General features: G+C 40.5%; 4 protein-coding genes and 2 pseudogenes across 4 annotated transcripts in view; 4 read left to right on the top strand and 2 right to left on the bottom strand.

Annotated features, from left to right (window-relative positions):
• Window positions 1–4,885, top strand: part of LOC148324044 (glypican-5-like) — a 48,831-nt gene extending 43,946 nt beyond the window's left edge. Inside the window, exons 10-11 of the mRNA XM_088313373.1 lie at window positions 2,174–2,283; window positions 3,996–4,885. Of these exons, the coding sequence (XP_088169499.1) occupies window positions 2,174–2,283; window positions 3,996–4,094 (209 nt within the window). The 3' untranslated portion in view covers window positions 4,095–4,885. The remainder of the gene's footprint in view (window positions 1–2,173; window positions 2,284–3,995) is intronic.
• A 10,928-nt stretch (window positions 4,886–15,813) lies between these two features.
• gpc1a (glypican 1a) lies at window positions 15,814–52,774 on the top strand. Its single transcript, XM_088314014.1, has 10 exons — window positions 15,814–16,390; window positions 43,124–43,282; window positions 44,310–44,527; window positions 45,472–45,645; window positions 46,842–47,007; window positions 47,085–47,215; window positions 48,431–48,568; window positions 49,168–49,298; window positions 49,690–49,865; window positions 50,783–52,774. The coding sequence occupies exons 1-10, from the start codon at window positions 16,204–16,206 to the stop codon at window positions 50,965–50,967; spliced, it is 1,665 nt and encodes a 554-aa protein (XP_088170140.1). The 5' UTR covers window positions 15,814–16,203; the 3' UTR covers window positions 50,968–52,774.
• Window positions 52,775–55,601: 2,827 nt separating this feature from the next.
• On the top strand, window positions 55,602–161,008 carry LOC148324046 (ephrin type-B receptor 1-like). The gene is made up of 20 exons (XM_088314038.1): window positions 55,602–55,834; window positions 79,681–79,745; window positions 81,511–81,801; window positions 83,387–83,605; window positions 83,697–83,877; window positions 99,172–99,327; window positions 101,510–101,772; window positions 107,671–107,746; window positions 108,965–109,089; window positions 120,512–120,677; window positions 120,957–121,062; window positions 123,499–123,560; window positions 124,750–124,947; window positions 130,808–131,055; window positions 138,254–138,321; window positions 138,790–138,937; window positions 140,274–140,423; window positions 156,119–156,315; window positions 156,403–156,561; window positions 157,918–161,008. The coding sequence occupies exons 1-20, from the start codon at window positions 55,741–55,743 to the stop codon at window positions 158,027–158,029; spliced, it is 3,084 nt and encodes a 1,027-aa protein (XP_088170164.1). The 5' UTR covers window positions 55,602–55,740; the 3' UTR covers window positions 158,030–161,008.
• A 20,648-nt stretch (window positions 161,009–181,656) lies between these two features.
• Window positions 181,657–183,975, bottom strand: LOC148324047 (uncharacterized). The gene is made up of 5 exons (XM_088313488.1): window positions 183,910–183,975; window positions 183,769–183,837; window positions 183,556–183,687; window positions 183,141–183,274; window positions 181,657–181,702 (listed from the first exon to the last, which is right to left on the bottom strand). The coding sequence occupies exons 2-5, from the start codon at window positions 183,820–183,822 to the stop codon at window positions 181,657–181,659; spliced, it is 366 nt and encodes a 121-aa protein (XP_088169614.1). The 5' UTR covers window positions 183,823–183,837; window positions 183,910–183,975.
• A 36,146-nt stretch (window positions 183,976–220,121) lies between these two features.
• LOC148324048 (E3 SUMO-protein ligase ZBED1-like) lies at window positions 220,122–221,705 on the top strand (annotated as a pseudogene).
• A 9,272-nt stretch (window positions 221,706–230,977) lies between these two features.
• LOC148324049 (uncharacterized) lies at window positions 230,978–231,627 on the bottom strand (annotated as a pseudogene).
• Between the last annotated feature and the right edge of the window lie 56,731 nt (window positions 231,628–288,358).

The following is a 288,358-nucleotide window of genomic DNA, read 5'->3' on the forward strand; positions in this document are numbered from 1 at the left end:
TCTGAAACACGGCCTTTCATAATTGTGTGCCTTTAAAAGTGCTTTGTTGTGATAAATTGCCTCAGAGAACATTGTCCAGCTTCAGCAACATATTCTTGTCCAGTCTTAGCAATACTAGGATAGCATTAACACCGTAAACAAGCCGACGTCTGTCAAGGCTGGTAACATGCCTTATTTGTAATGGTGTGACTATGACACAAAATTCATTGGTTTAATGTTTTCTTTTCGGGGGGGAATGGAAAATTAAAAATCGAAAAGAAGTGATAAATGCTGTTAAAATACTTACGCCGACCTAAAAATGTTGTTTTGTCACTAAAAAGGCTATTGTCTAAGGCTATGTTCACACTCCTGCCCAATCACATTTTTATGCCAATATGTGATTTTTTTTCCCGTCATGTATACGTACTTGTCTGCGTCATCAAAAGCCGAATATGCACTCTTTAAGGGGGTGGGAGAATGCTTGGGAGGGAGAATACAGTGAGTCGTCTTTGAATCTGCAAAGTTGTTTTGGCTCACAGTGTTTAACAGTGACTTTAATTTAATCCCACTTGATACATTGAGCATTAAGTTAACATTTGTGGTCAAAGTAGAAATTCAGTCACGCATATGGTTCATCTATTATGCATTGATGTGATATTGACGCACTGATGTGACATCTCCAAAAAGTGAGAAGATGAGGAGTGTCGCCTCATTTCTCTAAAATATTTCGACCTCCTACCACATTGCCGTACTACGGAGCCCCTTAGGGGACACGGAAGAGAAAAAAAAAACTTTGCGTTCCCTCGCAAAATCTTTGCGTTCCCTTGCAAAGATTGCATTCCCTCGCAAAGTTTGCGTTCCCTCGCAAAGTTTTTTTTTTTTTTTTTCGAGTGAATGTTTATTTTTTTTAATGCGCGTTTATGTACTTCCGGGTCATCTTCCGTGAAAACAAACGCAGCAAAGATGGAGTGTGTTCAATTTTACTTTGAAATTGTCTTGAAATACAAAGAAATAAAATCAGTTCTGGATATTAAGCACGGTTTTCAAAGAAGTGAAAGACAGTTCCAAGCCCTCCTCCATGATTAGTGCCGCCTCCAACGTACTGTCGTCTCTTGAACAGCAGCGCATTCGAGGCAAGGGTAGTCAAACTGACCCGGAAGTACATAAACGCGCATTAAAAAAAAAAATAAATAAACATTCACTCGAAAAAAAACCAACTTTGTGTTCCCTCGCAAACTTTGCGAGGGAATGCAAACTTTGCGAGGGAATGCAATCTTTGCAAGGGAACGCAAAGATTTTGCGAGGGAACGCAAATTATTTTTTTTTCTCTTCCATGTCCCCTAAGGGGCTCCGTACCATCCTGGTGATTTGAGGTGAGAAAAAGATTAACCTTCGTAAACACTTTGCCATGTGAGGTTTTTTTTTTGGGGGGGGGCGGTAGGGAGTGGACATCACTCCACGTTCTGCTTTGTACACATGTATGTCACACCGGGATGTGTTACATTCACATGAAGTTGCATTTGGTTTTGCAATGTGAACGAGTACATAAAAAGAACAAAAAGAACAAAACAATTTTTCAGCATCACACCCTACAGTGTGAACATAGCCTAAGTTGTATATCCAATCCAGATGTAAATAAATGGAAATAGTCATAGTCAATTTATTTTATTCATCCCTGCCCTTCTAAAAAGCTTAAATATTAATCTATTGTCCCATAATATGTTTTTATGTCAAACTCAAATGAAAAAATAGGGAAAAAAAGAGGGGCACATTTTGAGTACAGGAAATGTTAGCCAATACATTACTGATGGCCATTTATGTTTTGATTTAACACATCACCCCATTGCATATAGTAGCCACAATATTACAATATTTATTAAATTAATACCTCATCCACACTGACAGTCAAAAGTGAGTAATGGAAAAAACATTTTTATATGCAACTCTTGCTTCTCCTTTGGAGAGCTGAGCTAACGGAATATTTGAAAAGGAATTAATGTAATCAGCTGACATGGGCCGCTTTGGATCAGCTTATGTTGCTGTGTTGCGAGTTGAGTTGACTTTGTGGTATGTCTGAACTTAAATGCTTATGCTCAGTCATTTTTTATCACTGTGTGGTGTGAACAAAAACAATTAAAGTGCTGCTCTGAAGTTGCTCAACAGAAAGATAATCAAGTTCTATTTATGTGCTTAGGTATTGACACAGTTCATTTATCCAGTGGACACCGTCCGGTAATGAAGGACAAGGCTCCTGTTCCTCCTCTTCACCACAGCATTCCCCCTCATCTCAACGCTGCACCACTGGTAGGCAATATCACACTCTCTCATCATTAGTATGTTTTTTACTGCAGGAAACTTTTGAAGAACCTTCTAATTTACCGTGGTAAATTGAGTTGGCCCTTTGTTGCCCCTCAAAAGATTTTTAACAGACTTTTAACATGAGTTTTAAAGATTAGGTCATAGCAAAGAGAGGGACCAGCAATGGAAAATGCTCAGTCCCATTAAATGTACAGGGAGCTAATAAAGGGATGCCAGAATTTGAGTTATTTGCTGCCTATGTGGTTGATCTTTTTCGTTTAGTATTTATTTCCAGGTTTTCCTTGTTTCTTTGTGTCTCGTTAGTTAATTGTGTACACCTGCTGTGCTTGTCGGCCCGTTCCTGGTGTCAGCCAATCAGCTCCCTCCAACCCTCTGTGTCTTGTCCAGGTGTCCCTTGTTGTCCTGTTAATTTGCTTGTATTTATTTCCCTGTTTCCATTCAATCCTTGTCGGGCCATTGTCTAGACTCAAGTGTCTGTTGTCCGTTCTTCAGCAGCTTTCACGGTTCACAGTCAAGGTCATAGTCATAGTCATAGTCATAGTCATAGTCATAGTCATAGTCATAGTCATAGTCATAGTCATAGTCATAGTCATAGTCATAGTGATGGTCATTTTGTTAGAGTTTGTTTTGTTACTTTATCCGTTTTGTTTTGCACTTTGTATTTTTGATTTTCCCACTGCCCTGTTTGCATTTTGGGTTCTTTAAATTAAATACCCCTTTAAATTACTCCATGCGATGCTTCCCTGGATTTGGGTCCACCTCCACCATGCCTAAACAGGACATGAGTACCAGTCAAGAGGCGAGCCGCATCATTTTGGACCAACTAGAGAAGTACGCTCCAGGATTATGCGACTCCAGAATAAAGTGCATTGCAATAATACAGCCAAGATGTGGCGGAGGCATGAATTATTGTTTTCCAAGTGCTGTTGAGGAAGGAGACACTTGACCTTAGCCAGCTGCCTAGAATAAAAAAAGCTACATTTAACAACAGCACCCATTTGCCGGTTCAATTTAAGATTAATGTCCAGTTTAGGAAGCAAGTTCGAGACTGTTGGTTTTAAATAAGGACCCAGGGGCCCCAAGTAAGCAGAATGGGAAGTAGCAGGACTATTACTAGGACCAACCACCATAAATTCTGTTTTCTTTTCAATAATTCAAGAAATGCATCGATGTAAGTCAAGATTTCCTCCAGACAAGACAAAAGTGGCCTCGATGTGGAAGCATCTTTTTTGCTCAGTGGAACATAGATCTGCCAGTCATCCACATAGCACTGGACGGAACCATGTTTCCTTAAGATGGAACCCAAAGGGATCAGATACAATGAAAACCGCAGAGGACCCAGAATTTATCACTGTGAAACCCCATATGACATTGGAGCAGTGCGGGACTCAGCACAACCTAGTTCAACACAAAATGTTCTGTCAGCCTAATAGGATCCAAACCAGTGCAATACCACTAATGCCTAGTGCTGCAAACGAGCTAACAGAATGCTGTGATCTGCACTATCAAATGCTGCGGTTAAATCTAACAAAGCCAGACACACAAAGTATCTAGTCTCATTTGCCAGAAGAATGTCACTAAAGACTCATAACAGGGTTGACTCTATGTTATGTATCATCTTGAAACGTGACTGGATGACCTCCATGACTTTATGAATTCACCCTTCTTTTCTCTCCCATTTACATTTACTCCATCAGGTGCCTGTACCAGGTTCAGGCTGCATGCTGACTCTCGAAATACTACATTTGAGTCTGGCGACTCTCCTGTTGCTGCTGTCCCCATGGCAACCCCGTTGACGCTTGAGTGACAGAATTGGGGACTGAGAAACAACCACGCCCTGCGTTTGGTTGTTTAGTACTTAAAACCTTTTTGAGCACAGTTGGCCACTCATTGTTACTTTGTGGACAATTACGTAATTGATGATGATGTTGATGATGATGATGATGGAAGATGAACTATTGAGTCACGACTGAAAGCATTTTATATTACCTGCACTGACCTCACTGTGTGCTCACTTGTTTTAACTCTCATAGCATAGATGGCACAGCACTACTTCTTTCAAGAGGTGTAAATATCAATCTATATTATATATTTATATAAAGAGTTTATGTAGAATAATTTTGTGTAAATAGTGCAGAATATAGAAAAGAGCAGATTGACTTGTAGATGTTTTTTTTTTTTTTAATCATTCACTGATGTGATCCATGACAGCTATACACTGAAACGTGTTTGTTGAATTTACTCAGTTGTATTTCAAGTAATTACACAAAATAAAATCATGGATGGATCCAGGTATTTGTTTTTATATAAACAATGCATCTGCTTAAAAAATGTATCTGGATCCAGATGATTTCATTTTCTACAGCCACTTGATGAATTTGAAATGAGTATATTGAACACACCATTTTCAACGATAGTAGTTTTTGTAGTGTTATTATAGTAGTAGTATATTGTATTATAGCAGGACAATTTAAGAGACATTGCTATGAAATGATGTGTTACATGCATTCACAATGGGCAAAACAGCCATTCACAGTACCTTTATACTTATGTCAAATAATTTGAAATAATAAATCTGTTCACAAAATGCCAACTAAAATTTCTTGACAAGCATGGAGATAAATTGAATGCTTATGTAATGCCGGATGCATGACATAGTAGTTAATTTTTTGTCATACAATATGAATACGAAGCCTATTTTCTTCACATTGGTATATAGTCCTATTACCATCCCTTTTCACCCAGAAGTTAAAAATAAGTACACTGAAGAGTAACATGCGTAGATGAAAGGACATAAATACAGGTAGCTCCTTTGGGTAAGACACAGACATCTGTTTGACAAGTTTGTTTGAATCAAAGTCATGTTTTCTTTATTTCAATGCCTGGCTTGTTTCCAAACGGAATTAATAAGACACCAGGGAGATTTTACATTTGTCATCCAAGACAATAAGGCTTTTCCACACATTTGAAACTTTATCAGCTTTTACTAGTTTTACAAATTACAATAGAGCATGATTGAAGCCACGTTGAATCGAAATCTGATAATATGAAGTGAATGTTATACACATTAATTAGGATTATTCCAGCACTCTTTGTTGAGGTTCCACCCCCTCCCCAAACTGTGCTCAGTGGAATACTGATGAATATATTCAAAAGGCTGCCGGTTAACCAGCTGAAGGCTGTTTTGCACATCTGTTAGTGGGTGACTGACTTTCTTCTGAAAGGTATCACACTCATCTGAATGGATTAACATCTTGAGATATAGTAACATTTACTACTCCCGGGGGATTCGTGGTTTGCTGCCACAACAGCCACCGACCACCTTACGGTCACAACACTGATCGACTGCTTCAACAATGTAGGTGCAGAACATGGTTCACTCTGACTCAGTATTCCCCGCCTTACTTCGGGATGTGCCTGCAGCTCTCTCAGCTCTCTGCCACGTTGGACTGGCATCTTCCCCACTATCGGAGCTAACTCACCACCAGGCAGTGATTAGTTGACAGCTCTGCCCCTCTCTTCACCCGAGTGTCCAAATCATGAGGCCACAAATCGGATCGCACAAAGTCAATCATTGAACAGCGTCCAATGGTGCTCTGGTGCCGAGTACACATATGGACACAAGCATGTTTGAACATGGTGTTGGTTATGGACAATCTGTGACAAGGTCAGACATTCAATAACAGAACTCTTGAATTCTGATGAGGGTGGGGGTTCCTCCCAATCACGCCCTTACAGGTCTCACTGTCATTGCCCATGTGAGCACTGAAGTTCCCCAGCAGATTGAGGAAGTCCCCGGAGGGAGCACTGAGGGCCGAGTGGGAGGAATGCCACACCCTGACTTGAACCCAAGTGGTACTATTATTCAACAAAAATCGTCCATAACATCCACCATTTTCAAGCTTGACAGTGACCATGTGTGCATTTTGCACCAGGACACCTTCAGCTGCATTTTGATGATCGCATTTGTCTCTGTGAAAGAAAAGTGATGGGCTAGCCAATGTAATATACTCTTTCTCTTATTGCTGACTGCGGCAAAGTGAAGTAAGTCAAGTGATAATTACCCATAATACCCGCTCACTTTATTCCTTCAAGCCTGAAGGCAAATCAAGTTGAAAATCTTTGACAGGCTATGGTCAGTCTCAGCCTGCTTGTAACCGAAACACGGGCTCGACTGAAGCAATCAGACAAGTCTTGCTGAAGGGCAATTCAACAGTTTCTGTGTGAACGTCTTGAATGATCCATCCTGCCCAAGCACTCCAATTATTCCTGCCACCTATGCAACAGTTTCAGTCCCTTTCAACTTCTGTCTGCTCTGTTGTTAAGATGCTTTCCAGTTTCCCATATTGTTTTTGCATGACATTGTAATGCTCAGTCTAGTGGCAACATCGACAGTAGCAGAATGGTTCAAAAGGAGCAAAAAGCTTAAGAAATAAAACATTAAGATGATAGAAAAGAGCAAACAAATACATAATGTAATATGTCAGATATGACCATAACATGATTTTGAAACATTTTTCCCATGATATGGAAATAATCCATTCATGTCCAAATCAAATATTTGTATATTGTGTAACGTGATCTAGTAGAAGGCTATGTACCGATCATGTCATTCCTTGACAAGTGATTACAAGGTTTCGTCAAAATTCATGAGCAAGACAGTGCAGCTTCCCCTCAACGCTTAACAAGCATAGCCTATTATGCATGCCAATGACACTTGCCCTAGACCAGCAATGAAGAACCACTTACGTACTGCTCTATTTTGCACAAGTTGGATCTTGTTAATATCTTTCTTAAAAGCACCAGACCAGAACTTCAAGCAGCTGTCAAATTTAAACTGTATTAGAGCATTCCTAACCAGAACAGTTGACTGTAAATTAAAAGGGACACTTCATTGGCATTAACATTGACACTTTTATAATAGTTTTGCATCTAAAATGACATCAGTACTAAAAATGGCACACTTAAAAGTCTCTGTAGTGGTTTAAGGGCTTTTTTTCGTGATGAGATTTACGACAAATTAGCACGCCCCCTTTTTGGAGCTCGGCTTGTTATTTTTTCTCGGTTTCTGCATCTGCGTCACAGCAGGGAGGCAAGCGAGGTAATGCTCAAATTGTCAGTTCTGTTGTCTAATATGGCAACCAATTACCACCAAAATGCAAAGGCAGATTACTACTCTTGTTCACTTCAACCTGTGAAAGCATAAAAGCGTTCTGCACACTAGTTTGGATTTATTGACCGCAAACATGAGCTCATGTGATCAGCTCCGCAAAATCCAAATTACCATGCCGATCGATTCTACGCTTACACAAGCTGAAGCAGACAAGCGCGAGAATGTGCACACAAACCCGATTAGTTATATTTCGGATATTCATCTACACTAAAGTTGTGTCAACTTTCAGGAGGCAGACGGGCGGGCATGGTTCTTTAATGACTCTCGAAAAGATATGGCGAAATGTGAGAGGGGCGTGGCCATACTCCTTATTAAAAGTAGGCATTTTTTAAAGTTGTTTCTTATTTCCTAATTTCTCCTAAATGAACCAATAAAAAAAGCAAAAGATAACTAATTTCAATCAACTGAGCTTGTTAGTTAAAAATGGGCCATTTTGGCTGGAGAGATACTTTAAGAAATAGGGCAACACTTGATGACAGACACGACATGGCTAATTTCAATAACTAGATATTCAGTGTGGGTTATCCATGGCAGTTACTTACCTGATGTCTGACCGAGTATGACATTGTAGATCTGTTCTAGGTCTATATGCTTTAATTTGCTGTCAGGGGGTGGGGCAATTTATTTTAATCTTCTATATGCTAATTACCTTGCAAATATTGTCCACTGCTATATAGATGTGTCATAGGCATAAATGAATTGGATGGTATCTTCCTGACCCTGTGACACACACTCACACGCACACACACAATCAAGTTCTTTTGTATAATTGTATTAGGATGTCACGTGTCATTGTGCAATTTGCTGTCCACTTTAGATATTTTTATTTGAATCTCTGGTTCTTTCTGTAATATAGGCTACATAATAGACAATTACCTCCATACAAAGTGTGCTGTTATTCTTAATAGTTTGGCAATTTTTAGGAAAGAAGGGCACAGACATGTCCTAAAGACACCTGGGGACTGTTTAAAACTGTGGGAAAAAATGCATCTGTCTCCTTCAAGCTGCATGGTAGTGGTAGTGGTTACAGTGTCAGCAGCAACAGTTGAGAGGTTCTATGTTTGATTTTTTGCCTATAGGCTTCGCATTTAGAGTTTGCAGTTTCTCCTTGTGTTTGTGTAGTATTTTTTTAGGTACTGTGGCTGCCTCCTACATCCCAAAACCATGCATGTTAGCTTGACTGAATACTCGGAACTGTCCTTCTCACTTTGTTTCCTCTGATTGACTTCAGACCAGTCCAGAATATGCTTGTAATAGTTGTTTTATAAAATGTCTTAAATATGATGAAATGGTGATTGACTTAAGGGACGCTTATGGGGGGCCGTGAGAGTCCGTAGTGGGTTTGCAGTGTTTGCTTTAAGCCCTTCATGAATAGCTACAGCCCTGAGCTGAACCAGCGATAATGTCACCCGCAGCCGGACAGGCAATCAAAGTTTGATTAGTGGCTCATGCGTTGATGAAGAAGGCAATTTGTAGCGTAGGGCTCTAATATCTATCTATCTATCTATCTCTCTCTCTCTCTCTCTCTCTATATATATATATATATATATATATATATATATATATATATATATATATATATATATATATATATACTGAAAAGCCCAACAAATCACACATTGCATATGTGGAGCCTACAGAATTATTTATATGATAATGTAATAAAGAAACTATCCTTGACATAAATGATGGTACCCTTACCTTAATATTTGATTGTACAACCGTTTGATTTAATCAGTGCAGTCAAACGTTCAATGTCAAGAAGCATTTGGTTTGAGTTGTGCTTTTTTGAGACTGCATGTTTCTAATATGATTTTGATCAGGACGATTCAGAATATTCATATTTGTTTGTGTTCTTAGTCATTTTGGCGTATTTTTAGCTGTGTGTTTTGGGGCATCATCTGGTTGGAGGACCCTTAACCTGTGGCTGAAGCAAAACTTTATGAGACTGAGGAGTACATTTCGCTCCAGAATGACTTGATAGTTTTAACACAACTTCAGACATGACGGGAGCCTCCCCATTTCCAAATTTGCTTCCAGTGTATTCCAAATTTTGCCATAATCCAGAAAGAAAATTCCAACTCCAGAGAGCAGAATTGAAACAGACAAAATCGTCCGGTCCATGATACTCCGTCTGTCTGGAGTGGCAGGCTCGCTTCTTCCCAATCTTCTCATCTAGGAAATGTAATTGATTGCATCAAGAGATTGTGTAAGAATGTAATGTAATACTGTATGTCCTGTAATGTAGTATTCATGTGATGGATGTGTGCCTGTGAGGTGGGTGGCCTAGTGAGTAATCTCAGGAGCTGGATTCGGTTTATTCATTGCGATCATATTCACGTGAGTTGTGTCCTACGGCAACTGGTTGCGAGGATACTCACTTATATTTTTTCTGTTTGACTGTTTATTCCATCCTCTGGAGGGCCCAAAGTCCAGAGGCAGCTTTGACTCTCCTTGTCCACATGTGAGGACATTGCAGCACCTTAAATGCACTTCCCTCAACTCGTGGTGTATCTGAAGCCCATCAGTTGGGTTTTGTGAGTCTTCACTGCTGTATTTTTTTGTACTCTGGTTAAAATCCAAATTAAAGTGTGGTACATTAGGTGAATTCAACTACAGTGTATGGATGCATTCTGCAAGATGGGAGTAGGTGATTGAAGTTATGTAAATCATTTTTATAGACCTTAACGATTTATACTCTTTAAAAGTATAATGAACTTTTATTAGTCCCTTCTGGAAATCGCCACTTTTTTTTTAATTCCGCTCTCTCACATTTACAATAACTCACTACTGCATAGCCACCATCATTAAGATGAGATTTTTCAGGTTGGAGCCCGTCTGTGTTGGCCTGGCTCCCAGCCAATAATTCACTCTGATGCCATTATGTCAATGTTTATTGGTAGTGGCCAAGTGATTTTATCTTGAGTGGCAGATAGTTTGGAGTAGGAGTGGCAGCTAAGATATTAAAAACGACATGGCTTCATCATTTATGTGATTTATTGTTTATTGGCATGTGTGTGTTTGTACGTGTGTTTATACCGGCCAATGATGATTCTGGACCATTTTTGCTGTCTCTGCAGTGATAGTATGTCTACACTATCACCAGGGTCAGTCAAGTTACTTCCAAAATGTAATATATTACATATTACAAGTTACTTGCATGTGAAAGTAATAAGTTCCTTTACCATGTTGCGGTCTTTTTAGTATAACACAGTTAAACATGATTAAGTCATTTGTTTATATTTTTTTAAATTGGGGATTAATTTATTTAATAATGACTTTGATACTTCGAAGGGAAAATGACAAATTTTCTACTCTACTGTAGTTGGTAAGGTTAACTCGTAATGAAGATATTTAACCACATAGTGTGGGATATAATGTTAAATATTTCAACTCTACCTTTGATCTATATTGCTCTAAAATTTTTTTCAAAATAACGATTGGAACTTATTTGGTGTCCAGTAGATAAATGATCCCAGGCAGTAAACCATAAATGTTATTATCAACATACTTAAATTAATTTACACACAAAAATAGTGCTGGATGACGTATAATTGACAATTCTAACAAAAGAGATAAATTGATTGAAAAGGCATGTAAAATAAAAACAAAAATATTGTATCTATTGATAAAGTCAAAACTGACCCGACTACATTTTTTTTCATTAATATATATAATAATTGAAAGTTCAGTTATTTGTAATTCTTTCCTACATGAAGACAAAAGAGGTTATTTAACAAAAATATGGAATTAATTAACAAGCTCATCAAACTCGCATTTAATGGTGCGTATTGTAGTTTGTCCGATTGCATGTGGCGTAGCGCGACGGCATCGGCCACCTAACAATTTGCATTTTGATTGCCAGCAGCCACATCTGAAAAGCATAATGACTCATATCATCGCGGTTTATTCGCTACTTTTTACTTCGGTTTATTCCTGCATGTATTTTTAGTATATGTTTTGTATTTGATTTTATGAAATCATGACTGTGATAATAATAATAACTTCTCAGCCATTAAGATGGCAGGGTGTTGTTTAAATGCAAACAAACCTCTTCAAAGAGAATTCAAATGATCAATCCGGTTATTCTTGCTCTATTGCATATAGTGAGGCAAAAAAAAGCTGACATAAGCTGTTATATTACAAGTAACTGGCTAAATGTAATCTGTTACTCTGACTCGTTACTTTTTGTAACATGTTACCCCCAACATTGACTAACACTGTATGCAGTATAAATGTTTACCTTCACTTTTACCTATGGCAAATGGTATACCCAAAATGACCAATAAATATGAATAATTTTGACTCCCAAGCTTGATAGAACACTGTCTATTTCCAAGTCAAAGGCTGCAGGTTCCATCAGGCTTCCTGGCGTTAATACTGATTATCTTTCTCTTCCTTGACATCTTCATGCTTTGTTGCTTCACAGGCATGTACTTGGAAACAGAGAGGCCATTATGTCAGCATGATAATTATGAGTGAGAACATGTGGGGGCAAGGTGTCAAGTATGATGAATTGAGAATAGATTCTAAGTCTTGGAGTAGTAATTTATAATTTACTGACTTTGATAGGACTGAGTCAACATTGAGCTCTTTGTTGCCAGTTGGGCCTCCTCAATAGTCAGTATTCACAATGTTACATGAACATTAACCACATCAGTATCCGTTTTCCGGACTCATTTTCAGGGAGGTTTGCATTTAATAAATTGGGCTCATATTGAATTTCTGTTGATAAGGATCGTAGCCAACTCATTCAGCAGTCGATGAATTAAATTACTGTTTTTATTTTCTCATGCAAAAGCTGGCAGCATTGTGAAGGTTTCATTTGGTTTTACAATGTCTTGACATTACAACAATCCTTAAGAAATGCCAAACCACCGAAACTTTTTGTCAATGTTCTGGTCACGCACAGATCGGTGCATCGTTTTCCAGACTGAGATATCTGCAAGTGATGCTCCACATTTAAAGGGAATGAGAGGCGTCACATTTGATTGGCAGTGAACTGAGTTGGTTGTGTTCACAACCACAACGGCGCAAACCGGGCTATTTTAAATGCGTCGGCGCTATTTTAAATGCACATACGTGAAATTATCAGCGCGCCATGACGGAGTAGAATTGAGTCTCGGATCATTCTCGTCTATACCAGATTGAATTTTACTCAATATCTGTCGTATGGAATGTAACTCGTTTTAGTTCTGTGTAGCCATCCAATCAGCTCGGAGACAAGGACAAAATATTAATTTAAAATTTTGTCGATAGGCACTAGAGCACATCTATGGAATGAGACACAGACATTGTGTTAACACCGCTGACATATGCTGTTCCACAACAAAACTAAAAAAATACAACACAACTTTCAAAACTAAATGCCTTTATTTTTGCATGATTAATAAAACAATCTTTTCAATCAGTATCAGTCACAAATACATTACAAAAAAAATAGTTAACACATTAATTTAAGTACTGTTAAACATCTATCACTGAGCCCTTCCCTTTGATAGATGGAACCACACATAAAATACTAGTAAGTTAAAACATATGGCTTTTGATGTGCTTTGTCAAGGTGTCCATAAATTTTAAATTCAGGGATTGGAATCTTGTAAAGCACAAGATGATTTATTGAAAGAGACGAATGAGGATCTTTAGATTATACGACCTCTGAGGACTCTGGTGATCATGGGTCTCCTGTTAAACCAGAAGAGGTTTAAAAGTGCTCACACAAATCCTGAACAGAATTTTGAATTTGATGGGAACTCGTGGTACCATCATATCCTTTATAAAGCCATAGTTTGTTAAATCTTAACAACAAAAATAATACAAATATAACAAGACAATTTGGATGGTTTACAACCAACAATATGTTAATTTTCATTGAATAATTAGTATTTATAACTGTACATCTGGCCACTCCAACTTTGAAGGGGGAAACACCTGTTTGTTACATTTGCATGTTCTGAGTTCCTAAATAATAATAATAATAGAAAATAAAGTTCATTCACTGCTACTTTTGTGAAGATCGTCCTTCGGTGTCCCGTGCCGTACCAAAGACGTCACTTCAATGTTTGGTTGCCTTGGCAATCAGACTGTGGTATAAAATAAAACATAGAAAAGAATCAGACTGTGGTTAAGGGGTGGAGGGAAAACATGAAAATGTTTTATTTCACACGGTACACAGACATTATATTGATACAATCTTGCAGCCCAGGTGAATCACAACATTGTTGCAAGTTTGGCAGGACAAACGTAATCATGTCATGGCTCTTGTTACACAAGAAGGGCAGCGACGGCTTCTTGGGGCATGAGGTAGGAGCAGCCTCGCCAATGTGACAGCTATTCATTTATTTATCTATTCGTTTTTATTATGCGAAGCAAAATATGCAAATAAAACTCTGAGGGGTAAAAAAAACCCTCAGAGCCAAAGAAATATATTTGAGAAGTACATGATTAAAGAGTGATGTCATCAGCATACGCCCAGGCCCCAAAAGTCTCGTAAACCGATAACATTTAGTACAGACACCAGCTGCTTCCTGACAATTAACAAACTTTAGCATAGCTAAATGTCCAAAATATAACCAGCTGAGGTTCATGTATACGTTCATGCTCTTGCCCGCTTTAGCCTGTGTAAGTGGAGAATCGATCGGCACGGTATTTTTGACTTTGTGGAGGTGATCCCATGAGCTGAATGACATAGACGCTGAAACCGGAAAAAAATAACAAGCCAAGCTCCAAAAAGGGGGCGTGCCAATTTGTCGTCACTAAATCCAAATTATTGTGCAGATCGCTTTTATACTTTCACAGATTGCAGATAAGGCCTTGCTGGCCCTGACCACTCAACACTTCTGTTTGAGTTGAGTCGAAAATATTATTATGTGACACGTATTGACTTGCTTCAAGTTAATTGGTGTAAGAAAACAGTCTGGATCACAAATTGAGGGTCGTCTGTATGTCAGAAATCAGTGTAAGGCACCGTTGCTGTCCACTACATCAGTTAAAGATTAGATTAGCCTACATACTGTTACCTTTCATCCACGTCAACTCATCTAACCCTAAACAAAATATTGCAAACCACCAGCAGATTCATTGGTATGGGCAGATTGTTTGGGATTGTGTGCATTTTCAAGGTGTCACTCAGACTTCAGGATTGCCAGTGACCTTTCCAGGTTCTGCCACAAGAAGGATGTTGGACGTGGCGAACGACTGCCGGGTGTCAGGCAGCTCATCCATCAAGTCCACCAGTGCTGCCCGAGTGAGCATGAGAATGTACTGAATCGCTCGCCGGCGAGCAATTTCCTCAGAGATGCAAACTCTGCAAGTATTTAGCTATCTATATTTATTTATATTTTATTTATTAATGTACTTATTTATCTCAGTATTATTTAAGTATTTATTTGTATTTATTTATATCATTCTCTTGCACATATCATGAAGATGACCACATGCTCAATCGCCCAAAATGGTGCTGTTAAAAAAAATTAATACTCTTAATCAATTGACAAGTTGTCTGAGAGGAATAATCTTAAACATTTTTATTATTGTGGTTGATGTAGAAGTGCTGTGCGTCATACTGATCCAACCCTTCACTCTCTGTGTGCCCTCATTAAAGTTACGGATTAGATGGAGGCTATCCCAGCTATTCACACCTATGGACAATTGGTCTTCAATTAATTTGCTTGTTTTTGGAGCGCGTATAAAGCCGCCATAGTCAGAGAAAGCGTGCAAGGATTGGCACAACATGCAAACTATGCGCAGAGCTGGAGTTTGATTCAACAATTTAAGCCCTTGCCTAATGATAACCATCAGGCAGCAACACTGTGTTGCCCAATAATACAATACAAGTACAGCAATAAGTAAGGTTACATTAATAGCTACAGGCAGGACAGCAGCCTACTGGTTAGTTCATCTACTCAATTTTGAGGTTCGAGGCTCAAATATCAGCTCAGCTGTGATAGGCTCTAGCGTCCAAAACAAATTCAAGCGGTACAGAAAATGGATGGAACTAGAAAGTCTTTGACGGTATGCATAACAAAGCTGTCTTGTTTGGGGGGCTGTTTCAGAGTTATTCGTTATCTTTGACATCTTGCTAAAGGTCTTTATAAATGTAACTAACTAGTAGCTACACTCTTTTTTAACTCTAATTCAATTAAATTTGCATATCGGACTCCAATTTGTTCAGGAGCGCCCTTGATTAATCGCACAATGCGATGAGAGAAAACGCCTTCCAAATTCTTGCAACCTCCAGGTAGCGCTGTTCCGACGCGTGAGTGAAACAGATGGTGTGAGATAGAAGCAACGGGTGCAGCGTCACACTAATTCTCACCCCCTAGGCTACATTCCTTGTTTTATTCTCCAAAGTAGAACGTTATTGATACAACATATTTGATCCGCAAACCAGCAGGTTACCTCATGTAAGGGAACAGACTCTCTCTCTCTCTCTCTCTCTCTCTCTCTCTCTCGCTCTCTCTCTCTCTCGCTCTCTCTCTCGCTCTCTCTTTGTCTACGGCATCCCTCCAGCCCCGAAGAAGAAGAAGGGGAGGGGGAGAAGAGGAGGTGCGGGGTGTACCTGACACCTACAGCCGCTCGTCGTTGTTCCTCGTCCGCAAAAATACAGCAGGCTATATTCTGCTTATCCTTCCAATAGTTCCACTACAGGAGCACATCGCCGGTTGAACGGCCACCGCACTGTGGTCACTATACGACAAGTACTATTTGAAGAACTCCTGAGCCGTCCACAAATGCAGTTTCTCCCCGGCGGATTTTCTTGGACTAGGTTTGAGAAGATGCTTGTTCTGGTGCTCTCTTTGCTGCCGTGTCTGACCGGGGCAGCTGGGCCTGCACCGGACAGGAGCTGCGCCGACCTGCGCCAGTTCTACACCGGGAAGGGCTTCACGCTGGCCGGAGTCCCTCAAACGGAGACCTCCGGTGAGTTTCTGCACCGGAATCACTCTCTCAAAAAATTGACCCGATATTAATTTAGGTTTAAGTGAGACTGATTACTTCTGGAAAGGATTAAAATTTGTTATTCTGCTGATTTTTTTATTGTCCTAAAAGATTGCGCTGTTCGTGAACTGTAAATAGTTGATTTCACTTTATACTTGTGGAATAGCGTAATCTCATTTTGTATGTCTTTGACAAGATGCCCCGGGTTGCACCCGGTGCACACGTTATAATATTAATTATATATTATTGCGATATAGTTTTGAAGGTAGGAATAACATGTCATGTGGCAAAAAATAATCCATTATTGAGCCTTTTTGTGTTTTTACCTCAAAAGCAAATTGTAATTTTTAAAACTGAAAAAATAAGATACATTCCCTTCTTATAAATCAATTGGAGAAGCATGAGTATGTAAATGTCCAATGTCCCCATGTGTGCGAGTGTGTATGTACGCATGGTGCTAAAGTGATCTCTGACTGTGGCATGATCTCGAACTGTATTTGATGCTTATCTGTGTGACCACTAATTATATACAAACAACAAATTTGGTCTGAACAAGAGGCGGTGGTTATACTGGGGCTATCATTGTTTTCCATCATTTGTTTCTATTCTCTAATCACCCAGGCAATTACTCTGCATGTCTGATAATCAATCAGACTGAGAATTGATTGGTCAGCTTGTCAGTCAACCAGACATTACACACCCGAGTCATAGTTTACACATTTAGAACTGTTTGAACTGCGACAAGAGAACAGATAGGTGGGGTTTTCCTTGAAGACAATCATCTGGCGGCCTGCATCTTTTCTCATTTAAAGGTGGACAGCGGCAACGACCTGGAAATAAGGAGACAAAAGACTGTGGTGTGCTTGTGTGCAAGCTTTCTAATGCAGAAGGTCATTCACATATATGTCTTGTGTGGTGGGACATGAAACAGTTTGTGTGCGTGGGTGGTTAATGTTGAACAAGATACCAACACAGACAAGAGGGAGGCATAGAAATGCAGTTAGAACGAGTAGTTCATGGGCAGACGGAGGAAGGAGGGAAGGAGACTGGAGGATTGGCAGAGGGATGGACAAAGAGGGAGGGAACAGCGAGAGAGAGAGAGATAAAGAGAGAGAAAGTGGAAAAAAAGTGAGTCACTCAAGGTCTCAGTGGATGCTTCAGGGATGGCCATGGAAGAGTCCAGATACAGCTCACTTCCTTTTTCTCCATTAAAAACTCATCTTTTATTGACAGATGAAGAACACAATGCCATAGTCCCTTGGTCCATGATCCGCTCTAGTTATTTGAGCAAGACTTCTGCCTACATACAAAATAATTGAAGCTGACAAGCAGAATGATAGTGACGGGCGGTAGAATCCTCCAAAGGATTGGCTACTCATTTTTTTGTAAACGCACGGACTGTAGTTGTTGTGCTCGGGGAGCAACAGACTCATCTCTGTGTCTGGGACACTTAAAAAAAATTGGTTGACCGTGGACGCCTGATACAAACAATATTTGATTCAACTGGCTGTGGCGGACATGTCGGAAGTTTGAAGGAATCTAGTGTCCAGACTTTTTATATTCTATATGACAATGTTTTAATGTTGGATATAATTTAGCTGTACAATTCAGTGGCATACGACAGGCTTACATACTAACTGTACACTCTCTGACTGCCGGAATCCCCCTCATTTTCATTTTATCTTATAACGGCAACTGTTGTTGATCAGATTGATAGAATGATTGCAAGCCTTAATAAGATAAGCAATAGGTCGGTAGTAGGGATGTAAAAATAAATCAAAAAGCAATATAATATTCATTTAAATTGCTTAAAATATTCATCAATGTAAAAATTAAAAGAATCTATTCGCAGCACCATGTTAACCATAACCGCTATCTCATGTCTCTGCTCTAAACAAACTGCATACGCCCATTGCGTATATTACTTGATTTGATACGAAGGCTGCAAAGATTGGTATTCGGCGCTGTGTTTTCCTCAGAAAACTGTTTTGTGTGCCGCTGGCTGTTTGCATGTCTGAAATCCACATGCGCATTCGTGGTAATCTGGGCCATTCTTGACATAAAACACAAGCATTGTGGGTAATTTGAGTTTCACGGTGAACTTGTATTAGCATTAGCAACTGAGTTAGCAACTTGTTCGTAAATTGAGGACTTTCTGTATTTGTTATAGTATTTATTGGTTTCATAGTATTAGGGCAACTCAGCATCCCGAATAGTTATTGGTTCCATTTTAACAGCACTAAACATTTTCATGCTTGCACTCGGACAGACGGAAAGGACCGTTTTGTCACTGGAACGGAATACCCATCTCTGCAAAAGTTGCCCTGGCCGAAAGGCCATCTTTTATGGATCACAGTGCATGATCTGCATTTACGCAGGGGTGGCTCTGTTAACGTGCAGAATTAGCATAATTTAAAAATGTTGCAACCATACTAGCCATTAAACACTAGAGGAAATAAAAATCAAGACTTGCTAGTTTTTAACATTAGTTTTCCAAACCAAATTAAAAGAGAGAATGTCTGTGAAATACACATTTTGCCAGAGGACAAAAGTGCTTCATGCAGGCAAGCGGCCCTCCCGGACTGGAGTTTGACACCCCTGCTCTATATTGTCTTGAGTGTGATTGGATGGCGACCAGTTCTGGGTGTACTTCTTTCCTGTCGATGTGATAGGTTGCAGCACAACTGCAATTGTAGTGAAAATAAGCGGGCCAGAGAATGAATGGATGGATATTTATGTACACTTGTCTCTTTTAGTAATTTATTGTATTAGGTGTCCATTTCAATATAACAGGGCTCACCAACAAGAACCAGATGTTGTGAGTAACTTGAAACTTGTCAAATATTTCTGAGTGGCACATGCCAGTGTGATTCATTGCAATGACAGTACCAATAATTTAAGATATCTTTTTGTTTAACTTATGGAGAATATTTTTTTGAAAAAATTTGATACAGTATGTGCCAATTGTCGATAGCGCTGAGAGAGTTCTTCTTATATTAAGTTTAATTAATTAAGAGAACTTAGTGTTAAAATTTTGAGTAGAAAAGAAAATAATTAAATGAGCGAGTACAGTATGTCTTATATGTGGTTTCAAGTCCAATAAATATAAAGTCAAATAGAGTACCCGTGTATGCAGTAATTGTCATAATTTACCCAACACAATTAGTGACCAACTAACAGTAATAGCATGGAACTATCAGAATTCTGCCCTGCGGCTGTGGAAAAGGTTATTTGTTTATTAAACTTAGGTAGTGCAGATTTTGGAAAATTGCATAGCATATTTTGTCTTTGTCTTCTGAGTTCTTTAACCTCCCGTGTCGTCCAAATGTGAAGTACGACATAACTGGAAATGGGCCGGAGCTACGACTTTACATAAAGATGGTGATTGACACAACTTCAATAATTATGGACCCATTTCAATTCATAATAGTATAGTAAAAATATTTGAACTATCACAGTACTTCAACCTATTATCGGGATTTCAAAGAGGCTTTAGACCAGGCGTGGGCAAATTATGGCCCGGGGGCCACATGTCGCCCGTTAAACGTTTTAATCCGGCCCACCGCACTGGAAAAAAATTAAATGAATAAACCTTGTTAAAAAAAATTATTTTCTAAATAATGCGGTGTGTCAAAGGCAGATATTTTGTTGTCATGTTTTTGTTCATTTTCATTTAAAATTAAATGTATTTTTTTCTCTGATGACATGAGGTTACCAAAACACTCCATCCATCTGCTCCTGGTCTGGCCCCTCTACCAAATTTTAGAACCCATTGTGGCCCACCAATCAAAAAGTTTGCCCACCCCTGCTTTAGACCAAACTTTGCCACACCTACTGCCTAAGTCAAATTCTGTGGCGGGCTGTGAATTTCACACCTTGGCCTTCAGTGATGTCCTCCTTAGTCCGACTTGTATAAATATCCCTCATAATAACATCATTTATGACACCGCGGCTGGAGTAGTAATAAAAATAAATAATAAATAAATAATTAAACAAAAAACAATCGAGGTTGGTGTTATATGACGAAATATTCAAGAGTTGAACCTATAATAACAATTTCAATGCACTTAGGTAAAGTTATGATTACTAAATACAAAGTTACAAATTTATCGGACTGACAAACACAGCTGGAATCAAGAGCCAGTTAATGTGGAAACCAGTTCAAGTGTAAGACGATAGCGCCCACATCACGCTAAAATAACCAATTCTCGACCCAGCTGCTATAATCACGGTAAAATAGCCAATTCACGGCTGGTCCAGAATCACCGGTCACGGCAAAATAACTGCCTACTTGTAATTTATACTTGTTGGACTACAAAGGTCCGCAGCTCATTGAAATGCAGCTGTGGTGCGTAAAATTTGTTATTCCTTTTTATTTTGGACCTTTAAAATGTTTTCACATGAAAATGACCTTTAGCACTCAAGTGCATGGAGTCCTGAATTCATTTAAAAATATGTGTGCACATGTATGTTTGCAAGGTGCATTGTTGAAAGGTCACTGCTTAGTAAATCATGCTGTGATTTTTTCTTTAAAGTACTAATAATGAATCTATTTGGTGTATGTGTTGTGTTAGTTGTTGAATCTTGCTGTTGTTAAAAAAAAGAGTCTTTTATTTACAACGTGATTGATCCATGATATTTTACCATTCTTCAATGCAGAGGATGTCTTTGAGGGTGGAAAGATAATTGCGCTTTGTATATTGTAGGCATTGAAAAAAAACAAGGTAACAAGTGCTGGGAATAAACAGTCGATCAACTCTGTAGCGTCAACCACGAAAATTGGTTGAGACAAAAAAAAAAGCACTTGAAACCTTTTTAATAATTAGAAGAAAAAAAAAAAAATTGCACCAGCCGGAATGAATGTTTTGCTTACAGCCACAAACCTACAATAACATCTTGCCAAGGGTTTGCGATCCCTCAAAAGGTAGAAAAATAAAATTTTATGTATTACTGCAAAGCAGAGCTAGCTTAGCTTGGGCAATCTAACACGAGAATTGTACAAATAGCTGGAATCTTTCTCTGTGCATTCCTGCTGCTCGAGGCAACGGCAACACAACTTTAACTTTGTGTTTTGAACGAATAAACCTTGAACTAAATTAACCTACGTCACAGCACGCTCCACTACATTAAGGGTGCCACGCGTCTTCCACTTAATTGTCGTGACTGCTCGGTGCGTGTTAAAGCCTCTCAAGCTAACTAAGCTTAGCATAGCATCTTGCCTGCGCTAAGCGCAGTGCTGTGAGTGAAAGGTTGCGTGATTATTGTGGAATATGTCAACAAAAACTAAAGGGCAGCCCAGCGTTCCAGTTGGGTCTTTTGTTGCGTTATTACAAATTGGGTTGTGTGTATTGTTGTTTGTGGTTAGACGACATGCTCTGAGCAATGCTTTTGCAGAACAATGCTCTTTCAAAGATTTGACGGTGTTTTTGATTTATAATAAAAGGTGAGACAAACAACAGACATCTGAAGGCATACCCTTGAGAGACGTTACATCTGTGAATCCTTAGTTCTCGCTTCCACAAAGGACCTTGGGAACAACAGACTTGCATGGATGACAGCCAATTGTGGGGTACACAAAGACGAACAACCATTCACACTCACAATCACATCTTGGGACAATCCAGAATGATTCATTAACCTACCATGCATGTTTTTGGAATGTGGGAGGAAACCGGAGTACCCACAGAAAACCCACGCAGGCACGCCACACAGGAAGGCTGGAGAAGGAAATCTCAATACTGTGAGGCGGGCGTGCTAGTCGCTGCTAGGTAGAGCCATAATAATAAAAAATAGAATGTGAATAAGAGATGAATGTGGTATGCATGCTGTATACTCATGTCTTAAGAATTCTTGTCTTCTCATTCCCTACTCACATAGCCATTGTCCCACAGGTTTTAATGCCATATGAATGGAAGTCATCATCTTTCCTGCTGTCTGCCACTTTGTCTTTGTGCCTGCAAGCACATTTTACTCACACATTGTAGTCTTCACCTGGCCATCGGTGAAGTTGAGCTCATCCTTTTTGTGTGTGGTCTGTGTTTAAAAGTCTGTGAAAGCCAATACCTTCCAAAAAGTTTCATTTGCAAATGTATTATCTTGCAGAGAAGCACACACCCATGAGATCAAATGACCCGCGGCAACAAAATGAAACCATTTTGTTTTCTGCTTACTGAGAATTGGACTGGGGATTGCAATGGTAGGTTTTAGTTTATTGGATTTTGGTTTTATGTCGAAACACAAAAGATAATTTGCATTGTAATTTCAATGAGCATTTGAAATAATATTAATTATTTTACCACTATTAATAAATGTCTGGTAACAAGTGCAATCAGACTCAACAAAGCCTGACAACGAGACAGCCTGAATTTTTTTTATTGTGATCACTTGCACTTCAACAACTGGAAATAGTTGGCCTCGCTCCCTCAGAGCAACAATTTAGTAATGAATTACCTTGTGAAAATAAACGTTTGGCTTGCCAAAACTATCCAATATGATCAAAATCTGAAAACGATCAACTCAAATTTTATTGACTACCTGTCTGAATGCCTCATAATGACATTTAATATGCCCATTGGCAGCACGCATGCCTGCATTTCACACTAGAATTTAGAGTGCAACCAGCGTGAGAAACAAACTGAGAGAAGGAGGAGCTCGATAAAAACAGGGGAGCTTAAGTCAAAAAATAAATAGGAAATTGGCAAGTGGAGATTCTGATTAACTGGTAACTTTCGTGAGTCATCAGCCGCATTAGCTGGTGTTCTTAAAAGTTCATTTAGAAGCCTGTGCACATGGGTATAGTTTTCTTTCTTTTGGTAATTACATAGACGAGGGGGTGAGCACAGCCTGCATGTTTCCCGATCAATGGAAGCGGCTCTCCTTATTCCCTTTAAAATCAGTGCAGGAGAGCCGCACGTTCTAAGTAGCAGAAGCATAAAGACTGTATCTCTCTCAGCGGCAAAAGTTCGCAAATGTTTTTTGCCAGGGTTCGTTAAGGTTATCCGACTCCTACACACTCACACACACGCACACACACACACCGATCGCAAGTTCAGATTTCCTTTTCTGCTTTACCTGGACCAGCAAGTTTTATGTGTGTCATATGGTCAAGCCTGTTGGACAGTCCTCAAGATTAGAGAGACGAGCTGGCAAGCAAAAAAAGTGTGCGCTTTTCGTGACATGATAATTCCTCTGTCAGCTATACTCCCGTAAAATTGTTCTGTTTTGTTGGAAATAAACGTGAATTTACTGACGAACGACACTCCCACTATCCTTGGATGGCAGTGTGTTCTTTTAAAAGTCAGTATAAGACTGGCCTTGGTTGTGAAATATTAGGTATGTATGTAACCAATATATCAGAAACATTAAATATACAAATATGATATACATACGTAGATATATTTTTAATTATTTGTCATTTGGGTCATAATTATACTTTACAATAAAATCGTTATCTTAAAGACCCAGTGTGAAGTATGTTCGGATTAAATCTTTATGTGTCACAAGTGAAGTAATTACACTTAAGACAAATGATAAAGCATGAAAAAATACTTTATCTGGTATATTTGACAAAATAGTTGTTGCCGAGCGACAAACACAGAAGTGTGACGTCATTCCTAGACAACCCTAGGTAAGCTCACCATTGAAAATGTATTTAGCCAGTCAGAAATTGACCCACTAAGCGAAATCTCAATCGCATCTGAAGGGATCCAGGTATTTGGAGAGTTGGAGGAAGAGGAGCTTGTTGGAATTATGTTTGTTGGCCCATATATGTACGAACCAGATGTTCAGGAGACCAAGCATATTGTGTGGTTGTCAAATCAGCCACCGGTAGTAAAATTAACACGGGTAGGACTTTTTGGCAGAACACCGACTATGGAGTAGAGACCAGACTCATCGGGAGTGGAAGAAGGGTATGTAGGCTGGGGTTATTAGCTTTGCGTTATTGTTTTAAATACTTTCATACTTATGTCACCGGTGGCATACATCGGACTCGAAGGTAGAGCGTGCAACGCAGTTACCTTCAGTCACATCTTGTCGTTTTAAGTTCGTTATATCCACTGCTTCTGGACATTCTATTTTCGCGGAAGAGTTGTTTTCACCGGTGTCTCCCCCATGTTCATGCCATTCTTGTGATCGCGAAGTTTCCTAATTTCAGTTTTGTTTGAGCACATCTATTGTTTGTTGGTTGTGTCAAGTTGCGGTTAGCAAAGTCTAAAAGACTAGGATCTAAAACGTCGGAGATTACAACCTTACACAAAAAATAATAATTTTAAACTGCTTATTATATGTTATCATCACATTATAAGGGACATTTATAAAAAATTTTTGCATTTATATATATTCACTGGGGTGGCAGTTGGGGTAGAAAATCTGCGGGAGTAGTTGCCCCCCCTTTTTTGCAAACCTCTACAAACTATAATTATATGCTTTGCACTATGAGAAGACTTGAACTTGGTCCCGCGCCAACCCCCTTTTTCATTGTAAGAAACCAGATGAATGAAACATTATTCATTATAATGTGAAAATTACATGGCACATTGAATCACCTGCTCCATAAAGGTAGAACAAAGCTTGTTGATGTATGTGATTGCTGATAACCAATTGCTGATTTCATTACCTCACTATAGTAACACGTAATCACATTACGATGAATATGAGAACCACCCTGACTGCAGCCATACAATCACCTCGAACAAGGAGTGTAAAGAAAAGATGTTGCCGTCTCTTATCTTTTTTTCCCCTGCACCAGTTCATGCCTCATATCACCTCCTCACTTTTATGTTTTTACCTCCATCCCCTTAGTACAAGTTATTTATACTTTCTACTTCTCATTTATAACCTTGACACAGCTCCGCTCATCAATTATTTCCATGCAAAACGAAGCGTTAATGGATTTTGTGGAATCTCTAAAGGCTCCAAATCATAGACTTTGTATATAACATTGTTCACGTTTATGTTTTTGAAATAAACGTAATTGATTTGTGCAACCCTGCTTACATACTGTGTCATGCTCGCCGGTCGGCGAGGAGGGGGGTGGACCCAAGAATGCGGGGAAGCCAGGCATAAGGGTAACTTAAAGGGGAATTTATTAAATTAATCAAGACGAGGACAAACAACGTGGCGTGAACAAACAAACGGGGCAGGGTGCAAAATAACAAAGACAAACTAAACGTGACTAAACAGAACAAAAACGACAAGGAACGAGGACAGGGACAAATACTAGGGATCAGGGCATGAACTAGAGCGAGAGCGAGAACATGAGCGTGAGCGGGATCAGGGAGCGGTCGTGACAGTCCGAATGGAGTAGCAGGAGAAATGTTCCGACGCTGAGCTGTCGGCAAGGGGTGGTTAAATAGTCCATTGATTAGGGGAGCAGATGGGAGTCAGGTGTGTGATTGTTAACGGGGGGCAGGTGTGTGGCTGACGAGGATGAGTGCTGAGGGGAAACGCCCCGAAAACAAGCAAAACAATAACACAAAAGCATGGAACGAAAAAACAATAAAAACCCGTCATGCCCGACGCGGATCATGACAGTACCCCCCCTCAAGGGACGGATTCCAGACGTCCCACAGACAAATTAACAAAAAGAACCCCATGTCCAAAAACGAGGGTGGGCGGAAGGGGTCGGGAGGTGGGTCAACGACCCGTAGTCGAAGCCGGTCTGGCGGATGTCCGGGAGGCCAGACCAGCGAGTCCTTTCGTGGCCATTCAGGCGGCCGTCCGGGTGGCCCAACCCGCAAGTCCAGTCGTGGCCATTCGGGCGGGCGTCCGGGAGGCCAAACCAGGGAGTCCGACTGTGGCCATTCAGGCGGACGTCCGGGAGGCCCAGATCGCCACATCGAGTGCGCCGCCGAGACGAGAAGCGGCGCCGGGTCGCAGGGCGCAGCCGAGACAGGAACTTGGAGCGGCGACGAGTCGTCGAGCGTTGCTGACACAGGAACGTGGAGCGGCGGCTGGTCGTTGAGCCCCGCCGAGACAGGAACGTGGAGCGGCGGCTGCAGCTGATGTGGAGGCGGGATGGTCTGTGCAGCTGACACGGAAGCGAAACGGGGCTCAGCCGCTGACGAGGAACAGGAACTGGAGGCGACATGGATTGCAGCCGTTGACGTGGAGGCGGCTGCGGGCCGAGCGCAGCAGTCGAGCCGGGCGCAGCCGAGACGGGGGGCCTGAACCCTATCAGCCTGCCGCCATAGGGAGTCAGGGGAACGGGAGACATGAGGGACCGTGACTACTGTTGCTGGTGAACGTGAGCTATGAAACGCAAGGGGAACGTGACTAGGTGCGGAAACAGACGGTGGACGTGGTGAACGACGTGGCCGTGATCTACGTGACTTGGGACGAGGTGGATGACGCGAGGTAACGTGGAAGGTGGTCTCAAAGCGGTCAAAAGAAAGAGGTGACGGAAATTGTTCGGGGGGAGGAAAGTGACGGGTCCTAACTGCATCTGTGTCGTGCTGGGCATACAACAGGTCGTAAATGTGTTCAAAATCATCCTCATGATCGGAGTCTACAACAATGTGAGGGGGTGTAACGGCATTGCGTTCAAAATCTTCTTCGTAATCGGAATCTATAATAAGATGGGGAGGTATGACAGGTGGGTAATCCTTAACATTATCATGAAACGCAGGGGAGGAAACAAACGGGGAACGAAAAATTGAACCTACGTGAAGGACACGGGATTGGTCGGCAGGCTGATGAGGGCGGTTGTCCGAGCGGCGACGGCGATGACGCTGCCGAGAGCTTCCCGCTGGGTCCGTAGGTGGTCGGAACATTCTGTCCTGCTCGCCGGTCGGCGAGGAGGGGGGTGGACCCAAGAATGCGGGGAAGCCAGGCATAAGGGTAACTTAAAGGGGAATTTATTAAATTAATCAAGACGAGGACAAACAACGTGGCGTGAACAAACAAACGGGGCAGGGTGCAAAATAACAAAGACAAACTAAACGTGACTAAACAGAACAAAAACGACAAGGAACGAGGACAGGGACAAATACTAGGGATCAGGGCATGAACTAGAGCGAGAGCGAGAACATGAGCGTGAGCGGGATCAGGGAGCGGTCGTGACAGTCCGAATGGAGTAGCAGGAGAAATGTTCCGACGCTGAGCTGTCGGCAAGGGGTGGTTAAATAGTCCATTGATTAGGGGAGCAGATGGGAGTCAGGTGTGTGATTGTTAACGGGGGGCAGGTGTGTGGCTGACGAGGATGAGTGCTGAGGGGAAACGCCCCGAAAACAAGCAAAACAATAACACAAAAGCATGGAACGAAAAAACAATAAAAACCTGTCATGCCCGATGCGGATCATGACATACTGGTGTATTAATACACATTTTAAATGCCGCAAACTATCTTTTTTTTTTTTTTTGCGGAGCAATTTTATTAATCAAAAACCTGTTTATTATCACTGACTGTTGATAAGTAAACAACTAATGACCAACATTTTACATTTAAGCTTTTATTTCATCTTGGAAAGGAGCTCTTCAAGTATAGAGGTGGTTGGGGTAGTGCACTCACCAATTTTGGTACAGACAGCACTTAGACATTTAATGTCATGCACTGTGGTTTGTAATTTTAAGGCAAGGGCATGTGGAGAATCTCCTTAGTGGTTATCTACACCCATTTTCAGAGTGTGCTTGTCGTCACAGTGCCCTACTTTCCATTTCACTAACCTTTGTACTCCCTCAAGCCAGTGCAGAGATGCTCACACTGTTCACTGTAAGGATGCAGCGCTGTGACTGCAGAGGAATCCTCCAAAATCCAACATTATATTTTTTTTTAGATTCCAGCTTCACCCCCAAAAATCCCAATGTAGAGATTTATTTCACTTACAGGCATGTGTTCCAGAATTCAGTGGTCGCAAATATCTTAGAATCGTTGAACAAGTGGTGTGCATGGGATATTTTATTTGTTTATTCTTAAATGGCATACAAGGGTAATTAATTAGTTTAGATTATGATTAAAATGTGTGTTCATTTAATCCCTGTCTTTGACGCAAACAAATGTATGCAAGAGACCAAGGTGGCTTGATGTTGCCTTCATCGGGATCCGTGGCCAGGCAGGGCAGATAGCAAAGGTCGATGTCTCAAGGATTTGGGGAGCAAAATTGTAGAGCAGCAAGGATTGAGGCATTTACATTGCTTTGCCACATTGTTCAAGTTCTCTGAAGGCGCAATGTACTGTCGATCATAACCCGTTGATGGACTCGCTATGGGTGGATGTCTGATATGAACCTTATTTTGTCTCCTAACTCGGTGCATTTCCAGAAGTTGATACTGTAATTTGAGAACTAGTTCCAGTGAATAAATATAATTGCATGAGAATTAGACTGTCACATAAAACTGATTTTATTAATGGGAAGTTTCAGCCCTCCGTGTGAATCAGCGCCATGCAGTGAAGTTGATCTGCAAGTGTTAAATCTTTCTGTTCAGGCTTCAGTCCAAACCTTTTAGTCCACGTGGCAGTGATCAAGCAACACCTGTACATTACAACAACTTTCTCTGCCTGTGAATTGCTGCCCTCATATTGTGAGCCTATTGTTCCCCATGTCCAAGAGATTTGATGCTCCTCAACTGCGAATGAACAGCGATGAGGTTGCTTCTTATGTGCCCTCACATGCTCTTACCGCACTTATTCTCATTCCCACCACGCCCACTCAAGTACTAAACTAGTGGCAAAAATGCTTAGAAATTGCTCAATAACACACACACACATACACACACACTAACACACCCATAAACCCACATTTTATTTGCCACCTTCCCATCACCAGGACCATTTTCAGCACGGTTGGATTAAGGGCTGATGTCTAATCTTCTACTAATCCCGATCTGTTAATCTATGTGTGAGCAGTTTCTAGTTCACAACCTGGCATCTAACGCATGCTGAACTTGGAACAGAACATACACGCTTATTAGTTTTCACATCTTTGGTTTTGAAGGGTAACATATGTAACATGGGATGCCTGTTATCTAACTACTTTTATTTGCACAGTTGCCGCTAGCAGTCTGCAGCTAACGCATGCTAATGTCTCTATGACCTTTGCCCCATCCTGACTGATCCACCATTCACTGCACAAATGTGCACAGTCAGACATTTCCCTGGTGTGGCACAGTTGGTATGTGCTTTTCTGTTTTACAGAGTGAAATAAAGTAAAAGCAACAGTTATTGACTCCGCCCTAAATGACCTAAAATTATAGTAATATAAGTGAGGTTAGTGTAATTTGAGTACACATATGCACACCACTCACACACTTGGTGGGCAGCAGACAGGGCTGGTCTGTGGTAGCGTAGGTTATTTTTAGTCTGGTAATGTTTCACACAAACATTTAAGCACCACCCTGTCATAAACACACACACAATCACGTGCATGCACGTGTACTCTTACACGTTTCTCTTTGAATAGCAATCTAATAATTAATCACTCACATAGACATGGCTATTTCAAGCTACTATTACTTAATTTTACATCAAAGTGCATTAAAATGTAAAGCTGTCCAACAAATAGTCCGCTGCTTTTTCATCCTTCATGTGTTTTCTAGTGGGTATTTTGATTGAGATAATACAAATAATGGAATAATATGATCAGGATTGTTATCAGGCTTCTGCAGAGTTTGTGGATGAGCTGCTCATTTGAATCAGGTGCGTTGGAGGAGGGAAACATACAACATAGGGCCCCTCGGGGACCGGAGTTGGGCACCGATGATCTACACAAGAAAAAACTGATAATTGCATATACTTGTATGTAAAACCAGAAATGATAATGATACATTCGGATGGCATGTTTCTGTCAGTCGTCAGCGAAACAGGAGTCTTTCAGTACTGACCCGGTTAGTTATGATTCTGGTGAAAGACGAAAACTCACTTCAGTTCATGCTTAGTAAGACAGTCTTTCGAAGTTTCCTGTCATTCACAAGCAAAACGGCAGTCTACTAATGGCCTGACGGAATGCCCATCAGTGGAAAAAAAAAACACCTGATCAGTAGTTTTTATTTTACATAGAATATTTAGAATTGAGTTTTCATCATTTTGTGAGATGTGAACATATTGTACGGGCAGTAAAAACGACCCATATCATAATTCTTCCAGCTTCTTAATGAATTATCAGTCTAATAGCTAATAGACTGGACTACAAGAATTTTCCATTCACGCCCAGGTAGAACTCACGCATGTTAAGATGTTGTCACAAATCTTCCATATTAAAATCAAGTAGTACGCTCTGGATGAGGTGTTATCGGCTAACCTCCACAATGTTCTTGACCTAGCTAGTGCATTTGAGGAACTTAGTTTTTCATTTTCATTAAATTTTTTTTTCAACCAGAACATTATTCTACAATCATCCACCTCACGGCATATGTGTTTGACATACCTTTGGATGCCGGGAGCATACTTGCAAACTTGAATGAATAAGGTGATTTGATTTTTTTTTTGAGTGGCAAAAAATGTGTTTTGCAAGTATACACGACAATTCTTTTTTCAATGCTTTCGTATTTTAATACACTGAAGTAATCAGGGTAAAAAGTGATATATTCTTATATTCTTGGTGCTATTTGGGGTGTGTGTGTGTGGGTGTGTGTGTGTGTATATATATGTATATATATATATATATAATATATATATATTTAGTAAGCAGTCAGAGCAATTTATGTGACACTTAGCTGCAGATAACAGCTTTATAATTATTTTAGCCCATTTATTATGCTTGTCTCTCTCCACCATTGAGCGTTTACTGCTGCTGTAATTATCATTTTATTTTGCCATCTCCTCTCTCGCTTACAGTTTTGTCATAAGCCCTTGTCCGTTTTTTTGCCCACTTGTTTTTCAGTGGATGTTAATGTCAAGTTTGTTGGAGAGTGATCTGGGATGTTGATTCTCACACAAGTTCGTTGAATGGGTGTTTCAGTTGATCATTAGAAAAGGAATGTATCAAAAATGAAGGGAAAAAACTTAAAACCAATGCTCCAATTCTACTGCACAGCAATGAGCTAATTAGATGTGATGTGTGATGGCTGAGGCAGTCCAGACTCAGTGTGAGTGCTAAAATGCTGAAGTTGTTCTAATTCACTGCTGCTCTTCACCGCTGATTTAATTTTCCATTTGTCATACAATGACCGTAAACCCTTTTTTGTTTATTTGTGTGTAAGACTTAATAAATGATGCCCTGGGTTTACGACCTTCTGAAGGGGCAGTTTAGTTAAGTATCAAAAACTGTTAAAAGTGCAAAGGTCACTTCCTCCCTGCTTTTATCTCAGTATACGCTCAATTTTGGCATTTTGAAGCATATTCAATTTCATCCAATCCGCCTGAGCAGGTGGATACAAGACATTGACATAATTAGGGCATAATGACAATTATGTGTTGCCTTCATTAAACCTTCCATTAAGTATACCTCCATGCTGTCATCTCAATTTAAGAAGTGGAGATGGGCGTTTTACTTAAGTTTGCTGGTCCGTAATTCGTCATCGGTCAGAGGCCTGGCTACCTGTTCGTCAGCCCGTCATTTTTTTCAGGCCACTCCAAACTGTAATCGTCAGTCGGTCAGTCCATCATGTTGTTTTAACTGTGCATGTGTCAGTAAATTTCATAGGTCATACACACTCACATATGTTGCACATAGTTGACATTTTTCTTCAAAATATTCTTCCAATGATGCGAGTTCCAAAAATCTGTAAATGTGTGACTTTCATAAGCGTTCCGCTGGACTGACTGGGAACATTTCCAAAGACACGCACACGTATTACAAAGAACCTCTTACTTCTTGTAAGAAAATGGCAGACGAACACATCCAGCTCAACCACATCCACCAACATGGACGAGGGAGGGGCCGCTCACTTTCGACACATCCCGGTCGAAAGTGGTCATTTACGGTTGTGCTTGGTTGCCATGGAAATGCACAGAAACTGCCGCCAATGGTGATTTTTAAGGGAAAGACGCTGTTACGCTATTGTATAATTTAGTAACGAAAGAGAGTGGGTGATTTGTTTCTCGACTTTACTCTGCCGATATTCAACTCTCATTCCCACACCACTCACGACATCTCTCTAACCAGCCATCTGATTGACTGCGACATCAACATTAACTGCAATAGGTTATGTAATTTTGCACACAATTAAATGTGAATTATGTTTTCATGGCCCTTACACAGTGTATTAGCACACTCTGTTGGTGAAGGTTGTATGCACGTGCGGGAGAAAGCTGAATAAACGGGCCGCTGTCCATGATGTCGTAGTCTTATCGTTGATGTTATTGCAAGCAAGAAAAGCTACCTTTTTCTTCAACGTCTTCATCATCTTTGCAGGGATCTTTGTCTTTTATATGTTGGCAAACAACTTTTGATGCTTTTCTGCCACACTCTGAAATGGAGTGAAGGGCTGCAAAATACAGTTTCACAACCTCTTAACCCTACACTCTCTGACTGTGAAGTCCATTGGTACGTGACCCAGCTAGTCACGATCACACTGACGGACACAAACCCACTTCTGTCTACGCTTAGTTCGTCTGTTTTTTTTTTTCGTTTTATTTTTCTCATTATTTTCTGTTTATCTTCTAACATCGGAACACACGTCATAAACAAGGAAAGCAAAATAAGGTCTCTTGAACAATACAGACATATGATTTAGGTTTGTCAAATTCTTATTCAATGTTTTGGTTATAATGTAGGGTTATAATTTAGGGTCTTAGTATCAGAGTCTGTGTGCCTATTTAGATATTGAACAATTTCTTTGGCATGAAATTTAAGTGGATTTACACATCTCATTGATTGTACTTAATGCCTCAACAATCTCTCATACTGGAAACCTATTTTGTGAGTTAAAATCTGGTATACATAAACATTTTATCCTTCGTTGATACACATGAAGCGGCACGGTGACAGACTGGTAAGCACGATGGCCTAGGGCTGGGCGATAAACCGAAAATTTACCGTTACCGAAATGTATTACAATGACCGACATCATTTTGCCCATGTCAGTAAATTCGGTGTCTAAAAAAAAAAAAAGAAAAAGAAAAGTCTTTTCTGTCTGCGGCGATGTTCATGCCTCTTTAAGACGTCTACAGCGCATGTAGTCACATGACTCATGCGCTGTAGAAGAATGTAAACAGAAGACGCGTTCGTAGCTGGCGATTCAAATCCTGAAGCGGCTGACACGGCTGCAGACGAAGTAACGTTAGTTGAAATTGTTCCTGTCGCGCTTGTCCCGAAAAGGAATTGGACATCTGTCGTTTGGAAATGTTTTGGGTTCCATAAAGACGATGTTTGAGCAAAAGAACATGAACTACAAAGTGCGTCGTAAGCACCTGAAACAGCGCGTCCAACCTTTTCTTTTTCACCACCCACAACACAACCATGCTGTTGACTTGGAGCGTGTGCTAAATGTTCAAAGTGAGAAGCAAGGTTGGACAAGTGACAACAGCCCATAACGGAGGCGACACCATACGAGAGAACGTCTCAGAGGTGGACGCGATAGCCGAGCACATAGCTAAAGATAGAGCTCCTCTATTTACAGTGGACCGCACAGGATTTAAAAGCCTCATGAACGTAGCCGACAAGAGGTACGAAAATATTTGTCACAAACAGCACTTCCCGATATGGACAACATCGGAACGGGAGCGGAGACATGTCGAGCATTTTGCATCCACATCCGACTTGTGGTTGAGTCGCAACATGGATTCCTGTTTGAGCCTGAAATGTGCAGTACATAGACGACAAGTGGCGACTGCGCACCGGAGTACTTGAGACGGCACATTTTCCTGATGAAGCACACTTGTTTATTTGGCATTGGCATTCCATTGACATTTTTTTCATTTTATTTAGCATTTTGTTTACAGGCGACTAGCTCCTTTGCACATGGCATTATTTATATTGTTTACAAGATACCTTTACACAAATCTAGGCCTTTGCAAATGGCATTACAGCATCTCGACACAATATATTTGCAGAAAAAGATTTTGTGAGAGGTACCCTTTTTCTCCTGTTCTTTGTGACATTGTTCAAGTCATGCAAAGCATGCTATTTTAAATGTCTATTCAAGTGATTTTTGTACTTCTATTTTTCATTGAATGTAATGTGTACCAGTTGGTCAATAAAAAAAGCAGTTAATATGCATTTCCTGCATTTATTTGGATTTTGGTCCTCAGGGGGAATTTATCGTGCATTTATCGATATCGAGGTAAAATTGCCCAATTTATCGCGATATTGATTTTAGGTCATATCGCCCAGCCCTACGATGGCCTCACAGTGCAAAGGTCGTGCGTTCGATTCCTATGTGGATTTTGCATGTTCAACCCGTGCCTGCGTGGGTTTCCTCCGGGTATTCCGGTTTCCTCACACATTCCAATAACATGCATGGCAAGTTAATTGTGCACTCAAATTTGCAAATTTAGGTTTGAGTGTGAATACAGATGGTTGTTCATCTCTGTGTGCCCTGCAATTGACTAGCAACCAGTTCAGGGTGTACCCTACATACTGCCCAAAGATAGCTGGGATAGGCTCCAGTGTTTTTTGAAGAATTAAAGCTCCCATACAAATTAACCAGCCGATGTAAGTTTGCGTCATGAATTGCAGTGACCTGATCTTCTAAATTGTGTGTCTGGTGACCTTGATCCACCTAATTGATGCTACAAAGAGAAGTGTGGCTTTGGATTAATTGCAAAGCTGTTTTGTGTTTCACAGCGGTGTACCACAATTCAAATACATGAGTCACAGTGACAGTGACTGTTTACAAATGCATCACTTGAAAACAAAATCATTGACAGTTGCTATAGACAACTACCAAAAATGTATTTACTGATTTGACTTGAAGCATCAGAATGTACATTTGATCAAATCAGTGGGCTCTTTTAGTAGAATATGAGACTGAACCCAGGGTATGTCACTGTGTACAATGCAACGTATTGTATGGGGAGCTTCAAAATGTGATCTATGATGGCACAGTTCACATCGCTGGGTGTCCCCACATTACATTGCCCAATGTGCAAAGTTTAGTGGCCAAGTTTTTTTTTTTTTTTGCAATGGTCTTGTCCAATTCGCGTTCTGAGGCATTGTGCCTTAGCACTAAAGATACGTAATGCGTCATGCCGCACAACACACGCATAGACAAATTGGTACAGTACAACACACATTTTGATGCAGTTACTGTAATGCACACAAACACAGCAAACATTTGTCTATGTGGCACAGCCCTGGTACTATACTTCATTAGTTACATGTACAATGAAAAAAAGTCTTTAAATTCACCCATCCCTGAGGAGTTATGGACTGCGCACCCGTCATTTTTGTGACAAACAATTCTACAATGGAAGAGGGAAGCTGTCCAAATTAGCCTGACACCACTTTTCAACCGTCAACAGGGTGCCAAGGCCCAATGAGTTTGTTTTTTCGTGATCTGTTTTGAGAAGTACGGCTCCTCAAAAAGAGTGATTTACTCGAGTCCCAAATAGTGGGCACTACATTGCATGTTCACCCTGACAGGCTATATCTGAGTGCTCCAGTAATAGTGTAATGCTTCACATAGATCCAAAATTGCGTGTTCTCTCACGCTAAGAACATTTCCTATGTTGTTGGCAATGGGTGTGAAAGTGGTGATGACCACCCTATTTAATAGAGGGTGTTGAAGGCTTAGCAGATCACCTTCCACATCTGTTTGCGTGAGCCATCAAGTTGGCTCCTGATTTTGCATGTGCAAACCGTAAGTAAATCAGGCCCAATATCTTGATCAAAAAATGGACCTTAGCCACCACCTCCATTGACTTTGTTTGTAGAAGAGTTGTCGTCAGGCAGTGCCAATGTGTGATGTATTTGGCAGCAACACTTTTCCCCTACGCTGTACCTCAGGGTTTCTAATTGAGTCTTTTGCCGAATGGCTTGCAGCAAGCTGATCTTTTAAAATGCAGGTCTTTTTCTGTTTGACAAGGGTGTTGATTATGCTTTCTTTTCAAGGTGGGATCAGCTTTGTGCAGATTGCCATAAAGTAGATGGAAAAAATGAAACATTGATGGGATTTAGAGAAAATGAAAAGCTCGGCTTTGCAGTTACCGTGTGTCTCCAAGGCTGCAAGTGTAATTTGGTTAACATTGGCTTCCTAAAACCCCAAAACGCTTTCAAATTAAATTGTTAACTCTCTTAACTATAACTCTCTGTTAATACAAAGCTCACTGATCTGTAATTCCCCAATTGCCTGTTAATTCATTTTGTATAACAAATAAAATTTATGCTTGTACAAGTCGGTGCGACATCAAGCTCATTAATAATTCTTTATTCACATTGTAAGAGGTTATTAACCAATGTCACAAAAATAACCTTTAGACTTTGATTGTGTTTTACCTCGAACATTTCTTAAAAGGTTAGAAAATGTGACTGAAGCCTAAAGCTTATTGTTTGGAGCCTCTGAGCACTTGATGAAGTGCTGTATACAATGACAAAATTGGGGATTTGCGTCCAAAAATAGAGCGCTCAAGCTGATTTTAATTATGATTGCGTTCTGTGCTGCATACTTTTAAGAGTGTTTTATGTGCATTTAAATGCACGGCAATTCCCGATTAATTTGTACCACTGTAAGCACAAATTAAAATGAGAAAAATAGTCGAGGTCATTAGCGCACTGCATGGAGCCTACATGGGAAAAGTCGATTTTTACTACCAGTATTATAGCAGTACACTTCAATTGACTGCACCTACATTTTAAACATGAATTCTTGACCAAATTAGACAAGCCAATGGTTTGTTATTTACTGTAAGCGTTGGGTAAAGCTTCACAAATGCACCTGCAAAAGAAGTGGTTGTAGCCATGTCACAAATTTGACTGGGGTCCAAGGGTTTTTTTTCTGCCATGAGAGTTTCAGATATGACATTTCTTGTAGTTTTCTATTTTGTGGGCGTAGATGGAAAACGCAACCAATCACACTGCAGCAAGGAATGACAGGGGTACCTAGTTATATTTTCACGCTTACCTTCCTCTTTCTGCTTCCGTTACAAATGGCTTCTATTTTCATGCATTTTGCAATGCTTCTTTTTGTCTCTATATGGAGGACCCCCCAAGCGTATTTGTGCCGCTCGTGTGGTGACACTTGAGGGCAAAAACATTTTGAGCAATAACATAAAATTTTACTTGTCCCTGCCCATCTTATTTGCTTCACTGTTCATGCATTCTACTAGCACTTACGAGACAAGTTCTTCTTCAACATTTTACATTTAAAAAATAAAATAAACTAAAAAATGAAAGACCAACATTTTTAACGTTTTATACGATCATCTAATCTGTAATGACTACAAAACACGACTATTATGTTGTAAAATAGATGCCTGAATCACCAAATCTGAAAGACAGAATGGTTAATTTCCTGATCTTGTCAGCTACAGTTAAAGAACTAGCATGTTTGCAGATTTATTTGTTGTTTTCTGTGCTTATTTAAATCTTTCTGAGTAACTTCAGGCTTTGTGCAATTGTACTCACTCCTTCTATGGCCAGGCAAACCGAAAATGCAATAGTGAATCAATATGCGTCTGTGAGGAAACACAAGATGAAGATAAAGATAAAGATGTCCTTTAATAGTCCCACAATGGGGAAATTTGAGGTGTTCCAGCAGCAAAGATATAGATCACAAAGAGGCGGCGGCGTAATGTAACCGTTAATGTATAACATTAGCAGCAAACATTCAGAAAACGCATGCAAATATACACAGTATAAACGTATATACACAGATCCCCAAGTATATACACACTTACATCCCACAACATATACAAGTGTAAAGACATACAAGTGTACAGCCTGCATCTTCTGGGGTTTCATGCAAATCACAACAACCAATGCTGGCAATCGCCTTTGAGCAACCAGCAGTGGTGTCTGGGAGTCCAAAAATGTCACACTGATGGTGTCATTTTCAATCTCGGGAGAGGAATTTCTCTTCCCTCTGCCAAAATGAAATTGCCAAACTGATCAAAGTGAACGTTTGACTCAGTGGTTGACAGTGATGATGGATGAAAGAGGAAGCTTCAAATGTGATACTCAACTCCTGGGATACCTGTTTAAAATGGGATTGCATTAGCAAACAACACACACCCTTGTAAATTTTACACATACTGTACATATGCGAGGTGAAAAAAAACAAGTTTAATAAATGTAAGGCAAGTAGCTATTGAGAGACCAACAACTTAAATTTGAGATAGCATCAAGATGTTTATCTTTCATCAGCCATCTAATCATTAAAGAGTTTTTTATTCAGTCACATACAACTGATGTTCAAAAATGTGGCAATAACTTGTGTCCAGCAATTTCCATTTATAATTGTGTAATCCTCTGCTGCATCTGAAAATATCTTTCCTTCAATAGTGGTGTGAAACCATCTTTCATGCTTTTCTGTTTTTATTAAATGATGGATGGGTATGGCCTTGGGGACCAGATCAGGCCCGCCACATTTCTTAATGTGGCCCATGAAAGCAAACATTGTCAATCGACTTTGCAAAAATACCAAATTTGCAAATTGACTTCACTTTTCAACATTTTCTGATATATATAATTTTTTTCCAACTCCCCTTATAAAATAAATGTAACAATATTTGAACAGTTTTTACTGGCCTTTGATTTAAAAAGTAGTCATTCATAAATTTCTTGTGTATATTGATAGGCAATCATACATTCACAATTTTCACTAGTATGTCAACTATGCCACAAGAGGGAACAATACACCATGTTTATTTTGACATGAAGTGGACATTTAGGACTATTCCTCGCCTTAATGTGGGCCAGTCAGCCCACATTCAGCTGCTCCTGATCCCAACATATCGCCACCTCAGGAGGAAAGCACAGCCAGGCACAAAATACATCAAAACCAGTCCGAAGACTGCTCTGTCATATGATTCAGCACTGATTCCAACAGGTTGATTGACACTTGTTTCATCAGGATGGCTTGGAAGGTTAAACGGAGACTGCCCTTGGTTATATCAGATGTATAATGTTACAGTTCAAAGACGTATTAGGACATTTGCCAACCAGAAACCCAGGACCCAAAAGACTCCTGAGAAGATGTAACACCTCATTTAGGTCATCAGACAAAGAACAGTACAGCTCGATAAGAGATTAGTTAAAGAGGGGCATCAAGAAGGCAATGGAGGCATGTTAAAAGACTTGAAGGATCACATGGCGGAAAATGACGAGCACAGAGGTTTGCAGGGAATATGATTGGCCATCTTCAAAGGCAACACTGTGAACAACGTCAGCCATATCAATGCCTCACTGGCAGAGGAATTGAATAATTTCTTTAAAAGGTTTGAGGTTGATTGGTTTGCAGTCTACCTACCACCCTTATCAGCTCCCAGCTGCCACACCCTCACTCTTGAGGACCAGCGAGTGAGACATGAAGACAGTCAAATCACGGAAGGTAATTGGATCTGACAATGTGCCAGTTAGAGTTCTTAATTCCTGTGCTGAATAGCTCTTGGGGATTTCATCTGCTTTTTTAACATTTCCCTGTCATAGGCTGCTGTACCGTCCTGGATGAAATCCGCCATCAATATCTCTGTGCCCCCCAAAAAATAAATAGATAAATAAAAAAATGCAAAGTTCCAGAAGAACTTAATGGCTACAGACCAATAGCACTTACACCTGTTATCATGAAATGTCTTGAGAAAATAATTTCACAGCACAAAAAAATCCAGCCTTCCGACCTCCTTTGATCGCCATCAGTTTACACACCAGCCAAACAGGTCAACTAAGGATGCTATTGCTACAACAACACACTGCACTGAGGCACCTGAATCACTTCAACACTTATTTGAGTATGTTATTGTGGATTATCTGTACCTGGATAAAAAACTTTCTCATCAACCGCTCTCAAGTTTTCAGACTGGGAACCCACCTCTCCTCCACCATCACACAGCACTGGCGTACCACAAGGTCGTATACTTAACCTTGTGCTATACTTACTTTACACTTCGGACGGCACACCTGCTCAGTCTATCAACACAATTATTACATTTTGTGATGATACAACAGTTTTTGGTCACAATGATTCTTCATCTGAACACCACAACATTAGGGAACTTAGACTGGACTTAAAGAGGAAGCAGTGGATGAGTCCTCTGCCTACACTGATAGATGGGGTCAGTGTGGAAATGGTGCATACTTTTAAATTTTGGGGGGTCCACATTTCTGATGACATCCCTTGCATCCTGAACACCACCACCACCACCATTAAAAAAGGCACAGCAGCGCCTGTACTTCCTGAGACTGCTGAAGAGAAACAAACCAGAAGGACAATCTGCTGGTGGGCTTTTACTGTTCCACTATATAAACCATACTAACTTAATGTATTACAGCGTGGTACGCAGGCTGCACCGAGGGAAAGAATTCACTGCAGAGAGTAATCCTCTCCACCGCAGAAAAGATTATCGGCGACTGTCTGCCTCGCCTCATCCCGCTACCTCAGCAGAGCAAATAGAATAATTAAGGACTCCTCACATCCAGGTCATGGACACTTTCAGCTATTTACCCAGAAAGGCGAGACTGGCCAGCCAGAACCCGCACATCCGGATTTAGAGACAGTTTTTCCTCCCAGAGACATCATAACTTTAAACAATGACTTTAAATAACAATATTGTCAATTATTTTATTCGGTTTTGATCCGGGATTATTGCATTGTTCTGTCACTAGCATGCACTTTTTGTTAAATACTATTTCATACTGCTCTGTTTTTATTTGGCAGTGGTTCTTCTTGTTTTATTGTTTGGGGGCAGTGTGGCTCAGTGGTCGAGTGGTCGTCTCCCAAACATGAGATTGTATGTTCAATCCCTGGCCATTGTGACCATGTTGCCATCAGTAGGTGAATCTGAATCAGTGTGAATCTTTGAGTGCCCTGAATTGGTAGAAAAGCGCCATTCAAGTGAAAGACCATTAACATTTTTTTTATGCACTGGAGAAGCACTCCGCATTTTGTTAACGATGACAATTCTGATTATGATTGGTCTTTGGGTCACGACCTACAACTCGTAACCATAAGTAAGAATTGGAATGTAAAGCAAGTGGTAAATTGAGACTTTTGCCTTGTGGCTCAGCTCCTGCTCACCACGACAGACGATACAAACCGATCCGCCTATCCAGTCTTCCGTTACTCGTGAACAAGACCCCAAGATACATGAACCCCACTTGGGGCAGAACCCCTACAGAACCCAGAGAGGGCTCTCCACCCTTTTCTCACTGAGTAGCATGGCCTCAGATTTGGAAGTACTGATTCTCATACCGGACGGCACGATGGCCTCACAGTTCAGAGGTACAGGGTTTGGTTCCGGCTCCGGCCTTCCTGGGCGGAGTTTGCATGTTCTTCCAGTGCCTGCGTGGGTTTTCTCCAGGTACTCCGGTGTCCTCCCACATTCCAAAAACATGCATGGCAGGTTGATTGGACACTCTAAATTGTCCCTAGCTATGAGTGTGAGACGGACAGTAGTTCGTATTTGTGTGCCCCGCAATTGGCTGGAAACCAGTTTAGGGTGTACCCTGCCGACTGCCCGAAGATAGCTGGGATAGGCTCCAGCACCCCCACGACCCCGTGAGGCTAAGCGGCTTAGAAAATGCATGGATGGATTCTAATTCCAGCCGATTCATACTCGGCTGCGAACTGCTCCAGCGAGAGGTGAATATTGTAGTTTGATGAAGCCAAAAAGCAGAAATGTAATACTGAGGTCACCAAACACGTCGGCTGTGCCTAGAAACTCTGTCGTTAAAGGTGATGAAGTCAGCTTGGGTGAGTCCACCTTCACTGTAAAACAAATCTGACTTATTGCCGGCAATGCAGACCAAGCTATGACACCGATCGTACAGGGACAGAGCAACCCATTTCAAGTACTCCGGTACCTCACATTCCCGAAGGCAGGGTTAAGAATTGTAACCAAACAGAGCAAAAAAGTGTTATTCCCTATGTAATGACTCACATTTCAACTGACTCTCGGCAGCCAGTACAAGAGAATCCATGAAAGATTTATGGGGAAACAATGATGAAGGCATCTCCTCTTGTGCTCCACTTGTCCCGTTGGACATTTTCTACGCCCTCCTCCCCAAACTCCCACCCACTCACATACATATCCAAAGAAAGTTGCACATTGAGACCCAACATCTGTAGGATGGATGCGCCTGATGATGCACAAAGCTCTGGGCGTCTTTCTCACCCTTAACCTTCCCCAGACTTGCGTGCACTTACACACATGAACACACATCATCCCTCAGGCTTGCACCTTTGATGAGGCTGATGCTCTCGACAGTTTTCTCCACTGTCTGGCGGAATTGATGTTACATGCGCATTTATTCTTATGCTCAATAAACAAGCCTCAGTAGAAGACTTGGTCTCAGAATCATTCCAAACCAATTCCAAGTTAAAGTGAAATTAAAAAAATGAGGAGAAAACACAGAAGACAATGACAGACCTGCGCCCTGTTCTGCATCGAGGCAGAAATGTTAATAGCCACTCCCACCACTATGCTGAACCTGGGAAAATTCAACGAAAACGAAAACCAAAACATTTTTAAAATCGTTTTTCCCACATAACCCACAACATTCTTTAAGCAACACTTTTGTATTTCTTTTCATTCAATAGCATCCCCAAGTCGCACAAAGGCAGTGGTCGGTAAAGAAAGATGGGTGTTATGGATGTTTTGGTTACAAAGTATGACTGGATGTGTTCCCCACCTCATCAATTGTGACTTACTTTTTATTTATATTTTTATTTTTCCTACCTCACCAGGTGAACATCTGAGGACCTGTCCCCAGGGTCCAACCTGTTGTACTAATAGCATGGAGGAAAACCTGGAGGGTCTCAGTTCACGAGAAACAGAGGCGCTGATCAAGGAGGCTGGCAGGTCGCTGCAGGCTGCCTTCAACACCCTCTATAGAAGCTTTGACAGTACGTAGCCTACATGTGCGTGTGTGTGTGGGTGCGTGTGTGTGTGTTTCAGAATGAACTCATTACTGGATGAGCTTGGTGGGTTTATGTTTGCTACAAGCTCTGGATGTGCTCTGCACCCAACCGCAACTTCAATCATAATGCTGCGCGTGTGTGGGGGGATGTGTATGTCAAGTCCGTGAAGGGGACCCCTGACTGGGTGTTATAATGAGGGCAGAGTCAGCCAGACACAATGAAACATGATAAGCCGATCCCCTGATCCCGAATTACACACACACTCTCATACGCGCACACACACGAATGGGAGGTATCCCCTGGGGCAAGGGCTGGTTCGGCTAATGAGCAGTTGACCCACTGAGGAAGCAACTCTGCAGATCTGAGACATAAAGGAATGAAGAGAGGAAAGGGAAAGGAAGAGAAAAAAGACAGATGACCGCAGGAAGATGGGTAAATGTTGCAGGTGACAAATTTGTCATTTTGACCGTGAATCGGTCCATATCAATCCGAGGGTCCCTTTTGATGTCAGTATGGAACCATCCAACTGCTTCTGATCTCCGTAGTCTTGAATCACAAAGAAAGAGACTGCTGCAGCAGTGACTGTGACCACTCTTTCTTTCTTTCGCTAAATCTCTAAATCTATTTTACTAATATCTTACTGATATGAGTCACCAATTGTGTAGTAGTGGGACATTGGCCTGACTTTGGTGCAGGTGGCGTGTCCAGTTCCTTCTTATTGATAGCAGGAATGTGAATCTGTCTCTATATGTGCCCTACGACTGACTGTCAAAAAGTACTGGGTGTGGTTCTCCACCACCCTGAACAGGACAGAAAATGTATGAAAAGATGGAGGGTTCTCTATATGACATTTTCGAGTACTCTAGACGCAAAAATTAAGTTAAAAATGCCAAATAAGATGTTAATTAATTTAAATACATTGTTTAACGATAATGAAAGAAAAGAATGTATTACTCAGAATCAGAATCATGTCTACCATTAATTGAATTATTAATCTTTGTCCTCCTACCAGCTTACTTCACTGATCTTCACAGTCGCTCTGAGCGCTCCCTCCAGGAGGCGCTATCTCCCCTTGGTGCCCTATACTCCCAAAATACAAGACTCTATGGTGATTTGTACTCCGACCTGAAACAGTACTACCGCGGCTCTGCTCTCAACTTGGATGAAACCTTGACCGAATTCTGGTCGCACCTTCTAGAACGCACCTTTAAAAGTTCCACCCCCAGAGATGTGAGTAGGGATTCCGTCATTTGATGTGGACTAAGTATGATACAATACAATACAACTTTATTTATACAGCGCATTTCACAACAGCTGGAGCTGTAACAAAGCACTGTCCATATGGTGTCATATAAAATAGCGGGAAATTAGAACACAAATTAAAACCCATAAACACATATACAACAGATACCAGAAGAAAAATATGTGAACATAAGAAATACTCAGATTATTCTTTGAAATAAAGCTGCTGCATTCATTGGGTACAAATGTTTGATCCAGTGAATTCCTTTAAGATAATTAAATTATAGATAAAAAAAAAGTAGGTCTAGGTAAATAAATGTGATTTTACCTATTGTATATGAATAGCGTTTTGTAAAAGAGCTAGCTAGCTCTTCATCTGGACTGGTGTGATTGAATGAAAGAGGATGTGACATTAACAAAAAACGATCATATTCAGTCTTAGTCATGTTAAGTTCTTCCTTTACAAAAGAAAATTGCAGCACATGTCGAATTGGATAAAGTAATGATTAACCTGAATGTTAGCATTGGCAAAGTCACCTAACTATTAACACATTCAGTGGCATTGATGGGTATATAAGCCAAAAATTACCAGGGCTGGCAGTGTATGAGTTAAATGAATTTCAGTAGCTACAGCTAAAATTAATAAAAGAGATATAAAAGAATGAAACTGTAACTTCTGCGGCATGTGTCCTGACAAAGACCTCCGGGCCCAATTAAACCAGTTTTAGACTCCCCTTGTGTTTTAGGATCAATTTTAAGGCTATTTTAATACTTTACAAAGTGTTTTCATGGTCTTTGTCCTTGGTATTTTTCAGAACTGCTTGTACTTTATGAACTGTTGAGTTTCTGTGTGAAAAGTGTTCTATAACTCAAGTATTGATTGATTGATGAATAAACCTCTATTGTATGCACGGCTGTGACCACCCTTGCAGGTCACCCTGTCCGAGGACTACCTTGAGTGTGTTGCTAAGCAACAAGAGACCTTGCGACCATTCGGCGATGTCCCGCGGGATATGAAAGCAAAGGTTATACGGGCTTTTGTCACAGCCAGGTCATTTGTCCAAGGGCTGATCATCAGTGGGGAGGTTGTCAGAAAGGTCTCACAGGTGAGTGTGTGCGTTCTTGTATCACTAGTAATGTGGGTACATCAGTTCAAACAGTTCACATTGTAAGGAAAAGAAGTTATCTTTTAACTTAAAGATTTAGATTTGTACAGACCAACAAATGTCAACTAGCTCATTGCTAACATATAATGTGAAAAGCGGGCTAACAGAATTAACATAGATGTTACGGTAATGATCGAGATTCAAAATCTTTCTACTTTAACACCACACATAGCAGCAACACATCCAAACAGAGCATCAGCAAAACTCAAAGGCACATGTATTATTCTCACTGCTATGAAACATTGATTACTGTAACTTAGTTGGGGGTCTTACTTGTCTCTTCTTCATTGGCTAAATTACGCGGCATCTCTCCGAGTAGACTCCTGTGCTCCCCAGGATGCACCTCACATTTGTGCATGCAACCCTAAAGTCACACTGGCCCATGTATTGTAAAATCCTATTACTAAACAGATAAAAATATAACATAAATTAAAGAAAATAAAAAATGCTTAAAAATATATGATGAAGTGGATGATCGCAAAATGAACCACAAAATAGTGAGGTGAAAGTTGTGTTTTACACATTGATGCTTACTTACATTGATGAGCCTATAAATCACATTCTGAAAACTACAAACTACCAGACTGTTAATTACAGGCAGAGGAAGTCATGTAAATATAATAAAATTGCAAGCGGAATCCACGAAAATTGCAAGCAGAATCCGCGAGCCTCGTACCTCCAAAACCAATTTTTATGAGACCAAAAAAACATTGCATCGTCAAAGAAAGCAAGCAATTTCTGACATTCCAGATAGGTCAGTTCGTAAAGTCGGCCACACGTGTGTAGAGAGATCAATATTATACTGTAGATCCCCAGCTCGACATCAGCAAAATGTAATCCATTTTTGTGAAGCTTGGAAACTGCAATTTAGGTCCGACACTCATTCTGGAGTTTACTTTGGTCTGAAGTTTAGAGTTGCCACAATATCGTGGTGAAAACATTGAAGCCGTCAATCATAAGAATTTTCACGCCTGGGGGTACTACAACTACTGTACATATATAATGATTTAGTCTTGCGCTTTTATTCCAATTTTTCTATTTCAGTCATGTTCTTGCGAAGGGGAGAAGAAAGGCTTGTTGGGAGTCAAGGCATACAGTAAGCATTGAGTATAACAAAATATATAATTCTTCACCAGGTTCCTCTGAGTCCGGAATGTGTTAAGGCCTTGGTGAAACTTGTTTACTGCCCGCACTGCCGAGGACTTGCCTCTGTCAAACCCTGCGTCAACTACTGCTCCAATGTTATGAAGGGCTGCCTGGCAAACCAAGCTGATCTGAATCCTGAGTGGCAGAATCTCATCGGTAAAAATATCACAACATACAGCATGGAAACAACACTGTTAAGATAAGAGATTGATTCATTCCAATTGGCTCTTCAGATACCATGATCCAAGTGGCATCTAGTTTCAGCACAGAGCCCAGTCTTGATGTGGTTGTGTCATCCATCCCCTCTCAGCTCTTTGAGGCTGTCCGCTTGCTAAAGGAAAACATTGACACCTTTACAGCCAAAGTAAGTCTTATTGCGCTTGCTTAGTCGAACATTTCTTTCTGAACATTGTGCCTTCTGTTATATACTACAGTTTGTCAGCAATTACAATTATTTTTAGTTTTCATTTCTTGCCTTGATGGACCAATTCTATTAAATCTCAGTCTTCACTTCATTTTCATTCATTTCAGTTGACATTTGTCAATTCTAAATTCTTAAAATGTGAAATGAACATTATGAAATGATATTACTGTGTCAGATTGCTTCTCAAATGAGGCAGATGTAAAGTAGATGAGTCACTCTGACTGTGATGATTTCAGACACTATAAGATCAAGGATGTGTTTTTGGTAAGGGATTGGACTGGACTCCCAGCTAAAAAAAAATCGCCTTTTGGAATGTATTTGTGTTAGTTGTCTAATTGGTTTATTTACAATGAATTTACAGTTTGGCCCATGAGTATTGACTTGGCTATTGAAGACAATCTTCTTTTTTTTAACAGTATATTACCTTTAAACACTTTTGAGCCCCTCAAAGGGTTGCAACACAACTGTAATTTCTACAGGCTAAATCATCATATTTTTGTGAAACATCTCAAAGTCACAGTACATCTTTACTTTTGCATTACTTCAAATCCATTTTAATTGAGTATTAATAATAAAACATATTAAAACTGATTTGATTTGTTGAGTGGTTCAATTATAAGACAATGTTTAAATCAAGCAGCAGCAGTGATTGTGATTTGATTATTATTATTGTTGTTATTATTATTGATAATCTAAAATGTTGACAAGTCTATTCGGCTGCACTTTAAACATGAAAATTTAACATTGTAAATGCGTCTATGGGGACATCTAGTGGCGCATTTTATACTGTTATCTTTCAAAATCAATTCATGCTCTCAAGTCAGCATTGCGTTGATGCACCAAGTGCACAATTACATGTACTATTAATAAGAATACTTTTTAAATATTTACCTTTACTACACTATCTATCTGTAAGCTATATCCCTCTCGTTACTGCTTGCGCTATAATGATAGACGCTATTTAACACAACTCTACTTAGTAATTGTAGATGTGACCTAAGATAGACTCTTATACCACAATTCTACTGTTAGAGTTAGCAACAAGCTGAATTGATGATTTTTTGTTTGTTTGTTTGTTTTTGGGTTTTTTTTGCAGTGAAATGCTAAAATGTGCCCAAAAATAAGGCTGTACAATATGGTTTTATCCCATCCTAGGTGTACCAAACATGCGGCACTCCAGCTGAGCCCGGCACGGGAAGTCCAAATCTTCACGAGCCTAAGAAAAAGAGCGGCTCTCTGACTGCTTCAGAATACAAACCCTCTCCTACTGTGGGCCTCAGACTGGAAATGCAGGTGTGTTCAGAATGTCAATCCAATCGAATCGTTAGAGCTCGCTTCTACTTCATGACGAGAACGTTGTCTTTCTGTATGGAGTTTTCATGTTCGTCCTTACACACAGTTTCAGAACATTTATTATTGATCATTATGATGTCGCGGTACACTCGCCTCACTTGTGTGCAGGCAACGTGGGATTGATTTTCACTCATTGACAGTGTCACTGTAATAATAATTGAATAATAATGCACAGCAAATAATGTTAATTATTATTATTATTATTATTATTGTTGTTATTATTATAAAAGCAGAATAGACAAGAGAAAAAAATAGGTCAGATTCAGAATCAGCGTTAAAAAAAAAAAAAAATCTATAAAAGTTTAGTTCCATCTCTTGTAGTATTAAATTTAGTAAAAAAAAATATTGACCAACGTTACTAAACCAAAACTATTATTTTCCAATCAGTGACTGCCAATGTGAATGAGAGTTTGCAGCCTGCCTCTGAACTGGCTATAGATCAAAATTGATAGTTTTCCCCTCCAATGCTTAACATGGATGTAAAAATTGAAGCGCACCAAAAATGTGAAGTTTGGATTTAATCATTGTGTCATCCTCAGGTGTCAGATCTCTCCAGTAAATTAAGGGAAATGAGGCAGTACTGGCTCCAGCTCCCTATAGCACTTTGCAGCAAATTGGCAGCAGGTGGCACCAACAAGGATAAATGCTGGAATGGTATTACCAAAGCCAGGTGGGAAAGAAAGATATTTTTAATAACATTCATGAAATGTATTTAACCTGAAAGCTGATAGAAGAAAATGTTCACTAGTCTTAACACAGATCATTTGAGGCAAAACAGCAAGAGACTATTACAATATTTAATTGTGTTTCATATTGCCTGGTGACCAGTTCAGCTTGTACTGTACCTTTCACTCCAAGACAACATTCATGACCCTAGTGATGATGTGCTGTTCAGAGAATGGATGGCTTTTGTGCAATTATTTGACCTTATGTAATTTCTTTGAAAGACACTCGCTCATTCAGGGCTTTTACTATTTTTCCAAAATTTGTATTACAATCAAAACAACACCACTTGCTTCTCTAAAATCAATTTGTTTTGTCATTGTTGGTGCTTCCTGAAGATACCTTCCTGAGGTGATGGGGGATGGCGTGGCCAATCAGATCAACAATCCCGAGGTGGAGCTTGACATCACCAAGCCAGACATGACGATCCGTCAACAAATCATGCAACTCAAAATTATGAGCAACAGACTAAAAAATGCCATGGATGGGAATGACGTGGATTTCCAGGACGCAAGTGAGTCGATTTTTGGAAGAAAGGTTTTCATGTTTGTTGTTTATTATAATTTTATACGTTTTTTTTAATACTGTCACTGTGGTATGAAATGATTCTTTGCATTTTTACATAGAACGTATCGACTCTGTCAAATTGACATTGAGATGATGCTAATTTTGAGAGTAGTCTGGCATTCTAATCTTCGTATAGAGGTGTGAAAACACCACTAGCGTTTGGAATACATTACAGAAATTTATGTAGCACTGTTAAAAATAAGATCGCTACAGATAATTTCCACACTTTGTTTAGTGTAAGCCTAATATAAAATTACCTTGCCATGAACTGAACCATTGCTTAAATGGGAAAAAAAAGAACAAAATCATTTTTTAATAAAAACATCTACGAAAAGAAAAGTTTTGAATTATTACATAATGTTATTGCTCTGCTGTACCAATTGTTTTATGGTACTGGAAAGAAAGGCCATTTATTTTTCATGATGCCAATGCTCTATTTCTACGGAGGATGCATTTGTGGGATGATAAATTAATGTTCCTTACAAATGCAAACATAAAATAAACTTGTATAAAATCTAAAATGTTTTTGTGGGCATTTAATTTAGTGACGCCATTTCAACCAAGTTCCTCGGCACCAAAATGCCACAAGATGATAGCAAAGCACTCCTGTTGCCTTAAGGGAGCTCAATTCACTGCAGCATTGATTCTTGGCATTAAAATGGTGCCCATGTAATGTTTTCGTTGCTTTGGCCATTGCACAAAGACTTCAAATTTTTTAGTTTTCCCGCATATAAGTAAATTCACGAATATCCGACAGCAAATATGCGGGGGTTTGCTGAAATCAAAGCATATAACTTGTACCAAAACATTTCCCACTCCAACATTTATGATGGTGACTGAATTTTGCGCTGTTTTTGCCCACAGGTGATGACATCAGCGGCTCAGGAAGCGGTATGTGCCTAAGTGGCCAGTGTAGTCGAGGCAGACCAGGACTGTTCAGCTACCCTCACGACACCAACCAAGTCATCGGGGCAGCCACATGTCAAAGCCGCCTGTGTAGCCTCCTGTCACTGCTCCCGCTGGCTGTCCTGATACTTTTTTGTCGATGATGCGCTCCCTTCTGCCAGACTCTGAAGTCCAGTCAAGGACTATATCTTCCTAAGGGAGCTAACGTCAGAGGAGAAAATAATGCATTCACGTTTGATTAACTTTGCCAAAAATGATTGAAAGATTCCGTGAAGAGGAACAAAAAAAACTGACAGTAGCAACAGTTCGGCTTTAGTTTTGCTGTGTTCTACTATAGTTTGATTGCATTTGTTGAGCTGGTTTCAATGAATTCCAAGGAAGAGGGTGGTGAAGAAAATGAGACAAGGTGTTAGGAAAGACGAGTGATGAAAAATCAACGGAATGTTGCTAATGATGTTTTGATGTCCTACAAGGTCCATTGTTCTCCCGTCACCAGGGACTGGGCTCCGTGATAAATGATGTGGTGATGTGGCTTTTCATTTGATGTTATTTTAAATCTTTTTTTTTTTAATCTGGTGTTGAGGGTGTGTACCTAAACAACATGGTGTAAGATAATAATGTACATATGTATAGCCGGTGTGCATCAAGTTACCATCCGATGGAAACAAGACTGGCATCATAGTGAGCCATGGATGTACATTTACAGGTTAATACTCGAACACTGGGGTCTTCAATCCTCCTCCCCGGGGAGGCTATTTGTGGACTATTAGTTTGACCTTTTTGACCTTGAGTCAAGCTTGGTGTTCCTCATTCAAATCAGAAAGGTCTTCAGAAGCTGGATAACGATCCTGATCATTTGAATCAGGTGTGTTGCAGCAGGGAGAGATGTTAAACAGAAAAGTTGGGCAGTCCATCCCCGGGGTGGAACAGTCCAGCCCTCCGGCCCGACCGGACACCCATTTTTGGGTGTCGGGGGGAACGGATTTTAAAAAAGGGTTTGATTAATAAAGGCATACCACAATCCCTATAACACCAATTGTGCATACTTACTTGCATTGGGCACGTTCGTGAAGAAGAAGAATGAGACGAATAAGGAGGTGACAAATTAGACCATAATAAAGTAAGCAAATTTGAATAGTCAATTATCTACCTAATGATTGTAGTTTAAATAAACCTTTGTCGATATCATCTCTCCTGCAGCGACGTCATGCATGGCCATTTTTTTTTTCGGGGGCCGACTATTTCTATGAATAAGGCTGGAGCGTCGAGGTCGGAGGGGTACCAAGATCGCAGCCAGGCGGGGGACTGACTGGCAAAAAAGAGTCAAATGCCCAGCTCTGGTAAACAGATAGGACAGCGGACTTCGAGGAACAGGATTGAAGACCCCTGCGTCTAAAGGGAATGAATCCCTTATTACCTGTGATGTAATTGTCAAGATTTTGTGGCGTGTGTTGGCTTAAGAAATATTTGGTAGGATTTGTTTGGCCTCCTGAACAATAATCACCCTCCTTAAATGTTGTGATTGCAAATGTTACTGTTCGCATCTCCTCTCAAATAAGCGATTGTCAACGAAACACATAAAAAGCACAGACGAGCAATTTCCTGAAATCCAAGCTTTTATTTTGCTTACATTATAACATTATTCTGCCACTTTTAGTCGCCGCAAGCGCATGTCACAGCACACAATTTAAGAGGGATTTTTGATGGAATGTACAACTGCCTTAATCCACCGACCGACGACATACAAGCAACATATCAGGATTTGGAAAAACTCGGAACTAACAATATTCCGATTTTCCACAGTTGTAACTGCGTGTTTGAGCAGAGGTACAGCACCGAGGGGTGTGTGGGTTGGAACATATGATTTACTTTGTGGTAAAATGCAGGATACACTCAGCAGCACCAAATAAAACAAGCAAACGATTCGAAATAAAGTGAAATAAAACTTTCTGAACATGTCTGTTAGAAGTTTAAATTTCATTAACATAAAAAAACTGCATTTTCTTCCCGCCACACAACTTGGCCTTATTTTGTATAGTTAACTGTTTTTGCAAAATTCAAACAGACAACTTTGTATGCATACATTTGATTTTCTCTTCAGAATCATGATTCAATATTTTTGTGCCACCAAGTACTAGGCCTGCCTTTATTTCAGGCTTCATGTTTGCTAAAACATACAATAAGCTTCTCTGATTCCGTTGGAAATATGATCCACATCATGGAAATGGAACTGTGATATGGCTATTTACCTTTTTTAAATGTCAATTTTTTTTTCATTCTTATTATTAATCCACATATCAACTCACATACGATATTCCAGTCATTAAGATGTAATTAATGCACTAAATTTTGTCAGGACAGTTTGAATGGAAACTGGTGTGTTCTTACAGTAATAATTGATGATTCAAACACAACAAATCACACACAAGCATAACTTGATAATTTAATAATGAGTAAGTCGGGATAATTTTAGTTTGCAGGGTTCATGTTTGATTTATTCTGCAACGGTGACTGAGGAGACTTCGGCCTATACTAAAAGTGTGATTGTGCATCTTGCCCTTTCATGTAAAGATACAAATGGAGGGTGAACAATGTGGTAGCACAGTATCATGTGGATTATTAGTTTTACCTTTTTGACCTTGATGCAAGCTCAATCAACACGGGTGTTACTCAGCCGCTGTCACTCTTTATAACAAATCAGCATTTGTCAGAAACTTAGATTGTTTTTAATGGGAGGTATAAAACGGAGAGAAAATACTCATAATAAAAATGAAAGACTTTACTGGCAGCTGATGGCTAGTCAAACATACAGTACAATATAATATGGTTGAATGGGCATTATAGCAGGAAAGTTGGAGAAGTTCATGTGCACGAGCTTTACTGTTTGACTGTGCTTTGCTTTTAGCCACATGATGATCAATGCCCATTTGGGATCTAAAGAGTCAAGCTACAACACAGCAAGTTGACAATGACTTCAACAATACACACTTCTAAACATTAGGGCCTCAAATAGTATCAAAGGGGATTCATTTTATGTTCATGTTATCAATTTCAGTTTTCATTTAGTCATTTTTGTGGATTTGTGAGCCACTGGTTGGACAATAAAATGTATGACCTAACAGGTGAATTGTAGAGTGCTTATGTTTATATTTGTCTCTCTCTCACACACACACAAAATAGTGTTAATGGGTGGTAATTAACTTTTGCTATTAATCAAGTCAAAATAGTTGACGCATTTAACGCATGCGCAGAACGAGCCTCCCATGCTTCCTATAATCCCATTCAGAAGTGCAGTGAGCACGTGAGCGGACAGTGTTTCAGTGATCTCAGACAATGCAATTTTGAGCTCGCATTGTCTGAGATCACTGAGATGGGTTCGGTCTACGTCAAGCTGTCGCCCGTATTCCCGGAAGTATTTGTGGCTATTTAAATGCTAGGCGCTAAAATAGCGTGCGCTGCAGCAGCATGGACTGTTTTTTGTGCTATAGTCCGCGCGTAGCAGCAGCAACGAGCTGCGTGATGCAGAGCCTCTCCTCTGTGGTGAAAAATGAATCAGGCGAACGAGACGGTGCTAAACGTGCCAATCGCAAAAGCGAAATTCAGAGTGAAGAAAGACCCCAAATAAATGCTGACGTTTGACAGAAGACTGACTAGAAACGCATTATTACGGAGAGCCAGCAGCTATGAACGGAAATTTTGTATTACAATCAATACATTTTTAGACAAAATAAGATGAGGGCATCATTATGACGTCATGACGAAGAGCACGTTATCAAACTTGTATTAAACATGTTTAATCTCATCAATGTTATTTGCTCTATTTTGCGCTAGAAACTACTGGGTTTTGAGATCTACACAATATTAGGTGTCAAAATTGTATTTTTAATCAAGTTAGCTTTGTTAAAGGACTATGTTTTTTATTGACAGAAGTTTATATTTATGTACAAAGAAAATGTACATTAGTACAAAATGTAAAACATTTTGTGGTTAAAGAAACCCATTTTCATGTACAGAATTATACAAATACAAAATTGTATTTGGTGGCAAGTAGTACAGTAGGTCTTGCCTTACTTGACCCATTTTTAACAACTTCAAAAAGTGCCTCCCTCACAAAACATATTTCCTGCCCTTGCATTTTTACAATAAGAGCTTTTATTGTTTGTAAATGTCACGATACATTGTACATCGCACTGTTGGCGTTATAAGCATTGCGCTCTATATATTCGACTGAAATCTTCCGCCGGGATTGTTAAGCAAATCCCCCGTTCCCCCCACCCAAATATTTTAAACTTGCATTGTTTTTCAGTTTTTTAAATATTTAGGCTTGCATAGCAATTTTCCCACACGTTAAAATCTTACATCAGTTTTTAAAGCGATTTTCAATGGACATTAAGTCTGCAGTTTTGCAGTTTGTAAACACGTATTTTTAAAGATGCAATTCAAATTATTATTATTATTGTTATTATTGTTATTATTATTATTATTATTATTAAAAATATTATTATTATTATTAACATTATTATTATTATTATTATTGAAACACGAGGTCGCTACTGCATTTTCGAGTTTGTTGCTTTTCTTCTGTTTGGCCACTTGGTGTCGGTCTTGGCTATCATGTGTTACCTGTCGGCTTGGGGTGTCGATCAGGCGCCAAAAGCAATATGATTGGTTAATGATCCGCCATCTTCTTCGCCGATTGGCCAGAAAAGTGTTGGAGAGGTGGTAATGATAGAAGTAGGAGAGCTCTCGCCTCTCAGCAGTCGTGAGCAGTGTGTGTGTGTGTGTGTGTGTTTGTGCACTCTTCAGTGGAAGTCCAGCGCAGTGCTTCGGCTTCCTTCTGTCTCGATGGTGATGTGACTCTTGCAGTGTAATCCTGACTTGTGCATCGGTGGGATATTGTTTGTGAATGCCGGATCATGGGAGAGGACAGGCGGATGCTCGCTGGAGCCATGCTGGCCACTTTTACTGCGGTTCTTCTGCGTGTGATCACTTCAGTGGATGCAGTGGAAGGTAGGTCTGCGAGCACATTTTTCTCTGCACTGTAAGCAATTTGGAATTAGAGATGAGTAATTTGGGCCAGTTAGACCTACAAAGTTTTAATTTTACAATGAAATGTGTTGGAGTGTCTCTGTGCCTTACTACACAATTATCCAAACATACACAAATGACGACTTCTCAATTCCATTCATTATTTTTATTCAAAAATCTGTGAAACAACCATGCATGATATGCCAATTTTCTGAGGATTATATTCACATTTTATTGAAGCAAGAAGTAATAATTGAGTCAAATGCTCATGGGTACTTTGGGTTATATAGACCAATTTGTCCAATATTTTTGACTGTGTCCCCTCTAATATGAATGCACCCACTGGTCCAGCATTATCAGACATTCTTCCTTCATGAAGACCAGAATGCTCAAATTTGCTTTGACATGTCAAATAAGTATTAAATCAATGTTTATTACTGGAGTTTAGATGGCTATCAAACTGCATGCAGAACTCATGCGCATGAGCAGACAGGCATGCTCATAGTTTTGCCTCTCATGCCGTGAAATAAGTTAAATATGAGCAAATCATCTCATTCAATGCAGTGCAGGTGTGTCTAAATGTAAGGACAATATCTTGTTAACATGTGATTCAAAATGATCTTTGTATTTTGGAGCTTCTTTGATTTTACAGAGCACCAAAAAAAAAAATCAAAAATTGCAGTTTCTAATGTTTCGGTTTTAACTTGGAACTCTTGTAAAACTGGAGAAGACTGACATTCAAAATAGGGTGCCATATTTTTCATACTATAAGATGCTACATTTTCCCCACCTTTTGAACCTTGTGGCTTTTAATGCGACACAGTTTATTTCTGAATTTTTAGTGAAGAGCTTTAAGCCGTCAATAGATTTAGTAGGGCTGGGTATTGATACAGATTTCCAAAAAGCGATTTGTTTTGATTCATACAGTGCCGATTGATTTTCAATTCAGTTAAGGAAAGATTTCACACAGTACCCATTTTACTTTAGAATAGAATAGAATAGAAATCCCTTTATTGTCATTGTACTCAAGTGTGCAACGAGATTAGAGGGCTCCCCTCTCCAGTGCAATACAACAATAATACAGACAAATATATAAATTAGATAAATAAAGAAGACAGTGCAATGGAATTCAGTACTGAATAGGGCATATAGAAACACATTCATATTGAAGATATTCTAAGAAGATGCAAATGGAAACATTTGGCTCTGAGTTGGTGTAATAACTGATTAATGACCTGATTAAACCAATAAATAATCATTTCAAGTAATTCCAACCACACCGCAGACTGTGTAAATATATTGGCTAAAACGCACTGTAAACTCATGACATTCACATTCCGTAGACTGTCTCACAAATTTTCAGTTCATTGTTGCCTTTGTGCTTTAAAAACGGAAAAAAACAAGTATGCAGAAACCTGCCTTCAAGCTCGTTGTCGCTTTTTTCAATGCTTCCGCCATGTTGGTTTGCATAGTGAAGATATCTTGTGTGTCGTGAGAAGTCACATGAATTAATGGAGAAAACATGTATTAAAAGGATTGATTTAAAGTAAACTCAATCAGTAGATTTGTTTAAACCCTACCCTATGATTTCTCCATAGTCTCATCACATAAGACCAATGGAATTGTCAGTCTTCTCTCAGCCATTAATGTGGAAGTCCCATTGACGCAGCAGTGTAGGAGCGAATATAGAAGATATAGTACATAGTTTATACATATGCAACCTGCCTCAGCAACATCCTCTGTTTTTTCTCTTCTTCCTGCTGCTGTCTTAAATAAGTGTGAGCTAAATCCTCTGTGGTGTTCTAATGGCGTGTGTAATGACAGACTGTGGCGAGGCGGCCCCTTTAGAGCACATGTAAATGCATTGCGGGGCACTTCTATTTTCGCTGGACACAACACTGAGCTTGTGTATTGGAGACACTGGTAGGATGGTTAGAGGAGGTGCAGTGGAGGTGATAGCTTGTTATGTCATTCCAGGGTAGGTAGTTGCCTAATAAACACAAAGCTCAAAGCTAAACTGGCACTTGGTATGCAATGGAGCCATTAAGACACTGCAATTTGTAACCTTGGAGCGATATTTTTGCACTCAAATGTCAATAAACAAGCTAGGCTGCAAGCCTCAGGTTGAAATGTTACGATGTGCACCTTTGCCACACACTATGACACAGTAACAAAGACGATTCATTACATACTGCGGGGCACAAAAGAGGAGGCCTGCACATTGTTAAGCTCTCAATAAATTATTTCATTCTCTTTTTAACAAGGCAATATTTTGAGCAGTAGGATGTTCTCCAGGGCTGCTTGTTAAAAATGATTTATCTGGATCTGGAATTTGTGGACCTAGTTTGTTTCCAATATTGCATTTCTTTTTTACACATTTTGCTCAATGTGCCCGTAGATGATTCTTCCCCCAACCAAATAAAAATTCTCCACTTCAATGTGGGCGTGGTCGCCACTTTCACTGAATTTAAGAGCATCAGTAGCATGGTGATCAAACGTTAGAACGTATCCCATGCCTGAACATGAATTTATTTCAATGTCGGTTTATCGTGTTGGGAAGTGACTTTGGCAGCCTTGCAGAGACACCGGCTTGTTGATTGTGCTCCAAAAAGGAGAACAGGTGTCCTCTCACATCTCCCGAGACTCTGCTGTTGGCAGAGCTTAAGTAAGTTTAATTTCTCCTAAATTGTCATGTTTGTTCAAGGAATGTGGTTCACGCATTCACTCAGTGTTTGTATCTTTGTTAAAATGTGTGCGATGTCATGAAAAGAAAGAAATATATTGTTGGCTCAGATAAACTTTGGGTTGTGTGGCTAAATCTGTCTGTGCCTGAACAAAATATGCAGTCAAGTCAGCAATCAATGTTGTCACTGCGGCTGATTTGTGACAGTGTTGAGAGCTTGAGGATTTCTATTTCTGTAGGATTTTCCATGCACTTGTAAATGGGGCAATATGGAGGCTTAAATGGAGCAGTAAAAAAAAGGCAAGCATGGGAAGAACACACCGTACACATTCCTTAAAAGAGGTTTTCATCCTTTATCTTTATGTTTTTACAGTTTTGGGAAAATATAGATTGAATGTATCACATGATATGCGGTATTTTTTTTGTTTGTTTTTATTTATTTTGAACATGAAAAAAAAAACAGTTTCGACCTTGGCTCAGGGGCTGCAGTGCAACAAAAGTGAGATAGTCCATTTGTAAAGTTTACTCAAAAATAGTTAATCGAAATGATTAATCAACAACTAATAGATTATCAAATTAATTGATAATCATTTCTGACAATCAATTAATAATTTCGAGACCTAGTTGAATTTAAAATTGTCCTAATTATCTGAATTTCAAGGTCTCAATATTAAGAAGTCTTATCACCTTTTTGGTGACTCAAACTAAATCTTTTGCTTTTACTTTGGAAAAAGCATGTCAAAGTTGTTGCCCCTTTTCTAAAAAAAATTACAGACAAAAGCTGTATCTGAATCTTTATTATTTTATGTTTGTGCATTTTCAGCACTTCATTTGGAATATTGTCCTGTTTATTAATAAAGGGTCCGAAATTAAAATGACTTTTTTTGATCAATTATTTGACAAAATATGTTACAGATGGATTAATTAATAAACTAATCATTATTGCGACCCTAATTGAAATACAAAATCAAATGAAATCCAATCAGACCAACCAAATGACACCAGATTTGGATGCTTAGATAAAGTATGAATTCATACATTTGAATAATCCGTGAAGTCAGTCGTGGAAGGTGCGGTTGAGAAATGTTGAAAAATGTTTGTATGGATGCTGGAAGTTGCAAACATATTCAAAGATAAAAAACATAATCAAACAGAACACCAAACATCCCCAGCTCAGGCTGGATGTGCTGTCCATTAGCCAGAGGTGAAGCGCTGAGGAGAGCAGTGCACCACACAGGATTGACGTGATCCCTCCCTAATCAGCATTGCCACTCGGCCAATCACATGACACCTCCAAGAGGACCTCAGGGCCTTGACAAAAGCAAGGTCCATAGAGTGAGTGCCATTGTATACGCACATACGCACTACATGCTACGCTTGCATACTGTGCAGCATGCTCTGCCAGCTCATGTTTTAAACATGCTGCTTGTTTATTCATGTCGTGACGCGTTATCAGTGTGACAGACAGATAGTTGAACTGAGGAGAAGTGGTAGCTTGGAAGATCCTTCACACGAGCCCAGAAGCTTTTATTCCAGTGGGCCTTCTGCAGTCTGTTTTCCAAGGCCTTCACTATGAATTATTAATGTCCTTTCAGCATTTTGAGTACATTTGTTTGCGTTCTCCCATCAGGTACTGAAAACCTTGAAGGAATATTTACCTACTGCTTCGAGGCTTGGGGTTCACGCACCGAGATGGGAATCAAAATGTGTCTTGTGTTCGACGCAGTCCCCGGTTATAAATAATAACTTGTTTCCCACAAGACACCTCCAATGTTAACTGTGATGTGATTAATGAGTTCTGGTTGTGTGAAAATATTTCCTTAACTCCGAATTTTCACATCTTTGCTGTGAATTTTCACACAACTGAACAACTTTGTCATGGCACTCTACAACTGATGAGTCATGTCAGTTACTGCACATTTGCCGAAATTCGAAAAAGTAATTCATCAGTGTATTATTAACTGGGTTGAAACCCCCAAAACAACTTTTTTTCTTCATCCTGATAAACTGTAGAAATATGTCTTCATGCCCTGGTGATTATTTGGACATTTATAGCATGTTTGCAGTAAATATTGTTGATACACTTAAATTTGACATTTAATGTTAATGTAGTGAACTAATACTCTCTTGCAGGGCATGCATTACAGTTGACCAACCCTCTTAGACCAACTATAACGTGCATGAACAAGCAACACAAAAACGGGGGGATTTTGTAGATATTTAAACTGCTTAAAATATGCATCCATGTAAAAAATAAATAAATAAAATAATTGATTCACAACGCCATATTAACTATAGCTGCTCTCTTATGTTTCTGCTGTAAACAAACATTGTTGCGGATTGCGTTTGTGGATGGCTGCAGCGCCAAACTCGCACTCAAACGCACTCACTCGATACGCAGGGCAGGGAGTTAAAAAAAAATCGAATTTAATCGAAATTGTGTGCCGAAAATCGAATCAGAGCTTGAGTGAGTCATAACATCCCTGATTGCCTCTGCCGCCTAACAGACCCCACTCAAAATAAATAAGTAAAATAAAGAGTCAAAATACGCTGGTCGGCTATCTAGCCCGGGATGTTGAAAGTGTGGTGAAAAGTCGCTTGAACTCGTCAAGTTGTACTGTACTCCAATGTCAATTAAGACCACATGATTATAGCATCCAGCAACAATTGCAAAGGAATAGGCTTCGGTTGTCATTAGTCGACGGCGTCCCAAGAAGCAGGCCGCCCCAAGGCAGTTCTACGGCTGTCGGACGGGGTGACCGCTGAGGGAGCCTCAGCTGCGCCTCTCAGTCAAGTAAATGGGACTATGTACTCAGAAATTCTTATGCCATGTTTCAATATTTACAATAAATATTGTGTTTAGATAATAGGAAGCTTCGGCTGGTTGTACGTTAGTGTATTTGAAATGGCTTTCAATAGCGACCTAATTTGTAGTATTTGAGTCTTTTTTTCCCCAATAATGGGCCAATAATTGGTCTGATAAGTATTCTGCATCCCAACCTTTAACAGTGCATTTGCTTTCAAATCTATGGGTGCAGTCTTAGATAAATTCTTATTATGCATGATCAGGAAGTGAACTCCAAGAAGCAGTAACTCTAAAGATGTTTTAACATTCAGTTATTTTCCAAAGGGCATGACCTATCAGTGCTTCGGCCACTAAAAGAAGTATTGAAATTGATTGTGATTTATGTTTTACAGTTTTAAAGTAGATGACCAATGTCACACAACTGAGAGTTGTGTGACATTGGTCATCTACTTTAAAATTAGATTAAAAGATCCTCAATAGGGAGAGTGTGGAATTTAGCTTTTGTGCATTTGGTTCAATATGAGCGAATGTATTTATTTTCCCATATTTACACAATTTAAGAATATTTTGAGAGTGAATGTCGGGTTATCATCCGAGCTTTGGCACGTTGCCATGAAGACTCTCTTTTTTTGTCATGTTGTCATGCTGCCCTTCTACTCATTAGCATGTGTACAATTTAAAAACCCATATGAAGTCCATATGCAGTAATGCATCACACGCAATATGAACATGTTAATTCTGCATGATTTCTGTCTTCACCAGACGCAACCAGCTACAATACAAACTGTTTTCCAAAAGCAGCGGGCAATGCTGACATGTTAAAAGAAGCTGAAACCGATTTTAGCTCAATAGACAAAAAGAAGCGTCCATCTTGTAAAACACTTCCCCAACAAATACAAAAATGATGTGCATTATCAACAGAGGCGCCGTAAACAATTTGGTATGTTTTCAAATGAGCGCCAGAGGTTGTTGTTTGGTGCTATTTTTTTCTGGACCAAACAACATCATGTTTGAACTTAAAAAAATTTACCTCGTATCTCGCCAAGGTTTATCATCAAAACGTGTGGATATGTCATTTTAATAAAATTGAATGAACAGTTTTTCTTTTTTCCCCTCAGTACAGTTTTTTTTTCTAATAACAACAACATAATTATTTGGCGATATAGGTTTAGATCACGATTATCGATTGTATTGCGATTTGCAATTCAATATCAAAGTTATTGCTATTTTTCTCAAATTCTTTTCTTATATTATGATATTTATAACTTTTTATTTTTTATTTTTTGCTCCGGCTGCATGGCTCCGGTACTGGGTCATTCAGATGACATAGTGTGACTCTACTAAATGCTTAAGCCTGCGGATTCGTCGCAACAAATTAGCTCTAGCTCTACGCTGCCATCTGCTGGAGGAAATTGGTATCTTCAGCTTTGTTTTTTGAAAAATTGTGAAAATCGATTCTGAACTTTGACATTGATTTATTCACTCTTAGAATATAAAATCCCAATAGTTGAGCCAATTGATTTTTTTTTGTACACTTCTAATAATTATACCAGGACTACACAATGGAAGCCTATTGAAACAATTTCCTTTAAAAAAAATAATTTTCTTTTTTTTAATAAAAATACTTTAAATTAATATTTAGCACAACTGAGTTGCATAGCCCGTTAGAAAAATGAATTGCCCACCTCTGACCTGAGATTAGCTGGTTTACTGTACCAGCGATTGAGACTGGATTTTCAGGGTAGTTGGCCAAATTTCTGTGAAAATTTGCTGCTTTATTCATTGAGTCTGCTAAAAACTAAAACAAAACACAACTGCATGTATGAAATATGTTACTACGTAGTAACAAGGGTGGCTTGAGAGTGACCGGGGTGGTCATGACCACCTTTAGCCACCATGTAGCTCCGCCCCTGATCATATAATATCCCATAGTGGCACACATACTGTTCGTAGGTAATTTTGCATACAATTGATTGGTAAATCACCCAATCTTTAGAAAACCACATTGAGATTTCAGTCAAAGTTGCACTTGATATTTCTCAGTCTTTAAAGGATTCACAATTATGATTATTTATTTCTGTGCTTCTTGTGAGTGTGCCTGCTGCCAGCCTGTTTAGGAATTCTGTCATGGGCGTACAGTCTCACAGCGAGCCATGCTGGATGGTGACGTCTGTGTCAACAAAAGGAAAGAAAAGTTTAAATGAGGACAAAACGGGTGTGTGGTGTTAAAATTGGGGCTGTAGATTTGGTTATCCTATACTGAAATTTATATAGAATAATTGGGATTCGGATAAAAATAAAAAGGAAGTATTTTTTTTATTTTTGTTTTGTTGAAGATACAGAAGGCAGCAAAAACAACACATTTCCACTTAATAACAAAATAGCCAACCGGTTTCCATTTTTAGGTAATTTTTCAACTTTCATATTTGCATTTAAACTGTGCATAGAAGCACACTATTTTCCTCTCTAGAAATATTAGTGACAATTTAGATAAAGTTCTCTTCTTCAATTTTGATCTATGAGACAAAGTGCCATCAGAACCACAGTTTTGTTGGCTGAAACAACACATTAATCAATGCAATTAAGTCTGCACAGTTGGTGTTATAAGGATTGTGGTATTGTAACGTATGCCCCAGTAGCAGGTGGGAGGTGTGGGTTACGTGATGTCACAATCAAGGAAATACAGGCACGCTTGAACACTCGCTGTTGCCTCAGGTCTCTTCCAACACAAACAGTTGCTTGTGGCGCTTTTGACGCGTTCTGAGGCAATTTTGGTCATTTGCCCATTTCGGGAGTAGGTTCATCACACGCACAAGGGACGAGTCATGGGCCGGACTAAAATCAACTTCTGGCCTTTGTTAATCGAACCCTTTTTTTAAATTTGTCACACCCTGCCCCTGCCCCAAAAATGGGTGACCGTTTTGCCCCCGGGACGTACTGCCAGCTCTTGTCTTATGATCATCAGTCTATCCCAAGCCAACCTCGCCCTTGCCAACCTCTGTAGTCGCAAATTGCCTCTTCAGACACCCACTACCTGTATGACTCTCAGCAGCAAGTTGACATGACGAACGAGGGCACCACCGTGCTTATCCCACTAACTCGAAATGCAAATGAGCGTAGTCTACAAGTGAATTTTCTTTTGAATTTTTTTTTCCACCCACATTGCCCATACCAAAAAAAAAAAAAACAGGCCTGACAATTAATAAAGTAGTATTTAGCACGCACTGTGATCTATGTATTATTGGACATACAAATTTGGTGATTTAGGGTCACGACGCTTGCTCCATTCAGCGGTTGCGCAGATACCAGCCGCAAAAAAATATATCAAATGGCAATTGAGCTGGCTGAAGCTAGCAACAAGAGGCTAAACCGGACTCATGCAGAGTCTTGCTGGTCGTGTGCCTGTCCCTTTTTTTGTTCTTCTTGCTACATCACATCTTCTTTTTGCCGGTGTTGTTTTAGTCATAAAAGTATTTTGCTTCCAACTTGTGGTGCATAAGCGTCAGCAGCAAAAATATTTAAAAAAAACAAAACAAAACAATAGATTTACCGTTCACTTTTGCTATAAAAATACAAAATGGTGCAAGTCAATTTTTCATCAACTTGCACCATTTCATATTTCACGGTCAAATTGCATTCGGGGGCACACTAGAGCCCTGCATAGACCACTCATTTAGTCCATCCGGGGTCAACAAGACTGACAGAAAAGCACTTCTACAAATTATTTGAAGGCACTGTCATAAACCCTCATAAACTGCTGTTTTAGGATGGTTATGCATCTTATTTTTGCAGAATTCTGTAGCTGTTCCTCTTCTGTTTTTTTACATGCTGCAAAACCAGGGCAGCATTGACAGTCAGGGGAATGAAGATGAAAATTTTATTTTGGCAGCACTTGTCAGCATGACACTTAGAGTTGTCAAATTTCCATCAAAGGTAGAAGAAAATAGGTTAGGATGAAAGATTTCAACTTTCAGTGTCATTTTTCGTGGCTTTTACTACCTTGTAATTTAATCGAGCAAATTGCACTACTGTGGAATCCATCCATCAAGCCATTATCTGTACCGCTCGTCCTCACAAGGGTTGCGGGGATGCTGGAGCCTATCCCAGCTATCATCAGGCAGTAGGTGGGGTACACCCTGAACTGGTTGCCAGCCAATCACAGGGCACACGGAGACGAAGAACCATTCGCCTCACACTCATGCAGAGGGGAAATTTAGAGTGTCCAAACAACTTGCCATGCATGATTTTGGAAACCGGAGTACCCGGAGGAAACCCTCGCAGGCACGGGGAGAACATGCAAATTCCACACAGGAAGGCCGGAGCCGGAATCAAACCCACAACCTCTGCACTGTGAGGCCATCGTGCTAACTAGTCGGACCACCGTGCCGCCCCTACTGTGGAATTTTTAACCAATAAATTACTGCACACAATCGGTTTGGACGACGGTCTACTTCAGATCTGTGATCTGTGATTACCATGGCCAATTTTACATCATGCGTAAGTGGAGGTCTGCTGAAATTTTATTATAAACATACTTTGTGAGCCTCAATTATCTGCATGGACTCAGCAAGTCTATGTCAGAAACTTTGCACACTTCTCCTGCGCTGAATTTAAAAGGGATGAGTATAGTCGTTTTCATCAACCAGGAAGTGAGTCGGGTGTGTTTACTCCCCCAGCAGTGCAGAGTCCCTTTTCTACTTGCGCCCATCTTCGGTAATTCCAAAGGAAAGAAAACACCACCCAAGTGCACAGTTTAGACTTGACTTTGCACTATAATTGCACTGGGTACAAAAGTAGTCGTTTAAATTACAAGCCTTTTATGTTTTCTAGACAACAAATGCTGCATTTAAAGTAAACCTGCAAAGATGCTGCTTAAAATTACAATGTCATGCCTCAAATGAAGTCATTGATAATCAAAACTGCGACCCAAAAAAAAAAAATCTATTTGAGGCTTGTTTACATGAGCACTGTGGATCCCGTCCTTGAAAATCACATTGTCATACCTTTAGAAATTCAGTCTTGCCTCCCTTTTGGCTTTACTAATATTAACACCTCCAATAGTACAGTCTGCTACCCTGCAGTAAATCATTCTTCATGTTGGCATGCCCAAGCTTCATACCGTGCAAGCATGTGTCTCCCCGTGTCCCCTGTTGCATCCTCTGAGATATCACAGTGTCTCATTGAGCTGCCGGATGCCTCCAAGACTGGTGTCAGTGAAACATCTGTCAACAGATTGACCCTCTAAAGATAGAAGCTGTCCGAGGAGATGCACAAGATGCATGGTGGCATTTTTCTTGTTATCCCTTCATTCGTGTCATTTCCTCTTGCAAAGACTAACTGACAAACATGCTGACATATGCACAGTAATCACATCCAAGAACAATTTGTGTTTAGAAAATGCAAATGAGAGAATTACACATCTTGATTGAAAAGTACGGTAAGTTGAATGGAAGCTATGCTATAGAGGTTGAAGTTTTTGTTCCCAGCGTAACAGGAACATTTTGGGAACTCAGGACATTCCGAATCCGTCGACACTTCACTATTTCAAAGTCAGCGACGTCAATTATAAGAAGAAACAAAGACACAAAATAACTGTCAGTTAGTTTAAATTATTTACGGGCAGCATTCTTGTGAATAAATCCTTCATTCTCTAGTTTTAATCTTTTAATTTATCTTGACTGATGCTTGCTTTTAATCCATCCATCATCTGAACCGCTTCTCCTCATGAGGGTCGCAGGGGGGCTGGAGCCTATCCCAACAGTCTTTGGGCAGTAGGCGGGGAACACACTCAACTGGTTGCCAGCCAATCACAGAGCACACAAAGAGGAGCTGAGCTGAACTCTCTTAAAGGGCCAGTACTCGAAACAGCGTTGCATGATTTCATTCTGCTCTTCTGCTCTCACTGTAGAAAAAGAACAGCACACAATCATTTATTGTGAAACAGTGTGGACCACAATAAACACAATTTTTGTTTTTTAGTTTTACTCTTGTTCGGCCCCCTGCTGCTTCCCCTATTCCTCCTCCTTCTTGTTCTTCTTCCCCTTCTTTTTCGTGTCATTCTTCTCCACGAACGTGCCCAAGTACGCACAGTTGGTAGTGGCGCTTTTGACGCATTCTGATGCAATTTTTGTTATTTGCCCAATTCACAGAGCAGGTCGAGATCAACTTTTGGCCACCTCGCGACCACATCACACGCACAAGGGACGATTAGTGGGCCGGTCTAAAATCCACCTCCGGGCTTGCTTAGTCAAACCCTTTTTCAAAATTTTTAACCCACCGCCCCAAAAATGGACGTCCGGCCAGGCTGGAGGGCCAGACCGTTCCGCCCCCGGGGAAGGACTTGCCTTGCCTTGTGCATCTAGAAATGCTGAGATTGGTTGGCGACCTGTCCAGGGTGCAGATTTCTTTCACCAAATAAGATGGGATAGGCTCATGCACATACACACCCTTAATGAGGCTAAGTTATAGCAGATGGATGACTCTCAAGTTCCTGATCTAAGAATATTGTGATATTTTTTTAAAACAAACTTTAATTCTAATTGCACTAATTGCCAACCATTTTAGATTTGTTTGAGAATAAAAAACTGTTTTTGACTGATGAAAACTCATTTATGCAACAAAGGATTAGTATCACCCCCATCCAAACCCTGAAAATGCATGTTTCAAAAATCAACAATGTCGCTATGTCACTTTACATCCCACTTATTCATGAAAGGAGGAGCACATGCTTTTGTGTGTTTGCCTCTCAACATGCAGAATTGAGCATGACAAGGCCTCGCCACAAAAAGTGAGCATTTATTGTGATAACTCCCATAACATTACTTAACTGCCATTATCACAGCATCTGCGTCTGTACTCTTTTATTTAACTCTGAGTGGACAAAAGTTGGAACGGTTTTTATGGAGTGTTGCCACAAGTCAGCTTGAAAATCCGCTCACTGCCTCCAGCAGTTGCCATCAATTCTGGTTCAGGGATTATTAGCATCTGCTAACGTATTTAAGTGCCAGCTCTTTAACGACTGCTTTTAATGACAACTGAAGCAGCAAATTGTTCAAGCCCTCCACAGTCTGTGTTCCTTAATCAAGTAGATTACTTGATTTAAAATTCAAACACTACTTCTACTGGTGTTTACATTGATATGTGACTTATGCATACATTTTGATTCAATGTACTTTCTACAAAAAAACAAAAGGCCATTCAGTGTGATCATGCAGTCCGTGGACCGCCAGTTGCCCATCTCTGTTCTCGACTCAGAGCAAATTCTTTTTATTGCACGTTAAAATTGTAACAAATGTGTTTTTAATCGATCCCATTTTCTTTTGTTGTTTAGTTTTTTAAATCAGGAAAATACTATTTATTTTATGAATAGTATTAATTATTATTTATTTAATTATGTATTAATAATTTTTAATAACATTTATATTATTTTTAATTTTATCAATATGTTTTGGATAAATCAGTCAATAAATAACCATTTGAAAAATGCTCCTTGGAAATAATGGATATGGCCACACCCCCTCCCAACCCTCCATCTCTTGGTGGGAGCCACGCCAGAGACCTATCACAATTTGCCCTTTTAAAGTCATTGTAAATACATCACTGATATTGTCAAAATAACGGGACAAACCGGCCCCAAAATGTATGCGGACATCTCTACTTTGTCAACCTCTGAAAACCTCACAAAACGATTCGCCTTTTCATGGCTAACTTAAAGAGAAAAGGAGCTGCTTACATGCAGTTTCTATAATGTCTGTTTTATTTAACAAGTCACCAAGATACGCAAACAAAAGGTATTAAGAGAAGCTTTTTATATATATATCAGATTTGAATCCATGAGAGCTATCTTGCTTAGTTTCACCAAGGCCATTCGGAAGCTATGCGTGTTTGGACTGTCAGAAGCTGATTTTGTTTTGCTAATTTTGTCTGCTTAGTGGCCGAAAAATCATTGCTACCTTTTGCAGTGCTGTAAATTTCAACACCACCGTAACGGCTACTGTTAGCTGCGGGGGAGAAGCATCCATGTCTGGCTGCCTCCTGAAACTTTAGGCAAGACAAGGCAGTTTTATTTATATAGCACATTTCATCCAAAAGGCAACTCAATGTGCTTCACACAAGAAGAGACACAACACCTACATGCAATTACAAAAACAGCTGTTAAGGACATTGTAAAGAAAATATACGTGGACATTTAAACACATTAAAAGAAAATTTAATAAAACATTTAAAAATAAAGAAAAGAAATAATAAGACTCCTCTTATGACCAGGTAGTCATAGTCAGTACAGATTACTGAGAGCATTTCTTTAAATTCCTCCAAAAAGTCTTGACTGTCTATAGATGATTAAAACAATAATCTGTGGATCACCTTTTACAAAAAAAAAAAACTGAGCGTTGCAAATGCCTGAAAACTACACTACTTTTTATTTTGTGGTGGTGATCGTGGTTTTTGCTCATATGAGCTCACGATTGATGTTTTATATTTTGTCTATTTACTTTTCTTAATTTATTTTATGGATGCACAATATTGGAAAAACATACAATATTGATGTTCAATATAGCGCTAGCAATATTAAAATGTACCTAAAGAAACATTTCTATTTTTATTTTTTTGAGAATTACATAATTTTTTTGTGCTGCAAAATAAGCAAGCTCCATTATGTGAACCGCCTTTCCCTGACAAGGGTCCTTTTTTCACTTTTTAATTTGGAAATATGTATATGTGTGCTTCGGTCCTTGTGGGTGGTGTGATTGTGGTGTTGGTGGGGGGTTCGATTTTAGCAATATGAAGCATTTTGAGTTGCATTGTCATTTATAAAAAGCACTCTACAAATAATGTTCGTTCATTGGCAAAAAACTAGGAGAATTTTATAATCGTTTGTGATTCTGAAATCAATATTCATTTTTGGTGATCAAAATTTACTTCAGGAAAGTCACATGCCAGCTCCCCATTTTACAAGTTATTATGTAAAATAAATAAAACGGATTTCTTTTTTTGATAGGATAAATGGTGATTATTTCTTTGATGCTGAAGCTGGGAGAATAAACATTTTCATCCACTTTAATGCTTGTATGCAGTTTTCTGTTCATTAAGATTTTGTGTTGCACCTCGCTTGCTTTCATTTTTGACTGGCAGCTCTGGGGCACCCTTTGAAAACATTGGCACTCTCTTGATACTATTGAACTCTTGCTGCAGAGATGTGACAGTCAGACTCCCCAAATGTATGACATGCGACCGACCGAAAGTTATAAAATAGGTGCCTTGATAAAGTATATTTAATGGTTCAACAAGAACTTTGACAATACAGTGTGAATCAAAATTTTTTGAAACACTCTCACATCCTGTGTTTTTTCTTTTTTTTTTTAATTTAAAAATGTCCTGAAATGGAAATAATGACCTCCTACATTGCACGCATGATGGTCAGAGTGCTTATATAGTCCAGTCTCTCAGCGGCGTAATTTATAAGCGCGGACTCCGCTCGCATTATGGACATAACCACCCAGAAGCCACCAATGGGGATGGCAAAGGTTTGACAGGACGCACAGATCCTCCCTCTGTCAGTTAAGCTCATCTCCTGCCTCTGGCTCGTCCAAAATACTCGGCACGCCGTTGGTTTTTAATGTCACCTGTGTGGCGTACCCCCTTTCTAACTCTAAATCAGTCCTTGTACCAGAGTACGAATGTCCTTGAGCACTCCCAGGGCTAGACAAAACTTACGTAAGTACACCTTTTGTAAAAATTAAGGAATACCATGCCAATGTGCATTTTGTTTGTGGTTCTTAATTGACTGTTTGCAAATTTTTGCTATGTACTATGGCGTTGTTTTTGTTTCTGTCCTCCTCATTATCCAATGTGTGTCTACTGTCCTTATTGCTCAAGTTATGTCTCGTTAGACCCCAGATTATATTTAATTACTTTACTTTTTGTCATTCTTCTGACATTACTTCACACTTGGTCCTTAAGTCGTCGAGATTGTGGAGAACTATTGATGAAATTGTTTGGTTAACCCAAAAATGTCAATCGAGACAAAATACGCTTAAGAATTTAGATTCTTCAAATTAGGCACGGTTTGACAAGACATCTTGGTATTTTCTCAGTCATCTTAACAGTGTAGAGATGGTTTATGACCGGGAGTGACTTTCAGCTCAGAGCTGTGCATTATCAAGAGTTATTTTTTTAATTGCTTGACCTCTTAAGACCGGCATATGGAGCGCCGGCCCTCTAGTGGCGCTGTCCTGCGTGTTTTATATGTCTCCGTACTCCAACACAGCTGATTCAAATGACCAGCTCATCAGTTGGCTCTGAAGAAGGGTTTGGAACACCCCTATCTTAATGAGTTTGAAATGATTTGAATTTGAAATTTTTTCCAAACTTTTGGCGGTTGTTACTGTATATCAACCTGTACATGGAATGTGCCAGTGTGTGCGACGAGGGCTACCATAAACTCATCGCTAATCTAAAATCCTATCAATTCTATTGAATAAGGTCACAGGTACCTCTCGTGCAAGATGCTGCAGTGGCCCGAGATGGCTCACCATCGACAGTAAACATGCATCTTAGATGAACCTATTTAATTTATTGCTAGTGAGAAATTAGATTATAGATGTAGAAGATGCACATTAACGTTCAAAATCTAAAATTGAGTAATTATCTTAAAGATCATTAACAGAACCGTAAAGAGTGGAGTTCATCGATATTGCAATTTTTAATAATTCAAACCTGGGGCCAGTTCAGTACCAGGGCACATTTTCTAACCATTTGTTTTCTCCTATTAATTTTGGTCTACAACAATACACTTTGCGAGTGAATATGCAAGATTGTCCGATATTGACATACTAATTGCGGTCCTCAAGCCTGTCGTTGAGTTTAGTTTACTTCAAAATTGCTAGCACTAACAGCTCCAGTGTTATATGTGCTATCGGCGAAATGTGTTGCATTTATTCGGATGGTCCCGGCTACAGATAACAATTGAAGACGAGATACACAAGGCCTGGCTTTCCGAAGTGCCTGTTGTGGCGACGTTCTCATCAAAAACAATACATGGACATTGAAAATAAGTAATAACTTGTTCAATTCCAATCCGCTTTTCACGAAGTTTTTATTTTTTCCTAATGTTACAGCATTATTATTAAAGAACTTTTGGAAAAAAAGAGACAAAAAAAAACACCCACACAAGAAAGAAGATCAATTCAACCTGCTGGCACAATTTTATGAGTCATCCAAGTTGAAAAGATTTCTGCAATCTTAGCATCACAGTCATTTTGTGAGCACCAAAAAGTTGGCGGACAATGGCTCGCAGTACGCCATGAGATATATCATCAGTTGTCATCCGCTTCCAACTGTGTGTAATGAGAACTTCAGAAAATGCGTGATTTGATGGACAAAAGATTTCACTTATCAATCTTATGCCACCAAGCTGCCACACTACAAACATGTGCAAAATTAAAATTAGCGCTAAATGAAATTTTTGAAACAATGAGGTGGCTGAATGCAAATAACGATTCCTAATATTTATGAAAGAATAAACTAATTAAAACAAACCCATAATTGTTAACTATTTCTGGAAAAAAAAAGCCCCTCAAGGCATGTTGGGTAGTGGGCATAGCAGTTTGCATTTTGAGTCTCAACCAAACACAAAGAATAACAAAACTAAGAAGCACAGATTTTTAAGTTTTTCTGATAATTGAACGTCAGAGACGTTATGTCACCTGCAGCCGGGTAGTCGGCAGGTCGAGGCAAGACGCTGCAGCAGCGAGCTATAGCAAGTTAAGCAACTAGGGTCAGCTGACTACTACTGTCTGCTAAACACGCTTCCACTCTTAACTCAATAATCACAGCTTGCCATCCTCTTGCCTCCGTGGCAGCGAATAAGCTACACTCTTACTAGTCTTGGAAGTATCGTTCTCACGTAGTAATTATGAGGAGTAATTAACAACGCAAAAGAAGGAAAACCTACGCTAAACGCAAAGATAACCTATCATTCTCGTAAAAGACCGGAATTAAGCAGTTGGGTGAACTGAGTACATTTCACAGAGGTTTGGCTGGAAACACGTTAAAGCGGAGCGTATTCAACTTTGGAAAGCAAAATAGCGGGCAATTTAACAAGTGTCTGTACAGAAAATGAATACAAAATATTGCTACACACAGAGCTAAAAAGGAAATGTGCTATAGCATCACGCTTATAACATTACAAATGTGATTTGATTTCACTATACAGTCCTTAGTTCTGCATAATAACATAATACATTTTCTGAAAAATTACCTGTAGAGCTCATCTTTTTATATTTTATTTCCCTTTTTTTATCAATTCCTGTCAGAAAAATCATTTTATTTTTGTTCTTACGTAGATTGCTATTTACATTTGTAAAAAAATGTTTAGGCTATTTTTTTCTGTTTACATTTAATAATTATATATAGCAAGACTACTGGATGCATATCTGATTTGATACAGGGCAGTTTAATGTCACTTTAAAATTAAGTGAGAATAGGTAGGCAGTCACAGTGTGGTGTATAATTTTCAGTAGGTGAAAAAAAACGTTTTTGTTTCCATCGATGCTAGCTCGGCTTGATGTAGTGAACAACAAGAATGGACGTTTGTCTTTATGTAGCTCATGGTAATATGTCAGAAATGTTCAATTTGCTATTGTAATACTTTCACTGTATCTGATTAACTTCAAATTGTATATTATTAGAAGTATTCAGCTTCAATTTCCCGGGGTAATTGTAAATGTCAATCAAAGGTTCAAAGAACATATTAGGATAGTAGTATAATATAGTATTCCTCTCTTACCAAGTCTGTCACTGTGTGATTTATTTTCAGCTAGCATTATTTGATTTTCATGTGAAGAAACTTGGCACTTCACTCAACCGCCCACAGAAATGCCACAGCCCTCACTCATGCCCTCTAATTCACCCACCCTACCAAAACACCCAACAATCACTTCAACAAGGGATCTGAGGAGCTTCAAGTGAACATCTGCAGGGGATTCTTTTTTTTTTTTTCAAACAAAGTGTGCCATGTTTCAAACACAAAAGCACAAAGGCAATCTGCCACAGGAACACTTGAAATGTTTCATATAGGAGTTTGTCTGTGAACTTGGACTGGGCGACATGGCCCAAAAGTCATATTCTAATCACCCAGCTCTTATAATAACTCGTGCTGTCAAGGGATTACATTTTTTTACTAATTAATTACAAATAATTACATAATTAATTGCGATTAGTCGCATTTTTCAGCTATTTTTTGTGAAACTTGTAACAGGTATTTATTTGAATGATATATTGGAATTCATGTAAAATTACCAAATATGAAGTATATTTCATGCAAAGACTGTTCTAATAGCTTTCTTTGATCTTTGAAAACTATCGAAACTGAGTCATATTTACAGGCATTTTCTTTAGAAACATTTCACAAAACTAGTTCTGGTCACAAGGACCACAATCCAGCAGTTTTGGTTTGCATTTGCAAGGCCCAGTGGTAACTTGAGCAGGGTGTTTTGTTCTGAGATGATGTGCTAAAGATGCACAGTTAATATAGTACGGTATTTGAATTTGGCTTTGTCATGAACCTTATTTTTTAAGCAGCTGAGCTAGCAAGGCGGCGCGCCCAGTGTGTGCTTCAAAGACAGAAATAGCACCCTCAACAGGTGTTACGCCCTTTGAGGCAGCGCGTCCTATGACTGCGAAAATATGGTAAATAAAACTGAGTTAGCTAAAATATTTAACTGTGTTAAAAAAAAAATTCAAATTAATCTCGAGTTAACGTTTTAATTTTGACAGCCCTAGTGATAACCATCATTAGCGTACACCTTGAATTTTTTAAGGTATGTAGAAATGAATAATAAAGGCAGTTAAAATGATAGATTTCACTTAGTCACACCTCTGTCTCAAGGCACATCTAATCTCAGAGATGTTGAATCAGCCGATCAATACAATTGAACCTTATATACCTGCATATTTAAAATGTAAATTTGGTATTAGCTAATATACTTGACCACATTTTAGTCCTAGCAAAAGAATAGGACTTGGTTCACCACAAAAGTTTTTGGGTCAGTCAGTCTTCATCAAAGCAAAAGGTACATTAATTGTGCCATGTCTCTGCTAGATACGTTTTTCAGATCCTCCTCACAACAAACATATTGATCATGTTGTTCGTCTCTGTGTGCCCTGCGATTGGCTGGCAACCAGTCCAGGGTGTCCCACGCCTACTGCCTGAAGATAGCTGGGATATGCTCCAGCACCCCCCGCGACCCTAGTGAAGAGAAGCGGTACGGAAAATGGATGGATGGATGGACTGCAGTGTTCGTCACACTTTTTGCGCCACATTGACCGCTGCATACTTCTCTTGTGCTACTTTCGCTATTTTCTTTACACCCATCTTACATTAAAGATTCCGATTCGTTGTGAATCTCCATCATGATGCATCCAAGATTCTATTATTTTTCTCCATCGTGGATTGTCATGGCATTTCGAATTGATCAAAAAAGGTAATGAAAACACCTCAAAGCATGTCACTTGCCTGACTTGTGTGCGGGCAGCGTGGGATGATGTCTGTGTGCCCCTGCGACTGGCTGGTGATGGGTTCCTGGTGTCGTGTACCTTTCGCCTGGAGTTAGCTGGGATAGGCTCCAGCTCTCCCCCAGCGTCCCTGTATAGGATAAGCGGTTTGATGATGACACATGCCACACCCCAAAGCTTCAAATCCCATTATAAAGTGCATTTATTTTGCACATGTGGGGGAATCGTAAATTCTCCACAGTGTTTTAAAATTATGCTTATTTTCTGCTGATGCAATGTGTTTTAAAACTGCTGAATAGACTCTTGTGAGAGATCAGGGTGAGTCTATTAATTGATGTCGAACATTAATGGATGAGACTTTGTAGTTTTTGTACAAAAGGGTAGCTCTTGTTGCTAACAGGGTCTAGGCGTGGAAAATCTGGATTTTTAAAAGCCGCCGGAGCATCAGACCAGAGTGAGTGCTTTATAGACTGTCTCTGCAGCCTGTTATTAAACACCGACCAGCTCCAACATTATGACCCCTTGCACAACATAATTTTATCAAACACAAGAGCAGTATCAAATATTCTGCCTTTAGAAAAAAAAATAATGTTCAGTTTTGATTAACACTGTATGGCCCAGGGAGGTATTAATGATGAGCTCATGATCGTGGTTGTAGTTTGAGACTCCACTGCATCGCATTAAGGGTTGTATCTAAAAAATTTTAGCCAAATTACATTACATACACTGGGTGCATGAGCAAGTGTTTGTGACATGAATTGGTCAACAACCATCTCTGTGGGAAGTTTGATGGATACTCCAGGAAGCTTTTTAACATCTTCATTTTGTTCTTCATCCACAAAACTATAAATTCTTTAAATGGGATTACGCACAGTATACACTTTATTAAACTCGCACAGGCACACGCTTCCACTAACTACACTCTACATCAGAAGTAATTGGCACTCTTTGGACAGCAGAGCCATTTGGTGGGGGAATGCAAGACTAATTAGCAGGAAGTGATCTAACTTCACTATTTGCCACAACACAAGTAGATCACACCCAGTAAAAGAAAACAATCCAGCAACTCTTATGGAAGTAGTTTGATATTTATTTTGTGGGCCGCAACAAACTTTCCACAGCACCTCTATGTTCAATAGTACCACACAGATTTAACTGCTGTACGTTAATTTTTACCCCAAACCCCACTTCCCCGAAACCCATTTTCATACCGCTGATCCCTTACAAGGTTGCGGGAAGTTGCTGGAGCCTATCCCAGCAGTCTTCTGGCGAAAGGCAGACAACATCCTTAATTGGTCGCCAGCCAGTCGCAGGGCACGCACAGAGACGAACAACCGTACTCACAATCACTGAGCAGGAACCGATTCCACGGTGCCTGTCCACAAGTCAGGCGAGTGTACCATTACCCCATCAGTGACCCTGCTGTTCTTTACACGGTTAAATAGTTTAGATCTCATGTTGTGGCACAGCATAGATTTAAGAGGTGGGGAGATGGGTACAAGCACAGTATGTCAAAGGTAATTAGGCTGATGATAGTATTCCCTATTGTGCTGTTAATTTGAATGATGAGTAGGTACACTCTAATAAGCCTATAGAATGTGGAAAACAAGGCTACATTCTGTCCTCATTAGAGTTTCCATTTCACCATGATAACCTGTGCAATAGTTACGTGAACGCGTGTACACAGTAAATTTACTCTCAAAAGACTGTATTTGATCCCAGTAAACTCAATAAGTTTGAGAGTAAAATATTCAGTGTAAAATTTCCTCTGAGATTTTTTTACCGGGGCCAAATGTTGTCTTTTTAGAGTAAAATGCGCGCTCAAGTTAAAGCTCAGTTAAACTGCAACATACATACAGCCCAGAGAAGGTTACATTCAATGACGGGATTTTTTTAAGAATATGTATATTCTATTTGTTGTAATTGTTTCTAGCATAATAAATAGGCCGACATATAACCAGATTTGTGAAAACAAAATACATTAATTTGTCCATCCATGAAATATGGATCAGATTAATTTGTGTATCACTTGTATAACTCAAAAACTGTGAATTTAATCTTCGAGGTCGGGAATTGGCTCAGCTCAGCTCTACTCCACCGTGGGTTTGGGCTGGTCAGTCTTCAAATACTTCAAAATGGTACTGCGGTGATCTGCAAAATACAAACAAAGAAAATGCATTAAGTACAAATGAGACATGCTAACAAACGAAAGGAATGGAGAACAAAATACAACTGCATTTATTTCCTACAGTAAAGTTCTGATCTTATTTATCCAAGAGGAGACTGAGGATGTTGAAAGCGCGTTATAAAGCCGCTAGAACTCGTTACTTTGTACTGTAATTCAATGTTGATTAAGTCCACATGATTATACAATCCAGCAGCAAAGGTAAAAGTAGTGAAAAATGAAAAGGCACGGTTTGTTCGTCATCACATTAAAACACATACTAAAATGGAATGTGTTCCATAGCAGCATAAAAAATAAATACTAATTCCTTTTCTTCCTGCCAAGCACTGCATCTAAAGTCGTCTTTGAGAATTGCTAATATGTAAGATTTCTATGATTTCTTATGTTGAAATTTTACCATGAATCTTTTAGGCCTGTTCTCTGTGCACCAACTACAAAGACCTTTGGAATGGCCAAGGAGGATACCAAGAAATCAATGAATACCAAGAAGAATCTTTATATACGTGACAATGTTTTTTTCCGAGAATGTTTGTTTACAAGACACCAGTGAATGCGCTGAAGCTACAAATTGGATGGTGACAATTGTTACTGTTTGAATAAGCTTTGCTCTGTGATTTCTGATAGCGGAATACATTCCGCGAGACAAGCATTTCATTCCCCCAAACGACCTTCATTCTCCAGGGAGAGCTGAAAGAAAGCAGATTCGGCTGTAATTAGGCGAACTCACTGACAAAAAAAGAAACAGCCAAAGTGAAGGGGGTGGATGAAAGACAGAAGTGAAGGAGAGGATGAAGGTGGGGAGGGTCTGAGGTGGAAAGGAGATAATGAGAAGCAGGGTGACAGCGTGAACAAATGCAGGAGAAGGAGGAGGCCATGTGAGGAATCAAGTGGCTTGTTTGCTTGCAGCCGCCTCTCAGTGTGATGTCGCTCTCTTACGATGTTTTACTATACGAAAGGTTGTATGTTGGGGGCATGCATGATGTGGAACTTTATGTCAGCTGTATTACTGAGGTGTTAATTTTTCTTTGGGTCTATAAGCACATAATTAGGTGAGTATATACTGTATTTGTGGTTCATATTTTGACACTGATACTAAGAGTTGAAGGAGTAGAGGTTATCATATTATGCTCTTTTACAATATTAATATTAAATTATGCCTCGTGCCAGTTCAGAGGGAAATGTAGCCAACATGTCCTCACGAGAGAGAGTGTGTCAAATTTGTGTACGGGCTTGGATGTAGCAGTTTTGATGAGAGCGTTTTCACAAGTGTGTATGAAAGTGTTTCAGTAGTGTGTATATGACAATACACTTCCAGTTATCATATTTTTCTTTCATTATTTGAAAGGCGCAAGATGTGAATGTAGAGGTTCAACAAATTTGTTCTTTAGACCGCAAAGTAGTTGTAACTAGAAGCCAAGCAGTGCACTCGATTTCAGAATTTGATCAATTCCACATAAAAGACAGAATTCTTTCTCACTGATTAATTACAGTTATTATCATGTCCATCCTTACCACCATATTAAAGTAAGAAAGCGTGTTGAAATATGAAATGAAGAAAGGATTTTTTATACAGTTATTAATACAGAATCATATTTCTTTCAATTCTAAACTATCCCCTTTTTGCCCCTTTTTTGTGACAGATACAGTGATGGATACGAGGACAGCAACAGCTGAGCTGGGCTGGATATCATTCCCTGCCAATGGCGTATGAGCATTTTTGTTTGTTTTGTGGATATGTGAGCGGGAGTATGTTTGTGTGCCAAAGATTGAATAGTTTTGGATACTCTTCAAGGTAATCCATTATTGAGATGAACCACGGTTAGCTAAAATACAGCTCCATGCCGTGTTTTATTTATTTATTTATTTATTTTCACAAAAAAATAAATAAAATAAAATCGCAATTTCAAGAGCACTTCAACAGCAAAGGCAGCAAGATTAAAGTCACCAGTGACCGGAATTGATGACGCCAGCATCATAGCACGCTCCGGCCACGATGCTGGAATTGTAAACTCTGTGATCACAACGAACTCACGTTGGCTTCAAGCTGAGTTTAAATGTAAACAAACAACTGCAGCCTGCAACCAATTCACCTTTTTTTCACAGACTGTTTTGTAGATGGCAACAACTAAAAATATGCAATGACAGTGAATATGGAGCTCACTCAAAATATTTATTTAAAATAAGTGTTGCCACCATGGCAACTTTTTTCCTAAATTCGTATGTATTACATAATTATTCATTTGCATCTTATAAAAGGATATACATCCACAGCTCTGTCATTTTTTGTAGGTCCAAAATATATCGTATCATGTTTAAAATCATTAGCTATTCCATCCATCCATTTTCTTATCCTCTAGGTCAGTGGTTCTCAACTTTTTTTTGGTGATCTACCCCCTGTGAAATATTCTTTTTATCAAGAACCCCTTAACCAACACTAAATATTTTTGGCTTTAAAAAAAAAAAGACTTTCAACATGCCACGAGTGTCTGATTTATTACATTTTAAACCTTTCAAACTTCATTTGAATTGATGCACAAAAAAAATAATCAACACAAAGTGGCCTCTTTTGGATCATAGAAGAGATCTGCTACTTGCGGGCGTAAATCCAAATAAAAGAGAATCTTCTTCATATAACGGAATTTTGCTGTCTCTGGTTTGGCCTCTTTTTGCACTTATGCCCGAGTTGTTTCAGGCTTACGCTTCCCCCACGATTCCATTGTTTGCGACTTCAGGTGATTGACGGGTAACGAGACATGGCAGGTAACAAGTTGGGTTGAACCATTCTCGTTTGGGGAAGAATCTGGGTTCTTAAAATAATTAAATTGTATAACCTACTGAGAAGAAAATTTGTTTCATGAACTACAATTTTGGTGAAACGTTTAATTCAATAATTTTTTTTTAAAGGATTTTTGCATGTTTGTTTTATTTAAAATCTTTCATACCCCCTGGAGTTCCTACAAATAATTCCAGGGGTACTAGTACCCTCATCGAGGAACCACTGCTCTAGGTCACTGAAAGCTGGAGCATATCCCAGTTGGCATCGGCCAAAAAGCAGGCGACACCCTCAATTGGTTGTCACTCAGTCACAGGGCACATATAGAGACGGACAACCGTGGACACTAATATTCTCGTTGTCACTGAGTAGGAACTGAACCCACACGACCTGCACGCGAATGTATCATTGCACAATCAGTCACCTCATTTAGTCTTTTAATTAAATAAAGTCTGCTTGAGCTGAGGTGAGGGTTTGTGTTTGAATTGTATATTGCTGAAAATAGAAACACAACACGGTGCAGCAGTGAGCAAGTCTGAGAAGGGGCAAAGTGTGCAGATGAAGAGAGAACTCAGTTAAATCTGAATCAAGTTTTAGTAAAGCCATTACTCACTGAGCTTGTCCTGCCTGCTCTCTCTCCACGCTCATTCCAACCCCCCACCTGCCTGTTTGTTTGACACACTAACATTTTCCCCAGTGGGAGGAGGTGAGTGGCTACGATGAGAACCTCAACACCATCAGGACGTATCAAGTGTGCAATGTGTTCGAGCCTAGCCAGAACAACTGGCTCCTCACCACATACGTTGACAGACGGGCAGCGCTACGCATCTATGTGGAAATCCGCTTCACGGTACGAGACTGTGCCTCCATCCCCAGTGTCCTTGGCTCCTGCAAAGAGACGTTCAACCTTTACTACCTGGAAACGGACAGGGCCGTGTCAGAGGGCATCAGAGGGGTGGAATACTGGGCAAATGCCCCCTTTCTTAAGGTAATTACATGCAACTTTTGGTAGCAAAAAAAAAAAAACGACATCAATTATATGAATCATTATCACATCATTGGAGATCCTCAAATGGTACCTTGATTTAAGGGTGTCAAAATGTGGCAAAGGAGAAAGCTTCAGATATGCTACTGCTGCAGTGAAGTGAAAAACAAAGGCGAGCCACATTAACCGATGCACTTTCAGCTGTTTATTGAACGTGACAGTCAAACACACAAAAACAAAATGAAAACACTTTCAAGGTGCATGGAGAAGTCACCCGTAATAAACTAATGGCATGTTAAATTGCCTACTCAACTGATTCCAGCTCCTGACATCGCTCACTGGATCAAAACCCTTAAAGGCACAGATCAAAACACAAATACAACAACATTTTTGTGATTTGGGGTCTTCATTACACTAAAAAAAAACACTTTTTTCTTTACCTCGTCTTTTATTGTTTTTTTTATTTTATTATTTTTTTTTTTACATTTGTCTTTCAAAATACAGCGACTGGTAGATGTGTTCCCAAGTTGACTCTGGGAAGAGGTAAAAATAAGTTTTTAATTGTGTGTTATTAGCATATATTTTGTGTTTGTGTACGCTACACCTTATCAGTCTCGCATCCACCAAAAAAAATGATTTTTTCTTTTTTATGTTGAAAATAATGTAGGTCACTTGGTACCTTAGTAAAATGTCGCTTTGCGTCCCTTCAAAAACACTGCTGAGCTGAGTTGGTGGGCTGGAATTTAAACTCACCGGCGAGTGATCAGCGCGCTCCCAACAAGAGATGTGGTGATGCCGTGTGTTGGATCTCCAATTTGGGTGGACACCACAAGAGCAAAATGCCGCTGGTTATACTTGGCCGCATCTGTGATTGCCCACTCCAGGTGGTAGTCCAAGCTCTGCTGTTTCTTGGTCTAGGATTTTGTAAAAAAAATAAAATAAAAAATCATAATTCCCCCCAAATATATGGCTTATGCTCCGAAGCGACACATGCGTTCGAAAAAATAGCGTAATGGCATTTGAATTTATTTCAATGAGATAAGTCGATGTATATGAGCAAATTGAGTTGTGAGCTTGTTCTTGGAACAAATGTGACTTGTAAGTCAAGGTACCACATTATAAAAAGTAAAGAGCAGCGCTGAACCTGTGAGTCCCGGTAGCAAATTGCCTCCATATAAAGTGTGTACTTTGTCACCCGAGTGTGCAATATTCGAAGGGGCGCGGGTGGTCAGGAACAAAAAGGTGACAATCGCAGTGCTATCTACAGTGAGGAGCTCACCTCACCAGTTTGTCCAATTTCACAATAAATTGAATGCTGCACAACCCTGACCACTACTACCATAGCATTTTGGGTCCATCAGGTAGTCCATATTGGACCGGTCAGTTTTAAGGAGCTTTTGCTTCCAACAGAATCAGATATCCTCTCCAAGGTTTTGTGGCTTTTCTATTGTTTGTTTTAGTGATTTATTGCTACGTTTCCTACTCTTGTGCCATTCGTTTAAAAGATAATTGAAACAAAATGCAAGTGGCAGGACTTGGACAGTGCTTAATACCTTTGCTGCTTCTCGTACTCTGTCTTGTGCAATAGGTGGACACCATTGCAGCAGATGAAAGTTTCTCCCAAGTGGATTTTGGCGGGAGGTTGATGAAGGTGAACACAGAAGTTCGGAGTTTTGGCCCACTGTCCAAAGGAAAAGGGTTCCATTTGGCTTTCCAGGATCTGGGAGCCTGTATGTCTCTCCTTGCTGTCAGAGTTTTCTACAAAAAATGTCCCAGCATAGTTCAGAACTTTGCCTACTTCCCAGAGGTACGGAATGTATGCAGTTGCTCTTTAGAAGTGTCTTCAGTCACATAGTTTTGTGTACTCGAGGTTAAATATTTTAAATGTATTTTTACAGACACTTACCGGAGCAGAATCCACATCACTTGTCATTGCCAGAGGAAGTTGTATCCCCAATGCGGAGGAAGTGGATGTGCCCATAAAGCTATACTGTAACGGCGATGGCGAGTGGATGGTACCCATTGGCAGCTGCAGCTGTAAGGCAGGATATGAACCAGACAGTGACAACCTGTGCAGAGGTGAATCTTTGTTTTTACATTTGTACCTCATAAAGTAAGAAACATTTAAAGAATGTACTATACACTAGTCCGACTAAATTAATTTCTTTTATAATGAGCCCACTAGCAGCACATGCAATTTTGTGGCAAATACAGGAGCGACACAGCAAAGACATTTCCAGTAATAATTATGAATATCAGCCAAGATTTATACTGGTTTAAAGACAACTGCCCTTAGGACAAACAAATTTGAAAAATTTTGATGAATATAATTGATAATTTGAAGCATTCGGGCTCTCTGTGTAGTGGACATAGAGGAAAAGAATAGAACATGGGTTCTGTGTCTTCATACGTCACCTTAGGTGGTAGTAAAGTATGATTAAATAAAACTCAGCAACTCTCTTGTTTCAACTACATTTATACCTGCATTAAGGCTGCCAGGATTAGTCGCCAAATCACAACGACGTTGACGATCAAAATCGTCGACTGTTCATTTTATTAGTCATCACCTCGTTAAAGCACTAGGCACTGTCTTCACACTGTCTTCCGCTTCTCCCTCTGGCTGTTTCCCTGCCTAAAATGCACATGCGCGGTAGTGGTAATTTGGGTCATCCAGAATCATTTGAGTTTTATGGCTAATCCTTGCCAGCGTTACCGACAGAGTCCGAAAATCCTGACACATTTCACAAAATTAGTTATTACGATGTAAACCTCCCTTTCATAGCAGCACATTGGTGATAAATGAGCATGAAAAAGGAAGTACGCTGCAGGTGATGACCAGTTACTGACATAGTGACTGTTATTTCTGGGAAGTGACTGTAATTAGCATATACAGGCTACCGTGTGGCTCTGATGGAACATCACATGCATGTCCTGTTGCGGTACCCTAACATATTGTCGCGTTTATTGTGGATTATGGCAGCATTAGTCAGCGAACTTACATTTATACATATTCAATAAATGAATAAATACATAAATAAATAAAGGGTGGCACGGTGGCCCGACTGGTTAGCACGATGGCCTCACAGTGAGCGACAGCATCAAGCGTGGGTTCAATCCCGGCTCCGGCCATCCTGTGTGGCGTTTGCATGTTCTCCCCGTTCCTGCATGGGTTTCCTCCGGGTACTCTGGTTTCCTCCCACATTCCAAAAACATGCATGGCAGGACGATTGAACACTCTAAATTGCCCCAGGTATGAGTGTGAGCGTGGATTGTTGTTCGTCTCTGTGTGCCCTGCAATTGGCTAGCAACCAATTCAGGGTGTCCCCCGCCTATTGCCCGAAGATAGCTGGGATAGGCTCCAGCACCCCCCGCGATCCTAGCGAGGAGAAGTGGTACAGAAGATGGATGGAAGGATCAATAAATAAAACACGGTTTTTGTATAGCCGCAGTAGACATCGAACAGCAAGAGTACATGCACTACCTCCTGGTCACTCGCGTTTGGCGACCACGCATTGAGTGTTGCATTTATGAACCCGTAAATCTCAGCACTCCAGGTAACACAACATGACCAATTTGCCACGAGCTCTTTATGCCAACACGTAGCAATAAAATAATCTACTAGAATAGAATAGAATAGAATAGAAATCCCTTTATTGTCATTGTACTCAAGTGTGCAATGAGATTAGAGGGCTCCCCTCTCCAGTGCAATACAACAATAATACAGACAAATATATAAATTAGATAAATAAATAATTCAGTACTGAATAGGGCATATAGAAACACATCACAATGCTGTTTTGCAAGGTTAGGGTGGTCTCGTGTGTGTGTGTGAGAGTTCAGTATGGAGATGGCTCTCGGAAAGAAACTGTTTCTCAGTCTATTGGTCCTTGATTTGATGCATCTGTAGCGCCTGCCAGAGGGCAACAGGTCGAACAGGTGTGAGTTTGGGTGGGTATTGTCTTTGACGATGTTGAGAGCCCTTCTGAGGCACCGGGCGGTGTAGATGTCCGACAGCGAGGGGAGAGGGCAGCCAATAATCCTTTGCGCTGTTTTGACTGTCCTCTGGAGCCTCACTCTGTCCGCCCCAGTGCAGCCGCTGTACCAGGTGGAGACACAGTACGTCAGCAGGCTCTCGATGGACGAGTGGTAGAAGGCCAGCAGCAGCTTCCTGTCCAGGTTGAATTTCCTGAGGACTCTCAGGATGTGCAGACGTTGGCGGACCTTCTTTACCACTGCTGTGGTGTTGTGACTCCAAGAAAGGTCATCGGAGATCTGTACTCCCAGGAACTTGAACGTGTGGACCCTCTCCACACACACGCCTTCGATGCAGAGGGGGGGCGGCAGCGTCTTGTTCCTCCTGAAGTCGACGACAATCTCCTTTGTTTTAGCAGAGTTAAGGTGCAGTCTGTTGTCCTTGCACCAAGTTGTCAGTCTCTTTACCTCCTCTCTGTAGGCTGTCTCGTCACCTTCCGAGATCAGACCGACCACTGTCGTGTCGTCAGCAAACTTGACGATGGTGTTGTTGCCGTGGGCCGGGCTCCAGTCGTAGGTGTAGAGGGCGTACAGGAGAGGGCTCAGCACGCATCCTTGGGGGGAACCGGTGCTCAGCATGAGGGTGGAGGACGTGTAGGGGCCGAGCAACACAGTCTGGGGTCTGTTGGTCAGAAAGTCCTTAATCCAGATGCGTGTGAGGGCAGGGAGGCCGAGAGTGTCCAGTTTGGCGACGAGGATGTCTGGGATGATCGTGTTGAATGCCGAGCTGTAGTCCACAAAGAGCATCCTTGCATAGCTCCGCTGTTGTTCCAGGTGGCCCAGTACAACATGCAGAGCAGTGTCGATGGCGTCCTCAGTGGATCTGTTAGCCCGGTATGCAAACTGGTAGGGGTCCAGAGTGGGAGGAAGACAGTCCCTGATGTGCTGGAGAACCAGCCTCTCGAAGCACTTCATAATGACTGGTGTGATAGCAACAGGACGGTAGTCATTCAGGTGGACGGCTGGTGACTTTTTGGGGACAGGAATAATGGTGGAAGTTTTCAAGCAGGAGGGGATGACTGCCTGAGCCAGGGAGCGGTTGAAGATCCTGCAGAAAACATGTGACAGTTGGTGGGCACATGCTCTGAGGACCTTGCCTGGTATTCCGTCGGGTCCAGTAGCTTTCCTGGGGTTGACCGCCAGGAGCGCGCGCCTCACATCGTGTTCCTCTACGATGAGTGGGGGGGAGTTGGAGCTTGAAGTGCGGGGGTGTGACGGTTGGGGCGAGTCAAAGCGAGCGAAGAAGCAGTTAAGCTCCTCTGCCAGCGATGCACTCGGGTCTACAGAGGTCGTGCTGCTGCCACGGAAGTTGGTGATGCTCCGTAGACCCTGCCACACCTCCCGTGGTCTGTTACTGGCAAGGTGGGCCTCCAGCCTCCCCTTGTAGGTTGCCTTGGCTAGCTTGATGCCTTTGCTCAGGTCAGCACGAGCCACCCTGTACTGGGCTTTGTCGCCTGACCTGAAGGCAGCGTCACGGGCCTTGAGGAGAGCGCGAACCCTGCTGGACATCCAGGGCTTCGCATTTGGGAAGGTCCGTATAGTCTTTTGTTGGGACACAGTTTCCATGCAGAACTTGATGTAGTCCAGTACACAATGCGTGTAGACATCAACGTCCTGATGATCAAAGAGGTCCCAGTTTGTGTCATGAAAGCAGTCCTGTAATTCACTCATGGCGTCGTCACGCCAGGTTTTCACAGTCTTTGTGGTAGGCCTGAATCTGCGCCTGAGAGGGGTGTACGCAGGTGCGAGCTGCAAGGACAGGTGGTCTGACTGGCCGAGGGGGGCGAGTGGGAGGGCTCTGTATGCGTGCTTGATGTTCGAGTACACATGGTCGAGAGTGTTGTCTCCCCTCGTCGGGCACTTGACATGCTGGTGAAACTCTGGGAGTACAGTCTTTAAATTGGCCTTATTAAAGTCTCCCGCTACAATGTGGACGCCATCAGGGTGCACCCGCTGATGTTTATTGATGACGCACGCGAGTAGCGAGAGCGCCGTGCTAGTGCTAGCGTCGGGAGGGATGTAAACAGCTGTGACAATCACTACCGTTAGCTCCCTCGGGAGAAAATAAGGCCGGCATTTAACGGACATGAACTCGATGTCGGGGGAAGAGTGCTTCTCGACGATCGTGCTATCGCCGCACCAGTTCTCATGCACGTAAACACAGAGCCCCCAGCCCCTCCTCTTACCGGTGTGTCCCTCGTCCGATCCGCGCGATGTAGCGAGCGCCCGGCCAGCTGGATGCTAGCGTCGGGGACGTCTGCGTGCAGTCAGGTTTCCGTGACGACGATCACACTGCTATCTCGCACATAGCGGTTTCCCAGGATTTGTAATCCCAGGTCGTCGATTTTGTGGACCACGGATCTGGCGTTGGTGAGGTGCAGACTCGGTAGTGGTTGCCTATGGGGCTGCCGTCGCAGCCGTTGCAAGACACCGGACCTGCAGCCTCGCTTCTGCTTCCTCTCTCTGCATCGCCTGCGCCGCCTCCCGGTCCCGATGACCAGCCACGGTGAGCCGGGCAGCCTCGCCAGTTCGTTCGGAATTTTGCGATCATAGCAAAATTCCTCTGTGATGGTTATTTCGCATCGATATCCAATGTTCACGATGTCCTGGCGGGTATATCGATGTTGTGCCTCAGTTGATGCCAATAAGAGCAAGCAAACACTAATAAAAAGTAATAAGGAGCACTGTGAGGGGGAGCTGTTAGCCGCTGCGTCCATGCGCGCCGCCATCTTGGAAAAATTTTTTACTAATTTACAGTGCTAAAAAATTATGTTCCTCCTCATCTTTAAAGTTGTTCATTCCAAGTGTATGACACATTTTGAAGGTGTAGATCAATAAAAAAAAATAATTAAAAACCAATACAGGTGTTTATTTTAGTTTACTATAGCACAGTGCATTTCCTTAATTTTACACTCATGATTTCAGTCCTTTCTACATAAAAAATGGATTGGCGCCCAAGAAGGGGCGGCACGGAAGCCAACTTGTTAGCACGATGGCGAGTGAAATATGTTTCCAAGTATTTATGCATTTATTTACAGATAGTTTCATAGTACAACTCAGCATCGTGTAGGGTTCCATTTTAAAATGCACTAAACATTTACAGCTATAAATTTTAAGGCCTCAGTACAGTAAGTATTCCCACCTATGGACCTCTGTCAAATGGAAATTCCCGCACCTGGAAAAAAAATGTATGCATTAAATTTTCTTCGACTACATTACATTAATGATCTATTCCTCACAACGGAAATTTCGATATTTCAATAATAACCCGGCAGCCACAGCGAAGCCTGCAGTAGCGCAAACCCAGACATACAACAAAAAAACTTTGACCGCTCCGCCATGATGGGATCCAAAACGACAACATGTACCGTATTTTTATGGCCAAAAGACGCGCCGTATCAAAGGGCGCAGTACCAATTGAGGGAGCTATTTCTGTATTTGATACATAGGTAGAACGCACCGTATCATTGGGCGCAAACAGAACCGAGCAGTCGCGCTAGCGTGTTTTTAAAATGGCAGCGGGAGTTCGGTGATACTTTATTTTAGCTTTTAACAACGTGTTGTCCTCATCCAAAAATGCACCAAGTCCTTGTCTTCTGTATCCAAGATAAACAGCTGGACACGTTCTCCACCAAACACGAGAGTCATTATCAGTCTGCCTCGCCGTCTCGTTGCCGTGCAGCCCCTCAGATGGGATGCCGACACAATACCGGTGTGAGCAAGTCACTAATCAACAAACGATGTGCGGTCACGGTGTTACATCAAAACTAAAACTATCACCCCAAATCAACTGAATAGCATAAGAGTGGAGGCCCAGCAAAATTCCGCCTCCCATCCTACCATACAATACCTTAGTTTACATGCATGCACACTAAAACAGAAGATAGCATGGGTAGCTGTTTTTAAAAAGGCAACAGGAGCAAAACTGAGTTTGGTTGTATTTTATTGAACTATTTAACAATGTACTCACATTATTATTAATCAGTCATCATCCACAAATCCATCAAAATTGTCTTCTGTATCAGAAATAAACAGCTGGACACGTTCTCCACCAAACACGAGAGTCATTATCAGTCTGCCTCGCCGTCTCGTTGCCGCGCAGCCCCTCAGATGGGATGCCGACACAATGCCGGTGTGAGCAAATCACTAATCAACAAACGATGTGCGGTCACGGTGTTACATCAAAAGTAAAACTATCACCCCAAATCAACTGAATAGCATAAGAGTGGAGGCCCAGCAAAATTCCGCCTCCCAGCCTACCATACAATACCTTAGTTTACATGCATGCACACTAAGAAGATAGCATGTTTTTAAAAAGGCAACAGGAGCAAAACTGAGTTTGGTCGTATTTTATTGAACTATTTAACAATGTACTCACATTATTATTAATCAGTCATCATCCACAAATCCATCAAAATTGTCTTCTGTATCAGAAATAAACAGCTGGGCAAGTTCTCCCACAAACACGCCAGGTTCCCTCTCGTCATTGTCAGATTCCCCGTGTCGTTGCTGCGTGCGGCTCCTCATGATGCGAAAGCCCTAACAACAGAGCTAGCAGACACGTTTGCCCATATAGGGGCATTGGGGGCTGCTTTGCACTAGGGGCGTGCCTTTGCGTTGTCATTCACGCCCATCTCCCCTCTCACGTCCGCCTGCTGTCGTTAGCCACGCCCGCATTCTCTCTATATAAGCAGTGTGCAGGCAGTTAAAGCAGTCTGCCCAACGGTGCACTTGGTGCACTTGGTCCACATGATGGGCGCTCCGCCTCAAAAGGCGCCCTGGCTTTTTTGGACGAGTTTCAGGACTTTAAAGTGCGCCTTATGGCTGCGAAAATACGGTAAATGACTTCTTTGGCATGAGTTTTGTCGTCTGTGGATCATGGCATTCAAACAAAAAGAACGGTAATGACCGTGGAAGAGAGAGTGAAATGCATCCGATTAAACGAAGCGGGATATAAAGTAAAAAAACAAACAAACAAGGAATCGATTGTGGTTCAGTAAAGTTTCAGTTTACCTGCTCAGAGGAAATTGCTTGCGGCTTGACGGACGAAGGACAGCAGCGTAAATGAGCGTGTCCTGGAATGCTTTAACTGTTGTTTTGCTAAAATAATTTCCGCTGATTAGACCGCTAATTGGAGAGAAGGTTAACTCAATTGCGCTATCTATGGGCATAGAGGACTCGAAGCATCTCGCGGACGGCTTCAAAAGTTGCCTGACGTCGTCTGAGCAATGCCGTCTTGTGTGGTGCGAGAGGGGAGGTAAAGTTAGAGAGTGAGTGAGTGGAAGTGTTATATTTTGTTAACATACTCATCATTTACAAACATGTTTGGAATGCTGGTACAAGCTGAAACGTTTTATACAAATTGAATGTACCATCTATCCATCCATTATCTGTACCACTTCTCCTCACTTGGGTCGCGGGGGGTGCTGGAGCCTACCCCAGCTGACTTTGGGCAGTAGGCAGGGGACACCCTGAACTGGTTGCCAGCCAATCGCAGGGCACACAAAGACGAACAACCATCCACACTCGCATTCATACCTACGGGCAATTTAGAGTGTCCAATCAACCTGCCATGCATGTTTTTGGAATGTGGGAGGAAACCGGAGTACTCGGAGGAAACCCACGCAGGCACGGGGAGAACATGCAAACTCCTCACAGGAAGGCCGGAGCTGAAATTGAACACACAACCTCTGCACTATAAGGCCATCATGCGGACCAGTCGGCCATTGTGCCGCCAATTTACTACCATCTTAAACGTCTTTATTATTCATGTGTACATATATTAATGAATTCAAGATGTAATAAGAGCAGCTGCATGCTGATGGTGATATGGGGCGATTTTCAAATGATCCGATTAGTCGACTCACCACGACTACTGTTGGTGATTAGTCGACTAGCAGAATAATCGTTTGTGAATTCTATGGTGCAGCAATAATTCATGTTAATATCAGAGGGGGACATTCCGCCAGCGGTGATGGAAGGTCTGTCAATCCATCACTGATGGACGCCGTTTTGTTGATGAATGGTGGTAAACGTCGAAAAACTGATGCATTAAGCACTCATGGAAGCATGGTGTGAGTGACAGAAAGACGTGTCTCACTGTGTTAGTTTATGGGGGTGAATACAGTTAGTTTGTGTCTGCAGGTTCGTCACAAGCGTCATCAACGTTTAATTCTTCAGTAAACACGGGAAGCACTTTTACAACTGCTGACTGGCTCCAAGAATTTATAAACTGTAATTAATACGTTGATTTGTAGAGCTACAATATATTCATTTTTATACATAATATATAGTTGAAAAAAAGCTAGGTAATAAAGCAAAACAATGATTTTTCAAGATATCGAATGAAGACTGATTAGTTGAAAACAAGGAATTGAGGACTGAGAACAAACTTCTTCTGTTCTCCTGCTTTGCCTCTCAGTATAAAAGGTAAATGCAGGAGGATAATGCAGGAAAAAGAACGTAAACGGGCCGCGTCAAATGTTGTATTAGTCTGTGCTTTGAGATGCTGAAAATGAATTGCCATAGTTTGAACACTCCAATATAATCAAAATCAAGAATCATTTGGAACCGGAATCGAAAATTAGAACCGGAATTATTTCAATTGAAATTCAATGCCCAATCCGATGCTATAAATTCTGATTGTCTGCTGACTTTCGTGTCACTTGCCACAGCGTTTTTTAAAAAGTTAATTTAGAACCTTGGTGCTAACAACCATGCTACAGCACCTACTTTTTTATGTCTAAGTCCTTGTTCAGTCCATTAAACATCATCAATGCTGAGTCATTTCAGGCTCAATGGTCTCTCTAAAATGTAGTTTTCTTATGAATGAATAATTGCAAGCACAGAAACAGTTAGATGTATTTTTGCTAAAAAAAATCAATAAAAAATACACGGCAGAAGAAAGTTTGGGTGAAGATGGCACAAAAATACTCGTCATCCTCTAGTGTGTCTCGTTTGCACTCCCTTTTTATCTGCCGTCTTTCACCATTTCCTCCATATAGTAGTTCCCCTCGTTTCTCATTTTCTCTCGAGACTAATCCATTGTATGTGTGCCTCGGTCTGTATGCATTTCTCTTGGTGTGTGTTTCGGTTATAGAGTGTGTGTTTGTGTGATGTTCATGTACATGTACTGAAATGATCAGTGAGACTGTTTCATTCCATACTAATTAAGAAGAGAGAAAATTAGTTTGGTACTGTCAGAGATATGATGTTACAGTAGACATACAGGAAAGGGAAAGTGATAAAAGAAACTTATTAAACAAAGTTCGCTTTTATGGGTGAGGAGGACACAAAGTGGAAAGGTAAATTAAAAGGAAAGGACCGAAAATGTAAAATTACATTTCACCACCAATTTCTCCTGTGATGAATAAATATATCTGGTTGTTGGTAAATAACCAATTCAGAAAATTTTCTGCACCTTCGAGCATTGGCCCAATTAAAATCAGTGATTTTTCTATCCATCCATTTTCTATACAGATTTTTCTCGTTACAGTCAATGTTTTAAGTGGACCGGTAGGCACCAGTACGGAGTAACGCCACTTTTTATGATGATAAAGAATAATAGTGAAGAATGTCAACATTTCAGAGCGAGTAGGAACTTAAGTCGTTATTTATACAGTCATTGGTTGAAAACAGTTGAACCTATAAATATTGCCGTGGTCAAAAGAGAACCCCGACGGGTGATAAAGCAGGTGACGATGACACAGACTGACACGTTAATCTTGGAAGTGAAGAGCATCTTCCTTTCCACTTGCTGTCAGCGATAATTGCACATACCAAGAATGGCCAAACTGTTGCTATCAAACAACCAAATGAGGTATTCAGCGTCTAATTTACCCGGCAACAGTCGAATAAAGGGAATACCGCCACTTATTTTTTTCCCCTCAAGCACTGATCGGAGTCGTGCATGTTTTGTCGAAGCTGGCTTTGGGCAAGAGGCGCATTCCACCCTCGCCTGGATTTACTGGGGGTAATCTGGCTTCTTCTTATATTTCCAAAATTTGGTATGGTTGCTTAGTTCAGGACTGAATTGTTGATCCAAATTTGAGTGTGAATGGTGTTTTCTTTTATGTGTCTAGCAACCAGCCAGTCCAGGGTGTAGACCACTTCTTGCCCAAAATCTGCTAATATAGGCCCGACCTCATCCACAAGAGGCCCAAATGGGGACAAGCATGTCTTTATGATTTAGCCCAATTGATTTGTTTTTACTTTTTAATTAATCAGTCACTCAATCAAACCTTGACTATCACTATGTGCCGCTCAAACATACATTCGATCAAATGCACTGAATGCAGTGATAATCATGCACGTAGGTCCATATAGCCTCCTAAACATGATTTGCCGTACACATTAAATTCTTTTTGTATTCAAACTTGTGGAGTTTACCATATTGTCCTTGAGTTGCATGGCCAGATCGACGCATACAGCGTAACTTGCTTTGGTGTGTAAAGCTTGAAAGATTAAACACGGTTCACTCAACGATCTGGTACTGAGAAAGCGGGACAGAGATGTACTGATTTTCCAACTCAGCACATCCATTTCCAATTCTATGATCTTTCTCCATTTTGCCATCACCTTATGTGATATCATCATGAATAAATACAAAAGAGTAAAAGAAAATGCTGCCTCAACAGTTCATAGTTGGGCACATCTTTGAATTAGCTTTGAAAGGAGAGACGTCTCTGTGTAGACGACTAATGGCAGCACATGTTGCCATGGTGAAATACCCAGTGCATACAAACTTGTTGCTGGATAAATGACCTTGACAAGCCAGATGTCTGTCGGCCTATTCAGAGAACGGACACACACACACACACACACACACACACGCACACACAATGATGACAGTCCTGAAGGGATGACTTCAAAGGAAGGCAGAGTTGCAATTATGAAGGTGTGCATGCATACAAGAGACTGTTGGAAATTGAGGAGGGAGAGTATCTGATGAGTGATGTTAGTGGGGAATAATTTGGGGCTTTTCTTTTGTAGTATAGACTTCATTCATGTATACATGAAGTCTGACTGCTACCTGGTGATAAATTAAAAAAGTTTGTTGCCTGACTCTTCCTGCAATTTGTTCAAAGACTTTGGTTCCATCTGCAGTTTCCTATCTCCTGTTTCATTAATTGCTCATTGGTCAATTATTTTAATACATTTTTTAATGATTATTAGCTCCTCTACGTCTCCATGTTGAATTGTTGTCTCCATTGTATTTTAATTTACATAAAAACTGCCCTTGTGCTCTGTATTTCGATGGTTAAGTGACACAAACACAATGATTTTTTTTCCTTTTTTTTTTTAACCACAGCAGTCAATATCTGATTAATTTGATTGTATCTGTGCATACTTATCCATACATTATCTGTATTGCTTCTCCTCACAAGGATAGCTGGGGGTGCTAGAGCCTATCCCAGCTCTCTTCGGGCATCAGGTACACCCTGAACTGATTGCCAGACAATCGCAGGGCACACATTGACAAAAAACATCTGCACTCACACTCAGACTTAGGGGCGATTCAGAGTGTCCAATCCACCTGCAATGCATGTTTTTGGAATGTGGGAGGAAACCGGAGTGCCCGGAGAAAACCCACACAGGAACGGGGAGAACATGCAAACTCCACACAAGAAGGCCGGAGGTGGAATCGAACCCACGACCTCTGCACTGTAAGGCCATCGTGCTAACCAGTCGCCCACCACGCTGTCGTGCATAAAAATATTCAATATAAATTCAATGGAATTTCTAATGGGAGCAAATATGTGAATTATCATGTATTTGCTTGAATACATCTCGGAATTTACAGACACAATGAGCTTCAAAGGAAGTATGAAATTATTACAGGACGGAGACACGTGAGTGAGTGAGTGAGTGAGTGAGTGAGTGAGTGAGTGGGGCCGCTAATTAGAGGGGAAGCGTCGATAATATGTGTCAATGCACTGATAGGATGCAGCGTTCAAAATGTTATTATGGTGGCCACAAATGAATCAATGTACTGTATGGAAAACATACAGTAGGTAATATAAATTAATCCTCCTCTGTCTGTATTCTATACAGCATATATAGCCATATATAATATGGGTAACAATTGAATAGAAACTTTAAAATATCTGAGCTTTTTTCCTCACCTGACTGAGCTCCTTTTCATTAAATTCAGTCTTATTTAGCTCCATAAAATAAAAACAAAATAAATTAAAAATATATTTTAACTCTCTGGTGGGTGAACGTATCAAAAACAAGAGCAATGTGGCTTTGACATTATATATATCCATCCATGGATGAATGCCCAGTTATGAAATGGGACGGACGTTTGACACTGATGTCATCGTAAGATGATCCTCTGCAGGCTTAGCACATCCAATATGGATGACAATGCTGCTCTACTTCAGAAGAAAATTGGCTATCCGGGAGGGGGTCGTGAGGAGCTTAAACAGATTGCTGCAGACAGAGCATGAACCGAGGAACTGTGCTAAAGTGCCAGTAAGAGATTAAAAGTCAGTCAAGCTGCCAGACATTTTGGTGCCAGGGTGATAGTTTCCTTCACAAAGTGGTTCTCTGATGAGTTGAACTGCTGTGGAAGCATTTAATTGCAAAAGCTACAAACAGTGCCATACTGTAGTCCACAGAGTAGACTCGAAACTACTGTATATATCTTGGCTTTTTAACATAGGCGCTTGCCTATCACACTCTTTGCCACATGAGAGCAATTGGCAAAAAATACTGCAACTGCAACTAATTGGAATGGAAATTTACCAGAACAGCGAACTGTTATTGAGTCCCAAGGTTATGTTGCATGCTGTGTTCCAATTAACTGTAAACAATTGTTGGATGTGATCCTAAGTCTCCAATTAGTGGTCTTGCAGCCCACAGCAGGTTAATTATGACCTTTTTTTTTTATTTTTCATTTATGAATAACTTGGATAATGTGTAGTGCTGTATCGGTCTAGGAACCATATTTGGTTAAGACACACATAAATTGATAAAAGACGGATATCGCTGGCATCAAGCAGAAATCGCTGATGTCACAATTTGGTACGTTTAATATTTTCTCGCAAATCTGTACTGTCGGTCAGTACACATCTGTTTTTTCATTATTGACTGATCAAGTGCCGAAAATGGCTTGCTCTCTTTGACAATGTTGACGGTTGAACAAACATGACATTTTTGGGCTCTCCTATAAAGTGAGGATTTTGGAGGCACCAACATTCCACCCGACGTCATCTTTATCATCATTGTACAGGTGAAATAAAATGTTGGCAGAGAGCCCGTCGATGCCTTAAAGGTCCCATGACATGAGCGTTGCAGCGACAACAACAACCATCCTCTGGACGTCCTTTGTAGAATTACTTGCTCCACCAGGAAGATCCACTATTAGCCTAGCATTAAACGAGCAGATTTTGGTGGGCGTGGCCAAGGCTCACCTGTTCCATGAGCATGTTTGTCTTTGACGTCCGTACTTGTGCACAAATAGAAACACTATGAATGACCACAAACCAATGGCGATAGAATCAAGAAGTTGAGAACAGTGGTCGCCAACCTTTTTTTCACAGTGGACCGGTTCATACACCTCCGTATCTTTTGCGGACCAGGTGTTGGCTTGAATTTTCAATCGTACTTACAAATGGCTCAAGCGTAGGTTTCCTTTTTTTCTTTTTTAACTTTATTTAGAAACTGAAATTTTATGACAGCCAGGGGGATGCCCGAACCTACTTATAGGCTAAATGCTACAAATACAACAGTGTTCCCATAATGCTGCGGGGAATGGATTTGCGCATGGGAAACAATACCAAATGGAAAACATACCAATATGTCAGAAAGTTGAGTTAGAAAAAAGGTGTATTCTTTATTTTTTTGGGGGTGTTATCATTGTCTGCCATGCATTTTTTTTCCTCATTCCGCATCGTTTTCCCATAGTGCCACGGAGTATTTCCAAAACCTGTTGCATTATGGGAAAAAAAATCATAAAATAAATCAGGAAATGCAGGCATAATAAAACCACACAAATGAACACGAATGAACAGTTTAATTTTTGAACTTATTGTATAAAAATAAAATATTATATATATGTTTATTTTCAGTCACTTATGGTGTAGTGGTACACTCGCCCGAGTTGTGTGCGGGCAGCGTGGGTTCAGTTCCCACTCAGTGACGGTGTCTATGTCTGCCCTGTGACTGGCTGGCGACCAGTTCCGGGTGTAGTGCGCCTTTCGCCCGTAGTCAGCTGGGATAGGCGGTGTGGATAATGACATGACATGACGTGTTTATTTTCTATTCTTCCTTAGTCCCTTGTCAGTGAAGTTTGCGCTGAGTCATCTAAAACCGTAAAAGGTGGGGTTAGTGACGTCTAAAACCGATCTGCTAAAACAGCCCATTTGATTGTGTTGTTTGAGTTATGTTGATACAAACAGCCGTTGGCAACGGAAGCATGGGGCGATTTTCTCCCAACATTGGGGACTTAGTCACGCTGAGGGAATGCATATTTATGATGAAAACCTCAACAAAAAGAGAATATCATATCATGGCCCCTTGAAAAGAATTAAAATATACAAAATACACACTTTACCATGCTGGCATAAATGCAACTTTTTTATCTCAAACTAAAATGGTCAAAAGAGACAATGAAATATGTGGCTTACTGATTGTGCATTCATGTCTTATAATTATTTGATAAAGTCATTTGCATTGACAAATATAACAATTAGCAGGCAATATCGAAAATGGTAAAAGCAATAAATTTTTCATGGAAATGACTTAGTTGTGAGGAGTTTAGTTCTTAAACACAGTTAGTTAGTTGGCTTGTTAATTGGTTTCGTGACACCTTCAATTGGACTCCGGTATTTGATTTGGCCTTCATGAATCCTACAAAACAGAACATGGAATCTGCACTAATGCTGTCATCCGTTACAACAATGCCATTTTCTGAGGAGATGGCAAATGATGGAACTGCTGTCTGAATAAGAAAAAAAGGACTTCTTGCTCAGAACACGTTTGCTGTAGTTGAATGATGAAAAACTTGAAAATGGGGGCGCACCATCTTTAACTATTCATAGATGCATAAAGGCTTGAAGGGTAAAACTTTGGATTTTAATAGATATAAAGCACTCTGACCCACATAAGAGGATCAAAGCTGTAAAACTGTTGTCTAATAGCAACAAAGAAAATTAAAATAAAACCCTACAAAACATGTTTTGTGTGTCTTTTCTAAATAATGTACAGTCACCCAAAAATCCTCCTTCTGTACTACTGTCAACACAACCTGCACTATTTGATAAGTTTTTGCATGAACTCTTAGCATGATCACAAACTGTTCAAATGTACAATTCTCATTTTCCAATTTGTTCACAGCTTGTCCACAGGGTACCTTTAAATCAACCCAGGGGCCCGGATTATGTCAGCAATGTCCGCTGAACAGCCGCTCCACCGTTGAAGCGGCCTCCCTTTGTGGTTGTCGGAATGGTTACTATCGTGGTGACATGGATAAACCACAGGACTTGTGCACCAGTGAGTCATTCTGTCAAATGTCTATATAAATATGTACATCATAAAACAAATTATTTTATGGATCACGATGGAACATACAGTATACAGTACAGTAAGTAAAGGACAAAGCCGCTAGTCAAATGTCTTGTGCTCTATATTGACAGGGGCACATAGAATTATGATTACCACCCTACAAACAACTGCATCCGTGCACTACACAACATTTTGTTCCTGTTTCGAGTCTTTATTTTTCATTTTTAATCAAAATACCACAAAATAATGGAGTTTGACTTTCTGCCACTAAAGTTTTTTTTATGTGAAACGCAAATAAACGTTTCTATATTATTTTGATCAGTTTGAATTTTTTATCAGAAGTTTTTATCTGATACGTCATTGCTATCTATATCATACAAGACATGGTAAACTCCTTTTATAGGTCAAACCTAAATGCAAAAAAGGGAAATATCTAAGGGAATAAAAAAGTAACGACATTTTTTAAACCAAACAGAGTTGAAGGCCAAAAAAGCCATCTCTGATTAAAATTTGCTGCGGACGAGTGTTCTGTAAAAGTTAGTGACATTACTGCAACAGAGTCCCATCTTTTCATCTTCCACATTCCGCTGGCTTTTCATTGACGTGAATATATGTTTTGAGTGTTGAAGGGCCTGCATTGCTATGCAAGATGAAGAGCAGGGTTAGAAACACACTCGCTCTCAATTCCACTGAGACGTGGTGGAAGTAGGTTGAGACATGAATCATTTCAGACCGTCTCTGCAACCAGTAAGATTGTGTGTGAATGTGTATGCATGCGTGTGTGTGTGTATTTCTCCTCTTAACTAAGGAATTAACAGTCCCTCCTTCAGCCTCCAACAGTTGTGAGGAGGTTCACAATGTCAGTAAACGTCTTCTGGGATTTTGCATCCAAATTATATTTTTCTTTTGGCATTGACAATGCAAACATGGAGAATTTGCTTCCTACGTGCATGTGTACTATGTTTAGACATGTGCACGTCCTTGCTGGCTTAGATACAACTTCATGTTTTTTTAAGGGAATTTAAAAGCTGGTTCATGCACAGTTCACCTCACCTTATTTCACTGCTGAAATCGATGCTAATGCTTGAGCATGAAAGGCAACGCAAAACACATGACCTGACTATGTGGCGGTGATGCGATATTGAGGCAAGAAATGCTGCAAATGATGCTGCATCTTGCTCTGATCTTACCCAGGTTTCACTTGATCAGCATCTAAATGGAAAACTCAGTACGTCAGCTTGAGATGACCTTTTTCCCAGGCCTGCGTTTACATTTTTCCATCTATTTGACCCCATGACATTAGAGCCTTCTTATGCTGCACCATATTATCTGACACAGTACATTTCATCTTTCACTGTAAAATTCGGAATAATTGGGAGCCCACGCTGCTTGTATGCCACCACTTATCATCTTTTCAGTTATTTAGTGGTGATAATCTCAAACTATTTTTTTTCCCGAAGTGAAACAGTTGGCCACTAACTTCTCCTGACAACAGGGAAGCAACTCGCTGCAACAATGGCAGCACACGCACAAATTGATGGTGATGTAAGAAAATCACGTTTGGTGCTTTCAATTCCAGGGCAAAACATGAATTTTAGCCAAAGAACATTTTAAACACCAATACTGAGGGACTTTACTTCATAAAAGAGTTTGCTTTTTTGTTTTATGTTAAACTTAATCAAATTTGATTAGAGACTACTATTTAACCTTAAAGAGTGTTTGATTTCAATTAACGGTCATGATTGAGAGCAAGTCAAAGTAAACACAAAATAAAACTAGAAAAATACATTAAAATAAAAGTACAGATTACATCTCTAAACCTGAAGTGATGAAATCAAATTTCATTTCAGTTAGCAGTGCATGTTAGGTGATAATTAAAACTGGTTAAGGATGCCATCAAAGAAATGCTGAAATAAATTAACATTACGTCACATGAGAAGCAAGGAAATCAAACGTTTTTCTCAAAAGTAGCTGATGAAGCTGTTAATGAAATGTTGAGTTGTAAATTCAACCGCTATGGATAAAGTATGTAAGTTATTTGTCTGATATTGGAGAAAATTATATTCTGTGAAAATGTTTAAGTAGAAGGCATAAATGCCTCTAAATGTGTTTTTTTTTAATCTCATGAACTTCTGTGATTTCTGATACTCTCATCTCCTTCACCATGCAGGTGTCCCTTCAGGTCCCCGTAACTTGGTCTCAGTTGTTAACCAGACATCAGTGCAACTGGAGTGGCATCCACCACGTGATATCGGGCATCGTGAAGACTTGTCCTATAATGTGTTTTGCCACCGGTGTCACAGCAGTGAGCGACGAGTGTGTCAGCCATGTGATGACAGCGTGGCCTATGTTCCAGGCCGGAGGAGGTTAAAAGTAACCAAGGTGGAAATCAGCAAGCTCCGGGCACACACGTCATACACTTTTGACATACAGGTTTGTTTCATGTCATGTTGCATATTGCTTGTTGCTTATTTAATTTATGTACATTTTTTAACATACATTTAAGAAATGTTGAAATGTTTCAAATACAGTGTTGTTACTTCGCACTTCGGTTATCGCGGATTCAGACTACAGCAATGGTTTGTGAGTGTGTCACTGATGGATGCCCGTTCTGCTGACAACTGACAGAAAAACACCTTGTACAAAATGTGTTTGAATACAATACAATACAATTTTATTATCATACAGCGTTTCACAACAGATGGAGCTGTAACAAAGCGCTTTCCTTATGGTGTAATATAAATTAGCAGGTAATAAGAACAAAAATTAAAACACATAAACACACATTTACAATAGATACCAGAAGAATACAGTCATGTTGAGTCGAAAGCTAAATAATAAAAATGTGTCTTCAAACGGGTTTTAAAAATGGACAGAGAGGGGACTTGTCTAAGATATAATGGTAGCTCATTCAATAGAGAAGGACCGGCAACAGAAAAGACACGATCCCCCCTGAGGCTCCGCTTAGTCCTCGGCACCTCCAGCAGCATTAGATCCACAGACCTGAGGCAGCGGGCAGGTTCGTAGGGGTGGACAAGCTCAGAGAGGTACGCTGGGGCGAGGCCATTTAAAGATTTCAAGACGAACAGTAGTATCTTGAAACAAACTCTAAAGTGCACTGGGAGCCAGTGAAGAGAGGCTAAGATTGGAGTTATATGATCTGTCTTCCCGAGCTCCAGGTAATAGGCGAGCAGCAGCATTTTGGACCAATTGGAGGCGCTTGAGGGAGGACTGGCTGACTCCAAAGTAAAGTGCAATACAGTAATCTAGCCGAGATGTAACAAATGCATCTAAGTGCTGTTGGGCAAGAAAGGGTTTCAATATAGCCAGCTGCCTAAGATGAAAGAAGCTGGATCGAACAACAGAAGTGATCTGCGGATCAAATTTAAAATCACTGTCCAGTTTAAAACCCAAGTTTGAGACTGTTGGCTTTAGATAAGATGCCAGGGGGCCAAGGTTTGAGAGTTGAGAGATTGAGAGTAGAAGGGTGTTACAATCAGTGTTGCTTCAGTTAACTATTAGGAACGTAACAATTCGCTCAAGCACTGATTCAATTCGCCTTTAGATTTTCAGTTCCAAATTTCAATTCGATTTTTGCGGCAATGCTTGTGTCTGTGCACTAGTGTGGTGCTACAGTCATGCACAAATGCAATACGCGTTGATGTTTATCGCTGGCTTTTAAATGTTTAATACTTATTATATTATTAAAAATAATATTAATAATTAATCAATAATGGTACTATTTAATTTTAAATGGAAACCAAGACCAATATGACAATGCTGAATTGCACTAACACAATGAAAACTAAATAGACATAATTCACTTTTCTTTGGCATCCATGTTTTTAATGTAGTCGGGATGAGTGAAATTATATGAATCTAATTAAAAGGACACCTGGATGAGCTTAACATTGGCACCTATATAATAGGTTTGCATGTAAATATGACATCAGTTCTAAAATGCTCCCATAAAAAAAGACTGTAGTGATTTAAGGTCTTTTTTGTGATGAAATTTAAAACAAATTGGCACACCCCCTTTTGAAGCCCGGCTTGTTATTTTTTTCTGGTTTTCACGTCTATGTCACTGCAGTGTGGCAAGCGAGGTAATATTGCTTGCTTTGTCAGTTCTGTTGTCTAAAATGGTGACCGATCGCCACCTAATGCAACTGCACATTAATACGCGTATCCACTTCAACCTGTGAAAGTATAAAAGCGTTCTGCACAATAGTTTGGATTAATTGAGATCAAATGTGAGCTCATGTGACCACCTCCACAAAATCAAAACTACCATGCCGATCGATTCTCCACTTATACAGTCTGAATCGGACAAGAGCAACAATGTGCGCACAAACACCGACTGGTTAGATTTCTGACATTTAGCTACGCTGAAGTCGTGTCAACTCTCAGGAGGCAGACGGCAGACGGCAGGCGTCAGCAGGCAGCCTGCAGGCGAGCAGGAATCTTTATCCCCCACCTTCCCTCCCCGGCTAACAGTAAGCTAATGGGAAGGCTAATAGCAACAATTAGCTTCTGGCCGTTAGACAAAGGCTGTTAGCACAACAAAATTAGCAAATTTGTTGCCAATTGTTCACCGTTTCTGGACATTACAATGTTTTCCAATGGAGAGTTTGTAATCGGTCCCTTCAATGACTCCGGGCGAAACATGGAGAGTAGGCGTTTTTCAATTTGCCACTTTTTTCCCAATTTATCCAAAATGAAGAGAAAAGAAAATTATAAATAACTTACTAAATCAGTTTCATGATAAAAAAAATATATAAACTGAGCTTGTTAGTTAAAAAATTTTCCATCTTTGCTCCCGACCTCATTTAAGGAATTGTATTATGCTAAAGATTAATTTCGTTTTTATTTAACCTGAATACAAAAAGTTTTGTTTTGCTTCTCTGGAATGCATAATATAATCTACACATTCAAAATGTGATATGCACCTGAAAAAAACCCCTTTAAAGATTAGTAGGAACATATTTTTTTTGAGCATCGTAAATTACTATATACTAACGACCTACGTAGGTTATGTTTTGTTGGTCACCCGGAACACCCAGTGAGACATATTGCAGTAACAAATTCCCGAACACGTTACACTAGACTTGCCCCGGCATGAAAATGGAGATGTGTCCGTTTCCATGCCAAGTCTACCTTCTGTTTGCAAATTAGCAGGTGCACTGTGGGTGCTGCAGCACATTTTGCAGGTGTATTTTATCAGGATTCACTCCAACGCTTGAATTTTATGGATGCTTTAAGGCTGCAACTGAGCTTAACCTTCAAACTTTGATCAGGAGCCAACTTTACCATCAAGCCTGAGTGCCTGCTCCAATGTCACCTGTCTTGTAACTGTCACCTCAGTGTCCTTGTGAGTGCAGTGTGGGGTTTTAACATAGTGCATGATTGAACTGTGGCTATCTCACATCTCATATTAATGCCGCTTGCCAGTTTGATCGATATCATGCGAAGATTTTTTACAAGATTTATAATCTAGTTAATGCATCAAATCTGCTCAAAATAACAATTTCACAATAATCTTCCATATATAATTTGGTACAGACATACACAGTTAGAAATATTTTAAACTGTCTAACGTGTGTTGGTTGAAGCATCCATCCATCCATTAGCTGTACCGCTTGTTCTCACAAGGGTGGTGGGGGGTCCTGGAGCCTATCCCAGCTGTCTTCGGCTGTCTGAACTGGTTGTCAGCCAATCGCAGGGCACACGTAGACGAACAACCATCCGCGCTCAAACTCATACCTACGGGCAATTTAGAGTGTTCAATCGACCTGCCATGCATGTTTTTGGAATGTGGGAGGGAACAGAAGTACCAGGAGAAAACCCACACAAGCACGGGGAGAACATGCAAACTCTACACAGGAAGGCCGGAGCCGGAATCAAACCCACAACCTCGACACTGTGAGGCCGTCGAGCTATCCAGTTGGACACCGTGCCGCATTGGTTGAAGCAATCAAAAAAAAAATAGATCACCCTCATGTTGAAATTGGAAGAAAATGATTTTGATCTGATATGCTCGCTTGAATAAATGGCCATTTTTAAAAAAAGATGGATGAGTGCCTCAGAATGTGACCACAATTTGGTTATCTTTTAAAGCCAATTTTCCCATTGAGATCAATCCTATTGTAATCAAGTTGTACAAACTAAGACTATAATAAAATCTTTATTAACTATAAAGGCAATGGGTTCTACCAAGGGTCAGCAACGTAGTTCCAACGGGCATCAGATATCCCCCAATTACCACATGAGTGGCATGCGGTCCCATTCTAAAAATAGCGCACTAGTGATGGGCTATTGTGATTTTCTGGGACTTTCGGAAAGGTCATAATTCGAACACCTTCTCCAAGTCCACACAAAACATGTTGGGCGAACTCCCATGCAGCTTTGAGGATCCTGTTGAGAATGTGGAGATGGTCCACTGTTCCACGGCCGGGACAAAAACCACACTGCTCTTCCTGAATCTGAAATTCGACTTTCCGATGGTGCCTCCTCTCCAGCATCCCTGAATGGACCATACTAGCGAGGCTGAGTAGGGAAATCCCTCTGCTGTACAAACTCTCCGGCCCCCCTTCTTGAAGAGGGGGACCACCAACTTGCTCTACCAATCCAGAAGGACTGTGCCTGATGTTCATGCGATGTTGGAGGAGTGTGTAAACCATCCTGCCCCACAACAACCAGAGCCTATAGAAACTCTGAGTGGATTTCATCCATCCCTGGGGCTTTGCCACCCAGGAGCTTATTAGTAAGCACAACTTCAACCCCAGAAATAGGTGAGCCCAACTTGGAGTCCCGAGCCCCTGCGTCCTCAAAGGAAGACATACGAATGACTAAATTTTAGCAGAAGTACAATCTTCATGCTGCGGTCAGACCGAACGCAAGCCGACCGTTTCTGCCGGCGCCTTTCCGATCCGACAATATCATTGCAGTGTGCAGTACAGAGAGGTAAACGACACAAGCCAGCTTCCAATAGCTGCAAAAAAACCACAGGCTTGGATAGTGGGGAATGAGGAAGTTTGTGTATCTGACTTGTTTACAGTTGTTGATTGCTCAACCAAGATTTCACAACCAAAGCAATAACACAACCACTTCGTCTCCAGATTGACTAGTAATGGTAAATTTTTTTTTTGACTGACAGAGGACGCTTTCCTTTTTTACGGTTGAAGCAACCCCGTTTAATTGCACGGTGAAAAAATGCATGCAAGCTGTAATTCTTGTCGGGTCTGAACCTAGCTAAATCTATTACATAAACATACTGCACAATTAGAAAAAAATATTTAACATCCAATGCTTCACACGGATAATGCACCCTTTAATATGTATGAAAATGTATTGAAATAGATGTATTTAAAAATTGTGTAATATGGTCTGAAAAATACAGTAGATGTACCATATTTCAAATGCAAGACACCTGTAAGAGAAGTCAAAAGTTCCCAAAAGAGCAATCCAATATGCAGGCAGAGAATCCTATCGATGGCATTGTAGCAAAAGGAAGCAACCTAACAAAACAAAAATACGAACATCTTTTAATACAACCAACACCTCTACTGGACAACCCCATGCCAGGCCACTGGTCTGCCTGACATGGCACTGAAACACTGTCATGCTGAAATAAAGCACATGGACATCAGAGTTTTTCTTGCTCAGAGTTTGCATAAATAATCGTGTCTTGGCACCATCGGATTACTGTGACAACAAACCAAAACATTGCAAAGTTAATCCTTTGATGCTGGCTAAAATTAGTTCGACTGGGATGTGTTTGGAAGGCTCTTTGTTACTTTTATTAACACAAGGTGCAGCAGATGGGCTAGTACAGATTGTCCAGTTTTTTCAAATTCATGTTTGTATCAAGTACATATTTACAGTGTACATTTTGAAATGACTCGTCTGAAGATGGTATTGCCAGCAGTTATGGAAGTAAGCATTTGCTTAATTCCCTCACAGATGATAAAATCTGCCTGTGACAGCTACAATTTATTATTTATTTTGCCCCATCTAGCAAAAAGATAGCCCCCTGTTAGTACAGCAAGCAATGCAGTTCAATTATACGACAAGCCACAAAGGCAAATATACTGATAAAACCACAAAACTGACCATTTTTATATTTTTTAAAGCGTAATGGTGAGATACAGTTCTTGTATTGGATGTCATTAAGGAACAGGTGTCAAACTCAAGGCCCAAGTACCAGATTTGGTCCGCGACACCATTGCATTGAGGTGTCCATAATGTTGGTGGCATGAGAGTGTATGTTTATCATCCACCCATCCATCATTTATGTATATAATGTAAGATGCTGATTCTGTTCATATTCTACAGGCAGTCAACGGCGTTTCCAACAAGAGCCCTTATCCCGCCCAGCAGGTGTCAATCAACATTACAACCAATCAAGCTGGTGAGTGCAAAAGCATTGTGTCGATGAACGCGTGTGCGCGGCCATCTGTGGGGTGTGTATAATCGTGCCCTAGGGCAATGTGGATTATGTGAGTAAGGGATGTCTAGGGGGATAAAGGAAATTGAGCAAGCAGCCTTTTAATTCATAAAACATGTTCGCAGCTTGTCATCTCGTTCCCTCTGTCGTCTTTCTTCCTCCTCTCTCCTCTGTGTTGTTCCTGCCGCTTTCATCATGCTTTCCTTTTTGCCACATTTTTTTTCTTGGCATCAACCACTGGCCCCGCCCCCTTTCCAGTCTCTGATGGCATACAACTCATAGACTATAAAGTCAACCAAGTTGCTGGTCCATCAATAATTTATAGAGACAGACTCCAGTGAACTACCCACCTGCATTCAGATTGAAATGTTCCGATTTAGATGTAAGTCACTTTGTTTTCCTCATTTCCAGTGTCCCAGGCAAATTCATTCTCAATAAGTAATCCATTGTCTTCCTCACCACCTTCTGAACAGACCTTGAAAAATCCCTCATGCCATCAATGTTTTAGTACTCAACAACAAGGGCTTCAAAAACCATGCATAAGTATTGAGCATATCCATCCATTACGTGAACTGCTTACCCTTCTGAGGGGGAAAAGTAGTTAAAAGTGATGCAACCAACAGTATGCTGAATGATAAAATATTCCATATTTGTGTAAGGAGGCCTCTTCAGTTTTCGTTGGCTCATACGGTCAAATTAAGATGATTTGACCAACATATCCCGAGAATTCAGTATTTCAAAGCCATCGTTACATCACTGGTTAAATGATCATGATCCCCATAAAACTGGTAAACAAATTGGATGAGGAAATGTAGCAATGGTTAGTATGTTTTTTCACTGCTGTTGTTTATCATCCAAACAACCATTGCTTGTCGGTATCCATTTATCATCCCATCCCTTCACCTCTCCAAGTAATAACATTATGAGAGGAAAACCAGCGTAAAAATCACAGCAGCAAAACCATAAATAAACACGACACCTTAGCCAACAGGCTCTTAAATTATGTTTAAAATGCATTCTAAGTGTTATTTTTGCTACCCCATAAGTGGCAACCACATTTTCATGATGGTGAAACATGTTTCTTCTCTGGTTGTAAATAATCCAACAGACACCAATTGCATCATTTTATATTTGTATAATTCTTGCATGATAGAATGCTAACTGTGTGTGCATTTTTAATAGCTCCTTCAGTGGTACCCATAATGCACCAAGTGAGCTCAACAAGCCGAAGTTTCTCGTTGTCGTGGCCGCCCCCTGAACATCCCAATGGAATAATCCTCAACTATGAGATACGATACTATGATCAGGTATATTTGATGGTTAATGTGTATCTGTGTTCTTTTACCATTCTGTTCACTGCCAGCAGTCAATTTGAGTTCAATGAAACTAAACACAGCAACATCAATTACCAAGGCTCGTCTTATTTTGCCATCTCACTGCTGAAATAAACAACCGTTCAATCACTGTGCATCACAGATATTGGCATCTAAATAAAAATATATATTGTAAAAAATGTAAAATAATTGATGCTTGTTGTACCGTGGTCATTGGAAAACTGACGTTATATTGGACAATGTATGTCCATTATTAAAAATAGAAAGAACATATTGAAATTAATACTATATTGTTTTAAACAGTTAAAACAAGAAAATCAAGAGTTACACAGTACAAAGAGTATTATCAGATTAAGAATAGTACATAAGCGGTTCAGCGCCCATGGGTTTGCATAGTCCCGTTTAAAAGAAAAATAAATAAAACATTTAAAATAAAATATTAAAAATGATATATTAATTTCTAATATTCATTTCGATTTTGGAAGGACAGTGCGCCACCGTCCCCGCCCATACAGAAAAAGACAAAAAGCAAAACAAAGAAACAAAATGTAGCTCAATTAATTATATTACAAATAAAACATTAACTGCAAGAACAAAATTTGTAAAACATTATTTCAAAAATGCGTATGTGCCTTTAGTAATAGGTATTGGAAAAGCGCAAGAGTTTTTCACCTGGACTTAAATCATTTACACTTTATTGGCATGTTTTGAATCTTTATTCATTCATGTGATTTACACTGATAATAAAGGATATCAGCAAATTGGATGACTGTATTCTACACAAGTACAGAGAAAAATGTTTTTTAATTCTTATTTTGGGGTACATACTATATAAAGGGGGGTATTATTCACAGGAAATTACAATAATGAATGTTAACTGTCAGGTTTGCGTGGAGGTTGAGTGGGAGTAAGGGAGCCATATGTAACTTAAATGGAAATTTAATGTAAAGAAAACAAAGCAAACAAGGCAACTGGAAAAAACTAAAATAAGACAAGTGCAAAATAACAGAGCTCCACAAAACACAAACAAGGACTAGACTTAGCGTTGACACGGCAAGACAGGCAGGAGGAAAATTATCAGGGACATTGACAAGGCCATCCGACAGGAATAAGGCAAAACATGAAACTAAAGCCAACAACCTAAGCCAAAAAAGCAGATCGCGACAGGTAACAACGTTTTTTTTTTAACACATTTTAAAGGTTTAATCCTTTTTTTCCAATGCATTTCATTATCCATCAATTATATACGGCTTTTCCCTTTTCGCAGGCCAGCCCGGTTCTTATCCCTCCGTATAGCGGTGGCCCACTGTACAGGAAAAAGTTAGAAATTGTCCTCAAGGGACTTATCTGTCAAATACATATATATGTTAGGATATGTTCAAATTGACTCAAGTACTCAGCAAGTATAGAAGATGAACTAAAAATAAGGTCTATGTAGTATAATCACGAATTAAAAAAATACACGTTTGTATTCTTTGGGTTTGCTACCAGACATGATTATTAATAATGTGACAGTCTTTACCTGCCACTGTGTGTGAATCATAAAACAACAAAATTATTCTTAATCTTTTTTGTTTGTGAAAGATGCTACTCGAAAAAAAGCACATGATGATTAACGATGTGAGAGCAGAGACCTGTCAACATATTTATTTGACTGATTATTCCTGACATTTATCCGTAATGACTCTCATTTGTTTGGATGGCACAACATTATATTTACACTAGTACATTTTCATTGCTAATGAGAATTTATGGTAGAACACCTCAGCATTTTTCATGGCAGTGGCGGTGGTCATAATGATGCTTCAGTATGCAATGCCAAACTGTTATATGAACTCTGTTAAAGGCTAATGAAAGGATTGGTGTACTGAACCGAAAAATGAGTGATTCCTCAAGTGATGGAGCAATTTCATTAGATTTTAGCTCAGCTTGAAGCCCTACACAGATTTGAATTTCATTAACAAACCCACACGCAGTTCTGAACATATTGATTTGGGTCGTGGGCGTGTTTTCACTTTCATGATTATAAAGTGATGCGATTGACCGTGTTAGAGATGCAATGCAGAAAACAGACTGGGGGGAGAAAATTTTCACTCTGAAGAACAGCTCTTAGCATACAAGCTTGAATGTGGAAAAATATAAATCAAACAAAAAATATGTTTACTGGATTTAGGTGTAGTATATGAAAGTAATCCTGTTCTTGGTAAATGTGCTCCAGTTATCATGTAGATGAGGTGCACAATGCCATCCTTCACTTAGCGATGAATAGTCTGTAAAAGTAATGAGATGTTGTTGCTATGTTGAACAGAAGTATGCACGCAATACATGGGTTTCACACCAACCATGATGATTCTTGTATTTTGGTTCTCTAGTCCAGTTCAAAGCGCAAGTATTTAGAATCACCCATATTTTCTTCTTTCACATTGTTTTCTTACTGACGTTGTTATCAGTGGACCAAAAGCTGCCAGTAAAAAACAACATATGCATCTAGGTATAACTAACCCAGACAGTGTCTCTTTGTCAAAAGCGCAACTGGATCCAGTATGTATATATTTTCAAGAAGCTTATTATCCTCTGCTGGAGAAGGCTGGTCGATGGTTAGTTTTCACGTTTGAGTTGAAAGGAACCAAACCGCACTAGAATATTTGCAAGCAGAACAAAACCACCCTCTTCAAGCAGTCTTGATCTGTGTTGACGCACAGCAGGGTTTGGATGGTTGCATTTCTACTGAACACTCCAGGCACCCCCACCCCTCCCGGAAAAAAAAAAACAATTACTTTCAAGTGAACCAAACCTGACGTGTGGACACAGCATGACTTCCATATGCTAAAGGAGAAGAGCATTCAGTTTTTATTCAGCAAAATCTGAATGAATGGTACACAAAAACTACTACATTGAAAGCCTTTAAGAGGCATGTTGTCAATCCATGTAAGTAAGAATGAACACACTAACAAATCATTAAGCAAAAAGCGGTCCTGTGGTTAAGGTGATAACCGACGCCATACCTTATCCACATTCCACATGACATTTCTTTCTCCTTGCCTACGAAATGTTTTGTCCTCATTGTTTACACAAAAGTCTCTGCATCACCGCATCAATAACTAAAACAATCTAAATGACTAATTAAGGTGTGGAGTTTTAGACTCCCTTCTGTATCTTTTCCAAGACTCCACTGGCTTGCCGACTGAAAATTTTCAGCACAATATAGAGTCCTGTTTGCCTATAATTAGGATGTGTTGCAAAGTGAGACATATACGGTATAGTGAATATCGATAAGAGCTCTCCAAAACTCATTAATGGCGGCTGAATTTTACTGCCAGCAGTACGTACAGCCGGCACTAGGAGCAACCTCCCTGTTTTTTTCTTTATTTAATTCAAACGGCTTAAACAGACAAATATTTGAATAATTTAAATTTATGTTTTAATCTTTGAGCATAATTTTTATTTAAGCGCACACAGTTCGCAATGCAGTTTTATGAGGTAAGCATTTATTCTTGAAATCAACATGGTTCATTGGGTGTAATATGGCCTAAGAAAACTAATTATGGTGGAAAAAATAGCAAAGAATGTAATAGGATCAAATAAAATAAAACTAAAAGCAATTAAAAATGGATGATCTTGACAAGAGATAGTGTTAACTTTCTACAAAGTTGGAAATGTTGCTCCAAGACGAACTTAACCCTCTTCTAAACCAATTTTAAGCACCAATTTTGTTTTGTGCGCTGGTAATTTACTCTCATTGATTGTCCTTTGAGTGGATGAGCTGTGAGGAGGTCTTCCTGATTTGAGCCTCGCAGTCAAGCTGGCCAAGTTGTGAAAACAGGAGGCATGAGGAAAAAGTTGGAGGAAAAAGTAAAACTGCACATTGAAAAAGACGAGAAAATAAAAAATCCCGTCTACATCTTATATTTTAAAATTATATTTTGTATATAGTAAAAAGTTAAACAGAACAAATGTTCATTCACTCAGCCATGAACGATTCTGAAGCAAATAAGACAATAAAATTCAACTCTGTAACTCTTCTGCAAGTTGAAGAATATCATCAGAATTGAAACATAACATGAAACATAGTTGCAATATCTTTTAACGTTGTCAAAGTTGCATAGTACAAGGTTTATTGGGCTGAAAGACATTTGCAGCTTCTCTTTTGTCTCTCTTAAGTGCAAAGTGACTTAAAAATACAGGCATCTTGGGGTCTTGATCACAAGTGCAAGTAGGATGGAGCAGGAGATCAACAGGCGGATCAAAGCGGCTGCTGTGATGTGTCGTGGTGAAGATGAAGCTGAGTCGAAAACCGAGGCTCTCGAATTACCGGTCAATATACGTTCCTACTCTCACCTGTGGTCATGAGCTCTGGGTTGTGACCAAAAGAATAAGATCCCGGACATAAGCGATCAAAATGAGTTTCCTCTGCAGATAGGGTGATAATCTTGGTCAGCCGAGCCACTGCTCTTCCGCATTGAGAGGAGCCAAATGAGGTGGCTCAGACGTCTTGTCATAATGCCACCTGGACGCCTCTCTCGTGAGGCGTTCCAGTCATGTCCCACTGGTAGGAGGCCCCAGGGATGACCCAGGACATGCTGGAGAGACAATGGCCCAATCCCATTACTTCCCCTTAAGCCTTTATCTTTGTCTTCCCCCTCCCCGTTTAACTTGTTTGGGGAGATGAAGACCAAGGGTGGAAAAATGGAAATGGGAACGTACTAGATCCCCTACGTCACCAATTCGAACCACGTGCAGGTTTTGTCGTAAGCAGATGCGACATTACTTCCTCATAATAACTACATTACATCATTGATTACACAACAAAACAATGAAAAAATGGATGGCAAACAATTCAGATTTAGCCTAACCTTTGATGCTGTAAGGCCCGACTGCGTGCCAGGCTAATTACATTAACCTAAAAATTTCAAATATCGAGTGTCTTTGGTATGAAAATGAATTTGTCACGCCATTCAGAAGCAACAGTATTGCACTACCTGGCTTCTAGCATTGTTGTTTGGTCCGACAGCCAGCTCGAAAGAGAGTATTTCAACCCACAACACAAATCACGGAATTGTTTCGACGTATAAAACATCCGATAAAACCACGCGTCACTATTATGAAACAAAAATAGATTACTTACACTTACGTGTTTCCCCCTTCTTCTCGTTCATTGATGTCATTTCTGAAGACATTGTATTTGTTACCGAGAGGGTGTGTGTAGAATCTAGGGAGGTCGGGGTCTCTCTTTGTGCTGAAGGACAACACGCCCCTTGTTTGTGGAATTGGGACATGTCTTATTGGTCGTGAACGCCATTTCAACAGGGAAGTGACAAGACAAGGGATAAGGGGTGGTTTTGGGATTGGACCTAAGTCTTATGGCTGTCCTGACAATGCCTTGGGATCCCTCCAAAATAGTAGAAGTTGTGGCTGGGGAGAGGGAAGATCCTGGACAAAACCCTGAAGCTCCCAGGCCTCTGGTTGAGGACCCGAGCTTGAAGCTTTTTCTCATTCTGATTGCTGTAGTAGTTGCTAATGATAGGCCACTACTTACTACAGCTCAAAATGTCATGATATCAGTCATTCTAGAGAAGTAAGAGATATTTAGTGATCAAAACCATTCACTGAGTCAAATACTCACCAAAATCAACGAAAACACTTTTTCTCATTCCGATTGTTGAAGTAGTTGGCAATATCAGGTCACTCAATGATTTTGCTCAAAATGTCATGTAGTCTGTCATTATGGAGAAATAGGATTATTATCTTCATGTTGGAAATATTTTTCATTCTCGTTGAGAATATCACTTTATCGTTGTGAATGTTTGTGTGCTTCTGTGACCTGAAGAGCTATGCTGTCTGGAGTCTGATCCTCCTTTTACGGCCACCCAGGTTGACAGGTAGAAGCCAGACGAAAAATCTCTCCTAGGAAGAACATGAAACCTGACTGTAGGAGTGATATCTAAATTATGGGAATACTTGGCACTTTTATAGCACAATTGACGGGTAAACAAGTCTAAAATGAACAGTAGTGTACAGCGCAGGACGTCGCAGGGATTTCGTGAAGCCGTCCAAAATGTCCAATATGACTGCATACATGGTCAGTCATCCGTCCATCGATTATCTGTAACGCTTGTCCTCACAAGGGTCGTGGGCATGCTGGAGCCCATCCCAGCTATCTTCAGGCAGGAGGCAGGGTACACCCTGAACTGGTTGCGATGCAATCACAGGGCACACATAGACGAACAATCATCCGTGCGTACACTCATACCATGGGGCAATTCAGAGTGCCCAATTAACTTGCAATGCATGTTTTTGGAATGTGGGAGGAAACCGTAGTACCCGGTGAAAACCCACGCAGGCACGGTGAGAACATGCAAACTCCACACAGGGAGGCCGGAGCCGTGCCGCACCGTGCCGCCAGGGTCCGTCACTGTTTCGATAATTGTCTTAAACCATTTTTATTATCGACACTAACTAGTGGAATGCTAAAAAGTGAATTTTAACCTGTTCCTTTAAAGCACAGTTGACAAACTCAAAGCCCAGGGTCCGGATCTGGCCCGCAACCTCATTTTATGTGTCCCGCAAAGGGCATGTGCGTCAACTTCCTGTTTCTAGCACATTTTCTTCACTTTTAACAAAATTGGGATCTGAGATATTTAATTACTACCTATCCTCCGCTTTTAAAATAAATTGAAAAATTCTTGAACAAACAATTACTTACTGGCGTTCCATTAATTTGTTGTGTGTATAGGATAACGTAAGGTTTTCGTACATTTATATGGGTTCACAGTCATAACGGCCCTTTGAGGGAAACTACGATAACTACGATGTGGCCTAGGCACAAAATTTAGTTTGACACCCGTGCTTTAAAGTACTAAGCATTATGCACGGGCTAAGCAGTGCGAAATCTCAGTCTCCGTTACAGACTGGTCGCAATGGCTGGGTCTTCACAGGCCACTGCCTTGTAGCTCAGGGTAAGATTTGGCTTTGAAGAAAAGAAGGATGAAAAAAATATCTGGAGTAGCATTACATCATGCCGCCGGGGCCGCCTACCGTGCATCTTTGGCAGCCGCATGCCCACTGAACTTAGTCTAGGTGGGAGGCTGGAAAATGAAAATGAGCCTGGAGCGCGAAGGCCGCCTGGCTGCCGCGGACTGCCCCTTTGGTGGCCCAATCCTTTTATTCTGTTTCACTGCAACCATCATTTGTCATTTCAAGCTAAATATACTAATTTGTGTCTTGCGAGTTTAAGTATATTGCAGACTTAACTATTAAACAATTTATAACTATTAAAGTGTACAGTGAGAATATAAATGTGAGCTAAGTAAATAGAGCCAAGTGAGAGCAACTAAAGAGAAATTTGTCCCAAAAAATGGGCTAGCTGCTTCTGACAAAATTGTCAAATTCAGGCCAGTGGTTGAAAGTTTGAATTAAAAAGCAATGTAACATTTTGGTGCTATCCTGTGAAAAACACACCCGCCCATTTTTTCACATTTTTTTATTTTTACGTGACTGGGATTTCTGCATTACAGACATCCCATTTATGTTAAAATTTAAGAAAATTACAAAATTGGACATTTCACAGGACAGCACCGATTTATTAAAATCTTACATTTTGTGATTTCACTGTTTTTTCTCTATATTGATTACAATAAATTATAGACATGAAGAATATGGCAGATATTTTTTTCCTATACTACGATCTCTTCTTCATTTCCACCTCGTCAATCCTTCCACCTTACTTCTTCATCCATTGCCTTCACTCTTGTAGATAATGAGGTTTGAATTCCACAAATTTAATATGGCACAGGGCGGTAGGATTTTTTTCCCTCCTGCTTATCTCTTGGTACCAGACCTTCTCAGATGGGGGCCAGCCTAACCTCCCCTCTGAAGCAAGCAAAAAGCTCCCGAACCACACACACATGCACAGATACACACACACACACACACACCGACCTCACATGAAGACCCAATTTCTGTGGTCACTCCCAATTTCATCATTCTTAATTCTTTCCAGAATAAACATGTACCGGTAAGCATACAATCTAATTATTAATTCTTTGTGTATCAATGTGAGCTCAATTGGTATAGGTTGCGTTATGTATGAATAGAATTCTTGGCTGAATTATGCCTAGTGTAAAGACAATATTTAGGGACAAGTTGATTTTTGGGGAGTGATAGTTATGTAGTCAAAATGCAGCCTTTTCAACAATTATTTTGTGTACTATACGTTATTCTACATTCCTAACTCTAATTGTTATTTTTCCCTCCTGAACAATGTATGCCATCATCTTCCAGACCTCCTTCATCCTTACAGCATGATTCTCTTCCCCCCAGCTTTCATGCCATGACACAATCTCTGTCATCACCCCCACCCCCTTTTTATTTTTATTCAGCACCGAGATAACCCTGACTGGAAATAGAAAGCCACTGTGTGGTTTAGTTGGCGTTGAACCAACGAGCCTCCGGGTTATGAGATAGGGCCTATAGTTCTGATATGTTATCAACAAGATGAAAGCTCGTGGAACCTGACGTTTTTCAGAAGAAAGTATATATTAAATATAAAACTTGTGTCAGATGAAATGGCAAAAGAAAGCCAGAGGAATATTTATGACGTTTAAGGATTGGGCTAACTTTTGTGCTCAAATTGAATTCTTAAATATATCAATGCGGCCAGGGCAATAATAGATGATGTAAAAGAAAAAAAAAATCAGGCTGGACGTACCCCAAAAAGGATAAAAAAAAATACTTTAGTTTCTCGGTCATTAATTTCCTTTACAGTTACTAACACTAATATTTAAGTTGCTGCCAATTGTATAATCGGGAGCTCAACATTAAACTCGTCTTGACATTGCAGTTTCTGGCTCTGCATGCACATAATATATTATGTTCCACTTGGATACAAATTGATGAGCAAATAATTACAAATCGCTGCATTTTAATATATAATTTTACATGACATAATCAGCTTTGGGATCACCAGTTTACACTTTTTTTCAAACCAAGTTCAAGGAACTACATTTCAGTACTCAATTATAGTACAAGTATTGAGACTTGATAATGCCATCACATCTCACAGTTATGATGAAAATGTGTTTTATTGTTGTAGTTCTCTGACAGTGGTGTCATCCGTGTCTTTAAAGTATCGCCATACAGCTGAAATGGCTCCTACCCAGAAAGTTGTGTCAGGCTGGTCATGCGGTATCAGTGTGTAGTATCTGAACATTTTCATGAATACAGAGTGAGCAGTTTTGTAGGCTTGAAATGAGTCCTCAAGTAATTGCAGTACCTTGATGAAAAAAGATGCTTGAGGATTTTTTTTCTGCCTCGGGGCACCATTTATTTATTACGCACTGTCAGGAAGACAAGTTAAGCTAGCTGTCACAACAATGGTTCATTGATCAGGTTATTCTGATAAAATTGCTTTGATCGGATTTATTAAAAGTTGAATGCAAAGACAAACAAGCTATAATTCACTGGCGATGACTTTCAGATCAACAATGAGTTAATTTCACAATTCAAGGGTGATATATTTTCAAAATAGATATTTATCAGATTCAGAATCAGAATGCCTTTTATTGTCGTTGTACTCAATGTACAACAAGATTGGCGAGCTCCCCTCTCCAGTGCAATATAACAATTATGGAATTGTCATGTGTTGTGAAAACGCCAGCATCTGGAAATTCGGGCTACCCTCAAACTTTCGACCGAATCACAACTCTTTGTTGGTTGTGCATATTTCCACGCCTACTAAATAATCAAGGCCAGCTCGCCCATTAGGCGGGATAGGCTGATGTTAAGGGCGCCGTGGACACTAGGCGGTGGCAAAACCTGCACGAAAATTAACATTCAATACAATTATATTCAAACAAATTATTAAGGTGAACTCTTAATTTCATGTCAAAATATAAGAGGAGTGAATTAAAATTCATATAAAACAATCAAGTGAAGGGGAGCAAGATGAATTCATTTGAAATGAGCATTTCTGCCCAGCAACCATTACGCTCTTTGTGTGAACTGCTTTCAATTAACTCTTAAGTGGCCGGATTAATTGTATGTTTAAATTTATAATTCTTCTGGTTGTTGCACGTCAAATGGTATTTCAATCTGAGATCATTCCATGATTGAGTAAGAAAATTTGAAATGATATTCTTTTTAGTAAAAGTATATACCAACTTATAGGGCAATGATAACCTGTACTGTAAATAAATTCATGTTAAACTAAAACGTGACACAAACATTGACAGCCTCATTTGTTGTGGAGAAAAGTGAAACGGTTTTACCACGTTTCTGTCAGTCCTTACACTTATTTAAAATAATTTGGGTCATATTTATTGATGTGCCCCCAGTGAACATGTAAAAATGACCAAACGAGAACACACGGGGCAAATCGGAGAAAGAAAGACCAAGTTGGTGCTCCTTTTGATTTGTGTGACAGTAATGAAACAGTCTTGAAATTAAGAAAATGTTCCATTTTTACTTTTAATTATGTGATGTTATCTTATAAATGAAAGGCAATATTAATTATGATATTAAATAATAATACATATCTTGACACCGTATGTAAATCGCAGATAGCGGGGATCATCAAAGACAATCTTGCCACGTTGGCTAGGGCCGGTAAATAACATGTGGATAATACTTCATGGTCATCATTGAGTCGTTATTTTTTTGTTGTTGTTGTTGTTGTTGTTGTTGTTGGTTTTTTTTTTTTGTTTTTTTTGGGTTTCATGTTGCCTACCGTAATGCATAGTATGTTGTCAAATGTATTGTATTGAAAAGTAATTGTGGTGCTCGTGATACCAGGCAATTTTGATTGGATGCGCTAACTTTTGTAGTCATTTTTTTACCCAAAAAAAATACATGCCCAAGATATAACATATGGTATAATATATACTGCATATCATATGTATTGTATTTAAAAAAAAGTATAGACAGGAAGATGCTCACAAATGATTAAATAACACTGAAAGCACCCATGATTACAATAGCTCTATCTAAATAAAACATGCAAATCAGGTAAAACTCGACTACTTGCTCATCTGAGTGAATTGATGTGGATGCAAGGCTATTTGAATAAATTAATATTGTATAAACCACTTTCCAAAGGATGAAGCAGAATTCTGTGAGCTGAGAGGGGGGATTGTCATTTAAATCCAAGTTATCAGCTGTAGCTGTCTGGTGTGCTGGCAAGCTGGGTTCATGTGTGACTCACAGTCAAACTACCATTTACCAATTTGTTACACCGAGTCTCTGGTCTTTGGAGATATGTTCCATACCATGACATAGTTGAAGTGTAATTCAACAAAAGTGCACGAGATGAAGGTCATCGTGGTTTTTGATAGTGTGGAAAGTTCAGCTAAGGGTCGGTTCTCTTTCTCTGACATGTTATCTCTCTGTACTTTCCCCACAGTCTCAACCGTCAGAGTCTAACAGTTCAGTAGTTCAGAGCGAGACCCCCAGTGTGATTCTGGAGGGGCTGAGGCCAGGCACCGGCTACGTGGTTCAGGTGAGAGCCCGCACAGTGGCTGGCTATGGAGCCTACAGCAAAGATATGCTCTTCCAAACACTCACTGATGGTAAGTGTGTGGGTGAGCTGCTGGAGTGGTGTGGAGTTGTGTGTGGAGGAGTGGGAGTTGCATGCTTAATCAAGGGATATGAGAGGCTTTACCAGATTGGAAATCTTTCTGAAAATGTTTTAATCACCTTGACGTGTATGTGGGCTTTTGAAGCATATTTAACATGTTCACACTGGAGTTAGTCAGGCACGCATAATTATTTATTTTTGTATCATTTTATAGGTTTCAACAATTCATCTCTAGAGCTATTTGACAGATATTATATGTATGTTTTTGCAGATGAGTTCAAGTCAGAGCTTGGACAGCAGCTTTCCTTGATTGCAGGCTCCTTAGTGGGCGGAGTTTGTATTGTTTCTCTGGTAGCCATCGCCATCATTTGTACCAGGTGATACACCCATAAAAAATGCACACAAATCCTCTCCATACTCTGCATGCATGGCAGCTTTACTTCATTTAGTAGGAATTTCCAATTCATTCAAAACTAATTAGTAATTTGTAAAGGAATATTTGCATCATAATAATGCCAGTTAAAGATACAGGCAGCGATGAACATGGACAACCCTTTTTTTTCTTCTCAATGATTGCCCATTTATGAGACCTTGAACTTGTCACATTATATGGCGTCGGCGATTTGCAACTTGTTGGACTTGTTATCCCTTGGCTCCCTACCCCTGGAGCCAGGTCTGGAGGTTGGGCTCGCTAGTGAGTGCCTGGTGTCCAGGTCTGCACCAATAGGGCCTAGCCAGCCACAGTCCCAAAAGGCAATGCGAGTCCCCCTTTTCATGGGCTTACCACCTGTTACGGAGGCCAAAGGGGTTGGGTCACCTGTCAACTGGGCAATGGCCAAAGGTGGGGACTTGGACTGTATGATTGTCACCCACAAAAGCTAGATCTAAAGACATGGGAAAGTCTCCTCTCTGGCAGGGAAATGAGCCCCTAACCCTTGAGCAAGGCAGATAAGATTATGATATTATTATAATTCCGATTCCCTCTGCACATAGCTTGGGCTCTGGTACCAGTCCTCTCAAAAGGGACTGGAATCTGTTCCACTCTTGAGTTGACCACGTTGAGAGGCGTAGAGGGGCATACCGATTGGCTCCTGGCTTGGCACCTGTATGTTGGAGTTCACCCCAGTGTACTAGACCTTTGTGTGTAGATCAGGGGTGTCAAGATCCAGTCCTGGAGGGCCGCTTTCCTGCATGCTTTCAATCTCTCCCGGCTGCAACCCACCTGATTCAAATGATCAGCTCATCAGCAAGCTCTGAAGAAGCCTGATAAGTATCCTGCTCATTTGAATCAGGTGGGTTGCAGCTGTGAGAGATGGAAAACATGCAGGACACCGGCCCTCGAGGACTGGAGTTTGACACCCCTGGTGTAGATTAACAGGTCGTGACTGTGGTTTGTGCCAATGCACATAACAGCAGCTCAGAGTACCCACCCTTTTTTAATACAATACAATGCAACTTTATTCATATATATATATATATATATGTATATATATATATATATATATATATTCACAACAGCGGGAGATGTAACAAAGCGCTTTGAGGTCAAGGAAGCCCCAAAAGAGCCTAAAATTTTCCGACCAGATAGGGTGTGCTTGGGAGCACTGTAGGAGTCCAGAGGCAGCTGGTATTTGCTGACCAAGCACAAGGCAGCTACAGTGGTCAACCAGGCAAAAACTCTCTGACATGGGAGGAGTTTGGTGAGGCCATGGGAAATGACTTCTGGACGGTTTTGAGAAAATTTTGGACGAACAACAGGCATCTCATGACGTGGAAGCAGGGCACCATTAACACTGTTGATAGTGAAGCTGACCTTAACGCTTGTAACCGCATACTACTTCGAAGACCTCCTCAATTCCACCAGCATGGCTCCTTTGCGGAAACAGAGTCTGGGGACTCTGAGCTGGGCTCTCCTGCCTCTGGGGTTGAAGTCAACAAGGTGGTTAAAAAGCTCCATTGTGTAAAAGCCCTGGGTGTGGATGAGATCTACCCGGAGTTCTTGAATACTCTGAATACTGTAGGGTTGTCCTGGTGGACACACCTCTACAACACTCGGGAAAGTTCCTAAGGATTGTCAGACCGGGATGGTTGTCCATCTTCTTAAGAAGGGGGACCGAAGGGTGTCTTCCAACGACAGGGGGGTGACACTCCCTCCCGGGTAATGTCAATTCAGGGGTGCTGGAGAGGAGGGTCCTTCGAATCTCAGATTCAGACTTCGCCAAGCCTGCCCATTGTCATTCAGTTGATAACCTTCATCGAAATGATTTCTAGGCATAGTAGTGGCATTGAGCGGGGGCGTTTTTCTGGCATTAGTATTTCATCCATGCTTTTTGCCGATAATGTAGTATTGTTGGCCTCTTTAAGCCGCAATCTCTGGCTTTCACTGGAGTGGTTCGGAGCTGAGTGTGAAGCACTTGGTATGAAAATCATCACCTCCAAATCTGAGACTATGGTCCTCAGTCGGAAAAGGGTGAGGTGCCCTCTCCGGGTCGGGGATGAGATCCTTCCCCATATGGAAGAGTTCAAGTATCTTGGACTCTTGTCCACAAGTGAAGGCAGGATGGAGCAAGAGATTGACAGCGGGATCAAGACACGCTGGAGAGACTGTCTCCCTACTGGCTTGAGAATCCTTCAGAATCCCTAAGGAATATTTGGACGAAGTGACTAGGGAAAGGAAAGTCTGGGCTTCCATGCTTGAGTTGCTGCCCCCGCAATATGACCTTGAATAAGCAGAAGAGAATAAATACATGAATGTACTATTCATACCTGTCTTAATTACCTTCTTGTCTTACAAAACATTTTTTTTCCTGCAGGAGAAGGCAGTTGAAAGAGAGCATGTATGGTGACAAGCTGCAGCAGTACAATGCAGGGGGAGGTATAAGCCATTGTTTATTTTAAATACACATTTGTATATGATGAGCAAAAGTATTTGGACATGAGGCCATTACACCTGTAGGAACTAAAAACTGTAGATGATATGGAGTCCGTCTCCCTTTTGTGTTTATTATAACTTCCAGTGTTTTGAAGAGATTTTAGAGTGGGTTTAAAATATATGAAATGGTTTTATAGTTTTAGATCATGATTATCATAACCCTTAGTTGTACGGTTACCAGTATTGCCTCTTTACTAAAATTACGTGCCAAAGCATTAAATAATCCTTCATTTTAATCCAAAAAGTAAATAAAATCTAATCCAAGTAGCACACACAATCTTCAAGTATATAAACATACATAAAGTAGTCTCAAACATAGATTGTAAATTTGTGTTGTCAGAGCAAAGCAAAGTGGCGTCTGCTGGTTCCGCCTCCATAGCCAATCACAGCAGGCCATCACAGAAGCCGCAGGGATCCTATTGAAAACAGGAGCACTCACTCTCACACATATTAAATCAATGCAGCCCTCTCCAAGAACCCCGTGCGATGAAACACACGAACTTGGCCGGTGTGTTTCTGTCAGTCTCCACAATGGGTGCGAGAGGTCCGTCTGTACTTGTTCCAGTTAGTGACGATAACACTGACAGACGAAAAGTCACAGTGCTTAGTCTGTCTTTTATTTTAGTTATCCATCAATCGTCAGCAAAATGGTTGTCTGTCAGTGATGTACTGATGGATCATTCCGTCAGTCTGATGGAATACCCACCTCTGCTGCAGACGCATCGCACACATATCCAATTCATAGCCACATACGAGAGAAGCGCGTCTGATTTGAAAACGTCAGAATTGTTCTACTCACATTGCATGAAAAAAAATCAGTTACATGTCATAAATGGGCAAAAAAAATCAGAATTGAGTTGCAGTAAATAGTTTTATACTGGAGATTATAAAGTACATTTTCCATAGTCTGTCCTCTTTTAGTTAGGTTGTGTTTGCCTATGCCAGTTTTCCTGGTATGCTTTTCAAATATTTTTTTGGGACCACAGGAATACCTGATATTAATTATTACATTTTCAGTTTCTAGTTACAAATAAGTGGATTTCTCTATTTCATAAAGGTACAGACAAATTTGCCTACATAGTTGTGCATTTCCCAAGAATAAAACTGTTTCTTATCCTCTCTCTTTTATCAGAGGTTGCGCTGAGAACTGATATGTTTAGTGGTCCTACCCCCACGGTGACCTTTCCTACCCTGTCTGATGGTCACAGTTCACCGGGGGTCAAGATATACATTGATCCTTTCACCTACGAAGACCCCAATGAGGCTGTCCGAGAGTTTGCCAAGGAAATTGATCCCTCTTGTGTGAAGATAGAGGAAGTCATTGGCTCAGGTAAGCATTTTTATATACCTGGCATTGAATATTGGGTCATTCATCTTTGGCACACAAGCATTTAGTACATAGTACTGTGTAATAGTCTTAAGTTTGTTTAACCTCGTATGTCACTGAGCTACGACTGTTTGCGCACGTAGAGATCTTCATTTTTGGTTGGGGCTCCAAAAAGGTTGCAGTTTGTCTTGTTCCAAAGAAATTCATGTCATGTTCAAATTGCCTTTGCGACAAGAAAAAATGTTTGCGGGCGCATGTCTGGTGAATATTTTTGAGACCGTTTGTGAACTTTGAATGTACCTTGACCAAAAATCATCATTCAGCCTGTTCGCAAACGCAAAAAGTGAGATACGGGATTTAGCGATTCTATAATAACCATACATAACTAAAGTGTCATTGAGTGGAGTCCATTGAGCATCATATTTGTTTAGTTGTTCTTCAATGTGTTCACTATGATTCGGGACAGGTTGGTATGGGATTTTTTTCTGTGGGAATGTAATGCAACGGGAGTGAAAATCCCCTTGTGAGTCACTCTCCCGAGTCCACAACATAAAAAGCACAATTTTCAAAATAAAATCACAGCATATTTTTTTTTACTTTTACTTTTGAACTCACTAATGACGAGTAACGGTAACTGGGAAATCCAATCTCAAGGCTATACCAGCAATTGACTCTGGTGAGTAGTCGCATCAAGCGAATTTTTGCAAACCTAAGCAAACGGACAGCCAAAGCAAATTGTGCAATAGTCAGGACAAAAAAACAAGCCTTTATTTTGAAATAAATACTTCCAGTGCCATCAGCTGCTAGGGTTTCAATTAGTGTTGTTTACAATACCAATCCCAATATCGTGAAAGGTCTTGATGCTGCGTTAAAATGCTGGTATCTGATCGACGAGTACCAACCAGTAGGGTCTCGATATCGGCTATCAACATTGGTATCATGCTTCAAACGCAGCGAGCCGCACGCTCAGGGAAGATACAAGGAGAAGCCTTATGTGTCTACTTATGTCTATCCAGCCATTATGTATAGAGCTTCTCTACACAAGGGTCACGGATAGTAGGTGTGGTACACCCTGAATTGGTTGCCAGCCAATCGCAGCGCATACAAAGACGAACATCCACGCTCACACTCATACCTAGGGGCAATTTAGAGTGTCCAATTAACCTGCCGCTAGCATGCTAATGTCGTCGTTATACTCCCGCAGGCTAAGTCCGCGTGTACGTCACTACGGCCATGCCGCACACAGTTTGCCTTTATAAAACAAAGGGACCGCGATGACTCGATCAGGTAGGTATTGGCGAATGTGGTACGTGCGTGTGTAGTGTTAAACCGTTCATGTTTGCCGCCTAACCATGGTCGGGAGACGCTCCTCATACAGAGCACAGAGAGACAGGGATCACACTGCAGTCACAGGCTGAACAATTGATCATTTTGGGACCAAAATCGCGATCTCAGACGCATTTTCGAGATCGTCAAAGCTGCGGTTTGTATCAATGTTCACAAAGCACGTCACAGCGTACTGATTAAAAAAAATAAGCGTTGCGCTGTCATGCATTCCAGGAGTAGTTCCTTTCACCGCTGCTTGAATGCTCGGCACCAATCTGTTTTGCGCCGCAGCAGTATGGACTTTATTTGTACTATCTTGAAGTCCGTGAGCAGCAGCAGCAACGACCTGCGTGATGACAAATAAAAGACCCCACTAACAAGTCGTGTTTTAAACAAGGAGGCGAACGAGGGGTCGCTAATTGTGCTAATCGCTAAAGTGAAATACAGATTCAACCCAAAATAAGTGCTAATGTGTGCAGTTGACTTTGAACTGATGTCTAGTTCGAACCGCGTTAGGGTGCAGAGCCCGCTGCTATTAACACAAATGTTGTGTTTCAATGAATATGAATGAAGTCATAAAATAAGATGACGGTAACATTTGCAATTTAGCAGACGCTCTCAGACCGGAACACGTAAACGGCTGACGTCATCATGACGAAGAGGTTTGAGGTCATTAAATATTTATCAACTCATCAATAATATTTACTACTGAGTAAGCGGTTTGATACTAACTTTAGTAGTTAGTAGCTGACTGGCTATTTTTACATTTGTACTACAGAATGAAGTGATAAAGTGTACAATATAAAAAGAAGGGGCTTTGTGACTTGTATTGCGCAGTCTTGCATCAGTCAAAAATAATTAGTATATTGAGGTTCCACTGTATATTCTTCCAAATGTTTTCAAAAGACACATTGGCGATGTTTGTTGCACCTTCCAAGAGACAGCCTGTCACTTGAAACAGCAGATAACAGGAGTCTAAATAAACCAATTTTACATGTCAGTGAGCATGAGGCGGGAACAAGCCATTCCAATTATGCTTTTGTCCTTTGAAGCTGAGAAAAAGATTTGCTTTCATTTATGCCGATACAGCCACCAGAGGATAATAAGTTGTGTCAATGCAACTATGTCAATGTTAAATTGTGTTTGATGTGTTGCACAAAATTGTAGCTTTGCATTTTAGCTGTCATAAGTGCAAAGTGAAACTTCAACAAACACAGCAAAAAAGGACAAAGTCAAATTCAAATAAAAAGGTAAATCTTTCAGGGAGCCGTTTTTTAGACAGTATACATTCTTATGACAATTCAAAACACTTTACAGGTACCTTAATACAATGTCTGATATGTTTATGAATATACGCCAAGGATCAAGAATTGTCCAACACTTTACAAACAAGGACATGAACGATTAGGTTGGAAGGCAATCTCTAAGTACCCTCTTCTCAGCGGTGACCTGTGATCGCTCTGACTAACCTTACATCATCCGCCTGTAAAGATCTGTTTGTTGTTCCTTATACAGAAAATGTGCTTTGTCTACTTCAGTTTTCCTGCATGGACCCAGTGTGTTTCTTGCACACTGACCTGAAAGGGAATGAGTGACGCCAATTCTATTGGCTGGGAAATATGTAGGCTGTGTTCACACCGACTACGCCGCAAACTGCCCATTTCTTACTTGCACGTCTGCGAGAATAAAAGAAAGGAGTCAGTTTCCTATAGTATGGCCTCCAATAGGACATACTTGTCTAATGCCTTTTGTCAGTTGTATTGCTGACATGCAAAATATTTTAATACTTTTCTGTGCTCTTAATTTGTCCACAAAGTGGTTAAAAATTCTTCTAAGTCATTATTATCTTATTACATTACACTCAGTACATTAACCCTCACAAGTAATGCTTTGTACTCCGTGTGACTATCAAATATTTGACGAACAACCTCACTGAAAGTGGTCATCAATCATTCAAAACTGAAAACTAATTTTGTGTCTTTATAAATGCATATAACAGCATGGTTAAATCTGATATTTTGAATACCTTTTGAATAACATTTTTGATACAAACACAGCTCAAGAGCGTGATGTACTGTCTTTAATTGACTCCAACTCAAGCCTAATCATAAGGGCATTTTTGATATAAAATGATATAAAAAAAAAAAGAAATACAATCTATATGATCTGAGCGGCACGGTGGACGACTGGTTGGTACGTCTGCCTCACAGTACAGAGATGCAGGGTTCGATTGCAGCTCCGGTCTTCCTGTGTGGAGTTTACATGTTCTCCATGTGCCTGCGTGGGTTTCCTCCCACTTTCCAAAAAAAACATGCATGGTCAGTTGATTGAAAACTCTAAATTGTTCTTACGTATGAGTGTGATTGCGGATGGTTGTTTTTCTTTGTGTGCCCGGCGATCGGCTGACATCCAGTTCAGGGTGTACCCTGCCGACTGCCCAAAGACAGCCGGGACAGGCTCCGGCGTCCCTTGAGTGAAAAATGCGGCTCAGATAATAAATGGATGAATGGGTCATAATTTAAATCCACGAAATGCCTTTTTGGCTGATAGAAGCCATGAAGCACATTGAGAAGTTCACCACTAGATGTCCTTTTTTCAGTTGGGTAACTCTAAACATAGTCAATAATTTTAGTGTCTTGTTTTATTTTTCTCAGGGTACTGTTTGCGACCTCAGCCACAGCAACGGAACCTTTGGAGACAGCAAGGAAAAATATGAGTTTTGACAAGAGACATTGTTTTCCTTGTTTGTTTGCTATATATATATATATATATATATATATATATATATATATATATATATATATATATATATATATACCGTACTCAACTCACCACCATTTCTTCATCTCTCAGTGTTCCAGGCCCTCAGAACTATTCAACATTGTTTACCTTTTGGCAAAATAAGAGAAGCAAGGGAGGTAAAGCTGAACACTTGATTGTGGAGGGAAGATAAAAGAAAACACCTTGGGGAGATTAAAAAAAATACCACTCCATATTCTCTCTTCTACCTGTTCATAACAGTTTTCCATTAACTTTATTATGACCACTTCCTTGATTAGAAACACAGGATAACTCTAAATCTTGACTTAAAGGCAATTTGACTTCAATGCTAAAAGACATCATCAAATAGACATGCCGTATCTGCCACTTGACTTCAACCATTTCAACTCATCTGCCCTCTTACCATACATCTGTTCTTGTTCATCAAATGTTGCATGCCCTCAACCTATCATCATGTCTTCCTCATATCTCTATACTCTATACATTTTTTCTTTCCACTGATTTCCCACAGTGGCAGTACATTTTAATGAGCACTGAGATGGGATGTAGACATCATAGTGAGAGACAGCCTGTCATCCAATTTGCATCACTCATCCTTTATTTACACATCTAATATATCTGGCCTGTGCGCTCTTACTTTGAAGTGTTATCATGTTTTCAATGACCTAACTCGTAGGCAGCCGCAGTTGTTTTGCTAAATGACATGTGTGCTATGTGAGAGATCACAGTTGTGAAGGAGGCTAAAGACAATGAGTGGATTTTTATGCTTGATGCGTTGTCATCAGTACACGTAAGTATTTACTCATCTAACTAGAAAAGAGAACAGAAAACATATTTCTGCCGTGAAATGACAAAGCAAATGTCCAGGATTATATCTTTATTAACCAGAACATTAATAAATGACTTTACGTTCAATAGGTTCATATTACTTTAAATGACAATGTGCTAATTAAGCACATTTTTAGACATTTCATTACTTTCACATTTAAGTAAGAGTTAAAGTAATGAATTGTCAACAATGATAATGCAAATATTCTCATCATCATCATGTAAATCAGTGAGTAAAACAAAGTGATAATTTGCCACTTTGGTGTTTAAAATTAAAAGATGGCGATGTGTGGTTCGCATAACTTTGGTGGCTGTGGATTTATAACAAGTAGAGTGAAAATTGAAATATGGATATATCGTCGCGTTATGTACAGGTGTTAAGGGTATGTAAGGCATCAACTGTCTTTAAGAGTGATATTTTCAAACATTTCCAGGTTTGCCTTTGTTAATTCACATTCGTCATTGTGTTTTACTCATGGCATGGTTAGCACTGGTGAGAAAGGAAAATGTTTTTTTTTGTTTTACTTTTTCTTTTAAACTAGTTATGCATATCAAGATACAGTTTTCTTATTCTGGAGCAATTTCAAAATTATGGCCCATGAAAATTAAATGACAAAGGTTAGTTGTACCTCAGTTTGACTAAAGTGAATTTTTGACTATCGCAAATGTGTCTATCGTCACAGTAATTCGGTTGAACACCATCGAACAAAAGTTGCACAATAAAGCGCATATGGCTCGTCGGAAATTCATGTCACATATAGCGTTCCTTCAGTATAGGTGATACAGAGTGAAAAGTTCAAGCTTTTAAGAACTGAGCCTCAATCCAAAACTCAGCAGTGGGCGGAATCCATCAATTCTCGCTTCAAGCATGTTCATTCCCTTCCGAGAAAAGTTTGGGTTTTAAGCCACGTCATGTATTTTCTTTCAGGTGAGTTTGGAGAGGTGTACAAAGGCCGTCTAAAGCCTGTGGGGAAAAGAGAAATTCCTGTTGCCATCAAGACTCTGAAGGTGGGCTACTCTGAGAGGCAGCGGCGAGACTTTCTGTCTGAGGCGTCAATCATGGGTCAATTCGACCAACCAAACATCATTCGGCTGGAAGGCGTGGTGACCAAGAGCAGGCCAACAATGATTATCACAGAATTCATGGAAAACGGAGCTCTTGACTCATTTCTCAGGGTAAGTTATTTGGAATTATTATTTTTTTTGCATCACACACACATTTGTTCAAGCATCCATGAAAATAAATAATGAAATACCGTACAAGCACAGTGAGCTACCGCTTCCCTGGACCCTCTCCATCTTGATTTCCAGCTTTTGCTGCATCTGCTTTTCGAGGACCTTTTTTTCGTTTGTTTTTTTTTAACTCCTCTATACTATCAATTATAGGCAGTTGCTACTGGAAGGACTAGATATTCCATCTTGTCTGTTGCACACTGTCACAAACCTACATTGAATTCACGCCTTCACTGTACATTGTCCTCATCCTTTTGCGTATATTTCAGGGTTGTTTCAATCTCCTGCAGCTCATTTGCTAACGTGTGTGGGCTTCAGCTTGCTGAGTCTAGTTCTTCCGTCATTATATATAAAAGGAGCAACTTATTCTGTTGTGGTATGCTTTTCCAGAGCCGCTGGAAAAGCAATTTAGGGACTCCACAAACGCAGGCACAGAGAAGTGGGGTTCTTAATAAAAGGTATTTATTATTACAACAAAAATTCTTATGTACACTATAACTATAACTACAATCACGCGATACCAAAAAGTGGTGGTGGAAAACCGCAACAGGAAAATAACGACAAAACCGAAATCGCTTGCAAAGGCAAGGAACAGAACAGAACGAAAATCGCTTACCACCAAAGGATAAGGAAAGCCAATCGAGGAACGGACGCGACCAAGAAGGACAAAGGCTGAGAGTGGAGTCATTAACCAGATTAGCTGAAGCAAGAAAATCAATGGGTTCGCTCAAACTCATTTTTATCGCAAGACACATTGTAGTTATGTTTTCCCTCGGAAGGTCGTCATGACAGTGAACCCATATAAAAGTATGATCTCCTTCTACTTTCACATACACGCAACAAATTGATACATAACTATTTGTGAAATTAGAAGTCAGTAAATAATTTGTTTGTTCAACTATTTGTTAAATTATTTTAAAGAAGCGTTTGGAAACGAAAACATGCTTGCAATATCTCATATCTCAGTGTTGTTAAACGTGAAGACAAAGTCGACACTTGATTTAGTAATGCAGGACACATAAAATTATGTCACTGGCCGGATCTAGCCCACAGGCCTTGAGACACATGTAGTACACTGAGAAAAAAAATCCTTTGTATCCAATGGACTTAATTGGAACATGCACATCCATACACATGTTTAAACTCACATTTACCATTTGAGGAAAAGAGTACAAAATGACATCAGTTCACATCATTTTAATCATGAGCAAACCAAAAGTTTAGTACTTTTTTTCCCAGGGATTAGATAGTACAGTCCGAAATATTTCACTGTGTCGTGTATGACATTCAGAGTAATGTATTGAATTTCATAGGCCTCGGCTGATTCTCTATAATAGAGTAATATAGTATATGTTACCCTATGTAAAGTATATAGTAACACATTTGAACAAAACATTATTTAATAAAATGTATGATCAGCATTAAAAAATAATGACAGTTGATGACATTCTCAGTGACTACAGTTTTATTTCTGTGCCACTAACATATTTAGTTTGAATCCATCTAGTAATTAGTATTCACTCGCAAGGTGCTTCAATCTTAATTGACCACCATGTCGTCATTGCAGTGTATTTATTTTCTGGGTGAGATACATTTCAATAGGCACAAAGAAATGCACCCTCATTCAGAACAGATGGGCAAGGAGGGGCTCAGCACCTTTTCAAGGAAAAGACAAAAGAGAGAAACTACCTCCTGCTCCTTTTTTCCACTATCTTTTCTCTCTCTCCCTGTCCTGCCAGCACACCGTCTGTCCGTCAGTCCGTTCGTTTGATCACCTTTCTAGGCACGACTAAAAACAGAAAGAAAAAATGTTTGATGTTCACTTCTCACAGTGTGACCTCTTTTAACACAAGATTCATCTTCTGACACATGCACACACACACACGCACACACACACTCTCACTCATACATAAGGCATAGAATGATCAAGACCACTGGTGGTGTGGTCAAATGACCATTTTGGAGGGAACAAAATCCATATGTTGTGAGATGTGTGCGTGTGTTTGGGGGTGTATTTGTGTTCACATGCAAGACAGGATCATAGATGCAACTTGATGCACAAAGTGAATCGTAAGACACACACTCACAAAATCATGCTTCAACTATGCAAATATGCAACAGACGTCACCTTTGTTGTCTACCCAACAAAGGTTAGTCAAATCCTAGATATGGCAAACCACTGCAGTGACATTTTGCAGAAAGAAAACTGAACACATGACATACATGACAAAGATAGGTTGGGATTCACTTTTGTTATTCTCTTTATATATAAATAAATATGTCACTAGGGTATTGTCAAGTATGTAATTATTTTTTCTGTTTGGAATTATCAACCAATCAAACAAAACGTTATTTATGTAGCGCTATTCATGCAAATGCATCACAAAGTGCTGTACATAATAAAGTGGGAACAAAGCAAATGTTTTGAGTATACACTCAGATACAGTACTCAAATTTGTTTCTTTTCGATTTACAGTTCAAGGTTCAAAATCGTATTCGCCGCCGTGACCTATCAAATCAAACAAGATGCAAATGATTCATGATTTGTTCCATCTTAAAATAATTAAAATTGCAAATGTCAGTTTCTACTGGAGTAATCACTTTCTTTCTACTTGTATCTTTTTTTTGTATAGCTCAGTGATTCCAAACCTTTATTGAGCCAAACACATTTTGTTCGAAGAATCTCACAGCACACCACCAAACAAAATTGTCACAAAAAGTGGACACATGTCTATCTGTCTGTCACTATAACTTGCTGGCATAGATAAATGGACAAATATATATCATTTGTTAAAAATAAATAATTTTCTAACCGATGAAGTGAAATTTGATAATTTCCCACAGTACGCCTTTAGAGCACTCTCGGCAAACTAATATGCACTGGCACACTGTTTGGAAATCATTTGTTTAACTGGCATAATCACTTTCTTCCTGGTCTCTGAACACAATTTGTTTTGGAACCCTAATTCCCACAAATTTAGAAAATATAGTCATCTCAAATCAATGGTAAACATAAAGCAAGCAACATAAAAGAGGTGTACTGAGGTTTCACGTGAATCTCAGAATTATTTGGCAAATTTCTCTTCAAATGTATCCCCACAATGCTCAAACGTCAATCTGAAGGTTCTCCAGGTTTTCCGGCTTTTACCCACATAACAAACACATACATGTATAACGTAGAGGTGTCAGAAAAAAGCGTCAATTAATGGGATTAATCCAACCCCCTTTTAACGCCATCAATTTTTTTAACGAGCGATTAAGACTCATCTTGGCCTAATAAACAATGAAGTCCTATGACTGACGCTTGCGAGACCGGAAAAAAACATCTAGCACGCGAAATTTAGAACACGCCTGCGTGAGCTTGCTGTGCTGAGTTTTCGCCGGTTTATAGAACTAAAAGCGCCATGGCGAGTGGTATAAATGACGCAAATTCAATTCTGAACGGCAAGTTTTTTTTTTAAAAGGTTACCTAATGGTGTCATTGATAAGAGCAAAGTCATTTGTTTGTATTGCCATTGTGAACTGAACTACCATCGCAGCACGTCCAGTTTAAAACACCATTTGATGGCCAAGCACACTGCTGATGCCAATTCTCAAGCCCCTTGTCAAACCCAGGCATCCATGGATAATTTGCGACAGAAACCGATGGATGGATCAACTAAAAAGAGACTCGCCGAAGCCATAGTTAAGTGGGTGGCCACTGCGTGTTAGCATCGTGGAGGGCGAAGGTCTGGCTGAAATTCTTCGCATTGCGTCCAACGACTGCACTTACGAATTGTCCTCAATTTACACCATAGCAACCGGCATTCAAAACTTGCAGGAAGCGGAGAAGGCGGAAGCAGTCGCGCTCACCGGTGATTACTGGACTTCTTTCAGTAACCACAACTACCTCTGTGTGACAGCCCATTATTTTGACCCATTTCATTTGCACTTTGTTGGCATTTTATATTTCTTATATTGCTCCAGTTTGATCCCTTAGAAAGGCTGTTCAGATGCTGTTTTGTGTGACTTTGTTTGCGTGAGTCGAATCCAATGCTTTGCTTTTTTCAATTAATAAAAAAGTATTTGCATAAAAACCAAAAAATCCATTCTCATATATTAAAGATATTACAATTCAATAAAATATTGAATTATATACATAATATACAAAAAATGGGAGGGATTTTTTTTTTTACAATGAATAAAGGGATTTTTTACAATGAATAAAATGTGCAATTAACTATGAGTTAACTATGAAAAATGTGGTTAATTATGATTAAATATTTTAATCGCTTGACAGCACGAGTATATAGTGTTTGAATGAAGGTTTATTTCAGACTCTACATCAGGGGTCACAAACCTTTTTGAATCTGAGAGCTACTTCTTGATGACTGATTATTCTTACCAATTTTTACACACACTTATGAAATAATAAATTTGCTCAAATTACATTTAGCCATGTTATTATGTTATTATTAGGACTGTTCCAATCAGGGTTTATGCTGCCAATATCAATCATCCACGACTCAGTTTGGTTGTTGTTTTTGGTTCAGTATTTAGTTTCATGTTTTTCCCCTTATGTTTGCTGTGTCTCGTCATGTTCATTGTGTCCACCTGTGTTTGTTTACCCAAGCCCCAGTGTCAACCAATCAGCTCCCTCCAACCCTTTGTGTCTTGTCCAGGTGTTCCTTGTTGTCTCATTAATTTGTATTTAGTTCGGTTTGCTTTCAGTGTATTGTCCTTGTCAGATGTCAATGTCAGTTGTCTTTCAAGTTCCTACGTGTCTTACCCAGTCAAGTTAAGTGAAGTCCTTGAGTTTTGTACTTTTGATATTTGAGGTTTTTTTCCCAGGGACTTGTTTGCTTTGTTTTCTTTTCATAAAATTTCCATGAAGTTACCCAATCAACCTCCACGCAAATCCTGACATTCTGATACTGAAAACATGGATTATCCATCCATCCATCTTCTGTACCGCTTCTCCTCACCAGGGTCGCGGGGGGTGCTGGAGCCTATCCCAGCTATCTTCGGGCAGTAGGCAGGGGGGACACCCTGAACTGGATGCCAGCCAATTGCAGAGACAAACAACCATCCGCACACACACTCATACCTAGGGGCAATTTAGAGTGTTCAATCGGCCTACCATGCATGTTTTTGGAATGTGGGAGGAAACCGGAGTACCCGGAGGAAACCCACGCAAGCACGGGGAGAATATGCAAACTCCACACAGGATGGCCGGAGGCGGGATCGAACCCACGCCCGATGCTGTCTCTCACTGTGAGGCCATCGTGCTAACCAGTCGGCCACCGTGCCGCGAAAACATGGATTAGCTGCACATATTTCAATTTTTGAGCTGCTCACTAATTATTTTAAAAATCTATTAATCTGCCAATTATCTTTTTAGTTAAACATTAGCATATTTAAAAAACAAACAAAAAAAAAACATTTGACCCAAATTTCCAAATTTGTGATGTAGTTACAGGTTTGGTTTGTAATGCGCAATTTTAAAGGGGAAGTCAACCCCCAAAAATGTTTTGCAATAAAATGTTCAATGTGCCATCACTACTCTTAACAGAGCCTTCTGATTTATTTTGCGTTTGTGGACTATGAATTAAGCAGTAAAATCTACCTGTTTTTAGCCATCTCGGGGGCGGCCATTTTGTCACTTCTGTCGACTGAACATTACATCAGTGGCTTGGGTAACAACCAATCACAACTCACCTGTTTTCTGAAGTTGAGCTATGAGTTAGTTGAGCCTTGAGAAACTGTGACGTCATTTTCAGTCGACAGCAAATGACAAAATGGCAGCCGAGTATTCCTGTCAAGAATATTTGGGGGTTGACGTCCCCTTTAAAGAAATGGGGAGGAGGAGACACTATTGATCTGCAATGAAAGGCAAGGAGCGATGCAAATGATTTACTTTTCCACGGATATTGGACGATCACGATCGGATCTGAGCACCACTAGTTATTAATGATTAACAATCATAATATGTGCGAAGACACTGATCATCTTGAGCATTTCTCACAATTTGCATAAATATCAATATGCAACACTTATTTCTATATATCTCTGCCAACATGTTCAAATCATCATTTATACAACCATCACAACGTTGATGTTATGATCTGTGTTTGTTGTTTTTGATTTAGTACTTAGTTTCGTGTTTTTCCTTGTTTAGTGTTTGTCTTGTGCTCTGATTGTGTTTACCTGTGCTTGTCGTCTCACGCCCTTGTGTGAACCAATCAGCTCCCTCCAACCCTTTGTGTCTTGTCCAGGTGCTCCTCGTTATCTCATTACTGTGTTTATATTTAGTTCCCTGGTTGCTTTCACTTCTTGTTGGTCCATTGTCATTGTCGCTGTCAGGTGTTCATGTCCATGTCTGTATACCGGTCTCGCAGTCAAGTTTAGTTAAGTCAAGTCATTGTGTTTTGTTCGTCTGTTGTTTTGCACGTTTGATATGTTCGTTTTTCCAAGTTCCTTGTTTGCCTTTAGTTTTTGTCAATTAAATATCCTGTAAGTTACCCAATCCTCGCTTCCTTGCGTTTGGGTCCTCCTCACCAACCACGTACCCTGACAGTTGAGTCACTGTTGAGCTATTTTTTAGAACTGGCTTGAGGGCCACTCATGTGGTCTTTGGGGGCAACCTGAAGCCTGCAGACCCCACGTTGGTGACCCCTGCTCAAAATTGAGCATAGGTGTGAATGTGGGTGTAAATTTATTTATTTGTCTCTAGCTTCTTACCCAAAGTCCACTGTAGTTAACTCCAGTTCAGCTGACACAAATGATCACAAGTGGTATAGTATATCAGAATCAGAAATCCCTTTATTGTCATTGTACTCAAGTGTGCAACGAGATTAGAGAGGTTGGATGGAAAGGTAGAAGTGCATAGTTAGAAAATTGATCACAATGTATTTGAGTGAGGCAATTCACTTATTTAATCAATGAATTTGTTACAATAATATTCTGTGCACTCTGTGCGCAATTACAGAATAAATGAGGCCTCTCTAAAGCGTCTGTGCATATCATTTAAAGTGATTAATTGATTGTTAGTTTTTCATCAAGCCGCCCACTTTTGCCTAAATGTACATGAGAGCTTGTTATGTGAAAAAATCTTAACACCAGCAAGAAAAAAATACTCCTGTCCTGCTTCATGCTCTTGCAGCAGAATGACGGGCAATTCCCCGTGATCCAGCTCGTTGGTATGCTGCGAGGCATCGCTTCTGGAATGAGGTACACATGCACTCGCATCACATTAATTTCTGTTCTAGAAACTCATTCATCATCAAGATGAAGAAAAGCTTCTTTTTTTTTTAATGATTTGTTGATGATTTTTTTAATGTGAAATGACTTTCATATGTAACTAAAGTAATTCGATGTCGATGAGATATCATGTGGTGATCGCAGATCCATTCTGGTCATTTGTAGTGCTCAAATCAGCAGCTCCAACATGCTGTGGATGTACAGAAACACAAACATCCTCTGTGATCCTCTATACTCAGTCAGATAGTTCATACACATAAACGCACATAGACTGCCTGCTGGGATGAAACCCAATGTTCACAAGCCTTAAATCCTCATCCCTATTTCTGGAAAAGATAACACAGAATCGCAAACACACAAAATCCCATTACAGTTTTACAGTGGCCCAAATAGCTGGCACAAGAAAATACACTTTCAGATAAATCGTGTTGGTTGCAGGTACCTGGCAGAGATGAGTTACGTTCACAGAGACCTGGCTGCTCGCAACATCCTAGTCAACAGTAACCTGGTGTGCAAGGTGTCTGACTTTGGCTTGTCTCGTTATCTGGAGGATGATACTTCGGATCCCACTTATACAAGCTCACTGGTGAGTGCACATGCACGTTCATGATTGTCTACAGTCATGATTGTTGCCCACCATTCTTGAAATGTCACTGAAGCTCATTTGACAAGTTTTATACAGTATAATGACTAAGTGTCAAAACGCAAGTGGTGACTTAATGAATATTTTGCATCTGATTCCCACATAAGAGATTGTCAACATGACTGGTAAAAAGTGAGATTAGCCACTTAGAAGTTGTTTGGAGTTAAATAATAAATGAGCGTCACCTGTATCGTACTTTTCTACTAGGCTAAACGCTCTTCAGCCGCGCACTCATAAATATCGCTCTAATAACTCCTGGAGTTTTATCATGTTTTTTCCAAATACGCCGGCTTCCTCCCACATTCCACAAACATGCATGTTAGGTTAAAGACAGCCTCAAAATTAGGGCTACCAAAGTAGTACGTATTTCGGAGAATAATTTTGTGTTTCTTTCATGAAATCAGACGACGCTACATATGGCCTCATGTAGATGAAATTCTTCCCAAAATATATGACAATTTTGCAAATCGTTTAACCACAGGATATGTTTGGTTTGGTCACCATCGATCCGTAGCGCCCAATCAGCTACACATCAATTGAAGTCAACACTTTAATTTTGTTTTGCTTACACATGACAGGTCGTGTATTTGCAGTCACTCATATTGATTAGCCGCGCACTCACAAACACAAACAGTTCCCCACTCAAACGCGAGCATCACGACACACACACAGTGAACTTTTGTTTTTTTTAAACTTGTGACTCAAAAATAGATCAGACATGTTTGAGGGGCATCTACACGGCAGCGGGCTTTAGTTACAGCAATGTCAGTCTGTCTCTGCCTCTTCTCCCCTTCTTTTCCTCTGTCCACAATCTTCCCAATCCCTCTGCACCTCAGTGACCAATTAAATTGCCACTTTAGTAAATCACAATTATATTGCAAATGCAGTTCCGAATTCAAAATTCGGCAGGCAAAAGCATTATATGAGAGATCTGAAATATTATTGTGCATTGCGTGTTCAACATCAAATACAATTTTATCTTTTTTTATTGGCCTTTTTCTTTAGAAAAATATTAAGATAAACAATCCAATGGGTTATGGTTAATCTGCTTTGCATTTTGAGCTCCTTTAAAGAGAGCATTTGTAGGACAACTAAATGGCATTTTATCATTGTCAGATCTGTTTTAGCATCTCGCTCACTGAAACAACAAAGCAATGTTTTATCTCTAGCGCAGACATTAGCGACTTGAAGCCTTGGCACAAGCGTAAGACAATGTGTGTCATTCGCATTTCTCCCTTCTTGTCATCATAAATCCGTGTTTTTTTGTTTCTCTCTGTAGGGCGGTAAAATCCCAGTGCGGTGGACAGCGCCAGAAGCAATCGCCTATAGGAAGTTCACGTCAGCTTCAGATGTTTGGAGCTATGGAATTGTCACCTGGGAGGTGATGTCATACGGCGAAAGGCCTTACTGGGATATGAGTAACCAAGATGTAAGTAACTGTAAGCATTAAAAATAAAACAGTCTGACTTCTGAGGTTGTGCATTCTCACTCTGCTGGTGACTTCACATTAATCTTGATTTGCACTCAGTGTGTGTTGGATTGTGGGTGTGCTTGTTTTTTCCTTAGCAGGCTGTCACAGCGTGATGATGCCTGCCTTTCTTGTAAACACACTTCAATTCAACAATTCATCATCAATTTGAAAGTCCCAGAACTTTTAATGGAAGGCAGCCGAACATTCCTTTCCAGATGTTAGTCATCTGTTTTTTTTTATTTTACTGTTTGTTTTAAACTGATTCATTTTTCCAATACTCAAAAATTATAAGAGATCAGCAGAATTGATCATTAAAAATGTTACCGTCAGTAACTGCAGTTCCTGAGATTGTGGCTCTGTTTTTCCAATTGCCAATCAAGCTCATTCTTTGACATCATTTACATGAGTTACCACGCATGTATTCGCACATCACTGCACGCATTCTCTCCAGGACTTGACCCAAGTCCAAAGCCAGTTTTCATGATTTATTTTGATCATTTGCACCTTTTCAAGGTAATTTATCATGTTTTTGAGATTACAAAAATTACAATCTAATACAATAGAACACTTGAATATTTTGCATGGCACGACAATGCAGAAGCAATGTCAGTTAGGTAATACCACCTCAGCCACCTTCTGCATACAACCTAAATAGCGTCAGATTTGCAGAGGGGGCGATACGCTGCTTTCTGCTTTCACCCTCTTGTGTATTGGAATGCATGATCAAATTGAGGACCTAGAGTCAAACTTCTATTGTGTTTTACAAACCACATTTACACACCTTTTGTCTTGTTTTTGGTTTAGTATTTAGTTTCATGTTTTTTCCTTGTGTTTGTTGTGTCTTGAAATGTTCATTGTGCCCTCCTGTGTTTGTCTACCCAAGGCCCAGTGTTAACCAATCGGGTCCTTCCAACCCTTTGTGTTTTGTCCGGGTGCTCCTCGTTGTCTGTCAATTTGTTTGTATTTAGTTCCATGTTTTCTTTAATTTTTGGTTGGTGCCCATGTCAGTTGTCTTTGTCAGATGTCCATGTCAGTGTCTACGTCGTCCATTGTCCTCCTGCTTGTCTTTTTTGAAGCAGGTGTCACTGGCAGTGCAACATTTGATATGTTCGTCAAATAGGTAGCAGAATGACCCTACAAAATAGTAAAACATTTACTCGAATACAAAAGTAACTAAAGTACTTTGACTCAATTACTAAAGAACTACTTTACTTGATTACAAATGTAACTAAGTACTTTACTCGATTACAAATGTAACTAAGTACTTTTACTCGATTACAAATGGAACTAAGTACTTTTACTCGATTACAAAAGGAACTAAGTACTTTTACTCGATTACAAAAGGAACTAAGTACTTTTACTCGATTACAAAAGGAACTAAGTACTTTTACTCGATTACAAAAGGAACTAAGTACTTTTACTCGATTACAAAAGGAACTAAGTACTTTTACTCGATTACAAAAGGAACTAAGTACTTTTACTCGATTACAAAAGGAACTAAGTACTTTTACTCGATTACAAAAGGAACTAAGTACTTTTACTCGATTACAAAAGGAACTAAGTACTTTTACTCGATTAAAAAAGGAACTAAGTACTTTTACTCGATTACAAAAGGAACTAAGTACTTTTACTCAATTACAAAAGGAACTAAGTACTTTTACTCAATTACAAAAGGAACTAAGTACTTTTACTCAATTACAAAAGGAACTAAGTACTTTTAATCAAACACAAAAGGAACTAAGTACTTTTACTCAATTACAAAAGGAACTAAACACTTTACTCAATTACAAAAGGAACTAAACTTTACTTGATTACAAATGTAAATAAGTACTTTTACTCGATTAAAAAAGTAACTACTCATTACAAAAGGAACTAAGCTTTACTTGATTACAAATGTAAATAAGTACTTTCACTCGATTACAAAAGTAACTAAGTACTTTCACTCGATTACAAAAGTAACTAAGTACTTTTACTCAATTACAAAAGGAACTAAGTACTTTTACTCAATTACAAATGTAACTAAGTACTTTTACTCGATTACAAATGGAACTAAGTACTTTTACTCGATTACAAATGGAACTAAGTACTTTTACTCGATTACAAAAGGAACTAAGTACTTTTACTCGATTACAAAAGGAACTAAGTACTTTTACTCGATTACAAAAGGAACTAAGTACTTTTACTCGATTACAAAAGGAACTAAGTACTTTTACTCGATTACAAAAGGAACTAAGTACTTTTACTCGATTACAAAAGGAACTAAGTACTTTTACTCGATTACAAAAGGAACTAAGTACTTTTACTCGATTACAAAAGGAACTAAGTACTTTTACTCGATTAAAAAAGGAACTAAGTACTTTTACTCGATTACAAAAGGAACTAAGTACTTTTACTCAATTACAAAAGGAACTAAGTACTTTTACTCAATTACAAAAGGAACTAAGTACTTTTACTCAATTACAAAAGGAACTAAGTACTTTTACTCAATTACAAAAGGAACTAAGTACTTTTAATCAAACACAAAAGGAACTAAGTACTTTTACTCAATTACAAAAGGAACTAAACACTTTACTCAATTACAAAAGGAACTAAACTTTACTTGATTACAAATGTAAATAAGTACTTTTACTCGATTAAAAAAGTAACTACTCATTACAAAAGGAACTAAGCTTTACTTGATTACAAATGTAAATAAGTACTTTCACTCGATTACAAAAGTAACTAAGTACTTTCACTCGATTACAAAAGTAACTAAGTACTTTTACTCAATTACAAAAGGAACTAAGTACTTTTACTCAATTACAAAAGGAACTAAGTACTTTTACTCGATTACAAAAGGAACTAAGTACTTTTACTCGATTACAAAAGGAACTAAGTACTTTTACTCGATTACAAAAGGAACTAAGTACTTTTACTCGATTACAAAAGGAACTAAGTACTTTTACTCGATTACAAAAGGAACTAAGTACTTTTACTCAATTACAAAAGGAACTAAGTACTTTTACTCAATTACAAAAGGAACTAAGTACTTTTACTCAATTACAAAAGGAACTAAGTACTTTTACTCAATTACAAAAGGAACTAAGTACTTTTACTCAATTACAAAAGGAACTAAGTACTTTTACTCAATTACAAAAGGAACTAAGTACTTTTACTCAATTACAAAAGGAACTAAGTACTTTTACTCAATTACAAAAGGAACTAAACACTTTACTCAATTACAAAAGGAACTAAACTTTACTTGATTACAAATGTAAATAAGTACTTTTACTCGATTAAAAAAGTAACTACTCATTACAAAAGGAACTAAGCTTTACTTGATTACAAATGTAAATAAGTACTTTCACTCGATTACAAAAGTAACTAAGTACTTTCACTCGATTACAAAAGTAACTAAGTACTTTCACTCGATTACAAAAGTAACTAAGTACTTTTACTCGATTACAAAAGTAACTAAGTACTTTTACTCAATTACAAAAGTAACTAAGTACTTTTACTCAATTACAAAAGTAACTAAGTACTTTTACTCAATTACAAAAGTAACTAAGTACTTTTACTCAATTACAAAAGTAACTAAGTACTTTTACTCGATTACAAAAGGAACTAAGTACTTTTACTCGATTACAAAAGGAACTAAGTACTTTTACTCGATTACAAAAGGAACTAAGTACTTTTACTCGATTACAAAAGGAACTAAGTACTTTTACTCGATTACAAAAGGAACTAAGTACTTTTACTCGATTACAAAAGGAACTAAGTACTTTTACTCGATTAAAAAAGGAACTAAGTACTTTTACTCGATTACAAAAGGAACTAAGTACTTTTACTCAATTACAAAAGGAACTAAGTACTTTTACTCAATTACAAAAGGAACTAAGTACTTTTACTCAATTACAAAAGGAACTAAGTACTTTTAATCAAACACAAAAGGAACTAAGTACTTTTACTCAATTACAAAAGGAACTAAACACTTTACTCAATTACAAAAGGAACTAAACTTTACTTGATTACAAATGTAAATAAGTACTTTTACTCGATTAAAAAAGTAACTACTCATTACAAAAGGAACTAAGCTTTACTTGATTACAAATGTAAATAAGTACTTTCACTCGATTACAAAAGTAACTAAGTACTTTCACTCGATTACAAAAGTAACTAAGTACTTTTACTCAATTACAAAAGGAACTAAGTACTTTTACTCAATTACAAATGTAACTAAGTACTTTTACTCGATTACAAATGGAACTAAGTACTTTTACTCGATTACAAAAGGAACTAAGTACTTTTACTCGATTACAAAAGGAACTAAGTACTTTTACTCGATTACAAAAGGAACTAAGTACTTTTACTCGATTACAAAAGGAACTAAGTACTTTTACTCGATTACAAAAGGAACTAAGTACTTTTACTCGATTACAAAAGGAACTAAGTACTTTTACTCGATTACAAAAGGAACTAAGTACTTTTACTCGATTACAAAAGGAACTAAGTACTTTTACTCGATTACAAAAGGAACTAAGTACTTTTACTCGATTAAAAAAGGAACTAAGTACTTTTACTCGATTACAAAAGGAACTAAGTACTTTTACTCAATTACAAAAGGAACTAAGTACTTTTACTCAATTACAAAAGGAACTAAGTACTTTTACTCAATTACAAAAGGAACTAAGTACTTTTACTCAATTACAAAAGGAACTAAGTACTTTTAATCAAACACAAAAGGAACTAAGTACTTTTACTCAATTACAAAAGGAACTAAACACTTTACTCAATTACAAAAGGAACTAAACTTTACTTGATTACAAATGTAAATAAGTACTTTTACTCGATTAAAAAAGTAACTACTCATTACAAAAGGAACTAAGCTTTACTTGATTACAAATGTAAATAAGTACTTTCACTCGATTACAAAAGTAACTAAGTACTTTCACTCGATTACAAAAGTAACTAAGTACTTTTACTCAATTACAAAAGGAACTAAGTACTTTTACTCAATTACAAAAGGAACTAAGTACTTTTACTCGATTACAAAAGGAACTAAGTACTTTTACTCGATTACAAAAGGAACTAAGTACTTTTACTCGATTACAAAAGGAACTAAGTACTTTTACTCGATTACAAAAGGAACTAAGTACTTTTACTCGATTACAAAAGGAACTAAGTACTTTTACTCAATTACAAAAGGAACTAAGTACTTTTACTCAATTACAAAAGGAACTAAGTACTTTTACTCAATTACAAAAGGAACTAAGTACTTTTACTCAATTACAAAAGGAACTAAGTACTTTTACTCAATTACAAAAGGAACTAAGTACTTTTACTCAATTACAAAAGGAACTAAACACTTTACTCAATTACAAAAGGAACTAAACTTTACTTGATTACAAATGTAAATAAGTACTTTTACTCGATTAAAAAAGTAACTACTCATTACAAAAGGAACTAAGCTTTACTTGATTACAAATGTAAATAAGTACTTTCACTCGATTACAAAAGTAACTAAGTACTTTCACTCGATTACAAAAGTAACTAAGTACTTTCACTCGATTACAAAAGTAACTAAGTACTTTTACTCGATTACAAAAGTAACTAAGTACTTTTACTCAATTACAAAAGTAACTAAGTACTTTTACTCAATTACAAAAGTAACTAAGTACTTTTACTCAATTACAAAAGTAACTAAGTACTTTTACTCAATTACAAAAGGAACTAAGTACTTTTACTCGATTACAAAAGGAACTAAGTACTTTTACTCGATTACAAAAGGAACTAAGTACTTTTACTCGATTACAAAAGGAACTAAGTACTTTTACTCGATTACAAAAGGAACTAAGTACTTTTACTCGATTACAGAAGGAACTAAGTACTTTTACTCGATTACAAAAGGAACTAAGTACTTTTACTCGATTACAAAAGGAACTAAGTACTTTTACTCGATTACAAAAGGAACTAAGTACTTTTACTCGATTACAAAAGGAACTAAGTACTTTTACTCAATTACAAAAGGAACTAAGTACTTTTACTCAATTACAAAAGGAACTAAGTACTTTTACTCAATTACAAAAGGAACTAAGTACTTTTACTCAATTACAAAAGGAACTAAGTACTTTTACTCAATTACAAAAGGAACTAAGTACTTTTACTCAATTACAAAAGGAACTAAGTACTTTTACTCAATTACAAAAGGAACTAAACACTTTACTCAATTACAAAAGGAACTAAACTTTACTTGATTACAAATGTAAATAAGTACTTTTACTCGATTAAAAAAGTAACTACTCATTACAAAAGGAACTAAGCTTTACTTGATTACAAATGTAGATAAGTACTTTCACTCGATTACAAAAGTAACTAAGTACTTTCACTCGATTACAAAAGTAACTAAGTACTTTCACTCGATTACAAAAGTAACTAAGTACTTTTACTCAATTACAAAAGGAACTAAGTACTTTTACTCAATTACAAAAGTAACTAAGTACTTTTACTCAATTACAAAAGTAACTAAGTACTTTTACTCAATTACAAAAGGAACTAAGTACTTTTACTCAATTACAAAAGGAACTAAGTACTTTTACTCGATTACAAAAGGAACTAAGTACTTTTACTCGATTACAAAAGGAACTAAGTACTTTTACTCAATTACAAAAGGAACTAAGTACTTTTACTCAATTACAAAAGGAACTAAGTACTTTTACTCAATTACAAAAGGAACTAAGTACTTTTACTCAATTACAAAAGGAACTAAGTACTTTTACTCAATTACAAAAGGAACTAAGTACTTTTACTCAATTACAAAAGGAACTAAGTACTTTTACTCAATTACAAAAGGAACTAAGTACTTTTACTCAATTACAAAAGGAACTAAACACTTTACTCAATTACAAAAGGAACTAAACTTTACTTGATTACAAATGTAAATAAGTACTTTTACTCGATTAAAAAAGTAACTACTCATTACAAAAGGAACTAAGCTTTACTTGATTACAAATGTAAATAAGTACTTTCACTCGATTACAAAAGTAACTAAGTACTTTCACTCGATTACAAAAGTAACTAAGTACTTTTACTCGATTACAAAAGTAACTAAGTACTTTTACTCAATTACAAAAGTAACTAAGTACTTTTACTCAATTACAAAAGTAACTAAGTACTTTTACTCAATTACAAAAGTAACTAAGTACTTTTACTCGATTACAAAAGGAACTAAGTACTTTTACTCGATTACAAAAGGAACTAAGTACTTTTACGATTACAAAAGGTACTAAGTACTTTTACTCGATTACAAAAGGAACTAAGTACTTTTACTCAATTACAAAAGGAACTAAGTACTTTTACTCAATTACAAAAGGAACTAAGTACTTTTACTCAATTACAAAAGGAACTAAGTACTTTTACTCGATTACAAAAGGAACTAAGTACTTTTACTCAATTACAAAAGGAACTAAGTACTTTTACTCGATTACAAAAGGAACTAAGTACTTTTACTCAATTACAAAAGGAACTAAGTACTTTTACTCAATTACAAAAGGAACTAAGTACTTTTACTCAATTACAAAAGGAACTAAGTACTTTTACTCAATTACAAAAGGAACTAAGTACTTTTACTCAATTACAAAAGGAACTAAGTACTTTTACTCAATTACAAAAGGAACTAAGTACTTTTACTCAATTACAAAAGGAACTAAGTACTTTTACTCAATTACAAAAGGAACTAAGTACTTTTACTCAATTACAAAAGGAACTAAGTACTTTTACTCAATTACAAAAGGAACTAAGTACTTTTACTCAATTACAAAAGGAACTAAGTACTTTTACTCAATTACAAAAGGAACTAAACACTTTACTCAATTACAAAAGGAACTAAACTTTACTTGATTACAAATGTAAATAAGTACTTTTACTCGATTAATAAAGTAACTACTCATTACAAAAGGAACTAAGCTTTACTTGATTACAAATGTAAATAAGTACTTTCACTCGATTACAAAAGTAACTAAGTACTTTCACTCGATTACAAAAGTAACTAAGTACTTTTACTCGATTACAAAAGTAACTAAGTACTTTTACTCAATTACAAAAGTAACTAAGTACTTTTACTCAATTACAAAAGGAACTAAGTACTTTTACTCAATTACAAAAGGAACTAAGTACTTTTACTCAATTACAAAATGAACTAAGTACTTTTACTCAATTACAAAAGGAACTAAGTACTTTTACTCAATTACAAAAGGAACTAAGTACTTTTACTCAATTACAAAAGGAACTAAGTACTTTTACTCAATTACAAAAGGAACTAAGTACTTTTACTCAATTACAAAAGGAACTAAACTTTACTTGATTACAAATGTAAATAAGTACTTTTACTCGATTAAAAAAGTAACTACTCATTACAAAAGGAACTAAGCTTTACTTGATTACAAATGTAAATAAGTACTTTCACTCGATTACAAAAGTAACTAAGTACTTTCACTCGATTACAAAAGTAACTAAGTACTTTTACTCGATTACAAAAGTAACTAAGTACTTTTACTCAATTACAAAAGGAACTAAGCTTTACTTGATTACAAATGTAACTAAGTACTTTTACTCAATTTAAAAAGTAACTAAGCACTTTTGCTCGATTACAAAAGGAACTAAACTTTACTCAATTACAAAAGGAACTAAGTACTTTTACTCCATTACCAAAGTAACTAAGTACTTTTACTCAATTACAAAAGGAACTAAACTTTATTCGATTACAAAATTAACTAAGTACTTATACTCGATTACAAATGGAACTAAACTTTACTCGATTACCATGTTACTAGGTACTTTTCTCGATTACCAAAGTAACTAAGTACTTTTACTCGATTACAAAAAGAACTAAACTTTACTCGATTACAAAAGGAATTAAAATTTACTTGATTACAAAAGTAACTAAGTACTTTTACTCATTACAAAAGGAACTAAAGTTTACTTGATTACAAATGTAACTAATTACTTTTACTCGATTACGCAACTAAGTACTTTTACTCGATTACAATGTTACTAAGTACTTTTACTCTATTACAAAAGGAACTAAGTACTTTTACTCGATTACAAAAGGAACGAAACTTTGCTCGATTACAAATGTAACTACATACTTTTACTCGATTACAAAAGGAACTAAGTACTGTTACTCGATTACCATGTTACTAAGTACTTCTATTCGATTACAAAAGGAACTAAGTACTTTTACTCTATTACAAAAGGAACTAAACATTACTCGATTACAAATGTAACTACATACTTCTACTCGATTACAAAAGGAACTAAGTACTTTACTCAATTACAAAAGGAACTAAGTGCTTTTACTGCATTACAAAAGGAACTAAGTACTTTTACTCAATTACAAATGGAATTAAACTTTACTTGATTGCAAATGTAACTAAGTACTTTTACTCGATTACAAAAGGAACTAAGTACTTTTACTCTATTACAAAAGGAACTAAACTTTACTCGATTACAAATGTAACTACATCTACTCGATTACAAAAGGAACTAAGTACTTTACTCAATTACAAAAGGAACTAAGTACTTTTACTGCATTACAAAAGGAACTAAGTACTTTTACTCAATTACAAATGTAACTAAACTTTACTTGATTACAAATGTTACTAAGTACTTTTACTTGATTACAAAAGTAACTAAGTACTTTTACTCGATTACAAAAGGAACTAAACTTTACTTGATTACAAAAGAAACTAAGTACTTTTACTCCATTACAAAAGTAACTAAGTACTTTTACTCCATTACAAATGGACCTAAAATTTACTCGATTGTAAAAGTAACTAAGTACTTTTACTCAATTACAAATGAAACTAAACTTTACTTGATTACAAATGTAACTAAGTATTTTTACTCAATTACCAAATTAACTAAGTACTTTTACTTGATTACAAAAGTAACTGAGTACTTTTAATCGATTACAGAAGTAACTAATTTACTTAATGGAATTACTTGCTTTTTCAAGGTAAGCAATTTACTTGAATACTGGATATTTGGATAATACTGGATAAAAGTAATTTACTTAATTTCCGAAATTACGTGATTTTAAAAGTAACTAAATTACTTTACTTGAATACAAAAGTAACTACTTTACATGATTATGAAAATTACTCTATTTAAAAAAAATTAATTACTTTATTTTAAAAGTACTGTATCTTTACGGTCAAAAGACGTGCTGCATCAAAGGGCGCAGCACCAGTTGAGGGTTCTATTTCTGTATTTAGTACTTATACTGGGCGCGCCATGATAGCTCGCGCATGCTAGCTCGCGCATGCCAGCACCCATGCAACTAAGAGATATCTGCCAGTAAGCACCACCTCAATACCAATGAGAGATGTCATGGCAACACAGCTATTCAACAACATCAGGGGAGAGATTTCACTGGTCACCACATTCCTTAGAGTCACGGTTTCAAATCAAAACCAAAAATATCTCAGGATACAAGCAAACAATGAAACAAAGAAATAAAATTAACACAAAACATGTATCTCTCATGCCATTCATATCCTCAAAAGAAATAAAAATAACACAAAAAGATTACAACAGTGCCATTCAGCCTCAGCCAATCACGTGGCTGTTTAGAGAGATATCAGTGGTGTGCTTTGGGCAGTGTGTTTTTATTTTATTTTTTATATTTTTGCAGTCTGTTGTCTAAACCTTTGATGTTTCTTGCTTGCAATAACATGAATGATAAAACTGACTACGACGTCGTGGACAGCTGCCCTTTTGTCCAGCTTTCTCCTGTACCTTCACCAAAAAACGAAGTCACATAACGCATTTGTCACAGTCAATTCAAAGCATAGATGTCTCAGACTTTGGCCAGCAGGGTGTGCTAACATGCACTCTGCAATGCCCCAAAGGGATCAGGCTCAACGGTCGAGAGAGTTGCTCAGCCTATATAATAGTCGTGTCGCATTACAAGGTGCCTCGTTTGTTTTGGGGAAGATTTGGGACTTTAAAGTGCGCCTTATGGTCGCGAAAATATGATAACTAATTTACTTAGTGGAATTACTTGATTTTAAGTGTCATAAAGTTATTTTACTTAATTACTGGAATTACGTGATTTCAAAAGTAACACATTTACTTCAATACTGAATGTACTTTATTATAAAAGTAATTAACTTAAAATCTGGAATTACGTGATTTTAAAAGTAACTAATTTACTTGGTGGAATTATTGATTTTAAAAGTAACTAAATTACTTGTACACAGGATTACTTTATTTCATAAGTAACTAAGGACTTTTACTTGATTGATTTCAAATTAGCCCATTTCCATTCACTAAACCTGTATTGTTTTTTGCCCAGCGGTTTTAAAGTTATAGGTATACGTTATATGCGTGAACGAAAGCTGCTTTATAATACTTATTATGATTTGTTGGCCGTTTTTCGTATTAACGGCATGTGATTAAATCATCTGAGGCGATCATTGCTTTAAATTATTCCACTAATGGTTATATGTTGTTGAATATAATTTGATTCGGATGTATTTTTTTCATTTCGTTTTTCGTAGTAATAAGATCAAAGTGTTCCCAAACAGGGGAAACTCTTTATCATCCTGAATGGCTCCACAACAGTGATAAGTTAATATGAATTGACAAGCGAATTACAAACCTCTCACAAAACCTACCCAAATCCTCACAAAACGGGAAACCCCCATGACGTTTTGTTCCTGCTTAAATTAGAAACTGCGCTTCTTGATGTGCTTTCTGAACCGGTCACATGGTACGGCGGGTTTCGGGGCTTCGAATGCCATCACCTACGTCACTCGAGCGTTTTCTCGGTGCACGTTTCAAATACTCGCTCTCAGTTTACTCGGTACACGTATCAGAGTCTCGACACAGAGGACACATCATGATTCATGTCCTTGCATTTTGTTGCTCCCATTTGTTTTTTACTTTTGTATTTTTTTTATTATATACCTTTTTAAATTACCCCTGCCTCACTTCCCTGCATTTTTGGGTCCTCCTCTTCCTCAACGTCCACCACACCCTGACACTTTTCACTCTCGCCATAACGCTGGTGAGGGGAATACGCAAGGAATTCTGTCAGATTCTAGCACACTACCAAATATATTTAACTGCACTGTTTTATGTCACTGCCAAAGTAAACATTGTATCTTTATTCTTGTCGCGCCTGAAATGTTTGCTTGTCAAAGTATAGAAAGTACACAGCTCTCTCGTTGTTTCACATTTCATCTCTTTCCCGCACCACGTTTTACTCTCTTGCAAACCTCACCTCTTATGCACAATGGCTACCCTGGAGACATTGAAGCAGCCAACGCTGTAGAGCCGTGACAGAGACACTATAAGGACGGAGATGTTTTTATAATGACAAAGGCAGTGTATGATGATGAGGAAAGTATGCGCTAGCTCTGCAGATAACGAGGGTCTGGTGGCGTATTAAGTATGAATGAACCTCCCGCGTAGCTGCACGACTCATACATATACATCCAGCTCACACACCCCAAAATATGAGGCGACCCAATTGAAATTATCTGTGGGGTTACCTAAGGTGCAGTTTTCGACATGAATTAATCATCAATCCACAGACCTGTGATGTTTCACTACACTTGCTACTTTTTTGATTGACAGTGCTTAGATTTTTTTTTTTTTAGGCGCAAAGCTAAAGAAATGTTCAGGGTCAAGTGGAGTTCATTCACAGCGCAAATTACAGTTGCAGCATTTCCAGTCAGAGCACTATGTCATTCCCTCTGCGTGCCATGCGGTCATCTTACAAGTATTTTGACATTGTCTTATAACTTTACATTCAAGTGGCAAAAAGAATAAAGAAAAACAACATGTATGATTTCAAGCGTTCTCACTTGTGCTGTCTTAAAGGCGTGAAAGCAGCTCTTAAGCTCAAAGGCAAACGCTGTCAAGGAGACTCGACTGAGAGACAGGGTAGGCGGAGATAAAACACGGTTTTCCAGGTCAATGATTAATTAAAGAGGCTAGTCCAAATACACATTTGTGTATACATTTTATGTCGTACTGTTGATACCCCGAAAAAATGCCAAATCCCCCCCTCCTACTTCAAAACCAGCAACTGTTAATGAAATTAAGAGTCTTTCCATTCACAGCTACAATACCTGCTCAACATCAGAGACCACAGTAAGCGCCACTGCTGCTTCGATTGGAAGGTTTTCATTTCATCTGTGATTGCAAACAATCCCAGCATGAAATTTTTTCATTGAATTGGAAATCTATTAACTCATTTAAGTTTAATAGTGTACATAATTTTGAGCAAGAGGAAAGAAACTGGAATGATCAATTTCATGTCATTAATGTTAAAAAGTCTTCAATTTATTGTGTTGGGAAGTAACATGTTGATACTTAGCTGATGACCATGAATTTAATAAAAATTTCCTGAAAGCAGTCGATCATCTTGTGTTAGGTATTAAAATATTCACATGGGAGATTTATTTAAAGACTAAGACAACAATTTTGCAATAATTTTGAAATAATCTTTACAATAATACTGTATGTTCTATGTTCTTCCACTGGTAATATCGCCAAAGACAGCACAGCTGCGTGGTGAAGTTTGACAGCAAATTAACTTCGTGTGACAGCAAGCGCGTGACTGAGATGTTCTGGAACGCTGCTGTAAATGTCTACTGGTCTTAAAATGTACATAAAAGTTATAAAAAATGAATCTGTGGAACCGCTCCCTTTGCAAAAATTGCATGTTATTAAAACAAAGCAGTCAATGTTTGTACAAATGTGTTTTTATGGCTAAATTTAGCTCTTGCAGATTTTTTGTAGTCTGTAAATTATAATTCTTATTTTACTAACACAATAATAATCAGAATTCCATGCCAAAATGACTATTGGCGGGAAAAAGAGCACATTATGAAGAATTTTTTGGACTTGACTCCCCCTTAAATATTTTAAGCTGTGATTTAGGTTGTTGTTGAGCTGCAATGTTTTACCTCGTAGTGTACTTCCCCCAACATACACCGATGCATGTTCTATGCTGATTGTCATATTTGGGCTTATGAGTGAGTTGGAACCCATCTTTGAGCTCAACCATCTTTGACTTTGAGCGGAAGGCGCAGTACAAACTGGAGCATTCACCAGCCAATCACAGGGCACACAGGCAAGCCAAAGCCTGCCCTCGATTGCGGCTCAGCCCGGTTCAAAACAAACGGTGCAATCAAATTAATTTATTTGCTATGACATATGCTTCGTGAGCAAACTCAATCTTTGGCGGCGGAAGTCCATCTTCAAAACATTCAAAATGACATGCAGGAGAGCCAAGAGTTTGTTTCATTCAATTCTGTTTTAAATGACCAGAAACAGTCATTAAAAATCGCAGCAGCTGGAAGCATTTATTTCAAACAAACACCTGTTCGCCTTGCTTCCCATGACTTCGCTTTTATGACGTCACGTCAGCTCGTCGCTGATTGGTTCATTCCACTGTCTGTTTGCTAAGGTGTGCCCCACTTCAGCAATGTGCTTGATCCGGCTGTGACTAGACCCGATCGAAGGTAAATTCTAAGACTAAAATTTATACTGGATATTTTACTATAAAATTTTACCCTTTTTACTGGGACCAATTTTTTTTTTTTGGGTGGGGGTGAAATGTACTCTTCTAAATTTACTCTGTAGTTGCAGTTTAAATGGTATCTGAAAATGAAATAATTCTTTGGTCGGCAACATATTTTTTTTTTATATATAAAAGAATATCTCATGTTAAAGAGCTACTTACATTTGCTTGCAATAACATGCTTTGTCATATCTGTAGAATTCCCCTAAAGTCCTAAACCTAATGTGAATTCCAATGTACTTAATGCAAATCATTGCTAGTGATTTTAATTCTTGAACTGTCTCCACAGATTTTATTCAATTTAGGAAGATGTGCTTATTTACAGTAACTTGACAACTCACTCTGAATATAGAACAATTTACATAGATTCAAATTTTAAAGTAATGCCCAATTAATATTGCCACAAACGGTAATACTAAATACTCCCTTTACTGGCTGATTGGTATACTGCTCGTTCTTTGTGTGGAGACAAAATGTATTCATGTGACACCCCAAAAATGGACCAAATCTATCCGAGCACAGGGAAGGTAGGAAAATAGAAGGATAGGTCAAGTTGATTTGTGCGGTGAGGTATATTTGTAGTTGTGTGATGTTATCTCCTAAACTAAAAGTACTATTAAAAATTCAACTTCTCTTGTAAGCGTGGGTACATTTTTAATGGAGTGAGGGCGCCAAATAAAATCTCGCCGGGCGGCCCCACTTTTCGTTTTAGTCAGACCTGAGCCTTAGCTTAGCACTGCTGTAAAACTGTTACTGCTATGGCTTTGCATCCCTCCATCTACTGCACCTAAGCTTGCACATGCTAGATAAGACCAGCTAAGACACACATCGGGAAAAATACCAAGAAATTGTTTAGGCTATGTCAACCCGCGCATGAGGATTTACTAAAAACACTATATGAACAGGGACTGATTGTCGATTTTTGTGGTATTATTAATCCTAATAGACTTTGACTTGCACTGTTGTGATCCTTAGTGTTATATTATAGCGAGCATTATAAAAAAATATATATATAAATAAATAAATAATCCAGCAGGCAGAACTTAACACTAGCATGCTGTCTAAATGTCCAATTTTCTAGGTGATAAACGCCATTGAGCAGGATTTCCGGCTGCCAGCTCCCATGGACTGCCCAACAGTTCTCCATCAGCTGATGCTGGACTGCTGGCAAAAAGACCGGAACGCTCGACCAAAGTTCCCCGATGTCGTCAACATGTTGGACAAAATGATACGCAACCCCACATCGCTGAAAGCCGGCACCAACAATGTTGCACCAGGGTGAGGAGAAATTCAAAGGAAGTATGAAACACTTGAAATGGCTCCAAAAATGTCTTTTCTTCTGCATTGCCATCTCTCCTCTGCCAGTCCTTCCCATCATCCTTTGTTAGATCGTGGTGCTCCAGATCTGAGCCGGTTGAGCTCTGTGGACGATTGGCTGGCTGCGCTTAAGATGAGCCAGTACAGAGACTCCTTCCTGGGATCAGGCTTCACCTCCTTGCCACTCGTCACTCAAATCACGGCAGAGTATGTCTTTCTCTTTTCAGCGTTTCTCCTTTCTGTGCCGCCTGCCCCTCTCTGAATGCGGCTCACATTGTTTCCATGCCAAGTGTGCATCTTGTGAGCTGGAGATCTGGCAGGGAGGCTGCTGGCTGCTCCGTGTGTGCGTCTGTCTGCCATTCCAAGCGATCCCCCTGGCTGCCGACAAGCATCCATTCCTGCTCTTTTTTTTGTTATCATGGTGCAAACTGCCGTCACACGAGATCAATGGCTCTATTTTCAAAAATAACGATTATTCATTTGGGCTCCAGCAGAGCTATTATCTACTGCTTGAGCTCATGTATCATGTGTTTGCTTCTGCTGCTGGTTGCAGTTTCTTACTTTAGTATTGTAAAATGGGGAACTGTGGGAACTTGAACAGATATAATCTTTAAGTTAAATATATTTATATCATTAACATTTCAAAAGTGTAAAACATATATAGACATATGTTAGCGTAGTAGTACTAGTACTTGAAATAAAAAATAGATTCTTCCTTTCTCTACCTTTCCTCTACTTTCCAACCTTCCTAACTACAACCTCTCACCTATTTAATCGCAAATATTACTGTGTCCCTCTCTCAGACTGACATATGATTTATATGTTGACCGTCTCAGAATATGTAACCTAAACAAAACTGGCAACCCCACTTCCAAATTGTACATGAATCCCTTGTCCCATTATGATTAAATATGTTTGCTTTGCTTATATACTCCTTATAATATTTATTCATTATATTATTATTATTATTTCATGATTGAAATTCTACCATTTACCTACAGTTGGTACACTCATCGCAGTACATTGTTTTGATAGATCTGATGCAGTGATTGCGCTTATCATGGCTGATGGGTGTTCAAATTTGGGTCAATTAGCAACGCTCTGGGAGCAAACAAAGCCAGGGCCTTGCTTTATTATTTGCTTCTTTCTGCTATATGTGCAATGTCACATGACCAAACCCAGAATACAGGTTAGCGGACTTCTTGCGCTGCTGTGATAACTAGTGTAACTAACTTCAGGTAGATGACATGATGGTTTGAACTTGAAATTGCCAAGATTTATTTTTTATGGCAGGTATCCTCGGACAAAGGTTAAATATTTATACATCATTTAATCACCGCCTTTCTTCCTAATTCATTAGGGATAGGCTCCAGCGCCCTGCATCTCTAAAGAGGATGAGCCGTATAGAAAATAGGTGGATTTATTTGCCAAAGCTTATGTAGGAAGGAGAAAAAAAATTAATAAGTGATCGTAGTTCAACAGTTGTTCTTTAATGTTGATCAAATATTTCTCACATTGACAATGTAACCTCTAATATGTGTGTTTTTTTCTGTGTTTTGTCAGAGACCTCCAAAGGATCGGAGTGTCTCTAGCCGGACACCAGAAGAAAATCCTTACAAGTGTTCAGTCAATGAGACACCACATTGATGACCAGTCTCCTACTGAATCTGTATGATCGCGTTTTCTTTTTTTTTTTTTTTACACACGGACCTCCCATCTGTTTCCTGAACAGTCACTGTTCGGACTGTGCTCTTCTATTTGGCTTCAGAGATCGCTTCAACTTAATGGAAGTGATTAAATGCACATTTGCAAGAGCCAATGCAAGGTCAGCAGCTCTTGGAGAGGTGAACAAATGACAATGTCTGCTCTTTACAAGACCTGATCTGCTCTGACCTGAATGGACTACAATCTAAGACGCCAATTTTCCATCCATCCATCCAGTCTTTACCAACTTGACAGTTTGATTTAAGGACAGTGTTGCTGATGCTCCACCTTTAGCAGCCATTGGAAGAACATGCTCTAAAGGGGAAACTATCTTAAAAGAAGAACGATGTGAACAAAAACTGTCCAAAAAGACCATTTAGTGGTTCTGGTGTAGAAATTTGACAAGTTCTTGTCATTGTCTCAGTGACAACTGCCACTACTTGTATACAAGCGAACCGATGCTTATGTGAGACTGCTACAATCTCCTCTTCATATTGAAGAATCTGTACATATTATGATATGGGGTCTTTATTTCCTTTCTGCTATTTTGTCTTATGACTGTGATTGTGGTTGGTGTTCTTCACAATTAGCTTCTTTCACTTTTTGATGAAACACATTTGCAGTCTGATGCAATAATAAACAGGTTTTACATTTTTCTCTGTACTTTCGGTAATCCAATGAGTAGATCACTTCTTCCGTGAAAAGAGTTTACAATGGGTGGCCTACATAGGTAATTAACTCCAAGTACTTAAAATGTGTGTTGTTCAAATCAGCACCCTCTCTGAAGCCCAAATTGGAAAACAGTAAGGTCAAATTCAAGACATGATAGGAAACAAGAACAGCGGCAACAGGCAGGCCACAGCATGCATGTGATATTCGAGGGTGAATGACTAAATAATTATGTTACGTTCCTCTTGTGCACAATCTGCAGTAGGTAGTAAACTTAAAAGATAATTATTTGGTTTAGCTGCAAAACCGACACATGACAGAAGGTCAATCATTCATTTCTCACCGAGCACATAAAAATTCACATGCTCAAATCGGATTTCTTTCATACTCGTTTTGAGGGCATTCGAAGAGCGATGATCATTTTGCACCAGGCAAGGGGAAGGCTTTTCATCAGGCTGATTTTCTACTCACGAGTCACCCGATGTGACATTGTTGATTGGTCAGTTTTTGTGAGAGCGATGATTAAAATGAGAAAATATATGTGGTGATTTGCCCCGGCTTCTAATTTTGGAAAGCGATCACTGACAGGCACACTTAAAAACGATGGGAAAACCCTGACCCTTTACATTCTAAAGTTTTGATCTTAACACATTTGTGTACTTTCAACTTCCACGAACATGGAAGGCCTTTTTTTTGTCCTGCTGACTGAACCTCAGAGCACAAAAGCTTTCAATGAACTCACATCACTTTTTGTAGAAATTAACTGTAAGATCTTTGCTGTAACAGAATCAAATATCTCAGGAAAATGGAGAATGAGTTTTTTTTTTTGTATGAAAAAATGATCCTAAATTGGTATGTAGCAGTATTGGGTAATAAAAAGTCAGTTTTAAGACGCTCTGATTTTATAAATCTACCTAAATATCACGAAAAAAAAGAAAAATACATATTTTGCTTACAAGGATAAAATAAAATGAGCAATTTTTCATCCCTTTGGGACTTTGATATTTACAATATTTTTATTTCTCAGTGTCTTGAAATAGCTGCAAACTACATTTTTGAATTACGCACATTTTGGATTTGTATTTTATGGATTGCTGCAACCAATATCTATATTTCAGCCTCTTGGCTAGTTGACCGCATATATTTAGAAATGTAGGAAAGGAAAATACGAAAGACTTGCAAGAATGATGGCAGAAAGAAATATGAGGTAGACTATTAATGAGCTCATTACAATAATTAATCCATTGCACTACATTTTTGCAAAAACAGGTTGATGTTGAGCATTTCAGGAAGCAAGATCCCACTCCAACAGAATTAGAGCTCAAGTGACTCATATTAGGAGTTATTACCTGAAATGTGAAGAAAAATGAGAATATTACACAGCAATTATTGTCCTTCACCACTTTTGTTTTTCTTACAATGCAATTGAATGTAAATTAAAAGGTGAGTCGCCATCAAACTTTGTCTAAACAGTGTTTGTATTGTCACGTTGTCAGGCGCAGTGCATATTGAGTTTCTGCTACACATCAAACTAGATGTATCAGTAAAATATTTTGTATGTGGCAGAACTCTGAAATGTGCAGCGTGAACCAAAACAATGTCATTCAATCGGGTATTCAATCCACAAGGGGAAGGGGCCATGGGGGCTTGTGGAGTGTATGAATGACCTCTGACCTCATGAGCGACAGACGCTCCAGGGTCTTCTTAATCTGTGATTCTTCAACCACCGGACGGTAATCCTTCATCTCAAATGGTCGTTTTTATGGTGAAATGCACTGAGGGCCGAATTCCATTTTTTGGACTGTTTTGTTTCACAGTGTTTTTAAAATTTTTTTTTAAAAATACCAGTATGATCAAACATGCTCTCTTGATGTGTTTGGCCTTCTCAATTATTTATTCCAACTTGGTATATGTTATTTCTTGTTAACTGTCAAACTATTAAAGATGCACTGACACTATTTGTTGGGTTCTAATTTAAAAGAAAAACAGATCAAGAGCTACAGTCTGTCTTCATGTTTACCTTCAATACTGTTTAATTGACTGATCATTCAAAGAATCTCCTGTAATTTACAATGATACTGTAATATAATGGGTTTATGCACACGCCTGTATATTATCAGAGTGTGTGTGTGCGTGTGTGTGTGTTGAGTGTATTCTACTTTATGTGTGATGTTCAGTGTACTTCAAATATGTTTTGTGAGTGCAGGATTGTAGATGTTTTGAAACCATACAGTTGTAATGCACTGCTGATCAATAAACAAAACAGATGATAAAGCTGCGATTTTTTTTGAGAAGCTGGGTCATGATTTCATTTATTAAATTTTTTGTGTAGCATGACAATTACTTAGAGTATGTTTCTCAAAATAAAGACATTTGGACTGAGAAGACTGCATGCCAATTGCTGATAAAATAACTATTGGGTTTGATTTTTCACAGGAACAAGAAACTAATATTAGTTGTTAATTCTGTACGATACATTTATTAGCTGCATAATAACCTAAAACTAATGATATTGAAGCATGTTTTGCATTACATAAATGCGGTGGTGGCGGTCAATGCCTTCAAAGCCTTCTCTGCGGTCCTAACATAATCAATAAATCATGGTCATATTCTTCACATTGATGTCATATATCCTAGTGTTCAATTTTTAGCTTAGAGTTTTTATCCAATCAGAATTTTCCTAGCTCGTGTTGCCGGGCGGATTTCACAATACCACTAGGACGCACTATTCGTCCGAGGCCTTCAGATACAATTGTGCGGGCATAGTTCTGTCAACGTCAATGAGCTTTCAGAGTTGCTAGACAGTTACGATAGCCCATCAGATCACCAGTTGGTAACAGTGAACCTTCTTGCTGGCCACTGAAGGTGATGAACTCCTCTTGTGATTGGATACTCACTCGTGAGGGGGCAGCGCTATGCGGGCTCAATATACCAGCAAGTCGTAACTGGCGACCGTTCGAAAATCTAAAATATAATTTTGTTTTTTCAACCACAATGGCCGAAGGAGGGAAAATTGTGGATTTAATTGCAGATACACTTTGTTGGAATTTATCTTTAAATCAATGTTAGAATTTAATTTTAAACTAATGTAAACTCAAATTAATAATCTGACTCCAATTTGTGACTTTACCCAACTCTCACTCATCCAACAATATGCGCGCTCGTTCTGCAATAGAAAGGTATCAGGAAGCCGGCATTTTCACACACGAGTGGATTTATTCCTAACACACAAATCTACAACTTGAGTTTGGGTCCCTCTCAATACAGCTCTCTTTTTCTTCGCTGTTCAGCATTAATTTATAGACACAATATGCAAATGACACAGAGACAAAGGCATCCTGGCATGATTCTATTGGCTATGTGTATGCTGCAGTTAACTTTAGCTTGCTTTCTTGGTCTTTCTTCAAGTGGTGGCTCCTCCTGCTTGTGGCTGAAGGGTCCAGTTTCTTGTCCACCCCATCCCCCTCGAAGTATCTGTCTCCGCCAGGCACTGACCTAAAACCTCCCAAACCTTCACATTCTTTCACTTTCTTTGTTCAGCTTCACCAGCCACACACTCAGCATTCCACAGAATAACAGTGACACAAGATGCAGGACATCGAATAAAACTAGCCAGGTTTAAATTCTTCCATTTTCAAGACGGGCCTGTTGTGACATATACTGATGTATCAGTTGCTATGCATGTCACGATCCGTGCCTCTTCGTTGCAGCAGAGTGGGCGTGGTCGACGGCGCGTTGCCCCGAGACGCGGCCGCGAGCGGGACGCGCTCATGCGACTCCCAGCTGCAACCCATCATCCCCTGATTGCTGACTATTTAAGCCCTCGACGCGCACACAGGCGCGTCGGATTATTGACCCCAACTTGCTCTCGCCTATGTGCCTTTTGCTATAGTCTTTGCCCAACTTTGCTCCGTGTGTTAATCGTGATTGTTTGTTGCTCTGCTTTGTTTTTTACAGCTACGTTTCGGCTCGCTTTATGTTTTCGATGATTGGACTTAACCTTACCCTTTGGAGGAAGGACATTCTCGTTTTCGGTTTTCTTGCGTTGCAAGCTCCTTTTGTTACTCGTTTTGGTTTTCCTGGGGGAAGATTGTTCACCCAGCGTTTTTCGTTCACGTCTCCCGACGTCTGTAAGTATAGACCCTCTATTAATATCGATAGCAACCTATTTTGCCTATCGCCTGTCCATTGTCTATTGCCGGTCACAAATATTGTTCCCACCTCATTTTCTCTTGTCCGCGATTTAAGAATCCACCCGCTGGAAAGCGGTCCTCACAATGCAGTTGCTATGGTCCTTTTATGCTCTGTTCCTTTATAATGTCATATAGGTTTGATGCTTTAGAGCAGGGGTGGGCAAACTTTTTGATTGGCGGGCCACAATGGGTTCTAAAATTTGACAGAGGGGCCGGACCAGGAGCAGATGGATGGTGTGTTTTCGTAACCTCACCTCATCGGATAAAAAAAAAAATACATTTAATTTAAAATGAAAGTGAACAAAACCATTACATCAATAGATGTGTGTTTGAAAAACCACAGTATTTAGAAAATGACATCAACAAGGTTTATTGATTTTAATTTTTTTTCAAGTTTGGCGGGCTGGATTAAAACGTTTAACGGGCCACATGTGGCCCCCGAGCTGTAGTTTGCTCACGCCTGCTTTAGAGTATTTAAGATCAAGTTACTCAGTGACACATCGTCAGTACGTCAAGCTTTCTTTGAGTGAGGATGTCAGCTTTCTTCCAAGTGTTCTGAATCTAGGCCTGCTTTTTGTTTCTTGGAATTTTTGTATATAAAGACTTTTACGTCGACACTTCCGTCTCCTGTCTGCTTCTGGGTCCGAATCCCGATCCTCACGTGGCAGGGCCTTTCAAGAGAAGCTTGGTTGTCCAACACATTATGTAAGTGCGTTTCTGTATATTATTTGTCCAGCCGTGGTGGTATTATGAGGGGGATTCATTCAAGTAGGACTAAGTAGGACTTCACTTAAGGCCTACGTGTGAAATGCCAGCCACTGCTTAAATCTTTTCGTACCTATTTAGTGGTACAGTTCACACCAACTGAAGTGATTGATCTATCCCATCTAACTAATTTGCATCATTCAGCGATATTTTAAGAAGATTGAATTAAAAGATAAAGATGTCCTTTCTTAGTCCCACAATGGGGAAAGTTCAAAAAAGAATCCTTCAAGCTGGATTTGAACCAACGACCTAAGGATTCCAGCATTAGCCCCTACAGTCTTCCACTCTACCAACTCCGCCAAGGATGGGGAATAATGGACTCTCTCGCGGGGGAAAGAAAGAGGAAAAAAGGGGGGAAAAGGGAAAGAGGAGGAGGAGGGGAGAGGACGAGGAAACTGAGGCGGTGGGAAACAACGGTATATATAAACTTGTATAGAGAAAGCAAAAACTTACAAAATATAAACAATTATAAAATAAGTATATACATAATAAAAAAGGGAAAGGTTAACAGTATATATAAAGTTGTATTGAGAAAGCAAAAACTTACAAAATATAAACAATTATAAAATAAATAAATCGTTGTTTTTATCGTTGTAAAGGAGTGGAAGAGTTTAAACCTGGCTAATTTTATTCGATGTCCTGCATCTTGTGTCACTGTTATTCTGTGGAATGCTGAGTGTGTGGCTGGTGAAGCTGAACAAAGAAAGTGAAAGAATGTGAAGGTTTGGGAGGTTTTAGGTTGGTGCCTGGCGCAGACAGACACCTCGAGCGGGAAGGGGTTGACAAGAAACTGGACCCTTCAACCACAAGCAGGAGGAGCCACCACTTGAAGAAAGACCAATAAGAGCAAGCTAAAGTTAACTGCAGGATACACATAGCCAATAGAATCATGCCAGGATGCCTTTGTCTTTGTGCCATTTGCATATTGTATAGGATGAATCATTACTGGGCAACTCGGAGGTAGAACACATTCGCTGGTGGCAAGAGAGGTGTAGAGTTGTATTGAGAGGGACCCGAGACCCAGGGGCCATGTAGAAAATCTGTATTGGGAATAAATCCACTTTGTGCGTGAAAATGCCGGCTTCCTGATACCTTTCTATTGCAGAACGAGCGCGCATATTGTTGGATGAGTGAGAGTTGGTTAAGGTCGCGAATTGGAGTCAGATTACTAATTTGAGTTTACATTGGTTTAAAATTAAATTCTAACATTGATATAAAGATAAATTCCAACAGTTGCAGTATTTTCTATCATTGCAGTGCTTTTACTGTTTCAGTACTTTTATCATTGCAGTATTTTCTGTCATTGCGGTATTTGTTTATCATTGCAGTACTTTTACCATTTACAGTACTTTTATCACCCCTCTGTACCATGGGCAGACATTAGGAGTGTTTCCTTACAATTGTATATGTTGTGGGATGTAGGTTACAGAAAGCACATAGCGACCCAGCTTCAAACGAGGGACCTTTCGCTTGTGAGGCAAACGTGATTACTACTACATTATGGAATTTAGGTGTCAGCCAGGAGAAAGGTGCAATGCATCTATAACAATTTACTTTAGCTTGGCAATTTTTTTTTAACAAAAATACTCTACTTTGCCCAAAATATTTTCTGGTCAAATGGGGATGTTTTAGCCATTTTTGTTTACGCACAAAAATACACTGCACATGATCAAATGAATGCTATTGCCACATTGAAGCACAGTGGTGGCCGTATCAAACTGTGGGACACTTTTTCTTCAGCTGGAAACGGGAACTTTGCCAAGGTGGAGGGAATTAATACCTGGAAATTTTGGCGCACAACTTTCAGGCTGCTTCCAAAAAGATAAGGAGGAATTGACCTTTAGTGACATTCTCATTTACACAACAGTTTGCAACTTCATTTATGTGCGCACTTTTCATCAACAATTTAACTCAATGTGCTTCACACAATTAAAAATACTAAATTCAAAATAATTTGCAAAGCAACTGGTTAAAAATAATTAAAAGCAACATAAAGAAATAAAGCTTTAAGGGATTATGCCGCCAGGATCGTCTATTTTTCAATAACAAGCTAAATTTATTTATCCTTTTTTCTGTGTCTTCGTGGGAGTCACGGGAGGGACTGGTCACAATTTGTCCATTCAAAATCTTTGTAAATACATCGCTAATAATTTCCAAATAACAGGACAAACCAGCCCCAAAATGTATGTGGACATGTAAATAGTTTTTAACCTGGATTTAAAATCATTTACACTTAGGACTGACTTCATGTCTGTTGACAGTTAATTCTATATGGGTGTAGCATAACAGCTCAATGCTACTTCACCATGTTTACTTTGTACTCGAGGTGGGCTCCACTAATTCATGCAAGAGTCCCCTGGGCTACATCCAATGAGCATTTATTTAATATATTCAGGATCCAATATATTCAGTGATTTGTAGAACAGTAGAAAAATGTAAAAATCTATTTTACAGCTATTTGATAGCGAGTGTAAAGCCTTTAGGACAAAAGTAATATGTTCGGTCTCTTTGTTCTGGTCAGAACGTGAGCTGCAGCATTATGAATGAGCTGCATCTGTTTGATGCTCTTTCAGGAGAACCTAAACTGTGGCTGGTGGAAGTTTGGTCCTGGTAGAAATCTGTCAAACCATCCCCACCCGCCCTTCAGACCTTCTAGCAATTTATTTATTTTTTTGTATATGTTTAAAGATATTTAAAAAAAAAAAAAAAAAAAAAAGCTCACAAGTAGCCATTCTGTTCCAAAATAATTCCTGTTCCTGAGTTTGTGCTGCAGCTGTAACATGTGTGTTTATGAGGGCAGGCATGGGTGGGGTCAGTCTTTCAGTAACATGCGCATATGGAGCGCATTCGAAAATTTACTCAGAACGTGCGCTGTTCCCTGCGACCTTTCCAAAACTCAGAGTGTTGCTCAAATTTGTGTCCAGCTATTTAGAACGCACCAAAAATGGCGCTAGGAACAAAGACCTCTGACTGGGGACATGGTTGCGCCAGTGCTGGCTGCGTTTGGAAATTTATAAGAGCTTAGCGAGGCTACATTAAGAAATTAATGAGCGCTGAGCGCACGCTTCCTCTTCGAACACACCCACTATCAGAGTCGTGCATGGGCGCCGCAGTGACTTCTCAAACGCGCCTGGCTTGAATAAAAAAAAAAATAAAAATTTTTCTTTCTTTCTTGCTTTCATCCTAAAAAGGCAAACAGTGTTGAAAAGCATATTTCAAACTATAAACAAAGTAGTAGTTCATAGTAGTTCAAGTCGCAGTCAAATTGAGTCACTTAGGTACAAAGTCCCAAGTCACGTCAAGTCATTCCCAAGTCCTAAAAAGAGCAACTCGAGTCAAGTGAGTCCCCTGTCATGGATAGATGGATAGATAAAAAATAAAATCAATATAAAGGGTCAAATTCATTCTGAAAAGTAACGAAAGTGACTGTATTTACACTAGAAGACAGGATTATTCTTTAGTAGTGTTTAGTTGGGTGACTGTTTTTAACTCACACTTTCGGATGAATTAGAATTAGAATTAGAAATCCCTTTATTGTCATTGTACTCAAGTGTGCAACGAGATTAGATAGCTCCCCTCTCCAGTGCAATACAACAATAATACAGACAATATATAAATTAGATAAATAAATAAGAGAGTGCAATGGAATTTAGTACTGAATAGGGTATATAAAACTGGCAAAGTACACAAATTGTGAAGATAATTTCACAAATGATTGCCATAGCAGTGTTTCTCCTAAATGTTCCATGCTCAAAATGCATCGGTGCACTCATTTCGAATCATGGCAGGATAAATTGAGTCATGTTGAAAATCCCCTAAATGAAGACAACCATTACCTCAATGCTTAGGAATTCTGCTGCAATATATTATCCGCATCTCTGGGCCGCATTAACTCACATGAAGCAGATAACAATAACAGCTGAGGAATCGCGGCCATAAATATGTGTTTGTTGTGTCGTTGTCACACCGCCATAAACTTCATCCCCAGCAGAGAAGAAAATCTGATTACTATGATGTGTGGTCTGAAACAGAAAAAAAATACTGTCCATAAATGTTTCTTTTCAATCAGAAAATACCTCGTCTTTATATTTGTATTGTTAAAATGTTGACGTTGACCAGACTGCATATTATTCTCAATACTTAGCAACAAACATTTTTTTTATATGCGATGAAAAAAATGTGATTAGTTTAGGAGTGTTAATCTATAGCAATCTGTTTTCCACCGTTGACCGTTTCATACAAATCCATAACATTTGCGGACCAGTGTTTGTGGCACTTCTTGCTTATGCTTAACAGCTCTGGCTACTAGCCAATAGGAGCCACTAACGCTGGAGGCTTGTCGTGTCATACAATGACACCATAATTAATTAGCTGTTTGTTAGCATCCTAAATTAGTGGCTGAATATTATTCCAGGATGCAGTGTGTTGATGTTGGAGGCAACTATGGGATGTTGATTAAAACTGCAATAAAGCAAGCCGAGAGGTCGAAAACTGAAGTCAAGGTCAAGGTAGTTGACTTCAAAGTAAAAGTTTACTCAGGTTATTGGCATCAACACTCAATTTATTAATTCTCAAGCTTTATTTTGAAGTTAGCAATTGTGGAGGCGGCGCATTCGTTGAGTACGTTTGTGGCTTTCTTGACATATCTGTCTGAAATGACAGCGTCAGGACAAGAGACAAAAAAATATCCTTTCTTGTTAATTTGAGCACTCGTTTCACCTGAAATTGCCTAAATGCTCTCATATGCAATTTGCGTGATCCATGTGGGGTTTCAACTTCTTCTGTTGTTATTATGATTGCGGATTAATCATGTTGACTTAATGTGTTCGTGTACAGTTTTACTTCACCAGCCATTCCGCGGAATCTTATCCAGCCCAAACCATGTTGCACCACTAGTTACGTGATGAATGTAACAGAGAGAAGCTTTTGACTTTTCAAAATATGTTATTTTTTAGCCTGAAATAATAAATAAACCAGAAGTACTGCAAGTTTTTTTCTTTCATCAGCGGCCCAGTGGTTAGGGCCCATTATTTTAGAATATCTGGCCCAAACACTGTATCCAAAAGTTCCCCTCTGTCAAATTCTAGATTCCTTTTTTTAGATATTCTGACCACCTCAGAGCATTGATTTTCATTGAAAATCTTTTAATTAAATAATTACATACATACAATTATAAGACCACTGTACTTTGCATCATTTATCTTTTTAAAAAAACATTTTGCTTGTTTATTGTTTCTAAAAGAAATCTTTAGCATCTGTGTTTGCTTTTGGTTCCGTATTTAGTATCGTTTTTTTCTTGCGCTTTGTGTCTCATCATGCTCATTGTGTCAACCTGTGTTCATCTACCAAAGTCTCAGTGTTAACCAATCAGCTCCTTCCAACCCTCCGTGTCTTGTCCAGGTGCTCTTCATTGTCTTGTTAATTTGTTTGTATTTAGTTCCCTGTTTACTTTCAGCTCTTGTCGGTGCATTGTCCCTGTCAGATTGACCAGGTTGTCAATGTCGGTTATCTCCCCATGCCATGTCTTGCAACTTTTGTGGGGGGGTTTTTCATCAAGTTAAGTCAAGCCAAGTTAAGTTGTCCTTGTCGTTTGTTTTTTTACCTCAAATCCTGTTAATTTGGAGATGAGGGTTTTTTGGGGGTTTTTTGCTGCGCATACTGCCTTTTTGGTTTTTCAAATTAAATACCATTTAAGTTACTTCTTTTGGGTCCTCCTACACTACAACCCAAACCTGACAATCATGAGTCTACAACCAACTTTACATTTCCCCAAACTCCCTTCCTCTACGCAAAAGCTCACATTTTGTGACTTCTCTTGTTGTTCCCCAAACCATATGCACACATAAGCGGGTTGTTGGGGTGATGATGACATGTATATATTATACATATAGTGTACTTTTTTTGTGTCCTTAGTTTACTCTGATGACTTGTACTGAATGGAATCAGCCAGGGATGGAGTAAGGACAGTAGCTGCTAATAGCGACCTGTGTGAGTATGTCCCGATGAACATGAAACAGTACTTGGACTTAATGCTTTTATCAATGGCCCGGAAGTGTCGCTCCAATTTCCTTTCTTCTGCCAAACAACAGGCGCCAAGTAAGGAGCGACCAGCGTGACACTCTGGTCAGCGGGTAATCTCAGCCCCCTTCCACCACCAACCAGCAGCCTCTGCGCCTGTGTTCAAATTTACACCTCCTTCATTCCGCAGGGCATAGCCCAGTGCGGGGGAAACACACCAACCGTGAGCATGTGGCCCACGTCCCCTTGCCTCTCTGCCACCGCTAAATAAATCTTTCTCTCACTCTGTATGGGAATATTTGGCTTACTTGGTCCCCGAATCGCTCTTATACAACATTTCTTATACAACATTATTAGGTTTAGAAAAGATGGAGCAAAATGCAAACTTCTATTAATCAAGTGATAAATTTCACAAAAGATGATAAACAGGTGGGAGTCTACGCATTTTTGTTTAGTTAATGCCATGAGAGCTACCGACAGTCCCTTACCCGGTCGCTCATGATAAAAAGTATTATTGGCCATCTCTGGTTTAAACCATGTGAAGAGCTAATAATATTCCAAACTTGGACCCTCCAAATGCATCATGTTCAGGTCATTTGTGTTCACATCTAATGGATGAACGTGTGTTTGTGTGTGTTCATGTCATTGCAGTCCCTCCCTAAAGGTCTCATTTAGGGGTGTCAAACATACAGCCAGAGGGATCAGATCAGTCCCGCAAATGGGTTTATAAGTATAAAAATAAGTGTAGTCCAACTGAATAAGCAGCTGCCCCAAATTCGCTAAATGGCCCATGTTAGCTGTAAACAACTAAGATAAAACCCTACTTCATTGCTCTTTCACAATAACCTTGAATCTTTGAATGGAAAATTTCAGTGAAGTTGTCAACTTGTAAACCTTTCGTTCAATGTGTTTATCTTGATATCTAACAGATGAGCAATAAAAACCATGCAAACACTGTATTTTCCGGGCCATAGGGCGCTCTTTAAAGTCCCTAATCTTCCCCAAAACAAACAAAGCGCCTTGTAAAGCGACGCGCCCATTATATGGACTAAGACTAAGCATCACTCCCGACCATCAACCCTTTTACTCATTGGGCTGTTTGGAGTGCATGTTAGCACACCCTGCTGGACAAAGTCTGAATCATCTATGCTTCTGATTGACCGTGACTTATACATTATGTGACTATGGTGTTTGGGTGATGGTGTAGGAGAAAGCTGGACAAAAGGGCAGCTGTCCACAATGTTGGAGTCTGTCTTATCATTTATATTATTGCAAGCAAGAAACGTCCCAGGTTTAGACAACAGACTGCAAAAAGCCCAAAGCACAACAGCACATCTCTCTAAACAGCCATGCACATCTCTCTAAACAGCCATGCACATCTCTCTAAACAGCCATGTGATTGGCTGAGTCTGAGTGGCTCCCAAAAGGCCATTGCTGTAATTGGCTATGGCTGAGTGGCTCCCAAGAAGCCATTGCTATCATCTTTTTGTGTTATTTTTATTTCTTTTGGGTATATTGATGGCATGAGAGATACATGTTTTGTGTTAATCTTATTTCTTTGTTTCATTGTTTGCTTGTATGCTGAGTTTTTTTTTTGGTTTTGATTGGAAACCGTGACTCTAAGGAGTGTGGTGACCAGTGAAGTGCCTTCCCTGACGTTGCCAAGACACCTTTTATTGGTGAGAGTCATTGTTAATAGCCGTGATTCTTAATAGTTTCATGACATCTGTTATTGAAACAGGCTGATACCTCTGGCAACAATCCCTTAGGGAATTAAGTCCTGGTGAGCTGGCATCAGCTAGCGCGAGCAGCTGAGCTAGCGCGAGCAGCTGAGCTAGCGCGAGCAGCTGAGCTAGCGCGAGCAGCTGAGCTAGCACCTTCTCGTGCAGCGCACCTAGTATATGCATTAAATATGGAAATAGCACCCTCAACTGGTGTTGCGCCCTTTGATGCAGCGCGTCTTATGGCCGTAAAAATACGGTAATTGGCCTGGATGTCACTTGTTAACACACAACGTAAGTCACGATTTAATTGAAAAAACAGTCGTGCATAAATCAAACATGAATGTGATAAATATGACACATTCAACTACTGGCAACACAAAAACGTCATTAATGAAATGCATTGCGCCACAAACTGCATTCTGGGAACTGTCAATGTGCAAATTAGATAGACGTGACATAAGCGTTCCCACGGTGATGTTAAAACTCATACAGGCAAAGTGTTGCCATCTTCCATGTTCATGAATGTCACAAAAACAAGTTATTTCAATGCACATGCATTGCCTTTTATGGCTGCAGCAACGTCTGTGTTCTGGGCTGCTACTTATTATGGCAGTTAAAGCGCTCAGTGGTTTGTAACAAGCTAATAGCTTGATGATTGCTGAAATGACAATGTGGATAACTCCACTCGCGTTCACATTTGTATTGAGCTTCGTTGCTCAGCGCAGGTAAACGCCTTCAATCGTCACAAAGAGATTCACAATGGGTAAGGGGTCGCAATCTGGCTCAGCCTAGTAGAGCTTTTTCATTTACTTTTTAACAGCTTAGCACACGGGGCTACAGTATTTATAGACCCAGTGGGAAGTAAAGTTTACCATGTTACTTTTTTCAACACAACTTGTCCAGATTCATAATTAAACCCAAAGCTTAACAATCAAAGTGCTTATGTTTGGTAATTTTCGGTATTCTTCGAGAGTGACATCATTTAAAGATGGCTGAGTCACCAGTCAGTCATTCTACTGCATTGTTTATTATCCCCTTTAGTGTTCTTTACCATCGTTATCACGTTTTTGGGCAAAATGCATTGCCGCTGTGCAGCGTTCCATTGTTCACATTCAGGCCATCAAGTGTTTGAGTGGTCAAAAGATAAGAATAAGGCACATAAACGAACCAGTTTCGTTCTCGCAAAGCGAATGAATTTCACGCCACCGAAGACGAGTGTCCTTTGTTGATACGTATTTGCCTTTGGAGGCTGTGGTTTGGCGAGTGACAGTAAAGGTTTATACTAGAGGTATTTTTTCTGCCGTCTTTCTTGCTAAAAACAACAACGTATCTTTATTCAGACATGAACACGCTCGCTCTAATTCACCTCTCGCTGTTCTTCACCGCTCATGAAATGTGTCTACCAAACCAACTAAAAAGGAACAAATATTTAAGCATTATAAAATTAAATATAGACTCTCAACACAATATTGCCGCATGTCAAAAAAATAAATACTCAAATTAATATACAAAAATGAAAATACCAATTGGCAACTAAATCGTGTTACACAAGCACTTAGGTCTGTTTTTTTCTACCATTTCTCTTATGATAAAGGTTTTGAAAAAAAAAAAGTGTGGTGTCTGAAAATATGTTTGATGAATGAACATCCATCCTCTTGGAAAACTGCCAATTGCAAGTCAATCTTCCCGTGAATTCTGTCATGGTCTGTGTTTGTTGTTATTGATTTAGTATTTAGTTTTTTCTTGTTTAGTGTGTGTCTTGTGTTCTGATTGTGTTCACCTGTGCTTGTCATCTCACTCCCAAGTGTGAACCAATAAGCTCCCTCAAACACTTTGTGTCTTGTCCAGGTGTTTCTCGTTATCTCGTTACTCTGTATTTAGTTCCCTGGTTGCTTTCAATTCTTGTTGGTCCATTGTCCTTGTTCCTGTCCGTGTCGTGTTCGTGTCTGTTCTCCATTTTTGTTTTGTTGATCCCTGTTATTTTGTACTTTTGTATTTTTTTACTTTCCCTTGTTTGCCTTTTTATTTTCAATTAAATTCCATTTAAGTTACCCTCGCCTAGCTTACCTGCGTTTGGCTCCTCCTCAACCTCCACCAGTACTTGACAAATTCACTTGCATATTGTGATTTATTAAATATACCTTATTTCTGCCTTCGAGTACGATCACTACTTTGACAATGTAGGTCACCAACCCACTGTGATGTGTTCTCTCAGTGCTAGCAGAATACATGGGCCAACATCATGCATAATTTATTGAATTTCAAACATTAGCGCAAGGTTAATAACGGCAGCCTCTTATTTATTCCAGCTCTATGGCTCTCCTTTCCACGCCATGTCCGGTCATTCAGGCACAGAATTTTTGGCATTCAGAGCATCTGGGTTGTACTTTTTTGGTCCATCATACATTCTCCAACTCCTCAAACAGATAGATCTTGTCAAATAAGTTTGAAATATTACATTCAGAGTACACTTCTGACTGGCTTTGTCCTCTTTACATGTGGAGCCCCGCATTGGTTTTCTTGAAATGACGACAGACTTTCGGGTTTGTCTCTTGCCAGGATCTCACTTCAGAAAAAAACAATACTTTGTCAAAGAGGCACAGGGAGAACATGCAAACATGCACAGGAAGGCCAGAGCCAGAATCGAACCTTGCTCCTCCGAATTGTGAGGCTAACGTGCCAGTCACTCACAGTGCCGATCTGATTTTATCATGATTCATATTAGTGTGTGTTCTATACAAAAAAGTATATAAATATATTTTGTGTATTACAATATACATTCAGTTGACTTGCACTATTCATGGGAAATAGAGACCAGGATAGCATGCAAATAGCTATAATCTGCCTAATGTTGACGGCAATTGTTTTTCGTTATAGATCATGATTTTACTGGACCAGCCCAACTGGTAATATACTTTCCTTCATGTGGCCCCTGAGTTAAAATGAGTTGGACACCACCCCTGGTGTAATGACAGACAATGCAAACCTAAGCCTGGTCAGGTGTGTTTCAGGGGTGCGACATACAGAGCACGGTGCATGACCTCACCAGAGGCAGCACTGAAATACGAGTCCCGGGGAAATCAATGATACAGGAGGAAGGTAGCACTTCCATTTTGTCATAGACAATTGGCCGAACTACCACACGCTTTTGTCCATCGACTGTTCCTCCAGCAACTCCCCAGATAAATAATTAACATCCTTGTTTCTGACTGTGGTCTACTGGTGTAAAGTATTTTTCTTTAGGGGCATCATTACTGGTGAAGAAGAGGGTTGGCTTGGTCCCCCTCGCTTTTCATGTCACTGCTTCACCACTCTTGTCCCACACATAAGTCTCTGCAGGCAACGGGCTGATCTATTATTCAGCAGCAGTCAGAACCTGCAATCTCCATTTACTAGGATGTTAAAATAAATATGACAGTACTGGAGAGACTTGCACACATCTTAACAGAGCCCTGCACTCTGCAAATGTACAGTGAATGAAAGCTAAATGTTCAAAGGTGAAATCAAGTCAAACATTTTCTTCTATGGTCTATGCACTGCCACTAGTCCAAACATGGCCTTGTGATTAATATTGTTTGTGGAATATGAATCATGAAACCGCGACAGTGATTTGCATTTTAATTGCTAAGTGCCAATCACAATGACCACTGTTTTAAATGCTGCAATTGATGGCATAACATTCATTAAAATCACATCTAAAAAGGACAAGTCTTATTTCTGTGCAATGTATTCACTGCTCTTTATTTGGGTTTGTATTTTGCATTTTATTTTTATGAAACCATGACAATGATAGGTGTCACAAACAATAACTTCTCAGCAATGAGAAATGCTAAATATCGTGTAAAATCAAACAAATCGCACTGGTCGGGAGAAAAAATTGCCCCACAATTCAACTTATGTGTGCAATGTTCTAAGTAAGTAAAGAAATTATTATTAACAGTTTAAGTAAATAACTTACCATTTAAGTGAGGTAATAAACCACTCTCCTGTTTAAGTTATGTGATTAAATGTGTGTTGTGCTCATGGAAATGTAACACATTACAAGACTCAGTAACTGAAATCAATTTACAAAAATATTAAGGGTGGCTCGTTCACTAGAAGAGGAGAGGAAGAACAGTCTGCATCTTGTGATTCTTGCGCAGCCCGTGTTTTTGTTTATCACCCTTTGGGGACCGAGAATGATTTCCCTTCTCATATGTCATGCACCTTACTCTAGACGGGCCCGTAACACAGAAAAACTCATTAGAATGTAACGAACCCTTTCAAACACGTAGATTAAGTGCCGCTCGCCTTTGTTAATAGGTTAGCCACCAGTAGTGTATCAGATTGGTAAACAAATCTCTGAATTATCAGAGGTCAGACTATCCGTATGCCATCTTTGCTTCATCTGCATTTTCAAACCTCTCATCTTCCCTTGCAGTCCTTCCTCCCACCCCATTGCCTCTTTCTGCACAACCCCCTAGCTTTCCTGCCTACCATTGTTCTTTCTTCCCTCAAGTCTCTGAAGTCTATATTTAGTTGGTAGTTCTTCTGGAGGGACCTGTGCTTGTACTCTCTTCCTTTGGTGCTCTCAATCTTGCCAAGATTTAGTTTAGTATATTTCCCCCCTAGTATGAGAATCTTGTGCTGAGTGATGAAATAATGCAGTATGTAATAATTTATTTTCTTCTTAGTTATGACACTGACAGTGTGACCTCCAACTGTAAATAATGAAAGATTCAGACTTTAGAATAATTAAAAAATTGCTTTCTTGCCACTCAGACCTTTACCGCTAATGTCACTTTACCCTCCATATTTGTTCGGTTTGACAGGCGGACACCGGAGAAATGTTTGTGGACCACAAGGACTATGGACAGAAAGTTGGTTTGACCGACAGCCTCTATGAGTACAGGCAGAGTTGACAATCTCAACGGAAAACGGCTTTATGGTACATGTGTGTGTGGTGTATGTGCGTGGGTGCGTGTATATGCGCGCATGTTAGGTTGGAGGCAGCGTCTCCCTGCACTCCGTCACAGTCCGTATTTGGACACCGTCCATTACGTCAACACTTCGGAATCAGTCCCTTGAAGTCAATATGGGGAAAAAAGGAAGGTGGTTGCAGGAAAAAAAAAATCTGATTGGTCAAACGAAGTCAGCCTGTGAGTGAGCTATCACAAAATCGTAAATCATTTGATCAAGAAGAAGAGTGCCTAAACTTGAGAGGCCAATATTCCTGTCAAGAGCCAAGCGTCATGGATGCCCAATTCAAGTTACGTGTACAATTTTCGTAGAAAAATTACTCCTCTTTTCTATTTTTTTTTGGGTTGAGTTATTGAGCAGCATGGGGATGTTTGGAGTTTATTAGGGATATTCTACTGCATATGAATCAATTATGTGAAAAATTGTATGAGAAACATAGATGCTATTGTAAATTTTATTACATATTAATTTGTTACCTTATAAATAGTCAGGATGGGATTTTAATTGCCAACTTGTTGAAAGCCAAGAATCATGTTCATCGGTTAAACATTTCTCATTTTCACAGATTGTCTTCTAGAGTTTGGGAATTATAGACATTATAAATATTAGTTGCTGTCTTCAACCTCCCCACCATACTATTAAATTCTCTTGTACATTCCCTGGCCTTGTTCATATTTCAAATGGTTGCTGGTCCGAGCAGATGGCTGAAAAGAAAGTCTTCACCTCATTTAACCCGCTACACTCAATATCCATCTTTGACAGGGAACCGGTGCCCAGCGTTCGGGTGGAGGATGTGTAGGGGCCGAGCAACACAGTCTGGGGTCTGTTGGTCAGAAAGTCCTTAATCCAGATGCGTGTGAGGGCAGGGAGGTCGAGAATGTCCAGTTTGGAGTTGAGGATGTCTGGTATGATTGTGTTGAATGCCGAGCTTTAGAATTAGAATTAGAATTAGAAATCCCTTTATTGTCATTGTACTCAAGTGTGCAACGAGATTAGAGGGCTCCCCTCTCCAGTGCAATACAACAATAATACAGACAAATATATAAATTAGATAAATAAATAAGAGAGTGCAATGGAATTTAGTACTGAATAGTGTATATAAAAACACATCACAATGCTGTTCTGCAAGGTAAGGGTGTTCTCGTGTGTGTGTGAGAGTTCAGAATGGAGATGGCTCTCGGAAAGAAACTGTTTCTCAGTCTATTGGTCCTCGATTTGATGCATCTGTAGCGCCTGCCAGAGGGCATCAGGTCGAACAGGTGTGAGTTTGGGTGGGTATTGTCTTTGACGATGTTGAGAGCCCTTCTGAGGCACCGGGCGGTGTAGATGTCCGACAGTGAGGGGAGAGGGCAGCCAATAATCCTTTGCGCTGTTTTGACTGTCCTCTGGAGCCTCACTCTGTCCGCCTCAGTGCAGCCGCTGTACCAGGTGGAGACACAGTACGTCAGCAGGCTCTCGATGGACGAGTGGTAGAAGGCTAGCAGCAGCTTCCTCTCCAGGTTGAATTTCCTGAGGACTCTCAGAAAGTGCAGACGCTGGCGGACCTTCTTTACCACTGCTGTGGTGTTGTGAGTCCAAGAAAGGTCGTCGGAGATCTGTACTCCCAGGAACTTGAACGTGTGGACCCTCTCCACACACACGCCTTCGATGCAGAGGGGGGGCGGCACCGTCTTGTTCCTCCTGAAGTCGACGACAATCTCCTTTGTTTTTGCAGTGTTAAGGTGCAGTCTGTTGTCCTTGCACCAAGCTGTCAGTCTCTTTACCTCCTCTCTGTAGGCTGTCTCGTCACCTTCCGAGATCAGACCGACCACTGTCGTGTCGTCAGCAAACTTGACGATGGTGTTGTTGCCGTGGGCCGGGCTGCAGTCGTAGGTGTAGAGGGCGTACAGGAGAGGGCTCAGCACGCATCCTTGAGGGGAACCGGTGCTCAGCATGCGGGTGGAGGACGTGTAGGGGCCGAGCAACACAGTCTGGGGTCTGTTGGTCAGAAAGTCCTTAATCCAGATGCGTGTGAGGGCAGGGAGGCCGAGAATGTCCAGTTTGGCGACGAGGATGTCTGGGATGATCGTGTTGAATGCCGAGCTGTAGTCCACAAAGAGCATCCTTGCATAGCTCCGCTGTTGTTCCAGGTGGCCCAGCACAACATGCAGAGCAGTGTCGATGGCGTCCTCAGTGGATCTGTTAGCCCGGTATGCAAACTGGTAGGGGTCCAGAGTGGGAGGAAGGCAGTCCCTGATGTGCTGGAGAACCAGCCTCTCGAAGCACTTCATGATGACTGGTGTGAGAGCAACAGGACGGTAGTCATTCAGGTGGACGGCTGGTGACTTTTTGGGGACAGGAATAATGGTGGAAGTTTTCAAGCAGGAGGGGATGACTGCTTGAGCCAGGGAGTGGTTGAAGATCCTGCAGAAAACATGTGCCAGTTGGTGGGCACATGCTCTGAGGACCTTGCCTGGTATTCCGTCCGGTCCAGTAGCTTTTCTGGGGTTAACCGCCAGGAGCGCGCGCCTCACATCGTGTTCCTCTACGATGAGTGGGGGGGAGTTGGAGCATGAAGTGCGGGGGTGTGACGGTTGGGGCGAGTCAAAGCGAGCGAAGAAGCAGTTAAGCTCCTCTGCCAGCGATGCACTCGGGTCTACAGAGGTCGTGCTGCCGCCACGGAAGTTGGTGATGCTCCGTAGACCCTGCCACACCTCCCGTGGTCTGTTACTGGCAAGGTGGGCCTCCAGCCTCCCCTTGTAGATTGCCTTGGCTAGCTTGATGCCTTTGCTCAGGTCAGCACGGGCCACCCTGTAATGGGCTTTGTCGCCTGACCTGAAGGCAGCGTCCCGGGCCTTGAGGAGAGCGCGAACCCTGCTGGACATCCAGGGCTTCGCATTTGGGAAGGTCCGTATAGTCCTGTGTAGGGACACAGTATCCATGCAGAACTTGATGTAGTCCAGTACACAATGTGTGTAGACATCAAGGTCCTGATGATCAAAGAGGTCCCAGTTTGTGTCTTGAAAGCAGTCCTGTAATTCACTCATGGCGTCGTCACGCCAGGTTTTCACAGTCTTTGTGGTGGGCCTGAATCTGCGTCTGAGAGGGGTGTACGCAGGTGCGAGCTGCAAGGACAGGTGGTCTGACTGGCCGAGAGGGGCGAGTGGGAGGGCCCTGTATGCGTGCTTGATGTTCGAGTACACATGGTCGAGAGTGTTGTCTCCCCTCGTTGGGCACTTGACATGCTGGTGAAACTCTGGGAGTACAGTCTTTAAATTGGCCTTATTAAAGTCTCCCGCTACTACGTGAACGGCATCAGGGTGGGCCCGCTGATGTTTATTGATGACGCACGCGAGTAGCGAGAGCGCCGTGCTCGTGCTAGCGTCGGGAGGGATGTAAACAGCTGTGACAATCACGACCGTGCGCTCCCTCGGGAGAAAATAAGGCCGGCATTTAACGGACATGAACTCGATGTCGGGGGAAGAGTGCTTCTCGACGATCGTGCTATCGCCGCACCAGTTCTCATGCACGTAAACACAGAGCCCCCCGCCCCTCCTCTTACCGGTGTCCCTCGTCCGATCCGCGCAATGTAGCGAGCGCCCGGCCAGCTGGATGCTAGCGTCGGGGACGTCTGCGTGCAGCCAGGATTCCGTGACGACGATCACACTGCTATCTCTCACGTAGCGGTTTCCCAGGATTTGTAATCCCAGATCGTCGATTTTGTGGACCACGGATCTGGCGTTGGTGAGGTACAGTGGTTGCCTGTGGGGCTGCCGCCGCAGCCGTTGCAAGACACCGGACCTGCAGCCCCGCTTCTGCTTCCTCTCTCTGCGTCGCCTGCGCCGCCTCCCGGTCCCGATGACAAGCCACGGTGAGCCGGGCAGCCTCACCAGTTCGTCCGGAATTTTGCGATCATAGCAAAATTCCTCTGTGATGGTTAATTCGCATCGATATCCAATGTCCACGATGTCCTGGCGGGTATATCGATGTTGTGCCTCAGTTGGTGCCAATAAGCAAACACTTATAAAAAGTAATAAGGAGCACTGGGAGGGAGAGCTGTTAGCCGCTGCGTCTATGCGCGCCGCCATCTTGATCTTTAGATGTCATTTAATCCATTGATTCAGACAGCATACAGACCGGTTAATTAAATGTGTAAGGACACTACTGTGATGATCAATTTTGGTTGATTTTTGGTTTGGGGTTTGTTTTCAAGTTTTCCTTGTGTTTCTTTGTGTCGCTTTGGTTCATTGTGTGCACCTGTGTCATCCAATTAGCTCCCTCCAACCCTTTGTGTCAACCCAGGTGTTCCTCGTTGTCTCGTTAATTTGCTTGTATTTAGTTCCCTGTTTCCGTTCTGTTCTTGTCAGGTCATTGCCTATGTCAGTTGTCCATGTCTTTGGCAAGTCAAGTCTGGTAATTTTATGTTGATCAAGATCAAGTCCTCCTTTTTCAATATTTGTTTGTTACTTTGATCATTGTTGTTTTGAACCTTGGTATTTTTTTTATTTTTATTTTACTACTTCCTTATTTACCTTTTTAGTTTTCTTTTGGAAATGAAACACTAGTTATATATAACTACTGCCTTGCTTCCCTAAATTTGGGTCCTTCACCTCAACCCTCCAACATGCCGTTTCCATGACTACTACTTTCTCTCTAAGTCATATATATATATATATATATATATATATATATATATATATATATGACAGTTTCGGCAAAAAAATACATATTTTTTTTAATAACCAGTGACACGTTCTGCGTTTTTTTTGTTTGTTTGTTTGTTTTGCGGCGTCGTAGGCTTCCTTTTACCTTACCTTGCGTATCTAACCTTCAATGTCGTATAGAGAAGCTTTTCATCTTAGAAGCAACTTGGCCATTGGGAAACCATTCGGATATTCACGTTTAGCTTTGCCGTTATTTTGTTATATCCTACTGGATCCATCGTCTGTCATCGTAAATGCGACTTACTTTTGAGATACGTAAGGAACTATATAACTGCCTTAGGCGGAGTGATATACAACCTGTCATACCCGTGACGCGTATAAGGATATGCTGTGTACTTTGTATGGATGTTATGGAGAACTAGTTATAGGCATTCCATCAAGTCTTGTTATTGAGTACCCCAATAACACAACATGATGGCAGTGGAAATGGGTCGCGGGCGAAGATTGAACTCTAGCAGCTTCAGTGATAAGATCCAGAGAATGAGATTCGTTGCAACCATAAATATTACATGCCAGTTCAAAGACTCAAGATGGATTAACATCAAATTTTATATCGTGGACGTACCTCTACCATCTGTAGTAGGGCTCGATCCCCACGAGTGAACTGTTCATTCTAGTGACCGTACACATGGACATTGTAGAAGGGAAAATGCATGAAGACAAAGGAAACAAAAAACTGGAAAAAATGCTGAAAATAGCGACCTGCAATGGTCTCAAGAGAGTATATCTAAATCAATTTGACGAAATAGTAAACTTTTAAGGGGCTGCAAAAATACTCTTGAAAGAAGATGCAGAGCCATTAATTTACAAGATATACTCCAAGAGGAACTAGAAAATGCAATTTCTGGAGAAATTGCGTGTGAAGGCTGAGGAGTTGAAGCCATTGGGTGGAAGGATGTGAAATGATGGTGAATGATTTTGAATGAAGAATAGAATGGAAAAGCGGCATTTGAACGGATACATTTTTAAAACACGAATGGAGTGAATGAGGTTAAAATAGAAGGCTGCATTGTGTGAATTTTTGGAATGGATTATGGTTGGAATGGTGAGAACCGGTTGAAAATTGTGGAAGGAGTAGCATGCCAAAAAAGTGCAATTGGGAATGGATGAATTTTTGAAATGTGAATGAGATGAGAAGTGTGAAAGCAGATACAGAAATGTGTCAATTTTCAAACGGGGACCGTGTAAATGTGTAATGTCCAATTGGGAATTAATGTTTTTTTCTTGAGGGGTGAATAATGTGAAAAACATGGTAACATGAAAAATGGAAGGCCGCATGGCGTGAATTTTGGAATGGATTAAAATTGCAACAGTGAGAATCGTCTGAAATATGTGGAAGGAGTAGCGTGCCGAAAAAGTGCAATTGGAAATGGATGAATGAATGAATTTTTGAAACATGAATATATTGGACAAGAGAATGCAATTTCTGGAGAAATTGCGTGTGAAGGCTGTCATCCGAGTGGAAGGATGTGAATGATTTTTAATCATAATATTGAATGATGTTGCCACAGATCCCCAGAAAAGTAAATCCAATTTTGGCTGCTGACCTGCCATTTTAAGATAGAAGTTCGGTTTGCATGCGATCAACCATTACAGCTGTCTCCAGCAGTGCTTTTCACCGTTTTAAACCAGCGATTCTAAACCTTTTTTCAGTGAGGTACCCCCTGCGAAATATATTTTTAGCCAAGTACCCCTTTACCTGCACCAAGCTTTTTTGAGTAAACAAGATTTAAAACACACCGCCAGCGTCTGATTTATTAACCTTTTGAGCCTTTCAAACTCCAAAAACTATTCTTGACTTCGAAAACGATCGTAACCAACTGAATTTTTTTTCACCAATTTTTTTACACCAATTTTAGCAGTATAAATTAAGTATAAATGCTTCAGTATAAAATTATAATTTATACTTATGAATCTTGTTAAACCAGATCAAAACAAGAAATCAAGTAAAGCCACAATATTGAAATGTTTTTTTTGTTTTTTGTTTTTTAAGAAAAATTAAATTAAAAAAAAAAAAACTATTACAAAAAAAAAATCCCTCTTGGGGGAACAGGGGGTCCTGGGGGAATCTCTCCCTCCAGGTGGCGAGGGTGAGCGTTTTTTTGTTGTCCTCGGCGTCGATGACGTCGACCTCCTCGCCCCGAACCCAGTAGGCGTTGACAAGAAAGTGGCCGTCTTCCAATTCCTGTATAAAAATAACACTTTATGAACATACGTAGAATAAACAGTTTTATTTTCATGACTTCCACTATCACACCTGAGAGTAACACAAATGTGCCTGTTTGACACTCGCTGTCGACTGAAAATGACATCAGGTGCTCAGGTAATCACGGTTCACCTTTCAAACGTAAAATTACCAAACTCAGAAAACGAGTGGTATCAGTGAACATATTTTAAAGTCAGTCAATGGAAATATTTCAATCGAGATATTTTTTCTATACATTTTGTCTTAGCCAGCCTACTCACTTTGATCTCCGTACTGTTTGTAGTGTAGGGTGAAGGCTTCCCCATAAGGTGGGTCACCTTCACCCTTTGGCCCACATGTATTTCTACAAGATTGGCCACCCTCCACCGCACCACCTTGACTTTCACTCCATCCTGTAATACAAAACGTACAATGCATACCGCTTCAATGCATATTTAGATTACAATAGTTGAGGTAAAACGTTAAATAGTTACTTTTTGCAAGAAGATGACCCCCATGGGCACGAGCCGGCCTCGCACCCTAACCATCTTGATGGCTCGGATCTAAGGGAGAAACAGAAGGATTAAACAATTTTACCACACCCCCACGGAGACAGTGTGAGAGTGATATATTACTTCAGTGACAACGCCCTCGATTGTGACCAGGACGCCGTCCTCCTGGGGAACATCTCTTATATGCAGGGTCCTGGCAACGGGAGAGATGAGATGGGCGGCCTCCTCCCCCAACTCCGCGGACACCGTGATGTCAGCACATCGGAATATTTCGGTGGATGAGATTTGCCCGGAGTTCCTAATGGCTCTGGATGTTGTGGGGTTTTCATGGTTGACACGCCTCTATGACATTGCGTGGACATCGGGTACAAGCCACCTGGATTGGCATACCGGGGTGGTGGTCCCCCTCTTTGAGAAAGAGAACCGGAGGGTGTGTTCCAATTACAGAGGAATTACACTCAGCCTCCCTGGTAAGGTCAATTCAGGGGTGCTAGAGAGGAGGGTTCGTCTGAAGGTCGAATCGCAGATTGAAGAGGAGCAGTGTGGTTTTCGTCCTGGCCATGGAACAGTGGACCAGCCCTACACTCTTAGCAGGGTCCTCGAGGGTGCATGGGAGTTCGCCCAACCAGTCTACATATGTTTTGTGGACTTGGAGAAGGCGTTCGACCGTGTCCCTCTGGGAGTTCTGTGGGATGTGCTTCGGGAGTACGGGGTTCAGGAGACGAAAATTTTAAGGTATGTCTACACACTTGCTGTTCAACTCGGTACTACTCTAACACCCACCCACTCATTCTCCTCAGCTCCATGTTCACGCACACAGTCCTCATTCAGCGCATGGGCACTCCGCATACATACATCACAGCTGTCAGTCACACATAAGCTGTCACAGTACACGCAACAGACCATACGTTTTTCAAAATGGATTGTATTCACACCTACCTTTCTGCGAACCCTTTATCACATGCAAAACGGTTGAGAAAATAGAATCTTCAAAGTGCTTGTGGCAAAGAACATCGACGCTGTCTTGAAATTCCCTCTTTGCCAGAATTGGTCCGTTTATGTGCCCTATTTTTATTGCTTCGGCCACTCAGATGCTCCCAGAATGCGAACAATGCATCACCACACAGCGCAGAGGCATTCTGCCAAATGCCGACAATGCATTACAATGGCTTGTTGTTCTGCGACTGATGTAATTCTCGAAGAATATAGATTGCAGAACAAAAGCATTTTCATTGTTAGGGCATTACTTTCAGTCTAACTTTGAATCTAGGACATTTGCATTAAAAAAAAACTAACGTAAGTATTCTTAAAAGACATTTATTACTCAAAATACGCAGGGTCAAGGTTACCTCACACTTGGTCTTTTAGTACTTCTTTTTTATATTTCTTTTTTAGGTGGTACTTGGTGTAGAGTGTTTGAGGACTACTCAATTAACATATCAGTTTTTGACAGAAAATAAGCAAACATCTATTGAAATGCAAAATTTAACCCCCCGTTAGATTTGCTCTGATGCCGACATTGACCTGCTCTGTTGCAATTAGTCAGAGAATGTAATAAAGTACTTTTGACTTTTAAAAAAAGGTGATACATGGTGTTTATCCATGTGTTGCTTTGTTTCTTGCCAAGACATTTCATACAGTTTTAAAAGGTGAGCATTTTCCTACGTTCGATAGATAATAAAAACGAAAGTTATATTGTTTTGTCTTCAAATAGTCACCGACAGAGCGAGTAACATTTTTGAACACACACTATTTAGGTTTTGTGTCTCTGTTGTGTAAAACATAAGTGACAGCTGGCTGATATTTACAATGAGCAGAAAACTGTATAAAATGATGCTAGTTAAACAATAATCAGGGCATTGAACAAACTTGCTGCTCTTCTATTTACTGTGAGCAACATAAATTTATTGGGCTGGCTTTACTACTTGTCTACCAGTGTATGGAAGGGCCATACACAGGTCTGCATGGTGCTCGAAAATGAGCTCACTCTGTCCACTTAGAGAGTGGGGGGGGGGGGGGGGGGTAAAATACAGCAATACACCAGAGCCCATATTATTCCATGAATGATTCTTTATTATTATATTCCAATGGAGTATAATGAGGACTCCAGGGATGTTTGACCTTGTGGTAAAATACGGTTCAAAGGCCATACACATAATGAGATTTGTATTAAAGAAAAACATGGAGAATCCCATGCGATTGATTGCTGAGATTCACACAAAAGTATTTCATTTCAGCCAGAAATATATTACTATATAGGAGCCAATTGTGACATTGTGTCTCTATGAGTAAGCATCATGTTAGCATCAAGGCTATCTGGGTTTCTGGATGCTAACCGTATGTTCATAGGTAAAAGTACACATTGCGGTTAAACACTGCTGCTACAGTAAACCCATTTTTATTCCAATGTCACCCAGGCAGCCATGGCTAAATGGTTTAGAACGTCACCTGGCACTATGGGGAAAAGGACAAATGTCAGAGGGGAAGTAGATTAAGTAGATGTTTATTAAATTAAATTAGCAGACTCATTCCAAACAGTAAGAATCAAGCACCATTATGTGTTGTCCTGTCATTCATTGCTAAAGTTGATCCAGATTGTTTTGTTGTTTTTCGCATTTTACTTACCAGAATGGTACATGTAGAATTTGGTGTTGGCAAGAATATTGGCATTGTATTATATAGATTTTAGGTTGGAATATATACTATATTCTTCAGGATAGTTACTTGGAATATCAACCTTTGAACCTTGCTCTGAAGAATTTTAACAGTACAGGTTTTATTGATTGGCAAAACTGCCTGTCACATCTCCTTCAGCACTTTGAGGTTAGTTGCATGGTCGTCAGCTGGTGCCAACGTTCACTGATGTTTCTCGCGGTGGGGGGGCCGTGGGTTTTGTGGGGACCTCTCCCCATGCCACTCCCTGCAACTCACCTCTTTGGGGTGTTGAGCCCCAAATGATGTCCATTCGCCGTAGCCACATCCAGAAACTCGCTTTCTCTTCCTCTTCTGCCAGCCATTTGCCTCCGCACGGAAAAGTGGGACTGCCAACCCCGCCCCACAAAGCCCCTGCAGCCAACCCCCAAAGGGTTAATGGTCCTTCGGCTTTGGACTCCTGTGCCAGGTGTGTACTTGGGCCACTTGAACTCGTGTGCTACTGGAATTCCCTCCTCCCAGAGCATTGTCAGTTCAATAATGAGGACATTCTTAACAGGTATGGACCACATCACAGCATAAGATCTTTGCGTCATCTGTGTGATCTTGGTTGAGAAAATTTGCTTTTTGTCTAGGTTAACGCGGATTTTCCAGCTCTTTCCAGGGCTCAGCAGAAGTTTTTTTTTTCCGCCGCCGTCTTCCACCTTTCCTGGCTTTATGAAGACAATGTTTGGCCGCTGGAGATCTGAAGTGCTGTTCGCCCCAACCCTGCACTCTCCAGCAGCTACGCAAACTTTCTCAGCACCTGATTGTGCCTCCAGCAGAAACGTCCCTGTGTCAGGGTGACATCGCAACTTGAGAGGGTGTGCTGCAGACCTGCGTTGTCTTTGCTGCATAGTTGGCACTTGCCCTCGTTTCCGAACCATTGGGCAAGGTTCCGAGGGCATGGAAGGGTGTCCTATGCTGCCCTCAGGAGGAAACTGAGCCACGATTCAAATTCAAAGCACATTCACTTATTCTTCAATCAGAGATTAATGCAATGAAATCAATTGGGAGCCAAATATTGCTACAAGCATGATGAGTTGCTCGTAAAATTGACTCACTTGTGGGACAGGATTAAAACTGTGAATTTCTGTGTGTAAGCTGCACATTATTTGCCAACAATGTTTCACTGTGTTTAATATAAGATGGGCTGCAACTGTGTAGATAGTTATGTAGGAGAATAAATGCTTGGTTTATGGTTTTCCAGGACTACAATATAAGTCGACCGCATGATCAAATTGAACATTTTCATCAAAATAATCGGCAAATGCTATATTTGCAAAGCGTGAAGGAGAACGTCATGATACAGAGGGTGTGCAGTCCATCCGTTATTTTACGACTTTCAAGACAGCATTTACAGTGTATGCTTCCCTCCTTCTGGGCACTCTAAAATAATCCACACTGCAACACAGAGATAAGGATGGATTAACTCTTGTGAGAGGCGATACGTTCCTAATTTTGTGTCACGTAGCAGTTGGGAATGCAGTACAGGTAGCATGTAGCACATTTCATTTTCCAATCTTCCAAAAAGCTGGTCGAAGGTCAAATGAATATTAAAATTACTGCACCAAAAATGTACAAGCACCTTCCTTTAATGACTAGCTATAAGATTTACAAGTCAAGGTAAAGCTATCCAATGCACCACTTAAATTTATGTATATGGGTCTTCTTCTCCAGTACACAGAACAAAAATTGGCCACTGCAGTGAAACAGGCCTGCATCAAAAACAACATCACACACTATAGCTAGATTAGTGGCTCTGTTTCATTCTAATTGGAACTTTTCAGCACAACCATTCGTTTTACATTGTTTAAGTAGTGAAGATACTATAATAGTGAAATACTTTTCAAAACCCCTGTCATCAAAAGATATGTGATTTTAGTCTCCAAAATACCATTGCTGTAGAAACAACTACAGTGTTACCACTGACATTTTGATTTTACATTACAGTTTTGTGTAGTATTTAATATTTCACCAATTTATTGTTAATATAACTTCTTTTAACACTCTGTGCTCTATTTTTGTGAACAGTGTTGATCCTGCAAGTCGTGCTGTAAAAATCTGCACGAGTTGGGTCAGATCCAGAGGCAATTTGCTAGATAAGCGCAGGCTAGGGTTATTATAGTTTGTGATTTTTAATAATAGTTCTAATTTATTTTCAGGGTGGGTTTGTTAATTTTGATCAGTTTTATTTTTTTTCAAAAATACTTTAAGTATTAGTTTTCATTTTTATTAAACTTTTAATATTAAAATAAAAAAGACCAAGGTAAGTTGGTATTGTGCAGTGAAAATTCAACAAAAATATTATTTCAAAACACTTTAATAATACAAAGTACAGTTTACGGATTTAACAGTCCACTGATATTGAATTACAACAAGTGCAGTGCACACCACTTCTAAAGTTAGATAAAGGCATGCATACGCCTTAATTAAAGTTAAATGCCTTGTTTTCCAAGTTGCCAACTTCTAAAGACAGACCAAAGACAAGCAGCCGAGGACTTACAATCACTTAAGTTGCATCGTTACATAAATAGCTATGGCATTGTACTGCCCAAACAGTTCTTTTGGGCATATATATATATTTTGGTTAATCAAATGTAAGAGAAATAGAAGTAAAGGGAGGTCATGATTTTGGGCTCATATTTATGGCACTAGAAACTGAATCTGAATATCATCGATATGAATGTGAATTGCTTAACTTGAATATTTGAATTAAAAACTGAATATTTGAATTAAAAAAATTAATTATTGAATTCAAAACTGAATTATTGAATTGCATAATTGTTTAATTTGAATCTGAATGTTTCCATCTACAATTTATGTAATTCAATAATTCTGTTTTCAATTCAAATATTCAAGTTAAGCAATTCACATTCAAATCAATATTCAGATTCAGTTTCTAGTAGCTCAAATATCAGGCTACAGGGGTGCCTCTAGGGTGAGCAATGGATGATTCCAGATACATGGATCTCCTTGTTGAAGGTGCTGTTTTATGGGCTGATATTGATTGGCACAAATATCAGCCCATAAAACAGCACCTTCGTTTTTAAGGCCGTAAAGTTTTTCATTAGTATTCCATTGCACGGAATATAAGATGTTTGTGTGTATATATATATATATATATATATATATATATAAAAAAGCTACGCCAGAGATATTTGGGGTGAACAAATCAGCAAAGCAATACTCATGATTGGCCGATGAGGAGATCTTTGTATCTGGAATCCATTGCTCATCCTAGAGGCACCCCTGTGGCCTGATACTGTTTTAAATAAATAAACAATGTCTAACAATGTAACCCTTTTGACAGTATCTAATGACTAGACTTGATCCCTCTAAACTTTCATCTTGAGAGCTGTGATTCGGTTTTTGAGGTAAAATTTGACAGCTGACCAATTCCTATTTTTGATCGCTACTTTTTCCTGTTCAAGGCACTTGTCACAGTCGCTCTTCCGCGTGAGCACGGCATGAAGTGATGAAGGCTATCATATATTTTTCAATGGCCATGATCTCTTCCAATCTGAAAAAACAAAAAAAAACAAATAAGAAAATAAACTCCCCTTTCGATTCTTTTCAGAAAGCAACAAGCCATTTACAAGGCCTTTTCAAACTGCACAGAGAACAGTATGCTGTCAATTAACCCATTTTTGCATATGTGCTACTGCAGTGCAATTACATCCCTTCATGTCACCGCAGTTATGCATGCACAAAGTGGGTGCTGAAGCCGCAACCTAGTGGGCCAAATTTAAATATTTCGAGCGCAGATCACATTATCGCATCCAATAGACCCCGTTCCATTCAATATCATCAAAAGCTAAAAAGATAAATAGAAATAAATAAACAATATTTATATATATATATATATATATATATATACACACACACACACACACAATAAATTCCAGGGCACACAAAGACAACCAAGCGCTCACAATCACATCTAGGGACAATTTACAGCGTTAGAGCAATATTATTTTATATAATTTGATATAAAAATGTATTCTTTTGCTGACTGCAATTGGCACCCTGGTCTGGTTTCCAGCCAATTGTGGGCCACATAGTGGACACAGCCTATTAAATGGATGGATGGATTATCATTGTATAATTAAGTTTGATTATTCCATTAAAGGTATTAGGGGGAAGTGTGGAGTAAATGTGTCACTGTTGTGGAGAAGCAGGGAACAGCTTGTGCTGTGAGTCAGCAAACGAGTCGTTCTTAACATGGAAGTGACTCAAAGCTAAATGACAGTTCATTAATGAAAACTGTCTCAGGCTGCCAAGAGACGTGCAGACCACGTGCAAGATACACCTGCCATCTGTCATCCAACACAGAAACAGATATCGCTCTAAAAAAGGTCAAGTGAACTAAGACATCTCTACATTTCGTTTAGTATTTCGGTTGGTGAACATTCTGCAGAAGTTGACCTCATGGTTGGTAACAAAGCTCTGACGCGTTACTCAAACTCTTGGGAATTTGTGAACCAAAATTGGATTCTCTCATGAACATCAAAGCACATGAGGAAAAAGCCATCCTCAAAGTAAAGGAATACCCTGAACTGAACTGGTCAACAGTCAAACATATGGCTGACAGAGTCACAGAAGCACCTCAGCAAAGGTTTGGCACCAAGTTCAAAAGTATCAACCACACACTGAGCTGCAGAAAGATACTATATAAACTGTAGGGGACATGATTAGGTTATGGAGGTTATGGAGTGCGGGGTTGTGGCAGTTGCTGTGAGTCAAAGCGAGCAAAGAAGCAGTTCAGCTCCTCCGCCAGTAACGCACTCAGGTTTACCGGTGTTATGCTACCTCCTCAGTAGTTGGTGATGCTCTGTAGACCCTGCCACACCTCCCGTGGTCTGTTGCTGGCAAAGTGGGACTCTAACCTCCTCTTGTAGTCCGTTTTGGCTTGCTTAAATGCCTTTTTTCTGGTCAGCCACACTGTACAGAACGCCTGACCTGAAGGCGGTATCACGGCCCTTGAGGAGTGAACGAACCTGGGTGGACATCCAGGGTTTCGTGTTTGGGAAAGAGCAAATGATCTTGTTCACGGACACAGTTTGCATGCAGAACTTGATGTAGTCCAGTACACAATGTGTAAACATTAAGGTCCTGATAATCAAACAGGTTCCAGTCTGTGTGTTGGAAGCCGTCCTGCAATTCACCCATGGCGGTGTCATGCCAGATTTTAATAAGTTTTTGTGGCGGGCCTGAATCTGCGTCTGAGAGGGGTGTACGCAGGGGTGAGCAGCAGCGACAGATGGTCTGACTGGCCGAAGGTGGGTCTGTACCCGTTCTTGATGTTTGAATACTAGTGCTGTCTAGCGATTATTTTTTTTAACTAACTAATCACCAAAGAATTTCATGAATAATCGTTATTAATCACATTTTTCAACCACTATTTTTTGCAAAGCTTATAACAGATACTTAAATAATATCTTGGAATTGATGCAAAATCACCAAATATGAAGTATATTTGTATCCAAGTGCTGGGCCATCTGGAACAACAGCAGAGCTATGCCAGGGTGCTCTTTGTGGACTACAGCTCGGCATTCAACACAATCATACCAAACATCCTCATCTCCAAACTGGACATTCTCTGCCTCCCTGCCCTCACACGCATCTAGATTAAGGACTTTCTGACCAACAGACCCCAGACTGCGTTGCTCGGCCCCGACACACCCTCCACCCGAACGCTGAGCCGGTTCCCCTCAAGGATGCGTGCTGAGCCCTCTCCCATATGCCCTCTACACCGACGACTGCAGCCCGGCCCACGATCGTCAAATTTGCCGACGACACGACAGTGGTCGGTCTGATCTCAAAAGGTGACGAGGCAGCCTACAGGGAGGCTTGGTGTGAGGACAAGCAGACTGCAACTCAACATTGGAAAAACAAAGGAGATCGTCATCGACTTTAGGAGGAACAAGACTGTGCCACTCCCCCTCTTCATCAGAGGTGAATGTGTGCAGAGGGTCCACAAATTCAAGTTCCTGGGAGTACAAATCTCCGATGACCTTTCCTGGACACACAACACCACAGTAGTGGTAAAGAAGGTCCACCAGCGTCTGCACTTCCTGAGGGTCCTCAGGAAATTCAACCTGGACAAGTAGCTGCTGCTGGGCTTCTACCACTCGTCCATTGAGAGCCTGCTGACCTACTGGGTCTCCACCTGGTACAGCAGCTGCACTGAGGCAGACCGAGTGAGGCTCCAGAGGACAATCAAAACGGTGCAGAGGATTATAGGCTGCCCTCTCCCCTCCCTGTCGGACATCTACACCACCCGGTGCCTCAGCAGAGCTCTCAATATCATCAAAGACAATACTCACCCGAACTCACACCTGTTTGACCTGTTGCCCTCTGGCAGGCGCTACAGGTGCATCAAATCAAAGACTAATATACTGAAAAATAGTTTCTTTCCGAGAGCCATCACCATTCTGAACTCTCACACACACACGACCACCCTTACCTTGCAGAACAGCGACGTAATGTGTTTTATTTATCCAATTTTGTATTATTTTCCATCACATTTTTTATTCTTATTTATCTAATTTATGTATTTGATTAAATTATTGTAGTATTGCACTGGAGAAGGGAGCTCTCTAATCTCGTTGCACACTGTACAATGACAATAAAGGGATTTCTGATTCTGATTCTATTTCATTCAAAGACTGTTCTAATCTCTTTCTTAAATACGATCTAAATGGAGACAGCTTTACAGACATTTATTTTCGAAACATTTCTCAAAACTGCCCACAAGCGCCACACTCCAGCAGTGTTGGTTTGCAAGGCCCAGTGGGAACTTAAACACAGTGTTTTGTTCTGAGACGTGCTAAAGACGGCTAATATGGCACAATATTTGCAATGTATGCAAATTATTTTTGAAGGAAATCAAACTGACTTAACTGAGTTAAATTTCTTTGTATTAATCACCTGAGTTAATGCTTTAATATTGACAGCCCTATTGACTACACATGATCAAGTGTGTTTTCTCCCTTCGTTGGGCACGTCACATGCTGGTGGAACTTTGGGAGTATAGTCTTTAAATTGGCCTTATTAAAGTCTCCCGCTGCTATATGAGTGCCATCAGGGTGGGCCCGCTGTCGTTTGTTAATGATTTTGAGACCTATTATTGTGTAGACTTCAAAACTCAGTACTCTGTGGTGCAAATGACATTGATGATGTTATAAATATTTAATACACGTTTGACATCGAGCTCTTTGTCATGAGGACCTCAGCCGTGTTCTGGTCTTAGAGCACCTGCTAAATTGCTAAAGCCGTCATTTTGCATCTAGATATGAATTGATTGTTATAGAACATTTCTGTTCATACCTTTTGGTTCTCCGTCCTAACGCACTTCTAGTCATTTCTGTCAAAAGGCAAGTGTACATCAAATCTCTTATTTTGAGTCTTTCCCGATTCTTTATTTCGATTTAGCAATTAGGACGCTTTATGCGTCCTCGTTGGTGAAAACGCTACTTGTTTAGAATGGGTTATTTTTTTTTACCACAGAGGAGAAGAACTGCATCATGTAGCTCATTGCTGCTGCTGTGCAATGACTGACATATAGTACAAATAAAGTCCATGCTGCTGTGGCGCAAGATAGCTTGGTGACTGTCATTCAAGTAGCTGAAAATACTTGCGGGAGTACGGGCGACAGTTTGATGTAGATGCGCTGCTTTTTTTTATTTTTCTATAGTTCAGCACTGTTAGTGTGACATGTTTACTGGAATATGCCGCTGGTTGGTGAGCGTGGGGGATCAGAACCCTGTAAAAAAAACACAACTTTTACAATCTCAAACTCGCATTGACTGAGATCATTGAGACACTGTCTGCTCTCGTGCTCACTGCACTTCTGAGTGGGATTATGGGAAGCATAGTTGGATCATTCTGCGCATGCATGATATACAATACAACTTTATTTATCTTGCACATTTCACAACAGCTGGAGCTGGAACATAGCGTTTTCCATATGATGTAATAATTTAATGAATAAAAAATTAACTAACAATTCCACTTAATCATGAACGACCAATATCACGGCACACGAGCAAATTAAAATATTACAAAAAGTGGATAGACCATTAATTGTTCTGTCTATCATTATAAGTCACGGTTATAGGTAAATGAACAAAAAATACATTATGCAGTGGTACGCCTCCTCCACCCCACCATTAGCAAAAAGAGGTCATATTAGAGTAATGCATCACTGATCCTCTAGGACAGAGGTATTCAATTAAAAGTCACAGAGGTCCACGACTAAAATTTCTTCCAATTAAAAGGTCCGAACCAAAGTCCAACTTCCCTTAATGTCTAGCCTATGTTCACATTTTTATGTAGTTTCAATATTTAGTCATTTTCAACAGAGCGCACTTAGATACGAAATATTTAGCAATGTTCCCATTAAACACCTTTGCCAGTCAAACAAATATAAGGCGTTTATTTCACATTCAAGAAAATGTGGCTCCAGGAACTTAAGGGTGCCACCTCCAGAAAAAAACAGTAAAATATCTCCTGCAGAACTACTAAGCATTGAGTTAACATCTTTGACTTTTTTTTTCTTAATTCAAGAGTTATCAGCCTAAAAAAAAGGAAAGCCTAATTATCCAAGTAAAACATGTTCAGTACACAGTCAATAAAAATGGCTGTCCTCATCAAGCTTTGACACCTTTTATTTTTAATATTTTTTTAACTCCTCTTAATGAGAAAAAAGAGTTTGTGACTGCCCTGCCAGTGACTTAAATCTGGGTTGGAACGGAGTCGGGGCCATTGGGATTTGGTAATTTAATTCACACATGTGGGCTTTGTGTTTTCCTTGAAATAATGTTTGTGCAACCGCATTTAAGCACTCCTTTGCAACTTCCCAATCGCTGAATGTTTTGTTATGTTTCCCCAAAATCCATGATGCTTTTAGTGAACATTCGTTTGCATGCCGCTGGGCTATAAACGAAAACGTAAAAATCTGTTATACTGCACTCGAAGTTCGATGTTTTTGCCTGCGCTCACCTCAAACTTCAGCGGATAACTTTGCACAAAAGGGCGGTGCTTTGTTTCGTAGTGGCGCTTTGCAATGTTGCGACGGTTTCGGAGCATATGATGCACACTGGTTTTGAATCGGCTGCAGCCAGAACGAAACAAAATTTCTCCATCCATTCATTTAAAACAACACGCATCGACCTTGCTAACTTTTTAGCAAGGCATACTCTCAGAGCACTCTCTCCGGTCTGCTGCGCAATTGGCAGTGGATCGTAAACAAAAGATTTGATTGGCTCAAATCAGTGATGCCTTTTCCGTATTAACTAGAATTGCAGCGTCAACGTTTGGAAATGCGCCCTGAAAAAAATTCATCATGGATTGGTCATGGGTCTGGTCCGAACCATCTGTCGGTCCGGATCCGGACCGCGGTCTGCCATTTGGTGATGCCTGCTCTAGAATGTGAATGGCTGTTCGTCTGTTCTACGGTTGACTGTTAACCAGTCCAGGCTGTACGCCCCTCTCGCCCAAAGTTAGCTGGTGTTCCACAATCCACCACACCAAAAAACTTAGTGTGGATAATCGGTTCAGAGAATGGATAGATGGATAGTTTCTGATGCGCCCAACAACACTGCTACAGCAGCTAGTAATATCATGGTGCATGGAGAAAGTTTAGTAATCATTTGTTTTAGCACACATTCAATTGCCACAGTTCATGCAAAGTCCCTTCTGTCAAAAAGAGACCATGCTTATATTTGTAGTTTAGACAAGACTATCTTTTTACATTTTAGGGTCCTTAACAAATTCTCTGTCATCACCATCCTTCCTTTCTGAAATGCATCTGTCGAGCAGGCTAACCAGTAACACACTTTTGATGTTCTCCACAGAAACCTTTGTTGTTGTAACATAAGACAAAACATGTTGGTGAACTGAAAGAAAATGCTGGTGAACTTGGGCCAATTATATACTATTCTTTTTTTGTATGCTCATGCTAGTTCAGTTTGATGTTATTTATTTTCACTCGTGACAAATTCTGTTTGATAGTATCACTTTGCTTGTGAACTCGCGATGAAAAGAAAAGAACAATGCAGTGCAATTCAGCAGTTCTAAAAAAAATGCATATAAAACACAATGAAATAGGATTTTGCACTTGACTTATTATAGGATGGGTACCCATTCTTGGTAACCAGGCTACAAACTCCCATCCCAGTCAGCACAAGCTTCTTCTTCAAAGTCGGGAAAATACTTTGATTTAGTAGACGAGAGAGATGGTAATGATGTTTCCCCTCTTGAGCTACAGCCTACCGTGTTTGTTGATCTTGTTTTGATACATCACTCTCACTGCTGAATGCAATCGCCCCCTGCTGCCTGTGTTCGGCATTCAGATTACCTACCAGTCAATTAGTCGTGAAATGGAGAGCAAACTGATGCAAAATTACTTTTTTATCTGTCAACAATGACCTGTGTACCATAAGGGGCCGTACCCCCCCAGCAAGATGCTCGTTCCCCCCACTGGAGGCATGCATCTCTAAAATTATACCTTTGTTTGATTTGATCATAGTAGCTATGTTTTGTGTTGTGAAATAATAAAGTTGAGTTGTTTAAGACAAAGTCATTAAAAATCTAGAGAAATAATGGTATTTTTTTTGTTGAAGACCAGTATTCTACACAACAGCTTATCACCTATTTCAGCCTCACTGAAAATAATGTTAGGTTATGCGACAAATTCGTCAATGTTGGCGTGTTGCATATTTTCTCCAAGTGAATCTGCAATGTTTTTTTGTCTGTGTGGCATTGTGGAACATGGCATGACTTATCTGTGAAATATTGATATTTTGTTATTATTGATATTAACGAGAGCCGACGACTCTGTGGTATAATGGTACATGGGACAGTCTAAAACAATATACTATAATGATTTGATGATTAATAATTCATGGTTTGTTAAGTCAGAACTTGAGTAATAGTTTTCATGTTGTTGTTGTTTGATATATCATTGTATCTGAATATTATCCATCCATTATCTGCCCCTTATCCGGGTTGCGGAGGCAACAACTTCAACAGGGAAGCCTAGACTTCCCTCTCCCTAGCCACGTCTTCTAGCTCCTCCGGAAGGATCCCCAGGTGTTCCCAGGCCAGCCGGGGGACATAGTCTCTCCAGTATGGGTCGTCCTTGGGGCCTCCTGCCGGTGGGACATGCCCGGAACACTTCACTTGGGAGGCGTCCAGGAGGCATCCTAATCAGATGCCCGTGGCACCTCAGCTGGCTCCTCTCAACACGGAAAAGCAGCTCCTCGACGCTGAGTCCCTCCCGGATGGCCGAGCTTCTCTCCCTATCTTTAAGGGGGAGCTGGGACACCCTGCGGAGGAAACTCATTTCGGCCGCTAGTATCCAAGATCCTCTTCTTTCGATCACGACCCACAGCTTGTGACCATAGATGAGGGTAGGAACGTAGATAGACCGGTAAATCGAGGGCTTCGCCTTTTTGATTCAGCTTCTTCTTCACCCCGGCAGACAAATACAGCGTCCGCCTCACAGCAGATGCTACACCGATCCGCCTGTCAATCTCACGCTCCATCCTCCGCTCACTCGTGAACAAGACCTCAAGATACTTGATCTCCTGCATTTGGGGCAGGATCTCTTCCCCAACCTGGAGAAGGCACTCCACCCTTTTGCGACTGAGAACCATGGTCTCAGATTTGGAGGTGCTGATCTTCATCCCAACCGCTTCACACTCGGCCGCGAAGCACTCCAGTGAGAGTCGTAGATCAGAGCTTGAAGAAGCCAACAGTACCACAGCATCTGCAAAAAGCAGTGATGAAATATTGAGGCCACCAAACAGGATCCCCTCATTGCCTTCGCTGCGCCAAGAAATTCTGTCCTTAAATGTTATGAACAGAATCGGTGACACAGAGCAGCCTTGGCGGAGTCCAATCCTCACTGGAAACGAATCCGACATACTGCCGTCAATGTGGACCAAACTCTGACATCGGTTGTACGGGGACCGAACTGCCTGTATCAGGAGGCTCGCTCCACAGAATTCCACGAGGGACACGGTCGTACGCCTTCTCCAAGTCCACAAAACACATGTAGATTGGTTGGGCGAACTCCCATGCACCCTCAAGGACCCTGCGGAGAGTGTAAACCTGGTTCACTGTTCTACGGCCAGGACAAAAACCACGCTGCTCCTCATGAATCTGAGATTCAGCCTCCCGACGGACCCTCCTCTCCAGTACCCCTGAGTAGACCTTATTAGGGAGGCTGAGGAGTCTGATTCCTCTATAATTGGAACATACCCTCCGGACCACCACCCCAGTCTGCTAATCCAGAGGCCCTGTCACCGATGTCCACGAAATGTTGTAGAGGCGTGTCAACCATGACAGCCCCACAACATCCAGAGCCTTCAGGACAGGGGTCTTCAATCCTGTTCCTTGAGGGCCGGTGTCCTGCCCGTTTTCCACCTTTCCCTGTTGCAACACACCTGAGCGATCGTTATCTAGCTTCTGCAGACCTTGCTGATTATCTGATCATTTGAATCAGCTGTGTTGCAGCAGGGAGAAATGGAAAACCTGCAGGACACTGGCCCTCGAGGAACAGGGTTGAGGACCCCTGCTTTAGGAACTCTGTGCGGATCTCATCCACCCCCGGGGCTTTGCCACTGAGGAGCTTGTTAACCACCTCGGTTACTTCAGCCCCAGAGATATGTGAGTCCATCTCCGAGTCCTCAGGCTCTGCTTCCTGAATGGAAGGCGTGTCGGTGGGATTGAGGTCTTCGAAGTATTCTTCCCACCGACTTACATCAGCCTGAGTCGAGGTCAGTAGCATCCCATCTTCACTATAAACAGTGTTAACGGTGCACTGCTTCCCTCTCCTGAGACGTCGGAGGGTGGACCAGAATTTCCTCAAAGCTGTCTGGAAGTCGTTTTCCATGGCCTCACAGAACTCCTCCCAGGTTTTTTCTTCAGCATCCGCCGAAACCGTATTCCGCTTGGCCAGGTGGTACCTGTCAGCTGTCTCCGGAGTCCCACAGGCCAAAAAGGCCCGATAGGACTCCTTCTGCCTGACAGCATCCCTTACCGGCTGTGTCCACCAGCGGGTTCATTGGTTGCCGCCACGGCAGGCACCAACCACCTATGGTCCACTCAGATTCAAAGTCCCCCGCCTTCCCCGATACGTGGGCAACGCTCTGCCGGAGGTGGGAGTTGAAACTCTTTCTGACACGGGATTCTTTCAAGTGTTCCCAGCAGACCCTCACAATACGTTTGGGTCTGCCGGGTCGGACCGGCATCTTCCCCCACCATCGGAGCCAACTCACCACCAGGAGGTGATCAGTTGACAGCTCTGCCCCTCTCTTCCCCCGAGTGTCCAAAACATGTGGCTGCAAATCCGATGACATGACTACAAAGTCGATCATCGAACTGCAGCCAAGGTTGTCCTGGTGCCAAGTGCACATATAGACACCCTTATGTTTGAAAATGGTGTTCGTTATGGACAATCCAATACGAGCACCTGTTACGACCGGCTCTGCTAGGGAAGAAGGGAAGTAACCTAGACCAAGCTGTTAAATGGTGTGGAGAGAGTTTACAATTTATTTTTAGGAAAGAAAAGAGGTAGGTTTTAAACAAATGATCTTAACCAAAAGGTATTAACCCAAGTTCACAAATGTGTATGAATAACAAAAGCAAGTGTCTCCAAAATTTCCAAAGTCCAAACAAGAGACACACGAGCGCAAGCGAGGCGAAATGAACTCTAAAGTCCCAGCCGCCCTGAGCAGCAGAACCGAGGTCCTTTTATTGGTCTCAGCTGCACAGGTGGAGCTCGTTGATCGGGCGGTCCATTACTAACGAGCAGGAAACCAGTCCACCAATGAAGAACGAGCGTGAAAGCAGTCCACCAACGACGATCGAGCAGGAAAGCAGGCCAACGATGAGGAAACAGCCAGGATACTAGTCCATGTACTTTCGTAAAAAAAAGGTAGAAAAGTTAACAAGAAACAAGGGCGTGGCCTTGTAGGTGGGCCCTAGCCAAGGGCCGTAACACTCCCCCCCTTAAAATACAAAACAAAATTTTGTATCAAGCACAACATACACAAAATACAAAGTAAAGTTGGTCATACTTATACAAAGGTGGATAGCTGGACCCAAAGTGCACCTGAAAAGTGTTGGAGAGCAAGCAACAGTGACATTTCTTTCGCAATGGGCGATTAACGGAGTTGGCATCTATGGAATTTTCGTGAAACTAATATGATCTACCCCACTATCATTCTCCTGCATCAGGACTCCACCAGCACCGGCAAATATGGCAAATTTGCGTTTTACGCTTTTTAACACGTGTGTTCACTGCATAGTTCGCGCCACTGAATTCTTGTTTTATTTCATATGGACCAGAAAATGTGGCTGATAATGTGCTACCAGGAACAGGAGGGAAAACAAGCACTTTATCACGGATTCCGAAGTCACGTCTCACGGCCTTTTTGACATAGCGACGCTTCATTTTTGGCTGTGCATCGGCAAGTGCAGTATGGGCAATTTTGTTTGTCTTTAGAGGATGCTCACGAAAGGTGCTAACATGATCAAGAACATTCGGTGAAACTGGCGAGGACGGTGATAACGTTTTATCCCTTCGTGCCTTTAACAGTGGAATTAATTTATTTGGTTTACCTGTTGGTTTCAAGGGTTCTGAAAGCGCAGACCCAAAAATGCTATCACACAGGTCAATGTTTTTACGCGACTGAGCACGCGTAATAATAATAATATTCCCTTTATTAGTCCCACAATGGGGAAATTTGAGATTCGAACCCAGGCCTCCTGGGGAGACTGGGTCCTGAACGCGGCGCCTTAGACCACTCGGCCATAATGGCACCTATGGGATTTATCTCTGAGGTATTCTTGTCACTTTGTGGACTATCTACCACCTCCAATCAAGGAGTTACTTTACCCCCTGCGATGTCATTTCCCATGAGCATTTGCACACCCTCTATTGGCAACTCAGGGCAAACAGCAACAGGGAAAAGTCCAGTAACGAGTTTTGATTTTACATATACCTGATGAACAGGCCGAGGGATATATCCCATCTCTATTCCGCGAAGTACAGATCCATATCCGCCATACGATTTATCTGAAAATGTTAGTGCACTAGCCAAAATTATTGATCGAGAGCCACCAGTGTCTCGGAGAATGCGAATAGGGCGCTGATCAGAGGCTTGACCAGTAAGAAAGACAACTCCCTCAAAAACAAATGGCTTAAAACATGGGTCAAGTTGTTGTTTGGCTATGGGGTTTAAACTAGCGGTGTCGGATGTAATTAAACCAATGCCTTTGGTCTGGGGTGCAGACCGAACCGATTTCTGTTTTAACACAGGGTAGACTGAGATGATATGTCCAGTTTTATGGCAGTAAAAACACTCTCGGTCTTTGTTGGTGAGCTTAGGAGGAGAAGTGCTCGTAGGTGGGTGCACATGGGAACTTTTCACAGGATTGGTAAAGATATTTCTGTGGGTTAATACAAATTCATCAGCTAAAACAGCAGCTCCAGAAAGACTGTTCACTTTTTGCTCATTTAAGTAGACAACAACACGTTCTGGGAGATTGCTCTTAAAATCTTCCAACAACATGAGTTCCCGAACAGCAGAAAATGTTACAGCTTGCGCAGATGCACACCATTTATCAAAAAGAGTTCCCTTCTCCCGAGCAAATTCAACGTAAGTGCGGTTTGGGGCTTTTCTATGATTTCGAAATTTTTGTCTGTATGCCTCAGGCACTAATTGGTAAGCACGCAAGATGGCGGTTTTGTCAATGGCTTACCCATCCTGAAAGAGGAGGTTCGCAATGCAATAAGGAAAGCCAAGAAAGACAAAGCTCTTGGTCCAGATGAATTTGCCACCGAAATGCTCGAAGCACTTGAGGAAGACGGGGTTGAAATCTTAACCTACTTGTTCAACAAAATCTATGATACTGGGGAGATCCCCAGTGACATGCTCCAATCAATTTTCATCGCACTACCGAAGAAACTGCAGGCACTCGAATGTTCAGACCACCGGACGATTAGCCTCATGAGCCACACATTAAAGCTGTTACTGAAAATCATCCTGGAGAGAATTCGGAACAAAATCCAGCCTGAGATCCCAGATATTCAGTACGGGTTTGTTAAAGATCGAGGAACAAGAAATGCAATTTTTGTTCTGAGGATGCTTAGTGAACGCTTCATCCAACACCAACAAGTCATCTACGCATGTTTCATCGACTACAAGAAAGCTTTCGATCGGGTGAGACACAACCCACTGTTCGAAATGCTCAATGACATCCAGATCGATGAAAAAGACAAATGGGTACTGTACAATTTGTACTTTAACCAGACTGCAGCAGTGAGCCTACCAAGTGGTTTGACAGACTTTGCGCCAATTCGCCGGGGTGTACGCCAGGGATGTCCAATGTCACCAGACCTGTACAACTTGTACAGTGAGGTCGTCCTTCGCGCGCTTGACGAGATCGAAGAAGGGATTCTGTGTGGCGGTCGAAGGCTTAACAACATACGTTACGCTGACGACACCGTCCTCATGTCAGATTCGGAAGAGGAGCTCCAGAAGCCCCTTGACGCACTACGTGAGGAAAGCCTACGTTTTTGACTCGAAATCAACGAGAAAAAGACTAAGTGAATGACCATCTCCAAGAGTGAACCAGAGCCCATTTGCAGACTCCAATGTCAGGCCTCAGAGATCGAACAGGTGCGAAGCTTCAACTACTTAGGCTCCGTCATCAACCATGATGGCCGTTGCGAAAAAGAAATTAGACGTAGAATTTCGCTGGCGAAGGACAGTTTTAACCGAATGAGAAGCTTGTTCACAGACCGCAAACTCACACTTGATCTTAAGAACCGACTTCTACGATGTTTCATCTGGTCAATCCTGCTCTACGGGTGCGAGTCTTGGACATTAAACGCCAAGACAACAAAGAATCTAGAAGCTGCTGAAATGTGGATGTACCGTCGGATGCTACGTGTGTCATACACCGCTCATGAAACCAACGAGTCAGTCTTACAACGGGTCGGACGAAATCGTGAGCTCATCCGGGTAATCCAAAACAGACAGACGAAGTTCCTTGGCCATTCAATTAGGAAAGGTGAAGTCGAGAACCTAAGTCTGAGCGGACGGATTCAAGGGAAAAAAGCACCAGGAGGTCAGCGGATCATCTTTAAGCTACCCCACAACAGTGCTCGTGAAACCTGGGACGCAGCCCGTCAACGCGTATTTTGATTTCCTCTATTCGAAACCTCATGGATTCTAAGGCCGAATCGGCTACGAAACTACAAGAGAGAGAGAGGTTTTGACGGAATCATAACATAAATTTTCTTCAAGGGGCAAGGCCGCAATTACTTCCTGTGCTTTTCCAGACATTTCGGATTGTAAAAGAATCGGCCAAACATCACGTGGCCACTGTAAAGCCATCGCGATTCTCTCAAACGCGGAGAAATTATGCATCAATTTCATTTTCTTGGAATTTAGGCATAAGAGGAATGCATTTACTTACATCAACGGGGTTGAGGGTCTGGTCCCAAGGCCAGGGCTCGGCATGTTGCGCTGAGCTTCGAGCTCCAGCCGCTTGAGTTTTACAGCTTTGTCTGCCTCAATCTCCATTTTACGAACCTCCAATTCCACATGGGCTTTGCGGGCACTCTCCCTTTCCTCAGCTTCCAATTTGAGGCGTGCTCGACGCACTTTCAGCTTCGCCTCAGTAGCCGAGCCAGGAGAACGAGGGGTCAAGAGGGGGTCTCCACGAGAGTGACTGTACGGTTGATCAGGCCATTCATCGCCCTCGGACGCCGCTCCCTCAGTTAGGGAGAGACCCAGGAGGTGTCTCTCTCCTTCTCTAGGAGGTGTCACAAACCCTGGATTGGGTTTTGGAGAGAGGTCTTCAACTGGCAAAACCAGCAGGCCTATTTCCACCAACCTATCCCAAATGTGCAAGCGGAGTTCATCCTTTCGGATTTGTTTTGGAACCTGAAACTTAAAATGTTCAACAATACTGAGTAATTAAGTTTTCTTGCACATTTCCAGGACCTGCATCGAGGGATTTGCAACAAAATCCAATACACTAAACGTTGCCATCTTTGTCTAATCGTACTAACGAGCCAAATTGCCTACAACTTACTTAAAAAAAACTATTGTAACACTTTCCTTAATCCAACGTCGGGAATTGGTGTATAATTTGTAGATCCCGGACGAGCCCCCAATATGTTACGACCGGCTCTGCTAGGGAAGAAGGGAAGTAACATAGACCAAGCTGTTAAATGGTGTGGAGAGAGTTTACAATTTATTTTTAGTAAAGAAAAGAGGTAGGTTTTAAACAAATGATTTTAACCAAAAGGTATTAACCCAAGTTCACAAATGTGTATTAATAACAAAAGCAAGTGTCTCCAAAATTTCCAAAGTCCAAACAAGAGACACACGAGCGCAAGCGAGGCGAAATGAACTCTAAAGTCCCAGCCGCCCTGAGCAGCAGAACCGAGGTCATTTTATTGGTCTCAGCTGCACAGGTGGAGCTCGTTTATCGGGCGGTCCAATACTAACGAGCAGGAAACCAGTCCACCAATGAAGAACGAGCGTGAAAGCAGTCCACCAACGATGATCGAGCAGGAAAGCAGGCCAACGATGAGGAAACAGGCAGGATACTAGTCCATGTACTTTCGTAAAAAAAGGTAGAAAAGTTAACAAGAAACAAGGGCGTGGCCTTGTAGGTGGGCCCTAGCCAAGGGCCGTAACACACCGAAGTCCAGTTAAAGCACACCACTCTGATTCAGATTGGGGAGAGTGGGGGGGGGGGGGGGCGTTCCTCCCAATCACGCCCTTCCAGCTGTTGGAGTTTTTAACTTTAAATGTACCAAATGTTTACCAAAATAGTTCGAATTAATTATCTGACTCCATTAATGGTTAACCAAACACAACCTCCATTCATCCAACAATTATGCGCGCTCGTTTTGAGAGAAAGATGACCAGGATGCCGGCAACTTCACACGGGAGCGGATTTATTCCTAACAGGAGATCTAGTACAAAGTCTGAGAGGCCCGGTTACAGCAACCAACAGGAAAAAACAACCCCCCTAAGTTGCCCAGGATCATTTGTACATTTCAGCAAACAAAGCCAAGACTTCCTACTCTTCCCCTATTGGCTATGTGTCATCTGCAGTTAACTTTAGCTTTCTCTTAGTGGACGTCTTCTGCCCGCAAGGTGACGTGTCGGCTCTTCCCACGGTGCGCGCCATGGCAGTTGTTTGTGCGCTCCACTGCCGATGAACCACTGGATCTGTTATTCTGCTCTCACGGTCGACCGTGTGACCATCTCACACAACAACAGCCGGTGGCCTTGATCGAAGTCCGGGACCCTTCGCGTCTGCACACTCAGTTCTCCGACATGCGGCTCATCCTGCACAAAACATCTGCCACCCATGCATTTCACACAACCTGACCTGACCTTTTCTCATGCATTGATTTAAAGCCCAATCAGTATATATCTTTATTGCATTAAACTGAATACATGTCACTTGTAGTCAAGCTTATAAAATCCTTTACAGCTCTCATTGTCATTACCCACGAGAGCACTAAAATCCGCCAGCAGAATGAGGGAGTCTCCAGGAGGAGCGCTCTCCAGCACACCCTCCAAAGACTCCAAGAAGGGTGGGTACTCTGGAATGCTGTTAGGTGCGTAAAGAGAAACAACAGTCAGTACCTGTCCCCCCATCTTGACGCGGAGGGCGGCTACCCTCTCGTCCACCGGGGTGAACCCCAATGTACTGGCGCCAAGCAGGGGGCAATAAGTATCCCCACACTTGTTCGCCGTCTCTCACCTTGGACAACTCCAGAGTAGAAAGAGTGTTACTCCTTTCGAGTTCAATCAAGGCTCAACTCCGTTCTTCGGTTTTAACAGACATTTAATGTTGTCGACATGTCTTTGTTCATGTTAAAACAACACTCCAACAATGCCGTCCATTTGTCATAGCTGACCTTAAAGCGAGCTTGAAGCTTATTTAGTCTTTCTTCATGCTGTGCTTGGATCTTCTCAGTGAGTTTTCTCATTCTCACACTTTTCCTCAAACTCTCTGCCGCCGTAACATGTTTTGTGCTTACTTGAGGTGAGCTCACGTTTGTAGCTTCTTTTTCAAGGCATTCTTCTTGTTTTAACTCCATAGTTTCACTGTCGCAGTCTTGTTCGTCCGCCATTTCACGATGTGTATTCTCTAATATTTGCTATTTAACTTTAACTTATATGTCTTTAGGTTGATAAGGTCGGTTTAATTCAACTACCAAATGATTAACTGTTGTTGTTGGGGGTTTTTTAACGTAAATGATCTCTTATTCTAACATGAACAGAAATGTATATCGCAGATACCTTAAAATAATCTCCTTAATATTAAATCTTAAAATGAAAAAAGTATTACTTCAAATGTCCACCAAAATAATGACTTGCAATATAAAATGCAACAACTTTGTCTTTGAAAATCGTCAAACCCTTATTAACTTGAGTTCAACTTAATAACTGTAATTTCTATCAAACAGCAATTTTCAAACTTAAAGTTCAGCCCACAGCAGGATACACTACTAAGCATTCAAAGAGTACCTTCAGAAAGCACAGTTAATCCACTTCTTCACATTTAGCTTGTTCTAAACATGTTACTTGGTAGTAGGTTAACCACGCTCCACTCCTGCCCTCTGTTTGCTGCCGCTGTAGTCCGTGCAAGCAGTTGGTCATTCCTTCGACGCTAGAGAGCGACGTCACTCCTTAACGAGCTGCTCGTTGTCGGCGCCTCGGCTCTCTCTCCTCTCCAGCACGAAGCGGCTGAGTTCTGACTGTCCTCTTAAAGCAGTTGCTGACCTTTGATCGACAACTGGCTTGAGTAGCTCGAACGTACGCTACCCGAGTGCATAGATTTGTGGGAGGCTGCTGGAAGGAACACTGAGCCAGCTTCACTCCAGTGCAGTGATCTTTCAATACCTTTACTCTCATAGTCTGCAAGATTTGCTTGTGCTTGCTGTATGATCCGATGAGAAACGGCATCACGTGTCCGCTCTGCGGCGCATGTTTCCATCAGGTGTTTCACAACGACGTAACTCTTCATAGGCTTGTTTCTAAACATGTTACTTGGTAGTAGGTTAACCACGCTCCACTCCTGGCCTCTGTTTGCTGCCCGCTTGAGGTGTAGCTGGACGGAAAGAAAGAGAAAGAAGAGATGACTGTTGCTCCTTTCGAGTTCAATCAAGGCTCAACTCCGTTCTTCGGTTTTAACAGACATTTAATGTTGTCGACATGTCTTTTTTCATGTTAAAACAACACTCCAACAATGCCTGTTAAAACCGAAGAACGGAGTTGAGCCTTGATTGAACTCGAAAGGAGTAACAGTCAGAACTCTTTGGCCACATTCACTCAAAAGGAATAAAGGTTAAATCTTCACACAAACGTGACTTGTCGTCTTGCCTTCTTTTCAGAGTACATTGCCTCTTCTGGCCATTGTGTGCATCTATGCCTATGTCCCTAAACAACAGTTATACATGTGGAACAAAAAACAAGTTCCCCCCTTTACTACAATATTAAACCAAAACCACTGAAAATTATAACTTACTTTACATTTTACACGCAAAATAATGTCTTTATTTAGTGTACTTTTAAACCACATTAAAACTATTAAAAAAAGGAATTAAATAAATGAGATTTGCCTTTGACGGCAGCTACACTCCCACCAAATCACCTGTGATTTCTATCATGAACTAACGAGTGGATCTAGTGTGCTTCTAGTAGTGTGTCAGTCTTATGGATAGGCTTGTCTAAGTGTATCTGCTTACTGAATCTGTTTCCATGGTCGTCCAAATTTGAGTTGCTAATAAGCAGCTGCACCTTGCACCTGCACTTGGATACACTGCAGTAACTTTAGCAAGTTTCCAATCATTCCTGGGTGCTGTGTCATCTTGTATAATCACTATGTCAACAATTTTCGCATTTCTCCTTGTTTTCTGCCATTTTTGCCTTTGCTGTAGGCTCAACATGTATTCCTTTTTGCATCTTTGCCAAAACTCATTGGCCAGACATTGCACTCTTCGCCATCTCTTGCGGAGGTACAGGTCCTCCTTCACAAAGTCTCCTGGTGGTGGTCGTATCACTGATGATTTCATTGTCAACAGAAGATTGGGCGTAAGAGGCTGAGGTCCGGTAGGGTCGTTGGAGTAGGTGTGTGGTGATGGATCTACTGTTCACTATAGCCATCACTTCGTAAAGATAGGTCCTTAAGGATGAATTGTCTAATGTCCGGGATGATTGGTCCAGAATAGAGGTCAAAATACTTCTGATCGTACGGATTTGCCTTTCCCAGGCTCCACCCATATGACTGGCACAGGGGGGGTTCATAACAAACTCACAGCCTAGTTCCTTAAGGCTTTCTTGGTCCATTTCTTCCACTGCTTCCAGGAATTTGCGTTTTGCACCAACATAGTTGGTGCCTTGGTCTGACTGAAGTTGACGTACATTACCACGAAGGGCAATAAAAGCTCGGAGTGAATTGAGAAAAGCGTCAGTTGACAGATCATCTAGTAACTCAATATGCACTGCACGAGAGCATAAGCACGTAAACAGCAGTCCATAACGTTTAAACTCTTTCCTTCCTTCTTTTACATAAAATGGGCCAAAACAATCCATCCCACAATACGTGAAGGGAGGAGTTTTCTCCATTCTCTAAACAGGAAGGTTTGCCATTTTTTGCTCTTCCGTTCCACGTCAGAATTTGAGATTGGACGAGCCGACACGTCATCCTGCGGGCAGAAGACGTCCACTAAGAGAAAGCTAAAGTTAACTGCAGATAGCCAATAGTAGAATAGTAAGATGTCTTTGCTTTGTTTGCTGAAATGTATAAATGATCCTGGGCAACTCGGGGGGGCGTCTGTTGGGTACAGAGACGCGCAGGACTGTGCTGATAGGGACCCAAGCCCCAGATTTGTATTAAATCTCCTTGTTAGGAATAAATCCGCTCCCGTGTGGAATTGCCGGCTTCCTGGTCATTTCTCTCGCACAATTGTTGGATGAATGTAGGTCCTGTTTGGTTAATTTAATGGAGTCAGATAACTAATTCGAACATTTTGGTAAACTTTTGGTGCATTTATAGTTATAATTCCAACAACGCTGTTGTCATATTCATGGATGAAACACAAAGACATCCACCACACATCCATTGAGTTCAGAATCGGTCTGCCTGCCCCGATCAAATTCATAAAAATTGCTTAGCTCGTATCTCACTGAGCAGTGAGTTTTAAAACTTTTTCAGAATAAAGAGTAGTTTAACAGTCCACATTCTTTGAACTGCAATGAGTGCAGTGCATGGTACCGCTTCTAAAGCTAGATGCTTGCATGCATGTACCCCAGTGTCAGGCGGGCAAGGCCTTCAGGGCCTTCTCTGCTGGCCTAACATAATGAAGAAATCATGATCATATTCTTCACTTTGATGTCATGTTATATCCTAGTGTTGAATTTTTAGGTTAGAGTTTTTATCCAATCAGAATTCAGATAGCTTGTGTTGCCAGGCAGATTTCATGATCGCAGTAGCACACACTATTTATCCGAGGCCTTCAGATACAATCGTGCAGGCGTCTGTTCTGAGTCTCAAGGAGGCTTTTACCGTTGATAGACAGTTGCGAAAGCCAATCAGATCTCATGAGTTGATGACAGTAAGGCCTTCTCGCTGGCCCTACGTTGAAGGTAATGAATGTGTCTTGTGATTGGATACTCACTTGTGAAGGGGCAGCACTATGCTGAATCAACACACCAGAAAGTCGCAACTGGCGACCGTTCGAAAATCTGAAATAATTTTTTTTTTTAAACCACAATGGCCGAAGGAGGGAAATGTGTGGATTTATTTGCAGATACACTTGAGACGCCATTTTCATGTCGGAAGCTAGGTCGTCCAGCACTCGCTCATTTGTGCATAAGTGTCTTTCTGTTTGTTATTTCCCCAGCCATGGTGTCATAAATGATGGATATATGAGGGGGTTTTATTGAAGTCAGACTAAGTAGAACTTCACTGAAGGCCTATGTATGCAATGCACGGCCCGCCACTGATGTTCCCTAATTAAATAAAGCTATTATGTTTCGTTGCTTTTTTTTACTTTGTGAAAAAAAAAAGTTTTCATTTTAGGTTTCTCGTTAGTTTTCGTTATTACTGTATTAATATATAACAATAACCTTGGTACAAATTATGTTCAAAACGTTTTAATTATTTTGAGTTCGCTTCACAGCACAGAACAAGGCACAATTGATAAAACCAGTCACCGAGATTTGTTGTTAATGTTCATTGTCCATAGAAGGAGGCAACATTGTCTCCGTGATTTGTTGTGACAGTCAGCCAGAGTTTGAAATCCACCTACAGGACTAAGGTGAAACATCCATGATCCAAACAATAACATACAGCGTGAGAAGTCAAATGTCAAAAGCTGCATTTCCTGTCTCTGTGTTTGCCCCATCGAAAGGCTGATAACGTGTGATGCCTGAGCAAAAAGTACGATATGAGATTTTGGGGTAGATCAAGCCATTCAGAATGCTCACGAAAACAGAAATTAGTTTAAAAATAACTTTAGTCTAATTAGTTTTCTGTTGTGTGTGTGTGTGAAGGCAGAATATGGCTGCAGCGACATATTAATTAAGAGAAACAAGTCTTTGATATTAATGAGGCTCTCCCATAACACCCTTCAGAAATGTATTCAGGCAACAGAAAAGTTTTCTCTCTGGCTACATATTGACCTTTTTGCTGTTTGTTCACAGATAATGTGATGCTTTCTTTGAAATATTGATACAGACAGACCCTTGCCAGACCTCAGATTTAAGGGGGCTCCATGAAAAGCATGGGGGCCCAAATAATTATTAATATCCTTCAGACTAGTATTTACTTTGCTCCATATACTGTGTTTTAGTTACCCTACATGCAGAACTGCCACTTCTAGTCAAAGGATTTTAATGATGCCATTTGTGAGAGCCACTGGCAAGTATTATCATAGACAACATTTACAATTCACATACATAGATTGTAGCCAGATGTTTTGTTCTCAGTTCAAAACCAAGACAGGAACATTAATATAATGTATGCAGACCTGTGTGGAGTAGCAACATCTGATTACTCCTACTTGAATGTGTCTACGGCACCGGGGCAACTCAATTCAAAGCATTTTACACGTTGAGTGTTTTATGCATGTATAAATGTCATTTTCTTCACTGAGAGGGGCAACTGTGTTAGATATTTCCCACATTAATGGTGAGACTCTACGCATCACTCCCTCGTAATAACTAAAAAGGCTTTAAGCTTGATTTTCATCATTCATTGGAGTCACAGTAACCTATGACCTGTGAATTTGATTATACGGGATCCAAATATGTCCCAGAATACCAAAATAAAACAACACTAGTGTGTTTTGGACAGTTGTCAATTAATAATTTTCCAACGTGTCCGTGCTTACATATGGGTGAGAGAGAGAGAGAGAGAGAGAGAGAGACAGACAGACAGAAGCAGAGAGAAAGAGAACACACACCTGCCACATCAAAGCCATATCTGCAAGCACGAGGAATGTCTCAAAGGGATCCACAGCGGGAGGTGCCCACAGAGTTCAGGAGCATTGTTTGTACCTAATTTTATGTACAGAAACGTAATGACCGCAGCTCATGATATTAATGCTGTAAACCAGGGGTGCTCATTACGTCGATCGCAAAGGTAGTATGGGTAGATCGTATGACATTAAAAAATAGACGTCAGCCTATCATTATCCGTCATGTGATTGATACTGGGCACCCAGTCAAATGACACCTGATTTTTTTGGGGGGGACAAATAGGTCACCACGCATGCGCAAACAACGGTGCTAAGTGCAACACAACTAACAAGCTAGCGAGTTGGTTACCTCCAATTTTAAGCCCTTGTCTTATTCTCTTTAACTCAAGGGGGGGTATAAACATGAGTGGGGGTGCTGGATCAAGTAAGAAGACAAAAACGTATCACTTGAATACGGAATGGGAGGAGGAGTTGTTTTTCACTGTGACATTTTCGAAGTGCGTTTGCCTCATCTGCCAGTCTACCATCGCAATCCAAAGAAGGGAAAGTGGAGCGCGATTTTCGGACTGTTCATGGAAAATATGATACAGACTTTCCGCCGAAAAGCGAGCTGAGGAAGAGAAAGGTGAAGGAATTAAAAAGCCAGTTGTCAGGACAGCCGTCATTTTTCAGACAACTTACTTAAAAAGCGAAAGCCGCCACCAAGATTGGCTACATCTACATACATTGTACAAAACATCCTCTCTCTCTCTCTCTCTCTCTATATATATATATATATATATAAATATATATATAAATTTGCATTTTTATAGTAGGTAGATCATTTTGTCTTGGTCATTTTATAAGTAGCAGTTCGCATGCTAAAAAAGTGTGAGCACCCCTGCTGTAAAGCATTCTGCGTCACCTGGCCTACACCTGTAGTCACACTTTCATAGTCCAAACTTTCATCTTGAAAAAGCGTTTAAAATCTTAACTTAAAAATATTTCACTTTAAATCAGTATTGTCTATATATAGTTTGATACTGGAGTTGGGAATATTGACTTTTGAGCTAGTTACCTCTTTAATCAACTATTTTGAGGGACAGATATTTTCGTATTTTCTGTTATTAGACACATTAATCTATACAATCCCTCAAGTGGACATTCTTACTCAAACTGCTTTCTATTTGTGTGTTGCACACTACATTACACAGTGAACCACACAAATGCAAGCATGCAAGGGGGTATGTCAGAATGAACGAACGACATGTGCAAATAGTGTTGTCCCTCCTGAATTGGACGGAAAGGAAAAATTGAAAGGAAAAGGGCTTTGCTGCTGGGGCACGTCGACAGCAGAATATAGCCCCTCTCCAACAACACTTGCCCGCAGCAGGTTTTCAACTATGACCTCTAGCTCCAAAGCCCAGGATGAGCGGACGCTTATATGCTACTCCCAATTCCGAAAGTGTTGGAAGTGAAACATTTGTGAAAGATTTATTTTATTTAAAAAAAATTGGTTCGTAAATTCACTTTTTTGTATTGACCATATTTCTGCTTCGACACCAGTTCCCCTGTGTTTTCCTGTGATCTTCCTCTTCCGCCTATTTGTGTGGGTGTGTTGATGTTCTTTCCTTTCACTCCACTCTCCTTTTCTCCACTATCAGTTCATCAACTCTTCAATGTCAAAAAAGTGATGTGGTAGGGACAGGTCAAATACAGTCATCCAAGTGCATCCTTTTTTTGTGTCAATTTCGATGACTGCAGTTTGCTGTGTGTCAAGGATCTCTTTTTCCATTCCTTCGCAAGTGTTGCTTTCTGTTTACCCACATCTGGTTGCATGCAAACTTCTGTTGTGACAGCAAACTGCTCTCTAAGCAAACAATTCTGACACCGGCCCTCAGATGGGCTTTCTTGTGTTTCCGCCTGCCATACAGTCTTTAAAAAATACATACTGGGACTGAACCGCAAAAGGTATGTTTGCTCCCAAGAGTTTACAATGTATAGAAAGATGACAAACATACCTGTACAAGCATGTTGATTAAATTTAGTTGAGTCTTTGTATTGATTGTCAGATAGATGACATTAGCATTTTTATTTCATTGGCTTTGTTCATTGTTGACATACCTATTATTGGCTAGAATTTGCAATTTCTTTGTAACTAACTAAAAAAGCAAAGCTCATGTTACCACAATCGTTAAAAACAAGGTTTAGCGTTGGTGCAACTGTCAGTACGATTTGAATTTATTTGCAATGTTCAAATAAATTTTATGTGACCGCTGTAACAGGGGATCAAATTAGATTCCCAATGCAGTCCCCCGGCAGCTGCGATGATTATGGAAAAACTCCATTTATAGCCCCATGATGTTTGTGAAAACACTGGCTTTTAAGATATGATGTGGATTAGGGCTGGGCGATATGATCTTAAATCAATATTGCGATAAATTGAGCAATTTTACCTCGATAGCGATAAATGCACAATAAATTCCCCCTGTGGACCAAAATCAAAATAAATGCAGGAAATGCATATTAACTGCTTTTTTTATTGACCAACTGTTACACATTACTTTCAATGAAAAATAAAAGTACAAAAATCATTTGTATAAATATTCCAAATAGCTTGCTTTGCATGACTTGAACAATGTCACAAAGAACAGGAGAAATAGTGTGCCTCTCACAAAATCTTTTTCTGCAAATAAATTGCGCAGAGATGCTGTAATGCAATTTGCAAAGGTCTAGATTTGTGTAAAGGTATCTTGTAAACAAAATAAATAACGCCATGTGCAAAGGAGCTAGTCGCCTGTAAACAAAATGCTAAATAAAATGAAAAAAATGTCAATGGAATGCCAATGCCAAATAAACAAGTGAGCTTCATCAGGAAAATGTGCCGCCTCGACTACTCTGGTGCGCAGTCGCGACTTGTCGTCTATGTAATGCGCATTCAGGCTCAAACAGGGATCCATGTTGCGACTCAACCACAAGTCGGATGTGGATGCAAAATGCTTGACATGTCTACGCTCTCGCCCCGATGTTGTCCATATCGGGAAGTGCGGTTTATGACAAATATTTTCGAACCTCTTGTCGGGAACTTTCATGAGGCGTTTAAATCCTGTGCGCTTCATTGTAACTAGAGCAGCTATATCTTTAGCTATGTGCTAGGCTATCGCGTCCACCTCTGAGACGTTCTCTCGTATGGTGTCGCCTCCGTTAATGGGCTGTTGTCACTTGTCGAACCTTGCTTCTCACTTTGAACTTTTAGCACAAGCTCCAAGTCAACAGCATGGTTGTGTTGTGGGTGTTGAAAAAGAAAAGGTTGGACGCACCGTTTCGGGTGCTTACGACACACTTTGTAGTTCATGTTCTTTTGCATCTTTATGGAACCCAAAACATTTCCAAACAACAGATGTAGAATTTCTTTTCGAGACAAGCGCGACAGGAACAATTTCAACTAACGTTACTTCGTCTTCAGTCGTTTCTGGATTTGAATCGCCAGCTACAAACGCGTCTTCTGTTTACTTTCTTGTTCAGACGGGTGGAGTCACGTGACTACACGCGCTGTAGCCGTCTTAAAGGGGCATGAACATCGCCGCAGACAGAAAAGACTTTTTTTTTTTTTTTTTAGACACCAAATTTACCGGCATGGTAAATGTAAAACATTTCGGTAATGGTAACTTTTGGGTTTATCTCCCAGCCCTAATGTGGCTCTCTGTAGAAAACCTCCAGTTGGGAATATATTATAATGCCGGATCATTGCAGACGCCTCCAAAAGAGTAAGTTTCCTGCTATGAGCTATTAGCTCAGCTCTCACTCACTTCCTAAACGTAGACCCAAATACTGACTTTTCTTTCTCGATCAACTAAACTTGCCTCCACTGTATCCCGGTGGAGATTGAGTTGTCCAGCATAAGGTCTGAACTTCGTTAAATCAAGAGCCTTCTGGATTATATCCTCCAGCTGCTAGCTATGATCTTCTCTCGAATGGACGCGCATCCGCTGGACGCACCCTGCAGTTCCCATTGCTTAGCTGGTGTGGATGTCTCTGCATCATCTGGTCACTCGCCAACTTGGATGACCATTGTCAGTAAGGGGACACTGTTCTCTCTCCCCCTGCTTGAGGAGAATGACATCCTGATGTCAAACTTTTTTCGTTCCCCCTCAGCACTCGCTGAGCCAGCGGCTGCTAGCTTGCTCCGATACCCAAAGCAACCGGCTCCGCTTACAGTCCCACAACGGAATGCGCCAAGCTCCTTCGTCCAGATGCTCCTCACCCAACAGCACCCCCACCGTATGCCGGGCTGCCTCTCCAACCAGTTAACAGCCACGAGTGGCCTCACCTCTCTGGTGTCAATCTCCTCCTGTCCTCTCCTAAATCCATTCCATTCCCTAGGGGCACCTCTCTTAGGGGTAAAATTCAAGGATTGAGATTGCAGGGCAAACCTTGCATCACATCTATTAGTAAGAGTATCGATTTCATCCATCCATTATCTGTACCGCGTCTCCTCACAAGGGTCGTGGGGTGCTGGAGCCGATCCCAGCTATCTTCTGGCAGTCGAAATGGTTGTCAGCCAATCACAGGGCACACATAGACAAACAACCATCCACACTCACACCTAGGGGCAATTTAGAGTGTCCAATCAACCTGCCATCCATGTTTTTGGAATGGGGGAGGAAACCCACGCAGGCACGGGGGGAACATGCAAACTCCACACAGGAAGGACCAAGCTGGAATCGAACCCTCGACTTCTGCACTGCACTTCGTGCTAACCCGTCGCCACCATACTGCCCTGGTATCGATTCATTTTGGGGTATTACTATTTATTATATGATATGTATTACTATTTACAAAACTGGAGAGTTGGGTGCATTCATTGATGGGTCTTTGGAGGTGGATGCTGTTGAAGCAGGTGCAGGACTTTGAATCATCGTCGAGAGTTTTTCCACAACTTCCTTTAGTTGTGTCACGACTGCTGGAAGTTCTGAAAAGGGAATGAAACCAAAATTGTTTTTGCTTTGTATTAAGATCTATTTAGACATGCAGGATTGTGGACCTCAAGGACTGGAGTTTGACACCTGTGTTCTACCACCTCCCCACATTGCCTCAGTCAATATAGCTAACGGTTCTGGCAGTCTGGATCTCTCGCAGTTGATTCAAATACCTCTCTTGGTATCCAGTATCTCTTGTAGATGTTCTTTTGGGGCTCTTTATTTCTCTCTCAAGAGCTCTTATTTTTTTGTTCTACAGTCCAGTTTCTGGACATCCTGTTCATCGTCGGATAACTCACTTGAGTTTGTTACCCACAGAAAACAAAGAAACAAGGAATCAACCATTTTGTGACGTCGGAATTCATAACAAGACAGACATGGACACAAGTATGTTTCCAAAGTGTCTTGTGTAACCCCCGATTACTTAAGGATAGTGTTATTTTTATATTTAATAAGTTCGACCAGATTCTAGATTCTCAAAGGCTACAAAAGTGGTAATTGACAGGTGTGTGAATGAAATAGCTGGAGGTGGAAATTAGCAACAACAATAACTGTATTAACATAGAAAACAAAACAATTATTTACAACTTAACAGCCGGCATCATATACATAGTATAAATCACAATCCCAAAAATAGAAATAATAATCCCAAAATCCTACTGAGCTCAGTAATGTTTTGTCTTAAGTCGGTCAATGTTCTTTCAGGTAGTCTTGGAAAACAGTCTTGTTGTGGTGGTAATTGGGTTTGTTATGTGGTTTCCTCATCACAGTTGTGGTTCTGGGCACAGGCTCGCCATCTCCATCGAAGGAGAATCCATTCAGTCTCAGATCTTGGATTAGTCCCAAGATAAAAAACCTAGCCTGCATAACAATAATGAAATTATTGTATGCAGCTAAAAAGTCTATTATCAATTTCCAGTCTTTTCAGTCGCTCTAGCTCTTTCGTTCTCAATTATCATAAATACTGCATCTAAATATCACATTTATAACAGTTATTAATATACATGCATGTTTTCCAAGTTATCATTGTTACACATGAAATGAACCCATGAGATAACAATAAACACATTTCTCAATATATTTTTCTCAATAACCATATGTTTTATAGTTCACATATCAATCACTTCAATAAAGAAATAATTGTATAACAAACATAACTGAGTCAATTCAATATTCCACTTTTAACTCGCATTACATCAAAATGAGCAGTTATACATTTGCGTGTCAACATAAACCTTGCTTTAGAAAGACCTTAAAACAAGTATAATCAACTTTTTCACTGCAACTAAGCAGAACATTTCCACTTGCGATTAGCATTAGCTTAACGTTAGCTTAGCGTTAGCCTCACGTCAACGTTTTTACGACGCAGTACATAACAAGCGCATGGTGACTCACCAAGACGACGTTCGAGTATGAACACGGTCGGTTCGTCACAGACCCTCAGTTCTCACTGGTATTCACACTTAAAATAAAACATTTCCCAATTAACATTTGAATATTGGTCACATTTATATCGACTTCAATAAGTATTTCACTCACCGAACGGTACATTAGCATTAGAATCAGAATCAGAAATCCCTTTATTGACATTGTACTCAAGTGTGCAACGAGATTAGAGAGCTCCCCTCTCCAGTGCAATAGAACAATAATTCAGATAGATATATAAATTAGATAAATAAGAGAATAGTTAGTGCAATGGAAAATAATACTGGATAGGATATATAAAAACACATCACGTTGCTGTTCTGCAAGGTAAGGGTGGTCGTGTGTGTGTGTGAGAGTTTAGCAATCAAGAGATATCGTCACACAACTTTTCAGTTGGGCATCCAAGCGTAAAAGAACATAAAGAAAGTTCATCTCTAGATACCATCTTGAGAAGGCGAGACAACTTGACTTTGACCAATCAGAAAGTCATTATCACATAAGTGACACTCCCAACAGGAAATCACGAAAGAGATGTACACTTCCTCTTAACAAAATAAATGCTTTTTCAAAATAAAATGTCTGTATAGAGAAGTATGGCGTTTTCTCTACTGGGTTACACCTGTCATGATTTGTAGTTGTGATTCGGTAGGACGTCCCTTGCTTCTTGACACTAAACAATTCTGTTTTCTTATGGGTGTGATATTTGCTTACACAGGGGGGCGGGGGGGAATTGTATCCGTATGAACAACCTGGACCCCCACTTAGAAATGAGCGCGATGACTTCCATCATGCAATGTCAGGGACAACTGATGAGCCAGTGTATGTATTGAAAGGGCCATCGCCTTTAATGCAGCTTCATCACTTCTAAATGATAAAAGGCTTCATTCCCAAATATCAACACAATGTGTGTTGTGGAGTCATTTGGCAATTCTCCATGCTGTGTAGCAAACAAAGATTCCCTCTGGTACACAGGTAAGGACCGATTTGTAAAAACCAGGCCTCGTGTTGTGATTACTTGGACATCAAGGTCCCTGACTATCAAGAAGCACTGGAAAGCTTCAGCGTTGAAAGCGTTTCTCCTTTTCTATTCTCTTCCTCTACTTTATACTTTAAGCTTCCATATGAGTTTATATTGGACTTTTTTGTATACTTTTTGGTACAAGCCAAATAGGGGTGGGAAAAAAAAAACGATATTGCAATAAATTGTTGTGAACGCTGTCGCAATAAATAATCGATAGCCTGGCGGCAAGTATCGATTTTTAAAACAACACACAATGGATTTACATCGTCGTCACCGTCCGTATTCATTCTCTCCTGTCCTGTTTATGAGGGCGCTAATGGTCGTGGTCGAAAACGTTGGCTTTCGTAGAATCCTAACTACACTGGAACCAAGATACGAACTACCGAGTCGAAGGCACTTCACAGACAAAGTGATACCTGCATTGTATTCAGAGACCAGAGCAAAAGTGGAGGTTGCACTGAAGTCTGCTAAACGAGTTGCACTAACCTGCGACGGCTGGACTTCAAGAGCCACAGAGCCCTTTGTAACTATTACTGCTCATTTCATAGACGAAAACTGGGAAGCACAAACCTACGTCCTTCAAACTCGGGTCATGAATGACAGTCATACTGGTGCTTACATGGCAGAAATGCTTAAGAAGGCTATAGAAGAGTGGAAGCTCACCGACAAAGAGGCAGCAGTGGTTACTGACAACGCAGCGAATATGTCCGTAGCTGTTGAGATTACAGGATAGCTACACGTTCGCTGTTTCGCTCATGTTTTGAATCTCGCGGTGCAGCATGCCCTAAAACTGCCAAATGTCGCTCGACTGCTCGGGAGAATTAGGAGAATTTGCACGTTCTTCCACCGGAGCAGCCCAGCTGCTGAGGCCCTGAAGAGGAATCAGATGATGTTAGGCCTGCCACACCACAAGCTGATAGCTGATGTTGTTGTTCGGTGGAACAGTGCCTATGAGATGATCAGCCGGTTTCTTGAGCAACAGCCAGCTGTCACTGCTGCCCTCTTATCTCCAGAGGTAAGGTTTCTGTCGGATTGTATGGAAAATATGTAGTGTTTCTTTCAACATTCGTTAATGATATACAACTAAAGTAATGGTGTTACTTCTATAAAACGTATAATAGTTACAGTCAACACATATTCATGATATATAATTGTAATGATAGGCTATTAATTTGCTAACAAATTATATATTAAATTGGTGTTTATTAACCTTAATTCTGTTCTTTTCTTTCTCTCAAGGTCAGAAAGAATACTGCTGACATCTCTACCCTTACTGATGGAGACCTCAGAAATGCAGAAGAGGTTGTGAAAGCCCTCCATCCAATGCTAATAGCAACGAAGAGCATGTGTGAGGAGAAAAGTCCAACTGTTTCCACCATCGCTCCTCTTCACGCCCAACTTCTGAGTGACACACTCATCAAAGACATAAAGCGTGCCATCCATGAAGACCTATCAAAGCGCTACATGTCTGCAGAGGAGAAAAACTTCCTCTATGTTGCATCCGCCTTAGACCCCAGGTTTAAGTCGATGCTCTTCTTGTCACCTTCAGAAGTGCAGGAGACCTTTGCCATGGTAGTGTCAAAGGCTGTTGCAATGTTGGTAATTACAATTTATAAACACTGTGCAATAGTTAGGTAATGTGAATTTTAATTGTATTTGTACCTTTAAAGTTTCAACCCTGTCACTACTCATTGAAAAATATAATTCACACAACCAACCATATGTAAAATTTTAAAATGATTAGTGGCTCATCAATGTGATGTTGTGATGAAAATAGTTTTATTAATGAAAATAATGATGGTGTGCCAAATGCTTTATTGTCTTACAGGAGGAAACGGACATGAGAATGCAGTCTGATGGTGACGAGGAGGGAGGGCGCACTGACGGGAGTGGCTGTGCTGATGACATTAGTGACGAAGACGAACCACCACACATAATAAAAAAAAGGAGATCTGCCCTTGCTACCCTCCTTGGACAAACATTTCAGCATGCCAAATATTCCCCAACCACATTGACACCTAACTCCAAGGCTGAAAAAGAGGTGCAGCTATATCAAGCGTCTCCACCTACCCCGCTGTCAGATGAACCGTTGGGTTGGTGGAAATCTGAGGCATGCAAGTACCCACATCTTGCCAAACTGGCCTATAGGTACCTGTGTGTCCCAGGTACTAGTGTGCCATCGGAAATAATTTTTTCTACTGCTGGTGACATAATCTCTGCTCAGAGGTGTGCTCTTACGTCTGAGCATGCTGATCAGCTAGTGTTCCTAAAGAAAAATATGCCTTGATGTGTCTCCACTGACATTAAAGCACTTTAATGACAGTAGCTACTGACATTTTAGGTTAGAAAACAGTGCAATGTCTTGGTTTACATAAAACATGTTATGTTTGTGCACTTGAATGTGTCCAGCTGTACAGGGACCTGTTATTAATGTTCATGCACTTTAAATTGTCCAGCCGTAGCTACAGTGTTAAGACTCCGCGGAAGTGAGGTACTGTGCAAATGCACCTTTCTTTGTACTTTGTACACATATTGCCATTGAATAAATAATACATAATTACAGATGTTTTCATTTTTATGGGTATTTTTTCTTTTTCAGTCACATATCTCGTGATATATTGTTGAAGAAATTTCTAACGATATATTGAATAGTCGTAGACATTGTGTATTGTGATATTATCGTTACTGTGGGCCACATATTGTCACAGTATCGAATCGTGAGTTACCTGTATTGTCCCACCACTAAAGCCAAACATGCATACTTCAGTGAAGTTTATAAAATATAGTACTGCCACTGTTAGTTTTTTTTAATAAAAAGTTTACTTAGTATAGTATTCTCGGGTAAATTATTTTTTGCCAAAGGATTAGTTATTCTTTTTCTGGTGAAAAATTCCGGGACCTGCTAGAATATGCTCTAGCCATTATGAGCGTAACTCGTCTACCCATATGATTATTTTACATTAAGGGGGTCAAGGACCTCAGGTTCAGGCATTCAACAAAGCTCAAGCTATGAACTCCTGGTAGAGTCTATTGAAAGTTTGCGAAACTCTGTGTTTGCTCGGGTCAAGTAAACAATTTCAGACGAGTTTCTGAGATGTTTAGTCGACTCCACAGTGCTGATCAATGGTTGAAAAACTCTGACATTGAGTGTGACTATGGCTACATAAATAACTTTGACTTACTCTGGAACATTACTGAGATGTACAAACATGACAATCCCCATCTCAGTGGCAGCGGCATTACTGTTGCAGTCTCCAATATTTCCTTGTTTATATCTAGTGGCATTGACTGCCACCAGGTCTCAATGCAGCTACAAGTCATCTGTGTCACACTATCAACTGCCAGATGTGAAGCTAGTCCCTTCATCATCCCAGTCATAATTTACAATTGGCCTTTACCTGATTACAGCTCCTTTTTGGCAAACCTTCTGATCCTTCCTATCAAAACTTGATTCATTTCAGTACTGCCGAAGGTAACCCTGTCTCCCATGCTCATCCCCCATTCAACCTGAGCTGTGTACTGCTCAGTGTAACGTCACGATCTGGTAGGACCTTTTATATTATATTATTACAACACGACACAGATTGCTGGCTTTCCTCAACTGCCACTGTTGCTTTTATTGAGTCATCTCCCACTGACTTCAGCTTCTTATTTTCTGCTAGGCAAGACAGAATGGGGTGGGGGGGCGGTGTTGCAGTTAATTATATTAACCTGTGTTCATGTACATTAGGTGCTTTCACATCTTTTTATTACCTAGCCATGGTTATTGGAACTAAACATGTCCTGACATTAGTAATGTATAGACTACCTACACATAATCCTGATTTTCCGTCTGAGTTCGCTGGAGATTTGGATTCTGGAGATGTGTAGAATCAAGGGCAGTTGGGGTCTGTCTTCGTGCTGAAGGGCCATACGAGAATTATGACACGTCTTGTTTGTCGCAAACGCGCATTTCAACGGGGAGGTCTAGACGAGACATAAGGGCTGGTAGTGAGACTGAGCCTAAAATTGGACAACAAAGGGGCTATTCAAATCTGCAGATGGAGGTCATTCCGCAGCACGGCACCAGTAATCAAAAATGCTCTAACGTCTGTGAACTTCCGTTGAGACCTCGGTACCTCCAAAAGCAGCTCGTCAGCTGATCTGATGAACTGAGCGGGTGAGAATGGAAAAGTTCAGGGAGGTATGGTGGGGTGAGGGCATTTATAGAATACAAACAAAAACAAATGAAACAATCTGGATTAAAAAATGCACAGTCAGCTAGTGGGGGGGCGCAGAAACAGAGTTATGTGCTTCCTCTTATCTGTGCCATTTAAGAGGTGAGCAGCAGCATATTACTAGCTGACTCCAAAAGTAATTGCATTGCAGTAATAGAGAGAAGATACAATAAATGCATGTGCTGTTGTACAAAAAGGCACTTCAACTTTGCAAGCTGCATAAGGTAAAAGAAGCTGGATTTGACGACTGAACCGATGTTATTTTCCAATTTATAATTATTGTCCATTTTAAACCCAAGTCTTGGGTTTGTTTGTCAGTGACCTGGTGTTTACCAGGCCAATCTTTGCAAGAGATGGTTGCTGAGGCTTAGCGGATCAGGGAGCTCGGGCAGCTTCTTTAGGAGCTGGAGGTCCACCTAGGTGGAGAGTGCTGAAGAGGACAAGTGTAGACCATTTCTATGACATGTCTGGAGAAAAGGATGAAAAGCCCTCGTATGCCAGTCTGCAGCCGTCAGCTACAGCGACAGGGATGCTTCCACCAAAGGGAGCACAAACACACAGGAACTGAGTAGAAATCTCTGCCAATAGAAGGGCAAAGTTTGATTCCCCCATTCTTGAACGCAGCAAAACGTCATGTCGAAGACGCAATGTAAACTGACGATCATGTACCAGCTCAGATTCAGTCTGTGACGTGCCAAGTGTTATAAACGACAAAAACACTAACCAAAGTGGGGCACTACATTAATTGATAACATGTCAGGCTGCAATACAACAGTCGGTAATGTATCAATATGTCAAGTATGATCATTTGTACTACCTAATTAACTACATGTGTTGATAGTGTCCAACATATCGCGAGTTAGCCTTAACCCTACCATACCACTCCCTAGAATGGGTGCAGAGTCTACACATTGTAGCAGGCTTTCTAATCACCTTGTTGGTGTCTAAAGTGATTTGCCATGTAAGATGAAACATGTATCTATGTTTTTAAAAAGAGTGATGGTGCCTTTCCTGTTTGGGTGAAAGCACTGAATCCTCAGCAGGTAGGATTTGCCGAAGAAGGAGCGCCAGTTACCTCCAAACAGCATTCCCTGTTCCCTCCAAAACCTGACTAGCCACCAATTATGCAGAGAATTATAGGATAAACCTCACATCATTGCTTTTTTCAAGCATGGGAACAATTGTAAATGCCGATTCATCTTTCTGGTGAGATTAGACCTAGCTATGATTTTCCTTGTAATCTCTGATAACCTCATTCTCTATTCATTGAAGATGACGTACAATTATAGTGGAGTAGCTAGTGTTGTTAGCTTGTCCTCGGTGCATGCCAGCTCTCTAAGGTCTATTCCTAGGTGTACACATTACTGTAGCTGACCTTTTAGGCCTAATGTTGCATTGATGGTGTCACCTATAGCTTAGACGCTTTGGCCCATATTGCCTGTCTAGTACTAGGCCAGCTGCAACCTATGCTATCCCTCAATCAAGAACAGCCTCTCAAAAAGCATAGTGCACGAGTGCATACTCGTGTTCATGTGGTTGGAGCTTTTTGAAGGAAGGCGGTGGGGGGGGACACAAACAGCTGATGAGGTAGATGGTGTCCATGTGGTAGTGTGATCAAAGCTAGCAAGTTAGGCCTCACAAAAAAAAATTGGCACTCCTCTGATCTAAAAAAGGTTAAGATAATAAAGGAAAATGTTGGAAAGAAAACGAGAGCAGAGGTAGGAGTCGGCCTTATCAGGTGTAAACCGCATCATGTCACTGATAGATAATGCCGCAGGTGATGCAAATAATAAATAATAGCTTTGTTAGAGATGCTGCCATGGATTTGGGGCACCAGAAAATAAATCTCACTTTGGGTGCCCCCAACATCAATCCCACCACTGAAAGCATTTGCCAGTCATGGGCTCGAACAATCATCAACAATTTCACCAAATTTGCATATTTTACCCGTGATTTTTTATTAAAATTCAAATTTTAAAAAGTGTGTGTGTGCGTGTGTTTGGGTGATTATTGTATAAAGGGCCACTCAGAGTGTTTTCAAGGTCCACTAGTTGTCCATTCCTCCAATGTATTCTGAATGTTTGAACAACTACTGCCACCATTTGGAGAACGTTGTAGCATGATAAAGCACTGAACAGACCCTGAAAGTTGATCTTCCAGTTTGCTTATCTTTTTTTTTTTTTGGCATGTTGATATTTGCACATAATTGTATTTTATTTTATGTAGGAGGCTGCCTGCTCCTTTCTGCACGAGTCATGTCCAAATGGTGGGTTAATTGGGATTACAGAGACCTTGTGTATCACTATTGATCGCGTGTCCTGTTGTGCTACCCTGTGACTAACACCTACACCATCCACCCACCCCCACTCACTTGCCACATATTCCTTTTTAATACCACAAACCATCTCAGGATCAATAGGTCTGCGGCATTGTTACTCTTGGGGGAGTGAGAGCTTAAGAGAAGGGGGTGAGCTTGTGTACATGCAACAGAGTGTGTGTAAATTCAGACAGGAAAGGTTGAGACATCTATGTATAATTAAAGTTTTAAATGACTCATCATGCTGCTTAGGTGAATAACAACTCAAAATAAAAATTGCAGTTGTGGCCATGCACGCACACTTGACTTAAATTATTTAAATATTTAGCGTTAAATCATTATGTGGAAGAGTTACTTTGATGCAAATGTGTTCTATTTTAGTAAATTTATGCCTTTCAGGAATAAGCATGTGGCAGATATTAATAGTGGTTTCATTCATATGAAAAACCATTGCATTTTAGTATTCCACTGTTCTTCGCATGTATTGTATCTGTCAGAATGGGGGTCTAGTTCATTCATGGAAGAAAGAATTACAGACAGGTAGAACCCTGGAGCGAGGGCGATGCCAAACAACACACATTTATTCAAAGCTACCTCTGCACACTTGTGTTGGTCCTATTTTTGTGTTTTTGTCATTTTTCAGTATTTCCAGGGGCTTCTCTCTCTGCATGAGGTTTTCACACTGCTTCCCCTGGCTGTGAGCAACAATCAAACAGAAAGTTAAGGGGTGCCAAGCAAGGAGTCATTCTCAGACAAAAAGACACAAACTGTGTAGGAGTAGTGGTGAGATCCAAATTTAGATTTTACCCACACTAGTTTTTATTTTACCACTAAACTACAATCCAGATGAAGACTAGAAAAGATTCATTTAAAGAAAAAGCTAAGAATATTCTGGATTAAATTTGACTTTTAGCAGTTTTCGTCACCCTGTTTCTATACCAATAGCAATGAAAATATACTTGTGGTCAAAGTTCCGGAACAGTGTTAAAAGCAGAATGTCGGTGTTGTATTCATCAAATTTGGTAATAAAATAGCCGGTTAGTTTGGGCTGTAACAATGATAACATTATTAAAACAGGATGAAACCAGCCACACGGCAAGAAGCGAGCGAGGTTTTAGTGAACCAGACGTCTTCAAAATATAGCAGCCAAATAACATATATTTCATCAGAAATATCATTGCAGTATTTTTAATCATTGCACCATTTTTATTTATTTCCACTCTGTACCATGGACAGACTTCCCTCTGCACTATGGATAGACATCAGGAGTGATTCCTTACACTTGAATATGTTGAGGTATGAAAGTGTGTATATACATGGGGATTTGTGTATATACGTATATACCGTGTATATTCACATAGGTTTTCTTTTTCTGAATGTTTGCTGCTAATGTTATACATAAACGGCTGCATTACACTCTTTGTGACCTATATCTTTGCTGCTGTAACACTGCAAATTTCCCCAATGTGGTACGGATAAAGGCCATCTTATCTTATCTTATTTTACCTTATCTTAAATTAAATCACCATTCTACCAAAGGTAATATATATAAAATCGTATATGTACCTATAGTTGACTGTGGAAAATCTTAAAAATAGCATTTATGGCCGCTTTAATATGTTTACGTTGTAAATGGGTCCTAAAAAAGCACTACCACATCATTTTACTTTTCAGTGAGTTTTTTATAAATAATGTTTTTTTTTTTTGCAAAACATTTTATTGAACATATAAACAGAACAGAAATGAATATAGTCATAAGTAAAAAGATTTAAAAGGAAAGAAGAGAAGAAGGAATGTCATAAGCACAGTCTACATGTTCAATACGGAGTAGGAAGAAGTAGAGAACTTATCGAGTCCTACCCCCTGTTCTCAGTGCATTTTTACTTAATTTAAATCTAATACAATGGATCGTCCATATAAAATCTAGTATATAAAAATATTTACATTGTACTCAGTGTTATACATAATACAGATTTCGCATTTTAGGCAATTTACTTACTTATATTTGGTTTATATAGTTTTTTGTACTTTACTTTTGAACTTGTTTTTGAACACAATAAGTGATTTACATCTTTTCAGGTCCGTTTCAAAGTCATTCCACACCTTTTACAGAAACACACTGAAGCCTAATGTCTGTTTTTGGTTTAGGTTTTTTATACAGACTTGTGCCCCGTAAATTGTAACAACTTTCTCTCATTTCAAACAGCTTCTGAGTATTGCGGCAGATCATATTATTATGTACTTTATACATTATTTGCGCGATTTTAAATTCAACAAGATCATAAAATTTCATTGTGTTTAATTTGATAAATAATGGATTTGTGGGTTCATTAAATTTTGATCGATTAATAATTCTGATTGCTTTTTTTTGCAGTTTGAAAAGAGTGTTGGTTTTATGGGCATTTCCCCATATTTCCACACAATAAGTAAGGTATGGTCATAATAGGGAACAATATAATGTGTATAGAGACTTCTTATTTAGTACAGGTAAGATCCCAATAATATTTGACATTTTATTTTTTACATTATCTATATGTGACTTCCAGGATAATTTGGCATCAATTACTACTCCAAGGAATTTATTCTCATACACTCTTTCTATTTCAGTTGCGTTTACATTGATTTTTACATGGTGTTTGATTGGTCTCGTGCCAAAAACAATGAACTTTTTTTTGTCTAAGTTGAGTGATAATTTGTTTGTGTCAAACCATTTTTTAATATGATCAATTCACTTTCCACAATAGTCAGAAGCTGTTTTAGATTTTTTTTCCAGAACAATAGAAAGTTATGTCGTCTGCAAATAAGACACTTTTTAGTGTTTATGAGACACAACAAATATCATTTATATACAATATAAATAATTTGGGGCCTAGCACAGACCCCCGAGGAACCCCATGTGTAATCTGTAGTTTATTGGATTTTGTATTTTTAAACTGCACATACTGATATCTATTTTCTAAATAACTTTTCATCCATTCATATACTACACCTCTTATGCCATATCTCATTAATTTATTTAGTAATATACTATGATCTATAGTGCCAAAAGCTTTTTTTAGGTCGATGAAAATCCCCACAGTGAACTCTTTGCTGTCTATGATAGTGGCTATTTCTTCTACAAGTTCCATTACTGCCATTGAAGTGGTACGTTTTTCTCAGAAGCCATATTGTTGTTCATTCAAGAGCATATGTTTTTGGATAAAGTTATCAATAATAATAATGAAATTGGTCTATAATTGGTGAATATGTGCCTGTCTCCATTTTTATAAATTGGGATGATTTATTTTGGATGGAAAGATACCAGATTTGAATGACAGATTACATCGATAAGTAAAGGGTTGTACTACTAGTTTTTACTAATGGCATATCAATGTTATAACAATTGGCAGACTTTTTATTTTTTAATGATTTTACAATATTTAATACCTCACTATCATTTACAGCACTAAGAAACATAGTGGAGGAGTTGTTTTTAATATAGTTATCTATTTCAAAGGTGTTCTTTGGTTTCGGAATTTCCTTTGCTAGATTGCTGCCGATATTGACAAAATATTTATTAAATTTGTTTGCTATTTCTACAGTTTTTTCAAGAACGATATTTGTATCTTTTAGAAAGTATTCTGGATAGTCTATTTTTTTGGAACAATGTTTAATTGCGTGATTTTAAATTTTCCATATTTCTTGTGTGTTTTTATTTTGCTCTAACAATGTATGATAATGATCTCTCTTACTTGTTCTTATAATATTTACTAATTTGTTTTTATAAGTGTTATACTTACTGTCGGAATCTTTTATTCTCAGTTTGATGAATGTTCTATAAAAAATGTTTTTCTTTTTACAGCGTTCTCTATACCCTTTGTCATCCAAGGCTTATCTAAGCCTTTATATTTCTGAGTTATTTTAATTAATGGAATATATTTATTGTATAAGGAGATTATTATAGATTGAAATGTGTCATATGCAAGATTTGGATCATTGTTCGAAAATCAAAACTGGTCTGAAGTTTATTCAATGTCCAACTTAAAGGCAGCAATGGAACGCTGTGTTTTTGGTTTTATTTCTGATATTTGAGTTGTTACCTTTGTTTTTTTATCAAAGTAATTTTGAAGAACTGCAAAGACAGGAAGATGGTCACTTATGTCATTGATTAGAAGTCAATTTTGTATTTTATAGTAAATTGTATTTATAAATATTGTTGGAATTTAGCTTTATATCAATGTTAGAATTTAACTTTAACCCAATGTAAACTCAAATTAGTAATCTGACTCCAATTTGCGACCTTACCCAACTCTCACTCATCCAACAATATGCGCGCTCGTTCTGCAATAGAAAGGTATCAGGAAGCCGGCTTTTTCACGCACAAGTGGGTTTATTCCCAATACACAGATTTCTACATGGCACCTGGGTCTCGGGTCCCTCTAAATACAACTCTACACCTCTCTTGCCACCAGTGAATGTAACTCTCTGAGTTGCCCAGTAATGATTCATACTATACAATACGCAAATGGAACAGAGTCAAAGGCATCCTGGCATGATTCTATTGGCTATGTGTATCCTGCAGTTAACTTTAGCTTGCTCTCATTGGTCTTTCTTCTCCCGCCGAATCCCGTGGTGGCTCCTCCCGGTTGTGCTATCCCCCGATGGCCGCTCCTTCATCCACTGCTCCCGGAGTCATCTCGTCTCGCTCAGCACCGTCTGCTTCTAAAACATTCCATTCCTGCACAACCCCCGCAACCAGTTTCGCTCCACCAGTCACACTCTCAGCATTTTACAATATCACATTTTCATACACTGGATGCACCAACATCTAATGAACTATGTTAAGCTCAAACTCTTATATTCCTTTAATAGTCAAATGTATGAAATCCTTTAAGTGTAACCGAAGTTTAGACCATGCTAATGACAAGACCCTCAGGAGAGGAATGCAGGAAGATTGGATCACAGCTGCACCACAGGAGGTGTGAACGAGACCCCTCTGAAACAATGGACTTCCATGCCGGGATCACAAAAGTGGCTCCTAGCAGTCTACCCTTTGTTCTGTTTAGATTGACTGCCATTTACATTATCCTTTAATATATTATCTATTAGTGTGGCTGTATCAACTGTTATTCTACTGGGTTTTGTAATTACAGGGAAAAGACCGTTGCTATACATTGTATTTATAAAATCTGTTGTTTTTTGGTGTCCGTTTGGGTTTAGCATGTTAATATTAAAGTCACCACACATTATTCGTGTTTTTTGTCATTTGAGTGACTAAGCATGTTCATTAATTCTTTGTTGAATAGGTCAATGCATGATCCTGGTGTCCTATAAATACAGCTTATGATGATATTTGATATTTTTTGTGTATATTGTTAAGCATTCCATTGTGTTCTCTATTTTGTTTGTCATGCATCTATGATATTGCATCTAAGAGAATTATCCACATATATTGCAACACACCCTCCATTTCTATTCTCCCTATTTGTTGTAAATAAGGTATATCCTTCCATATTCATGTCATTCATTTTTTTATTATCTAGCCAAGTTTCTGATATAGCAATTATTTTGAATTTGTTTAATTTAGTCAGATATTCTTTGATTTTAGTGAAGTTTCTACAGAGACTTCTACTATTAAAGTGTATAATTGAAAGTGTGTGAACCATTTTTATATTTGTGTTAAATTGATCATCCATATAATATAATATTCAGAATTTACTATGCTGTGACTATTGTTGTAATATTGGTTGTCTGGGTCCAAGTCATTTAGTCAGCATAGTCAAAGGTTTTGAAGTCCATTTATATATATATATATATATATATATATATATATATATACAGTGAACCCCCGCTACTTCGCGGTTCACCATTCGCGGGTTCAGTGCTTCGCGGGTCTAAAAAATTTTCGGGAGCATTGTAGTTTCGCCGAGCGGCACAAGGGGGCGCTGAAGCGGTTAGACGGCCGGCGTGCGCCGAAGAGGAGAGTGGACGAAGAAGAGAGTGGCCGAAGAAGAGCAGGTTCCCCCGGACACGATTGGTGGCGACGGACACGATCGGACACCGTGCGTGAGCTCCGAAGGAGACCGGCCGGCGTGCATGGTAGTTAAGCCGAATAGGAGCACCTTCCGCCCGGGCAACGGCGGAGAGCGAGGCTGTCAGTTATGAATGAATAAATAAATAAATGAAGAATGCCACCTTTCATTTCACTGTCATGATCCGTGCCTGTCATGCCGCGTGTGTTTTTGTTTTTTCAGCTGTGTGGGCGTTCCTCCAGCGATCGTCTCGCGCCATGCCATCAGCTGCTGCGAGACGCGCTGATTACACTGACTATATTGTGATTATAATAAATATTGTAACGTTGTATAATAAATCAGGCCAATTTGTCCATCAGCGAACGCTTTTATTATTAAGCCAAAAACGGCTGCTGTTGGCCGCAACCACGCCGATCAGAGAGAGAGCAACACAACGACAACAACATAACGTTCACTCCCCTGCTGCCTTCACAGCCTCCACAGAAAAGAGGAAAACACAGAACCCTTGAACTATTTACAAAGTCGCTACACTACCTTTGTATCACCACCTTTTTTCCCGTGTCTGCGTTTGGAGAGTCCTGTTCAATCCTCCAGTTCTGCTGGAGGATCATAACATTCACAGGGCACACCGGACGGCGTACCAGCAGGTAAAAGTCGAAGTAATTAAATAAATACAAAAAGAAGTAATTGAATAAATACAAAATAATGGCTGGGGAATAAAAAAATAATGTTTTAATAATAATTTGTTTTTTTGTTATAACATGAATTTCACTCTCTCTCTCTCTACCAGTATATATATATATATATATATTTATATATATATATATAGGTGCGAAGTATATATATACACTGTTTTTTTTTTTTTTTTGTTGTTTTTTTTTTTGAAGGTGCGACGCTACTTCGCGGATTTTCAGATTTCGCGGGTGGTCTCGGTCCCCATTAACCGCGATAACCGGGGGTTCACTGTATATATATATATATATATATTTACTGTTGTAGTTGGGTCCTTCGTTGTTGATCAGATGGTTCAGTTACAGTTCTGCTTGGTGGTGTAGTTGAGTATGCCGTGTTGGTGTGCAGGTGCGGGGGTGCACTATGAGTTTATCATGTCTTAGATATGCAATGTCCCCTCTGTCATGCGCAGCTTTTAATTTCAGCAGAAGTTCTTTTCTTTTTTTACGGACAGCATCAGTGAAGTTCTCATTTATATAAATGTTAGATCCTTTTAAGTATTTAGCTCTCTGCAGTATTATCGTTATATCTTTACATATTTCAAACTTCACCACAACTGGCCTGGGTCTAATTCTACCAGGTTCAAATTTCCCAGTGCGGTGGGCTCTCTCCAACTCAATGTTTCTTTCGACCTGCAACTTTTCCCTGAAAATTTTTTGCACTTTCTCTTCCGTATCAGTCCATGTTTCTCCAGGTATCTCCTCGATTCCATCAATGACTAATTTTTTTTTGTCTTATCTGGCCTTCTAAGTAGTCCATTTTATCTGTTAATAGTATCATACTGTCACATATTTTATAAATTTCTAGTTGCATGTTTTTACAGTGATCAGTTTGATTTGTTTGGGCTTTTTTAATGTCATCTACCTCGTTTTGAGTAAAGTGTATGCTTGTTCTTATTTCTTGGACTTCCTTGGTAATAATGTCAAGTCGTGAATTGGTTGAGTCTATTATCATTTTCACAAATCCTTTAAAATTTTCATGCTGTTGTTGCATTAATGCTGTGAACATATCTTTTTGCTGTTGCAGTAGCTCGTTTACTTGCGTGAGTATGATGTACTCCTCCTCTGGCTTTGCATCCTGTTTGTGCTTTGGTGGCATGTTTATCGGCCTCGTTTCTATCTTAGAGCTTGTTGGTGGATTTGTCGCTGTCGGTAGTAGTATGGTTCGGATTGCCAATGGTGACGTCGGCTCAGCGGGCAGGCTCGGCTAGCTTGTTTGGCGGACTGGTAGTCCCGGCAGAGCAGGCTCAGCTGGCAGATTCGGTAGACAGAATCGGCGGGATCGCTGGCGGGTCACTGTCGCTGACTGCCGGCGTGCTACCGTTGGCGGGCTCCCAGGCGGCTCACCTTTGCTGTCCGTTTTTATTGCTTTATCACAAATTATATATGACAACAACAACTAAGATAAAATAAAATAAAATACACAACAAAAACACAAAAAAGCAAACAGAGAAGACAAATCAAAACAAACATAAAAAAAACATAACAGGAAACTTCACATTATATATAGCACAGTAGGTGGTTGTGCACCCCATTGACCAACAAAGTTCCGTAAAGGTTTGCACATTTCCTCAAACTCCTCTGCTCTTCAGTCAATTTTTCCATTATTTGTCAATTCAATCCAATGTTCAAATGAAGGTGCATCCATTTTTTCCAGAATAATGCAATGGCCTGTAGCAGCCCAAAGTCAATCAAAGTAGTTATGCTTGTGTTTTTGCGGTAGATGACCAGCACAAAACGTTTCACTACATCTGTCCTTCTCCTCTCCAATACTTTTGCAATTTAGAACATTCCCAGACACAGTGAAAGAGGGAGCCCTGTCCTTCTAAACATTTCATACAGGTGTCTGGTATATCAGGAGACCAGCTGCTCGTTTTTACATTTGTAATGTATGTTCTCATCAACCATTAATATTGAAATTATCTTATTCACGTGTTAACTGTTTATTTCTGGGTTTTCAGACATGCCCTTTGCCATTCTTCCTCTGCTCCTTTTCAGTGAGTTTGAGATCAAAGTGCCTGATTCTGGAGGCAGTACACCAGGAGCAGGTCACCTGGCTCATATAATGTTGGGCGGTAGAACAATGTTCAGAAGCAGGACTCTGAGGGTATGGCTGCATGTTAAAGCCTCGAGACACCAATTCGACATCTGCCGTTGTGGCCAACTGTCGCGTCGACCTGGAAGTCATTACGTTGGACCAGAAAATGACAGAAACACATACTGCAAAAGCCGACGTGACGCCAACTACTCCGGGCCTTCTGCGCATGCGTGAGAAGTAGTACCTCTTCATGCCATCGGCGACGATAGTCAATGTGTAGCCTTTAACGGTGATGTCAGGGTTTGTTGTTACACAATGTTGCAAATACGTTCCCCAAGTTTTATCACAGGTTTTCTTGTTTGATATGTTAGAAACTTCTTGACGAGAAGATAAACTCGATGGGACCATGAAAATTGTTTGCGAATTTCTCCTAGAATGAACCCTGCCGAAAAGCAAAATACTCTATGTTCGCAAGTATTTGTAAACCTTTGACACTCAGGGAGAAACCAGTTTTAGGAGCAGTGCCCTGATGGACTTGCTGCATACTAGGGACCTGTGACAACTGCAGGAACTCGGGAACAGAGCATGACTCCTGCAGCTTAAAGTCTGATACATTGGGACAAATTACCACTTCAGCTTTGGATCCTTTCGAAAAGTGTGACAGCCCAAGGACTGGAATAGGTGCCTGGCATAGCTCTAGTCACTCAGCCACATCTGGTGTATTGATGCACCTCCAGGTGCATGGCTCGGATAGAAGCAGACATCTACAGGAAACCAGAACATTTATTGCGCTTTGCTAGGGGAGAAGCATTGCAAAATGAGTCCTTGGGTGTCATAGTCCAAGAGGCACACTTGGGAGAAAGCTCTGGTCTGACATAGCACAAGAGACAGAGCCAGAACTGGGAATTAAATTTAATGCACAAAAATATAAAAATTGTTATGACGGTGTAAAGTTCAACATGTACCTTGAGAAAGTTAAGGACCATTGAGTCTATTACATATCCTTAATTGGAAATGTTTGCGGTTCAGCAGAGGTGGGCACGTCACAGTATTTTGTCCGTTCGTCCTCTGTCCACAACTCGGGCTCCCTCCCGCCATCATCTCTCCGCCGTTATTCATAAAAATAATCGTGAGAGGCTAACAGCAGATATTTCCTAATTCCTGCTTGGGCTTTCAGTCTTGGAGGCATACAACACAGCTAGCTTTCTTAATTGCGTAGTCTTGGGTCATCTTGTGAGTGAATTGAATTATTTGCTACTGCCGGTGTCAACCAAGAGAGCACAAGAGAGTACCAACACAACCACTACTGGTTCAGACTAATTGGTGATGCGTTTTTAATAGCGCTCCTTCGCTTGAAGAAAAGTGAAGTCACTCCATCCTGCACAGGCAGTTCAACCGGGGCATCTCCTGAAAAATGTGAGAGAAAAAAAGAAAAAAAAAATTATCTTCATTGTCGATGTCCCAAGAGTTATCAACTCCCGTGGAATATTTTATGAAACAGCTCAAATGACTCTTTAGCTGTAACATGTCCCTCCTCATTTGGCATACGTTAACGCATCACTGTTACAGATAAGACTGGCAATCAAAAATGACGTCACTGTTACTTTATATTTGAAATGTGTTCATTGTAACAAGCAACAGAATATTAGTATTTCACAAGACAAAGTATTTACTATGAAAAAAAAGATCCACAAAGGTTTATTTTTATAAATTTGTGCCTCAAGCATCTCGGTGGGCGGCCCGGCTGCCTATGGCCCAGCGCATCAAGATATTTGATATTTGGTCTGAAGTTGTATATTGGCGGATGACACATGCAAGGCTGGCTGGGTCTGTTTCTGTTTGTGAAATGGGCGGCCGTGGGTATTTGACCCGACTAGGGACGATTAAAGGGACAGACAAAAACCCACTTCCGCCCTTGCTTTGTCCATCCTTTTTAAACTTCTCATCCTGCGTCCTCTGTCCCCAAAATGTTCCCTAGGACATAATGCTCATCTCTGGCTTTGTGTCTCGAGCAGGAGGTCACCAATCTTTTTACGTCTGTGAGTTACTCTTTGGGTGCTGATTACTGCGAAGGGCTACCTCCCAGTTTGATACACACTTTTGAAGTATATATTTGCTCTAATTATCATTAATAATATCATTATAAGGCGGCATGGTGCCCGACTGGTTAGCACGATGGCCTCACAGTGCAAAGGTTGTGGGTTTGATTCCTGTGTGGAGTTTGCACTTTCTCCCTGTGCCTGCGTGGGTTTCCTGCGGGTACTCAGGTTTCCTCCCTCATTCCAAAAACATCCATGACAGGTTGATTGGACACTCTAAATTGCCCCTAGGTATGAGTGTGAGCACGGATGGTTGTTCGTCTATGTGTGCCCTGCGATTGGCTGGCAACCAGTTCAGGGTGTACCCTGCCTACTACCTGAACATAGCAGGGATAGAGGCTCCAGCAACCCCCGCGACCCTTGTGAGGACAAGCGGTACAGATAATGGCTGGATGGAGTATCATTATGTTTTTTATCAATAATTATTTTAATTTATGTGAAGACACTGATCATGTTATTGATTTATCACAATTTGAAACCAGATCATTATAAATACGCAACAGCGGCCACATTTTCATATGGTCACTCCAACAACATTCCTAGGAATCACAATGTCCCATCACAGTTAAGATATTTTTAGAACGGGTTTATTATTAAAACACACCACAACTTCAAAATGTACTTCATGCGCCAAAGACATTGAAGGAGAAGGATTGGAAGAGAAGATAAATTAAGATTAGTTGAAAAACAAAGTTAGTTATGAGGAAAAAATGCAGATGCACACTCTTTCTCATTTCCTAACTCATACATACACTTTCATGCACACACACGCAAGGCAGAGCATCCTCTGTGCACCAGGCTTTCCCTCCAGGGTGAGTTAGTGGTGCTTTTAAGTGCCGACATCAAAGAGGCCTGTATGTATGTACTGTATAAATGGGCTCTGGGGCCCAAAAAGTTTCACTTGACATGAGCTTGATACACTCAGTTAGACAAGGTCATGCATTAACTTAGTGACTTATTCTTAACACACTCTCACTCTCTCTTTCAGACGCGAACACACACATACACTATGATAAGCAAACATATACAAAAATGAATACAAACATATTCTTGATCATATGCACATGGTAATATTCGCATAGTCAAAATGTAGCCAAGGAATTCACCGAGAGAAACTGATGTTCACTTTTGATGTTGGTGAAGAAGGTCAAATATAGTGTGGGTGATGCATCATAAGAGCTGCGGTTAAAAGACCCTTACATGGTACTTCAATCACACACTGTGATTGTGCCAGGAATAGTACTGTGTGTCGTCATTGTCGCTCTTACCTTGTGTAATGCATTCTGATATTGCAGTTTTTTTTTCTCTTTCTGATGGCTCAAAGAGCAACAGCTTCGTTTTCTGTCACTGCTGCTGCAACGCATATGCTTCTCATTTGTACCTTTGAACCGGTTCTGTTAGTTGCCGGTACCTAATTTTAAATGCTATATGTTTGACAGATCTATGAACATAAAATGTGTAATATTGGAAGTCAGTAGCATAGTGGGAGTTACCAGAGGGTCTGCTCTAATGTACTACTGTAATACCCCGGTTATTGCGGTTAATGGGGACCGAGACCACCCGCGAAAACTGAAAATCCGCGAAGTTGCGACGCACCTTCAAAAATGCTTTAAAAAAAAATTATAAATAATATATATATATATTTATATATATACGGGTAGAGAGAGAGAGAGTGACATTCATGTTATAACAAAAAAAAACTCTAAAATATGTTGTCTGTTTACAATAACAATTGAGGGTCTAGAACACTGTTCTACCGAACAATTTACTTACGAACAACCAATTATCGTTATCAGCTTTCAAAAACAAGCAAACACTACAATTAGCTAACATAATTAGTCCGTCGTTTTGTGCAACAAATTAACATTTATAATTTGTTTTTCTGGGGGTTTAAGATTACAGTAATACCTGTACATGAATAAAATTGTACCATACCATATAGAAAATGGGTGTAGAGAGAGAGATTCGTGTTAAACAATCAAACAATAAAACTGTCATGACCCGTGTCGATCATGTCAGGGTTGTTGATTAGTATTATTGTCACGTCCCATGCCATGCTTTCGTGTTGTTGTTTTCTCAGCTGAGTGGGGGCGTTTTCCGCCAGCGCTCGTTCCCGCCCTGTCTCGCCCGGCTGATGAGACGCACACACCGGTTCCCCGTTAGCCTCCCAGCTGACTCTGATTTGTACTGTTAATTACCGGACTATTTAAACACCCCGTGCCGACTGCTTGGCGTCGGTGCATTGCTCGCGCTACACCCTCTATACGCGTTCGCCCCGATTGCGCGTTCGCCCCGATTGCGCGTTCATCCCGTTCTCCTTCTCGGTCATGTTCATTTGTAACTTGTCACTGTCCTTGCTCCCTGTCACTTTTTGGTCTAGTCACGTTCTGTTCACCTTCTGTTATTTTCGCACCCCGCCACGTTTGTGTTTGTCCAGTTCCCTCGTTTGCCTTCCTGTTTTGTCGTGTACCCGTGCCTTGGCTTCCCCGCATCTTTGGGTCCTCCCCGCTACTTCGCCTACCCGCGACCTTAACAAACACAACATTTAACTGACCTCTTACAATAAGTTCTTCTAAGCGTAGTTGATGAAAAGACCTGTGCAGTACGATGAGGTAATAACGATGAATGACTGCACAGGGGCATGAAGAGCTTTACTGCTCCTCGGATGACGCCGCAGACTGTCATGACCCGTGTCGGTCATGTCAGGTCTTTGTTTGTTTTTGTCACGTCCCGATTCGGTCATGCCATGTCTTTGTTTTGTTGTCCCAGCTGAGTGGGGGCGTTTCCTCCAGCGCTCGTTCCCGTCCCGTGTCATCATGGCTGGAGAGACGCGCCCACCAGCCACACACCAGTTCCTCGTCAGTCACGCAGCTGTTTCACATTGACTTCATAATTACCAGGACTACTTAAGCGCTCAGGACCGACTGCTTGGCGTCGGAACAATGCTCCCTCTGCTTCCTTTCCCTGACTGTCATGGCCTGATATCGTTCTCGTTCACGCGCATAAGTTATTTGTCACTGTCCCTTTTTTCCCTCGTCATTTTGTTCTGTTTAGTCACGTTTAGTTCCTCTTCGTTATTTTGCACTTTGTCACGTCAGTTTGTTTTCTCCCAGCACCTGGTTTGCCCTCTTAATTCCCTCATTAAATTCCTTTTAAGTTACCCTTGCCTGGCTTCCGTGCATTTTGGGTCCTCCTCCTTCACCTCGCTACAAGCGAGCTTGACACAGACGATGCAGGAGAAGCTGCAGGATGCGGCGTAGTGGCTATAGGAGGTGGCGTAAGGGATGCAGGAGGCGGTGTAGCGGCTATAGATAATATATTTAATATTCTTGAATATTTTTAATTTTTTAATATTTTTTTTAGACCCGCGAAGCACTGAACCCGCAAAAGGTGAACCGCGAAGTAGCGAGGTATTACAGTATTTGTTTTTTTTTCTTTTTTAGCCGTTAATATGTTAAAGACATTTTCCTCCTGCAATGCGGAAATGAACCCAATGAGCCAGGTGGCATGTTTCGAAAGTAGCATCACATTATGTGGCATCGCTCCTCATTCTGTCATTCTATGCTTACACTGAACATTATTTGTACATACGATTTTTAAGCACCTGGAGACACATCCGTTTATTTTGGACTGATACAATGCATATCACTTTTTTGAACAATGCAATTTTGATAAGGTGAAAATGTCTTTTCTGTAAATAAACCAATTCCTTATTATTATACTTATTTAATTTAAAACCAACTAAGCTTTACTGATTCCAAAATGTGTGGGGAAAAAAGCATTGCTATCAATACAGTTAATATTCTACCGCGAACAAAGTGCAATAGAACAGCTTCTTTTTTTATACACTAATATTGACCTTGTTATCAGAATATTCTGTTGTTTTTTTGTTTTTTGTGGTGTGAAAAAACATCAACGCAAACAAACCCTTTTAATGAAAGGCATCATATGTCTGAACAATATTAAAAATTCTCTTGTGGAACAAAAAAATATATACACATTAAATATCTATATTTTCACTTTTCAAGTCAAGTCAATTTTATATGTATAGCCCTTAATCACAGACAGTCTCAAAGGGCTTTACATAACCACAATCGACATCCCCGATCTTAACCCCCAGGAGGGCAAGGAAAAACTCTAAAACCTCATTAGGGGAAAAGTGAGAAACCTTGAGAAGGGACCACAGATGGGGGAATCCCCCTTCCAGGATGACCAGGCTGCAATGGATGCCAACTGGGCAACATTTGACACATACAATGATGCTATGCAATAATAGATGAGATAATGTGAGAGTTAATTGAATGAAGTGCTGCAGGAAGATGACTTCAGTGGAGTGGGTCCTCATCCAGGGCCGTAATATCCATGGCAGCATATCCGAGGATGAGCCTTCGATCTTGTACCGGTCAGTTAGTGTAAATTCAGAACAGCCACTTCCAAGTGAATCACCATCACCGGTTCGTCAGTGCCGTAATCTTCAAAGCATGTCCCCATCACCTAATTCCCAAGCAGGGGAAGAGGGGGCAGAAAAGAGAAGAAGCGGCAGTAAACAGGCCAACAAATAATTAAATTAGATGCTAAAGTATATAAATAAATTGATCAAATGTCGCGCTGCAGGAAGACGACATCACTGGAACAGGTGCATGCCCAGTTGGTCAATGCCTTAAACTTCCTAGTGGGTCACCGTCACCTAATCCCCCAGCCAGGGGAAAAGGGGGCAGAAAAGAAAAGAGGAAAAAAAAAGCGGCAGTAAACAGGCCAACAAATATTTCAGCTAAATGCACAAGAGTATAAATGCGTCTTTAATAGTGTTTTGAACATTTCTACTGAGGTGGCACCTCTAATATCTGAGGGTAGTGCATTCCAAAGCATGGGTGCCCGAATAGAGAACGCTCTAGAACCTGCGGACTTCTTTTTGGCTCGCGGGATCACTAAAAGACCAGCATTTTGTGAGCGAAGGTTTCGGGACGGAACATATGGTACCACGAGGTCAACGAGATAGGAAGGTGCTAAGCCGTGCAATATTTTAAAAGTAAGTAGCAGAACTTTAAAATCACATCTCAAGTGGACCGGAAGCCAATGCAAATTGGCTAATATCGGGGTAATATGATCAATGAATTGGTGCCCATGAAAAGTGTACTACACAGGTATTTATTTTAGTATTTATAGGTACACTGTAAAGTCTAATAATAAATTATATAATAATAAATAAAAAGAAGTAAGGTAACATAAAACAGTTAGAATCACTCATTACCAAAAACAATTGCCTGAACTCAAAAAGGAATTGACATCTTACTAACTCAGTTGTTATGAGTATAATTGTGTCTTGGACCAATTTAAATACAGTTAATATGCTCAGATTTGTTGTTATTGTTCTATTTTTTTATAGTTTTTTTTTCTTCATGTTGTCTGGACAACTGGTCGAAATACGTGGTGTCCCGTGCTGCTATATGCACAGCTTTAGGACACTATTTCAGTCAGCGCAGCAGACCATTCAATATCCATCCATCCATCCATTATCTATAGCGCTTCTCCTCACAAGGGTCGTGGGCCGCCCCCCTCCCATCATCAAGTTTTAAGAGGACAACCTAAATGAATGCAAAGAAGTCACTTACAGTAGGATCTCAGGATGCCTCAAATGTAGTGCATAGATAAGTCCGAGCAAAAAAAAAAAAAAAAAATAACAATCAAGTTTGTCCAAGAGTTATGGGACATTACAATCTGATGGCAAGTAAAAGTGCACTACGGAAACCCTCTCAAAGTTATGCAAAGCATCGGCTTGCAGTCCACATTCCATTTGCACGGAGTCCCTGAAGGATTGAGACTGACATGGCTCCAGGTGCTCTTGGGCAGAAAGTCTGAAGAGGTTGCTTCTTCATCAAGGGGAAAACTTTCTCACGGGAGGAAAGCTGTCAGTATAGTTAGCACAGAGGCCTGTGAAACAGCGCCATCTGCTGATCAGACTTTGAACGTTACTGCATTTTTTTGCTTTATTTCACAGTTTCTACGTTTTTTAGGAGGGTTCAAGCACTTTTAAAAATTCCATGTATCTCGATTGAATCGTATGTAAGTGGTCATTTTATTTTATGGTGTATGTTTATTTGTTGACTAAAACATGCCGCTGGTATCGTTAATATGCCACAAGATGACGCCAAAGCCAAACTAATTCTTGTGCCAAACTGCTTGCTGAGCGGTTTACTGGGAAACTAAACGTTTAGTAACATATTCCAACCCACATAAATTTGTTGAAACACCTTGGAAAATAATAAGTTCTCAAGGAAAAAAGTTGCATTTTCTTCAGGCTGTAATACTATAAGTATCAAAGTCAATACTGTATTACAAGAATAAACACCCACCCTAAAAAAGACTGGTTCAATTTACCCCCAAAAATATTAAAATTGACCAATCTAGTTGTTAGTTATGTGTCCGACTGATCTTTTGGTTAAAACAACCAATGTAGAATGGCTATTGTTTTCAACCAATGTATATTGGTGTTAGGACCAACGGATACATACACATTGGTCAATTTGACCAAGATAATCGTTAATTTGTGTAGAACCCTAATGGGAGCAAGCAATATAAACTGGTTGTATTGGAACCATCTATATTGGTTAGTAATGATAATTTTAATTGGTTAAAATAGGACAATTAATATTGGCACTGCAGGCTTGAAATGTAACACTCGTATCTGGAATAAATAAATGACCAAGGTTCAAACACCAATGCTGTTTATTTTAATTTCAACAACAATACACTATATACAACAATACATACATAATACTATAATACAATACATTGCAGTATACAAAACATTTAGTATATAGCATTTGGAACAATTGATGATTTGATAATACAACAGTCACTATTTTGTTTTTATGAGTCCAATTAGTTCTTCAACTCTTGGAATCAAGACAATGCCATACACACCCCTCTGAAGAAACATCCACACATCAGGAGCTTCTGCTGGGTATTCCACATTAAAAACAAAAAATAACTTAAAGTAGTTAACCACTGCTTTGATAACAGAGTCCAATTGGTGGATTACGTCATCATAAAGGAGGTAAAAAATATTTGCTGCCAAGACTGTGGCCCCAGAGGCAACTACTTGGGGCTGGTGTGTGATCCCTCTCTTTGCACATTCCTCCACCTGTTTCCTTTTATAAGCAAGGAGGTCTGTTCCAGGCAGGAATGAGAATAGAAAAATAGAATTTACTGCATTTCAAAATTGAATGGCTGAAACATGCAAGTACTAATTTCAATTTTCTGTATGTGTCAAGACTCTTCAAAACACAAGACCATGCATTCAGCCAATATTGGACATGCACACCCTTATAAACAAAATATATTGCCATATATAGAAAAATATGCAATACATTCAGAAATATATTCTCACATGAGATTTTGTATTTATATTTCGCTATATATTACAATATAAGCACAAACCATATATATATATATATATATATATATATATATATGTATATTGATAAATATTTAAAAATTATATATATATATATATATATATATATACACATGCTATATATACACTCTCTCTCTCTCTCTCTATAAATATATATATATATATATATATATATATATATACAGTGAACCCCCGGTTATCGCGGTTAATGGGGACCGAGACCACCCGCGAAAACTGAAAATCCGCGAAGTAGCGTCGCACCTAAAAAAAAAAAATAATAAAAAATACCCGGTTTTTGCGGTTAATGGGGACCGAGACCATCCGCGAAACTGAAAATCCGCGAAGTAGCGTCGCACCTTAAAAAAAAAAAAATAAATAAATAAATTATATATAGCGGCGCACCTTCAAAAATGCTTAAAAAAATATATATTAAAAAAAAATATACGGGTAGAGAGCGAGAGAGTGAACACACTAGAACACTGTTCTACCAAACAATTTACTTACGAACAACCAATCAAAAACAAAACAAACATACAAAAACAAGCAAACACTAACATAATTAGTCCGTCGTTTTGCGCAGGGGCATGAAGAGCTTTACTGCTCCTCTTCGGTTCACGAGATGCACCAAGGGATAAAGAGCGTTTGGGAGGCATCACGAATGGCTCCACAAAACTTTTACTGCGAGACAAAGACTAACTAACCGCGATCTATGGCCAGAAGCGTATTGTACATACGTATACGAGATGAGCGTGGACTGATGGGCATCGGGAGAAGCTTGGGCTACTGTAGTGAATTGGCCAATTGCCCGTGGTGCTTACCGTATTGTATGTGCATTTCTTTGCGTTTTAAAATTTTGCAAAATGATGCAATTATACAGTGAAACCCCGCTACTTCGCGGTTCACCTTTCGCGGGTTCAGTGCTTCGCGGGTCTAAAAAATATTCGGGAGCATTGTAGTTTCGCCGAGCGGCACAAGGGGGCGCTGAAGCTGTTAGACGGCCGGCGTGCGCCGAAGAGGAGAGTGGACGAAGAAGAGAGTGGCCGAAGAAGAGCAGGTTCCCCCGGACGATTGGTGGCGACGGACACGATCGGACACCGTGCGTGAGCTCCGAAGGAGACCGGCCGGCGTGCGTGGTAGCTAAGCCGAATAGGAGCACCTTCCGCCCGGGCACGGGCGGTGCCAAGCGGGCCCTAAGTTTAACCGAATGGAAGCTCCCGAGGAGGAGGGCATGCTCGCGTCACAGTAAGCCGAAGAGGAGCACCTTCCGCCCGGGCACCGGCGGAGCGCGAGGCTGTCAGTTATGAATGAATAAATAAATAAATGAAGAATGCCACCTTTCATTTCACAGTCATGATCCGTGCCTGTCATGATCCGTGCCTGTCATGCCGCGTGTGTTTTTGTTTTTTCAGCTGTGTGGGCGTTCCTCCAGCGATCGTCTCGTCAGCTGCTGCGAGACGCGCTGATTACACTGACTATATTGTGATTATAATAAATATCTTTGTATCACCACCTTTTTTCCCGTGTCTGCGTTTGGAGAGTCCTGTTCAATCCTCCAGCTCTGCTGGAGGATCATAACATTCACAGGGCACACCGGACGGCGTACCAGCAGGTAAAAGTCGAAGTAATTAAATAAATACAAAAAGAAGTAATGAATAAATACAAAAATAATGGCTGGGGAATAAAAAAATAGGTTTTAATAATAATTTTTTTTGTTATAAAATGAATTTCACTCTCTCTCTCTCTACCAGTATATATATATTAAAGGATAATGTAAATGGCAGTCAATTTAAAACTGAACAAAGAGTAGACTGCTAGGAGCCACTTTTGTGATCCCGGCATGGAAGTCCATTGTTTCAGAGGGGTCTCGTTCACACCTCCTGTGGTGCAGCTGTGATCCAATCTTCCTGCATTCCAATCCTGAGTGTCTGGTCATTAGCATGGTCTAAACTTCAGTTACACTTAAAGGATTTCATACTTTTGACTATTAAAGGAATATAAGAGTTTGAGCTTAACATAGTTCATTAGATGTTGGTGCATCCAATGTATGAAAATGTGATATTGTAAAATGCTGAGAGTGTGACTGGTGGCGCGAAACTGGTTGCGGGGGTTGTGCATGAATGGAATGTTTTAGAAGCAGAAGGTGCTGAGCGAGACGAGATGACTCCGGGAAGGAGCGGCCATCGGGGGATCGCACGCAGGAGGAGCCACGGGATTCGGCGGGAGGAGAAAGACCAATGAGAGCGAGCTAAAGTTAACTGCAATACACATAGCCAATAGAATCATGCCAGGATGCCTTTGTCTGTGCCATTTGCATGTTGTATAGTATAAATCAGTACTGGGCAACTCGGAGGTAGAACACATTCGCTGGTGGCAAGAGAGGTGTAGAGTTGTATTGAGAGGGACCCGAGATCCAGGTGCCATGTAGAAAATCTGTATTGGGAATAAATCCACTTTGTGTGTGAAAATGCCGGCTTCCTGATACCTTTCTATTGCAGAACGAGCGCGCATATTGTTGGATGAGTGAGAGTTGGGTAAGGTCGCAAATTGGAGTCAGATTACTTATTTTAGTTTACATTGGGTTAAAGTTAAATTCTAACATTGATATAAAGATAAATTCCAACAATATATATATATATATTTTTTTTATTTTATTTTTTTTAAGCATTTTTGAAGGTGTGCCGCTACTTCGCACCTATATATATATATATATATATATATATATATATATATATATATATAGGTGCGAAGTATATATATACACGGTGTTTTTTTTTGTCTTTTTTTTTTGAAGGTGCGACGCTACTTCGCGGATTTTCAGTTTTCGCGGGTGGTCTCGGTCCCCATTAACCGCGATAACCGGGGGTTCACTGTATACCCCCCTGTATACAGTACACCATATAGAATACGGGTAGAGAGAGAGTGAAATTCCAGTTATAACAAAAAAACAAATTATTATTAAAACTTATTTTTTTATTCCCCAGCCATTATTTTTGTATTTATTCAATTACTTCTTTTTGTATTTATTTAATTACTTCGACTTTTACCTGCTGGTACGCCGTCCGGTGTGCCCTGTGAATGTTATGATCCTCCAGCAGAGCTGGAGGATTGAACAGGACTCTCCAAACGCAGACCCGGGAAAAAAGGTGGTGATACAAAGATATTTATTATAATCACAATATAGTCAGTGTAATCAGCGCGTCTCGCAGCACGAGACGATCGCTGGAGGAACGCACACACAGCTGAAAAAACAAAAACACACGCGGCATGACAGGCACGGATCATGACAGTGAATTGAAAGGTGGCATTCTTCATTTATTTATTTATTCATTCATAACTGACAGCCTCGCGCTCCGCCGGTGCCCGGAGAAGGTGCTCCTCTTCGGCTTACTGTGACGCGAGCATGCCCTCCTCCTCGGGAGCTTCCATTCGGTTAAACTTAGGGGCCGTTTGGCACCGCCCGTGCCCGGAGAAGGTGCTCCTCTTCGGCTTACTGTGACGCGAGCATGCCCTCCTCCTCGGGAGCTTCCATTCGGTTAAACTTAGGGGCCGTTTGGCACCGCCCGTGCCCGGGGAAGGTGCTCCTCTTCGGCTTACTGTGACGCGAGCATGCCCTCCTCCTTGGGAGCTTCCATTCGGTTAAACTTAGGGGCCGTTTGGCACCGCCCGTGCCCGGGGAAGCTGCTCATCTACGGCTTAACTGCCACGCACGCCGGCCGGAGCTCTGATACGGTCCGAACCGCGCGAAACGTCGCCACCAATCGTGTCCGGGGGAACCTGCTCTTCTTCGACCACTCTCTTCTTCGTCCACTCTCCTCTTCGGCGCACGCCCGCCGTCTAACCGCTTCAGCGCCCCCTTGTGCCGCTCGGCGAAACTACAATGCCCCCGAATATTTTTTAGACCCGCGAAGCACTGAACCCGCCGAAAGGTGAACCGCGAAGTAGCGGGGGTTCACTGTATATATATATATATATAAAATTACTTTATTTTCAATCCTCCACACTGGATCTTGGAGGTATGCGTGCATACATACGTGTAGATAGTGGCAGATCAATTAGCATTCATTTATTTACAACATAGCAACACATCAAGAATCTGTTTTATGACACGGAATTCCCTTTTCATACCAACATTTTACAGCCCCAGCTGTTGTGAAGTGCACTATATAAATAAAGTTGTATTGTATTGTAAGGCGGCACGGTGGCCGACTGGTTAGCACGATGGCCTCACAGCGAGACACAGCAGAGGTCGTGGGTTCAATTACGGCTCCGGCCTTCCTGTGTGGAGTTTGCATGTGTTCCCCGCCGTGCCTGCATGGGTTTCCTCCGGGTACTCCGGTTTCCTCCCACATTCCAAAAACATGCATGTCAGGTTGATTGGACACTCTAAAATTGCCCCTAGGTAACTACTACACCTCCGTAGTCTGGTGTAACTACTGAAAACCGCTCATACATATAGGTGAATGTGCTCATACAAACATAAACACTACATCAAGCTCGCTTAACAATCCAACAATTTAAAAAAATTAATTTATTTAACATTTAATGGATGGGCGCCTCGGTGATCGACAGGTTTGCACATCTGCCTCATAGTGCAGAGATCCAGGATTCCAATCCGGGCTCTGGCCTTCCATGTGGACTTTGCATGTTCTCCCATGCCTGCAGGGGTCCTCTCTGGGTCCTCTGGTTTCCTCCCACATTCCAAAAAAAAAGTCATCTACCACACCGTAGAGTTTCCTCAATGACCATAGTGCTTGGTTCTTTACGCTGGGAGGCTCGCCATCAATGCATAGGAATCTTCAATGAAGTTTTAATGCTTCAATAAGACATGACCTGTTTATTATTTTTTTTTTTTTTTTAACCAAGAGGTTTGTTTTTCGTCTCATCTCATTATATTTGTTTGCAAAAAATCGATGTAGAACCATTTTAGATAATACAATATTACACAATTTTACGTTGCAATTTCATTTAATAAAACATTGACAATTATCTTTTCAAACACCGTGTATGACTCACTTTTCATTTGTTATTCAACAAGCAAAACAGTGGTGATCAAAATAGTGCCAATTAAATGACATCTCATATTCATCTGACTGCAATAGTAACTCACATTCAAATTTACAATTACAGGTAATGGAAATGACTACTGGTAACCTCAATTCCACTGCATTTCAGTCAGAATACCTCAAACATCATAAAAAGCAAAACGTTATTGTTTCTCCTTCTAAACATCTGAAGAAATACTCTATAATGGCCTGGCGACATTAGCATAGTTTATAGCATATAGCATAGGTTAGCTCGTCTGCATCAAGTGTGTTACACGCTTACCGAGGCCGATACAGTTCAAAATACGGCTCTCCCCGTCTCAAGGTCACTTCTCCGCACTCCTACAGCCGTCCACGTTGCTACCAAATGGAGATTCCCTGTTTTTTTTTTTGTTTCACATTATTATGTGCTTTTACAATGACTGATTTTCTTCTCTTCCCTGGCTTCTCTTCACCTGTCAATCACATGACGATATAGGCGGGACTTACAGTTCTAAATCGACATGGGAATTTTTTACATGACTTCTGTGGCAATTACTACTGTCTTATGAGCAATTTGCTAACATTGAAAAAAATCATAATAAATTAAAAAAAGAGTGCCCATCCTCAAACGTCACTTGACTCCCGGCGACTAGACGACTTTCTATTGGCTGAAAATTGATATAAACAAGCGATTTAAGATCGATATTAACACGGACTGTCGCTTTTGTGCCGAGTGCCCTGAAACTGCTATTCATTCATTTTGGTATTGTCCATCTGTTATGGTAGAAATTGTGTGACTTTATACGCAATAATATTGAAAGAGATGTCAGGATTGCTTGGAAAAAATGTATTGTTTTTTTTTTTTTTGAAGATAGCGTGGAAAAAAGGAATGTGTATTATTTGATGAATCTGTTGATTCTAAAGTTAAAATATCACATTCATTGTTGTAAGTTCCGTGGAAGGAAGCCGTTTTTTATAACAAATTTAAACAGTACATCCATTCTATTAAATATTATCTGAAACAAAAGGCTCGAAAAATAGAAATCTGCAATAATTTGAAGGTGTTTATATAATTTTGTTGTTTGTTTTTTGCCCCTAGCATGTTGTTCCCTAACTTTTTTCTGTCTGTATATATTTAATTTTAATTTTTATTCATTTCCACTCTATTTTTGACTATTATCTTGACTAATTGTTCAACTTTCTATACTAATTTCTACATTTCACAAATTGTTGTATTATCTGCAGTTTGCAATAATAAAAAAAATACTTTCTATTGGCTGTCCAGATCGTCTTAACCGACACATAAATCTAACTTCCAAAACAAAAGCAAAACATATAAACTAGCAAAAGGAGCAAAATCGTTATTTTAAGACCATAATCAACACGGATATGGATTATTATAATGTGTATATTTTGTGCAGTATTTCACCAAGTTATGGCATTGCTTGAGTTCGGCCACTTCATGACTTTTGGGCAGCGGACATGTTTTACTTTGAAAGACTAAGGAAAGGAGTTCCGATGACGTCATATATAAATACCTCTCACACACTATGGTGAAATACGCGCACACAGTCAAGTGAAACACACTCACACAACACGTTGAAACGTGCGCATACAATCTACTGAAATCCTTTGACACACCTACGTGAAAAAACCTCCCATACACACAACTGAAATGGTCACATACACACTACTGAAACGCTTTCATACGCACAACGAAACACTCTCATACGTGCTACTGATTTCGTTTTGCTCCCAAATACAAGTGAAATGCACTAATTTACAATACTGAAACGCTGAAAATTAAAAAAAAAAAAAACACAACTGAAAATTGGTTTGCTCATAAACAAGACTGAAATGCGCCCATATACAACACTGAATTGTTTTCGTCAGCAAGCTTGTACATAAATTAGACACCCTTTCTGAAAAAAGAAACAAGTATTTAACATGTAATATACGACAAAATAAAATCACATTCAACAGTTTTCATACAAAGAACAAAACGCTAAGGGGATGAAAGTCAATATTGAAAATACACTTTATACAGAAAGTTTGGATCAAATAATTAATAATTGGTTTCTGTTTAAAATAATGTCTGGACGAAAAAATACATTGCTTGAACCCATTAGTAAGTGAAACAAAGCATGACTTCCTTCGCACAAACTTATGAATATAACATTTATTCGTCACACTGGCGAGGACGCGCTACCGACGTATTGACGTCACACTGCCATTACCCTCTAAACTTAAATACATACATAAATAAATTATTTGCTGGGTGGGCTGAAGGCGGACTCGACGGATTTCTACCAGGGCTGTGCGCTGTTTCTACCCCTAGGTGTCAGTAACTCCCAGGACTTTTTACTTTTTGTAAATACCTTACATGTTCCTTATTCCCGGGTGTGCTGTTTTTAGTATAATGAAATGGGAACTCTACGTAGAGTAGAACGACGTGTGCGCATTGTTTATGACCGTCGCAATTTTGTACCTATTTTATCAAAAAGGGTAAATAATGGTACATTTGCTGAAAAAACACACACAAGCATGCCAATCCTCTGATTTATCTTGCACCACCGGACCAGCCGATTCCGCGGTTGTCCGCTGCAGATTTTCAAACATCTCTTGAGTTGCCGACACGAATGTAATATGTTCCTCCTCTTTTGCCGACACGAATGTCATATGCTGTTGCAACGCACTACAGCAGTCTTTTTTTCCCCCCACTACGGCAGTCGAAACGTAGAAAAATAAACGTCGCCTAATGTGCAGAAACAGCGACCACTGGTCAACCCAAATTTTTGTTGACATCTTTACCTTACACTCACATCAACTACATCGCCCAAGTATATGTCACTAAATGAGAAAAACGCATCGACCATAAAATACAAATATTGGGCAGTGAGGTTGATGTGGCTATAAGTAGAGAGGTCCATATGCATTTTGGGGACGAGTGATTGTTGTTTCTGACATATTAAGCCACGTAAGCTTTTTTCCTCCACTTATGTTGATTTTTAGACTGCTGCCCCGCGTGCCAGTCTACTTATCCTTGGCTTTAGTTATTTACAAATACGCCCATTTTCCGATTTAAATTGTAGCAGGGACAAAAAAATATTTCTTGTCCCTCATTATTTTCGCAGTCCGGGTTAGTCTGTGTTGCCGATTGGTTTCAATACGTTGACAAATAAATGTGAGTATCAACATGAATAAATATGTATTAATGATTTGGTGATATTAGGCCAATTTTTTCATCCGCCTGGATCTCGGCGTGGAATTTGTGAAGAATGAACGGAGGGTTACAATGCTTGTTATTCTTTTTGTTTGGTAGTCGACACAAACACGCGCACACGCACACGATTTTATTCTCACGCATGCGCAAATTGTGCCGACCTGTAAACTAGAGGGGGAGGGGTGTGCGCGCTTTCTCTAGACTTTCAGCGAAGAAATGGCGGCCCAGCATCCAACTAATTTGACGGATACGGCAGCTTTGCTTCAAAATATTCTGGCATCAGCTGACGTTATCAGAACGGTGTCAAATGCTACAACATTAGGTCAGCAACCGACTGTAGCATCATCTCCTTCTGTAGATACGGTGGATAGTCGGCTTGCATCGCTATTTCCCGCTTCCCGTGGACATCGAAGCGGCTTGTCTTCGACTCGTGAACTTCCCGCCAGAAGAGCCTGTGCACCGCGGTATACAGCTCAGCATTTTAGCACTTGGACACCAAGCACGAGGAAAAAAAGGTGATTATTATGTTATTATACGACGTAAATGTTTTTCTAACCATCGAAGAGCTCCATACCAAGTAGGGAATGGGCCTATCCGTACAGCCAAGCGCTAAATCAAGCCGCAATCAGCTCTGTCACATAATTATTAAAATCTGTCTTCATTTTTAACATTTTGGAGGTGCACAATTACGTTTTCAACAGTCTGCCTTTAAAATCATTTAAGAGCCACTTTATCAAAAACTCTTTCGTGACTTCCGTGAAAGTTACACACCATTTGTTTTCCCCATGTGATACCTTATGCTATGGCGTGTATAATGGAGGGATTAATGGCCCTCTGAGGGAAACTACAACGATCTGGCTCGTGATAAAACATTATTGACATCTCACCAAGTTAATTTCCTGAATTCAATAAGTAATATTATAGTAATAGTAATTCACGACAAAATATTGCTAGTTGATGATTTGTCGGTCATGCCAAAATGAACATTGCGTAAGTAATATGGCATTAATAATTTTACCAGTTTTACAGGACATGATTGTAACGGAGAGAACGTGTGATTCGCTGGCAAAAAAATTAGAAGGTCCGTTCTCAGTCATATTAAAAAAAAGTAAACTTAAAGTGAGTATGTACACTTATGAGCGCAACTGTGCGTATCTCCAGCCATACATATTCTTTTAAGTCACTGTTAAATGACAAATATACTACAATATTTTTTTTTATTGTATTTCATTATTTTTCTTTGACTGGGTTATTGTTTACAAGCAAATGTAGACAACAGACAATACCTGAATGCATATCATAATAATGACAACATGGACTTCTGGACCAATGCTTTATTAAATCCACACATTTGGGACTTAATATTATATTTTGGTGTTGTCTACAGCTTCCAAATGTAAATAATAAGTAACTTCTTCTCTAACTAAAGTTACAATAAAAGTTTAAAATAAAAATTATGGAAACTTTTACAAATAATTAATCAGTAAAGTAGGATAGAAAACAGTTACATTTAAAGTTAAGCAATAAGTAAAGTATATAAATTACTTTCCTAAATGTAAATTGCAACACTGATTATAACCATCAGCCCTAGGTACTACTCTGTTTTTATTGACATAGTGATCAGTACATGTTTTTTAGCAGTGGGTATGGGTGTAGCAAAAAAAATTGCAATGTTTTTTGATTAGGTCTGAACTAATTAATACATTCACATTTCAGGGTTAGAGCACAGCCCCATGACCATTATAACAAGGATGTGATACTCCTCCCCAATCCATCATGGGCAACAGTGTGTAAACAAGGTCCTAAGTCCTGGTTACACAAACATGGACACATCCTCAGTGCCTTTGAGTTCCACAAGGAGTGGGACCACAATACGGTTTTTGGACGTATCAAGGATGGTTTTGGTGTGTTGATTCCAGACGATATAAGGTAAAAACCTTTGTTTTCTCTTTGGGTAAACACATTAGTATTACATAGTACTTTCTTACCAGTTACTCTTTGGACTGCATACAGGTGAGTTAGACTGGGTCTTAGTAATTAAGCAGATGCTAAGATAATGAATTTTCCAAAAAGGCGGTTTCTACTATTGGCGACATAAAGATATGAACATCTCTTTCACCGCAACTTCTTATAAATATGACAAACTCACATCTCCCATGAAGGAATCTCTGCGCATAGCAAGAGCATTGTGATCAGTGCATGCCCAGAGCACTGTCACTGTCACTGCTCTTTATCGGTGCGGCAACGGACAATTTAAAAATCAATGTGTCTGCAAACCTTGTTTATCTATCTCCACCACAGATTGCCCCACTCCAATGCAGCTTGCTGAACAATTTGGAAGTAAAATGATGAAATGGGATCAATGAATTAATTACTAAAATTATGAACATGGTTTATGTCCACTGTTGTCATATTTTCGAATGAAATACTATGTCAAAAACTACACATTTCCATGGCGCTTGCGTATTTGTCTGACTGCGCCCCAATGAAATTTGAAAAAAAAAAATCACGTTACACAAGCAGTCAACCATAGGCCGATAGGCCAAGGACTACATGAATGGACTAACAATGCCGATTTACTTGTTGGGAGAAGCAAATCCAAATCTAGATTGAGGATCATGCCATGTACTGTGAAAGTGCATAATAATGGCTTCTCTGGCATTGACTTGAAGCTCTACTATGCAGGATTTTGAGTTTCTATTGGCTACAGCCAGTTGTGGACAAAAAATTAAATTGCACACTCCTTTCTTCACGTGCATGTGTCATGTTATCTTTTTTTGTTTTGCATTCCTTGGAGAACCTGTCTCTTCTGAGCAGATGTGGAAACCATTATGGTGGAATAATAACTACTGGTCGTGCCTGTGAGACAACGACGAGAATGTGCATGACATCCCAATTGCAAAAGAGTGCTGGAAATTCAAACCCGATTGTACTCTGAAAATTAGTTTTCATAGCCTTGTAATAATACCCTTCATGAACAGTTAAACTTGTTAATCTGCCTTTTATATGATGCATGAGTCATAAATGGTCAAATGAAGAGGCTACTGTAATCATATTTTGGGGCAAAATTCTATGGAGTGCAGCTTGAAGCGCAAATGGGAGAATATGCCCCCATGTGTCTTTACCCACCTTGTTATTAATTAATTTTAATTTACCCTTATATTTAATCTTGTACCTTAGGTTTTTGTTGTGTTCGTCATTCATCACTTCCCTGGTTCTTTATTCCGGAACTAACATTGATTTATACATGGTGTGCAAAAATGAAGCCCTACATTCTTAAATATTTTTGCTATAAAATTTACCAGAATGAATTACACACTTGATTCATTATGAATCTGAATTGACAAGCTAATGCACTTACACAGTGTTTAACACACCATTCTCACACTTTTGCTGTTTTATTTCCCAACCTACTTTGTAGCCTTCAGTTTCTCATGGCTTGCGGCAATAAACTGGTGACCCCCAAACTTCAGTCTGGTCAGGAATTGAACGGGATGCTAATCCACAAGGTCTATAAAACCAAAGCTCTCTATGTGAGACCATCTAGGACCATTTTAGTAAGTGTGCAATTTATTTTTCACCTACATATGTATGTATATGTGTGTGTGCGTGTTCTTCTGTCTGCATACATTAGCGGTGCTCTGATGGCTTAATACCGTGGAAGAGTATGTGATCGGCATACAGTGTGTCAATCAATGCTTCACATAAAACTATCAAACACAGATCATACTTGGCAGCTTGCAGCCAGCTACAGACCAAGTCTTTGTGCCATGTAGCATCCTCCCGATCCTTTCTTAACACGTAACATTTCAAATCAGTAACTACATCATAGTATGTTTTCGGATTTTCTGCATTGTCAATTTGAGAAGTTATATGCTGTGGATATAGACACCATTAGATTAATTGCAAATCGATGTATCGATTTAAACTGCTAAAAATATGCATTGATGTAAAAAAATAAATGTAGCAATTTGCAAAACCATGTGTCATGATCCGTGTCGGTCATGTCAGTGTTTTTGTTATTTTCTTCACCTTCCTGCCATGTGCTTCTTTGTTTATTTGGTCAGCTGAGTGCGGCGTTCCCTTCAGCACTCGTTCCCCACCAGCCACGCACCTGTTGCCCGTTAGTCTCACACACCTGATTCCCATCTGCTCCCCTAATGACTGGACTATTTAAACACCTCACTCCGACAACCCATTGTCGGTGCATTTCTCCCGCCATGCCCTTCATTCCCGACATCGCCGCTCCGTTACGGATTGTCACGCGCTGATCCCGTTCATGCTCTTGTTCTCGCGCTCGCCCTTGTCCCCTAGTTTCTGTCACTGTCTTTGTTCATCGTTCCTTTGTCCAGTTTAGTCACGTTAAGTTTACCTTTATTTTGCACCCAGCCACGTTGTTTTGTCCTTGTTGATCCACTCAATAAATTCCCCTTACGTTACACCTTTCCCTGCTTCCTCGCATTTTGTGTCCACCCTGCCTCGCCGACCGCGATCTTGACACCATGTTAACTCAGGTCTCTGTTGCAAAATAACTGCATACGCACAATGTCCTGTCTGCAACTCACTAGCACAATAGTGGTAATCTGGGACATCCGTGATGCAAAACAGAAGCATTCAGGTATATACCGCATTTTGTATGTGTCAATTATATTATGCATACTAGAGAAGCAAAATAAAATAAATCATATTATGGTTAAATAAAAACAAAATTAAAAATCTACGGGTATTTTTTTTTCAGGAGGAGCTTTGAACATGCTCCTTAATTAATATGCCGAATATATGACAGCAAGTAGGAGTTTCTCAAAAAACTGAAGCATTTCTTTTAGTCTATGCGTGTGCGTGTGTGTGTACTGATTTAATAATTAATCAGAATTACTTTTCCTGCCATCAATTTGCAGCTCTCAGAGGGGACTGGTACTTCTTTGCTGGCAGAGCTATTGCACTTAGTTTGGTTAAGGGCGGTCCACCACCAAATTTCCTCTCTCCAATCGTTTTTAGTCTTCTTGTCAATGGTTCTGCAAACCCTACAGTGGAAGACATTTCCGACACCGAACTATTGGATAAAGTGAAGAAGGTATTTTTATTTTAAATTAAAAATTTTATTGGAATTACTTGGCATGACAAAGTTGTATTTAAAATCAGTGTTAACCACCATTTGTTATATTAGAAGGCAATGGACAAGTTATGACAGTATAACGTATTTCGTTACTTATCAAAATGAGTATAGTCAAGCTGTCTCTCAATTGACTTTTTAAATCTTTTTTAATAACTTGCAATTAACAGATTTCATGTCAGTTCTAAATTTACATTTTTTTCCAGTTGATCATTGTATTTTTAATTCATATAAAAGAAGACAAATATTCTGACCTAATGCAAAAATGGTTTTATCATTTAGTTGATTGAATTAATACTTCAAGTAAATCATGCACTTTATTGAAGTTAAAAATATGTACTGTACAAGGAGTGTGAAACATTGAGTCATGATTTGCATTGAGGTCAATGTTCTGCCACAAGATTGCGTCACTGTTTCATGATGGTCATTTTTGACAGCAATAGTAAGTTTTTCGTTTGAAATTATGAGCAGCTTAATTACAACATGAAGCAACTCGTGGACTCCTGACAGCTTGACACCAGTACCCACAAACACATTATTATTACTGTATTGTCACGAATATAAGTCACACTTAAAAGTTTAAACGTCACTCAAAATGGACGGGGCGGGGCGCCTTATATGCACACCGAGTGACGGTGTAAATTCGTGTTTGTAAAGGTGCATTATTTAGGAATTGTTAACGGGATTATTGTTGTGGCGTCCAATTTAAATTACACCACGGCAGGCTAAGACAAGGGGGGTGGAAACATTGATGACGCGCATCCCAACTGGCTTGACTGCCTATAGAGGCGCATCCAGGCGAGTGGCCAAGATGGCGGCTTGAAGAGACAATGAGTGTCGACCTCTCAGCATAAAACGGATTTATACGACATTCCGTGGTAAAACTAAGGTATATAATAGAGCCAGCCCGACGTCGGATGAACCCGATTTGAAATATCGAACCACTAAAAATGCCAAAGTCGGGGAGAAGAAGTGAAAAAAGCGGGGAATGTGGAGAACAAGCCTCTGCTAATGCTAGTAAAGGATAATGTAATCATGGCAGTCAATCTAAAACAGAGCAAAGGGTAGACTGCTAGGAGCCACTTTTGTTGTCCCGGCATGGAAGTCCATTGTTTCAGAGGTGTCTCGTTCACACCTCCTTTGTTGCAGCCTTGATCCAATCTTCCTGCATTCCTCTCCTGAGGGTCTTGTCATTAGCATGGTCCAAACTTCGGTTACACTTAAAGGATTTCATACATTTGACTATTAAAGGAATATAAGAGTTGAGCTTAACATAGTTCATTAGATGTTGCTGCATCCAGTGTATGAAAGTGTGAGACTGTAAAGTGCTGAGCGTATGACTGGTGGAGCGAAACTGTGTGTGGGGGTGTGAAACTGGTTGCGGGGGTGTGCAAGAATTGAATGTTGCAGGACAGATGGTGATCGCCATAAGGAGGGGGTGAAGCCGAGATGAACCAAGCACAACCAGGAGGAGCCACCATGGGATTCGGCGGGGGAAGAAAGACCAATAAGAGCAAGCTAAGGTTAACTTCAGGATACACATAGCCAATAGAATCATGCCAGGATGCCTTTGTCTTTGTGTCATTTACATATTGTATAGTCACTACTGGGCAACTCGGAAAAGTTCAGTTCTGTTCTGTTGGTGGCAAGAGAGGTGTAGAGTTGTATTGAGAGGGATCCGAGACCCAGGCGAATATGTAGTAAATCTATGTATTGGGAATAAATCCACTCGTGCGTGAAAATGCCGGCTTCCTGATACCTTTCTATTGCAGAACGAGCGCGCATATTGTTGGATGAGTGAGAGTTGGGTAAAGTCGCAAATTGGAGTCAGATTACTAATTTGAGTTTACATTGGTTTAAGATTAAATTCTAACATTGATTTAAAGCTAAATTCCAACAATTTATGGTGACCCCGACGTGATGCAAGAGAGGTAAAAGAAGTCTGGGACTTCAAGAGAAGAAAAAGAAGTCAGGGACTTCAAGAGAAGAAAAAGAAGTCTGGGACTTCAAGAGAAGAAAAAGAAGTCAGGGACTTCAAGAGAAGAAAAAGAAGTCAGGGACTTCAAGAGAAGAAAAAGAAGTCTGGGACTTCAGAAAAAACCACAAGAGTCGGGGACTCGGGTCTGGGACCCACGTCCACACCAGGTGACGACCTGATAAAGGATAAAGGAGCCGCACATCCGACCGTCCTTCCTCTTGGGCCCACAGTGACATAAGGTAAGCAGATCCTTTTCAAATTCTGCACATTGGCAACGCTAAATTATAAGAGGAAGGAGGAGCGGAACGGCGTTAAAAATATATATGGTTAAATAAATATATAAATAAATAAGTGTAACAGTGTGGACGATAGTAGAGTATAATCTGGGATTTACCTACTAGAATAGTTTGGAACTATTCGTGGTTACGATACGATTAAAATCTGGGATTTACGTATCAGTGTGGAAGCTGTCTGAGTGTGAAGGCTAAATTTGTTCTGCGTAAAAAGTGTGTTTGGGACACGCACGGGTGGATTTCAGGATGGCGAAGGAGAGGATGTGTGATAGTGGTCTCGGGTGTGGCACGGAGATTAAGAATAAATTAATAAAAATGAAACATAAAAAAAAAGAGAAGAAAGACATGAAGTAGAGATGAAATAGAGAAAAGAGTAAGAAATTGTGTCAGTGTAGAGATTGGAAGTTTAATAAGAAAAGAAAAGGAATGTGAAAAGGAAGATGGAGAATGTGTAGAAAAGAGAAAGGAACAATTAATGTTCCATTGAAAGGAGGATGATGAAACAGGCAGTATTGAGAATGACAGAGTTTGGTGAGTGAAGAAGGTGTGACTTGAACAAATCAATAAGAATTAGGTTCTGCTAGGATGAATTGAAGAAATAAATATTTTATGTTTCATACTTGAGTTGATGGTCTTTCTATTAAGGTAACTGTAATTACTAACTGGAATGAAATGCACAAATGGAAATGACACGGAAACAAAAAAAGATGGTAATTTGATAAGAAGGTGAAAGAACGGAGTCAGAAGTTGTTTCTGAAATTAAAAAGGATGAATTGTTTTGCGGAGAACCCGGAACATGGGACATGTTGAAGTTAGCGCGGCAGTTACAGAAAAAGGAAAGCAGAATGTTGGCACATATTCGAGATAGACAGGAGGCAGTGGACACAGTGTATGGAAATTAGTAAAACTGTTTGTAAAAACGACAAGCACTGTGACTTTCCATTGAATGTTATGAGTCGCCTCTCTGTCCACTTTTAAACCTCGCTTGAAGATGAATATTCGGGCCTTTGATTCAGCATGAGACTGTTGCTGTTCTGTTGTTTTTCTGGTATCTACTGTAAATGTGTTTATGTGAGTTTATTTGAGTTACATACAGAGAGTTGCATTGTATTTTATTTCATTGTGTTTGGGACTGAGACGTTGTAAAACATTGTTTGGTAGGCCTTGCAGAATACCTCAAATTTAAGAACAAATGGGAAATAGATGATGAGGCAACTTTAGCTGACTACATGTGAAAAGTCTTAAGAAAACAAAAGACAGGCATGAATTTAGAGGGGGGAGGATCTTTCTGTCTCCCAGCAGGGCGCTAGACTAGTGGAGCCAGGAGACTGGATGCTTGAAAGAAGTTTGAAGATAAGACATTTGTAATTACCCAAGGTGGGGGCACCGGCGTGGGCATGTAAGCATTTCAGACACAGGAGGAGAGACAGACATCAATGGCAGCCATTTGCTGATTGAAGAGGCAGATATGCCTTTTGTTGCTTTGGCACTCAGTCCTTTTGTTTCAGAGGTGTGTCTCGGCACACCTCCTTTGATGTTGCAGCAATGGAATCCAGTCTTCAGGCGTTCGCTCTCTGGGGGTCTTCTCATGTGGTCGAGCATGGGTCGCACTGTGGAGCAATTCTTTTGCAGTGCTAGTGGAGTAAGGTACGGGATAAAATATATATATATTCAACCTAACAATAAATACAAATTAGCAGGGAATTAGAACACAAGTTAGACACTGAAACGTGCAGGGGACGCCTGGGGAACAGCAGGGCAGCGACAATCTTATTAAAATTTAAATTTTTAAGCAAAGGGATTATGGTTTTGGGATAAGTTTTAAGTGAAGTATTTTATGAACATGTTGAAAGAAAATCTTTGGAACGGGGAATATCTAGCAATTGGAGATTGGTTTACCAAATATAAAGTGGGACTAAATAGTTTTGTAGATGATTTATTAACTGATGTGTATTAAATGTGACAAAGGTGGAAGACAGATTTTTATGACTGTACGACGCGAACCCTGACATTACAATTTTGAAGGACATGACAGCATTCCATAAATACCAGACTGCTAACATCCGCATTTATGAGCTGTTTGATGTCACAGGTGCAGTATCGTCAGCTACGTCCAGGAGAGGAGAAAAGTCATCACGGGGAGTGAATGGGAAAATCACGAGACCCACAGTTGTAAATTTTGGCATACACTGGCTAAATTGAGGCAAAATTATGGATCTGCCAGCACAAATCTCAGTGGAATCAAGGTGGACGCGCCAAGGGAGGGGTCTCTGTGCGGAATTGGAGAGTATCTTTTTGGTGAATGAAAGTGTGAAAGAAAAAGTGTTTGTATGCATATGTGGTTTGAGTGAATGTGTAAGGGACGGGCCTCAGGAAAGAAACACAGAAAATTGATTGAGGACACCGGCAAGCCCTTACAGTACTTGGGATGCAATGGGCGGACAGGCCTGATCAACCTGAATCCCTATTGCACTCCCAAGTATTGATTTTCAAATTGTTATTGGAGAAAGATTGGAGTAATTAAATTCAAACATCAAGTGAATGGTTGATTGACGTTATTACACAAAATTTATGCAAAACTGAAAGTTTTGGAAGGAAGATAATTTACCCCTTCTCACAGGCAAGTGCCACTCCTCCAGTTCTCTCCACAGGTTTGAGGTGACATGTGACCTGTGTGTCCAGAAGGCCGGAGAACGCTTCAAATAGCGCCTCACCACGCCCATCCCGGAGGTTCTCCTCAACAAGGAGGGAGATATAAGATATTCTAATTTAGGGTCCACGGAACAGATTAAGATATAGTTGTTGCTTTAGCCTGCTCTTGTGCCCCACAGGTTTTATTATTATTCACATTGGATGCGCGACTAGGTAACACACAGCCAGACCAGGATAGGGCAAAATTTTGTTATATTGTTTAGACTTTTCCTTAATATACAGCGGTGGCGCTGTTTTTATGAAAAGTTACTAACTTAACGCAAGGGTAGGTTTATTGTAGAGGGGACAAAATTTACTTAACAGGAACTGTCCTCACTTGAGGCCGAGGCCAGACCTGCTGACCAGCATGATGGTCACCAGCTAAATGGGGACACCTCAGGTGAGATTGGCCGTGCCGTGCATCAGATATTTCTGGGCCCGTTGGGGCCGATGTTGCTGTGTCTTTCAGGTGGGGAAGGGGGAGACAGGCCTGGTCTATGTGGCCAGGGCGAGACGTGAATAGAGTGAGAATTCCGGCAGTGACCCATCCAATAATGTCGACATTACACAGCTATTCCAGTTGGCCGTCCACAAGGGCGTGCCCCTTCCAGTGGCAGACATCAGGCGAAATAGTCCATCAATGAAAAATGCTAATCGGCCTAAGTAGAACACATTTTGTACATAATTTTGCACGACATCAGAAAAGAAAAATATGGGATTGGATTAAGGAGCGTGACTAAAAATTGTTGTACTTGCAGGTTTAGGAGGCCAAGAGAGATAAAAATATTAAAAAGAGGAAGCAGCTAAGGCAGCCACCGACGCATGCGGCTCCCATTGGACCTGCTCCTTCCACTTCTGCTGCTTCTGGGCAAGGTTCGGGTGACGCAGTGCCACAGCAGACTGGCGTCCAAAGCAGGCCGGTCAACGAGGTCGGGACCGCGGTAACAGAGGTAGGGGTGGTTATAGACAGGGGTTGTGAGTGGGGTGTGCTCTTGCTGCGGGGTGTGGGGTCACTGGGTGATGAGCTGTCCATGCCGAGCCACTTTCTGGAATGTGCCATCCTCTGGTCTGGTGCCATATCTGTCACAAAGAGCTCCACCAGCGCAGGGGGCGCCACCGTTACCCACTCCCAATGCACTCTTGACACAAACCCGCTGGTACCCCATTCCATGACAGGGGGCCACGGAGCTTCAGCGTGCGAGGACTAGCATGTCCCAGCATTCCGGGGATGGTGGATGGACAAGTTTTCGATGGTGCTGGATATTGGGGCGAGCTATGGGCTCCTTCCGCAACTCCCAGTGAGCCATGTGGACTCTCGAGATTGCCTGAGTTACTGCCATTGACTGAACGAACACTGGAATTCGAGTGGCATTTCCGGATGGGACTGAACTTGACTGTGCATATCCTTCGGAGGGAGCATATGTGGTGCTCTCCTCCATTCCAGTGGCCGAACTGAAATATCTGAGGACAGCTCTGAAACCTGGTTCTCCATCCTCCCGCGGTGGGTATGCCCTGTTCCTGCTCTGGTCTAAGTGGTGTAGCAACCTCCACCCATTCAATTCACCAATTGACATTACATTGTACATGTGATCACACACATGGTTTGGTTTATCAAAATGCATTCATCTAAATTTAGTTAGGAGTAGATCTTCCATTAGGATTATATATTTGTTATGTCTACCGGCGTTGCCTCGCACGTGTGCCTTGTCCCTGAGCAGAGGAAATGGTATGAATTGGTCACTTTCACCGAGCCACAAATCACATTGAATCTTGATGCGCGCCATCATACTAAAGGTCGAGGCCCCATAGTTGTTGAATACTCCGCGTCACTATTCAGCACCCACTACAAATTGTTCGGGTTTGGGAACATCACTAAATTTCAAAATTTACCGAGAAGGGTCGCCCGGAAGAGGTAATTCTGTGAAAGTCTCTGCTAGAGGAGTTGTGGACCCAGGGCCAGACTAATTTGGGGCTCGGCTCCACGGCTCCGCAATTGTTTTTACTGTCTCTACCCCCTCCCCCAGTTGACAGAATCAGTCTGGGCTCGGCCTGGAGGTGGATTGAAGCATTTGGGAGACAATAGGAGGTGAAGACTGCAGCGGTCTTGGAGCTGTCTATGTCTTGGAGAGCACCTATTCTTCCCGTTTAAAAAAAAAAAAAAAAAAAAAAAGGTTTAATTTGGTATTTGCGTTATTATAGTTTTGGGATTTTTTATTTTAAGTACGAATGGTTACTATTTCATTTGGGTTGCTTTAAAAATTTGTCAAAAAAAAAAGAGACAGTCAAAATTGGAGCGTTAGCTCGAGGCTTAATTTGTAATCTCTAAACACAGTTAGATATTTGAACTCAGTGAACTCAGCATCACTGAAGTCGGACACCACTCCGTACGTCTCCCTCCGGGTGCTTTCCCGGAGGTGGACTCAATCTCGCTGGAAAGGACAGTTTAGAGTTCTGGCTAGAACCTCACACGCCGTCCAATTGGAAGCTAAAGGACAAAAGCGGTACCATAACTCACAGTTGCGCCCGGCCCCAGAATTTGTGCCTGCCAAGGTTGATCTTAAAGGTTGACCGCCCGGACGGGCAGGTCAAGAGAGGGAATGTGTAGATGGCAAGAATTGGATCAAAGTCGGACTCGAAAGTGTCTGAACAAAGACGACGACGATGCAAATGTTTAACTTTATTGACTATTTTGCTTGCTGGCGTGTGCTTTGTGTGGACGATGTTGGCGTTTGAACATAGGATGCGGGATGACAGAAGTGATGGAGCGAAAAGAGAACGAGTGATGGTGTACTATTCATGTAATGGAACGGTATGGTATGGAGCAGAGCGAGCTGGTGGTAAGACGCTGACACAGACACAACAACTACTGCTAAATCTGAAATGTAAACAACCGACACAGGTGAACACTTGGGTGACAATTTTTAATTGGACACACCCGTGGAATGATGTGGTAATCGAAAAGAAAAAGCCTATTTTTGACACCCAAGTTGCAAAACAAAATTTCAGCTGCCTAAAGTTAAATGGGACTGGCCCTGGGATTGGAAATATCCAGGGGTCGTGGTGTAATGAAAATGTGTCTTTGCCAGTAGGAATCCCTCTCGCTCGTGATGATGTTTGGCTGTGGTGTGGAGAGAAAGTGCTGTACAATAGGCTTCCTACCAGTGCCTCAGGTAAGTGCGCCCTGGTAACACTGATCATGCCAGTTAGTGTGACAGCCTTAGATCTGGCCAAAATGGTATGGGAAGGCGTTGGACAATGGAGAAGAATCCCCTTCCTTACAAGGAAGAGAAGGGACATGCAAGAATGGTTGAATGCAGGAGACCCCACATATATAGATGCAATTGGAGTCCCAAGGGGGGTCCCTGACGAGTATAAATTGGTGGGTCAAATTGCAGCAGGATGGGAGAGTCTTTTCCTGTTCGTTACAGTAAACAAAAATGTGGACCGGATTAATTATGTCCACTATAATGTCCAACGATTGGCGAACTTCACCACCTCGGCACTCCAGGCAGTGCACGAGCAATTGGCTGCCATGTCTCTTATGGCATTCCAAAATAGAATGGGCTTAGATATGGTGTTAGCTGAAAGAGGAGTGTGTGGTATTTTTGGGGATCAGTGTTGTACACTGATTCCCAACAATACGTCTCCTGAGGGTCGCCTTACCAAGGCATTGGAGGGTCTGCGCACGCTAAGTAATAAAATGAAGGAGCACTCAGGTGTGGACACCAGTTGGTATTCTGACTGGTTAAATGTCTTTGGTAAATATAAAAGCTTGATTGCATCAGTACTGATTTCTATTGCTGTGTTTGCCGCTATTATGGTGTTATGCGGATGTGGCTGTATTTCATGTATCAGATCATTAACTGTTAAGACAATTGAACGCACGTTAGGGCCACTCCCTCCGGGTGGCCAATACATGATGATCCCTCAGAAGGACCCCCAGGAGGCGGAGACGGCTGTGGCCCTCCGGGAGTCCGGGATGTAAGTATGTGAAGATGGCCTCAGGGACCTGAGGCCATGAGGAGGGAATGAAATTTTCTACTGATTTTCTACTAGAATGAAATGTTTTATTGATTTGTAATTGTTTGCTGATTTTTAGCTTTTGGCTATTGATTTTTAGCTTGTGTTTAACAATATGTCAGGTTCGCCAATTTGACATATCGTGTTCGAAAGCTAAAAGGAGAGACAGACAGCTCAAGTGGAGACAGAAAGGTTAACAAAGTTTATTTGGCAACTTCATCTTCCTTCTGTTCCTCGATGCTTTTCACACATTCCCTTTTATAACATCGGGGAATCAGATTACACTCAAGGGTGGTACAGTTCGTCTTCTCAAAAGCTGGTTTGGTCCGGTTCATCATTGGTGTGTCGTCGTGGGTCGCAGCTGACTTTGACGTCAGCATCTCTTATCAGGACCTAGCACGATGTTGCTTGCTTCAGACTCACTTCTGAAGAAGTGCCACCGCCCTTCTTTTCAACATGATATGTGCACCATGTATTGAAATAAAGTTGCGTCATGGCAAATGTATAATAACCTCCAAATATTATTCTAACATTCCCCCCTGTTTATTCTACATTTGCCCCAAATATTATCATCAATGGAATTTCCAAAGATTTAATTCCATCAAATCATTAGCTTGATAGCAAATGTAAACCCCTCTATTTTTCTTTGTTTAACTTTAATGTATTTGAGCGTTTTGGATTAACGAATAGGATCTCCCAGGTAAATTCAGTCGTCGTCATCAACTTGGTCATCACTGTCTCCTCCATCACCAGCACTTCTGTAATTAATCAAAGGATATATTTCCTGTCGTTTGGAATTTGTTGGAGCGAGAGCTGTTGAGATACGTCGGAAAAGCAAAACGCGAATGCAGGGAATACAACAACATCCATACAGTACAAGGATTGAGGTGAACATTGTTATAGAAATCATTACAGAAAATACCATATTTTTATATTTACCAAACGTTTTGTTCCACCACTCATCCCATGCAGAGGTAGTCACACCTGAGTGTTCCTTCAGCTTATGCTTCAGGGTGCGCAAGCCTGCAATGGCTCTTGTGAGGGACCCTTCCGGAGAAGTGTTGTTAGGAATGAAAGTACAACCATTGATCCCCAATCATGGCGCAAACCCCTCCTCTCTCTGCCAACAGCATGTCCACCGCGATGCGGTTTTGAAATGCCATGAGTGATGTTGCTGCCAATTGTTCTTTTGGACCAATTTTACGTCACCCCAGATGGAAGGACGACGTAGGACCAATTGTTCTTTAATAGCTATAAATCCTTCTTCAATGAAGTTCCCCAATCTTTGCACGTTATAGTGTATGTAATTTATTCGATCCACATTCTTATTCGGTGTAATCCAAAGAAGAATGGACTCGAACCCCGCTGCGATTTGATTTACCAATTTATACTCATCTGGTACGCCCCTTGGTTGGCCAATTGCATCCAAATAAGTCATATCACCATCCCTCCAGGAAGCACTTCGTCTTTTCCTGGCGTAATAATAGGGGTATTCGTCGGCTTCAACTGCCCTTTGAATATCCCTTGCTGTGGATGGAAAAATAGACACTGGTAAGAGAAGTGACACCAATGCACAAGTTCCAACTGCGTCCTTTAATGAATCAAATAATTTAGTACCCTGCACCACCACCACACATCGCTGCGTGGCAGTAGTGTACCTGCTTGGAGTACAGTTGTCTTACACCACTTGTGTTCCTGTGAGATTAACACAAGTAAAGTTAGCCACTGCCACATCGGTAGAAAAGATAGGCTTATCTTTCGTTGCCTTAATCGCAGCGTACACATCATTCCAAGCAATGCAGTCCGCATTAGGTGTTAATTTCATCATTACTTCTAAAAGGCATGTTGATGGAAGAGCTGTTGGAATTACTCATAGTAATGGTCTCGGACACATGCATGAAACACAGCTTTTAGTGCAACCAAAACTACACAACACAAAATCTCAATTTTTTATCCACGCGAAAATCATGTCAACCGAGAGACCCCTAATAGGGTAGGGTTGAGATGACTTTTTACAATGCACAAGGTGTATGTTGCTTGGGGAAACTGTCCTCGTTTTGGGCTTATGTTTCCCTGACAATTGTGTTGAGCACAGATCATACAGGCTCTTCAAAAAATCTTTTGAGAAAAAATTAAAACCCATATGTTGTATAAAATTGGTTTGGTTTGTCTTACCATACCATCCCTCCTGTTTGACATGTGTGTCAACATGTGTCAATATTGCGAAAAATATTTTTTGGAAGAATTGTTTTTTTTTTTTTTTTTTTTTTTCCTCTGAACTGACATATATGCCATTAGTCAAAGTAGCTCCTTTTTCTAGCCATAGATTTTCTCTTGCATAAGACTTTGTTGTTGTATGTCTGCAATGATGTTGCCTCGCAGAACGTTATCTATCAGCGCACACACAGCCACACCTATGAATGGCTTGGTAGCTGCTTCTCCACCTCTTTTTTTTTTTTTTTTTTTTTTTTTTCTCTCTCTTCTCTTCGTTTTATTTTGTAAGTATTTTTGTGTACTAAGCTGACCAGTGAATTCATATTTTGTTATCCATGAGTTTAAATGTTTTACTTTTTCCGGACATTGGCTTTCTATAAATTTCTAGTCCTTACACGTCAATTGTTGTTTCGGATCCTTTTTGCTAGCTTTTTTACTGTTTGATTTCCCCATGTTTTCCTAAACTGTTCTCCAATCCCTGAACAGGCTGACAATTACTTTGTTTTAGGTAATTCCCAAGCTTCTGCTTCCCAGACAGTTGTCGGTTAAATTTCCTGTTCCAAAATGAGGTTGCAAGCCTCCATACACACTTATTCATTCACACTATTTTTCCCTTTTTATTTATTTATTTTTTTTCCCTCGTCTTTTTTTCCCCTTATTTCTCTTTTTTTTTCCCCTTTCAAACGCGCGTGGAGGATATACCCCTGTTATCCCCTATCAGTGTTATAGACTATCTCTGTCTCTTCACGTAACATTGACTAGTATTCTTACGGTTTTACACAGTTTTAAAGACTTACTCTGTCTAGTCCCCACAATATCCCCACGGAATTTAACTACTTATTTGCAGAGGAGTCCGCCCTCCTGTTAATGCAGAATTTAACTACGTACCCCTTCAAATGCCCACATTTATCACACTCATTCATCACATTCGAACTTCACACACTCACCCAAGATGAGCTGAACGTCTCTCTCCGCAGCCTCCCTTCAACTTTCAGCATCCAGTAGCAAAGTCGAGGACCAGGTCCAAAAAAAGAAAGAATCCTCATCTTGTCGTGGCCACGATTGTCCCCGGTCGTCGGCTTCGCCCCTGGACGCCTCCAGTATGTTGGGTTCACGGCTCTGAAGGACCAATTGTATGTCAGGTTCGCCAATTTGACATATCGTGTTCGAAAGCTAAAAGGAGAGACAGACAGCTCAAGTGGAGACAGAAAGGTTAACAAAGTTTATTTGGCAACTTCATCTTCCTTCTGTTCCTCGATGCTTTTCACACATTCCCTTTTATAACATCGGGGAATCAGATTACACTCAAGGGTGGTACAGTTCGTCTTCTCAAAAGCTGGTTTGGTCCGGTTCATCATTGGTGTGTCGTCGTGGGTCGCAGCTGACTTTGACGTCAGCATCTCTTATCAGGACCTAGCACGATGTTGCTTGCTTCAGACTCACTTCTGAAGAAGTGCCACCGCCCTTCTTTTCAACATGATATGTGCACCATGTATTGAAATAAAGTTGCGTCATGGCAAATGTATAATAACCTCCAAATATTATTCTAACACAATAAAATAAGGTGTTCGAGTGATGACCTCAGTCTTCTGAGGTTATGAGAGGGATTAAAGGATAATGTAATCATGGCAGTCATGATCTAAACACAGAGCAAATGGTAGACTGATTGGAGCCGCCAGCATGACTTTTGTTGTCCCGGCATGAAAGTCCATTGTTGCAGCCTTGATCCAATCTTCCTGCAGTCATCTCCTGAGGGTCTTGTCATTAGCATGGTCCAAACTTGGGTTACACTTAAAGGATTTCATACATTTGACTATTAAAGGAATATAGGAATTTGAGCTTGGTGTAGATCATTAGCTGTTGCTGCATCCAGTGTGTGACTGGTGGAGCGGAACGGTGTGTGGGGTGCAGGAATGTGCAAGAATGGAATGTTTTAGAAGCAGACGGTGCTGAGCGAGACGAGATGACTCGGGGGGGCAGTGGATGAAGGAGCAGCCATCAAAAGATCACATGCAGGAGGAGCCACGGGATTCGGCCGGGGAAGAAAGACCAATAAGAGCAAGCTAAAGTTAACTGCAGGATACACATACCCAATAGAATCATGCCAGGATGCCTTTGTTGCTGTGCCATTTGCATATTGTATAGTATGAATCGTTACTGGGCAACTCGGATGTAGAGTACGTCTGCTGGTGGCAAGAGAGGCGTACAGAGTTGTATTGAGAGGGACCCGAGACCCAGGTGCACATGTAGAAAATCTGTGTTAGGAATAAATCCACTCGTGCGTGAAAATGCCAGCTTCCTGATACCTTTCTATTGCAGAACGAGCGCGCATATTGTTGGATGAGTGAGAGTCGGGTAAGGTCACAAATTGGAGTCAGACTGCTAATTTGAGTTTGCGTTGATTTTAAAATTAAGTTTAAAATTAAATTCCAACAGCACACTTATGAAATGTGACAAACCGTTCTCGAGTACCCATCTATTGCACCAAATATGTCAATGTTGTACCTTGAAAACAATCAGAAATCAGAAAGCCCTTAATTGTCATTCTACTCAGTGTGCAACAAGATTAGAGAGCTCCTCTCTCCAGTACAATACAACAATAATTTAATTAAATATATAAATTAGACAAATTAAAAGATTAAATACAAAATAAATATGAAGTAAAAAAAATAAAAACACATTATGTTGCTGTTCTGCAAGGTAAGGGTAGTTGTGCATGAGAGTCCACCATGGAGATGGCTCTCGGGAAGAAACTGTTTTTCAGTCTATTTGTCATCGTTTTGATGCACCTGTAGCGCCTGCCAGAGTGCAACAGGTCGAACAGGTGTGAGCTTGGGTGACTATTATCTTTGATTATATTGAGAGCGCTGCTGAGGCACCGGGTTGTGTAGATGTCCGACAGGGAGGGGAGAGGGCAGCCAATAGTCCTCTGCGCTGTGTTGACTGGACTCTGGAGTCTCACTATGTCTGCTTCTGCCACTAGTGCCTGTAAACAACAAAGGACAAGTTTGAGGCACTAAATGCCATAGTTAACTTAGACATCAGCAACTACAGTACTCTATCACAATGATTCTCTACCAATGTGACGTTGCACATTAGTGTTCTGTGAGAGATCGGACTGCATGAACAAAATCTGCTCTACTAGATCAAATGATGGGATCTAAGTCTCCAAGTAATGGTTGACCTTTTGGGTCAGGAATTGAACTGTAAAGGGAATTTATACAGGAAATAACATTACAACAAAAATACACTTAAGTGCTGACACTTAACTTTTTAATAGCAGCAAATAAGACCTTGGATGCAATCATTATGAATTATAAATAAACCACTTTATATTACGGTATTCCGGTATACTTAATGTCAAATACAGCTCTTAATAATACAATATCTCAATACTGAGCAGTGAAACCTTTTTTCCCTCTCTCTCTTTTGATATTTATGTATTTATCGTATAATATGTATAGCTAAGGAAATATATCTTGACTGATTTTAGTTACTCCCAAGAAATTTCAGGTGTAATTGTGAGCCAATTATATCTCATAAAATCTGGTAAATATGTATGTTTCATTTTCATGTCATCTCGCAGGTCAAATATTCTTGTGCATTGTGTATTGTATACATATGTTAAAATGCAGTTGTCATTAAACGTTCACCAAAGTAAGTATACAGTATGACAGTCTGTTATTAGAACAAGCACAAATTGTCTGTCTGTGAGAATGACTCCTGAAGTACATGGCTCAACAGTAAAGACACACTCTTTATGTAAAAAAACAACAACAACAAAACTCTAAATACCTTTTGATGCAACAGATTGACAAATACTGCCAGTACTAACATCTGACATGAGGTAGTGTTTAAACTTGTATTTTTTGAACAGTAAAAATATAACAGAGATTTTCAATTGTCACCCTAGACTGATAACAAAAGTGCGTTGTTAATTGTTGTTAATGAGAAGATATCCAAAATAAAAAGTGAATCTGCTCATATGAACAGCTGCAGTAAAGGCAATAGCTGACAGTGTTTGGATCGTCATCTTCGACTATGTCCGTGTGTATCGGATTTTCACTGTTATGTCTTTTGTGTGTCAGATGCTCAATCTTCTCCATTGAGTGTTTCTATTGTCAAGAATTTGTCGTGTTTTCATGTCGCCTATCGGGTAAATCAGCTCCATCCTCGAGGTCATCTTCACCAGTTAGGATTTTTATGAATAAAATCTTAATAACCAAATTCATGGATCTTAATAGTCCCGCACACCAACATTGCCATCAACCTGTTCTTCCTGAAAAGCAACTATGTCATAACTGAACATGAATTGTTGACTTCTAGTGGGGGGGGATAATTGTCTTTCTGCAATTCAGGCAAGTTTTGTCTCATTTGTTCATAATATCATGATCTGTATTTGTTGTTTTTGGTTTAGTATTTAGTTTTACGTTACGGCACACGTCCTACGGCCGCTTCCAAGTCCCTGTTCTGGCGGCGCACGTCCTGCGGCCGCTTCCAAGTCCCTGTTCCGGCGGCCCATGTCCTGCGGCCGCTCAAATTTCCTGTTCCGGCGGTGCCCGACATGCTGCCACCTCCCGTCTCTGCCTCGGCGGCACCTCCATACGGCTGCCATGGCCTCTAAGTCGCCCGCCTGACTGGCCTCCTCTGGACTTGCTGGTCTGGCCTCCCGGACGCCCGCCTGACTCGCCACGCTGGCTTGGCATCCCGGACGCCCGCTTGACTGGCCACGGCCAGACTTGCTGGTCTGGCATCCCGGACGCCCGCTTGACTGGCCTTGATTTTGGACATTTTTTCTTTTGTTTTTGCGACGTCTGGGATCCGTCCCTTAAGGGGGAGTACTGTCATGATCTGTATTTGTTGTTTTTGGTTTCGTATTCAGTTTCATGTTTTGGTCTTGTGTACCTGTCTCGTCAAGTCTCTTGTGTCCACCTGTGTTCGTTTACCCAAGCCCTTGTGTTAACCAATCAGGGCCTTCCAACCCTCCGTGTCTTGTCCAGGTGCTCCTCGTTGTATTGTCAATTTGTTTGTATTTAGTTCCCGCGTTGCTTTCAGTTCTTGAGGACTAAGGCCGTGTCCAAATTAACAGGCTGCGACCTCCGAAGGCTGCTTTTTCGGCCGCATGACGTCACTTTCGGCGCGACACGACCGCGCGTGGTGTCCAAATTCACGCTGTCACGTGCGACCTTCGAATCCAGCCTTGGAATTGGTCTTTGTTTCCATGGAGCCAAGGCCGCTTGGCGCAACATTTACGTTACGCCCCCATATACTTTGCTCCTCTGTTCGACGCAGGTGATACGTATTTGCGGTGGATTTATGAACGGCTTGGATAATCAATGGATAATCAGCGACGAGCGCCAGACCGAAGGCATCGGACTTTTCTTCATTTTATTTCACTTTTTGGTTTATTTCCATTTTGTTCTTGAGGAGAGGAGGATCACGCTTTCCCATCGCAGAGTTGTCCTATATCGAAGGAATGAAGTAAGTTCTAAATCCGTCTATCAGCATGTTCACACCATTACCAACATTGACAGGTCAATAGGGTTATAACGTGATTGTTACAGATGAACTATAAACATCAGTAGTACAACTTCAGTAGTACATATGTTAGCTTCATAATAGAACGAATATTGAATGGAAATGATATAATTATATACATTCTGAAAGAGTTTTTATGAATTTAGATACTTGTGACGGCTTTATTGTCCCCGTGATTAGTTTGTACGTATGGCAAAACACCAGAATACCACTAGAGAGTTTAGGACCAGAGTTATTAAAATTAAGTTGGTGATACTGTAGGAATGATGCAAGCAAACGAAACAAGTACAATAATTAATGCGTTCATGTTTTTTTTTCAAAACATTAACAGCCAAGAAGTCCATACTGCAGGATAAACCTGGGTGTGCCAGTGTTGGATCGTTTTTTCAATGGAGAGGATCTCCCAACAGACTTTCCCCTGAGCAGGTATTCTTTCAGAGTGTTGCTGAACCTCCTGGACCAAGACAGACGACATGGATGGGGTGTCGAGATAGAGGTCCTTGTCTTTCTCTTCTGGCTGGCGAGTGGGGCATCATATCGGGTGGTGGCACGAGCATTTGGGATGCCGCGGTCCACTGTCCACTACATCATCCACCGGGTCACTGGGGAAGTGGTGGCTCTTCGCCACAGAGTCATCCACTTCCCCAACACTGCAGGAGACCTTCAGGCAGTGACCCAGGGATTTGCAGGGCTGGCGAAGCACCATGCATTTGCAAGAGCTGCTGGAGCAATAGATGGTTGTCATGTCCGAATCAAGCCTCCAAGTGGCCCTGATGGTCATGACTACAAGAACCGCAAGCTTTTCAGCAGCATAATCATGCAAGCTGTGTGTGACCATCAGGGTCGCTTTCTGGACATATACGTGGGTTGGCCTGGATCAGTCCACGACTCCAGGGTCCTCCGGCACAGCCCTTTTTACAAAAGAGGGCTGTATCCTCCTCCAGGGCACTTCATCTTGGCAGATGGAGGGTATCCGTGCCTCCAGCGACCACTCCCCCTCATCACTCCTTACAAGCGGCCGGTGCAGGGCGTGGGGGCCCGGCGCTTCAACTTTCATCATTCCAAGGCACGCTCTATTATTGAGCGTGCCTTTGGAATGATGAAGGTGAGATTCCGGGCCATCTTTTTCCACGCCCTGGAGGTGCACCACACCTTTGCACCACATGTAAGTAAATAAAAAAAAATGTATCATTGATACTTATACTTTCAATATGTTGCTCTTTATTCAGGATCAAATTATGTCCTGTTCAGTGCAATAACTATCAAATATAGCTAATATACGGCATTTCCTTTTTATTTCTTTTAGGTCATCGCTGCCTGTGCCGTCCTCCACAACATCTGCCTTGGGGTGGGAGACCTCATGGCCTCGGAGGACGAAGGGGAAGAGGAGGCTGCTGTGGAAGAGGTGGCTGACACAGTCGCTGGAGTGCAGTGGAGGGACCACCTGTCTGCTCAGGTGTCTGCCCTGGAGGAGGTACCAGAGGACCACGAGTATATTTAGGTATTTAAATACTTTTAACTGCACAATGGTATTTGAGCAATCATCCCATCAAATATGCCACAAAATAATCTTTAACTGAATCATCAAACAGCACAGCCACACAAACATGGCAAAATATCAGAAGATGGAAAAATAGATTCATATACAATGTAATGAATGGTTAATAAATCTATCCCATTTTTAGTCGTGACATGGAAGCCATCTATTGCCCCAACCATCCCTGCGAACCCCCACGTAATGGATGATGTAGTGGACACTGCAACCGGTATGATGCCCCACTTCAAGTCACGAGAGGAAGATCAGGACTCTTGCTCGTGCCCCATCCATGTCATGGGTCCTGGAACAAGGGTTCCATCCATGCTCCAAATGAGTCCCTGCTCAGGCGAAAATGGGCAAAACAGCACTGACACACTCAGGTTTATCCTGCAACAGTTATGAACTGGGAAATGCTTTTTTATTTTCTATGAATAGTTACTGTGAATTATAATGTACTTAATTTATGCCTTGTTTGTCCACCAGTTTTTCAATAAATTAAGTTTGTAAGCGAAACGGACATGGAGTCTTCATATTATTGTAAATGTTTTGGTCTTTCACAAACCTGGGCTTTTTCACTTTTGTCTGAAGAAGCTGATCTCAAGATGTGACTGGGATACGAACTAGTTCATCTGTTTTGAAAGTACCCCGGTTTTTGTTTACTTTTTAATGAATGTTATCTAAATTTCTGTCTTGAACACCAAGCATATTTCACTCATTTTTTATTTTGATCTATCATCTTTTCCATCAAAGTAAAAAACCTTTCAAAAGTCTCCCTCCTCTCAGTTGCCCTTCCCTCCTCTGCCAACCTCTGCCTCTTCAATTCCTGTCTCCGCATTGCTAAGTCAAGTCTGTATAGTTTGATCATTTCATCCTCTCTCCTTCGCTTTCTCCCTCTCAGTCGTTGCTCCGGCTGTTGGCCTCGCTCTTCTTCCTCTTCTACGACTACGACTTCTTCTTCCTCCTCCTCCTCCTCCTCTTGCGTCACCCTGGCCCGACTTGGCCCTGGGAGTTCTTCCGGGATGGCCTGACTTGGCCCTGGTCTTTCCTCAGGGATGGAGGCAATTAGGACAGAGGGGGTGATGGACGGTCTCTGTCCGAGCACTCCATCCATGAGGTCAAACCAGGGCCAAGTATCGGCAGTAGCCCTCCCTGCCACCCCTTTGCCAGTGCCTGGGTTTTTGCAATCCTTTATATGGAAAGAAGCAAAAAGATAAAACAATTATATCTTCATTTTCACACACAAGAAAAAGAAATGTGGACTTCCATACTTTATACTTCATTTTTAAATTATCCCATTTTTTTTTTGCCTGCAGGGGCGTCACTTTGCCCTGCAGCTCAAGCTTTTCCACGATGGTCCTGTATTAAATAAATAAAAATGCATGCAAAAATAAAGGATGAAAAAATGGGTAAAAAAGATGCAAACATTAGTCAGAAATCCTGGTGTTATGGGTAACATGCAGATTTATGCACTTCAGTACATTAGTTCATGACCGTTTCAGTGCGTTTTATCATGTTAATGTGGAGGGTGATTCGTATATTATTCATTAATATCAGTAATTGGGGAGCACATTGCAGGAGGTACATGGAATTTATACAGGGCACATTCTGTGCTAGGATAAACAGCTGCGTGTTAGCGCAAATCTAATTCAAACACAAATGGCTGATGAATGGAAACTAAAATTGCTATAGTGGGTCTCGCCATTCTTATGCGTTTTCTTTTTGATATTTTGAGTTTAAATGGATGGAAATAAGACAATAACCCGTCAAATATTTTTCCCGATAGTAATTGTATTTTTACCTCCATGCTGTGGCTGCGGAGAACTTGGCCCCCGTAAAGAGGCTGTCGTACTCCCCGCGCAGCTTGATCATCTCCTTGCTCCCTAAAACATAAGGGAAAGATTAAATAAAATAATGCTAACATGCAGAAATAAGACAATTCAAATGTTTCAGCCGTACCTCCTATGCAATAGTTCTTAGAGCTACCTTAGTTATATTTGGCCGATATCGCAACTAATAAAATTATCTTAATCTGGAGCTAAATATCCAAACATTGCTGCCCAATATTTCTCATGAGTGATGTTTTAATATTGCATAAAAATAACTTATACTTACATCTGAAAGTGCACTCCGATGAGGCGGAACACGTGGCTTCGGTAGTTTGCATCTTGCGAGTGTAGAACGGCGTAGAAAAAGAGCGAGGCTTTTAAGGCTGCGAAGGTTGCATGCTCGTAGCCTTCACTCAGGGCCCGTTTCCATGGAAACTCCATGGACAGATTATAAGGCTAGTACTCGGAGGCCGCGTGAATTTGGACACCGGCGTAAGCGTTCTTGTCGCACCGGAAGTGACGTCGGAACTATATACACGCAAATTAATGAGACGATGAACACCTGGGGAAGCGTTGGAGGGACCTGATTGAGTGACACCTGGAACGGTGATGACAAGCACAGGTGTACACAAAAAAACTGACTAGACACAAAGAAACACAAGGAAATCTTTAAACTAAATACAAAACTGAAAATCAACAAAAGCAGATCATGACAAGTTGTTTAGCTTGGGACAGAATCCCATTCTTTGTGGAATTCTTGTCAATATCAAGAATTTTGGTTCCTCCACCGCTGCGTTTTCCGACTTGTCTGCCATCATTATTCTATTTTTCTGGGTTTTTTAGGCACACATTTGGTGGTTGCACTGTATTCTCCACCCCTAAAAACCTTGGTCACAGACTTTGTTGCTCATGATGCCCGTTTTCTCTGTAATCTTTTTGCATCATCTTCACCTCCTCTCTATTTTTCCAAAAAGGGAGACAAACACCCTGTGGCAATCCTGTCTCCATCGGCCGGAATGTAAGAATCCCAAGTAGCATCATCTGTTTCTCCAATTACGAAGTCACTGTCATTCTACAATAAAAACAAAAAGTAACATTATTTAGAGCATGACCCATTTTATGTCCAAGGTAATTTACTTCTGTGCAAGACAACCAATCATAAATGCCTAATGAGGAGAAGACAATGGACATTATAAGACAATATCATAACAGTTTATGAAGCCGGCAATAATGTGGTCTGCCGGTATCATACCCGACATTTAACTTAACAGCTAATTTTAAACATACCATTATAGAGACTAGTCAAATCAAATAAAGTGAAACTGATGACACTAATCGTGAAAATGGTTGGTTCCCATTGAGTAATAAAGCCTACACCACTTTGCAGAGATTCACGTTATTTTGTGAATTTATATCTCATGTTGTCATGTATAAAGTTGAAAGCAGGTTGTGGTACACTCTAAAACCCAAGTCAAGTCAATTTTATTTGTATAGCCCTTAATCACAGACAGTCTCAAAGGGCTTTACATAACCACAATCGACATCCCCGATCTTAACCCCCAGGAGGGCAAGGAAAAACTCAAAACCCCATTAGGGGAAAAGTGAAAAACCTTGAGAAGGGACCACAGATAGGGGAATCCCCCTTCCAGGATGACCAGGCTGCAATGGATGCCACCTAAAGATACTCATGGTCCTCAGGTACCTCCTCCAGGGCAGACACCTGAGCAGACAGCTGGTCCATCCACTGCACTCCAGCGACTGTGTCAGCGACCTCTTCCATGTCAGCCTCCTCTTCCCCTACGTCCTCCGAGGCCATGAGGTCTCCCACCCCAAAGCAAATGTTATGGAGGACAGCGCAGGCAGTGATGACCTAAAAGAAATTAAAAGGAAATGCTGTATATAAGCAATATTTGATAGTTATTAGACTGAAAAGGACATGATTTGATCCTGAGCAACACTTAACTTTTTTTTTTACATGTTGTGCAAAGGTGTGGTGCACCTCCAGGACGTGGAAAAGATGGCCCAGAATCTCACCATCATTCCAAAGGTACTCTCAGTAATAGAGCGCGCCTTGGAATGATGAATGTTGAAGCGCCGGGTCCCACGCCCTGCACCGGCTGCTTATAAGGAGTGATGAGGCGGAGTGTCGCTGGAGGCACGGGTATCATCCATCTGCCAAGGTGAAGTGCCCTGGAGGAGGATACAGCCCTCTTTGGTAAAGGGGGCTGTGCCGGAGGACCCTGGAGTCGTGGACTGATCCTGACCAACCCACGTATATGTACAGAAAGCGACCCTGATGGTCACACACACCTTGCATAATTATGCTGCTGAAAAGCTTGTTGTTCTTATAGTCATGGTCATCAGGGCCACTTGGAGGCTTGATTCGGACATGACATCTATTGCTCCAGCAGCTCTTGCAAATGCATGGTGCTTCGCCAGCCCTGCAAATCCCTGGGTCACTGCCTGAAGGTCTCCTGCAGTGTTGGGGAAGTGGATGACTGTGGAGCCACCACTTACCCGGTGACCCAGAGGTTGATGTAGTGGACGGTGGACCGCGGAATCCCAAGCGCTCGTGCCACCACCCGAACTCCATTAAAACAAACGGTCCAACACTGGCACACCCAGGTTTATCCTGCAGTATGGACTTCTTGGCTCTTAATGTTTTGAATTAAAAAAAAAAAAAGTTTCATTTGCCTGCATTATTCCTACAGCATCACCAAGTTAATTTTAATAACGCTGCCCCTTAACTCTCTAGTGGTATTCTGGTGTTTTGCCATACGTAAAAGTATTTATTTGATCACAAACTAATCATAGTGACAATAAAGTCATCACAAGTATCTAAATTTACATAAACTCTTTAAGAATGTATACAATTATTTCACTTCCATTCAATAATCTGTCTATTTTGAAGCAAACACTGTCTTACTGACTATATTTCTAATTAATCTGTAACAATCACATTATATCCTCAGTGATGTCACATTGAGGTGGAGGTTGAGGAGGACCGGAACGCAGGGAAGTGAGGATTCAGTAACTTAAATGCCGTTTAATTGAAAAATAAAAATGCAAGCAAGGCACTGGGAGCAACAAAACGATAAAAAAAGCAAAATAATAAGGATCAACAAAACAAGGACTAGAAAATAACAAAATACTATGACAATGGCTGTGACTATGACTGAGAAAACTGTAAGAACCGACAGACAATTAACAGGACACCTTGACATGAATAGCAACTGACCGGGACAACAACAAGGACAGCGACAATGGACCAACAAGAGCTGAAAGCTACCAGGGAACTAAGTACAAACACAGTAACAAGACAACGAGGAGCACCTGGACAAGACACAAAGGGTTGGAGGGAGCTGATTGGTTAACACAAGGGAGTGAGACGACAAGCACAGGTGAACACAATCAGAGCCCAAGACAAACACTAAACAAGGAAAAACATAAAACTAAATACTAAATCAAAAACAACAAATACAGATCATGACAATTGACCTGTCAATGTTGGTAACAGTGTGAAAATGCCCATAGACGTATTTGGAACTGACTTTTTTCGAGCGATGAAGGACAACTCTCCGATGGGAAAGCGCGACGCTCCTTTCCTCAAGAACAGAACGCAAATAAACTAAAAAGTGAAATAAAATGAAGAAAAGTCTGGGTTCCATTTTTTCAAAATTAAATCTTATTACAAATATTTTGTTTAGCCGATACCTTCAGTCTGGAGCTCGTCGCAGAATATCCATTCATTATCCAAGCCGCTTATAAATCCACCGTAAATACGTAACACCTGCGTAGAACAGCGGAGCAATGTATGTAACCTAAGTGTTGCGCCAAGCGACCTTGGCTCAGGGGCCGTCTCCATGTAAACGAAGACCGATTTCAAGACTGGATTCGAAGGCCGCATGTGACAGCGTGAATTTGGACACCACGCGCAGTCGTGTCGTGCTGAAAGTGACGTCATACCGCTGAAAAAGCGGTCTTCGGAGGTCGCAGCCTGTTAATTTGGACACGGCCAATATCTCCCAGCGGGCCTGGGAACACCTTGGGATCCCTCCGGAAGAGCTAGAAGACGTGGCTGGGGAGAGGGAAGTCTGGGCTTCACTGCTGAAGCTGCAGCCTCCGCGACCTGACCCAGAATAAGCGGCGGATAATGGATGGATGGATGTAATTGGTCCCCGTTCAACTTGCTCACAGCTTTTCACTCATCCTAATCAATTTCCCTCCCAACGTTGGACTTATCCTCAGGGCACTTATCTTGGAGCTGTGAACTTTTGGACCCTAGGGTCAACCTCTATTGCAGCAGACTATTGACTTGAGCGACTGAATTATTACTTGCCAATAAATATTGTTCTGTATAATGTTGTTTGCCTTTTGTGTAATAATAATAGTAAGGTGGTGCCAATTTAACCTCATGGTGTCCTGTTCTTATTCTCCACTCCTAGAGAAGAACCTCCCCCACGCCCGGGTTTGCCACGTTGTCGTCATGTGGGGGCTTGCGTGCTTCTTCTCGCGAAGAAGCCAGACCAAGAGCAAACCCAAACCGGTGACCGGACCAGGAAACTGCTCCCGGTCTACCACCTCTAAAATATGAGAAGAAGAAAGAAAAGGATTTAAACATACTGGCTCGGTCGTCGCCCAGGATAATAAGGACCGCGATCCCGTCATTGAGAGTCCGGCGGGACCGGAAAGTAAGCTAGACTCGGACCAAGATTACCTCCGGATCGGGGGAGGCATGAGAAACATGTTGCTGAACATCGAGGGCCTGTCAATGGCCAAGTGTGACTATCTGGCGAGGCTGCTGCCGGAGCGTCGTGTTGACGTGGCAATGCTGCAGGAGACCCACCTGGAGGAGAAGTCACCGCCGTCGAGATACACCATCGTAGGATATAGCGTCGCAGTGCGAGTTGATCACAAGCAGTATGGACTGGTTACATATGTGAGGGACCCTCTATTGTTGGGGAGGGACGCGACATCGCAGGAGAACGGTATTTACAGAGCAGATATTAAGTACAACGGCATTTCAATCAGCAACATATACAAGCCTCCAAACACAGACTGGCCAGACCCACCTATCCCTCAGTATCATCACCCCTCAATTATTGCGGGGGACTTTAACAGCCACCATACCTCCTGGGGCTACCCAAGGAGTGACGGCGCGGGTGAAGCGGTTGTAGACTGGGCTGCAAACTGCGACCTCCACGTAATGTACAGCACAAGACAGCGCAGAACTTTCCTTTCAGCCCGATGGCAGAGAGAATACTCTCCCGACCTTGTTTTTTTTTACTAAACTAAATGGAAACCCCAGGCCAGCAATACGAGAGGTGCTTCATTTCTTCCCGAATAGCCAGCATCGACCCGTCATTGTCACCACTGGTATCACAATACCAATCACTCTGTGCCCGGAGCGAGGTGGAACTTTGGAAAGGCCGATTGGCGATACTTCACGGAATACATCGAGAGCATAGTACAGAGAATCCCAGCAAACTAGCAAAACATGATCCGCTTCAACAAGCTCATTCTCGTATGCGCAAGAAAATTTATACCCAGGGGCTGCCGCAAGCAATATATCCCGTGCTGGACTGAGGAAACGGAGACACTTTCAAGAAGATATGAGGAGACGGGGGACGAAGAAGTCGCAAATGAGCTTCTGGACTCTTTCTTACAGGAAAGACGTCGGAAGTGGATAGAGACAGTAGAAGGTCTTAACTTTCAAAGATCAAGCCGACAGGCATGGAGACTTCTCAAACGTCTGGACGGTGGTGATTGTGGGAGAGGGAGGACAGCACCCATGATATCGGCCGATGAAGTTGCAAGCAATCTCAAACAGCGGGGCCAACACAAACCAGACTACAAATTTGAAGCTAACATAAGAAAGCAAGATCAAAAACTCTACGCTGAGTGTCCAGATGAGAGCGAACGATCACGGGCGATAACAGCGGATGAGGTCAAGGCCGCACTGGGGACAGTACACGGAGGAAAGGCTGCTGGCGTCGATGGAATATATCCGGATATGATAAAACATCTAGGTCAAAAGGCTCAAGAGTGGCTTGCGGGTAGTCTCACGGATGCAATCGTTAGGGGAAACTACTGTTATCTCTGGAAACAGGCAAAGATACTCGCAATACTGAAGCCAAACAAACCCGCAGATAACCCCAACAGCTATCGCCCGATATCTCTTCTGTGCTGCCTTTATAAGCTGATGGAAAGGATAATCCTATCACAAATCACCCATGACATAGAGCAGACGATACCATCATCCCAAGATGGATTCAGGCAGGGGAGAAACACCTTGGAACAAGTACTAGCATTGACATCAATGATTGAAGCCGGCTATGAACGCAAAGAGAAGACTGGAGCTGTATTTGTGGACCTCTCCGCGGCATACGATACAGTGTGGAGTTACGGACTAATGACGAAGGTGGCGACGGTAGTTAAAGACAGAAGAACTCTGAGACTCCTAAAGCGGATGACGGGTGAAAGAAAGTTCTTTGTGACCCTGGGAGATCAGCAAAGCAGCAGCAGAAAAGTCAGAAACGGAGTCCCACAGGGCTCTGTAATAGCCCCCAGCCCTTTCAATCTATACATCAGCGACATGCCCCGGACAGAGTCTCAAACGCTTGGGTATGCTGATGACTGGGCTGTCGTCTGCCAGTCCAACGGGCACGAAACAATAAATGAAACACTGACCAGCGACATGACCAGGATGGCCAAATATTTTCAAAGATGGTACCTGAGGATGAACGAGCAGAAAACAGTCACAACCCTGTTTCACCTAGATAACCATCAGGCCAACAAGACTCTCTATGTTCTTAACAACAATAACATCGATTTCCCACCAGACCCATCCCCAAAATACCTGGGAGTTACTTTGGACAGAACACTCACATTCCGCAAGCACCTTGAAAACACCGCTCAAAAACTCAAAGCCAGAAACTCAATAATCAGCAAACTCGCGGGCTCCAGCTGGGGAGCACACCAGTCAGTGTTGAGAACATCGGCACTGGCCCTAGTCTACAGTGTGGCAGACTATTGCTCCCCGGTGTGGGCAAGAAGCGCACACACGTCCTTGATAAACATACAACTTCGTGCGACAATGAGAACAATCTCGGGCACTCTGAGACCCACCCCTTTAAACTGGCTCCCTACAATGTCGAACATTGCTCCTCCAAACATCAGGAGAGCTACAGCGACACAAGCAATTTTTGAACGGATGAATGCTCTTCCGGAGACCGCGCCGCTGCGAAAGATCATGCAGCAGGCGCCGAATACCAACCGACTGAAATCTAGAACCCCTTTCTACAGAGCACAGATTGAAAACTACAATGAGGATGAGTCCTGGCGGCGGGAGTGGAAGCTGGAGGCCCCCAGGGGTGGTGAGGTAATTTGAAACCCCACTGAGAGGTTGCTGGTTTTCAATAGCTGCAGCAGAGGAGAGTGGGCGGCAGCAAACAGACTGCTTTGCAGACAGGCAAGAGTGGCGGCAAACATGCATAAATGGGGCTTAGCCGAATCGCCTGTCTGCCCGAAATGCCATGAAGAGGACCAGACGGTTGACCACTTGGTTCTGCGATGCCGAGCGACAGCCTTGGAGGGAGGATTTGAAACCGTGCTCGGCTGCACGGTGTACTTTAAGAGTTGGCTGAGAAGGAATGACGTGGATTTAGACACCAAACGCAACTACTACTACGAGAGAAGAACCTTGTCTTCTTTATCTAGCCTAAAATCATGACCACATCACTATTTTTTCCGTGCATATCTGGCACATAATCTTATATAGCATGGTGTACATCAGGGTTTGCGGTTAACCGCTTCCCAATTGCCCAGGGCAAGTGAAATTTGGCCACGGGCAAGGTAAAATTATGGGCAACTTACCCGACCGGGCAAGCATTTTTTTAAAGCAGCCAAATATCTTTAATTTCGACGAAAACCTACGATATTTCGGCCGAAACCTGACAGCCGGAAGTGTTCTTACCTTCTGCGCATCTTACGTTGGAAGTGTGCATGTTTGGAATTGTTATTTCCGTTTCCGTTTATTACCGAACATGGAGAAACGTGCGACTATTACGAAGTTTTTTTCGAGAATTCCAAGGCCAAGCCCTCCAAAACAAACGGATAAAGAGCCTCAGCTATCAACATCGGGAGTTAAACGAAGGACGAAGGGAAAAATCCCAGCACTATTTAAGCAACGTTGTGACGCTACTAGTACATCTTCCGGTGACGATACAGAGGCCACCTCAACGTCTTCCAAACTCAACAGTGCTGCATCTTCTGTCATTCGACTGGATGCTGCAGTAATCTCCAGTGATTCCGATAGGCCTACATCTCCCAAGAAAAAGCAGCATGTGGACTCTCCAGTACGAAAAAAGAGCAAAATAGGACTAGTAAAGACTACTCAAAAAAGCAAAGCTGTGAATGTGATCCCGAAAAAAAAGAAAACATCTTCTGAAATAAATAAACAATATGATGAACAATCAAGAGTTCGGACATTTCAAGAAAGCTGGAAAACTGCAAACCCATGGCTTGACTATAGAAATGGCAAGATGTTTTGTACGATATGTTTAGAGTTTCCAAAAATCTCTGACCCAATAAATACATTTGTTCTCGGCTGCACAACCTTGAGAAAGGCCAGTGTGGATAGTCATGCAACAGGCAGGCGCCATCTGCGATGTATGGAGGCAAAAAAGCACAAGTCCGTCCAGCATCAGCACCTCTGACCGCTCTTCTTGTAAACATCCCCCCTGCCACACGTGAGAAAATGCGCAAACTCTTTCGAACAGCATACTACATCGGAAGCCAGGGCCGCCCATTCTCTGATTTTTCACTTGATAAACCTGCAAAACGGTTCAAATCTGGGTGATACATACAGAAATTACCGTAAGTGCAAATAATTCCTGGAGTACTTCGAGAAAAGATGCAAGAAGAATCTGAAGGCCATCATAGAGGAGTCCGGCTACATCAGTTTGCTGTGTGATGGCTCTACAGATTCTGGTTAGTAATTTATGATTATGCTCAACATAATTATTCTAATTTATACTTTGAGTACAATTTTTTTCATCATAACATTAGATTTTAATTCTGTGACATAATTATAAATATCAAATCTACTTTAATTTAAAAATAATGTGAGCAAGCAAAGTATCAATTCATAATTTTTCTGTTCGCATTTATATTAATATCACTGTAACATCACTCGTATACATTACTTAAGTTATTTTTTCTAAATATGTTGTTTACTATGTTTCAGGAACGATTGAAGAAGAAGTTTTTTTCCTGAAAGCCATTAAAGACGGTCAGGTGGAGACACACTTCCTTAGTCTGCAAGATGTGCCATCCGGGACTGCACAAGGCATTATTTAAGCTATGAAGAAAGCCTTCGAAGACATCAGCCTTGAAGAAGGAGATTGGCGGAACAAGCTGGTCGCCATTGGCACTGACGGAGCAAGCGTCAACACAGGTTCAGTTGGAGGGGTGGTGGCACTGTTGCGGCAAGACGGGCGGCCTCACTTGATGGGTCTGTGGTGTGTGGCACATAAGCTTGAACTGTCAGTTTTGGACGCAATGAGTGAGGCAAAAGAACTACTCCAAGGATTTTATAAACAAATTAAATGTAGTCCCAAAGCGAAACGAGAGTTACAGGAAATAGCAGATGCCCTGGAAGAAAAAATGTTAATGCCAAGCAACATTCTAGGCACAAGATGGACACCACATCTTCAGAGAGCATTGGATAACTTGCTGACAACAAATTACAAAATTGTTGGTTTGTACTTTGAACATGTGATTGTTGCTGCTTCTTCCAGTCCTACCATGGTGGGAATAAGCAGAAAGAGTGTAGCACTATTGAAGGATTTCAGCTTTGTATTATTTTTGCACTTTGTCCTTGATGTTTTGAAAGAGGTGGCAACATTGTCTCTGAAATTCCAGGCTACTGAAACTTCATTAGCCAAAGTCACTGATGGAGTAGCAATTTTTTCAGTGCAAATCGAGACAATGCGTCACACTCACCACAAACATACAGCGCAGTTCTTAGTCTATTGGCGAGGAAGATCCGATCTTCAAAGAAGTGGCTCTGCAATGTAACAAAGCACTGGAAGACATTCTTGCAGACTTTCAACAGACAAAAGAGCGTATTGTAAACCGCATTTTGCAGTACGTTGATGACCGGTTTGCATTTCTTGAAACCAACAGAGTTTTGAAAGCAGCAAGCGTGTTTGATCCTATGACATGGCCTGACCAACTGCCTGAGAACTTTGGATTGGAGGAGCTTAGCATTCTTGAAGAACATTTTGGCGATATTCTTGGAGAATACGATCCAGATTCTGCACCCCGAGGATGGGCAATAATCAAAGTTGTGGCGCCAAGAAGATATTCGAAGAAGATGGAGGAACTCTGGAAAAGGGCCTATGACGTAGAATGTCGAGATCTCCTGCAACTGGCCAAAATTGTTCTTTTATTTCCCTTCAACACAGCAGTATGTGAAAGAACTTTTTCAGTGATGAAGCGAATAAAGTCAGACTGGCGAACTCGACTGCAGCCTGAGACACTCTCAATGTCGATGCGCATATAGTTTAAAGGATAATGTAAATGGCAGTCAATCTAAACAGAACAAAGGGTAGACTCCGAGGAGCCACTTTTGTGATCCCGGCATGGAAG

This window comes from Idiotropiscis lumnitzeri, chromosome 13, assembly GCF_059441095.1.
Source record: "Idiotropiscis lumnitzeri isolate Australia: NSW breed Sydney's pygmy pipehorse chromosome 13, RoL_Ilum_1.0, whole genome shotgun sequence".
Classification (NCBI taxonomy): Eukaryota; Metazoa; Chordata; class Actinopteri; order Syngnathiformes; family Syngnathidae; genus Idiotropiscis; species Idiotropiscis lumnitzeri.

Coding starts and splice junctions, on each gene's coding strand:
- LOC148324047 (XM_088313488.1), bottom strand. CDS start 183,822: ATGGTTAGGGTGCGAGGCCGGCTCGTGCCCATGGGGGTCATCTTCTTG. Junction 183,688..183,768: donor GGGTCATCTTCTTGCAAAAA/GTAACTATTTAA, acceptor TTTGTATTACAG/GATGGAGTGAAAGTCAAGGT. Junction 183,275..183,555: donor CAAACAGTACGGAGATCAAA/GTGAGTAGGCTG, acceptor ATTTTTATACAG/GAATTGGAAGACGGCCACTT.
- gpc1a (XM_088314014.1), top strand. CDS start 16,204: ATGCAGTTTCTCCCCGGCGGATTTTCTTGGACTAGGTTTGAGAAGATG. Junction 44,528..45,471: donor AAAGTTCCACCCCCAGAGAT/GTGAGTAGGGAT, acceptor CCACCCTTGCAG/GTCACCCTGTCCGAGGACTA. Junction 45,646..46,841: donor TTGTCAGAAAGGTCTCACAG/GTGAGTGTGTGC, acceptor ATTCTTCACCAG/GTTCCTCTGAGTCCGGAATG.
- LOC148324046 (XM_088314038.1), top strand. CDS start 55,741: ATGGGAGAGGACAGGCGGATGCTCGCTGGAGCCATGCTGGCCACTTTT. Junction 99,328..101,509: donor ACCACAGGACTTGTGCACCA/GTGAGTCATTCT, acceptor TTCACCATGCAG/GTGTCCCTTCAGGTCCCCGT. Junction 131,056..138,253: donor CTCTTGACTCATTTCTCAGG/GTAAGTTATTTG, acceptor ATGCTCTTGCAG/CAGAATGACGGGCAATTCCC.